This window comes from Pyrgilauda ruficollis, unplaced genomic scaffold, assembly GCF_017590135.1.
Source record: "Pyrgilauda ruficollis isolate IOZ18807 unplaced genomic scaffold, ASM1759013v1 scaffold21, whole genome shotgun sequence".
In the NCBI taxonomy this organism is placed as follows: Eukaryota; Metazoa; Chordata; class Aves; order Passeriformes; family Passeridae; genus Pyrgilauda; species Pyrgilauda ruficollis.
The window spans coordinates 4,397,230-4,685,587 of record NW_024520318.1 but is presented as its reverse complement, the minus strand read 5'-3'; the positions used below and the strand labels follow the sequence as shown (position 1 = coordinate 4,685,587).

General features: G+C 42.4%; 5 protein-coding genes across 10 annotated transcripts in view; 3 read left to right on the top strand and 2 right to left on the bottom strand.

Annotated features, from left to right (window-relative positions):
• ECT2 (epithelial cell transforming 2) overlaps positions 1-18,681 on the bottom strand; it is a 23,117-nt gene extending 4,436 nt beyond the window's left edge. The window contains exons 1-21 of one of the 4 annotated variants that reach the window (XM_041467805.1): positions 18,552-18,681; positions 17,473-17,552; positions 17,279-17,371; positions 16,188-16,370; positions 15,557-15,646; positions 14,295-14,402; positions 13,110-13,183; positions 12,859-12,989; positions 12,608-12,723; positions 12,376-12,438; positions 11,795-12,017; positions 10,139-10,275; positions 9,367-9,486; positions 8,269-8,337; positions 7,249-7,359; positions 6,217-6,313; positions 5,430-5,511; positions 4,426-4,504; positions 4,120-4,239; positions 2,711-2,849; positions 1,612-1,766 (exon numbers count right to left, since the gene is read on the bottom strand). In XM_041467805.1, coding sequence (XP_041323739.1) covers positions 1,612-1,766; positions 2,711-2,849; positions 4,120-4,239; positions 4,426-4,504; positions 5,430-5,511; positions 6,217-6,313; positions 7,249-7,359; positions 8,269-8,337; positions 9,367-9,486; positions 10,139-10,275; positions 11,795-12,017; positions 12,376-12,438; positions 12,608-12,723; positions 12,859-12,989; positions 13,110-13,183; positions 14,295-14,402; positions 15,557-15,646; positions 16,188-16,370; positions 17,279-17,371; positions 17,473-17,552; positions 18,552-18,681 — 2,400 coding nt within the window. Of the gene's footprint in view, positions 1-1,611; positions 1,767-2,710; positions 2,850-4,119; positions 4,240-4,425; positions 4,505-5,429; positions 5,512-6,216; positions 6,314-7,248; positions 7,360-8,268; positions 8,338-9,366; positions 9,487-10,138; positions 10,279-11,794; positions 12,018-12,375; positions 12,439-12,607; positions 12,724-12,858; positions 12,990-13,109; positions 13,184-14,294; positions 14,403-15,556; positions 15,647-16,187; positions 16,371-17,278; positions 17,372-17,472; positions 17,553-18,551 lie in introns of all 4 variants that reach the window. The other 3 variants (XM_041467806.1, XM_041467808.1, XM_041467807.1) reach the window with 3 other exon arrangements.
• Positions 18,682-25,621: 6,940 nt separating this feature from the next.
• NCEH1 (neutral cholesterol ester hydrolase 1) lies at positions 25,622-44,819 on the top strand. The gene is made up of 5 exons (XM_041467723.1): positions 25,622-25,899; positions 34,402-34,630; positions 36,518-36,587; positions 38,524-38,695; positions 40,095-44,819. Exons 1-5 carry the CDS (start codon positions 25,762-25,764, stop codon positions 40,710-40,712), a joined length of 1,227 nt encoding a protein of 408 aa, XP_041323657.1. The 5' UTR covers positions 25,622-25,761; the 3' UTR covers positions 40,713-44,819.
• Positions 44,820-67,798: 22,979 nt separating this feature from the next.
• TNFSF10 (TNF superfamily member 10) lies at positions 67,799-77,527 on the top strand. Its single transcript, XM_041467914.1, has 5 exons — positions 67,799-68,073; positions 71,632-71,784; positions 73,221-73,263; positions 73,964-74,080; positions 74,794-77,527. Exons 1-5 carry the CDS (start codon positions 67,951-67,953, stop codon positions 75,240-75,242), a joined length of 885 nt encoding a protein of 294 aa, XP_041323848.1. The 5' UTR covers positions 67,799-67,950; the 3' UTR covers positions 75,243-77,527.
• Positions 77,528-81,401: 3,874 nt separating this feature from the next.
• Positions 81,402-86,407, top strand: GHSR (growth hormone secretagogue receptor). Of its 2 annotated transcripts, none has more exons than XM_041467833.1 (2): positions 81,402-82,187; positions 85,385-86,407. In XM_041467833.1, exons 1-2 carry the CDS (start codon positions 81,434-81,436, stop codon positions 85,639-85,641), a joined length of 1,011 nt encoding a protein of 336 aa, XP_041323767.1. In that variant the 5' UTR covers positions 81,402-81,433; the 3' UTR covers positions 85,642-86,407. The 2 variants fall into 2 exon arrangements, with proteins under 2 accessions (XP_041323767.1, XP_041323766.1); XM_041467832.1 differs by having other exon boundaries at positions 85,337-86,407.
• Positions 86,408-95,890: 9,483 nt separating this feature from the next.
• On the bottom strand, positions 95,891-281,445 carry FNDC3B (fibronectin type III domain containing 3B). Of its 2 annotated transcripts, XM_041467869.1 has the most exons (26): positions 281,276-281,445; positions 244,297-244,435; positions 236,511-236,586; positions 189,030-189,106; positions 181,475-181,718; positions 180,269-180,553; positions 161,445-161,503; positions 155,247-155,404; positions 153,018-153,077; positions 149,981-150,119; positions 149,604-149,657; positions 141,847-141,971; positions 139,449-139,623; positions 138,707-138,793; positions 136,918-137,056; positions 136,302-136,373; positions 135,706-135,824; positions 134,555-134,660; positions 133,389-133,561; positions 131,231-131,344; positions 128,828-128,977; positions 124,941-125,221; positions 118,108-118,320; positions 108,813-108,979; positions 105,917-106,044; positions 95,891-99,185 (listed from the first exon to the last, which is right to left on the bottom strand). In XM_041467869.1, the coding sequence occupies exons 2-26, from the start codon at positions 244,405-244,407 to the stop codon at positions 98,874-98,876; spliced, it is 3,624 nt and encodes a 1,207-aa protein (XP_041323803.1). In that variant the 5' UTR covers positions 244,408-244,435; positions 281,276-281,445; the 3' UTR covers positions 95,891-98,873. The 2 variants fall into 2 exon arrangements, with proteins under 2 accessions (XP_041323803.1, XP_041323804.1); XM_041467870.1 differs by lacking the exons at positions 236,511-236,586; positions 244,297-244,435; positions 281,276-281,445 and adding an exon at positions 195,518-195,651.
• Between the last annotated feature and the right edge of the window lie 6,913 nt (positions 281,446-288,358).

Here is a 288,358-nt window from a genome sequence, read left to right as displayed (position 1 = left end):
TCCAAGGCAAACATTGCTTTATTCCACTGACACATCTAGCACATTTCTGAAGTGAAATCTTGAGAGCTCCAGCTCTCACACATTAAGACTAAAGACTTTCAGCTTAAGTGCAATACATGTTGCAGAACAGCCACGAGTTTTGGGGTTTTTTCATGCCTCGTTCTTAAACTCCAGCACGTGCAAAGCAATCTCTGACTACCTACTTACAAAACCTAGGGGGCAGAAGGGGCACACATGGGAATGGGAAGTTGCTGGGATGATTTTTTTTTTGCTGTTTGTTGTCTGCATTTTGAGAAAAGACGTTTTACACTTAAAAAAATCTCAGAAGAACCCCAGTCAGCAGCTTTATGGCCCTTCCTAGGGCCTAAAGAAGAGTAGCCAAAGCCTTTGCTGCCACCAGGTGGCAAAGTCAATGTTATCTCCATTCACATGATGCTCTAGAAGTATAAAACCAGGCAAGAGTGCTTAAATTGAAGCTCAATTTGACATTTAAATAAGCAAGAAAGAAGTATTATATGGTTGGTACAGAAATTATAACTAATGGGATTCAGCAAAGCAGGTTACAATTTGTCAGCATATGATTGAGTGTCTGGGGCAAGAGGGAACTGTGCATTTATTACACAAAGGTTTAATTTCTATTAAAAATCCAAGCTATATGTTAACAAAATACTGAAGACAGGCAACACACAGATTAAAGAAAATTAACACTTCCACATCAGCACTTTTCATACTCAGAACCTAGAAGGGAAGGGAAACCACAAAGTCCAAGTCTCTAATTCTTAAGTCCCTAGACCACAAGACACACAAAATAAAACTAAGATGCTGTTTTCATTACTTAATGAACTCTCCTGTAACAAGCATGTCTTTAAAAATCACAACCAAATATTGTTCTGTAAGAATACACCGCAGAACATAAAGCATTTCTAGTTTACACCAAGTAGCTTCAGCTGTATGTATTGCACGCATTTTCAGCAAATTGAGATGACTGATATGCATAGACTTTTACATAATTAAAACATCAGCTGAAAGCCTCTTGCTGTAATTGGAGAGGATCTACTCCTCAAACCAGTGGTTTTCTGACTATAGAAAGCCCACACGCTGAATTTCCAGAAATGTGACAAGGCCAGTGCCTCCTTTATTTCACTGTTTTTCTTATTTCCTTGTTTTAAGGTTGTAGATTTCTGTCTGTGGGAGGAAGATCCTTCATGTCTCTGGCCTCATAGGTGTAGAGCAAAGAACTCAAACACACAGTTAATCCAACACAAATGATCAACAACACTGGGATTGTAAATTCAAAGATAGCTGTGAAAGAAGCAAGCTGAACACAGTTCTTGTTAGAACTACAGTGCAGAGTTGAATCATACCTTTTCACCATGACAAATTAATTGTAAACAATTTTTGATTTTTAAGTACTACTTAGCCTCTGCACAAACTAACTTCCAGGCTGTTTCCTTTTCTACCTTTTAACACTCACTTGCAGGCATGTTAGCACAAGTGTTTTCTGCTCTACTTTACCTCAGGCACGTCCACTATTAACTTCTTTCACTTCAGGTACTTGAAGCCAAAAAGAGGGAAATGTCTCAATCAGCAGCATGGTTCCAGAGTACTTACTGCATCTGCTTTACAAATAGTGTTGGCCACGTGCCTACACAGCATCTTCAGCCAGTCCTCCTTGCAAGGGTCTTCAGTTGTCATCTGGAAACTGAGCAGCTTGTTGTTGAGTTCTGTTGGTGGCCTCACAACTAAGGCAAAAGCTTTTTGGCAATCTACATTTTGTTGAAAAAAAAAAAAAAAGCGAGGAGTTCATAAAAAGGATAATGATTTTTTCATATAATTCAGGGGGAAAACTTCAGAAGGGTCAACCCTCTGTCTGCCAGGAGCTGGAGCACAGACAACATGATTTGGGTGTGATGATTTGGTCTTTATTTATGCACTAGCTCTTGTATCACTTGCAAGAGCAGAGTTCTGTCCACAGCCATCATCAAGAGGCTACAATCAGCTGTTCAAGCAATAGCTGAACAACCAAATAATCTGCTGAGCAGTCAGCCTCACCTACCCTCTTTGCCATTTCTCTTGTTAATTGCGTTCCTATGTTCAGGTGCTTCAAGTACATAAAGCAGAACACATGATGTGCATATCCTCACTTACAGTGAAACACCAAATCTTGCCAGGATAGAAATCTAGAAACTGGTGTGATTGGATTCTTTATAGGTCACTATCAAGGCTGGAGCAGTATGGCAAAGCAGACAGAGAAATTAAGTCATCTTTTAAGATGCCAAGCTCTCCTGACCATTATCATCACCAGTTAGAAGAAAATTTGGTTTCACACCAACAGCACTTTTCTCTGGCCAGTCTAATGCTCTGGGCTGAAGTTTGAGGTTTGATTTTAATTTTGTAAATCCAGAACTGTCAAGTGTTTAACTCTGTTTATTTCACACTGCCAACTGGTTGGCTTATGCTAATGCCATCTAATGCCATCAGTTCTGCCAAATTCAGCATCCTGCAGCAATTCTCAAAAAGCCAAAAGGGCATCAGTACAAGGAATTCTCAAGCTCACACAGAGACTCAAACAGAAGCTTATACTAAAATCACATACCTAACATACCATACAATAAATACACCTTAGCATTCCATCCCACAATAGCAGAGCTTGCTCCTTCACACCCTGAAACACAGTTTAATTAACCAGAGCACTTCAAAACACACAGACCTTCTGTCTCCCTGATGTCCAAGACTTTCTTGATCTGGGAGAGAGGCATGAGAACAACATGCTTGAGAGATGCAGGAGGCCTCGTGTGGCCATGGGGACTCTTGAAAGCTCCAATAACTTTATGCCGTTTCCTCGCAATCTGCAGTTAAATAGAATAGAAAAGGTCAGTTGGAAGAGCTCTTGCCATTGTTTCCTTTTATTTTTATTTTTTTTTTTTACTTTTTACTGTCCAGAAAGGCACAGAAAATCTTGCTACTCTACCACATAAATGAATTCCTTTAAGATTTATCTCACTATTCACTGCCTACAGACCAAGTGGCCCAGCAAGAAATATTTGTTACTTGGTATCAAAACACTCAGCTGAAAAATACAATAAATTTTTTAGCAATACCTAGAGAGGAAGTAATTTTGCATTACAGACCTCAATTCTACCCTGCATAACAAACAAGGGTCCTTTGAAATCTACCACAAGGTAGTCTAGATTTAAACAGAAAAGACAACATCTATATGCATGAACCTACATAAGGTGCTATGTCCTAGAAATATCACTTGCTGTTGCTTATGCATGCAGCCATTGAGCAGGCTTTGCATAAAAACACGTAAGGCACTTGTGTGTTAAAGTAATGCATCTTGTTGTTTGTCTCTTGTCCAAGAGACAAGCCAAGAAGCTTTATTAAAAGTGGTTTTATTTTCCTTTCCTTCCTTTATGAGAAGTGATGAAACTGAGTCAACTCAGCAGGAAGAGTTTATCACTAGTCACAAGAACAGGATTTTGTCTCTAAGTGCTGCTTAGGACAGCACTAATTTTGAATTACTTTAGAGGTGGTCTTCTATGAAGACAAGTGTTCTTCACTGCTGCAGACAGCAACAAGTACTTTATGAAAGTGTCCTTTATAAATTCAGTTTTTCCACATTAGTCTCCAAACCCCAGTTAGATTATTCTTCCCCTCTAGTTGTTCCTAACATAATTTGAGTTTAAGGCATTTATTACGATTTTGGTTTTTTGGTAGCCTAAGAACAGACAGATGTACCAAGGCCCACTATTCACTCCCATCATATACAACTAAACTTTAAAAGGACAAACAACCTGATGAGCCAAAAACTCCAGTGCCTTTTCATTCATTGGTGCTACTCAAAGTGCTACTCAGATGAACATTTTTTAACATATTAAACTGCTTTTATGTTTTAACTCCGGTTCAAGGCATAAAAGGCTACATTAACACCTCTCAGCCATGAGAGGCTTATACAGTAGTTAATGGAAAAGAAACATCAGCATGTGTTGACCTATCAGCAATCTGTGACTTAGAATTCTACCTCAAAAGGTCTTAAATTCTACTTATTTATATTCATGTGTAGTGTCAAGCCTTTTACAATGCAGTTCATGAGATGTGCTGGTATAGTCACCTTACCTCTAGGCAATCATTGAACAGAAAGAGTGTGACCTGCTCTCCCCTGTCACAGAGGTCATCCCCAAGTGCTACAGTTTCCAGACGCTGCACCAAGCTGCGGTGGGAGGACAGGAGATTGGCCTAAATGACAAAAGCAAAAAGCTCATTAAGCATTTAGTTCAAGGGCTGGATTACTGCTTGCTTACAGCTTAACACTGGCAATCTGTTTAAACCAGCACCGTTGCATTGCAGCCTCACACGTTTTTGCAAAGGGAACAAAGTATTGCAGTCATTTAAGAGATCTGCAGCTTTGGAGAAATTACTTACTGGACATCCATCCACTTCATAGACAACGTCAAAGAACTGCCTTTGTGCCTCTGTTTTTCTTTTGTCTTCATTAATGTGTCTAAGGAAAGCACATTATATTAACCTTCAATACCAAGCAGCAGTAAATGGATGCTCTGCATTTAAGACATACAAAAATAATAAAGCTAAACATTCAGGGATAGAATTTACACAGCAGCACTTGTCACATTTGAAGAAATAACCAAATACCACATGAAATCACATAGGAAACTTCAGCTCTAGAACACTACTCTTGTCACATTACCAGCACTTGACACACCAATCAGTTAAAACAGAATTCCCCACCCCTACCCTGCAAGATTTTGAACCAGACACTCACAATTCAGTTCTTTACAGCCTGCATTTTGTCTCCCCCAAATCAGGACTGCAGCTCACCAAGCAGCAGATCCAAGAATAATTACAATTTAAAAGTTGTTGTTAAAACTGGACAAACATTTGCCCAATTAATGCAGGAGTTCTTGTTGCTGGAGACATACGCTACACTTCAAAAGAGGTGAGACTTGCAATCTAAACAACTTCAGCTTTCAGCTAATTAACTCATGGAACAGTGCCAAGAAGAGCTAATACAAGACCAGAAGAAAAACTAGTCTCCCACCAAAAGTCTGTCCTTTCATTAGATATAATGCATAGAAGTAAGATTTAAAGACAAAAACCCAGCTCTTCCATTCCAGAGGGAAAAGATAGAAATAAGAGCTGGAACAGAACAGAGGACTGGGGACAGCCCCTGCTGAGGCAGGGGTCAGCAGAGGTTCAGGTACATGTGCTGGGGAATGTCACAGACTCCTTCAGAGCTCTGGCACAGAACAGCAAAGTGACAACAGCAGCCAAAAGGAGGCTGAAGAACACCTACAGTTATGTTTACTTACTGTTCCTTGTGGCAACATAACACTGACAATTCAGGAGGAACAGAGGGATCTAACTGCAGTATGGTTAACAGTATGTTCCATAGAATCAACATGACTTACGTCATCACCTCCTTTAATGATTCAATAGCTCTCTCTAGAGTTATTTTATCTGGGTTCTCTTCTGCTGTATGCTTCTTAATATCTACAATTTAAAAAAAATTAAAGAAATAAAAACTCCACGCATATTACAAGTATCTGATAAGAAACAAACTCAAATTTAGACTGAGTTAAGACAAGCTGACTGAAGACATCAGATCTACCCTGGAGTCCAACTAGCACTGATTAAGTGGGGAACTAGGCTGAACAGAAGCTGTCCAGACATCTCATTAAGAAAAAAACCTCACACACAATACAGAAACCAAGCCCTCAAACTATTAAAAAAATTAAATTGAGGTGCAGAGACAAGCACAGAAGTCTTTTTCCACCTGAAGCAAAGGTTGATGTGGATTTTTTATTATCTTTATTAACAAAAGCATTATTATAGCAAGCAGTTGATACCAGGTGGAACACATGAAACTGTGAGCCTTGTCAATATGAATTGCTCTCCAGTTTATGTTAGTTTCATTTGAATCTCAATTATATTCTTGTTTGAAGAGACAGAATTGTCAGTGCAAACTGTTCCTCTATCTGTATCCTGCATACAAATGTATGAACAAGTGGAATTTAGACAGAATTTATGCTTTCTTCAGTAGTGGGCCTTACTGACTGCCAGGAATCATGGTTAACTCACATAATCAGGCTTGTTTTAGATAAGAAAAGCTGTTTCTAATGATGACAAAAGGCAGACATCATCTTGTGGTTTTAACACCTTCACAGAAAAACTAACAAAATTACATCACTAGGTTACCATTTAGTAGCAGGGCAACACTGGGCAGCCTTTGAACAGGACGGATAAGGAGCTCAGCGAGGCTTTGGCGGCCACATTCAGGTTTAGCTTGATTTATCTGGGGAAAAGGAAATAATGTTTACTTTTTTTTTTTTTTAACACACATACACAAGAAAAGCACAAGATCAGAGAAAAATTCCCTTCCTTGAAATTAGCATTGCTATACAAGTGTGAGAATTGTTTACCACAGTCATTAACAGAGCATATTAAAAACCACATTCTATTCAAAAGTACACAGTGATTTACATTCTCAGAATGTCTAATTTTAGAGGGTCCTTCAGCTCTTGTTCCAGCTGCTAATGTGGAGTGGGACTGGGGATGGCCTGTTCTCTTATTTGTTCCCCATCTTTTAGATACAATACTTGGATATAATTCCTAGTCCCTCAAAAAACATGAGCTGAAACTGTCAGTGTTTGACACTTGACTATTTAGCTATAGAAATTAAAGCTACACTGCACTATTAACAGTACACACATATCTGAAGAGATCAAGAATCTTAAGGCTTATCTTCAGATAACTTTCTTTGAAGATCATCTTCCTGTTAGATCTCCACTGTTAGGCTCCTATTCATTAGTCACAAGAATGCTGAGAAATTCTACCTCCCTGGAGCTTCACAGCTGCCCAAGGAAAGTTAAAAGCTGTTTCAGAAATACAAGACTCACAGGGAGAGGACCAGTCAAAGCAGCAGCTCCAGTTATCTTTACAGAAAACAGAAGACATGTATTTGGGAGAAACTTTTTTCCAGCAACAAATGCATATAATCAAACCACCTTGAAAGCTGTTTAACAGAGAAGGGACTCAGACTTTTTCTGAAAGAGTCTTATGAGGAGCTTGAGGGATTGAAGTTCAAATCCTTCCTATTTCTGTCTCACCAAGAGGTGTTTGCTTTTCTTTAAGCTTTCAAAATTTCACATTCCTCCATCTACTGCATTCAGTAGAACATGGTAACAGCCCCCATGTTCCACTCATAGAGTTAGTTCTGCAGACACTTACCTTTAGGAAGGCATGAAACCTTGGTTTCTGCTTTTCACATCTTGTAATTGTCTCCTTGCTCATTTCAAAGAAATTCACAAACGGAGGGTATGTTTTCAACAAGTCTTTTGACTGAAAGAAACAACTGTTAGGGCTCTGCTTTACATATTATGTATCCTTGTACATATGTTCATATGCCCTGAGCCATACAAAGCTGCTCAAAGGCACATTGCAATAAAGAATAATAAAAAATGTGTTGTAAGCCCATACGTGTTCTCAGAACAAGTTAAGACATTTTTGCATGCCAAATGCCCCAGATTGATGCTGCTGATTAAACGCAGGCTGCTCTCACCAGCATCAAGCAAACACGACAATGTTAGAAGCTGCTGAGCAGCTCGAGTGGGAGGCAGGTTGTCACCTAGCAAGAGGCTTTTGGTGAGAATTTTGGAAATTTCAGACAGGTACTTTCACCAGTTACTGCAATCACCTTTTAAACCACCAAAAGCAATACCTTAGACTGAAAACTTTTGAATGACAAGCACTATTTTTCTCAAAATCATCAGATCAAAATAATCACAAGATACCTAGCAGCCGATTTATGTTAAAATACTTTGCAGTCTCAGACTTAGCCTTTCTGTTCTACACAGAACTCCTTATTCACTTACATGTTTCAAGTCTTGAAGAAAGATAAGTTATTTTCTTAGTTCTTTACTATTGATCAGAGGCAGCAGATGGCTAAGGGCCTGGGAAGTGGCTTTTAATGTCTGAGTAAAAAGCGTGTCTGTAACATTGCAAATTACAGTTTTCAAACTGTAGGTATTTTAGTTATAATCCTTCATACCTGTGAACAGACATACACACTAAAACTTGACATGGATTCTATCACCTAACTCAACTGAAAAGTCTAAATAAAAAAAGACAATGATGAAAGTTGGAGCTCTTTCTCAGCAGTGCTTTGGTTGTGTTTGCTAGCCCCTAGAAGTGGAGTGTTCATAAGGCAAGATAATAGTTGCAAGCATAAAGAAAGAAACAGGAACTTACGTATTTGAGAATGATATCACCAATACTTTTGCTTTCAGTCCAGTTTATCATAAGATCTTCCAGGTCTTCCTAGAATATATGCAGGGATTGGGGGGAGAAAACAAGCTGAGCATAAAGTGCATAAAGCCATTAAATGGGATCACTGTTTTGCCAAACACATCATTAGGTGTGTTTTCGTGCTGACAAAACGGCAATCCTAAAAGCTGTACAATCTCACATTTAGCCCCTCCAGTCTACTGAGGGCTGGAAACAAGAGAACTCTGGCTTACTGAATATGTATATATAGCTGTAAATCATTGCAAGTACAGCTTGGCAGCATGTCAGGACTAGCCAACTCTGCAGCAAGACGACAGTGCTGCATCCAGCACAATACACAACACGTCCCAAAGGAATACTGAGAAAGGATACAGAGAAGACAGTTGAACCAATTCTAATTAAGACTGCACAACTTATCTAGGACTTAAGTCTATAAGACAGGATTGAAATAGAACTAGGCTAGATTCCACTTACTTGCTACACCAGGGTGTCAAGGAAAGTGAGACCAAACCTGTTAAGCCTATATAAGCTTGATAAGGATCAAGCTCAATCACCATCAGATAATCAGAGGGACAGGAGGGCACAGCTGAAGGTTCAGGATTCACCTTCAGTGAAAAGGATTTATCACTAATATTGGTTTGTTGCTGCCACTGCTCATATCTTGATAACACCAAAAATGAAGGAAAACACAACAACTACATCAAAGCAACTCTCTGCTGCAGGTGACTCCAATTTGACCCACGGACATGCAGCTCTACTTTCATCTCTGTCTCAGTGGGCACACATCAATAGCTGGTGTGATTAACCAGACTAGACCCCACTGGTTGGAAAAAACCAACAAAACCTGTACAAACAAATCACCAAGTTGCAGGTAGCCTGCAAGTCTCTATTTAAAAGCCTGCAGAGAAGTGCTGCCAGGAATAGGCAAATGCCACCATTTGAAAGAGTGTGTGTCAGCACCAGAAGAGTTTATACCTATCCAGCAGACACAACTGAAAACATGCAAAAAAGATTCAAAGTCTCTATGAAAGCTTCCCCTGCAGGGGAGAAGGTGCAGCTTGCCTTAATTTTAGTGTGCACATCAAGAATATCTGGAATGCTGCCAAATATGGTCTTGATCTCTTCCTGTGCAAGGATTGGTCCCCCAAGTTGTCCTTCCTTCTCCAATGGAACTTGAAACAACTGATGAATTAAGAGAAAAAAAAGTTAATGCCCTCCCAGCTGCCAACATTGTGTTAGGAATAGCTATGAAAGCAACAGTGTTTTCCTTCTAGATCATAACTTCCTGCAGTCACAATCTTGAGATGTCTCCATTCAGCAAGAGTGGGTTTTGGAGAGTGGTTTGAAGAGACAAACACTTAGTTTGATGCATCTCTACAGCATAACCTCCTCTCATCTCTTTTTACTCACACATCTTTGCTCATTTTTAAGTAGATAATCAGCTGCAATAGAAATAAACTTTCAAGAAATTAAGCTCTTCCTGTAAGTTGTCTGCTATTCTGCTCTTCTTGAAATAATTTCTTTTAAAAATATTTTTCCCCTCTGCCATCTCTCTTTAGTCAAGAAGTTCCTATTTTCCTGACACTTCCAATTTCCATATATATTGCAACACCACTGCAGATCCCAGATTAGAAATTGTATTTTCCAGCCTGAAACTGAGTATTTTTATATGTCAGTAAAACTACATGAGCCTGTTTATATTGTCATCTTCCTATGCAGCTTGGATGCACCCAAGCCCTCAAAAGATTGTAGATCACAGATTGAAAATATTAATTAATGTAAACATTGGATATCTTATTACATTTGACCTGGACCAGCTTTAAAATCATCTTACCTGAATAATTGTTGTCAAAATATCAACATAGTTACTTTCTGTCTGATACAATTCCTTTGCAACTTGCCATCTTGCAGACTGCTTGAGAGGAAGAGGAGTGGAGTTTTTGGAAGGTCTTGCACAGGATTTTGGTGTTTCTGATAAAGAGATATTACCAAAAGAAAATAGAGCTTTATTATAATAGAGTCCCTAAAAAAAGCTCACCCTCAAAGACAAAAAAAAAACTTCAGAATTTTTAAGTGAAGATAAGTTTGGGTTTTTTTTTTAAAGGCTACATTCTAGAGTTATCAGGGCTCTTTCAAGAAAATAGCTCTCTATTAAAGCCTACTTATAGAACAATAGTAATACATTATTCCTCAAAATTAGACTGAAACTAATAAGCCATTTATGGGCAGGTCAATGACTTGACCCTATTATTAGTTCCTTATTTAGCAGGAAGCAAGGATTAGGTGCTGAACATTACTTATTTATACACTAGTACAAAAGTGCTTTTCTACTTCCATTTTGCTATGTAAACAATTATCTCTCAGCTGCCTGCCATGCTTGCATTAAGTGTGTAGCTCAAAACCATTTACTAAAATCAGCCCTTGCACAAAACTCTTACATTTCATCCTACAGGGGGAAGGGGAAAGCTCAAGAAAGTCATTTCTCTTAAAGCTAAAGCCAAGGTGGACCTGGAACAGTCCATGAGTTTTAAATATTTGCTCATGTATTGGATCTCAGAGACCTATACTGTCTTTTTTGATATCAAAGCTCATTACTGCCATAGTTGTCAATGAAATAAGTACCTGTTGTTTCCAAAATAGCAAGTTCTGAGGCTGACTGCTGCTGTTGGATTAGAATAAAATTCCCTACCAGGGGTAACCAGAGCATTAGCATCACCTAAGCAGGCTGATCTTCCCTGAATTCCTTCTGAATTATCACTTACATGATAATTGTTGTGCCTCATTGGGAGCTCTTATGTGATCTGAGTTTGCCTTTTTAAAGCAGTAGCAGCTCCAATACCTCCTCTATGATGGAACCAGACATTTTAAAAAACACTTGGGGTATCAGCTTTTAACTAGCCCAAAATTTTGCAGTTCCTCTCTTCACAGGAGCCATGTGCAGAGATATTTAAAACTCTGTCCATTCACTCAAAACAAATTGTTGATTTATATTCTTGTGAAGTTTTAGACATGACAGTTGGCTGGCACAAACAGTGTTGCCTCAACAGAACATTTCAAAGACCTAGGAGTGGGCCCTGCAGGAACTCTCCCTTTAACTCCTCTAGAAAAGAATCTTTGTCCTCTTTCCTCCAAGTATCCTATGGAGAGCTTTTTAGATGATTTACTGTTGACTATGCTGCTAATTTGCTACAGATTTCCAGCAGAGTATTTGAAGCACTTTGGAGTAACACTCAACTGTACTCCCTATTTATCACCTCTATATCTATTCCTTCAGATATGAACACGCTTACTGTGATGACAACAGGCAGCTTGGCCTGTGTCTGAACTCTTCACTCCAACTTTTTCCTCCACACTTTGAAAAGGGAAAAGCCTGGAATTACACTGCAAATCTGTAGCAGAACCCATAAGATTTCCCTACCACCACCATTTCCACTTGCATGCACGAGCTGTTAAACACTAAGTATGGCTGAATGGAAGGCTTTAGCTCTACCTCCATTGGCAGTGCTCGACTCTGGAGTGTTGGAAATATCCAGCAAGGAGCCAATAGAGAGGGAATGTTCAGCTGAGGGCCGTTTCCGAGGAGGGAACGGGGACATGTCTGTTTCCCTGGTCAGCTGGGCCAGAGTCTCTTTCAAGCGGCGCCGTTTGCGGTTGCTGTTGGGCGTGCTCAGGGAAAGCAGCGACACCGACTTCTTGAAGTCAGGACTCTCCGACTGCAGGGAGAGAAAACTTCATTCAGGGCTTTATCCTCTGTGTCCAGTTCAACTCAGTGCAGAGATTGGTTAATCACAGATCAACACAAAGGAAAACTTCTTAGGGAAGCCAAGGCAAAATTGGTGAAGCTTTTTTTTTTTGCCTTTCTAAAATAAAAATGACAGTGGTGGGTAGTAAAACCTTTAGGAAGCAGAAAAAAAAGTTTCTATTCCAAATTAGTACTCGATGTATAAAATTTATAATGGATTACCTGGAACTTAAATGCTGCTTTTAAAACATCTGATCTCTGGCACCACACACACTATGTTGCATGCTAATTTAACCACCAAAATTGCATTGTGTGAGTGTTCAACATACCTTCTCAAATAAATACATGGACTCTCCAGCTCTGGCATCCATTTGAATGCTTCCCCAAAACCACTAAAGGAAAAAAGAAAACAAACTTTATAAACACATTAGAGATTCACCCAAAGTTAAAAATATTCAAAATAATCTATAATAGTTACACAATTAGCATGGAAGATTTTTTTCAGAATAAGAAGGCACAGTTCTACATAGCAGCATTCCCTAAAGAATTTTCAGCACTAACCTCTTGCTTTACAACATAAAGTTTTTTTAAAGGTTCAAATGGAAGATCTTTTACTGTACTTTCTTCAACCACCAAGTGCGTACACCTTTCATCACCAACTGGTAAATAATGTCCTCCTAGATAAAAAAAAAGAGGCAAATAATCAGGAAATAATATTCTTGTAGGAAATTGGTATCTCACTTAACAGTTCTGAGGCATCTATCATTATAAACTGCACCCTATTCTTCCCACAGGTTTTCATAAACCATCACCTTGCATTTCTGTCATTTCTTCCATGTTAGCCTTCTCATCATCAGAGAATCCCAGGAAACTTAACATGCAGTCCTGAAAGGGAGGAACCTTGAACTGGTTTCTAAAGTCATCATCAGCTGCACAGAAATCACTGAAAGAAAGAAGATGCACAAAAATGTCACTTAAGTGACTTATGTTAATATTTAAGCAGAAGCTCACATTTCAGGTGAACAAGATGCAAAGTGAAGGCTGAAGGAAAATAAAAACCTACATTTCATTCCTTTTCTCCCATGCCTTATAAATCCACTCAGCTTTCACGATAGGAACACCAAGACTTACAGCAATCTACAAAACAGGAAAAGCATAAGTTGTACCAAATATTTCCATTTAAATCTTTCCCAGATCAAGAAAAATTGTCATCTTCCTTTTACTTTTCAAGACAGATTCTGCAAAAAGTGCACATATTTCTTCAAAATTCATATCCAACTGCAACTCCCCAGTTAGAATGTATGAATTCAGTGACTAGGAAATCAGATCAATAGCTATTTTGACATTTCCTCAAAAGTGCACCATTTTGTTAGTCTGATATCCTTCATCACTCACAAAAACACAAAATCAAATCTCTGTTCCAGTGTAATATGGGATCTTTATTCTGCTTTTGATACTTTGTATGAAGAAAAATACCCCATCCTGCTTTTATCAAAGAGAAAGTTACTATTTGAAAGGTAACTGCCATGACTGCTTGAGAGATTGTACAGTTTATCTACATTTTCTCCTTTGAGTTGGCAGAAAGGAGTGTTTGAACAGAAAGTAGGACTTTTCCAACTGCAAGATTATAAAGACAAACAAGGGAAAAAAAAGCAATATCCTACCAACAATTCAAACCAGGGAGAGTCAAAATGTTTAATATGACGTAGTCATTGCTACGTCATATTAAATAGTACAAAAACCTATCATCTGTTATTTACTTCTAAACTGAACATAAATGTTCCAAATTACTCCCTTTTAGAATCAGAAAAGCAAAAGCACACTCATGTCTATTTATGCATAAATGAATATTTGAATCCTCACCCATAGCAAGTTAAAAATAATTTTTAGAAGACATGCACCAATTAAGGAATGAAGTTCTTTAGAAGTTACCTCAAAGTTTATTGTTTGGACAGACAAAAGCAGGCATTTGTTCATCACTGCCTTTACTACTGGTAGCACCAATATTTAACCATTTTGAACTTTGTTATTCACTATACTTGTCTGTTTCAAATTTATCTTATTCAGATCTCCCAGAGAGACAAAAACATGCCAAAGCTGAACACCAGACGGAGATGAATTCACCATTACAAGTTATTGCTGTTAGTACAGGAAAAAACAGCAGCTTCTGAGCTGAAGTATAATGAACTAACAGTCAAAAAGCCAAATTCCAAGGGTTTCTATGGAACACCAACTCAAGCTTACATACTCTGAATTTGTCTCCATGTGTTGAGTTTGCCACCAGATGAGTAACTTTTGAGCTAAAGTCCCTTCTAATAATTCCACCCATGTGATGAACCAAGGTCACAAGCTTAACCTGAAAAATGAAGATGAAAAGTTTTCAGTATCTTTTGAAGAGCGAGTTCAGTACAAAAGTTGTATTTACCACTTAAAAAGCAAGTTACAGAAGGTTACATTAAATGCCTAGAAATAGAAATGCTCTGATCTGTTCTTAAAACAACTTGTTCACATTGACAGAAGATATAGCTTATACATCAAAAGAGCTATTAAGATTTATTTTTATTTCAACATTTAATACAGCCTTGCTGTGTAGCCTGAAGACTGTATGCTTGTATCCAAGCCACCAGTACTCTCATGATCATCATACAAAACGCCTTCACCTTTTCATACATGTTAGATTTGACCTTTTCCTTGCTGATTTAGTCAATTCTAGATCAAACCTAACTAACCCCAACACCATGCAAAGGCTTTTGGTTTTGCTTTGGTTTTTTTTCAGATGAAAATGTGGAGCCATTGATTCCCATGTGTATAGTAGGGAAATTAGATGGTAACTGCCTACTGAAATGGAAAAGCAAAGTGCTAGGGTATCAAACAAAAAGCAAAGTCCTGATAGTTTTTTTTTCAGATGAAGATGTGGAGCCATTTGTTGATTCCCATGTGTATAGTAGGGAAATTAGATGGTAACTGCCTACTGAAATGGAAAAGCAAAGTGCTAGGGTATCAAACAAAAAGCAAAGTCCTGATAGCACAATATCATAACAAGATAACATGCCTGCAAATGCTCTGAACAGAGCTACAAAGATTTACTTGCTTATTCTACTACCTGTACAAAAAGGAGGACACTACTGGGTAAACATCATCTTATCTGAAGCCTCAACTTACAAACCTTTAAGCCCTACTGAATTAGAGCAGCTTAATGTCACTCGACAAAAAGTGACCAAAACTGACACAGGTAAAATGAATTGAACAAAGTTTTGTTCCTTGAATTAGAGCAGTTTAATGTCACTCGACAAAGTGACCAAAACTGACACAGGTAAAATGAATTGAACAAAGTTTTGTTCCCATCCTCAAATATCTCTGCCTCTGGACTTGCAAAAAACCAAAAGAACAATTTATTCTCCCAATACAAGCATGAGCCATGGTTAAGCCCTATGGGTGATGGAACAGAAGAGTATCTTGAAAATATACTTAACATGGTTTTACCAATCCAAAAAAGAATACATTACTTACTAATTCATCTTTCTTTCTGAATCCTGTAAAGCACAGTACCAAGTTCAACATACTTGCACAGTACAGTGGACGGCAGGAGAAAGGTAAAGGCTGAAAACAAGAGGAAAGTTCATGAGTCAACAGTATACTGCACTCATTAAAGTTTTCACATTACCTTTAATACATTACTGTTATTTCTACTATTAAAAATGCATCAGACACTAGTTCAGGTCTGTGTATTCACTTATACCTTAGCTCCAGGCCTGCTGATACTAGAGCATCCCCAAGTTCTACAGGTAGCACTCCATCCTTTTTATTTCCTCCCCAATCCATTTGCTCTATATTACAACTTTGGAAATATAAAGTGATTACCAGAGAATCATTTGTGTGCTGCCTTTCCCAATGGCACAATCCCAGCTGGGATTGTGATCAACAACTCCCACAACTACAGCAGCAGTTGTAGCCATAGCCCTGTCTGCCTGCACTCTCTCCCTATGTGCAATATTCTAACGCAGCATCAGAAACTTGTCTCAAAATTCTCTTGCTAGGAATCTTTATAACTGATTGGAAGAACAAGAGAGATTTTACTGTGAACTCTTAGAACTCAGTGCAGAGGGGAGCTACTCATCTGGTTCCAGCAGGAAGCACACACCTCTCCTTTCTGCGCGCAGTGCAGCACCACCGGCGGCCCGATGACTCGGCAGTCTGCCCTGCAGAGGTTGCTAAAGATGGGAGCTTGGAAGTCTGACACAACGAAGATTGTCTCGAATTCTGGGGAATCAGAATCTCCAAGTTCTTCTATTGTGTCTGTCTTTATGTAGGGCGTTTTAATTTCCTTGATGCACAGGGGTGAAAGGGAAAGCATTACTCAGGTAACATACTTGCACAAGTGTAAAATTCAACTGATGTTTATTTTGGACCATTAGAAGACTGTGTGAGTCATATTTCAGAGACAGAGTTAGGATTTGTGAAAGCTGAATGCAATGCATTGTTCTCTAGTACAAGAATGGCTATGAACTGCATGCTTGAAGACCCAATGTCAAAGTAATTCCTGCTTTTGAAGAATCAGAATTCTGGTTGCTTAAGCAGTTTATGTATCAGTTCACACTGATAATGTAGCACTGGAAGGAGCTAGATAGAAAAAACACCCTAAGCTCAAAAGATAAATGAAATTGCAGACTGTCAGAACAGCTTAGGGTACTTTGGGATGCTACTAAAAAGTAGTATCCAGTTTGCAACAGCAAGATCCACATTGCAGAGCATCTACAGAATGGAAATAGATTTTGTTCATTGCTTGATATTTTTAAGGGGTTAAAAAATTTCATCCATTCCCATTTCAAACATCAGTTCCAAACTTTATCTCTTATGCCTTTCACATCAAGAAATGGAAAAGCATTTCTTGCACTTCAGCTTGAATGCAGCTTTCAATTGAAAGAGAAGTCCACTGACAATTACAAAGCCAGTTCATAGCACAAACTTGTGTGACTGAACACAAGCATGCAGCTGGATGTCCCCATGGATATTTTGATGCCCCTGTTAGAAAACACCACTAGATAAGAGCTACAAGTATTACTCATATTTTTAAAAAGTGCTGATTTTGATGAGCTGTGACACCATCAGAACCATTAGCATATATTATGACCATTATGCCCAATTAATCCAAATTAAAGCGTGTGCACATTTCAGTCCCAGTGAAGTGTAACATGCTGCATGCAATTACATGTGCTGAATTGCATGACATACCATATGAATAATACTTTTTATTAGTTTTTCTTCTGATTTATCAGGGCTACTTTCCTTTATCTTTATAACAGGTACTTCCATTATCTTAATAGTCTGTGGAAGAGGAGAACTTTAGTACAGAAGCAAATTGGTTACTACAAGTCTGAAGGCATAACATGTCCTTCCAGAGACTGTTTTATCTCAGGCCCACATACCTCCAAGGCTTTCAGAAGCTCCTCATGTTTCCCTGCTTCCTGAACCAAAACCACTCTTGTTTCTATTTGAGGCATTTCTTCTGCTCAGAGAGAAGCAAGGATAATATTTGTATTTTAGCAGAAAAATCTATGTTATGTCTAAATCAAGCAATAATGTATAGAAGAATACAGGTAGACAGTAGCCTTTCAAGATTCCTTATCAGGAGCAATCCTGAAACTAAATGTTACTTTAAGAAGAGTGTCCTTTAAATAAGGCATACCAAACTGACTTGGAGCCCAAACTTTCTAGTATGAGGTGAAACAAAAATCTGCAATTCATGATCAGTCAAAGCAAAAACGTAAATCAAGGGGTAGGGAGGAGGAAAGACAACAAGCAAATGAAAACCCAAAAAAATTACAGGCTTAATGCTTCTAGCAGAATTAGATATCAAGATCTACTGGAAAATAGACAGCTGGTATCTTTTATAGTTTCTGTCTTCCTGGCTGACAGGGGTCATTACTTTCTTGGTAATTGAGCAGTTACCAGCAATATCAGAACTGAAACTAGATGCCTTGTTCTTTTTTTCATGTATTAATAAGCCTTCAAAATATTAGGAGGAAGAATAAGCATTGCCTCCATGTCATTTACATCAACAGACCACCAGCAGATTTTGGCTAATACCTTGGAGGAAAACATTGGTGGTTGTTTTTTAATTTCAGGATTTGTTCTTGAATTAATTTTGGGCTTAAGACTATTAATCTCTCCACCTCTCTACCTTAGACCTATTAATTTATCCACAACAGAGCAGCTGTAGTTTCCAAACACTGGTGTCAAAATGTCACCTGGAGTGATTTATTCCACAGAAGAGGCAACTTCTGTAGAACTGACAGCTTTCTGTTCAAGAGCCAGAAAATTCATTCAATTTGGGCTGTAACACCAGATTTTCTTAATGAAAGTATTCTAGATCAACACCCTTTTCCCTACTCTATGTACATTCTGGAGTTCAAAGTGGTTTTGTTTTTTCAAAACTACTAAATAGCAACAAAGTAATCAGTCATTGCAAAAACCAAGCAGTCTTAAAATAAACTTCTCCCATTACCTTCAACATCCAGAACAGTTGCACGGAATACATTCTCTTTGGAGGTTTCTATAATTTTTGAATCAAGAACAGAAGAATCAGCCAAGAGGCTCCTCCCAGTTTCAGACACCAGAGTACTGCTGTCAGCCATGATTATGTGTTTTTTCTTTCTTCAACAGCTGGAAGGTGGAGGGGCCAAGCTCAGTTACAGGTGCAAAAAGCTCATTCATAACAGTCCTATGACCAAGGCAGTCAGAAGGGACTTCAGAAAACAAAACATTTGGGCTCTTACTGAACTCCCACTCACACTGATAGAGCATCAAGAGTAACATAACTGATAGAAAAGACTGACAACAAAGCTGTTACAGAAATGCTTCTGCAATTCACCTGCACAGAGGGAAGTTCAGCTCTGAGCACAGGCAAGCACAAACTCAAGGGCTCATTTAAAAAAGCTTAACCACGGAGCACCAAACTAAAAGCACTTGTTTCTTTCAGTGACAAACTATTATAAGCTACAGCTGAGACTAAAATTAGCATTATTGATTTGAAACATTAGCAGAAGAATTAGGGTAAGCATAACATCTTGCTAAAATCTGGCTTTTCAGGTGAACTGGCTAGAGATACTGTGGTTAGAAATGAGCACCTAGAGTAGAGCCAGGACTGTTTACTCTTAGAAAAATTTAAAAAGCTTCAGAGTCTCTGCAAAGTTGATATGTCTAGCTGTATGGTCTGGTCTACTGTCATGCATTAACTATAATGGAGTAAAAGTAGCTTTTCATCATCAGATAAAGAGGCCTTCTCTGCTCTCAAACACAATGGATCTGTGCTCTCCCTGCCCAGCAGCCTTGTCACCTACTGGAAAGGCAGAATCCTTAACCCCCTCATTTCCTGGGAGCTACCTACCCCAATCCTGCAGCACAAAGATTGTTCAGACACGTGCCCATCACACAGCCCCCTCTCTGTCACACACGAGGCAGGCAGGGTGCAGCTCCTGTGATTCATCACACACCCAGCTTTCACTGTTTGCACAGTGAGATCAGGAGTTACCCAGAGCAGCAACTGCAGCTGGATAATAATCCTTGGTAGCACTTGAACTGAAATTGTTCTTGTGACTGTAAATGCCCTTTGAAAACAGCAGCTACTCAAATAATGCACTGGAGCATTGTCTGAAGAGGACTCTTGAGGCAGTAAAACCCCTGGAGAACAGCACATACTATTTTTCAAATTGTGTAATGACCATCCCATTACACAGCAAAGTAAGTCAGAAGACAAAAAGCAATGGGCACTTTGGCATACCAGCAATACAGAAAATACTTTACCTTCCAGAGATCACATCTGGGACTCGTGGAAAGGACTCAAATCTTCATAATACACAAGTTCCTAACACAGTGATGAGCAATAATCAACACTACAAATCTATCACTATTCTAGACTTATTCAGCCAGCAGACTTGCCGCCTTAGTTTCAATTTCCAGGTCACACAGAGCTGTGCATGTCCATGCAGCTGAGTTTCCTAGACCTGTGTCCCAGCCACCCACCTCATTTTTCTCAGAGCAAGAGGAGAGAGTAACCTCAATCATAAGAGTCTTTGGGGAATGCCCTGGCCACAATGTTACAATGTCACCACCAGGAACTGTAACACAGTTACCAATTTTTTTTTTTTTGCAGTGGTGGAGGAAAGTAGAATCTTGGCAGATTCAAACCATATTGTTAATAATGATTACCACAAGGACAATTACAATGTAAATTTGGAGGAAAACAAGCCCTCCAGCTGGAGGCACAACTAAACTTAAATCCTAGAGATTATTTCCTATTAGTCTGAGACATCAGTACAGTTTTTATTATGCCAAGTAAAATGTACATGAACTTGCAGAGAACTTCATTTTGAAGAAGCCCAGACTTTAGTCTGGGCATTGGTTATCTTTATGGATTTTCCCAATTTATTTATTTCTGGGTGTATTTAAAAATATTCCTTGTTTTAATAATAGCAATATTTGTTACTAAACTCACGGACTGATAGTGCCAGGATACAGAGGAAAACAAACAGCACACACGAACACAACAGTTTTCCCTCACATAAAGAGTAAAAGTCAGAACACCCTCACTACAGGCTGCAGGCAGAGCTAATGCCCCCACAGCATCACACTCACAAGCGACCTCCCAATAATTTGTGGAAAGCCTGAAGGACACAAACCACCCACAAACCAAAACAGGTTTGTAACAGCAAGGAAAGGGCATTAACACCTCCCACGCCTCCCATGTCCCTCCCGAGGAACCACCCAGGAAGGCTCCCGAGCCCTCGGCAGGAGGTGGCCGGGGCAGGACTGGACAGGACGAGGGACCGCCGCCGCCTCTCTCCTCACGAGCCAGCAGGTGCCGCCGGGCCCGGGGCTCCGCCCTGCCCAAGGAGCACGGCCGGCGACCTGAGGAGCCCCGGAGGAGGCCCGAGTGCCCCACAGGTGCCCGACACACCGGCCCCGCTCCGGGCAGCCCGCGCCTCACGGCCCCGGTGCCCCCTCACCGCTCCGGGCCGCCCGCCGCCATCCGCCATCAGCGGCCGCCGCCAATTCAAAAAGCGAGCCGCCGCACTCACACCGCCGCCCATTGGCTGCCGACCCCACCGCCCCTCTGTAAGCCGCACCCTCATTCGCCACGGTCGCGAGATGCCCCGCCCACTTAGCCTTCCTTTTCGGCAGCCCTGCGCCCTTGGCCCTCTCCGATTCGTCGCTGCACCTGCCACTCAGACAGAGCGCCCTCCCATTGGCTGTGAGATGTTTCCCTGGCAGACGCACAGCGCTTGTTGCGGTACCGAGCGCAGGTTGCTGAGTGGGCGGGGGTGGACGAACTCTGCGCTGATTGGCTGCTGGGAGGGGCACGCTCTGAGCTGATTGGCTGCCGCGGGGTTTGAACGCTCGCAACGGCCGCGCCCAGAGACCCGGATGGAGCGGGCGGGGCGGGAGCGGCGCTCCCCTCATGGCCCCTCGTGTGCCCTCATCGCCCTCCACACCAACCCAGGGCGCCAGGAGAAAGCCGCTGTGGTCACCGCAAAAACATTAATGCTACTAATAAGTAATAAGTAAAAAAAGAATATCGGTGCGCATCTCTTGTAGTGAGTTTCAGAATAATCAGTTCGTAGGAAACAGGAGCGGCCGGGAAAACACGACTGGTCAAGGTGAAAATCAACCAGCTGACTCCACGGCAGCAGCCCCGAAATAAATTAATTATGCCAAATGCTTAAACCATCCTTTTATTTTTCATTTTCCCTAATACTAAAGCTTACTGGTACAGAAAGGAATTCTGTCTTAGGGGTTCCACATCCTGGAACCTGATTTAACACAATGTTTCACTGCAAATGTAAACATGAGAGATACATTTTCTATTTCTAGAATGTTCTGTTATCTGCCAAATTCTTAGATCGTCCAAATTTTTTTTATGCAACAATTTTTTTTTTTTTCAGTTCAGGCTTTGTCATGACTGATCCAGCAGCTGTAAAAGCCCATTGACTTTTTACTATTTGGAAGAAAAACAAAATAGGAAAAAGCATAGGAAAATTATAACGGGTGTTGTTTATATGGATATAGATTTGCTGATGAGGTACACAGAAATTAGGACTATTTTCCTGAGGAACTTATTTCAGAATAACAGTCTGGAAAACAGGGTCACTTCAGTCTTGACACTTGTGTCCAATTATTACACAATTAGACAAGTCCTACAATTACTTTATTTCACATTGATTAATTTCAATGATAACTTACAGTCAAAATCCACTCTTACCTGAGGTCCTTTTGTCACCTTCAAGTACCCACTTGGGCCATCATTTTGCAGTTCCAGGCCAGGCCAACTTCCACTGGATTTTCCACTGCAAACTCTTAAACAAAAGTCCTTTTCAGCCAGGTTTCCCCCCACCCTGGAACCAGGGACCAGGTGTCTCCTAGGTTTGCAACAAGTTCTGCAGTACAGGAGTCAATAGTACTTGTTTCTGGAAAAGATGTTGGTGATTGCACATTAATTTTCACTTAATGTCAAGATCTTAAAAAAAAAAATAAATTAATAAAGTCTGTATAAAATGTGGTGTTTGCAAAGATAGAAGAACCATATTTATTTGGGCAGGGGATTAAAAGGTAATGAAATGCATCACTTCTCGGATAAAGGTTTAAAAAATAATATAATCAGTACCCAAATGTTCAGTACGTAAACAGAGGGACCCTGTGCATTTGGGAGTGACTTGTATTAGCCATTTTCACAATATACTTGAAAATCCAGAATTACTAAGTGATGAAGCAATTTGGTTATTCTGGTGAACCTGTAGTCCCAGGAGCAGAATGTAGACAAATTTTAGGTGTTAATCCTTAAAAAACATGGCTAAGTTGTTGGGTTCTTTTTAAAGAAGTGCATTTATCCTCACTAAAGATTAGTACAGGACTGATGACAAAATAATTACTATTCTTCATATGTCTGACATTTAAACATCAAAGTGCTTTTCTTATAAAAGGCTCTGAAATAGAAACACCCATTATTTTGTGTTCTGTAAAATGTAACATGCAGCTGAAACCTGCCCTTCCTTCCAGGTAAGTAGGCATCAGTAACCCAGGAGCATAACATTTATTTTATAGTTAAATACCTTCCTCAAGCAGTGACACCCACAGGGAGAAAGCTTCAGGAGATTAAATCATTAAATAAATCCTGACTCGCCGCCTGTGTGACAGCAGGGATCTCATACCTGTGGCAAAAAGACAAGGAGGCCACGCTGGAAAAGCTGATGGAACCCCAGGAGGCCCAAGGAGACCTTGGTGCCTTGTGTTGTCCCAGGAATTTGGGGTCCAGCACCTCTTCCTTGACTTCAGGGTGTGAGTTTACGTAGGTAAACTGCCAGCCCCGAGATGTCTTGCAAACATCCTGGGGTTTCATTTATTTCTTTTACATTTTTTTAAACAAAGGGATCTTTCTCAACCCACAGTGGTTTGTTGTTGGTTTGGTTGTTTGGGTTTGGTTTTTTTTCAATCAACTGATTTCTTGTTAAGCACCTGGAAAACAACAGATTCCTCAAAGAGCCATTGATTCAGTTTAGCCAGAGCAGCAGTTTTCAAAGCATGAGGAAGGGGAGAGATCAAGCACCAGATGTATGTGGGGGGTCAGTGGGAGCATGAGAAACCTCAGAAAAATCCCATCCAACTTTTTATCCCTACTTTGAGGAGATGAGTAGCTGAGAGAGGAGTGGGGCTCAGTTTTGCCAGAGGTTGGGAACAATGAGTTTTGTTGGAAGAGATGGGTACCAATGATTACACTCAGGATGCCGGGTGTGGGTTTTAGGGGCAGGAGCTTGGGAAAGCAAAGGAATAGGGTATGCAGAGCAAGGGAGGCAAGGGAGCAGGGCACAAGGTGAAGGAGAAGGTGTGAGCACAAAATAACACAGAAAGGCACAGCTTTGTGTAAAAATCTGGAGACCTCGGGGACTTACCCTGTGCTGCTTTCTTGGCAAAGCTTTTTTCTTCCCTTCTGTAGTCTACCCAAATGGTCTGTGAAAACCACAGAAAACCCATCTGCTGTTGTTATTAAAAAAGGTTAAAGATGCTTGAGGGCCTGACTTTCTTGCTCATTCCAGAAACATTCTTCTGCAACCTTTAGAATCAGCAAGGTGGTACTTCAGTTCCAGGAAAGCTAGACTAAAAGTTGACCTTTTCGTTCTTAGAAACATATTTTTCTTATATTACGTTTTCATGTCAATTTTTAAAGGAAACTTGTGCTTTCCAGGACTCTATTTATATTCCTATGTGACTTTTTAGTATTATGAATTCATTTTTAATTATTGTCGGTGCTAAATTTGGTGCTCACTCCTTTTTTCTTCTGCACTGGATTCATAATGTACGTACATCTGGCTATTTAAATAAATATTTTAATTTGCTGACGATAGGACTGTGACTAAGTAAGGACTTGTGTAAAGGCTGAACTCTTTAGTGTTTGGGATGGAAAAAAATCTATTTAAATTTTTTTCCTGTCTTAGGTATAAGAAATATTCCTGTGTTAAACCGAGATTTGTGACTGACCCATGGTAAGAAAATGAAAACCCCAACAACTCCCAGTCCAAAACAAAATTACAAAACAAATGTACCTTAAACAAATAATCTTTCTGGAATCATTTTGTGATGTGTGAAATGGGAAACAGTATGGTTTCTTCAGGTAAAGTAAGGGTGTCCCTGAAACACCTTTAATCTGAGATCCTGTCGAACTGACTTGCATTGATCCATGTTGCAGCCTTCATCTCACCTCCTCAGCCTCTGGGCTCAGTGGAGAAGGGCCAGCCCTACCTGAACACCGATACTCCTGTTCTCTGCTGGCAAAGAGCTGCCACCATGCACATCTACAACCCTAAATATGAAAATCAAGGCCAGATCTGACAGGGCTTGGAGCAGCTTGGTCTAGTGGAAGGTGTCCCTGTCCACGGCAGGGAGTTTGCAATGAGATGCTCCTTAAGGTCCCTTGCAACCCAAACCATTCGGCGATTCCGTGAAACTGGTGGGGTTTGCTTGTGGGTCGGGCTGGCTGCTGCCAGGCCAGCCCCCACAGGACCACTCAGCCTGAGGTGGGCAAAGCCTTTGGGTGTGGGTACAGGGGTCAGGCGTAGGCACAGGCTGTCAGCATTGGGTATGGGGTGCCAGCAGTGGGTACGGGGTGTCAACAGTGGGTATGGAGTGTCAGCAGTGGGTATGGAGTGTCAGCAGTGTTCATGGGGTGTTGGCTGTAGGTCTGGGGTGTCAGCAGTGGGTATGGGGTGCCAGCAGTGGGTATGGGGAGTCAGCAGTGGGTATGGGGAGTCAGCAGTGGGTATGGGGTGTCAGCAGTGCGTATGGGGTGCTGGGTGTGGGTACGCGGTGCCAGGAGGCAGCACTGGAGATGTACATGCCTTTGTTGGCCAAGAGCGCTATGAAGGATCTCCGTCACCCCACGCCTCGTGTGTCCGCACAGCCCCTTCCCCCGAGGCCCCGCGCCCGGCCCGGGCAGCCTCGGGCGGGAGCGATGCCCCGGGGCGGCGGTCGCCGAGCATGCCCGGCCGCGGGGCGGGCGGGCCCGGGCGGGGCGGCGCCGGGCGGGCTCTGAGCTGGGCTCGGGCCGGGCACACGGCCGGCAGCCCGGGAGGAAGCGCCGGCACTTCCTCCGGGGGAGGCCGGCCCGGGGGCGGTGCGCGCCCCGCGGGGAGCGCGGCGAGGCGGCCGCACACGGCGCGGAGGAGGCGATGCGGGCCGCCTGGGTGCTGCTGCCGGCGCTGGCCGCCCTGTCCGCCTACTACGTGTACCTGCCGCTGCCCGGCGCCGTGTCCGACCCCTGGAAGCTGATGCTGCTGGATGCCACCTTCCGGGCGGTGCAGCAGACGGTAAGGCGGCCCCGGCACCCCGGCTCTGGGGAGGCGGGCGGACATTCCCCGCGCCGGTACCGGAGGCGGTCGGAAGCGCGGTAACGGTGCCGGCCCGGGGCATCCGCGCAGCGGCAGCGGCCCCCGCACAGCCCTCCCGGCCCGGCCCCCGGCGCTGCCCTGTGGCTGGAGCCGAGCGGGGAGTGCCCGGCTCGGTGACATCGCGTGTGCGGCGGGCCGGAGCTGCGGCCGGTCCTGATGCCGGAGGGGAAGCGGGTTCGTGTCCCTGTGTAAGGCGCTGGCTCCGCGGCGACAGCGGCAGCGCCGCGCGGGACAGACAGCCCGGGGTGTCGCCCCTGTCCGTCCGTCCGTCCGTCCGGCGAGCGCCGCTCGGAACCGCCGAGCGCTGCCGGGGCTCCTGGCACAGCCTCGCCGCGAGCGGCTCCGTCTGCTGTGCCAATTTCCGGCTCTTGGTCAGGAAAAAAGAATTAGTGGGTTTTAATCTGATCCCTGTGCCTTAGGGAAAGAGGACATGTGAAGCGCTTTCAAATATTAAACTGTCTTGATCTGGAGTCTTATTACTAAAAAAACCTCTCTGAATGCTTGCTTTTTGTCACAGAGCAGTTGTCACTTAATGATTTCTCCCTTATTTTCTGCCAGTGTTTTTATGCTGACATGAAACAGAACAGAGATGGCAAAATTTCTGATAATTACTTCAGCTGTGAAGTTTGTTTTCTTCTAATATTATCCAGTCTTTCATAAGGACTCGTCAGTCATAGACAAGACTGATGAAAAGCAGGGTGTATGGGAAAATTGAAAGTTGTTTTGACTTAAAGTTCAGTTTACTGGATTGTTTTGAAATGTGCAAAAGGTTGTATTTTGAGCAGATGATGAGCCCTTCAAAAAGGGATTAAATGAGTTAGTGGACAGAGGGCTCATAAATGGACTAGGTGGGAATGTACCTGCTACATTCTTAATGCAGTAATGGTGGGTAGTGGGAAGCATGAGGACAGTGGATCACACCGTGTCCAAACTTGTGTATTCTGTCTGAATAGCTTCTCTGTTTGTCACCTTTGGAGACAGAGGCTGGGACTAAATGGATCATTCATCTGATTCCCTGGGACATCTTATGGTCCGATTGTGTAGCTGAATGAAAGCATGCCTCTAGGTTGAAATGATAAAATCTTTTTGCTGTGCAGATAAAACCTGGTCACTTGTAAATCGTCCTGTGTGATAGGCAAATGATGCAATACAATAGCTTAAATTCTGCAGTAAAATCTATGGCTTGACATTCACTCGCTCCATGTTTTTAACTCAAGTGACTGAACTGCAGGTGCTCAGCTTGCCCAAATTCATTGGTAAGCAGGGACAGAAGGGCCTTGGTACCTGCACAGCATGCTGCCTGCAGAACAGTGTCATGGTTTGTCCAGGAACACCTGAATCAAGGCCAGAACCGCTGGCTCAAGGAGACCTAACTTTAGAGAATGGTATGACTGTGGCTATTCATATGTATATTGCTGCTACCTCAGCTACACGTTCAGTTTGTTAATGTGGTGTGTTGGGTTGTAGATGCATTCTGGTACCTCTAGCTTGGAGGTTGAGGAGTATCTCTTTCTGACATATTCTAGAGGTCATATTTCCAGGAAGAGCTGGCAGGACAGAGCCTGGTGGGTGCCAGCTGGAGCAGGCTGGTGACAGGACTGAGGTGCCCACATCTGCCCCCTCTCTGGGGCAGGAAAGACTTTGTTAGGGGAAGGTGGTAATTTCTTCCTTGTTTACATCTCTGGCCTTAGAAATAAAAACTTCAATAGCGAGAAAAACTACTAACCAAGTAACAGTGCCTGTAACATCACTTGCAAAACAAAGAGACAAGTGAGTTTTACCCAGAAGTACGAAGGAGGTGAGTTGTTAGAGGTGCCCCAGTCACACAGCAGGTGAGCCTGTGGGGTCTTGGTTTCTGGAGAGAAAGAGAAGGTGCTTTCCAGGGGTTCAGAAGTCTTTCTAACACTGAGGCAGCACAGTCGGGAATAAATGACTGTCATTAGGAAGGAACTCTTTTGAACCAAAGGTCAGATTGTAAAAGTTAACCTTGTGTATTTACTTTGTTAGGCAGCTTTTGTGTGTGTGTATATATATATATATATATATATATATATGTATATATATAAAAATAAAGTGTATGTCCTTTTCTAGAGGTCAGCTTCCTCTTTCTTTCTCTATCAGCTGTTTCAAGGCTAAATGGTTTAACATTTCTCTCAGTGGAACTGGTGAACTTTCACCCACTTGTGAATGTATTTCAGCTTGGTGTTTTGCTTTATAGGTCTGATAGCTGACAGAAATACCTTTCTAATTTTAAAGTATTTGAAATGTATTTTTCCCCACAAACTTCATGTGCTTCAAATAAATTAATTGTCTTTTGCTTATTTTGAAATGGATTTGTCAAGACTCTGATGATTAAGTGTGACCATTTCTTGTTAGGGATAATGTGTTTGTTTACTCAGTGAATTAATAATCACTGAATAAAACACAATAGGGCTGTCACTGGCTTCCAGTGTACTAATGATAAGGTTTTTACATTTGCATGTAGAGTTTTGCCCCAGGCAGCTATAAATTTCTTTACAAGCTTGAGACTGAGTCAGTGTCCTGGCTCAGTGTGAGAATCCAACAAACTTTCAAGTATGATCAGGTGGTTTAAAACGTGTGTAATGTTTATAGGGCAGTTTCTTTAAGTAGGTTTCAAAACGTACTAAAGAAGGGAACTGATACTGCTAAAGTGTCAGTTTAAGTCTTAAACTGGGGGGAACAGAGGTAAGAAGAGCTGGAGTGCTTATCTGAGGTCACAAAAATTGCAGTGAAGGTGGTGAAAACTGAGATGACTTTCCAGATCCTTGTTCCTGTGCCCTCTCTAATGCCCTGTGCTGCTCTGGAAAGAAAACAGAGAAACTGAGACTTTAATGATATTAAAGAATTTTTGTGAAAATGCTTACCTAAGAAAGGGCAATTTGCCCATCACCTGTCTCAAAATGGGGCATGGTAACATTTTTACATTAAACTGGTGTAACACAATTTGAGATTAGGAATTAAAAACTTGTATATATATATATGTATACAGGTACATCAGAGCTCTGCTTCAGTGAAATTTGGGAAGCCACAGAAAGTTAATTGAGGATTGAGTTAATTGAAAGGATTGAGCCATAGATTTAACCATAGTAATTTTTTTCAGTTGGTGTCTATTTACAAGTGTCTAGAGGAACAATTTGTAATTCTGCTGTAACAGCAGTATTGATGACAGCATTTTGACTTCTTCCTCTAACCACTCTCCCTCAGAAGAGGAAAGAGAGCAGCACATGTTTATTCAAGTCCTTTGAAATAAGTTATTTTTGAACACCACTGTCAAGACACTTGCTATTCTGGTGCATGGCAAGGAAAGAGGAATTTTTTTGGAATTGGGACAACTGCTGGCAAAGGTTTGGAAGAATAAATGGATTGGCATAGAGGCCATCAGATAGATGTATATGGAAGAAAGCAGGCAGCTATACAGGGCAGAAAACTTCTCATCAGCCAAGTGTTTCCTTTATGCTTCTTCTCCACTCATTTTTGGAATAAAATAAACCATGGGATATCAACATTCAAGAGTAAAGAAAACAGTTGTGTTTCTTTCAAACATTTTAATTTCTCTCTACCCACATATTTCAGAGTGTGTGACTTCTGGACAGACATAAGTCATAGATGTAGGCAGTGCAGTAAGTTGTTGATGGTTCTGGATGCAAGAACAGTCTTAGAATTGATTTACAGTAAAACAGGTTTTTAGTTATGGAAGGTAGGTCTCACAGCACTGTCACTCAAGCAGAAACTGAACCACACTCTTAAGTTCTGCTTGCAGAAACAGGTAACTTGTGTTGCTGTAAAAGCAGATCATCATGGTTGAATAGGTATGTGAGCAAAATCTTACATTAAAACATAATTAGATTTTGTTTCTAATTAATAAACTGAAAAAACAGTCTTCCTGGTTTCTTTTTAGTTCTAAAGGAAATTCATAAAACTAAGAGCACTTGTCTTTGAAAATTGTCTTGTCTAATAGTATTAAAAAGACGTGTTCTTTACTGGGCAACAAGACACTTGCATTGAGAAATCTTTTTGTAAAATCACCCTTAAACAGGGTAAATTGCCCAAGATGCACACAAAACAATCTGTTCCACACACAGCTAAATGTGGAAATTATCGTGTTTATTTTTCACTAATCTGTTACTGACTGCAGACATTGTGTTGGCGTTTTGGCCTCTAATGTTTATAGAAGTGTCCTTTTCAAAGCAATGCCAGAACTGACTATAGTGTCTGTGTCTTTTAAGGTAGGAAGTTGAGCTTTAGACAGTTCAGCCTTGCAGTTCCAGCATCATTACTCAGTTGAGTCATGAGTGAGAGATTTGGCTGGGTCCCAAGTAGTGCTGGATGTACGAAGAGCCTTAGCTGTTTGCCCAGTTCCTGATGCCCCCAAAGCCTGAAAGGTCGGTGCAAGGCCTTGGCTCTGCCCGGCTGGGAGGGCACTGGAGGCAGCAGCTGGTGGCTCTGGAGGGAGTTGATTCTGTGTGCTGCAAGCGCGACCTGACCTGTCGCAATAATTCTGTGGCTAAAGGGCAGAGCCAGCGTTAGCCCAGGAAGTCGTCTGAGGACAGAGAGTCCCAATGTGCTGAGTGGTGTTAGAGGTTACTGGACATTTGCAACAAAAACTTTTGGGTTACTTTTTTGCAATAGAGAACACATGATGAGAATGGAATTCAAGTCCTTGAGGGATGTGAGTTTCTTCATTAAATTATCAGCTGAGGATCCAGTAGAAGAATTCATGTAATTTAGAGACAGATATTGGTGGTTAAAGGTGAAGTAATGGTGCCTCACTGCTGCAGTACTTTGTTCATTCTGGCCTGACTCCTTTCTTCATTTACTGAAAAATTTCTCCTACATCAGTTAAAATCTTTCATTACCTGGCACCTCATATCAAAGAGTTTACCAGAAGGAGAGTGTCAGTCTTGAACAGTTCAGTCCCTTGGGAGTGCCTGCATAGTCCTTACCTTAAAATCTCAGTCATGGGAATGTCCTGGCAAAAGAAAAGGAGATTTTGCTGTAGTGGAAAAATTTGCAGCTGTGACCCAGAGCGAGCAATGTGCTATGCCTGTAGCTGGCACAGCAGTTCTGGGCCAGTTGCCCACAGGCTTTTCATTTTTATACTATCTCCCCTTTCTTTCCTGTAGTCTCTTTACTTCCCCCTTTTCCTTATGCTTTCTCTTCCGTTCTACTAGCTTTTAGTATTACAGCACTGTCTGCTCTCCCTTTTCACCAGAGAACCTCTCCTCTCCTCTCCTCTCCTCTCCTCTCCTCTCCTCTCCTCTCCTCTCTCTCCACATCCAAACATATGCATAATCCCCAAATATATTGAAGTGTTACATTGGATAACCTGCAGCAGCCCTGCAGGTTGTAACTGGAAGGGTGGTAAAAACCACAACTACCAGCAAAGATCAAACCCAGTATTGCTCACATGAGATGAACAGTTCCAGTTTTACCCCAGATTCAGGGGGATCCAGCTGCTGCCAGAATGGCTGGTCCCATCCTTTCTCCTGCTCCTCTTTCCTGCCTTGGGGAATCAGTAAGGCGGTGACATGACTGAAGTTTAGTGTTTCTCTGGCTCTGCTGGGTTTGTATTTAACTGGTGCAGCAAGATCATGCTCTGAGGCTTCCAGGGGTACCCCAAGAAAGGTGTCAGGGAAGAACAGGCATCAGGATGGGCAGGGCTGTCCTTTAAGCGGCAAGGTATTCCTAGAGGAGAGTTGGCCAACCACATCTTTGCCAGGAGTATTAGTACAGACTGCTAAGATATGATAGGTATTTCTTTTAATATTTAGAGAGAGGAAAAGAAGACATTTATTTGTGAGAACTTCGGGCAAGACTGGCACTTTGCCAGCAAAAAGTGCAATCCTGGTGCCTTGTAAATAACAAGCCAATAGGCTCATTAGACCAATTGACTAACAGAGAATCTATCTGATAAATGCTTGGCACAAAAACTGCCCATGCCTGATAAAGGATTGTTGCCTTTGTGTGCTGGTGTGGAAAGCATCTCTTCCAGGTTTCTGGGTTCTTGGAAAGAGTGGTCTATTCTAGGAGAAATAGGCATGAAAGAGCATGGTAGGCTGCAGAGGGCCAGGGTGCTGTGTGGTTTGAAGAACAGGGCAAAACACTTCTTGGTAAACACCACTAACTAGCCTTGAAAACAAAACATTCCTGATTCCAGAGAACATGTGGTAATCTTCTCTACAGAGAATGCAAACTAAAGTGGAAGAAAATAAAAGCGAGATGTCTATTGCAGCACAGTCAGGCTAAATAAAATCTACAAAAACATTCTTTTCTTGAGCAGTATTTCTAAGACTGCTTCGCAGCGGTTACCTCCCCTGGGAACTTCCATAGGGCACAGAGAGGATCAGACCTTTATGTGGTTACATCAGTGGCAGCCAAACAATTTGTGTGCCAGATTATTAATAGATGTATTGCTCTTCAGATTTCAAAACTAGTCTTGGGCTTTCCTGTGGGAATTTTAAGTAATGGTGGGAGAAGAACATGGTCTGAAACTCGGAGATGCAGATAGCCTTGTGAATTCAACATTTCTTCCTGCCAGGCAGATATTTTGTGTTTCTTCTCCCAGAGAAAAAACTTGCAGTATGAAGAAATGATGTCCCATCCAAAAAGCAGCAAACATTTTAAAATTTGGATTCCTACCAAGCCATCTCAGCAGGGTGATGTTAGCACAAGTTAAAGCAAGAAAATAAAGTCGTTTTTTTTTAATTCTTGTTTTGGAAATGGATTCCACATAACAGCCCATTGTATTTGGTGTAAATTTGGGGGGGGGGGGGGGGGGCGCGGGTTTAAATATCAAACTTGTCTTTTCTTCTACAGCAGTCTGCAGTGGGAGTTGTGCAGGGCCTTTCCTGTACAGAACCTGGATGAAAGCAAATACTTCAACTTTTTTTTAACATTCAAACTGATTAGGACAGAGAAAAAAAAAAAGTACATTTAAGAGATTGTGGCTGTAAGATCTCCTTTGGAGGAGAAGATGCTGAGTGCTTCAAAACTTGCATTTCTTCTGGATTGGGGTGTGTGCAGATTTTGTACAGATTAAACTGGCAGCTGTCTGTTCTTCAGCAGGTGAATGTGGTTAGACCAGTACCTGGGTGACCCTGCTCACTCTGTGTCAGCTTCTTGAATTCTTTGTAGCAGGTTATACTGCTCCAGTGGGACTGGCAGAATTCACACTGCAAAGTGGGTGTGTGTAGAAAAGCCCTATACAACAGGACACCTCTTCCTGTTCCAAGTATTTGCTACCTGGACATAAAATAAAAGGTCCCAGCTGACAGTTTTCCTAGTGGTAGTGTTCCTACAGGTACATGTTAAATACATGTGTTAATTTTACTTCCTGACTCCATTGCCTTGCCTGAGAAAGTTGTACTAAAGGCCTTGCTGGTTATCCAGTGTCTGAGCTCAAAGGGGAAAGACCTCCACTACTTTTGCTTTTAAATGGTCACTCTGGACACTGCGGTCCTTTGGCTGCCCTTTTGCCACCCCTGGTGCACCATCCAGGGCATGGGAACAGGTATGCACTACAAATAGTGGGCAGGTCATGTGTGGGGAGCAGGTCATGACCATTTCAAAGTGGAGGAGTGCCTTGAATCCCAGTAGTGTTTACTGAGAGAAACAGGTTTCTAATCAAGGCAAGAGCAAAATTTTAAAAATAAATATGGAAATAAAAATCCTGGATAGCTAAAGGGGATAAAATCTGGCTCCTTCTACCATAAGGAGACGGAAGGATCAGATCATTTTTCAATTTCTTAGTGTTTAATCACATAAAAAAGTAACACACTTGAGTCTCTGGGGTTGGAAAAAAAGTCATTAACCTACTGTTGTTCTTGACTAGTGTTTCAGATCCTTCCCAGTTCTGCAGGTAAACACAGGACAAGCCAAAAAACGCCATTATATTCCTTTAAGACTATTACTGTTTCCAAATATCTTTGCAGTCCTTGGGAATTTTTCTTAATTTGGAAGTAGAAAGACTTATGCTTTGCAGTGGAACAAGAGAAATAATCTGCATTTTTGATACTTTATCACCAAAAAATATCTCCTGTGTAGTATTGCCCTCTGCTGGCATCAGTCTGAGGAGCTTCACAGGTCCCCTAGTGGAACACGAGGGTTGTTCCCTTCCAAGGTGTCTTTCAGAGGATCTGCGTGTTCGTTCATGGCTGTGATCCACAAAGTGCTCATAATTTAATTTTATTTTTCCACAGAAATTTTTCTATGGGCAGCGTTTTGTTTTAATACAGCTTTAAAAACATTAGAGGTTCTTGATAAAATTTCATTTTCCAGTAAATATTGTATGAATCATGTAGGACCTGCCCTTTGAAGGCAGTTGTATTTGCACATCAGCGTGGTAGAGTATGATATGCTCTGAAGTAACAAAAATTTCTTTTCTTCTTTTCCCCCCTCTAGTGCCACCTGATTCACTATCTGAGACTCAGCCATCACTTGATAGTTCTGAATTATTTGATTTGCACCTTTGACAAGCTGAAGTCTGTCTCCTCTGAAGACATTAAAATCACGGATGCTGTTTTTGATGGCGTGGAAGTGAGAGTGTTTGAACCTCCAGCCAAGGGAGATGAAAGCCTCAAGCGCAGCGTTGTTTACATCCACGGAGGGGGCTGGGCCTTGGCAAGTGCAAGTAGGTGTCTGACAGTAATTAAATAGGATTTCAGTCTGCTTTTCTCCTAGCAGGAAAAGCCAAAAGCTCTTTTTCCTGCCAGGAATGGCAGTTTTGCTTAGATGTACCTGAATTCAGTAGTGATGGTCTCCACTCTGATGGATCACGTCTAAGGAGAGAGGGAGAAAAATATTGTGAACACACAGCAGAAGTGCATATCTTATCTGCATGTGAGCTGTAAAAGGACCAAAAGGTTAATTTTATTGCATCCTGAGAGGAAAAAATAGCTTATTGATTAAATTTCTGTGATGCCTGGGTGGGCTGCTTGGGCCAGTCTCTCACTTTCTGAGGTAATGTGCAAAAGTCATTTCTTGGTGATCACGTTCCACTGGCTACATATAAGGAAATTACATGGGTTTGCCCCATTTTCAGACAATAATTAGCAGAACACTGAGCTGATTTACATTGCATGCAACAGCCTTGCTAATGTTTGGTTCTTAAATAACACCTACCTGGGAATACACGCTGCTGAGCACAGACAGGAGGAGGGTGAGGGAAACAAGTAGAGGTTGGTTCCTCCTTGGGTTCTTCCTTAGGGACTACAACCACCACTAGAATAATTACCTTGAAATTTAATGCTGTTTACTCCATTAACTTGGAAACCACAAACATAATCAGGGGAAGTGAGGTACAGCTATAGGCAGTGATAAGGTAACCACTGATTCCTTCCACATTGTACAGGAGGAAAACAGCCTTGGGAGTCAAAGGGCTTGTGGCTCCTGTGGCTGCTCTGAGATCCAGATCTGAGAAGAGACTTCTCCCTTTTCCTTCCCCATTGTTCCCATGACATCCTGAAGTCCATAAAGCCCTGATTCTACAGCTTCCTCTACAGAAAAAAGAAAATCAGTGGATTTTTACAAAATGATACGAAACACAGACTGTACTGATTGCATTTGGACTCTGGATGTACAAGTCATTTAGACCATGATTTGAGTGAGATTCAGGTTCCTAAATAACTTTAAAATGTGGCCTTCACATGCCTTTGGAAATTCCAGTCTCTTTGTCCTGCAGCAGTTAAACATTTTACTCCTCTTCCTACAGAGGAATTGTGCTTTGAGATGGGTTTTCTTAGATCTGCCTAAAGGATATTTGTTAACCTCCTGCCTGCATCATTTGTTCTGTAATAGTTTGCATATGACTCTTGTTGTGCAAACATTTATATTAAATTGCTGCACTTTGTCAGGATGATTATAGCTTGGCTTTGTCAGATGTGTCACTGAGTCCAAGGTGCAGAAGTTAATGACACAATTGCTACACCTAAATATTAACTTCTAAGACTGGATACTTTAGAAAACATTTTATGTCCTAGTATATTTTATAGTACTGGGAACCAACAATTAAGTAACTGGAAAGGAACAAAATTAAAGATAATCAGTCCTCTGATAAATAGGATAGCTGTGATTAATCCTCCCTTAAATGAGTAGCTCAGCTGACATTAATAGGGCAACTCACTTGAATTAAAGCAATGCATGCTATAATGAAATGAACCACAGGCAGTGACTCATACAGCAGTAACCTTCTCTGGATGTAAATGCCCCCAAACCATGGGCTGCCTTAGATTTTGGCCAAATGAGAAAATTGTGATAGGTGGGTGAAATGACATGTCTGAAGTCACCAAAAAACAGATGAGGAAAGAGGCATTAGACTGCAGGATTCTGTACATTCCTTCTGCTGTAGTATGGATTTGGCACTTGAGCAGGTGTGGATTGATCTTATTTATCATTTACTCTGGTAGTAAAATCTGATGGGTTCTATCTGTTTGATAGCTGTATGTTTTCTGAGAAAGCTTAATGACAGCTTTGTGACTATTGACTCACATGTCCCTAACACCTTGTCCTTCCCTTCCAGGAACAAGCCTTTACAACAATCTCTGCAGAATCATGGCTGAATCTCTGAACGCTGTTGTTGTCTCTGTTGAGTGAGTAATTTAAAACTGATCAAGTAATTTTAAGGTATTAGAAATGTGTAACATAGTTCTTTTAGTTTCTCCTTCAATAGTGGCTTCTCTATAAGGCTGTAACTTGGACAGTAATTTTTCTGTACCGCCTCATACCTTTATCCTTTTAAAATTAAAACGAATTGGAGCGGTATCAGAAATTCATTTGGTTTTCTAATTATTTTAGAATACACTGTGAGGTCTGGCAGTTTCCTGCTGCTCTTGCAATCTCCCACTGTTCCAGTCCTCTCTTTTAAGCCTTGTGCTTCCCTCAAGAGCAGAAGACTGCCAGACAGCAGAGAAGCAGGGCTGCTTTTTTAACATGTTGAGCAATTCCAAGGCAAACAAACCTCTTGATTAGCTAAATACATTACCTAGACGACACCAACTTGATTGGTACTGTTCCCATCTTTATTGTCAACTTCAATATTTTCTTTTTTAAACTAAACCACTTGATAAAATTACTCAAGTTTCCCACCTGCAGTTCATTACATACCAAGCTTTGGGATCTAATTGCAACTTAATTATATGGAGTTGATGTTACTCATTTAATGCTTATTGTAGTGTACTTTAAAGGGTTGGGGGGTTATGTTTATTTTTTCTTACTGTTTTAGTTTTTTATTATTAGAAACAAGAAAAACTACAAAAACAGCTGTTGATTATTCCAGACAGGCAGCAATCACAATATTGAAAAGTTCCTTATTATTCCTTTTCTGATTTATGCTGGTATCACTCTGTCTGTTGCTCTGAATAACTATTACCTCTTTTCCTTAATCATTACATCCTTCAATCAAGGGGTGTGTATTCAATTAGCCAAGTCTAATTGGATTCCTCGTTGGTCTAATTGCAAATCTCACTTTCACAATCCATGCACAGTTTACTGTTACGCTGTTTTGCAAGAAGCTCCCAAAGGACACTCTCAGATTCCTGTATATACAAGATACAGACTGCTTTCTGACAGCAGGTCACAATTGGAGTTTTGAAAGTTGTAATCTTAAGTTTAAAATTTATTCTGCATATGAAACTTCTTTAGCTTACAATCTAAAGATGTTTTGAGTCAGAGAACTGAATTCTTGGTTGGCTAGGCTCTACTGAGAAAGTGTAAAATCTGTAGTTTGAAAAGCTGGAAACTTTGCTTTGTACCATAAAGCCCAGTAACAACTCTTGGATGTCAAATTATCCAGTAAATACAAGCAGATTTCTCCTGCACTGTTATTTAGAAGCTGAGGAAGGCTCATGTGTGGGATTCAGCTGCTGGCTCTTCCTGGCAGACTGCTCTCTGTGCCTCCATCCCCCACCTGCCCAGTGGGTGTATTTCTGCTCCTCTCCTTGATGTAGGAAAGGAATTACTGTATCTTTTGCATTGGAGAAAATTGACATTGCTTAATTTCTTGGCTACTTTTCATTGGATAGCAAGGTTTATTCTCTCCTGACATCAGTAAAAATTTGGGAAGCAGAAATGCTTAGGTGTTTGGCTCAGCCAAACAGGAGCATGTTGGGTGTGTATGATTTACTCACCCTCATGCTTGTTAAGGTGGGAATTCGGATCAAAACCAGGCAGGGTGTAACAACTCCCTTGCCAAGGGTGTCTTAACTATTGAATTTTAATAATGCATGATGAAATACTCCATTGTAAATTTCAGGAAAGTGCTGCACAATTTTATGCTATCTTGGTATTATTCATGTCTAGTAGGTTCATTTTAATTTTTCCAAATTAGAACATTAATTATAAGATTAAGTCTTACATACGTATTACACACCTCCTACTTCTCCTAATGAAATACTATTTATCCTAATGAAATATTTATTTCCAGTAAGGGTTATCTGATACCACCTGTAAATCCTAAAGGAGAGGTACAATAACACCAGTACAATAAAGTAAAGATAAGAATTGTTTCTCATCCCTTTCCTTTTGCAGATACAGGCTGGTGCCCGAGGTGTGCTTCCCCGAGCAGTACCACGATGCTCTTCGTGCAACAAAGCATTTCCTGCAGCCTGATGTCTTAGCTGAGTATTCAGTGGACCCCAGTCGAATTGCAATCTCTGGGGACAGTGCAGGAGGGAATTTGGCAGCTGCTGTGTGCCAGCAGGTAACATCCACTGAGTGTTCTGTATTGCACTACTGCAGTCCAGCCCAGGGACTGGCAGGGTCTTTGTGCTGCACCATCACAAGGTGATGTGCCACGCCTGAAAACAGAATGGTAGAAAGCCAGAATCTGTTAATATTCTTTCTGTACAGTGACTCAGTCACTATATGAGTCACATAGGTTGTGATGTGTTGTTATAGTCACAAGTTGTTATGGACCAGAGTTTAAGAGCAAGTAGCTAAATGACTTTTTTTTAACCTATTTTGCTAGTGAACTCCTTGTTTTTCCAAGTAGGCCTAATTTCTTGATATGGTTGCCTATTTTTAGATAATTGTCTCTGGAAATATGCTTTTATTTCTTTCAAATACAAATGAAGGACAAAATATACAGTAAATGGAGCTTAATTCTTCTGTTAAATTGTCTTCCTGTAGCATTTTGCATTTTTAAGAAAATTTCTTTTGTGTATCTGCAGTTTAAATGTAATCTGAATTTGATCTAGCAAAGAGTTTAAAGGAGACCCGAGGCAAGTAATATTTTTCACGGTTGAATGAAATATTATTATTACTAACTTATTCTTATTTCCATAACCATTAGTGATACGAAAGCAGATACCATGTCCAGACAACTAATTATCATGACAACCTTGCAATATTAAATTAGGGTGGAAAAATTAATAAGAAACAATTACAACAAAAGCTTCAATATTGAGGACTGATAAACATGATAGTGCCACGTTTTGGAAACAGCATTCCTAATTCGATTTCCTGATGCATAATTCTTTTTAAACCAGATGAGACATGATAGGGCACTGGGTATCTTGTGCAGGAGATGAAGCAAAGAGTTTGCTGACTATTCCAGTAAGGCAATCAGGGGGCACCAAATTTGTAATTGGTAGACTTAAATCAAATTCAGGTCAAGTCAGACACAGAGAGGTGCTTCTGCACCAGATGCATCTTTGCTAGAAGAAACTGTGGATGCCAGCAATCTGCACTGGCTGAAAAAAAACCCAATTAGATCAATTCACGGAAGAAAAATCCATGGAAAGCTCTTAAAAGCAAGAGTAGCTCCTTTGATTCAGGAAATCCTGCTGTTGCCACTTGTTCAGCTGGGCACTGTGTTAGAGAAATGCTACTTTACACATCTTTTTTTCTTCTTACTCCCTGCAATAAACTGATGTCACTGGTTTCTATTGGGAACGGGATGCTGAATCTGCCTGAATGGCCACTTTACGAGAGAAGAGAAAGATCAGGCTGGTAATACTTCAGACAAAACAGCCGCATTACCTGTCTAAGAGCAGAATTCACTCTAAAACTGTCAAATGAATGTTTGCTTTCCTAAAGTTCCACATTGATACATGTTTCTTTTCTGTATAATTCTTAATTCTGTCCTGTTTTTCACACAGCTTAGCAAAGATGAGGATTTGCCTGTCAGACCGAAACTGCAGGCCTTGATTTATCCAGTCCTCCAGGCGTTTGACTTCAACACGCCTTCCTACCAGCAGAACATGAACATGCCCGTGCTTCCTCGCTACATCATGATCAACTACTGGATCGATTACATCAACGGCAACTACGACCTGGCCCACGAGCTGCTCATCAACAACCACACCGCGCTCAACGTGGGCCGGGCCCTCTCCTTCCGCGCGCGCCTCAACTGGACGTCCCTGCTGCCTCCCTCCTTCAAGAAGGACTACAAGCCCGTGGTGCAGACCACGGGCACGGCGGCCATCGTGGAGCGGCTGCCGGCGCTGCTGGACGTGCGGGCGGTGCCGCTGCTGGCGGACGACGCGACGCTGGCGCGGCAGCCGCGCACCTACGTGCTGACCTGCGAGAACGACGTGCTGCGCGACGACGGCGCCATGTACGCCACGCGCCTGGAGCGCGCCGGCGTGCCCGTCACCCTCGACCACTTCCACGACTGCTTCCACGGCTGCATGATCTTCACCGTGTGGCCCACGGATTTCTCGGCCGGCGTGAAGACCAGGAACAGCTACATCAAGTGGCTGGATGAGAACCTGTGAAGGGAGGGCCCCTGGGCTGGAAGGCGCAGGGTGGGTGCGTCGCTGCGGTGTCTGTTTGGCGGAGGAGCAAACAATCAAAAAGTGCACTTTTCTGAATTGTGACTTCACTGTTCGGCTGCAGACCCCTAACTGCAGCATTTTCTAGCTCCATTGGCCTTGCCCAGTAAAGAATTTTGAGGAGGATTTTTTTTTCAAACCAGTCTTTTTTCCACTTTCTCCCAGATGACTATTGCCAAACATAAACACGTGTTGAGCAGGGAGATCAGGATTCCTGCAGCATTCCAACCTGTCTGCAACTTCAAGCTTTGACTCTTAATTAAGTACAAAGACCCTGGCTTTGAAGTGATGTGAGATAAATCCTAACATCTACATCTACTTCTGAATATGTAAAAACCGTGAGCTAGTGTTAAGCATCTGATCACAGTGAGAACCTTGGGCAGCAGGGCCATGAATGTGAATGACAAGCAAGGATTTAGGTGTTGGCTTTTTGCCATAGACAAACAGCTCATTTAAATTTTTAAAAATATTTTTTGAAAAAGCTCTTCTAGGCAGTTAAAACGATGCTAGATGAGTCTCTTAGCCAAACCGGTAATTCAGCTTTGGAATTTGGTCTTTACTACCTTTTAATAAATATATTTTTAGAAGGTAAAGGACTAAATGTATTTTCGATAAAAAGTATGATAGCATACACACAAATAGATAAAATATTATGTGATAAGATAAAATACTGTGTGTGGCAGCAGAATCCAGGTTTCCTGTGTGAGTGACCTTCAAAGCTGACTACTTATTTGGCTGAAGAATGTGACTTCACCTGTGTTTAAAGCCTCAGTTATATGACCTCCTTACAGAAAATACTGACCTTACTACAAATAGTCTGCTGTGTGGTTTGCACTAATGTTTGTAATTAATAGTAGAAACTTTTGTTCATTGACTTTTCTTTTGTGTTTGTAGTTTTTATTGTATTTCCTGCTTCATGAAAGGAGGAAAGCAAGCGAATACAAGTGGGCTCCAGTCTATACAGAAGATTTAATTCTGAGCTTTGCAGCTGAGCTTTGTCTGTCTTGTAGACTGCTCTAGGTAAGATGATCTCGCAGCAAATCTGTGCAGTTTGAGCCAGTCTGTAAAGTTCAGACAGGCAGGAATGGGGAGAGAAACCACTTTGTGACTGTCTATTGTCCAGGCTGCTCACAGCTTGCAGAAATGAAGGTGGTGTCAAAAGCCAAAAGAGGAGAGAGTGGGAGATGAAATTCATCCTCAGCTTTACCACAGACTTCCTGTGGGTCCCCAGGAGAACAACGTCATCTCCTTGCACCCCACTTCAGGGGAGGCAGTGATTTCCTACCTCACAACAGAGCTGTGAAGCTGAATTCTCAGGCATGGGTGAGGCACATGGATGGGAATGTGACTGCAGGCACTCTGCAGCTCCCATGGCTTTTGACTTTCCATCCTTCTCCAAGAGCTGGCTCAGAGCAGCCTGTCCCACATCAGGGATGCTGCTGGGCTTGGGTCCTGCTGAGCAGTTTGCTCTCCTCTGTCCTGGTTCAGGAACCCTAAGGTGAGGCTTCTTAGCCCTTGGAGATCATAACAAAGGCTATTTCATTAAAGCATTCGTTATAACAGGATTCTGAAAAGTTCATCAGGTTCTGGTAGATCAAACTGCCTTCTGACATTTAAAATACATACAGAGCAGTCCCCTTTGACTGGGATTTAAATTAAGTAGGAGAATGGCTTTGCTGAATCACTGCTTCCTGGAAACACCAGGTTGTTAACGTGGTTGTGTGTATTAAAAAAAACCATTAATGAGACAAGGCCTGGATGTCAGCTCAGTCATGCAGGCCAAAACTCATTCCCAGCATGGTTCACACGGAGATCACAAGGCAAAGCTTTTTCAACAGTGGCCCAGATTGTTCTTCCATTTAGCATTTACAAAGATTTGGTGGAATTAGAGCAACCAAGTGACAATCTGAATCAGAAAAAATTTTGATCAAGAAACCAAATTAACACTATAGAGGAATTAAAACTTTTTATCTGGATTTAAGCTCTTTCCTCCTTTTCCCCATAAATACAACTTCATAGATTGTATGCTTTGAACAGACAAAGTTATATCTATTCAAAAACAAGTTACTAATCTGCCCCAGAGTCCTTTCCCTTTATATGGAGACAGCTACATTTACCTGATCTTAAACTATGACTAAAATAGTAAAAAAAAAAAAAAATCACTGTACTGAGTTATAACAATAGGCTGCTTCTTGCCACTTGAAAGAGTAAACCCATGTCAGAAAAGATACAATTTATATCTACTCACTGTCATTAGTGTAATATGTAGATATACTATGATTATATATCATAGTATAACTGTGGTACTGGAAAAAAATGGTTAATATTCCTATAAGTCTTATAATAATTAGTTTTTCTGAGAGCTTTCTGCAAAGCTTTAGCTCAGCGTTTGTTTATAGCTAAGTTATAAATATCTGTTACGAATCTAAAATATAATTGCTGCTGTTTTGGTTTTTTTTTTTAACTGAATGAAAGGGAGAGCTGGAATATATATATATATACACATATATATATTCCTGGAGTGGGTTGTAAATTTCCTTCATGCACTGAAGCACATTGAAGTCTTGGCACAAGAAATAAGTAAGTTTATAACTGGAGTGAACGTGTTTACGAAGCCGTCAGCAGCCGGTGCGATGGCCGAGATCTCAGCGCCACATGGATGTGATGCACGCTCTTACCTACTTCTGTCAGAGCATCTGGACTACTTTGATCTTGCAGCCTTGTGGTTTAATACCTGAGAGCTGCAGAGACACCTGAGGGATCCTACAACATGCAAAAAAAGAGGTCTGAATTCCAGTTCTAAAAAGACAGCTGTCTTTTTAAATTCAGTGTAACCCTTGAACTGAGTTAGTCCCAACCCATCTTTCCTCCTCCTGTGCTTTGTCCTCCTTTGCAAACAGTCCCCGTGTCCCAAAATGAAAGTTTAGGGTTGTTTCCAGCTGTGTTGCTACAAGCTCCTAGGAACTGACTCAGGGTTATAGAAAGCAGATGCCTGGTAGCGAGGGATTAAGATTAATCCATGTTACAACACCTGGATTTGTTCCTGTGTTTTTGTACATCCCCAAGTGTTTCCTTGGGTTCATCTTGCACCTTCATCCCTTGGTTATTTCAAAAAGCAGTTTAAGGCATGATGTAGGATCAGAGCAAGTGTTTGTAGCAATATTTCACCTGTGCATGGTAGAGTCTTTTCAGAGAAGATGTTCAATAAATTTGTTTTCTTATCATGATCTTGGCTTTTTTTGTAGGTAGTTTTTCTTCCCCTAGTACAATTAGATTCTATCCCTCTATTGCAAAAGTATCTTGTTCCTGATGGCTATCAAAGCATTCAGATGACAGCATTAAAAAAAAAAAAAAAAGCAAAATCAACTTGCATAACAGAATCTATACTCATTCTTATCCTGCTTTCATAGACCTGAGAACTCTTATTACTGGGTTCCCAATATTTTGGCTAATATTTGCAGGAATAGATGGAGATTTTGTGTCCTTGGCTGAGGACCTCTTAAAGGATGGGTGTTCAACATTTCTGGAAGCCCAGACCTCTTTCAAGAGGTTTCATGATGCATAAAAATCACAAATAAGTTGAATTTCATAACCTTCATCTAAATAATTTCAGAACTGCATTCCCAGTCAAAGCAGAAAGGCCACTGTGAGTTTTAACACTTACAAACTAAATAGAAATACTTCATATTTAAAACATTATTTTGTAGTATTTGGGCCTCTATATTTTTTAATCTCTTATCAAACTTTACTAGAAACTTTTACAAATAAAAATATTGGAAATAAGTAAACTTGAGAAACCTTTTAAGCTGCTATGATCTGTAACAATGATATTGTTAAAAAATTCCAATACCAGTTGGTTTCATGTTCTCATATTTATGATGTTCAAAAGCCCAACATACAACATATTGATGTGAATGCATTCAGTACCTTATGCATGAGTGGTTTTTGCTTTTTGTCCCAGAACAGAGGAAAGATTTGTAAGATCTCATTACCAAGTGTAATTTGAGATGTGCTATCAAAATGAAGAACAAATAAATTAAATGAAATATACCTGTGTCTTATTTTATTTTTCCCAGGACCACTGGTTTTGTATTTCTGAGCATTTCCAGTCTGATTTTTGGTTGTTTTCAAGGCAGGAGACTTCTGTGTGTCTGTGGGCTGTGAGGGTCACCTCCTTGTACTTCACTTCTGCCAAATGGTTAATGGTGACCACATCTGCTGGAGCTGAAGAGTGGAAAAACCTGCACTGCTGCTGTTGTTCTTCTTCAAGATAAACAGCAGAACTCACATTCTGATGTATAAACACATTTTTATTTGTCTGTAGGTTATGTGTATGTTTGAAATTTGGTTTAGCCAGCAAAAAAGTGCAGGTTCCTTTCACATATTTTTTTTCTGACCTGCAACCCATTTTCTGCCCCTGTTCTCTCATTTATTGATCGTAGCAGCATTGCTTTTGAAAAATCCTAATGGGGGGGGGGGGGGGGGGAGGGGTGTTCCCATTTTGTCTAGCAGGCTCCTGTGCCTTTCACAGAATACAAAGCCTTTCTTCTGATAAAAATTTAAAAGTGGGGAAAAAATGCTTCAAAGGAATTACAACCCTATTTTTTAAGCCAGCAAGAGTCATATTCCTGCTTGCGTGAAATTGAATGCATGAAGTTGAATGCATGAAAAACAGTCTGGGCCACATAAAACTTTTTTTTTCCAGTGATGTTTTCTCAGATGTCATAAAACATCTGACTGGGCAGGGCTTGGCAAGGCAGGGCAGTGCCTCCCTCAGCTGAGTGAGGCTGTGACCACATCCCCTGCTTGTCCCTGTGCCCTATTTCCCATCTCCCACCCTCAGCTGGAGCAGCAGCGAGTGCCCCATGGGGCTGCGCCTGAGCCAGGTGTGCCTGACACAGCTGGATCCCAAAATCCTCCTGTATCCCGCCTGCCTGGGTTCTGCTCCTTGCCTCACACTTACAAAACTCTTTGGAGCTGGGCCATGTTTTATTTTGTTCATCCTCAGGGGAGACACATGTTTTCTCCTCGCTTTTACTTCCAGTTTTTCTGGCACTAAGCCAGTGGCATTTACTTCTTTTGTAAATGTCATGTAAATAGCTGGCAGCACATCATTAATGTGAGACTAAATTCACGCCTAATGTAAATCTAATACTTTTCCCAAATTATTTTCTACACAATTTTAAAGGGCTTATCAACTATTCAGCCGGAACACAGGAAAAATAAAACCAAGAAAAGAAACCCTGCAATGGCTCCTTTGAAGCTGTTTTTACAGACACAATATTTTAAATAACTTTTTCTGATTTGATGAAATGTAGAGAACACTAAACACTTCCATTACAACAACTATTCATTTCTGAAGCAGAATTTCAAGCCCCAACACTTCCTATCATAAGACAATCTAGGGGTATAGAAGAGGCAAAATGTGTTAGAGAATAAATTTTATATTAAGAGACCTAAATCAGCAATAATAATTGGTGTTATATTGGTGTTATAGAAAATATTGGTGTTATAGAAAGTCCCTCTCCTACAAACGCTGGGCCAGTGTCAAGACAGGTGCAGTACACTCAGTGCCATTGAGAGGTGGGATTTGGGGTGTGGTGAAGGAATAAAGGGAATTCTTCCTGTTAACCCAGTAATTTCACAAAAATCTAATTCCACTCTGGAGTTTCTAGTTGTAAGTCAATCATTTGCAGTACAGCCAGCAGAGGGAGCGTTTAAAGCAAAGTCTGGTGCAGCAATTTCTGAAACCACCCTGTCAAGCAGGAAGTGTTATTGTGGGAACTGCGCCAGAACGTTGGGGCAGCCCAGCCGTGACTTGTGAATTCATGCACGGACAAGGCAGGAGAGTCGTGCCAAGGGGGAATTACTCAGAGTTCTTGCAAAAAAAAACCCCAAAACAAAACACAAAAATAAAATAAAAACCAAAAAAACCTAAAACCCAAACAAACAAGCACTTCATAACCATTCCATCCCAGGGACGCCCCATCCCTGGAAGTGTCCAAGGCCAGGTTGGACATGGCTTTGAGAACCCCGATCCAGTGCAGGGGTGTCCCTGCCCATGGCAGGGGGTGGATGAGATGAGCTTTAACCCAACCATTCTGTGGCTCCTCAGCATGACTCACTCAGCCCTTGGCAGGCTCTGAGGGTGTTTTTGAGGTGATCTGGCCGTTATTTCAGACCCTGGGACCGGCCGGGGTGTGTGCAGTGACCCGGGTGCGCTGCAGCTGCCCGAGCATGTCTGCAGGCCCCGAAGGGTGAGGGAGGGCACCCAGGGGAAATCTCTGCTCTGTGCCCTGGGCCATGCCCATGGAGAGCTGGATTTTCAGGGTTATCTCCATTGCCTGCTCAGCCATCTGTCTGTGCCGGTGAGGGCTGCATGGAGGCATAAGCAGCATCTCCAAAAACCTAGAGAGCTGTGAGTCCCCCTGGAAATGGTGCAGGGTAATACCTGAAGAAGTGGGGCTATTCCTGCCCTTGTGCTGTGGCATCTCTGCTCTTTTAACAATGCAAAAGGCAACTCACTGTAAGAATAAAAGGCAATTTTTACAGCCCTTGTACACCTGCTCCTGATGCTGGGGGGAGATGACCTCTCCAAGAGCCCCACTGGCAGCGCTCTGCTCTGGGGCCTGTGAGAGCCCAAGCCTGCAGCAGCTTGGTGTTGTGGGTTATTGGAGTTGTTTGGCACAGCCAGCAGCTGGGGTGTGTGTTATTGGAGTTACCTGGGGTTATTGGGCTATCAGATGAGTTATCTTTGGCGTTTCTCACACCCAGTCCCGTGTACGTGCTCCACGCTGCCTCAGCAGCCATCGCATCCTCTGCCACAAACGCCCTGTGGGTTAGAGAGCACTGCACAGCCAGAACAGCTCAGCAAAGCAGCAGTACCCATTTAGTGTGACTCTGTCTATTTATAAGGTTTTTTTTCCTCCCCAAAAAATCCTATGCTGAGGAGCATGCAAAGGCAGGAGTCAGACGTGCCTCCCCATCTCCCTGTGCAGCTGGAGAGGCTCAGCCTGAGGGGTCAGGGCCTGCACCCAGCACTGGGGCTCCAAAAACCCCTGAAAAAAAAACCAACAACACCTGCAAAAAACCCCTCGAAAACTCCCAATTTCCTTTTGCATTCCTATTTTTCATCACCAGTTCCCCTGCACAAGTGCAACAGAATTTCCCAGCCTTTCCAAATACCATACCATTGCAAATCCTGCTCTGCGTGGACAGTCAAGGGAGGGAAGATGCCCCTTGTTATTTTCACAGTCACAGCAATGCCCTGGAGGTACAGTCTCAGCCTGGATTTGAGCACAAAGAACCAAATTAGTTTTAGCTGTTTAGTTCAGGTCCTGTATGATCTGCTGAAATATCAGGTGGTTAATCAGAGATCACATATTGTACATTTGTATTTCATGTTCAACCTCAGAGTGGTGGCCTGCAGACAGGACATCTGGAATGCAAGGAGTCTCTTTGGACACAGACACAGATTTAACTGGGTGTTGGCCAACTCCACAGTAGAATTATGAAAAATCAAAGACAGGGGTACAAATGTGAGAAAGGCCTGTGGAATTACATGTCTCACCATGAGTGACATGGTGAAGCTGGTGAAACAGAGCTCTCAGCCTGAGCCAATGTATATTTTTCAGTACACTCTCAGAAACTACTTGCTATAAATTATACTTGTGCATATATATATATATACACATACACATACATTTAAATTGTCATAGTACAAACCTAGAATCACTTCATTAAGGATTATAGGCTGGCTCTAGATTTATAATGGTCATTTTAGTCAGGCTGAAATTATGACATTGGCATGAATTTGGGCTCATGCCTTTTATTTTTTTAAGTGTCATCATCTTGGCCTCTTGGGCGGGTGATTTTCTCACTTGTTTCCAAGGGAATATCTGAGTTTAAGCAAGATCTAAACAAGTCTGCTGAGCTGTCATCATGGGGCAGATTCATGCATTTACTTCATCAGCCACTCCTGCAATCTCTTTGGGCCTTCACTCCAAAATGCAAATCCCAGTTCTAACTTACTCTTTAGTGTCACTTTGAAATGCAGCTTTAGCTTGAGTAGCATGTGTCACGTCTCCTGCTCAGACCAGTATCTCCTGGGCTGTAAAATGCCGTTTGCTGTTTGCATGTTAATGCAGCACAGCCAACACAGCTGGGTGCTCTTCCCCCTAAAACTTCCTCAACAGGCTTGTTTGCTAAGCTGCAGTGGGTTAAGGGCAGCAGAGTTAACTCAGCACCTCTTTGTCCCAGCTGACAGCAGTCACCACACTGTTCTTGTAAACATCCAAGCAACTCCCCTTGACCCAGACTCATTTCCCAAAGCTGGGAGCAAAACCAACTATCTTTCCCCTTCCAAATCAATCAGGGCACAGGAATCGTTAAAAGCTAATCTGTGCCAGGACCCATAATGAAATGCTGAAGTCATTTATTTTCCAGATGAATAACAAGTTAAAGCAGAAGGTGAATTTCCTGTTAATACTTCATCCTTGCCCTACGGGCTGTCTCAAGAACCAGGGGATCTTTACTGGGTGGGAAGGAGGGCATGGAGCTTGGGGAGAAGAAAGTTTAAAAAGCAACCAAGCCAGGAAGGGTTGAAGATCAGCTGGGTTAAACTGTGCCTGCACCAGGCCTGGGAGCAGGAGCTCTCCCATGGGCAGGGGCGGCTTTTGGATGCAGGTGGGGCAGGGAAATTCCACCCGTGCTGTCACTGTCACTTCCCCAACGCCTGGACATGGGCCAGCTATTACAGGCAGCATCGAGGCCAAACAATGGAGGCATTTCCTTGTTGAGGCTTGCAGCAAGAGATTGTGAATTTAGTCAGAGATGGCTTGGCAGCCCGGGGAGCCCCTTTGGTGCTGGGATTCACTAGCCGAGCGCTCAGCCACAGGGGTTGCACACAATCCATATGAACTCTGTCTCCTGTGCAAGGCATTGCAGAATGCAGCAGTTCACCACAGTGCCAGCAGTGTTTATTCAGGCCAGGATTTTAGGAGACAAACACAGCAGCAGCCAGTGGGCTGGCACCAGGGCTGGCACTTGCTCTAACTGAGCAGGTTTGCTCTTTTCTTCCCTGACAAGGCTCCTACAACACCAAGCTGCTGCAGGCTTGGGAGCATGGAGAGTTCCTCTGAGACTTAGCTATTCATTAAGAAATTAGATGACTGACTTATTGTCATTTTAGGACCTTAACAACAGTCTGCTGAACCCAACAGAGAGACTGACATTGTCCTGAGGAGCTCTGGGACCACAGCTGGCAGAGAGGGAGCCCCAAGAGCCCAACAGCAGGAGCTGCTGCCCCAGCCAGAGGGGTCTGTGAGCATCTCTCAAGCTGTGTCAGTGAGGTTTGAATAGGTATACACCTAACTCAGATTAGAAAACTCTTGCCCACATTATTTGAAGCTGCTTCATCTAATGTGCTGGTGAAGGAACCCCTGGCACCAGAGCAAGGAGGGCAGTGACTGGCACAAACAGGGAATTTAAGTGAGAATTTACCTTACTTTTCTGAATAGGCAAACTGAACACACATAGGTAAGGTCAAAACTTTTAGAGCTTTTCACAGTATCAAAAAAATACTTAGCTAAGGAGGGAAAAACATTGCTGCTTATCTGCTCCACCCCTCCACTCAGCTTGTTTCCCTTTCCCTGAAATGTTTGAAAATAAATGAGCCAGTGTGGTTCCAGGAGAGTGCTCCAAATATTAAACAATCTGCTGCTCACAGCTAATAAGGAAGGAGCCTGGCCAAAAAACCCTGCCTGTTTACTGACTCAGCCCTGCCCTTCTGGAGCCAGGAGGTAGCAGCACTGAACAGAAATCTTGAGAAATGTTGGGAAATGTTGGGAATTGTGCAAATCAGGACTGTTCTGCCCTTTAGCAAAACCTTGTTGGAGGTATCCAGATCTCACCAGCCAAAACCAAACCCCTTACAACTGAGGAAAAGACTACTTTAATGTGCTTTGAAGTATCCCACGAATCTGAAGTTTGTTTGCCCTGGGTGTAGTGAGTTTCAGTTCTGTTTTCTCTCTGGTCTACCTTGAGCAGTAATCATTAAATGAAACAAGTACAGCTGGGCAAGGTTGCCTGGTTTATATACTCTTTTACAGCCTTTATCAAGACTAACAAGAAATGATAAAAAGTTGCAAACAGCACACAGCCAGAGGTATCTTGCTCCTGGCACTACCATTCTTTAAAAAACTGTCCTTCCACTAAATGCCTGTAATTTCAGCATTTTTTTTCTTTTTTTTTTTTATAGCTGGGACTTAATGTCTCAGGTATTTAGCATGCTTGCATGCAGCACAGCATGCAGGGCTGGAAACGCAAGCCCTGGGTAAAAGAAGATGTCTCTTTTCTCCAGCCTGGTGTGTTTTAACTCTGCAGAGGTGCCAGCCTGTCTGTGTTCCATCACCTCACTGGAGACATGTCACCACTCAGTTGGACTTGTCCAGATTTGTCTTTCTTATTCTCTTTCTCACCCTGTTATTTCTCCTGCCCTTGTTTCTTCAAAGATTTGTTTTCTTTGGAAATACTTTTCTGGTGTCAGCAACAGGTAGAGAGGAGGTTCAAACTGAGGGTGACAGGGATTTCTGGGAGGTCTTTGCAATAAAGTCTTGCAATGGTGTGTTTCTACTAGAGGTTAAAGAGGTATGTATTTAAAGTGTTTTGTGAACTATTTATATTACTAATAATATATTCTCACCATGAAGAAGGCCATAAATGAATTGAGAGGCACAAGTATTAGGCATATGTGAATTCTCAATCTCACTGATAAAGCAAATAATCTGGGTTTGCACTGTTAATACCATTTCGGGTTTTCTTATCTTATCAGAAACTTTTTCCCCCAAAATATTTTCACAGGGACAGAACTACAGAAATTTCAGTGCTGCGCTCAGCAGCTGTGCTTTCCAAATTGCTGTAGCTACTTTCTGTGTAAGAATTTTGCTTTTGTTTGATTATGTATTTTAATTTGGCAATGAAGAGTGAGGGACATTTGTGCTCTCAGTACTTAGGTTTGCTCCTTGCAAGATATCACCAGTGTGGCTCTCAAGCCCATGCTCCCTGCTGAGGTGTGTAGGGACGAAGGATCCAGATGCCCAGATCCCATCTTGAGCTGCCTCTCTCTGCTTTTCACCACAGACCAACTTTGTTTATGTGGAAGTTTGTGTTTACATAACAATTTGAGTTTACACACAAATATTTTCCACAGTGCAGCAAGCCAAACACATTACCTAACAACATTGTCCAGCTATCTGCAAACATTTTGAAGCCTGAATAATATTTGCTCAGTTCAAGTTTAAACCATACTCACTAAGAAAAGTCAGGTGAGGCTTTCCAGCACGGTGATATCTTCCTTTTCTGCCCTTATATAAACAGGAATGCTCATTCCAATTAATGTAGTCTTCAGAGAAAAATGAAATCTGTATATGAAATCTAATAGCACAGGTAGATCTGCAGGGATTAACAATATGAAGGAGAACATTGTCAAGCATGTAATGATATTTTTTTGTGTCTGCTACAGCTAATGCTTTTAATTGTATTTTCCAGTTTAATTCCAGTAGCCAAAGGCACGATGCACAAGGCAAATAAATGACAGGATCATTGGCATGTCCAAGTGCTTCTTCTCCACATAAATAAGGCAGACAGCAAATATGAGTTGAGAAAGGAGATTGCTGTTTTGCAGTTTAATTCACTCAAGATTTCATCAAAATTAATTTTACACTGCAGGATGGAAAAACAGGCCTGGGAAATGCATTGAAAATGTCAGGTGGGATGGGAGCCAGGGAATCCCCCTCCCACATTACCATTTCACACGAGTGTGAAAAGGCTTTGTCAGCAGAGGGACTGGGGAGAAATAGGGTCAGATCTTGCTGGGTGCAATTCTCCATTCCCTGCGTGCCTGAGGTGCTTTACTGAGAGATTCTTCTGTGATTACAGGTGCAATTGGTGAAAGGTTTTTGAAACAGAAAGGCATTCCTACCAACCTGACAGCAGCAACAGATTTAATTATCCATACCCAGCTGGGTATTTTTAAGACACCAGCCCTGCAAATACAGTTTTGGTGAACTATCTCAGTATTTCCATTGCTGCTCAGCTTGTTCTAATGTACCCAAGGAGCTGCAAAGAAATGATTTTGACTGTAAGCCCTCGAGGGCTAAGATTATCTTTATGGGCTTAGACAAATACACAAACACATTACCAGAGCTTTGTTTTTAAGTCCATCAGAGCTGAAAGGTGAAATACGTCAAAAGACAAGTACTTTTCCTTAACTTTTAAGTCAAGGAAGGTATTCTCCTGTTTCATCTACAAATCCAGCCAGAGTAAATAACTTCTAGACTGCAAATAGTCATTAAACTTAAAACTCAAGGAACCCTTGGCAATTCTTCACCTATTTTTTTAAAGCATTTTTTACTAACTATAAAGGAAAGCATGTCTGTATTTGGCTTCTTCACAGATTATTTGGCCATCTAACCTAACAAAACCCTGCAGTGATACTGTTGATCACATCCAGTTTTGGAAAGCCACACTGTGTTGAGAAGAGTATTTCCAGGCTGTGAGCCATAAAATGAGCCTGCAGCTCATGAGACTTTTGCTGTGAATTGGAACGAGGGCAGGCCCACATCCAATGCAAGGTCCCAAAGACACTCACACACATTTCAAACCAAAACCCATCAGCTGTGAAAACAAAACATTTGGGGGAACTCCAGTCAGGGAGCAAGCTGCCAAAAGAAATGACTCTCTGTTTATGTGGAGCTCTTTGCATTTCTTGTTTTGCTCCGTGGGCTGGCCCGGGGCAGGACAGGTGAATGCAGCTTCCTGGGAGGCAGTGACGGCAAGCAGATGACAGACAGCAGAATGTGTGTGTGTGCCACGAGCCACTTCCTTGGCTTTGCTGCAGGGTAAGGTTGCACCCCAACATTGCAGAGCTTGTTCCAATAGACCCCTCACTGTATTCCTGAAGGGCACATTTCCCCCCAATAATCCCAGCAGCTGGGTGAGTCCCCAGCACAATTTGTGCGTCTGGGATTCCTACAGGGATCACTCCTGTCCCCGATATCTCAGGGCAGATGTCTGTGGTGTCTTCATCACCTGCACACTTCAATTTTCAGTTCAGGTCAGCGCCACACCAAGCACTTATTTACAGTCAAAAAGGAGGTGTTAGAAGGGATGGAAGGCAGATGTTTATCCATTACCAGTGATTTCATAACAAGAAAGTCACAGCAAGTCATGACTGGATTATCTCAGCTGCCAGCAGCACAGCCCAAGCTGAGTTCCCTCCACTCAGCACACTCACAGCACTGAGCTGAGCCACAGCAAGGTTAAACTGCCATGACTAGGAAGAAATGCTTCAGAAACATATATAAAAATATATATGTGTGTGTGTGTGTATATATATGTGTATATATATATATGTGTGTGTGTGTTTTGGGGGTCTTTTGCCCTTTGAAAACTGGATTTCGAAAGTAGATACCACATACCTTAAAAACCTTTGTGCTCCTTGGGGCACAAAGATTCAGTCTGTGAAATCATTCAGCTCCATGATATGACCACTGGCTGACCTTTTTGCTGGTGCTGCCTGTGTCAGGATAAAGCACAAATCCTTCTGCAGCTATACAGCTCTGTCAGCTATGATACTGCTGGGTGAACAAATAGTGTCTTAATCTGAGCACAACCTAAAGCTTTTCTATTGACTTCAGCTAAAGCTTCCTGCACATGAACATTTCTGCTCAAAAGATTAATATCTTGTTAGATAAATATCTAGGATCACCCAGCTCCTGCACCCTGCTCACTTTTTCTTACCCTTACAAGACTTACAAGACTTTTGCACACTGTAACAGCTGAGACTCCACCAAAATGCAGAAATTAGGTGAGAAACTTTGGAAGTCAGGTTGGATATTACACCTTCTACTGACATAAAGGTGAGAAAAAGAAAGAGGTGAATACAAGATGTTTTACAAGAACTGCAAATTCTCCAGGTCATGTAAATACACATTAAACATACACCAAACCTCTGCTCCAGGCTGTCAGAAACAGCAAAGTAACCTGACAAGAATTTTGGCGAGCTACATGCTTACCAAAGAGTGAACAGTATTTGCTTGAAAAATGAACATTCTCCACATTAATAAAGGGTAATAGCAGGTGTCCTACAGGCAAAACACATATTTGTCTCAACTACAGCAGAACACCATCTGGGGATGAATGTCATCAGAGTATTTAAAGGACAATAAATCAAAGTTTTGCTAAGTGCACCAAACCAGGATTACCATACACAGGGAGGAATTAGATCTGTAATACATACATATATTTGAATGTCTGTGTGCAGGTTTAAGTAAGAGTGTGCATTCATTCATGGAATAGAATAGACCTCTAAATCCATACAGATATGGAGACTGCAGGTCTGGAGCAGCACCATGTTCAAGGATTATCTGATTAGTAGGGCTTTTAAGCAGTCTGCTTCTCATTGCATTCCTTCCCTGTGAAAAGAAAGCAGAGATTTGTCAATGCCTCAATAATTCAGTCTTAAAAGACAATTCCCACAAAATGCTCTTCAGGCATGAATTCTTCACAATCCTTATGTGGGAGATTGGGTTCTGGGATTTCTTCCACCTGATGGTCTCCTTGAAGACAGGAAAACAGCATGGAAGAAAAGCTGAATAATGTGGCTAAAGTCAGAGGAGAAACCTGACAAAGAGCCCTCAGGAGCTCTCAGGAGCCCTGAGCTGGCAGATCTCCCCTTGGTTCACATCTCCACCTGTTTGATGCAGTCTACAGAAACACCTCCTCAGAAACAGGTGAATAATCAAGCACAGATTCACAAATGTTTGCTTCTTAAAGAAAACAAAGGTAAGTTTCCAGCCCTAAAAACTCCAGTAAGAAGTTCAGAGCTCAGAAAAACCCAAAAGCAAGGGCAAGGAACACAAGATGTTTTCTCTTCAGACCTGTGGGGACCCATCAGCCTGTCGCTCTGAGGAGCATGCAGCCATCAGCCAGATTTACCAAAAAATCATGAGGTCAGAGGGAATTTTCTTCTCTCTCCATGCACTCCATCATGAGCAGAAATGAAAGAGCTCTGGGCCCATGGAGGCTGTTACAACAGGGCTGGCTCTAAGGAGGGGCACGAATAGAACCAAAAACTCACAGATTTCTATCTAGTGAGACGAGCAGGCGAGCAGCAGCAGCTGCAGGGTCACACTGCAGACACATTCCCCGGTTGTTGTGTGCTTGCAAGTCATGCCTAAACATAGAGCATCACTGAACTGCTTTGTTCACATGAAAATCTGGAGTTAAAACCACTGTGTGGCCTCAAGCATCACACTCAGCCTAAGTCAGACCCACAGCAAGTCAGGATTACAAACAAGGCATGCAGACTACACTTCAGGCCCCTCCTTTGGTTTGCAAAGTGCAAATGAAGCAGAAGTTATTGATTTTTTCCTAAAAATCTTGCCTCTGGAACATTTTTTAAATTTGGGGAATTTCCTGTATTGCATTTGAAGAACCATACTCTGGAGACCCTGACAGTCAGCTGGCTGGCAATTCTGCCTCTCTCTGATTGAAGGGGAGACTTCAAGAGAAGGAAAGAGGTTATAAAACCTATTTTGATGTGCAACAGGTTCTTTTCTGAGTAAGGCAATGATGGCTCTGTGGATCACTGTCTCTAACCTTCAAAAAGATTCAGTGTTGAAGAAAACTGACTCACTTTTAACACAAAGAAACTTAAAATCTAAAGCAACTTGCTGAGTGGTTGCACCCAGCTTCTCCCAGCTGTTTTTCCTTGTTGCAGACCCAGCGTTAAAATTCCCAAAGGCAACAGAATCAACCTGATTCCTGCAACTCTGGTTCTTGTTCTTCCTGCAGTGTTGTTTTTGATGCTGGGAATCAGAGACCAGCCTCAGGGACATATTTAGCAGAGATGGAGCATTGCTGATCCATACTCAGACTTGAATCTGGGCTGGCATCAGCACTGGTCCTGTTTGGGTGGGGCAGGAAAGCTGGCACTGGCTTGTGGAGAGAAGGCGATTCCTGTGTCAGCTTAGGCAGATGCAGCATCAAAACCCACCTCAGGAGCTTCAGTTCTGTAATACTGGGGCTTGGCTCAGCTCTTTCAAAACAAAAAAGTGCCTCCTCAGCAGACTGGAATAAGTGCTCGGAGAGGGAGTTTGGACAAACCCTGTGCTCACATCTGCTTTTCTTTGTGGACTATGAAAGATAGAAAAACAGAACTGTGAAAGACATATTGTAGTAGGACCCACGAGGAGTAATTTTAGATTATTAGCTTTAAAGCATTTATAACATAGTGTAGCTAAAGCTGATAGATTAAGAAACACTTATAGCATATTGTAATTAAGAAATAATTAACTTCTGATTGTGATAGCATGAATTATAACATCTGTATTGTCTCACCCTTCTCATAAGACTAAAAATAGAATAAAAGTTTTTTAAACGCCTCTCAATTACCCATCTCTAAGTAAAAAAAAAAAAAAAAAAAAATTTAAAAAAAAAATATATATAATCCAGCACTTCTGCATACCAAAAAATCTCTTCCTGCTGCTATAGCCCTCCCCCAGACCCAGACCCCAGCCCTTCCCCTGGTTAACTCAGACAGGCTGAATTCTTTGTGGGAATCTTCAAAGGGCTTTAGTGCTTTGTCCTGCTAATGATTGGCAATCATATTATCACAGCAATCTCTGCTATCCCCGTGCAGCTATTGTGCTCCCTGGAGAACAAATGCCTGTGTAGCTATGCAAAGCAAGCACAAGAAAATAAACAGATTACTACTATAAATATCCAGGACATATCTGATTTGCCTGCATATCTGCAGGCAACCGTCATATCATATCTGCAAACAACCGTTTTCAGGACTGTGTGTAATTATTTCTGGAAGAATTTGATTCACTCTCAATGTGGCCACAGGTGGCAAATCCAAGCCTGCAGGAGGCACGGCAGCCTGGGGAAAGCTGCTGTGCACATCTCAAGTGTCCCTGAGGCAATTTCTGAGCAAGGAAACAGGAAATGAACATAATAAATAGCCTATGTATATTTTAAAAATATTTCTGACTTCCTCCCTATTAATATCTTGCAAGGACAACGAAGTTGCTGTTTCATAAGCAGCTGCTAAGAAAGGGCTCTCTAAAGAAGCATCCCTTGCTTGTGGACACTTTAGAAGTTTTAAGTGATAGAAACTAAACAGCACCTCTTCCATGTGACAGAGGGGCAGTGGTGGGAAATGTTTCTTAAGAAGGCACATTGAAGAAAAGAAAGGAAAGTTATGTACAGAGCTGAGCACTCTTTGGGTATTCACTGCCAACAGCTCTTGGGCAATCCTAATAACCCTTCTGTCTGCACAGCACCTCACTATCCTGGATTTAAATAAAATCTGCATATCTATCAGCAATCAGCAGCACAGAAGCACTGGCAAACACGATGAGCTCTACAGCAGCCTCACTGCTCAAATAAAGATTGCAATTTCACTCTGCATTCACCTGTTTCAGCTGATGACAGTGAGTTCAAAGGTCTGATGTTAAAAATGCACATCTACCTCAGGACATTCACAGCCAAGCCAGAGGTGCTTCCCCAGGTCCACTCTGAACCTCTTTGGAAGTTTTCACATGGGAGAAGGATCTGTGTTCTGTGCGGATGTCCTTTACACAGCTGGCTGCTGGCAGGGAGTAACAGCAGCACATTTTTTACACCTGGGTGGGAAGCTGAGGTGGAAAGAGGTGTGTGAGGGGCTGACCCACGTTCCCAGCCTGTTCACCAAAGGGCAGCTCAGGCCACAGCCTTGGATGGGATTTCTCACCCTGCACCTCCTCACCTCTGAAGGAGGTCAGCAAAACCCTCCATGTGACCACACTACAAACCTGTCTGGGGAACTGAATTTTTCTTTCAAACACAATGAAAACAAGTGGGAGCTGTAAATGGATATTGCCACTGGGATGGTCAAACCACCAGTTCGGGGAAGCTGCTGGTGATTTCTGTCTCTGGCCCCAGGTGAGACCTCCCAGAGGCACAGGCTGTCCTGGTGCCTGGAAAGCACTCAAGACTTGGCTGGTAACAGAAACTGAAAGCAGGTTCAACTGAGGGTCTGAGGGCAACACCCTTCAGAGAACCTTGAAGCTAAATATTTAGCTGCTAGTAGCAAAGAAAATGAAAACAAAACCAGTGATAATTTCACTGGAGGAAATAAGCATTGTGTTTCTGATAAAGAGTGTTTCCCCCCCCCGCCCCAAAAATTAGTGTTACACAACAGGTACGATTTCCCCCACTGATGTCTTTGACAGGAAAGTTTCAGCAGCCTGAAAATCACTCAGTAAAAATTTATGGCAGGGGTTGTGTGAAAAGTCATTCATCACCTCTTTTCCTTCCAACTATCAATTTACAAGAAGCCAGTGCCTGAAGATGAGCCAGATCCAACCTCTGCACTGAAAAAACACTCTGGAGTGGCTAAGGCTGATGCTGGATGGGCAGCTGAGCCCTCCTCCTGGCCAGGGAAGGGTCATCCTCACCCGGCACTGGCTCCCACCTCTCCTTGCACTGCCCTGGGCTTGTGGGCTCTTCACTGAGGCAGTCCTTGTTCCCAGCCCAGTGTTTTGTGGGAATGACGAGCTGTACTGGCTCTGATGAGCACCAGAGGTGATCCAAGGTAAGCAGCAAGACCATGGAGTCAGGAAGAAGATGGGAAGGAGGCAGAAGTGGAGCTTTTTTCCTCTGAGAAGGGGTGAGCACACCTAACACCTCACTGCATTTCCTAATCATCTCTCCCCATGTGTGCTTTGTCTGGATAGATGGGTATCAGATCCTACCCAATTATCACATCCTGCTCCTGCCACTGACACCAACGACACCAACAGAGGGGGGAAAGTTATTTTTGTGAAGCCGTATCATCATCTCCTGGTGTTTGCCTTTCACAAGACTGCATCTGCATCATTAAGGTTGATTTTTTAAAATCAAACCCTTGAGTCACACACCAGAACAATCTCTGTGCTGGGAATGGCCCTCTGCTGCCAATGTGATATTTCTTCTAGGTGATTAAGGACTTAATTGTCCCAAATATGTTACTGGACAGGAGCCTTAGAGAAGACAAGGAGACCAAGTTCACCTGCCTCCAAAAGTCATAAATAGGGACATATTACTTTAAGCCAAGGCAAATCCCTTGGCAATTATTTTAATTAAGTCAGTCATTAAGGTATTTTTACAATCTAACTGTGCTGAAGGACTATTTTAGTAGCTGATTGCAGTCATCAATTATTTTTCAAGTGCCTTTTGGTGACAACTCTCCCTAGTTATACAGAAATTACTTTTCCATTTATTCTTTTAATGTAAACATTCTGTTGTAACAGTTCCAATTTTTTCCTATCCCAAACCCCACAAATCCTTAATCAGCTTAACTAGTATATACCCAAACCCCAGAAATATCCAGGAGATTAAAGAAGTGAAAATCTTACCCAGTCAGGCAATATTGGGATGAAACATATACCTCAAGCTGTACTCCTGCATATCTATTTATGTCCATGCAGCTTTAATAAGGGCCCAAACATTTTCCCCAGGCCTCTCCATGGCAATCTCATGCACTGATTCTGCCAAAACAAGTTTCCAGCACTCATCATTAAAAAGTTTTGAAATTATTTTACTATTGCAAAATACTTTACAGGCAAGTCTGGATTACTTTAATATCTGGACTTATGTTTTGAACCCCCAGCACATACTTTTGATCTCTTTCCAGTCTTTCCTCCTTCACCATAAAATCTGATTTTTTTTTTTCTCTTTTTCTTATTACATCTACAAATCTTCATAAAATGAAAAAAGGTCACCTCTATCAAGACCATGTCATCATATGTACATTTTCTTTGGCGGAAAAACTGTTTTACATGTTTCCTTCCATACTTCTCTGCCCTTATGCAGTTTGTTGTGATTTTAGCTGTGTCCCTGTAGAGGTTTGGTGTTGCTGCTGTGAAAAAACTCCTAGAAAAGCCAGAATCAACACAAACCTTTTAAAAAGAGGGGGTTTTACCCTTCCTCTGTGACCTGTCTTTGCACAGTGTCCCCAGTGACCACTGTCCCGGTCCAGCACAGCCCAGGGAGGACAGGCCATGCTCTGCAAAGGACACCTTGGGACAAGTGGCTGCAGGGGGCTCTGAGGGAGCTCAAGGCTTGCCTGGCTCTTTGGGGATTTGCAAAGCCTCAGACCCACTGCAGGAGCCTTGAGCTCACCCTTTGTGCCTCCTCTCCCTCCCTGGAAGGACCTGGTCGTGTCTCCTTCTCCCAGTTCAGAAACTGTGGCTCCACCAAAGGAGAGTGCAGAATCTGAGGGGCTTGTGTTTCCAGCTGTAGAAAGGCCCAACAACCCTCAAAGTCCACCTGGAATCCCACATCCAAGGTGAAAGGGATTCCTGAATCCTGTGCACTCTGGTCTGAGGAGACACCTGGAACAAAGAAGGATGATACTTTGATAAGCTTCAAAGCACATCTGTGCAGTCTCATTCCTTCCAAGTGTTGACATCTTTTATTCTCAGATGGCCTTCATTTGCATTGCCTGAATCCCCTTTCTGGTTAATGGATTACTTAAGAACTCTGTGACCAGAGCACCACCACCATCGTGCTGGTGTTCAAACAAATAAGAGTAATGACTGAACAAAGTTGGAAACAAGTTGGGAATGTTTTGACTGCTAAGATATGAAAAAGTCTCCAGGGTTTGTTTGGTGGAGTACTCCTGTATTAAGTTACATCTCATGGCTAGCTAAAAATTAATGGAAAACGACAAGTGGTTACCCAGAATAAGAAAATTGATTGCTGTGTAGCAATCACTAGCTCTTAAACCAGCGGGGTTTTTAAAAAAAAATAATATGTTCTCTACTTTAAGATTTTTTGCATTAGATATTTATTGTCAGGAGCCTTTTCCAACTTCTTTTCCAAGTAAATAAGAAAATCCTGCTTCAAAGAGACCAGGGAAGTATTTGTCATATGACTTTTATTCCCAGACAGTCAAGTTCTTGTTTTGGCAATCAACGTTAACTTGAGCTAAAGTTGAAAATTAGTGAGAAAAAGCAAAAAAAAATCTCAGTCCAAGAGTAAATATACTGCAGCTCAATGAAGTGCACTGCAGTTTGCTTTTAGTTAAAGATTGTTATAGTTATAAATGTCTTTTTTCAGTTAAATATTACACAACTTTGGAGTAGGAATGATGAAACTGAAATGCATACAGACCCAGGAGACTGCTTTGCTTTCTATTCTTCCTTGAGCTCTTTCTGTTTACTGAGTTTCAGTGCTGTACAAGCACAAGAAAACATCTTGCATCTGGCAAAATTTGCCATCTGTTATCAGCTCCAGATCAATGGAGTCTCTGTTCTTGTGGCAAACTGGCCTGGAAATGCTCTCTCTGGCAGTAGCTATAGGGAATTTCTGCTCCCTGCCCTGTAATCGCCCATTTTCAGGACAGAAGGCAAATGCCTTCACAGTTAGGTGTCGCTGAAAATACCAAGTGGTCACCAAAGATGCAGATACACAAAATTCTAATATAATGCCTGCAATTGACATTTATACAATACCTTTACAACATGAAGCTCATGCATTGTTTATCACCACTGTGATGTGATTGGTGTATTCACCATAGCCAAGGTTTCCTTCCAGCTTTGCTCCAACTAACTGATAACCCAGCAATCTCCACCAGTAATTTGAGTTCCTCCTGTCTTGCAGGGGTTCCACTGACTTGTGTTTCCCACTCACAAACTTCTGGACAGTCCATTCTTGTAGCCTAGATGAAGATAGACAGGTGTGTGACAGATGTTTTGCTGAGAAGAAGCCTCAAAAAAAAAAGTAATTTTTCTGCATACACTGAGAACTGGCACCCTAAAGAGAAATATTTGTCTTCCATTTTCAGTGGAGTTTAAAAGCACTTACCTATGGTAAAGAAAATCAAATTTCATGCTTCAAGGCTTAAGTTGATTGCATAGCAAGGCTTTGCTGTGTGCCAGGGACAATTCTTCCTCTCTGAAATGTTGTGGAGGCAGATGGATGTGTTATGGATCTCCTCCCAGCTCCCTCCAGAGCTGAGACTGCAATGAACCTATTTCAACATTATCACTTTGTTAGTGTAACACAGAAAAAGACTTAAGAGCATCTATAAACATTTGCTTTGCTCCCCTGGCCAGGGAGCATCATCTAGTGCTTCACACAAGACTGGTTGTGTGAACAGGGAACAGCCACAAGGCCAGGTCCAGTTTTAGAATCTGCAGTTGAAAGGAGTTGCTGCTTCTTCAGGGATCTCTGGGGAATACAGGAAGGCAGAGCCATGTATTCCTTACAGTGAATACATATATTATTGCAATTATAAAGTTATTTCAATTACTCCAAAATGACGTATTTAGAAACTTTTCTTTAACTGAAATCTTTCACTCTAAGACAAACAGAAATGTTGAAATGTGAGACCTTTCTGTCAAACAGAAACTCTCTGTTGTGGCATTCCATATCATGGTTAAAGCAATGACACAGAAATGATTTGTATTAAAAAAACCCCCACTGTAAGAAGGAATCGTGAGTCAGGGCACCTTAATGAAACCAAGTGTATTCATTCAGTGAGTAACATGTGGGTGCTTTCCTGGGATGTGCCTCCTGACAAACCTGGTGCTTGAGAGCCAAAGAAGTACTAGTGTTAGGACAAGGGGGAAGGGCTTCAAACTCACAGAGCACAGAATTAGATGCGATATTCGGAAGAAATTATTCCCTGTGAGGGTACTGAGGCCCTGACACAGGATGCCCAGAAAAGCTGTGGCTGCCCCATCCCTGGAAGTGTCCAAGGCCAGGCTGGATGGGGCTTGGAACAACCTGGGATAGTGGAAGGTGTCCCTGCCCATGGCAGGGGTTGGAACTGGATGAGCTTTATGGTCCTTTCCAATCCAAACCATTCAGTGATTCATTATACGATGACAAAAAAAAAACCTCTCAAAGAGCTGACACAAAAACTCTCACAGAGATTTCATAATGAAGGATTGTAAGGACACTGTACACTGTAAGGACAATGTACTTTTGGAAGTGCCCCTATATAACTGACAAAAGAACAAGCTTAAAATATATAAAGTACATTAACAGGAAAAAGGTTTGTATTTTTAGTTAAGTATTTTCTTAACCAAAATGGGGAGATCCAAAGTTAGTACTGTTTCTACAGCATTTTGGACATGATTGTGGCATGTCCATGCAAGATATTGCCTGTTCTTTCAATCAAATCCGCTGCTTGGGGCATTAAAAGAGAGATGCCAGGTCTGACTAATTTAATTCATAGGTGTGTTTTGGGCCAGCCAAACCATTGCAGTTGTTTGTGTAACACCACAGGCCAAAAGGGTATTTGCAGTGATAAATAGATCCCGATCCCACAGCAGTACAAATCACAATGAACTCATGGATTTAAGATGGTTTACAACTGACAGTAAAAGATGAGGTTGGAATCTGGCACAGCGACCTCAAAAGAATGAACAAACCACAGGAGCCAGATGTGATCTGTGCAGCACATGTGCAGGGCTCAGGAGCACACTGCAAGCTTAACCCTGTGCTGCCTGCTTAACTGGGGGCTCAGCAGGCTGAGGCTCTGAAGCTGAGTGTGGCAGTGCCCCAGAGTTAAACTGGGAGGCTGCAGAGGTGGACAGGAACTTTCCCTTCCCTTCAGAAAGAAGACAGGAATTTCCCACTGTGCTCTCAGATCCAAACAGTCAGTGGCTGTGGGAAGCGATAGCTGGAGTAGAAAAGCACAAACCAAGAGCAGCATTCAGGTGGCTGCTGGGGGGAAGGAGGAACAGCTTCATTCCCTGTCTGCAGCTACAGCACTGTAATTACATGCTGTGGTGAAAAACACGGCCCCCTTTGCTGCTCAGCAGAGAAATCAAAGTCCAGAGCTGCTAGGTACCAGAAAGTCAGCTCTGCTTTGTCTGCCTTGGAAAATATCCTCTCTGAAAACATCTTCATCACCCCCATCCCTGCAGTCACTGAGGAATGGGAACTGAAGGACTTTTTCAAGTCACTCTTCATTCATTTTTACACATTTCCAGAGCCATTTTACATTCCTGCTGGTCACACTGCAGGGGACAAGTGTGGCAGGTCCCCTGCCAGGCGTTTCCTTGACATGCCAAGTGACACATCCTAAATCCACAGTACAGATTAAGGTTTATCTCGAATTAAATGGCTCACTGAGTAAGCTTTAATAGGATGAAGGAGCCAGGAAGTATCACAGGTTTTGTTGGGGACATGCCCTGGTCTAGTACAACACAAACACACATGACTTGGTTCTGTTTAAAAGCATGCTAACACCGTTCCTTCCCACTGGTGTCAATGGCCCAGCTTTACTGTGGCAAAATCTCATCAAAACACTCATTTTCAACTCTTGGAACCTTTAAAACGAATTATTTTCAGTATAAATTTACACTTATTAGAGACAAAAATTAATTCTGGAAAAGTGAGCATTGAAAGTAGCAAAGATTTTCCAGTGCACTCAATGCTGGAAATGGTTGGAGTTTCACTTTTGGAATATCCTATGTCAGTGTGGAACAAAAAAACCTGTTTGTCATTGTATAATGAAATGTTTAGATCTTAAATCTTCAGAAAGATAGTGAACTCATAATTTTTTAAAGAGATGGATTTGAGTGTGCTCTTCCCATTGCTCTTTTGAAATCATACTTCATTTATTTTGCCTTGCAAGACTGGCACTAATTAAACAAGTATTAAATCAGAAATACCCATGAAGGATTTAAAATGATGGGTCAGGGGGACACAGACCATGCCTGATAGAGGGCAACAAAATGAGTATATGGGTCTTGAAAAAATCTTTCCTCAGTTGGTATGTTAACCTACAAAATAATTCTGTTGAAAAGAGAAAGCCAGGAAGGGGCCAGAAAAAACACAGAATACAAACCAAGTCCTGATTGTGAGCAAGAGTCCCCTGTAGTGCTCTGGTTCTCTTTCACTTTTGTTTCCATTCTTTTTGAAAGGAAACTCCCTGAAATGGGAGAGGACCTCCCTAAACAACTAGAATGAATAGCCATACAAAACCTCCCTTCAGCAAGCAGGGGTCATCATCCAAGTTAGCTCTCCATGTTTTAACTGATTCTAGTCAGCTTGCCACTTTTGAACTGATTCTAGTTAGCTTGCCACTTTTGAACTGATTCTTCACATGACTATCAGATGAAATTTCGTTCTTAGGAATTTATGAACCCTGATAAAGCAGAAAGAATCCAAAGTGTCACAATGACTTTCCTGAGAAATCATAGGAAGGGACCATGAGCTAACTTTTGAAAGATGTTAATCTTCTCCGTCTGACATTTGTGTTGGAATTACCCAGATCTGAACTGTTTTGGCACACAGATTGAATGTCTCAAAAGAAAGAGACAAGCAAACTGTCTGCTGCTGTTCAAACGTTGAACAGGGATTGGGGGATTATTTTGCTAATTATGATGGAAGAAAAAACAATTTTCCTCTAAATGGTTGACTACAATGCAGTTCCACCTTCTAAAGATGACCTCAATAGTCAGGGGAGATTAAGATATCTTGATTTTAATTTTCCCCTGTAATTATACTGTGAGTATTATGACTTCCCACCTGCATCCTGGTGTTATAAATGAAAATTGCGAGTCCATTCAGCTGTTGAACAGGACAAAAAATTTCATCACATCCTGGAGCCAACAGCATGGAAGTGACCTAACTCAAATATCTGCACTTGGATTTGAAATCCCAGTTTTCCATGGCTGCACAGTCAGCAGAGGTGCTACCTCTGCTGATTTAAAAGTGTCAGCAGATAATTATGGATTTTCTTATAATCCAGTCTGTGTGAGGTGAAGGAATCAGAACCCCAGGGAAAGTTAATGGACACACCCTAAATATGGACATGCCTTTGGAAAACATCTATCTGGGTGGAACAGTTTGGAGAAAAGCTTTCAAGAAGGAGCCTTAGAGGTTTGAAAACCAACCAAACAAACCCCAAAGTGCCATCAGATAAAGTTCAAAATGTATATCTGATGTCCATGTACTGTGCCAATAATTGTGTCATGACCAGGGTGTAGAAGCACTGGCAGCACTGGGAAGGAGCTCCTGGCACTGATTTTTGGCTCACAAGCACTTTTCTGTGATGTTCCAGCTCCACAGGAGAAGCTGCAGAGGATAGGACATGGATAGGACAGCTGAGGGAGGACAAGCACCTATTGGAGTGAATCCAGATGATGCTCAGAGGGCTGGAGCACCTCTCCTGTGAAGAAAGGCTGACAAAATTGGGTTTGTTCAGATAAAGAAGACTCCAGGGAGTCCTCAATGCAGCCTTTCAGTACTTGAAGGGCGGCTTATAAAAAAATATGAGGACAGACTTTTTATCAGGGCTTTCTTCAATAGTACAACGGGTAATGGTTTTAAACTGAATGAGCGTTGATTCAGATGAGGTATAAGAAAGAAGTTATTTACAATGAAAAGATTTTTACACTTAGGGTGTGAAAAACTGGCACAGGTTGCCCAGAGGAGCTGTGGATGCTCCATCCCTGGAAGTGCCCAAGGCCAGGGCTTGGAGCAGCCTGGGATAGTGGAAATGCCCCTGCCCATGGTGGTGGCTTGGACCAGCTGAACTTTAAGGTCCCTTCCAACCCAAACCAATCTGTGATTCTGTTACACAACGTGAACTCAGGAAACTCCGTGCCTCTCTGCGCGCATAACCAGAACCTTAATGTCTTTTAAAAAAAACAGCTTCCACCGTTCTCAGGCGGCAAACTCAGAGAGTTTGCTCAGAATGCCCCGACTGCCAGCACCCATCGCACATCTTCGCAGCGACCCCGAGGCGGAGAAAGCGGGAGAACAGCCGGGGAAGGCGGGGAATCCAGGGCGGGAAAGCAGGGGAAGGAGAAGGCTGGAACAGAGAGGAGGAGAGGGCTGGAACGGAGAGAAGGAGAGGGCTGGAACGGAGAGGAGGCAGGGCTGGAACAGAGAGGAGGCAGGGCAGGGGCACAGAGGAGGCAGGGCTGGAGCACAGAGGAGGCAGGGCTGGAGCACAGAGGAGGCAGGGCCCGGCCGAGGGAGGGTCGCTCCGCCCTGCCCGCTGTATTCCCCGCGGGCGGGCTGAGCGCGGCCCCGAGCCGGGGGCTGCATTCGCCGCGGGACAGCGGCCGTGATCCCCCGGAGCCCCCGGAGCCCCCAGGCCGGCCGTGCCGCCCCAGCCAGCCCCACGATGCTGCCGGCGGGCGGCCCCAGCCCCGCGCAGACCTGCGGCGCCGTGCTGGTGGCCGCCGTGCTGCTGCAGTCCGTGTGCGTGGCCGTCACCTTCCTCTACTTCACCAGCGAGCTCCGACAGGTCTGTGCGGGGCTCGGCGGCGGGGGGAGCCGCGCTGCCCGCTCTGTCCCCCGGGACAGGCCGGCTCGGGGGGCGGGGGGATGCCAGCAGCATCCCCGGGCCGGGCTGGGCTCAGCCCCCGCGGACAAAGAGCTCCGCTCCCGCCCTTTGTCTGCAGCACAGCCGGGCCGGGGCTGTGCGCGGGGAACGGAGCTCAGACCGGGGCACATACTGAGGGTCGGACTCGAGAAAACAAAGTTCGGCGCTTTCGCAGGAAATGTGTTTCCCATTAGAGCGCGAATTCGCCGTCTCATCAGTTTTGCGGTGCGGGAGGGCTGGGTGGAACAGGCGCTGTCAGCTGCACCCAGGAGCGCTGCGGAAAGCTCAAGTGCCTCGTGCATGCTTCCCCTAGGATAATACGTGGGTCTGAGACTGTGACTAATCCTAAAGGAACTGCACCAGACGGCAAACACCGCTGCATTCCCCAGAATTACTTTTAAAATACCCATTGTGTAGTCTAGATGCTTTGATCTCCTTGAAGCCACCCTTGAGGCTTGGCAGCTGCTGCTTAACTCTTCCCTCTTCTTGCAAAAGATCGTTTACACTGCGAGAAGGTTGAATTTAGTTGATAGTCCAGTGTGTGGTCCTGCTTTTCAAGGACCCTTGTTACTCAGGGTTTCCATGAGGGTTTTACCCTGAACTGACTGTCCTGCTGTAAGTTGTGCCTGGATGTTGCCTGGCACACAGGTAAACCTACCTGCAGGTAAGTGTTCTGTACACCTACAGCTTCAGAAAGTATTGCATAAACGTAAGTTACTGTTTTATATAAGCACTCAGTAATGCATAATTAATTACAGTATTTATAATAATGTAGATATGCATATTATGCTATATATGCATTTATTCCACATTAGATTTAATAAGTGGAGTCTTCTGAGATGTCAGAGGCAAAGGGAGTGCTCTGCAACAGGAGCCAATGCTCATACTTCAAAAATGTATAAAACAGATTTTCCATTCAGATTAGCTGAATTTATAGCTGTGGCTGTCCCATGGAGGAGTCACAGAAACGTGCTCGCTTTGTGAAATCAGGTTACATGATTGCTAATGAAGAAAAATATATAAAGGCATCCTCCTTTCCTCATGCACACAGTTCAGAGTCCCTTGCTAACAAACGTGCCAATCTAAGTAATTAGTAACCACACTTATCTTTTCCTTCTATTCAAACATGTGCACCAGGGACACAGCCACATCCCAGGGACTTGCCCAAAATACAACTCACAGTTTCTGAAGAACAACAAACCTGCATTTGTTGTGAAGGGATAAATCTGTCCAAACTGAAGATGTGGTGGACTGCAAACAAAGGTTGCTGGCTCTGGAGGGGGTACCTTAACCACATATCCCTGCATTTGCCATTTGGTGCACAAGAAACAGGAAAAAACTCATCTAGACACAGCCTGCTACTCCACATCCACATGGTGAATGTGGAATAAACCTCTGTAGATAAGCTGTGATTTTTGTCTGCACGTTTTTCTTCCCTTTTTTTGTTCACTATACCTGCATTTCTACACCTTCACCAAATTACTGTGGCTGCAGAGACTGCAGGTATTTCTATCTTTCCAAAAAGCGTGCTGGTAACTAGCAGGGTTTGCCCACTACAGCTGTAGTAACCTATTAGGAGTATGGCATTTGTTTCACTGTTTATCTTTGAGAGGAAGTACTGAAATAATAAAGTTCTTATGTTTCAGGAAGAAAAACAACCTCAGACTTCCTTCTTTTTAAGAAACAATTCAGTAACCACTCCTAACATAGGAGATGGGCTCTACAAGATAGAATTCCTGCAGGAGTTGCATCCTCAAAGGGTTCAGTGCTGCAGATAAACCTCAAATCTTACAAGAGAAATCCCAGTCCCTGGGTTCCATAATGTGCTGCTGCAAGGTTGCATTCCCTGAGGTTTCAAACTGCACAAAGAGTAAGGTTCCAGTGTCAGGAGAGTGAAGCTGTTTTGGGGAAAAGTGAGCAGGTAAGGTGGAGGCAGAGGCACAGGACTGTTTGCTTCCAGATGGGAGGGCAGAGCTGGGAGCTGAGCTGTGAGAGAGCTCAACAGAATAAACAGTAACCTCACAACTTGCCTGTGTCTGGCTTTTTATCTTAAACTCGTCAAACTACTTTTTTATAGAAGCTCATTGTATAGTTAAATGGGTCAGAGCCTGTAGTTTTACCTTAATGAGCACATAATATGAATCACTTCGAGTTCTTGAAACCTGATTTAAAAATACCAGTGCACTCCTTGGCAAAGACACAGAAACCCTCACAAACAGTTGCAGTGGGGGCCCCTTTTCCTTCTGCTGCCTCTAAAATACATCATTTCAAATACTAGCTGAAGCTCAGTGGAATTTGCTGCTGCAAACTGAAGGTGGGACTTGATGGGAGTGAAATCTCTCCCTGTAGCAGGAAATCCCTTCCTGAACACCTTTGTTTTCTAACAGCCAGGAAAAGCATGGGGAGTGAAGGAGAAAATTCACCTTTTGCTTTCAATACCCAGTCTCTAGGACAGCTAAAAACTGGTGCTTGTAGAAAAAAAAAAAAATACATCTGTTTAGCAAACCAAACCAAGCTTCTTTAACACAACAAAAGAGTGAAATTTAAATGCTACTACCAGGATTCCATCTGAATGCTTTGCATGTTCCTTGCTGTTCCCTCCAGGTTCCCGGAGTGCTTTGCTGGCTCCACAAGGCTGACCAGTGTGGAGCTGCTGCAGCAGGAGCCCAGTTCAGAGCAAACAAGGGCTGCTCTCAGGTTCTGTGCTCCCACTTTAACCAACAGCGCCAGCTGGAGTCGCATCCGCAGGGAGCTTGGAGAGACATTTCCACCAGGGAAACTCTCCCAGTCAGATTCCTTTGGAGCCAAAAGGAGTTTTGCCCATCTCTTCTATCTTTGCAGGAAACAAAAATGTTTTCTCCCTGACTAGAGGATACAGATAGATACTTGATATTTTCATGTCAAAAATATCTGGCATTATAATTGTATTTGGACTCAAGTGTCATTTCAGTTATCTGGATTATTAGGACAAATGGTGTTAGCAGAGAGCCCAAACTGGATATGGGGAGGATATGGTACAGATACATATAACAGCAAAGGTCTGGATTATAAATGCAATTGGCTGAAAAGACAGCATAGACAATACTTTTAAGTGCTAATATTTGATTTCATCCTCAATAATTTGTTTAAAAAACAATATTGTGCTAAATAAATGTTTCTAATGCAGAACTAGAGAATCTAAAGAGTTTCCAACATCAGGGATTTGGGTGTTGAATTTTCACAAAACCTATGAAGTTGAATATTGGATACTGTATTTATGTCCATGCAGATAATGCAAGCATATTTTTGCACGTGAGGTATGCCCTCATATTTAAATATGTCAGATCAGGATGAATTCAATCCTCTTGTTGTTCATACAGCCCTACGTGCACCATACTTTAGAGAAAAGAAAAGCGCATTTCCTAGCACTTAGTGAATCTAGTGACATACCACAGCTGCAAACACATGGATGAAAAATCCTGGCTTTTCCTTGTGCTGCAGCTCCAGGACTCGTACTCCAAGAGCGGCATCGCCTGTCTCACCGGGGAGGAGATCGGAAATTCCATCCAAAACTTGGAGCTCATCGAAAGTGAAGACAGAGAAGCTGATCCCTGCTGGCAAGTAAAGTGGCACCTGGGAAAGTTAATTAAAAAGGTATTTGGGAACAGTGTGCTTGGTGTTGTTTCAGCTGAAGGAATCCTAATAGCAGAATAAAGGAGGCTCAGATTGTTTTATTGCGAAGCAATTGTCAGGCCGCAGCTCCAGCTGCAGAGTGCTTGCACTGAAGCATAGGGAAAAACAGCCCATAAAAGTGGTTTCACTGCATTCAGGAAATAATAAAGCAAAGACTATCAGCTTTTACTAAGTAAATTCCAGTGGTGGGTTGGTTTATCTGAAATACCTCAGGGTAAAGGGTTTCTACGTGACCATAGAGATCATGGTGCTGTCAGAGCTGTCACTGCCTCTTTGGAAAAACAGGGAGGCTGGGGAGAGAAAATGAGATTAAATATAACACAGGGAGAGGTACAAAGGTGCCTAAGGAGTGGTCCAGTCACGAGCTGTGTGATGCAGTGATGAAGGAAAGAGCACGTGGGCACACAGCATCAGGCACAGCACCTTCCCAAAGAGCACCTCCTGCGTGACTTACACACCAAACACATCATTTTGGCTACAGAGAACAGTCAGTCTGGCTGAAAAATCACAGGGGCTCACATCCTCTGGAATGGCTTTCAAAATCCCATCTCCAGCACACAAACAAGCTCATCCATAGAAATTCTCTTCAGGCTGAAATTTTCTGGTGAAAACAGATCTTGCAGTCCAAACCAGATTCTGTATTTGTATTCAGAGATCTCAGCTCCTTTGCTGGAAGCTCTGCCAGTGAAGTTCCTGAACTTCTGCACAGAGAAAGCATTGTTTTAGTTGGTGGATGTTTACACATCTAACATACCTGCTAGCTCCCTGATTGCTTAGAAAAAGGTAGGCTGGGTACCAGAAATAAGTTACAATTACGATAATACTACTATTACTATTAGGATAGATGGATAAATAGAAATGTGTCAGGACAAAAGCCATCAATAATTGGCAATACAGTGCAGGTAAGGCATCACCACGCTTGCTGCTGCTGCATCACTGTCCACACCAAACTGGTTTGTCTCAGCAGTCAGCAAACAGTTATGAAGAAGGGGAATGCACAAAGTAAAATATGATGGATTAAGAGCTTAGATAGGTAGAGGGATAAAAATAAATTAAATTTTATTTCCCAGATTTAAGACCATATAATTTACAGTGCTAACTGTTCTGAAAATGGAAGCTGGTGCTTGGACACTTCTCTTATTTGAGAGAAGCATGAGATTCAGATTCTTCAATAGACTTATTCCTGAGCTCTTGAAAATGTTTTCCCATGTCTTTTATCACCTAAAAGACGAAAACATAGAAATTCTTTATTACAACAAACTAATAGGTGCTTTTTTCCCTCATTTGCTTGTTGATCAAATCCAGAATCCCCTTTATTCATGAGTAAAAAGAGGTGTGTCCTGCCCCTGTCAGCCTTGGCTGACAAGCTAATTCATTTTTACTGTGTTTGTTGGCAGATGATGTCAAGAAGCTACGAGGAAAACATATCTGCAATCAACGGTATTGTAATAATTTTATTACCTGTGGTGAAAAGGAGCCACTAGTGGCACTTGATGTGTAATGACTTGATTTTTTAAAAGTGCAGAAAACTGGCATCAAATTCTTGTAAGATCTAAGATCTTGTACTGGCATCAAGTCATCAAAACCTGATTACTTATTAGTAGAAGGTAAATTTTTTTCAGGAGCCTGAATTACTGTTAAGTGGTTAGAGCAAGTTAACCAAGGTGGATACAGAGGACTCAGTCCCATGTGTATGGGGGATGTTTAAAAAGCCCTCCCAGTACCCCACTCCTGGAACATGCAGCACAGAGCTGCCAAGATCAGTTAAGGAATAGCTCTGCTGAAGCTCGCACTAAAGGTGCTGCCTGAAAGCTTTACAACCTCCAAGTGGAAATTCACTTGGAGATTAGGAATTCACAGGGAGATTAGGAATATTTAACCATAAAATTGAGTACTATAGGTTGTCTGTTGGTAACTTGAAGGCAGAGGAAGGAGAAAAAGGGGAATAAAGAGGCACTTAAAGACATTTCATGAGCAGGCATAAAAGCAGAATTTGAGCCTTATTAGCCAATAATCAGCCATCACTCCATGATTCAGTCAATTAAAAAGTGACACAGCTATTCCTTAAAATCAAGTCAGGTGGAACAGATGTGCTTTCTAAAGTCCCTGCTTCTGATGTGGGGTTTCTTTTTCCTTCCAGTTGAAAGGACCCTGACGCTGCCGCACTCGGAGGGGCAGCAGCCGCGTGGTCCCGTCCGCAGGATCGCGGCGCACCTGACGGGCAGCAGCAGCAGGAGGAGCTCCCTGTCCTCACGCAGTAAGGAGAAGCCTTTCACCACAGATAAAAACCACTAAATTAATTAAATTACTCTCCCACTGCTAGCCTCAAAACACCTTGTAATACTTGTGTTGAGTTAGTAGTAGGAAACAAATAGTCTTGTCCCAGACAGTGGGTTTTTTCTGTTAATTCCCACTGAACAGAGAGAAAGCCCATTTCCTCTGGGTACCTCCCTAGCTCTTCTTTTGAAATCCTCATTAGGGGTAAAAAGAAATTTAGATGTCCTTCCTAGTGTAATTTAGATGTGCTTCCTAGTGTTAAGTTCTCCTCTTTTCTTTCATTTCCTTCTGTCGGTTGTGCGAGTCCCAGCTGCTATGGTGACAGACCTATTAGAAATGTGAGACAGGAGAGACTTGACATTCAGCCATGTTAATGAAGGGCTTGCTCAGCTTTCTGCAGCTTCAGAGGGTATCAGACACTAATGGATATTTTAGCTTTGTTACTAAGTAAAAACATCATTTTCTCCTCTTATTTGGGAGCACAAGTATTAAAAATAAAGGCAGTTCATGTTAACTCCCACATAAAGCTTACTTATGGACCATCAAATTGTTGTGAGAATGGACCTAATGAACTGCTGGGAAGAGCAGGTTTCCTTATTAAGGAAAGTAAGGCTCAACTAGCAGACACTTGGCTTCACTACTTGTTTTTTAAGTTAACATTTCTCTCTCTCTTTTTTTTTTTTTTTCCCCAAGTAAATCCCTTGCCCAGAAGAGGAATTGGACACAAAATAAACAACTGGGAATCATCAAGAAAAGGCCACTCCTTCCTTTACAACGTGGAGCTGAGAAATGGAGAGTTAGTGATACCGCAGACGGGCTTTTATTACATCTACTCACAAATTTACTTTCGCTTCCGTGAAAACGAGAACGAGGACTCAGACGTGTTGGGACAAATCAGAAACCCCAAACAGCTTGTCCAGTATGTTTACAAACTGACTAATTACCCTGAGCCCATTTTGCTCATGAAGAGTGCAAGGACAAGCTGCTGGTCTAAAAAGGCGGAATATGGACTTTATTCCATCTATCAAGGTGGTGTGTTTCAGCTGAAGAGAGAGGACAGGATTTTTGTCTCTGTCAGCAACAGTGACATAGTTGACATGGACAAAGAAGCAAGTTTTTTTGGAGCCTTTATGATCAGTTAGAACATGAAAATCATGATCCCAAACGGCCCAGGTTTTTCTAGTCAGGGACAGCTTAAATTCCTGTAAAATAGGGGATCACAAGCAAAAGCTGTATCGATACCAAAAAGAGCAGACTGCCCTTTCTCAGCTCACTCACCGCTTGCCGAGTTCTGTCCAGCAGCCAGGAAGAGCAGCAGCAGCTGGCTGTGGGTGGCAATGCTCTGTGCAGGCACAGGCAGCCAGGCTGGGAATGTGTGAGGGATTCACAGCCTCAGGTGATACCTTTAGCCAGAGCCCCGGGCAGGTAAGAGCTCACCAGCAGCAGAGATGCTCCAGGCTGGCTCAGCTGTGGCACGAGGGATGGTGGGTGCTCCACGTCTGGTTACTCAAGGCTGAGACTGGATATCAGATTTTATTTGTGCTCTCCACTGGGACCCTGTCTTGAGTATATCAGGAACCTTTGTACATACTGTGGCCAAGTGCCTGTGGAATTTCTCCCGAAGTTTTTTGAACAGGAGATTTGCAGAAGCTGCACATCTTCATCTCATCTAACAAAGCACTTAAGCACCTAATTAATTTTAAGCACACAAACAGTCTGACTACACCAGGGTATCCACATGCTTGAAATTAAGTATGTGCTTAAGCATTCTCCATCATGTCTTGAGTAAACACATTTGTCTTGTGCAGGATATTGTACATAAGAACAGCTGCTGGAATGGCACTGAAGAGCTTTTGAAATCAATCTATGTTTTGATCAACATTTTATAACAGTGCTATTTACTTAATTACTGTGCTGCAGACATCTCACCAGGCTCCCAATAAGTTCAGTAATGCAGTTGCTGTTACAGTTGTTGACAGCAAGAACTGGATCCAGAAAAAAAAAAGTGGGTTTCTGAAAATACTGAATTCTGTGAGAAATTTGCAGCAAGTTAGGCATGACAAGATTCTTCCATGTTTATTTGTACTGGTCTGTGTTTGGTAGGATGTGATGTAGAATAACACACCCCAATGACTAACATTTTAAGGAAAACAGGCACAACTATCTGTACTTAGAAAAATGCTGCTTATTTAGATAATGCTGTAATTATTTGATTTAATTTTTAGGAATGGACGGAAACACGTTTCTACCGGGTTTTTTTTACAAAATGAACAGTATATTTTTTAACTCTATGAAAATGACTCTTTTGTATTAAAAGGATTTGAAAATTTAGAATGTATGGGCTCAATGCACAGCAAAAGTCAGGTAGTGTAAATCAGCACATCTGTAGCATTGTCAATGGAGGAATAGCAGATTGCACCATGAATGCATTTTGCCCAGATTTGCAGGAAACATTGGAGAAAAAAAAAACCAAAACTGGAGGGAAAGGAAGACAGTTCTGCAAATGTTACTTGTGATGGCAGGATAAAGTCTGGCTATTTCTTTTGAATACACTGGGGTTGCCGTGGGAACCCTCCCATTCACCTGCACGTTGTGGTAATTAAATCACAGCAGCCCCTGCACATGGGCCTCACCAGCAAACAGGCACGGTTCATCCTGCCCATCAACAGCAGGGGATTAAAGACACTGCCCCTGTCTTTATCTGACCATCCAGACAAGCAGGGACCTATGTTGGAGCAGCAAGAGGAGAATTTCAGGAATACCCTTATTTTGGCAAGAAACACACCAGTGTAAGCTGAAAATAATGAGGTTTAACTTCTGCCTGCTGTTAAACAGTGTCACACGTGCTGTGTTCAGTGGCAATCAAATATGTGAAATTCTTCACCATTTACTGGAACACTTTGGTTTTCCTCCTTCTCAAATCATCTGTTTTGACAGAGAACAGAAGACATTTCTACAGTTTTCTTTCTGATTTCAGTATTTAATTCAGAATTTTTCTCCCAGCCAGAAAGGCTGGAGATCAGAGCCATTCCCTACATACCTGTATGTCTGTTACCTTGGAGAAATGACTTTTGTAGGTTCTCCTTGCAGATGGACTGGGCTTGGTTATTCCAGCATAGGATTGACCTCTGCTATCAGATTTGACCACTGCATGCAGAGCATATTGCAACAGGAATCACACCAAATAGTAATTTTCTGAGTGATCTGAAGGCATGTTTGCCAGATCTTACCTTGGGGGAAGATTATCAAGGGATAGCAGACAGGACACTTTAAAGAAGAATGGAAAAATATAGCAAGTTCCATTTGTGCTGTGTTCTGACTTACACTTTTCATCTCACTTTATGCTGAATGACATATGTAGCAAATTTTTATAGGTTGCGTTAACGTGAATATTGTAAATTTTTCTACATGACTTTTATATAAAACGTTTTTACTAAGTAGTTATTTAGTCTCACAGTGATTATTGGTGTCATCCTGTGGTTTCCATGACAACCCTGTCTTAAATCATTTCCCTGACATTGATTGGTATCAGATATAATCCACTAAATGGTTGCAATGCAAAGGACAAAATGCAAACCATTGAGCAATGCCATGTTGTGTAATTCCATGTAACTGGCTTCCAGATCCCAGCTGGTGAGCTGCATCTGGAAGCAGTAAGCTGAAGAAATCCCTGAAAATGATCTTGTGACCAAAGGACAAAATTCTGAGCGTTTCCCTTGAGGTACTTCTCATGTTTCTGGACTTTGGCAATTATTTAAGCACTGGGAATTATTATTTAGTAGCAAAACATCTGATCTTTACCCACTACCAAACTACAGTAGAAGATGTTTGTTCAGCCTGGAGAAGAGAAGGCTCTGGGAGACCTTACAGCACCTTCCAGGACCTGAAGAGGCTCCAGGAGAGCTGGAAAGGGACTTTTCACCAGGGCACAGAATGACAGGGCAAAGGGGGATGGACTCACACTGCCGGAGGGCAGGATTAGATGGGATATTGGGAAGGAATTCTTCCCTGTGAGGTGGGCAGGCCCTGGCACAGAGTGCCCAGAGCAGCTGTGGCTGCCCCTGGATCCCTGGAAGTGTCCAAGGCCAGGCTGGATGAGCAGCTGGGATGGTGGAAGGTGTCCCTGCCCATGGCAGGGGTGGAACCAGTGCACCAAGGGATGGAGTTCTCTCTGGAGTTGGGGAGTGAGTCTGAGGAAGAGGGACACAATGCCCAGGTGCGACCCAGTGAGCTGAGTCTAAACCTCAGAATTAGTGACTGCAGAGCCCAGCTTTGCTGATTAATAATCCAGCAGTGTTTTGAAGTCTGCTTGCAGATATTACTGCTATATAAACATCTGTAAAGTAATTTGAGCTCATTCTGTGTTTTACTTTATTAAGCTGGATTACTGCTATTCCAACAGCACTCCAGTGATGAGAGTTGCTAAACCATAACCTTTGAAAGCATACACCAGGTGCTACCTCCTGCTCTAAACCACATTTATAACAACAGTCAAAACACCTTCTGTCCCTGGATATAATTAAAAAAAACTGAATTTGCTTTTCTCTGAGTTTTGGAGGTGCATAATTTTAAAATGAATCTCTGCCTTACAGTCTGTTTTCCAGTTTCTTCTTCTCTCCACAATAAACACATAATGATTGTAGGTTCAAAGCCTTCAGATATTTCCATGACAACAAAGACTGATATAAACAAGAATTAGAACTTTACTGGACAAGAAGAAAACTGAAAGAAATGAACATAGGAGAGGAATCTCAAAGCTCCCCACAAATAGAAACTCTTCTACTTCATCTCCAGTGCTCAATGCAGTTTTGAAGCTACTGAAGAGAAACACAAATAATTTAAGATTTCCATGAAAGGTAAATGTCTAGTATAATGTGTTTTCTAAATTATCTTTTTAATATCTGGTTTGCTCATACATCCAGCTAGTGGATAAATAGAATAAAAAGTCCTTAACTTCAGCCCCTTTCTCTCATTGCAGTAAGACCAATGCCTTCACTCTTGTCTTCTTGGCAACATAAAACTAATGTTCTTGTAGCTGAGGGCTGGTAGATAACTTCTGGGAGCCTAAAGCCATCTGCTCTCACAGTTCTTACCTCTTCTATCACCACTATCTGCACCACTGTCCTTCAGCAAATGCAAAGTCCAAGCAGGAATCCATCATCATGCAGCGTTTGTGGATGACAAATCTTTACATTCCATCAAATTTGGCCTGCAATTGCCAAAGAAATAAAAAAGAAAACTAAAGCTGCCTTTCTTCTCTCTCAGCTGGCATTTTTTTCTGGCTCTGACCCAACCCCATGCAGGAAAAGCAGCCAGAGGAGCCCTTGACTCATGATACCCTTTCAAGAAGGAGATCAATGTTGCTGCATTTGAAGTACAACTGCCAGTTCTGATCCAACTGGCTCAAAACACATCAAACTCCCAAGGAAGGCAGGGTTAAACCATTGCATTGCAAGCTCAGGTTGTCTGGAGTGTGCAGATCTAGTGCTCACTCACTGCTGGGTACTTGATTTGGTATACACACCACAATCAGTTATTATTCCAGAAAAGAATAAATTATTTTCCTGTGAAAAAAAAACCCAAAAACAACCCCCCCAAAAAAACCCAAACAAACAAACAAAAAAACAAACAAAAAACCCCAAAAAAACAACAACAACAACAACAAAAACTAAACAAAAACAAACAAACAAAAAACCAGAACACTTTTCTCTCCCTGGGGAAAGAGAAATGGTCATTTTTGACAAGACACAGTTGAGCAAAACCAAAAAGAATTCAATGAAGGATCCCCTCTACATAGAAAGTCACATTTATAGCTTAGGGCTATTTTCTCTGGTAGATATCAACATCCTGCAGCTAATGCCACTGGTCTGGGAATGTATTAGGGAAAAGAAATTTGAAAAAAGGAGTGAAGAAATTTTAAAAAGGAGTGAGTATAATAATGCAAAGTATTTGGCAGCCTAACCACATAAGCAGTTGCCGTCTCCTCCATAATATAAAGCAATGTCATGTAAATTAGACTGGGGACATAGTTCTAATATGAAATAACTGTATTTTAGTGGCATAAAGTCCATTATTTTTATTCAGACACATATAACACAACTATGCAGGCAGCTGGGTAGACAAAGAAGTACATTAAACTCTTCCTCCTTTTCAACTGCAATAATGTGCAGCCATCCCTCATAAAATTTAGCAACTGTTGAGTAACTTGCTGCAAAACTGTCTCACAGTTCATGAGCAGGAATGAGAATACTGATTCCAGTGAAACTGCAAAAATATATCATCCAAATTAGGATATGGACAAGGCACAAAGGCTAATGCTTGCATGATTACAGAAGGCACAAATTACAGGAAACAGGCACATGCAGAGGCACAGGCAGAGTAACTCAGCATTGTGTCACATCACACTTTGCTCTGTCTACCCTCCAGCAAAGCCCTGCAGCCGTGGAAGGGAATGCTGAAGTGCACCCAGGGAAAAGGCACAAACCTGCTTCCCTGCTGAACTGATGGAGCTCAGAGCAGCCTGGGCTGGTGGAAGGCATCCCACGGCAGGAGGTAGGAATGGGATGAGCTTTAAGATCCCTTCCTACCCAAACCATTCCACGATTCTATGGTTAAGGTAGATGCCAACATGGATTCAGGGCACTGGCCGTCCCCTGAGAGCTGGGACACAAGAGATCCAGCCCCTCCAGACAGACAGTAGTGAAAAAGGTTGTGTTGCAGCATGTATACCTTAGAATTTGTGGGGACAAGCTGGAGAAATACACCCTATACAGATGTGTGGGAAGTTACTTTGATCTCACCTTGTTCTGCTCACATCTCATTTCAGTACACCGTTCTCCTTTGGTACAACAGGAGTCTGCAGCTGGGGAAGCACGGCTCTGTCTGTGCCTGCAAAGGGCAGCGCAGAGGACAGCAGTAACACGCTGAATTGAAATTTAATTGCAGGTAAATCATGTAAACGCGGGTGTCTGCTGCAGCTTCGCTGAACAGGAGCCTGGCCGGGCTCCTGCCAACATCCAAGGGCAGAGCAAAGATACGAGCGAGGAGACAGCAATCGCACCCGCGGCTGCGGGACCGGCTGAGCGCCGCGGGGCGAAGTGTGCGGGGACAGAGCGCCGAGAGCGCCGCCCGGGGAAGGGACCGCTGCTCGGGGAGCACGGACCGGGCACAGCACCGGGCACCGGGGCTCCGGGAGCACGGACCGGGGCACCGCACCGGGCACCGGGAGCACGGACTGGGGCACCGCACCGGGCACCGGGAGCACGGACTGGGGCACCGCACCGGGGCCGGGCCGCGCCGCGCCGGGCGGGGATGCGCAGCCCGCGGCGCCAGGATGCGGGAGGGGAGCGCGGGCGGCCGCGGCGCGGAGAACCGGACGGGCGCCGAGCCCCCGCTGCACCTGTTCCCCGTGCCCGTGCTCACCGGCATCACGGTCGCCTGCGTCCTGCTCTTCGTCATCGGGATCATCGGCAACCTCATGACCATGCTGGTGGTGTCGCGGTTTCGGGACATGAGGACCACCACCAACTTCTACCTGTCCAGCATGGCCTTCTCCGACCTGCTCATCTTCCTCTGCATGCCCCTGGACCTCTTCCGCCTCTGGCAGTACCGGCCCTGGAACTTCGGGAACCTCCTCTGCAAGCTCTTCCAGTTCATCAGCGAGAGCTGCACCTACTCCACCATCCTCAACATCACGGCGCTCAGCGTGGAGCGGTACGTCGCCATCTGCTTCCCCCTGCGAGCTAAAGTCATCATCACCAAGGGGAAGGTCAAGCTGGTCATCCTCTTCCTCTGGGCCATCTCCTTCATCAGCGCCGGCCCCATCTTCATCCTGGTGGGAGTTGAGCACGAGAACGGCACGAACCCCCTGAGCACCAACGAGTGCCGAGCCACAGAGTACGCCATCCGCTCGGGGCTGCTCACCATCATGGTCTGGACCTCCAGCATCTTCTTCTTCCTGCCCGTGTTCTGCCTGACCGTGCTGTACAGCCTCATCGGGAGGAAGCTCTGGAGGAGGAAGAGAAAGAACATCGGTCCAAACACTGCCATCAGGGATAAGAACAACAAGCAAACTGTGAAAATGTTAGGTACGAGTCCTCTTGCTCTGTTTTACCAAAAGGATGTGTGTGCTCGTGTGTGTGTGTGAGAGAAAGACAGGGAGCTCTCTGATAGTTTACTATAGTTCCTTCCAAACGAAAGAAAACGTTTCATACAAAAGGCTAAACCTCAGGGTAGCTGTAGGGTAACTCTCCTTTTCCCTTAGATTTGTTTCTAACTGGTTTGAGCTGGGAACTCCCAAACAGTTAAACAAACATTAGTAAGAATCCCTGACAAGGACAAATACTGCAGTTATAATTAACTTGTGCCCTGGAGATTTTTGAGCATTTTTGCTCTTTGGTTGTGGATACCAATGTTATTTACAGAGAACAGTTTATTTCATTTTTAAACAAAACTAAACCCTTCTCAAGCCATGAAGTTGAGCTGCAGACTACAGCCAGGCAGGCAGGGCATGATGTGCACTAAGATTCATAGGAAAAGAATATCAAGGTTTTAGCAAATTGGGGTTATTTCCTACCATGGCTGTGTAAGCTTATGAAAATTAATCTGCATGTTCATATTAGCAAAACCCCAGGATATGCTGAACCAGGAGCACCGAGTCTCCTTTGAGGTCTGTGATGCTGTACAATCTCACAGACTGTCAGAAAACAGGATCAGGACAACAAACACTGTCATTCCTAACTTTGTGTATCGACACTGCTGAATGCTTTAAACAGCACCTGTGGTTGGCACATGGAAACACAAGTTTTAACGTTTAACTAAGTCACTGCATGTAGTGGCAGTCTGAAACACAAACCCAAAAAGTTGTCCTGCAGTTTGGTGTCTGAAAACTGCAGAATCCTGCTGCTGCTGCTGCGTACTTTTATCCAAGCCAAAAGTCCTCTGCAGTGCAAGTCATCCCGTGGATTTTTGGGGGGACAAGATGCTCTGCAGGAAGAAGCTTTCACAGGATCCTTTCAGCAGGGTTGAAGTGGTGGGCTAATGAGGCAGACAAGAGGTGGCAGTGAGTCCTAAGTACCTTAATTATCAGATAGGAGCCTATCTGATCTTTTTGTTCATGTCCTAATTTATTACTATGCAACAGCAGGAAGAATAATAAAACCCACAGCATTCTTTATGCCTTTTCAGCTACGTTTTATGATCAATAGAATTACTTCAGTCTGGTAAGCGTGACCTTGAAAGTAATTAATTGCTCACACTTCTAGAGGTTCAGGATTATGAACTTCCACTGACTAGAAGTAAATTACATATATTACTACCATGCTTATATTTCCATATACTTAACTGAAAATAATTTTGAAATAAAAAATGCTTATTTCTGCTCTGAAGTGTTGCCACAAGCATTGCAATATTTCAGGCATTCTTGTTTTTTTTTTCCTTTTACAAGGTCTGAGAACAGCCAGGCAGTGGCAAGACTCTCCTCTGACAGAGAGCCAATATTCCCTAAATGATAACAGTCTGATGCCTGATAGAAAGATGGGAAGAAGTTAGTGAGGGCTCAGTGGCAGCAGATGCTCAATGCAGTGTCACTGGTGTTAAAGTTCTGCTTAAAATTTAGAAGGTGCTTTCTGAGGCTTTATTAAGTCATGGAACATCAAGCAAATGGGATTAGCATCAGATGTTCTTTTAACGGTAAAGACAGGTTATGCTTCTGGGACTGAAATTAAACACCTAAACATATAGCCTGATCTGCAAAGGAGCTATCACATCCCATTCCTATTGAAATCCATGGGTTTCTGCATGCATGAAGATCAAACTGTCAAAAGCCTGACTAGGAATATTGCATGCATATGTGTGCTGAAAATTCTAGTCATAACAGACTGTGCTTTAAACTCTGCTCATTCACAGTGACCATCATGGTAATATTCATTACATGGATTCAAATCCCCATGTGAGCTAGGGAATCACCTGAATTTTGTAGTGAAGATAGTGAGGAAAACTGGAAGTGGTTGGCTCCAGAAGATGCAGAGCTGGAAAACCTATTCTGAACCTCAAGCTCTGGTGCTTTCCACTCCACCACAAGTCCTGCACAAGCATCTTTTACAACTTGGGAATGCTGGTGCAGAATTTTTGGGGAAAGATACCTATAACCATTCCTCCCAGTAATTTGAATTTCATTATCTTCTGAGACATGATATGAGGATAGCTAACACAAGCAGGTTGCTAACACAACCTGCCCACCAAGGCCAGGTTGGACTGGACTTTGAACAACCTGGTCTTGTGTCTCTGCTGAAAGCAGGGGGCTTGGAAAAAGATTTTCTTTAAGTTCCTTTCCAACCCACACAGTTCTGTGATTCCATGAACAGGTTAACTGTAAAAATTGCTTAAGAATATCAGAAACCCTTGCTCGAGTTTCCTGGTTTTTCTCTCTCTAATATATTAATAGATACACTCAGAGCAATATGAAAAATAATAAAGGTCAAAGGTGCAAAGGAAATGAACAGAAACTGTTTCCCTTTCTCTCAGATGAAAATGGGCCAGTGTTCAGAGATACACACACTCCCATTATTCTACAGACATATTTACATGTAAATACAACCACTCTAGTAATACAATATTACAGATATACTGTATAACTATAATTATGTAGTTATATACTACACATTTAGTTTTACTGTTCTTGGGAGTAACTCATGTTCCAAAAAATGGACAAAGTGGAGGGATGAAGCACTCTCCTCTTCTCATCTTGGCATATGTGCTCTACAAGTTCCCATTCTGTGTTTTATTCTGGGGCCTTTGCCTTTAACGGTTTTGCTTTTTGTCTTAAATAATTTTGCTTCCCAGTGATTACATTCTTCATTATAAACCACAGTGTTGAGTCTATCACATATAATTTGCTTTTGTTAAACACTGCAGATGACAGATAGTTATATTTTGTCACCATTTGGACTCTTTAACAGTCTGTTGAGGCAAACATAGGTTTTATAGGTCAGAAGTTAGCTACAACAGATAAGTTGGGCAATGTTCAGGCAGCCTGTTTAGATATGATCCAAGTGCATTAAGTATCACCAATTTATACTCTCAGAGAATGTACTGAGACACAACTGAAAGCTTAGGGGAGGCATTTTCACACTTTGTGATTAATTTGTTAAAGGAACAGAGCTGCAGAACAGAATGTTAATCACCTGTATGTTGATACTCACACTTAACACACTCTCTTCTGCTGTTTTTGTTTTAGTCGTGGTGGTATTTGCGTTCATACTCTGCTGGTTGCCTTTTCACGTAGGACGGTACTTATTTTCCAAATCCTTCGAAGCCGGATCCCTGGAGATAGCAGTGATCAGCCAGTACTGCAACCTGGTGTCCTTTGTCCTCTTCTACCTTAGCGCAGCCATCAACCCCATCCTCTACAACATCATGTCCAGGAAGTACCGCGTGGCCGCCTGCCGCCTGTTCGGACTCCGCGCCCTGCCCAAGCAGAGCCTCTCCAGCAGCAAGCAGGGCAGCTCCCGCGGCTGGACAGAGCCCAGCGTCCTCACATGACACCAGGCACCCCAGCACCACCCGCCGAGCCCCCCAGGAAGCCATAACGGGAGGGGAAGAGGGCAAGGAACGGGAATCCCAAGGCTGAGAGCGCCACTGCGGTCATCACCCCGACGGGCTGAGAGGCGCGGTGCAGGCAGTTAAAGGTCTGAGGGAAAAAACCTGAAGTTTGGGACTCTGAGAGGAGAGAGGCGGTCACAGAATTTGGCAATGGTCCAGGTGTTATTTTTGTGCTGCTTCTGCCCGTTTGATTTTTTAACGCTGACTTTAGCCCAGACCTAGGCTGTGCCGTCCTGGCCAGGCAAACGTGGCCCAATTCACTCCAGAGTTTGTACGACTTCAGCAGCGCCAATTCGAGCTGAATTTTTCCAGAGTTAGCTTTAGTTTTGTTAAGAATTTTGCTAGCATCTAATCAGACCCTAGAGAGAGAATACTGAATTGCCTTTTTGGAGTAGTGAACAGGAAATTTGATACACTTTTCATAATACCAATTTTTAAGTAAGATCATGTTTTTCTCTGAATGAGGAAAATTATTTCTTAAAAAAAAAAAAAGAGATATAAAATGAATAATTTTTAAACATGCTAAAAATAAATAACTTTCATGTCACATCCAAGAAGAAAGGAAATAAAAAAAAATGCTTTCACAGAAGTGGCTTAGAACGTGACTGTACTGAAATATTTTTTAAAAATATATATCAGTGGGACAAGGACAGTGCTGACTTCAGGCCTACAGTGATGCTATAAAAATGTGGAATGCAATCACCCACCAAAGTCTCTCTTTTTTTTTTTTTTTTCCTAGCTAAATCATCTGTACTTGTTCTGTTCAGTTTGATTGTGAATGACTTGATGTGTTTGAACTTGAAAGCTTTTAATTGTTTCAATATTTGTAAGGAGTTTGTGGCTACCTGTCCCTAACTGCACCCCACTGCACCCCTAGCTTGCTGAGGACAGGTATCCTGCCTGTAAACCCCCCATGTTTCTGTTCAAAGTCTGTCCCAGTGCCACATCCCCCTGCAAAGCCTGGCGTGCATTTGTGCTCGTTTGCTGCAGTGTTGAATTGAGAACACTTTGCATTTTTTAACCACCGTGACCTGAGAAAATAATAGAAAACCCTGCATTAAAGGACACAGGCAGACACATTCTCATACTTGATTCATAAACCCCTTAAATTAGATTTTCATACCTCAAGTGTGCCATTTCAAGGCAAACCAGAAAATGTTCCATCTTCTGTGCTAATGAATGTGGCTTATATTGTCTCACCAACATGTGGGTTTTGTGCCCCACAGAGCTGACAGAGCACTGGAGCATGCATGTGTGATAGCAGCTTTCTGTTCATTTGGTTCTAGTGTTCGTTCCACAGCCCTCTGTCCCTGATGAATTTTAATTCTCCCTAGTGAATTGTGTGTCAGCAGAACTCTCCTGCCTCCAACCCCCCGCTCACACCGATGGGCCACTTCCCCCCGTTACACCTTCAGCTGCTCAGGTTGAACTCACAAGAGAAATTGGCCTCTTCTGTATATTCAGTGTCTTTTCTATCACCTTGCTGGGGCCAGGGGCTGGTTGCTGCTCCTTGGTGGCACCTGAGCCTGTCCCCTCCCCACTCCAGGAGTGCAGGATTTGCGTGCAAACACCCACACTGAGGCACTGCAGCACTGCAGCATCACCTCCTGCTTCACCTCTGCCCACAGGCACCTGGCTGTCCACGCTGTTCTCTCACTCGCTGGCTGGCGAGCAGGTCTGGTGGCAGAATTCATGCAACTCAGGGAAACAAGACATTTGGGAACCAAGGAAAGAGGGTGCAGATGTGAGCTCAGTAACAAAATGTCTGTATAAACAAACCACACACACACACCTGGCGTCACATCGGTGTTTCAAATCTCAGCTGTGTCTGTGCTGTTAAATGTGAACAGAAAAAGAAATAAAGTGATCAGACCCTTTATAACCCTGTGGCTCTGTGGTGGGGGAGGAATCAGTGTGATTCACACAACTGGATTTTAATTTTCTTTTTTTTTTTTTTTTCATGTTTATATTTTAGTTTTGTTCCCAAATCTGCATAACTAACTGGATTAGGCTATTTTGTTTAATCAGAGTAACTATAACATTAAAGCCCTGTGTAGATACATTTGTGCCTACAAATAACAGACATACTAATAATTTCATTTACCCTAAACATTTCACCAGGAGAAAAAGTAAATTTCAGCTCTACCAACACTGTAAAATTTCCACAATTTTGTGTATAGAATGAAATTTAAGACATTTGATCTGGGGTCATAAAAGTCAGAAAAGCACTGGCTGCTCCTTGGGAGGGAGGACAGGACTTCCTCCTTGCTTCTAACTGAGGAGTTGGACTCGTTTTTCCAAGTCTTTGGACAAATCTAGCAAAATACACCAATTATTATTAAAGAAAAGTAGCCACTTTCCTAGGACTCTTGCACAAGCAGGAAAATACTTCATATCTAGCAGGGAGCACAAACATTTAACACAGCGTAGCTGTCACTACACCAGCCATTAGTGTTGCTGCCCTCAGTACCAGAACTTTTCCGTATGGATTCTCTAAAGCCAGCGGGGTCACACAGCACATGCTGAGGAACTGCTGCTTCAAACTGGTACATAATGAACTGCTTTTATATGGAAAGCAGGGGAAAAAAACCACCTCAAAACCTGGATAACCCTCACTTTTGCATCATAAAATCAACCTTTGTCCGATGCCTCCAAAAAAATACACACATCCCCATCCACACTGATGGATGAATCCAGCCTTGCTTGTCTTGAGTGTTATTCAGAGACTCACAGAACATAAAAGGGGCCTTAAAGACTCTCTAGTGCCAACCCTCTGCCATGGGCAGGATGCCACCCACTAGATCAGCTTGCTCAGGGCCCCATCCAACCTGACCCTGCCCAAGTTGTAAGAAATAACTTCATGGGGGAAAAGGAAAAAAAAAGCGCAAGCAAGATTTGAAGGGCGTTTTTACCCAAGAGTGGTGAAGTCAGTCCAAGGCAGGCATCATCCACCTGTCCCAGGTACCAACAAGGGGCAAGGCTCCTCCTGCCTTGTCTCTGGCAGCATGAACAGGGGCAGAGGGCAGTGACAAAACAACCTGTACTGGCACAGTGATGCTGGAGTGTCCTGGCAAACATTCCCAGCACAGACAAAGCCTTTCTCTCGGCTTCCCAGCGTATTTCTGCAGCACCTCATGTTCCTGGCAGACTTCTCCTCAAAGCCTTCCCTACAAGAAAGGGCAAAGCTGTGCCTCCCATCCAGTTCTGGGTCTGGATGTGGTTTTTGAGATCCATTTTTCACAGGGGGAAGACAAGAGTACCTTGCAGGCACTGGGCTGTTCATTGGTGTGGGAGACAGGGCAGCTCTGCAGGAGTTTTTTCAGGCTTGAACCTTTCCATTTCTGGAAACTCCTCCTTGAGGGAACAAACCTTGCCAGTTCTGACTTTAAAAAAAACCCATGGAGACTGTAAGACTCAAAATTTTGCTGTGTTCTTACTGACTTGAATGTGAGCAGCCCATAGAGAAAATAACTGAAAGTTCATTCATTAAACAGTCCCAGTTTTAAAAGCTTTTCTACCTCTACATTTTGTATCACAGCTCCACAAATAAACAAGGACAAATTGGCTGCATTTTCTTTCTTGGCAATGAGTTAAATTGGTGATGAAATAGGTCAAAAGGACTGTACCAGAAAGCTTCATTCATTTTACAAAAGTACCTTTGATGGAGGCACGCACAAGCAGAAAATCATGTCCCATTGTATTTCCTGCCAAAAATAAAATATACTGGAAAACCAGCACTTTCTGTCAAAATTTGAATCGATAGATATTCAGCAGTTATGTAAGTTTGCATAAGCCCATTAAAATCAGCAGTTTTTAGATACCTAAACACCCAAGGGAACCCCCTCTGTGTCATGGATCTGCTGGTTTTAGGGTGCTGCTGCTCTGAGCCCAGTGGATGGTTCTGGATGGGCTGCCATTGTATCTTCTACAAAAATCCCATGGCCTTGAAGAGGTAAATTACATCTTGAGAAGTAAATTCAAATTTGGAACAAAAAAATCTAACTCATCTCCCAGGGATGGCCCTGCTGTTACTTCCCCACATCCTGAACCACCCTCCTCACCCCCAGCTGAAAGCACCATAACTACATTTTACCATCACAACTCCCAGTAAAAAGCACCAGCACTATTTTACAAAAATTAAATTGAAGGCCTTGGCATTCTAGCCCCTTGCTCAAACCCTCCTGTCCCAGAGTGATGGGGTGTGGATCTGCTTGCACCCTTCTGGATGTCATTCCTGGGTTTGGGCTGGGTCTGGCAGCTCCCAGCATCAGCCTTCTGTTCCTGAGCTGTGCTGCCAGAGTGCCCAGCACAGTAGCCCATTTGTTCCCAAACTTTATTTGGGAAACAAGCAGCCTCTGGCTGACACTGCAGAGACACCATGTGCTCAGTTTCCACAGCCCTGGCTCTGCATCCCTGCTGTCCATGGTGAACCTACACCTGCAGGGGGTTTGTGTCTGCACAGGAATCCTTGCACCAGCCCCTGGGCCTGCACACACACAGGAGCTTCCCAGAAAACCTCAGGATGTGCCAGCAGATGCAGTTGCAGGAGCTGATGTCCCAGGTCCCCTGCATGTTTGACACTCCCTGCTGTCAGGCACAGGCAGCTGCAGTCTCACCCTGCCCAGCGTGATGCCAGCAGCACCTGGAGAGCTGGAAGCTCCCGTGGTGTTAATGGGAAAATCTCTGCTCCTCTGGGCAGTCCATCATTCACTGAGGGCAGTGACACACACCCCCTTCAGCCATCTCCTCTCCCATCCCCACCTGATGGACCACCCGGAATCCTTCCCAGCTCTGCATAAACTTCACAGGAGCAAAACCATTGCCTCACACAGACATGCTTGCCAATGGCTTTTTCCTCTGAAACACGAGTTCTGGTGAGAGACAGGCAAAACCCACAGGGGTTTGGCTTCATGTCCCACGTCCCTGGCCAAACTTTTGCCCAAAGCAGTTGTTAGATGATGGGGTCCAGCTGTGCCAGCTCTGGCAGATCATGAAACCACAACCCTGCCTGCTGCTGTTTAGGAAAAAAAAGCAGAAAAGCAAATGTTAGATCAGAATTTGCCTCTTATCTCTAAATTGTGATTATGCCAGTACAGTGGAGGAAAGGAAAATTTAATCCATCTTGTATTGATGCAGGCTAACAGGTTTCTGCAGTCACTCACTGTCAAGCCTTAGTCCAGTTGTCATTCCAGCACACATTCCAGCACATTAGCATTATCCCATGTAAGTAACATACTTCCTGGGTCTTTAAAAGGTTTCCTCAGTGCTTTTTCCAGCACCAAGGTCTCCATTCCCTTCCAAGTCCAGTGCTTGTGTATTGTAGCCCTTCCCCATGTCAGTTGTGGATTGGTGCATGCCGTGACTTTTTCCCTAAGACCAAAACTCTCATTAACCCAATTACCTGGATCAGGACAAAAGCACCTGGGGTTCTTCTTGGAGCTGACCTGGTGATGCTGAGTGCTCATTTCTCTGGGACCTGCAAACACACTGACCCGGTTCTGCTCAGAGAGAGGAGGTGGCTCTGCAGCACAATTTGGAGGGCAAACACCTCTGAACCCATGGTGCACACTGATGTGCAGAGTCACCTGGATCCCAGCCCTGACACCAGGGAGTGGCCAGGAGTGAGCTGAGAAGGGAACACAGTGTGAGAAGAATCCCTCAAATGTTCTGCAGTATCCCAGCAATCACCCCAAGGGATGGGAGCAACTCCCAGCAGGAGGGGAGGGGTTGACTCCTAAATCAGCATCCAAACCACCCAATGCCCAGCTCTCATTTCTCTGTACAAACACACCCTCCTGAGAGCCACAGGATGCTCCTCCCGTTGTACTTGGAGATAAACCACTTTGTGTTTCTCCAAATAAAGGCATTTTATGGCTTTCCACACCTGCTCTGATTCTTTCACTGGGAGCAAAATAATGGTTTTGTGACGTGAGTCCATAAGGCAAAATTGCTCTCAGAAGTAAAGTACCCCACTCTCCCCTTCAGAGGCTGCTCTGAGGGCTCAGGAGATGTTCTCCCAGCACTTGCTCCCATTTTTGATGCTACTGGATCAAAAGATCCTTTGCTTTTTTCTCATGTTCTGATTGATTTTCACATGATTGCAGCACTGTCTGTGAGAAAGAAAAGGCATAGCTATTTCCAAACCTCTATCCACGTTGTTCTTCCCTACACAGCCTCCTTTCACTAATGACCCGGGGCTGCAAATCATGGCAATTAAGGTGGGCAGGCAGGGAATCTGACACCACGAGCCTGCTCTGCAATGAGACACAGCACCATGGGCTCTGAGGAGCAGGGATTTAAACAGCTTTAACACAGCAGTCTGAGAGAAGACAGCAACAATGCATATTACAAATTCTCCCCAAATGAAGCCAAGATTCGTGGTCACATCCTGCCCAGTCAACAGCACTTTGGTATTTTTATCAAGCAGTGACAATGACATTGATTTTTCTAAAATTTGCTGTGCCACGCTGGTGGCACCAGCATGGGGCTGTGAAAGGTGCAATCACCTGAGTTAGTTTTGATTGAATGTGGAGTTTTGAACCCACTGAACTATTGTTAAGTTTGTGAGGAGGGAGGGAAGTGGGCAGCCTGCACAAGGGTTTCTGTGTGCCCTGGCTGGTACCCTGGCTCCAGGAGAGGAGTGCTGGCGTGGGGCTCATCCCTCGGATGCCTGAGGATCTCTGGTCTAATGCTGGTATGCAGGATCATGAGATGGCTTGGGTTGGAAGAGACCTTAAAGACCATCTAGTCCCAACACCCTGACATGGGCAGGGACATTTTTCACTATCCCAGGTTGCTCAGAACTCAACCCAACGTGGCCATGAGCACTTCCAGGGATGGGGCACCCACAACTTCTCTGGGCAACCTGTGCCAGGGCCACACCACCCTCACAGGGAAGTCACCTCAGACCAGCTGTGGTGTCAAAACCCATGAGAGGTTTGTATTTACCTGCTCCCTTTCAGTCTTTGCTGTGGGCTCGTGCCTGATTTCCCCCACTGCAGTGGAATCTGGACTCAGCCAGAGCAGTGCCAGTGCCACAGGCTGTGCCCAGAGGTGTATCCAACACCCCTTCCTGTGACACTGGCTGATGTGAGCCCGGGGAAGGGGCTTGCACCATCACAGCCCAGACAAGTTCATTCAGAGAATAACCAGAGGTTTGTATTTTGGTTTCAGAACACTGAAGTCAATCACCTGACACTTTAAGCAAGACACAGGACAGAGACAGAGAGAGCACAAGAACAAGCCATAGAGAACCCTAATCCAGAGCTCCATCCAACAATACAAACTGCACACAGCAGCATCCCAGGGGATATCTGGCCCTGCTGAGGGCAAAGACCTGATTTTCTCAGCAAACCCTGATGGGCTGGGCAGGGACCAAGTGCATCCTGCCCGGAGTGCAGCCAGGGAACAGCAACATCCCCAGTGCTGCACAACCCCTGAGCCCCGGACACCACCAGCAGCTCACAAGCTTTTCATGGAAAGGAAGAGCATTTGAGCTAGAAATTAAAAAAGACAATATTTGCATTGGATTAGGGTGAATTTCTCAACTCTGTTCACAAGTTAATCCTCACAAGACTTCTGCACCTCTGCTGTTTGCTCTATTTTATTTGTAGAGAGTAATAGCTTTCATATGACAGAAAGTGAGAGAGATGAGCTAATAAAATTACTAAGAAATGACATCCACTGAGCACACTGACCCAAGCAGTTATTTATTAACCATGTCAGGAGACCTAAAAATAGCTTTGATTGCATGCAAGACCATCTATGCCACCAATTAGTGCAGTAAATGTAACTACTCAAACCAATAACAGCACATTCACTTGGATAACAGCAGATCCCAGGCTAATCCACTGTGCGTGAAGCTTCTTTTTATTTCACTGAGCCAAGAAACTGGGCATTGTAAGAGCAATTGTCAAGAGCAGAAATAGACGTAATTGTTCAGAATGTAGTACCAATAAAACAGCCCTTTCAGGGGATCTCAGCTGGCTTTTCTGCTCAGCCATAAAAACAGTGAAACAAAATGTCCATTCCATATGCATCTCTACTTACTCGTGGTTCTCCCTCTGACAAAAATAAAGATAACATTTGCATCTTTACTCCAGGCCAGGTTAAGGACAGAGAATATAATTCTATACCACTTCAATAAAAGACAATACATCATGAACTCTGCAGTAATTCCAGAAAAGGATTTGCAGAGGAAATGTAATTTATACTTCCTATTATCACACAAATTTCTTCTTGTCTCTGACTATTCTGGCTGCAAGACAGGTCTAACAGAACCATCCTACTGATGTAGATGTCATTAATGCTGGAGAAGAATCACTCCATGTCCACAGGCCATAAATTCATAGAATGGAATCACAGAATGGTTTGGATTGGAAGGGGCTTTAATGATCATCTGCTTTCAGCCCAAGTATTTAATTTTCAGGGGGATTTTAAATATTTCAGCTAACTTCAGGGTGGGAGGGACAGGCAGGAGAGCCTTGATCCTCTGGCACAGCACTCATGCTACAACCCACCCTTTTTTTTACAGCATGCTGGATTTGAGCATCTCCTAAAATTCAAAGACACAAGTGAGCCTGTGGAAAAGCTCCACAGGAGGTGAACAACACGGACTGATGTCACCCCAGACCCTGTTTGTTCCCAGCTCCTCCGGGGAGCGCGTGGCTCAGCTCGTGCCACACGTGGCTCTGACCCCCTGGTTCCTCAGAGAAAGCCCCCTTCCAACGGGGCTCAGCTCTCCTGCACCACACCAAACGTGCTCTGAGCTGGCAGGAGCGACTGAAGCGAGGAGCAAAACAAATTCCAGGCGCTGGTTTTTGAGCAGCTCTGTGATTACCGAGAGCAGAGAATCACCGCTGCCATAGAAACGGCAGCGCCAGCCCGGGGACCGCGCGCTGCTGGGGCACACCTGGCACTGCTCACACTGTGACATGTGCCACAGCCCACTGCTGCACCACCCCACCACTAAAATACCCAAAACACGAGCCTCTGCTCTCTTCCAGAACTTTTCGAAGTTGGTACTTCTCTTGCCAGCAGGCAAAGAGGTGCTGGTAAATGCAGCATCAGCCAAGCCCGGGTATAACCTGCTCTGTGCTTCCTCACAAAACAAAATCCGTGATTTTATCAGCGCTACTTACCCAGCTCTGCACAGCCTGGGTGTGGGGAAGGCACCCAGCACCTCTGCAAAAACCTGTGGGTGATAACAGCACAAGGTAACATTCAGAAATCCAACTGCAAGTGTTTAAATCCTGCTTCTCTCCCATGGGCTCTCACTGCCCTCCAGCATCTCTGCAGACACCCCTGGCAATCAAAGACTAGTGAAAATGAAAGATCTCCTCAGATGTCAAATTATTATTTTACAGATGTATTTAAAAGATTTTGCTAAAGAGATTGTCTTGGCAAGCACTGCTTAAATAAAAAAGCTGAGCAACCAAGTGAAAAACATATTCCCCTAGGAAAACCCCACTCATGCTGTAAACTGAAGTAATTCAAAAAGCAAACAAATCAATTGTTGTATTTATGCAGTGACTTGAAGAAAAGCATTAAAAAATTAACATGAATGTGTTTGACAAGAAACACATATACATACTAGATTATTTCATCATGATGAGGAATTTAATTCGTTGCACATAATTAAGTTAAAAGCTCTAGTATTTCAAGTGTTTAATTACTAAGAGAACAAAACTAGGTATATTTCTAGAAATACAAATCCTTAATTTTTCATGCAAGCTGTTTAAAAGAAGTCATTAGAACATCTACCTTTCAGATTATAAACTTACTCTTCAAAAACCAAAAAAATCACTCCAATTACAGACCAGAAATATCCTGAAGTAAATTCAGGGCTCCGACCCTTGCTCCAGCATGCACAACAACACTGACCTGCCAGAAGGGGCCACGTTGACCCAAAGGGCTGTGTTCAATTAAAATAAAGAATTAAAACAGAAAGAATTAAAACATTTATTGGGCATAAATATATTACATATACACTACAGATACAGTTAAGTCTTACATACATAGTGTAGTATTTGCAAAATCTATACATTAAAATTGATATGGCAGTTTTAATATAATGCATATGAAATAGTCTAAAATTTACAATACAAGAAAACTTCTGATTATTTTTTTTTTAAAGTTGAAAAGCTTGGAATGTATGTTCCCATAGTGAGGTAAAAACATTTTATTTTTCTTTTTCAATTTAAAGAACTGTGCAAGGATAAGGTTCATACACATTCAATTAGGGCACTTCTCAATCGTGACACTGAATACTGAGCTACTGGAGCCAACAAACAGGATTAGAAAACACTTCAAGTTCATAAAGAAAAAGGCAGAACAATATAAAAACATCTCTCTCCTTCCTTAAGGGTATTAAATACTTAGTGTTTCATTCTACCTCTGTTGGTGGTGGTGATTTCTGTGAGAGCAGAGCGCCCTGGGGTTGGATCCAACACCTGCCACTGCTGGACCAGGAGGTTTGGGAAGGGCCAAGGCATCAGCAGTGGTGGGTCAGGGACAACATCCCTCAGAACAGAAGGGTGTGACATCGGTGACCTTTGTCACTGACACACAGGTGACAATCAGATCACTGTGGCAGGAGATACAGGCTGAAAATGCCAAATCCACTGGGCCTGTCCCAGCTGCTCCAGCAGGATCTGCCAAAAGCTCAGATGGGACTGGGGGCTCTGGCTGGTGGGGTTACAAGGGACCCAACAGATCAGCAGTGACAGAGATGCACTCAAAAGTGTGACTGATTGCTCTCCCCTCCACGTCTGCTCACTGCTTGTAGTAGCACTCGTATTTCACTTTCAAAATTGCTAATCTAGAGCACACTGGGTTTTGTTCCTTTCTTTATTAAAGCAGTTTTTGTTGGTTTTTTTTCTTAAAAAAAAGGTGTCAAGCTCGGATTTCATAGCAGCACTGCTGAAACAATATACCAAAAATAAAAAAAGGCAATCTATTCAAATGTCTGGGTTTTTCCAAACTAGCGGTCTTTTCATCATTTTAAAAAATACTCTTCTCCCCTCCAATGAAAACAGCTGTATACTTTTTGCTCACAAAATACAGATGCAAGGTCACAGAGTTTCATATCACAAATAAATTTAAATAAGATGTAAATAAATTTGACAAGCCATGACTTTGGCAAAAAACAAAAAAATATATATATTTAGCTCAATGCCATTAGTTTGCAAGGCTAAATCAAACTAATTATAGTCAATAACAAAATACAGAACATTTCTAATATTTGCTACATCTAGAGAGGCACACAGAATAATTCATTGATCTTAGCACTTTCTTTCCAGAGATGATTTTGTTTTTGGATACATGTAAACGTTTGAATCACTGATAATGGGGTTTTTTTGGCATTTAATGTACTAGATGCTCCCATCTTCAAAACAACAAGAAAATGCAAGAAGATTAATAATACTAGGAATGCTGCCAGGTAAAAAGTTGACCTAAAGTACAACAGTATAAAACAGACAAAATGTAACATGCTATGGGGAGGGTGGAGAGGGGGATTAGATTAGTACATAAGTACACTTTTTATTTTTTATTTTTTTACAATAAATAAAAAGATTGCACTGTAATTGGTATTTAAAGTACTGTATGCAGTATATAGTATAAATAAACCTAAAAACAAAAATAATGTTGTTTTTTTCCCCATTACTTTGGTTAAGGGAATATTATGCTAGTACAGGACACTGAATCTTAGACGATGGAGACAGAGCACAAAAAAGATAGGACAAAAGCAAAATCAAGTAGCAAAAATATACAAAAACAAGAGGCAGGGAAATACACTGTGTCTGTTGCACCCTTTTGGAATCTATTTGCACCTCCAGCTCATTCATGTCCCTGAGGTACTCGCACAATGTTGTCTAATATAAATAACCCCATGACTCAAGAGTTAAAAATCTAGTGTCTCGATGGATTAAAATGTGTCTGGGAGGGGGCAGGCAGGAGGGGGACACTGCCACCAGAGCAGGGACCATTCCTCTGCAGGACTCTCATCTCAGTTTTGCCAGGTTATTTCAATCAGCCCTGTAGTAAGAACAGCATAGACACCCTTCTAAGGCATTTAAAACAAACAGATGTGATTTCTGATACCTCCAAAAAGTTCCATACAATAGATACCCCTCCAAAAAAATAACAATAATATTAATAATAAAAAAAAGATCAACTGACAGTAACGTTTGCTTCCATTGAGTGTAAATCTCACCTAATTCAGTAGAGGCAGTAAGCTGTAACCAGCTTGAATCATATAAATCAGGCTGAACGTAATAGAATAATATCTAGTATTAGATTAGGAATAGTTATATACAGTGACAAACAGACAAGTTAAAGCAGCTTTTAAATAGCTGAACATGGGAATAACTAACTATTGCACAATGCCCTCTTACTTAAAATTACTGCTAGGAATCAAAATGGTAAAAAAAAAGATCTATAATGCTTCATAATTTATACGTAGTTTGGTTATTTGATTTCTTATACAGGCAGTTTATAGTGTTTGTAACTGTAAAAATAACAGGCAACTAAGAAGGTTTTTCAACTGCAGTATGTTGTTCCAATTTAAATGCACTAAACAGTTAAAATAACAACTTAGGTTTTATCTTGAAAAATTGGGGCAAATGTAGTGAATAATTCGTAGGCAACATTGCTAATACTGTTCAAGGAAAAACTGGTACTTGACTAACACTGTATTCTAGTCTTACCACTATACATACTTGTGACTAATGTTTAGAAGGAAAGAGACAAAAAAAGTGACTCATTATTAAAATTTCCTAAATAGTAAGATAAAATAAGAGACTGCATGAACTTCAGTGAAAAAAGCCAAACCAACATTGAAAAGGCAAATTGTTGACAATTTTGAAGTCTTGAAGGAAAAACAAAAAAAACTTGCTTTTGGTATCTGGTTTGCTTGTTTCTCCAGTTTGACCACTTCCTAGTTCTGAATTTCAAAAAGGTGCATCAAAACACTGATTTATCTTTAACTGTAAAAACAAGAGCAGTATATAAAACGCATGGTAGAACGAAGGACTTCAAAACAAAACAAAAAAAAAAAAAAAAAAAAAGGAAAGGGGAAAAAAAAAAAGAAAAAGGAGGAATATCTGAATAAATGTGTGGATTATAATGCGTAGCATTAGTTAAATCTGTACTTTAAACTCCGGTTGAATTGCCTACTTCATAAAGAAGTACTGTAATATACAGGCGAAGATGATGGAGAGGCTGGCGAAGCCGAGCACGATGAGGGCCGCAAACTGTTCGTCCGTGGGCACCATGGCCTTGGCCTTGGCGTCGTCGGCGCCGCCCGGCTCGCCCGCCAGCACCAGGGCGCTGCGCTGCAGCGCAAAGGCCACCGAGGGGCTGAAGGGGCCGCTGAGCTCCTGCCAGGGATCCAGGCACCGGCGGCAGGCGCACACGCGGAACCGATAGTCTGTGTTCACCTGAAGGCCTGAGATGTGGAATGTGGTTTCTTCTCCCTTGTACACCTTTAAAAACAAAGCAGGCAGCGCGGTCAGACACGAGCTCGGCCCGCTTTCGCGGCGGCAAACGGCGCGGCGGCGTGAGGGCTCGCCGGGGTTTCGCCCTGCAAGTTCAGTCTGAGGCCTTACCTTTATGTTTACGCAAGCTTTTAAGTTTTTCAGATCCTGAGCTAGTGAATCTATTCCTGCATTAGTGAATAACTCTGAACTTCATACAGAATGTTAGTAAGGCTTCTCCACAGTCTGAGCAAACAAAACAATCCCTCCAGGCCCCGAACCTGAGAGAGAACCAAGGCTGTCATTGCAGCCTCAGGCCCCGAAAAGTATAAACAAAAATTAATTTTGGAGGAATGAACTGGGGGAATGTGACTTCATTACCCAAAGTTGTAATTGGACAATTAACCTCTGATACACAAATAGACCAAACTTACATCTGTCTGAGAATCTCATGACCATTGTCCATCTTGGGTGTAGTCTCCCTGGGGCTTTTGCACTGCCCAAGGTGTATCTGCTGAAGGCCTTTAATAAATACCTATTTAATTCTCTAACTCTGTCCAGCCTCTGTTCTAGGTAACCTCTCCAGGGATCACGTCTCTAAGGAAACACTTCTCAAAGGAAGGAACTCACTGGGTCAATGCAGATTTTTGAAAAACAGAGGCAGGTGGAGGACTTCTCAACAAGTCTCAACACAGTGCACACAGGGACAGACAACAAACACATCACTCAGTGCAGCAATGATAGCACACGCTAATCTTCTGTGGGCGTGATAAATGCTACAAACGTATTTCTGCACTCTGAAAGTGTGACTGTATGCCTAAAACATGTCTAGGACATAATCACTCTGTCTGGCCCCAAAAGGAAGAAAACCTGCAAACGAAGTTATTGGAAGTCATTCAAAGTGTAGTTGCAAAATCGCTTGCAAATGTAATTTTAATGTATTTTCCCCTGACATTTCTTTCAAGAAACAGTAATCTTGCCAGAAACTGCACTTTCAGAACTGTGGAAATAATAAAATATTATTAAGGTGTGAAAAATTTCCTCTTGATTGCATTATATTTGGTTGTTTACTAATCCAAACCCATCACCTATTTATGTTAATCAAATGTAGGTACCACATGACTCAGAGCACAAGTCACAGAAAGGAGAGAAAAAACTGAGTATCTGAGACGATTTTGTAACTTAAATGGAAAAAAAAAACCCACTGGAAATATTCACAAACTCTGAAAACAAATAATTTATATAGTAATGGAGGGCTGTTGAGACTGGTATTTTATGAAATGAAAAAAGTTGTGTCTGCTGGGAAAAAAACATCCTGAAAAGAACTTCAGAGACTTCTTCCTCTGCTCATTTACCATTTCCCTTCTCTTGGCTGTGGGAGCAGAAGGCTGAGAGCATCTCTGCCCTCCCAGAGGCAAGAACTCATCTTAGAGAAGGGGAGCAAGTGGGAAACTAGTCCCAAGCCCATAGAGGATTTCCTGTGTGTTACTCTGGAGTAAGAAATGAGAGGGAAAGAGAAGAAACCTGCTCAGCTAAACACCACTTAAAGAGCTCAGCTTCCCAGCCTTCCTGCCCTGCTGGCCCCTGAGACTCATCTCTTGGTTAAACAGTTGGTTGCTGATTTTTTGAGAAGGTCTGTGACAAAAAGATTAAGGTGCTTCTTTCATTTGACTTCTTTTCTTTTCAGCTTTCACAGCTTTTCCAAATGCAGTTTGAATGATGGCAAGTCTGGCTTTCCAGACTAAGTCCTCTAACTGGCTCATGTTTCTTGGACCCGAGGCACAGATCAAGAAACAACATTTAAATAAATGTTGCCTTGCTCAAGTATTGCTCAGCATTTGCAGGAAGTTCCCTCCAGGTCAAGTGACAGGAATACAAGAAATTCATCCCACAAACCCCTGTGACTGGCCACAGCCATGCACGGCTGCCTTTCCTCTTGTCTTTGTCTTCCCAATGCCAATGAGAAGTGAGTCACTGGGTTACAGTAATTGCAGGGAAAACAAAACTGAAAGTGCTGTGGCAGCCCACAGAAGTGATGTGAGGCTTGAAACATCTGTTTGCAAAGCAGCCCCCATCCCAAGAAGACCTCTGCCATTCTGCTCTCCAACAGAAATTCCATTTCTAATACCCACCTGGTGTGGGCAACTCTGTTGTCCCATAGGACTGAGTCAGGATTCTTCCACCTAACTCCATGTCTTTAGATTCTCAGTCAGGGCAACTCCAAGCCCTCACAAAATAACTGTCAGCAAGCTTTGCTTTCTGGTGCTGCTGAAATTAATAATTTAATTTCAAAACATATAGCCAGAAAAGCTCTACACGCCTTTGCCACAAACAGACCTTTGCAACCAATATGACCACTTCTGAACCAAAATAAAAAATCCAAATAAAATCCAAAAAATGACATTTAATCAAAGAAATTTACAATCTAAACTTCATAAATTACATTTAAGAGATACTAGAAATTCCATATATTAAACCTATCTTCGCACTGAAAATTACTGTCCAGTAAAAAAACCCCAAAAACCTGGGATTTTTACTTGTTTTGTTCTGTCAGGGTGGTGAATACCAGTGCAACTGGAGGCCAGGCTTGGCTAAATCAAAGTCCTGTATCTTCATTACAGCCTAACAAGTACTGATGGCCAAGTTCACTCAAGCCAGCTATTCAACAGCACTTCTCAGAAAAAAGCCAGACAGCCAAGTGAGAGAAGAGTGTATCTGTAAGGGAAGTTTGAAAAATTGTTGAAAGTAGACAGATTAGGTGAACTAATATCCACCAATGATAAAGACAAAGCACTTCCTGCAGTAGCACTAAGACTAATTATGGAAATTGTCCTGCTTTCAGTGGTTTGATGAGTATTTACCTCAGTGAACCTACCTATCAGTAACAGGCAAACAATTACTAAATTGTCACCCACTCCTGAGAGCAGCCTCTGTGCCCTCTGCCAGGGGCTGCAGCACCTCCTCAGGGCTGTGGCAGGATGCTCCAGCACAAACACACTTGGTTGTAAACACTGCTACACTCTGTGAGTGGACTTCACATATACAACAGAAAAAACCCTTGACACCTAAGTAAGGTCTTTAAATCTGCCAAACAAATGTGAAATCAAATATAACTCTATGAAGCAGCAATATTATTTTATATGTAGCACATTATGCTTTGGTGGCCAACAAGCCAAAGTGAAGTGCCTATCTAATTTATCACTTTCAGTTCCTAAAAACAACTTTTTGGTTTGGACACTTCAGAATACAATAAAATGTGATGAACTTTTTACCTGGCTCTCTCAATGGAAATATCATCTCAAGTAATAAACTGCTGAAGACTCTTATGGTATTTGATCCTACTGATGGAGCTAGAGAGACAGAGAATTCCTGCAGGCAAGGATTTCTCAATTTCACTGATCTCATTAAATAATTCCAACCCCATCTCCCTCCTTTCCAAACAATAACAATGACAGCCATAATTGCCCTATAAGAAACACACTGGAAAGTGCAAGGTAACCTCACCTGGCTGCTGCACCCTGATGCAATGGCCAATGTCTTTAACAGTTAATAAAAGCCCATTTTGTATACTGATAAAAAGACAGAATCAGAGAATGGTTTGGGTTGTAAAGCTAAATGCCAACAGGTCTTGTGTAATTCTGCCATATTCTGGCACAAACCAGCAAAAGTGCCTTTGACTTATTGAAAATAGAGAAGAAAACCAAATTTTTGGCTGACTAAGCTTTACAGAAATTATCAGTTCACTAAAGTGCTTCAGATATTCTGTGTATGTCTACACAATATAATACAAATAAAAATCCAATAATTAAAGCGAGAGCTTGGTGAGGCCAACTGGGCTCTCCCAGTCACCCACCTCTCAGTGCAGACCTGAGAACTGCTAGGGGATTTTCACACACTCAGTATACCTTACCCATACTGTTCTTTTGGAAAGCATTTGGAGACAGTTTTTTTTGTTTTTTTTTTCTCAGAAGAGATGATATAGAAGCTGATGAAACACTGCTGCCTCCAAATTCTTGGAAATTTCAAAGGTAGAACATTTTGCTTCAGTGGCAAACAATTTAAGGATAAAGAAGCTTTAGAAAGTTCAGCTCTCACTTCCCATAGTCAGCTCTTAAAAGAATTTGGTTCCTGGGTGATTCCATCCCCAGAGCTGCTCAACTGGGAAACCAAACCTTAGGCTGCTGGGCATTCCAGTTGTTATCCCAAACAGCAGCTCCTGCAGGTGCTGCCCAGCCCAGCCCACTCCCCTAAATCCACATTAAAGCTATGCAAACACAGAGACTATTTAATACACTTTGGAGATAAATTCTGACTGAGTGAGCTATGCTGGATAGAAATGCAAGAAACAGAAAAACAAATCCAGGCCACTGATTCATGGAATCTCCTGTGGCTTACATCCTGATTGATAAATAAGGAAGATGTGATTTCCTAAAAAGAATTGTCCCATGCCATTGCTTTTTAAAAATTATCTGTACAGATAAAGCACACAAATACACAAAAAGGAACACACTGTGTGAGAAACAAGGAAAGGAGTTGTTGGCATTTTTTAAAATACACTCTCCAGGGAGCTCAAGTGTTATCTGTTTAGCTCCAGCAAATCTAGTTCTTCAGGCAATTCTCAGCAAAGAAATATTTACAAAATATTCTCCCAGAGGAGGGCAGGGATGGCTATACTCCCAGTCTGGAAAAAAGAGCTTTTGAGTACTTTCATAGCACCTCTGCTGGATCAAATGGTGGAAAATCAGCAGCTTTTGGGCTGTGGAGGGCTGCAAACACTGGGGTGCAGGGCAGGGAGACAGCTCAGGTGTGACAGTCTAGAGAGAAAGGACAGCTTTACCCAAAAGCAAATCAGTGGCTGATGTTGCATTCCATGAATAGCCTGAAAATCTAGAGTGTATTTCATTTGTGCCACCCTTCAAAACTATTTGCAAAATGTTTCTAGTATAATATACCCCTTTAGATACATGTGCAAAAATATATTTGTCACTTGCAGGGAACAAGACATATTTAAAAATAAATTCAGGACTTGTACTTCAAAGGTAATTAACACATCACTAACATTAATGAATGTATTGGTGCCAGTACTTTGCAGTTAAATAGTAACAGGTGATCGCAGGCACGTCAAAGCACAGGTGAAATGTTTTAGCCAGAAAAATCACTGAAGGGTGTTTCTGTATTTTATCTTCTGTGCACATTACAGGAGCTCAGAGCACGCAGCCAGTGCAGCTCATGGAGAGGGATGTGCCCCAGTGCTGACACACCACCCACACTCCTGATGGAGGAAAAACATCTTGATGGGCAAAGGTGATTTCTGTGAAGGTGAACAGTGGAAGTCTCCCTCTTTCCCATGGCTGGTTATCAGCCAGAAAAGTCCCAGTGTCACCTGGAGCATCCCAGTCAGGAACCTCCTCCAGGGAGTTACAACTCACACAAAAACCCCTCGTCAGCCTTGTGCCTCATGAGAAATGAAGACCTCCAACATAAGAAGACCCTGAAAGTATTTTTTACTTCCTTCACCACTGTTTTTTTCACACCACAAGTTCTGGACTATGCAGATGAAGCCACCACTTATGTGCCAGGAACATGAAGCTGTGCCCAGTTCTCCCCAAAGACTCCAGAACATTTTAAACACTGGGGCTACGTTCACTGAAGCTGTACCTGGAGGTGACACACCAAAACCACTCTGTACATCAGCCAAGAGCAAAATGGCTCCACTTATCCACTTGCCACTGCCAATACGAGGCCAACACAGTACACAGGGGTTTCATTACCTACACCAGCACCAGAAATGTTTCCTGACAAAAACAATCATTAGGTTTCTGAATATTTATTGCCCCTATGAACTGCCCTGCATTTTTCGAGTTGTTTTTGATAATTCATTAGTTCACAGCAGCACTCAAAAACAGCCTGAAGAGGAACAAAGACACAGTTGCAAAGAAAGCACTAACTTATATGTATTTTTAAGAGTTTAATTAGCACAGCATAAGAGTTTAATTAGAATAGTGTATCTCATTTCCCTAATTTGGATTTATTTGGAATCCACATGACAACGAAAGGAAGCACAGGAAAAAGAGAGCACACAGGTGAAGTGCAGTGTAAATCACACAGCCAGAGGTGTGATGATGAAATAAAAGATCTAACTGTGAATGAGCTGTTCTGTTTCAGGGGCTCTGGGGAAGTATCCACTTGTGATGTCTAATACAGACAGACAAAGGAAAGAAGGATCAGCTGTACTTCACTGCCTTTATTTCCACAGTGACAGAAAGGATACACAGCAGTTACACGTGCATCAAAACCTCAGACAGGAATGAGACAGGTGAACAAACCACTTAACGTGTACTTGACTGAAAACCTTGATGGACAGTCTTGGAACTGGCTTAGAAACATTCAACTTCTGACTTCATCTCACCTCCAGATAATGGTTAAGAGCAGCCAGCTCAGAGTCAAGCATGGGTGGACAGAATTGTAACTTTTTAAAGGTTAGTACAGTTAAAAATAGTGATTAACCACAGAAAGAACACAGATCCCTCCAATAAAATAATGATGTTCTATATACTCCCTTAGGGGAGAAAACAGCCCATTACAGCTCTTAATTTTGATTCAGCCTTTACCAAAGTGCACCTGACACATCACCATAGGGTGTAATTCAATACAGTACAAAGAAGCAGCACAGTGGATTTTCAAAACCATTTCCATTATGCCATCAATTTAACAATATTAAATCCAGACCATTTCCCTACCTGCTTGTATTCAGATTCTCTTCCAACCAGCACCTGCAGAACATAACCAACAGGATCTCCCTTCATGGGTGGGACCATTTCCCAGGTAACTTCACAGGAGTTTCCTCCCAGCTGTGTCACTCGAGGGGCTACAATAAAAGGAAATGTGTTAATGTTTAATATAAAGACTGCACCGAAATCTTATTTTATGAGCACTGTAAAAATACCAGAACATTTTAAAAAGGCTACAGCACCTCTTACCTGTCAGCTCTGTGAGCTGCTACAAAGGAGGAATGGTTTAGAGAAAACTTTCAAAACTTAACTGCAGTGCTGTGCACTAATCTTTTCAAAGCAGAAGCCAATGCACAAATTACACAGGCATTCATAAAAGCAGCAGTTCTGTGAAGTTCTGAGAAAACACCTGTGCCAGTGGAGATGCCTGCACATCCCTCCCATGCTACATGCCATTGAAAGAGAGCAATAATATCAAACACTTCATTCAGGAAAAATAGGAGAAGGAATGTGAGAAGAGAAGCTAAAGAATCTTTTGCATTAGAGATGAAGTCCAGCCTGGAGAGCAAAAGGACAAGCATAATTTTTAAGACTTGGACTTGAATATAACTCTGAGACTGACACCCACTTGATCAGAGCTGCTATTTCTAGCCAGACTTAAGACTAGTGCTCTCACTAGAACTCCTGAGAAATTCAATTTGTCAGCTGTTACAAGACTGCTGTCCTTGGCATTGGCTCTCTCACCAGCTGAAAGCCAAGGGATGCTGTGCCTTGACCCATGGCAAGCTCAAAGGTCAGTCTAGCAGAGCACAGACAGGGGCAGCACATTTTTATGTACAACAAAGCATCTGCCACTGGAAGGCATGAAAAAAACTGCAGCAGCATCCAGGGTTCACCAACCTCTTGATCAGGCAGAGCCAGGAAGCACAGTATCAAAAAAAAAGAATAAAACTGGGAGAAACAAGAGTGCTGAACACTTGTATCAGGTGGTTAACACGTGCACGTGCAAGGACATGAGCTTGTTAAAGGCAATCCAGATCCCCAACCCCACAAAAACAGACAACAGGAGGGTCTACCAAAGAAACAAATGCTGCTGCATACATTACACAAATTTTAGACTGATCTGTTACTTCCCAAGAGGAACACTTGAATCATGAAGGCCCAAATGTAATCAATATCCATTTACTTCTCTCTGCACATCTGCTAGTGTTGAGAGACTGATAATAGAAGCCTTTATCTTAGCTGACAACAATCTCAATTATTTTTCCTTCTCCTTCCATCCCTCACTTCAGTACATGTAGATTTTTGTCTGCCACTTACAAAACACTGCCATTAACAACAAAGCTATTCTAGGGCTGGCATCGCTAAGAGAGTAATTAGGAGACCTTATACGAGAACACACACTTTCTTCTGCTAGATAAAAAGCCAAATTAAGTTTATCACATAAATTCCTTTGTATTTCTCTGAGCACAGAAGGGAATCAACACTATCATTTGGCATCAGACCAGTACTCCCCATGGCATCACCTCCCCTCAGCAGTGCTCAGCAGCAGTTTTGTCATGCCCTTTTCTCTGTCACAGCCAGTGCTCTGTCAGGTACCCGAGGTCCCAGCCCACACACGACCTGGTATTTGCACCATTGATTCTCAGCTTGATACTCAGCCCAGGGGACGAGTCACACTTAACAGGGACTCAACAGGCAGACTGAGAGTTCAAAACAAACACCTAGGTGAGGTGAACTGAATAAAATGGATTTTTAGCCAACAAAATGCAAGTGTGACTACAGTGGCATGCCGGGTCATGCCACACGAGCTCCCTTCCGTTGGCTGGGCAGCACACCTCACACCTGTGTAAAGGTGTGGATCAGGATAAATCACCCCTGGCTAAGTATCCTTACCCTCAAACATACAGGTATTTGCTGCAGAGTGTTTTCTCCCCGGGGGTGACTGACTTAGCAGGGAAAGGCACCCCCAGCAGTGTTCTCCCCTCTCTAAATATTTGCTTACAAAAGGTGTCAAAATCACCAAAGCTGGATTTTAAATACAGAGAAGCAAACAAAACCTCTCTGACAAACTGTAAGTTGTTGTTTCTCTCAGAAAGTCACAGGGCTTGACAGGGAAGACTTCAGCATCCAGGAGAAAAGGTGCATTTGATTTCAGCTCAGCTGATCTGTCAACCCACAGAGCAAACCCACTGCCCTTGTAACAGGCCAAAGAAGGACTAATTAGGCCTAGAACAAAAAGCCTAATTACATGAAGTTTTATAATTAAACATCTTTCACTGTGGGTTTTACTTTTGCTCCTTCCTTCCTTCCTCCTCCTCAGGAGCATAATTACTTAGGACAAAATTTACACACAGTAAAAGACATTTCATTACAAAACTTCATTTAATTAGGCCATTTAGTTCTTCTAGTGGAACACATGCTGAGTTCTAAGTCTAATGCTCTATATGTAATATATCATAATTAATTTTATTCACTAAAGGAAAAATAAACTCTGAAGGTCTACATTGGATATCAAATACACAACAAAAAAAATATTAAACTTTACTAAAGCTTAAGTTGGTAGGTACATACACACATTACAGCTGTTAGATCCCATGTATAAATGCTGTGGTAATCCAGAGCAATCCCCTAGTAAATATTATTGATAGCAACAGCATTTGACCAGTTTTTTATTACAACAGTGGCTGACATAACCTTTATGTTGCTTGTGTGACTTTTTGGGTGGTAATTTAGCTTCCCACCAATAAGTAACTTCACAACTCAAGAGAAACCTACAGTCAGCACAAACTGGATCTTCATAAGTATTATTACATATTTATGGTAACTTTACAACCTTCCCTCATACTTAGCAATCACATAAATATTTACTAGTTACTTACATGTAAAAAAACACACTACATACCTTTGATTGCAGGTGGGAGTGACTTAGTTGTGCAGAAAGTACAGATTTCTGAGAAAGGTCCCTCCCCAGCATCATTGACTGCCTGTATTCTGAACGAGTAACAGGTGGATTCTGTCAGCCTCTGTATCTTGTACGTGTGACTTGGTCCCCTATAAATTGGGATAAACCTGAAACAATAAAAATGAGAGTGTGTAGTTACACTGGAGTGGCACTGACATTTCTGGTTATTGCACTTACCAGCTTGGAGTATCCATCTTGTGAAAACTGGCTCCACGTGCCCTGCAGGGCTCTTAAACACACATATAAAAATGTCCCATGAATAATACACTGATGATGATGAGGAGGTCAGGGAGAGCAGAAGTTCATTGTCCCTTTTGAAACTACTTTTACCTTGCAAAATGATTGCATGAATTAACAGGAAGAACACCTGTCAGTGGGTTCCCCACCACCATGGAATCAAAATGGATTCAGCCTGTGTCCTGCTACAATACACCATGTGTGCTGCTGGTTTACATGCATGATGAAAACACAATTAATATGTTGACTCCTTAATGGATTTGGACTTCATTTGCATATTAAGACACAAAGACCATGTCTTGCAGTCATCTGTGAAATCTTCCAAAACACCTCCATTGACAAGACTAAACAAGAACACACACAAACTTGTCCAACAATGTAATACTGAACAAAATCAATGTCCTTTAAACAAAAAAGTATACAGGTGCTAAGGAGAATCTGACTTCTACTTTCTATTGCTCTGCTCAGATAAATGTTTTTCACTAACAGTTACATGTCAGCCAGCAATTTCTAGCTAAGCCCCTGACCCCCAGGAGCTGAGCACAGTGGGGATGAGAGGAAGCACCCAGACTGTGCGTGCATCCATCCACTCAGCCTCCACCAGGGAACATCTTGCACGCAATAGTCCTGGCCTTGGAGAACAGAAAATTTGCTGCGTAGGATCACATACTATTTTTTTATTATTTAGCACCCTAATTCAAGTATCTTAACCATTTCAGAAGGTTTTAAATCAGCAGGAAGCCAAGAGATATTTTCCTTTGACCTCCCTATCTAGGTGCTAGCTTTATCCTTAGGCTTTGCATGAGAGTACAACCAATTTGAGCATTTCAAAGAAACTGGGTCTGTCACTAGCTCTCAGGGACAGAAATCAATTTGTATTTCTTTATGATTGCAATCCATGTAAGTACAAACAGAGATCAAGAATTATCTGTAATAAAAGGAAATATTCAGGTAATTCAAATTGCTGGAAATGTACTCTGAGGACTAATGTGACTTACTACTGAGTTTAGTGAGACCCACACCTTGACAGGAAACTAAAGATCTGTGCCCACAAGTTTTTAAGAGGAGAGTTTAGAGCCAATTTCCAAAGAATTGTTTTCCTAACCTTATGCTTACCCAGTTTACGAACTCCCTGCTATCCCACGTTTCTGAGGCTCACGTAAGCAGCCACAGCACATTTCAAAAGACTGACACAAACCTGTGCTCATGGAATAAGATTTCTTGAGATCCACTGAGAGATGAGCAAAGAACACATACTCAGGACAGAATTAAGACTCAAGAGACAAGACACTCTCCCTCTGCACTTCTTGCAGCTCAATCAGGCAGCTGGCTCAGAAATCACAGCACTACTCACAGGAGTCTAGAGATTCGGCTCTGACCCTGGTCCAAGGGCAACAGAGAACAAAAAAGATCCAATGCCTGTTTTAGACTAATGACCTCTTTGCAATCATTTGTGGAGTTAGGTGAGCATGGGAGGATAAATCTATCTTCCCAGGTAACAGACAAGCACACCCTCACCCCAGGTTGGGCCTAAGGTACATTTACAGTCATTCATGTGGCCAATAGCAATGACTCAAATGACATCTTCACCTTTTGGATATGACTAAGGTCACTAACACTTCCTAACACCTAGGAACTGATCTGGAAAAACATTTGAGCTCCTTCTGTCATTTGGGAACTGGACTAATACTCCCAGTTCATTTAATACCAGTACTCCCGCCCAGTTCCCATCTCCACTCATTTCTACTTCTCTGTCTCTAAAAACATCTGTCAGGAAAGCATGAACTGTTACAGAGAAGCTTGCACCACAGGACTGCAATGGAAGCACACCTAAAACTTCTGAGATTTGACCACCTCTGAAGAAAGAGGGCTTCCAATTTTGAAAGAAGAAACACTGATGGCCAAGCCAGTTAAATTCAGTTGCTGTTGGGCTTTACTGTGACACTAATGCTTTGTAATTGTGTTTGAAGATGCAGATTATGATGTAAGGCACGTAATGAAACTTCAAAATACCTGTGATTTTTTGATAAGGTAGTATTTTCCTCATGTGTAAAGTAGGCATTTCATAATCCTCCAGGATTACTTCTGTTAATTTAAAAAATATTGTAGTTAATTGTTTTAGGTGGCTATAGGTATGGAGTAGTCTTTTTTCACTCTCCTGGGCTTTCTGCTGGAGGACCACAATGAACTCAGAATTGAGTCAACCAGTGTAACTGCACATTGCTCCTGTGAGGCAGCAAGCATACGTTAAAACCTATCTTAAACTAAGATAACATGTTCATATGATTGCAATTTCATCTTTAAAATCTAAATCTACTTTGCACAAAAAAGCACATTTGAACATGAGCTCTATGTACCTTTGCCTTCTTGGCAAGCCTGTTATTGTTCACTGTGCTTCATCCAGGCCTCATTTAATACATTGCCTCAAGAACAAGTCAGCTCTGAGCTTGCTTGCAAGGGTTTAATCTCTTATGCACTGAAAAGTTGACTTAATCTGTGTATGGAAACCTTCCCTGTGCTCTATCTCCCTCTCACCTTCTTCAAAACAAGACGTTTTCAAATCTCAGTTGAATTCAAAAGACAAAAGGCTCCATAACCTCAACTGGCACCCTGCCTTTGAAAACATTCAGCCTCTGTGGTTATTGGAATTCTCAGTACAGCTGTATTTTTTTTTTCAAAGTTTGCATCATCCAGAATTAAACCTGATTATTCTAATTTCCAGGCTGCAGTGTTGCCTCTCCTGTCCCCTAAATTAACAGCAGAGACCAAAAAGAAAGCAACTTTCTCCAGGGATGGAGGCACTCCCCGGAGGTTACTTCTCCCTCGTCTCACAGAGTGATCCAAATTCTCCCTTCCCAGACATTCTCACATCAGCCACAGATTATTCATTCACCTGCACACAGCAGAGGAGAGAGAACATCGTGTCCCACTGCAATTGTTAGGGAGACACCACTGCTGTTAGTTTTTCATCAATACCCTTTTATTCACAGTGAAGATCTTCTTGGAAGTATTTTGCATCTTGCAGCTATTTTGTTTCCTCCACTTCAGTCACTTCCAGTCAAGCAGAAGAATATGAATGCACCTCTGCTCATTAATTCCCAGCACATTTTGAGCAGCAGGTTCCCTTTCAAACTCTTGAGTTTTGTTTGTATTTTGGTAACCTGTTGGTTCTTGCAAGAATTTAATTTGGAAGAAATACTACTGTACAGCACTAAGTAAGATGGTAATCTTGGGGGAAGGCACAAAGGCTGAGTGAGCCTTGAATGATTCTGTTATTGCCTCTCAAAATATGTGGTCAGATGTCAGGATTTTGGCTGGAGAGAAATCATTAACACAGCATCATTAACACACAGTCCAACCTGGTGACCTGAGGCTTCACACCAGCACACAAAGGTAACTGCCTAATTAGAAACTAAATGACAAGAACTTCACAAACCAACAGCTCTTTTAATATTATTAATGCTACATCACATTATCTACACATTTACTGCAGGAAGAGAAGTGATAACAGTCAGATGGGAAGAGTTTGGTTTTCTTCCCTGAATTATCTAGCACATCTGCAGGCTAGACAAAGGGTACTTCCTGCCAAAAATTGATTTTTAGTTTCTAGTAGATTATCCATCTTCTGCTGCTGAATTTGAGTTTGTAACCCACATTCACAACAGACAGTCACTTGTCAGATGTCTGGAATTATTGAGAGTTGAAGTATTCCAGCCTACAGAAGCTCCTCCACAACAAGAAAAATTGCTTTTTTTGCAAGGAACATCTGGGCACATTAAACAGGAATGGAAGACAGAGCAGCCAAGTGCCTGACTGAAGATTGCTGTGTGCAGCCAGATCTGGGGGGCAAGGAACAGGCAGGGAGGGCAATACTGAGCACAGCTTAAATGGGAATTAACAGCATTTGAATGGAAGATGTGGGAGGAATCGGGGACAGCACCCAATGGCCTCTTGAAATTACACAGTCAGGAAGAAGTAGATGATGAGGCAGCTACAAGACCTTGTCAATATCCAACAATAATAAATAAGAGTGAACTTAAAGCTAAAACCAAAAGACAACAGAGTTCAGAGCAGCAAACCAATATTCTTACAGCCCTACATGTGTTTATCTTCCCTGTGCAGCATTAGAGCCACTTTCCCAGAGTTTTAACAAAGTTTTTGGGCCCTCAAATGACGCTACTCACCGAGCACATGGTGCCCAAGCTGCTGCTGTGACAGCCCCAGGAACCTGGGCAGAGCTGGAGAAGGGAGCCAAGCTCAGCCTCTGCTTCACCAACATCAGCAAAGGGAAACTGGAACCTAAAAATGTGCCCTTGGAAAACTGGCCAGTGTGATCCTGCTGCACTAAAGTGAGCCTCCATCACACTTTAGAGATTAAATATGAGAGTCATTACTCTAATCAAGGTGTTATTTTTCTTTTAAGGTTGTTACAGATGTGTAGAAAATAGTTTTTATTACAGTGACAATCTTGGGTCTAGATGCTGCTCTTATTTATGATCGCTGTCTGGAATATTCAGTTACCCATGAAGTCTGAAGTACCTGCAGATGTGCACAGATCAAAATAAAAGAGAAAATTTTATTTCTTATCAAAGCAGGGATTTTTTGAATATACTTATGGAGTAGCATCTTACTCCGTGTCTTGCCAGCTTCCTCACAGCTGAAACACCTCATCTCACACATTTAATGTGTTTTTTTGAGGCTTCACTTTGTTCCAAATAATGACACACATACAGTTAACTCACACCTACTACAAATGTTGGTTTACTCCTGCTTCCAGGAAGAAAGATAAAATGCATTAACAAGTTAACTCTCACACTTGAGAACAGTTCTCCCTCTTCTTTTTCATTTGCAAAGCCCCAGGTATCTGATCAGAATGCTGCTAATATAAATATCACTATTATTAACAGCAATACTCACCTACACAATGCAGCAATATGAAAACAGGTTAGCTTGAAAACTTTCCTGAACATTAACTTTCTATCTAGCCAGGCCTGCAGTACAAATTGTAGCATGCCATCTGTCTTGGTGCTCATGCTTAATTTCCTTTTATCACTCTTTTACCCAATATGAAAATGATTTTTTCCTGCAGGTTTTTGCAAGGATATGTTAACTTATCTGATTTTGTATCTTAATAGAATTTCACAAGCCAGTAGGACTGATACATAACAGTAATTGCTCTTAAAATGGGTGTAAATTGTCTTGATCAAATCAGGAGTGTAAACAATTTTTTAATTAGACTGCTTGAAACTTGCAGTAACCAGGGGATGATTATGCAAAAGTCATTAAGCAAGGGCAGCACATTCAGCAACTCATCCCTCTGTGTTTCTATTCTGCCTTCAAGTTAAGGCAGAGCAAACACCCAGGTTGAGGCTCATATGTCCAACCACTCCCTGCTACTACTAACTGAAGACAACAGAAATGTGGGGAAACTGTCAATGATCCTTACATTATGTTTCTAAAGAATATGTTGAGGATGCTTTTTAGTCAACCTTACCAATGGCTCTACCTTAAAATGTAATTACATGTGTATATATTGATTGTGATTCTCTACACACACAAAAATCACACAACTTACCTCAGCTGCAACATACAGTCATCTAAAAAAACCACAAGCAACTGACAAATGACCCACTCTTAATTTACTTGCTAATTCTCCCTTTCAGACTGGATATTGTGAGCATTTTAAGACACTAAGAGGTGCAATTAGTTGTGGGAACAACTAAAGATTAATTACCAGTACAGCAGGAAAAAAACCACCAACATTAATTAGGTTTGTTTGTTCCACAGAGGAAAAAATCCATAGTATTCTGGAAAGTAGTGAAATTTCATTAAAATAAATTTTTTCACATTACCACAATTAGAAAATGAAGTCACAACTGATAGTTGATTTAAAAAAGAAAGGAATTTCATATTCCTCCTTACATAAAGGTCACTTACTCTCAACTAACATTTCTATGTACTGAGCTTTCCAGAAACAGATTTTTCTTCATTTTCTTCATTCCCACTCAGTGCTAGCCATAATGGAAAGGACAAGTGATGCTAATTTCATCTTCCTAAATGTCACACCTCGAAGAGCTAATGGGAGCTAACGCAGGTACATCTCTGATGTGCACACCTCCTCAAGCCCTTACACTAATCAGTGCCAGAAAATTTCCAAGTATTTTGCTTCACAGGTCTTGCAATCAATGAAACATTTGGTCTCCAACAACTGGCCTGTTACACCTCATTACAGAAAGGAAAAGTTGAAAACACTCCTTAATGACCAGGAGACACTGGAGAGCACTGCTATCGTTACATAAAGTCAGAGATGAGTCTTTACCAAAAGGCCATTAAAGCTGTTGGGTCAGGATGGGACTTACTGATTATTTCCTTTTCTTAAAAGAACTCACTCATCTTTATAACTCTGCTTGTGAGAACACTTCAACAGCATTTTAAAAGTAGCTTCCAGCTTTTAAACCAAAGAAGGGACAACAATAATATTGAATTGAGGGATTTCAATATAAAGCTGTTATCAGTAATTTCAGATGTCTCACAGTCACAATGTTCTCTGAAAGACCAGGAATATGACAGAGGTCACTTCTCAGTTATCCATGTTTTAAACCACAATCTCTTTCCCTGAATCAAGTACTATCTCTTCTCCCAACAGAAGGGACACCATGGCACCTTCCTACGACTCTTGCAAACCAGAAAATACACCAGAACATCCTTCAAGATAATTTATTTTGTGTCATTTTTTCACCAAAGACTGGCTTCCTAGAGGGCTGGTCAGTCCCAGGCCTGACAGTGATACAGAGATATCTGGACAATGCTCTTAACAACACCCTTTAACTTGGCCAGCACTGTGCTGGCCAGGCAGCCACACTGCATGACGGCAGGTCCCTTCCAGCTAAAATATCCTATTTAATTGCTCCCTCATATGTGCACAGTTTACTGTGCAATTGGAGAGGCCAGTGGTGCTCAAAGAGCTGTATTCCAGCACTCTCCCCAAGCACACACAGGGGTGAGCAACCCCTCAGTCCCAGGAGGGTTTGTTTAATGGGAATGATCTCAGAGAGGAACTCCTACTGCTGTAACCCCCTGCTGCCCCTACCAGCTCCTGCATGGGCTGTCCTTGCCTTCCCTGTCCAGCAGGGATGACAGCTCTCCTGGATGTACAGAACTGGACCTTGCAGGGGCATCTCTCACTGTGATCAATGCACACAAATGGAAAGCAAAAAGAGACTGCCAGGCAGGGAACAAATACACAGATCTCATGGCCAGCACCTGCCAGCTCCAGCTGCTCTCAGACACAACAGTGCACCCATCCCACTGCTCTGCCATGCCCACGCCAGGATGGATTCATCAGCCCCAGCTTTGGTTCATTTCAGGAATTTTCTGGGCTAGTTGCTCCAAACCCAACCACCAAAGGGAGCATTTTCATGGAATGGCTCAGTTCAGGCAGGAGGAGAGAGCACAATGCAGAGGAGCAGCTTCTCTGCATCTCTAGGAGCTCGTGTGGACTCTAAGTCAAATTCACAGCTAAGAAGATCCAGCAGAGTACCAAGTACAAATGGCTCCCAATTAAAAGCTCAAAAGAGACTATTTGCACTGGGAAAAGCTTGTGCAAAAGCAAAGGATCATGCTAAAGCTGTATGCCAAAGCAAGGGAGAAAAATCCCTTCCTCGCCTGCTGCGAGGTAACGTTTTTATTCTTACAAGGAAACTTCCTATTTTCCCCAGTATAAAGACAGGTTAAAAACAATTTGCAGTTCTTCACTACCCTACCTGCAGTGCTACATGAAAGCACAGCAAAGCAGCCTGCTGGATGTGTCTTTAGAGCTGACTGAATCCCAGGGTGCTGCAGGTGATGGGCTCCTGCCAAGCATCACTGCACTCTGCGGGAACTGTTTTCACCAGTCAGACTTTCAAATGGGTATTTATATTCATTGGACACCTCTCAGGATTAATACAGTGTACCCTCTCTGCATCAGTACAGTTGAGATACTGGGAGGTATTAAGGCATTATTCATGGCCGCTTTATTACTTAAAATTAGAGCTTTTGGGCCAGATCTTCAGCTGGCACAAACTAAGCATAACTCTATTTAAATTAAAGGAATTGCGCTAATTTACATCAAATTAGGATCTGTGCTGAAGGTCTCTAAGGATTATCTACTTGATAAGTCACTTATTTTAGCTAATTGAAGTAGTTGAGAGTGTTTCTTAGTAAATTATGAACTATCTATGATATTTATTCATTGAAGAGCTCAGACTGTTAGGCATTACTTGCATATTGTCTTTCTTTCCTTCCCTTTTTAAATTGAATAGATCTCATCACAACTTTGGATCTACATCAGCAAATCTTCCCATAAAAAGCTCACATGGGAAGATTAAGCTTTTGCTTAGCACTGACTGTTTAAATTAAATATAGGTATTTGTTTCTCGCACATCTTATTTTAAAATTATCGTGCAGCTACCAAGCTGATGCCAAGCTTGTATTTTCTAATGCTGTAAAACATTACTTTGCTATAAAATCAACCACCAGGCCCAAAAAACATTGTTCTGCTCCGTTTTACCTTACCTAGACATCTGATTTGTAACCCTTGGCTTTATGAATACACACAGCAAGATGGGTGCTGTATCTTTATTTCATATATTCCAAAAGGTAAAGCACTGTGGCCATGAAACTTGATTTTAAATTTACTGGCAGAGAGGCAAGGGTTTTGCTGAAATGTCACCAGCACAGGATTGATTTCTATTTGACCTGGAAGTGGCTAATGGTTGGACTCAACAATTTAGAGGTTTTTTCCAGTCTTAATGATTCCATGACTCTTTATTACTCACAGCTTTACTGCATAACTTGCTCAGACTACAGGCACAGAATGCCTGTTAAAACAGTATTTTGTACATACTGGTAGGCACAAAGCAGTCAGGAAAACAGAGTTTTTCTTTCACTCACAACTGCGTTATGATGAACCAGAATTCTTTTTCATTAGCACAAGGAAAAGATTTATCTCTCTTACCTTTTATTTCTGTCCTCTATCTGCAAGATGTAGACCATGTCATCAGCAGAGTGAAGCTTGGAGCTGCTGTCTCCCCACTTCAGCTTCAGGCTCTGAGGCCCTGCTGCAGCACACTCCAGCCGTGGAGGTAAGGGTGGCAATGGCCTGGTTTTTGCTTTAATAAAGTGGCTAAAAGGTCCAGCTCCAATTTCATTGACAGCCTGGATCCTAATCCTAAAACAAACAGCAAGAAGATGAATGTTAAATGAAGTGCTTTCATGAGGTTCGTGATACGAACATATCCCAAGGGTCAAGAGAGCCTTCTGGGGCTGCCTGCCCCATCCCTGCCCAGCTCCCAGGGCTCTTTGTGGCACACCTTTGTGGAAGGTTCTGTCAGCACAACAGGGATCATCCTGCTTAGACTGCAAGAGGTGCAGTGAAGATGTCAGAAATGCAGAGGCAGAGGGGAAGGTTTGGGTCTCTGGACCTGGTGACAGCCCCTTCAGCCACGGGGACAAGGGGCAGCAGCACAGGACAAGCACAGCCTGGAAAACGTGAAGTGTCCAACCGTGAGTAAATAAAATGCAAAAGTGTGTGCTGGTTGTCTAACAGAGATCATGGACTAATTTAGGTGAAACCATTCAGGGAAAGCACTGATGTCACTGCCATGAAACCCATTCCCATGTTGGCAAACACCCTGAAAACCCAGAGCAGTGTTCTCTCAGTCTCACAAAGCACACTATTTAAGCACAGGAAACTCTGCTGGGAGGAATAATGAAGGAGGTTAAATCCACAAACCTCCTACACTCTGCCACAAACTGCAGAAATCATAACTGCCACTGAACTATCCATTAGATCAAATAAATGCTGGACCCAAGTCACCCTCACAAGATGCACAAAGGCCCTTGAGCCATTTGAGGACATCAAGAAGAAAAGCAGACCACTTGCCTGGTCACAGCAGCTTGAATTTGGGAATGTTCTTAAGACTGAACCAGTCCTCTAAATTCTATTTCTTTCTTAAGATAATGACTCCTGCTTTCTGCTTTGTTAATTTTCTCTTACCTGTCTGCACCTTAGTCTAACACTGAGATGAGTGAGGAGTAGAAGTCTCTGACTATGGTAACATCAACAGCACCAATACAAAAGTGGAAATTTGCATTTCTGAACAGTTTTGAGGACTTTGTAAATAGAAATATTGGTACAGATGAGCCTGAAAGGTTTCAAAAGTTTGTTAATCAAAGATTAAATATGAAAAATCAGGATGGAGAAAACTAATTAAGTTTAAGATAGTTCAGCCTAGTTTAGTTAGCTGGAGAGATGCCATTTACTTTGGAAATCCTGTGCACAGCAGCCTTGTATTTTCTCATGGGTAAAGACTTTTACAAGAAATGTCTTTGCTTGGCAAAGCTACTCATTTTGACTGAAGAACATAAAGTGATGCAAGTTCACACAAACAAAGTATGAAAAATTACTTTGCTTTTAACAGCAACTTTTCAGCTCTACCATCAGGAAAAGAGTACGTTAAAGGGATAGGGGAAAAACATTATCCAGAGTATTCCCCATTGGAAAAAAGCCCCAAAACTGTTATTTTCTGCCTTTCAAGAACACAAAAAGTTACATTGTTAATAAACATATTGCAAAATAATTAAGTCTGATCTATTGTTAGTCAGCTAAAGCCCTGCACACAGAGAATGCAGTGTGTACACAGTCATATGCAAATGTGTGCTTAAATCTCTGCTTATTGACCCAGCTATTAACAGGGTAACATATTGCTTGGTGTGGAGCTTCATTTTCCCTTTAACTTTCCTTCTGACTTCAGGAAATGCATCCTGACCACCTTACAACATTAGATTCCTCCTCTTCCTCCCTAAGGGTGGATGGCACAAAGATCTAGTGGGAGCATCCTCTTCAACTGCTGCTTGCAAGCATAGAAAGAACAACAGGCTTTTCTAGTACCCGAAAAAGGGCAATTAATATAAGCATTGATCTTACTTCATATTATGCTACTGTTTTGCTTTACATTTCAGAGTCATTACATCAATATTTAATGGTATTTCCAATTTAAAAAACCAAGCCTGCCTATATTTTCACTAGAGTCTAGCAAGCTCACCATCAGCATGTGCACATTAACAGTAACAGCTATATTACAAAATGCTACTACTGCTTTTGTAGATTGATTACAGCAGCATGCTCTAGAGTATATATCCTTCTGTTTTGCTTGGTATTACTTAACCACAGTCCCAGTAACAACAAAGCCTCTCCTCAAGCATTGTAACCTCAGCTGGCTTCCAGCTGCAGCTACCACACCTGAAAACAAGCAGTGAAATGAATCTCTCTCCAACATCACACTTTTTAGATATATGCAAGCACAGAAACCTGCACTTCCTTATCTTGCTTTTGCCAGGTATTTGCACAAGGCAAAAAATGTCTCCTCATTCATTTTTTCCCCTGCTTTCCTGTGCTGCACAGAGTTCTTGCTCCCCCCTTCTGACACACACAAATATGCACACACACACTCCCTCCTGACTCTGGAGCACTGTAGGACTGATGGAAACTCTTAAGCCTTAAAATAGAGACAGGCATCTTTACAAATGAGTGATGACACTGGGAAAGCAGGAATTGATTTATTTGACTCCAACATGGCTGATGTGGCCACTCTTTGCTGCTGATTGCACCACCATAAAGCTCTCTAAATTGCCACCATCATTCCCAGGGCCTGAGCTTCATCAGACACATACAAACAATAAATTTTGTGTTTCCTGTGCACATGGCAGTGCAACACAAACCCTGGTGTCACCTCCCTCTGAACCCCAGCAGTGTCTGCTCAATGGGGATCAGAAACTCCAAAGGGAAGGGGAGAAGGAAGAAGGGAAACAGAAAAGGCAGAAAGGAGAAGGGGGAAGAGCAGATGGCAGTGGGAGAGCACCTTGTGCTGCACCATCTCTGCTCCTGCTCAGGTGCTTTTCAGTGTCCCTGCCCCAGCCTGTGACAGTGAGCTTTTCCAGCTGGGTGGCACAGCCAGGGTGGGCAAGAGAACATCCACAATTATCTTGAAACCATTCCTGTTTACAGAACTGGTACTGGGAAAAATCAAGTCTATTTTCATGTAAAAGTATAGTATAGACAAGAAGAAATATTTGCAGCAAAAGCACTTCCTGAATTCCTTTCAACTTTTCCACTAATGGTTTCTAAGTGAAAATACCCCAAACATCCTCTTGGAAAGAAAGGTGGTTTAACAATCTGACAATCACAATTTGACACCAAGTTTTTTGAAAATGTAAAGACTGTATTTAAGAATACTGCCTAATTCTGCAGACCCTGGACCAATAATATTTGTATTCATTCTCACATTTTCCCACTACAACTTTTAAACATTTAGAAAGAAAAATCATAAATCAGACTAGGCAAATTTAGAAACCACGAAATGATCTTTAACAGACCATTCTCTCTTAGGAGATTCTTGACCCAGGAAAATAAACACACTAAACAGGATGCTATTTTCAGATTGGTCACAAAATCCTTTGTATAGTATTCCAACAAACTGGAAAATCAACTTTTGAATTAATTTTAGAGGCTGACATGAGAAGACTTTGATTCCCTTGTTCCCATAAGAGGAATGCCACCAGTTGCAATACATGTGCCTGTGGAAACCTGTGGGAGTTAAAATGCCATGGACTTCCAAAGGGGAGGGGAAGCAGCATCCTCCACCATCAGCAGCAGCCTGGACATGATGAAGAGCAATCACACACTGCCCCAAAAATCCCCACTCAAGACTCATGGAAGAAGACTTAGCTTGACACGCTGAAATATATTTTATAGCCTGCTTAAACTTTCCTAATTTGAGCATCCACATGAATTTTTCTCTCTGTCTTGGACGATCTTTCAGAATTCACAGAATAACTAGCTTGGAAGAGACTTTCAAGATCATGGACTCCAACCCAACTTTCACTTGATACGGTTTAAAAATCAAAAATATTTCTAGAATTTTTACTTCTAAACCAAATTAAGTGTTGCTATTGAAATTTAATAATGCTACTATATATTTCTGTCCACTGTGTAGCTTCAGAGAAGAAACATTCTTAAAAATTGGAAGTTGTTTTGCAGTGAAGTATCTCAACAGCAGAACACAATTATCTATGGAATGTGTTAAGCGAAGCTTGGGAACAGACTGTAATAGAAAATTGGTGTTTCTGTGACTGTTGAATACTTATTTATTGTGGAATATTTATTAACTCACTCCTAGTTACATCAGTTCACAGAAAACCAGGCCAAGTATATTACCCTATAATCTGAGTTTCCAGAGCTTCGTGGCTATGTCAATAAAGCAGAGACTGCAGAACTCAGACATATTTCTGCAGCTGCTCACCAGCCAGGATGTTTACACAGTGCTTTGGGGAGGCATCTGCTCTGTGCAGCAGCAGAGCTGGGCTTTGTCTGAGCAGGAATTCTCTTGACTCAGCCCTACCATGGCCACTCACTGTGTGACAGAGGCATCTTCCACCTCCTCCTGCCTTAAATGCATTTTGGGATGGAAATCCTTGTCATGGGGTGCTGGTTGGATTTGCTGCTAAGACACAAAGCATCCAACTTGCCAGCCTGGAGCCCAGCCCTGCAGGGAGCCTGGAGTTCCCCCGTGTGCTCTTGGGCTGCTCCTGTTATGGCCATTCCCACAGAAAGCTGGAAGCAAAGCAGTGCCAGACCCAAGCTAACAGGGTGGGCCCACATGGCCAGGCTTTCACAATCACCCCCTATCCAAAACAACTTAAATTTCCAGTTTTGGAATTGCTGGATTCATAATAACCAAGACTGGCTTTCAATTTTAGTTTCCCACAACCAAAAACATTGATAGTGGTATTCCAACTCAACTAAAACATAAAAACCTTTTGCTGATTTACTTCAAATTCTGCTGAAACTTTGGCAAGGGAGTTCAGAGTCTCAAAGCCAGTAGTACTTGGCTTGTTTAGTCTAGGAAAAATATGTTCAGTGTGTTTTTAAACACAGCAGGGAATAAACACTTGAGAAGGAGAAGAGTAAGTTGTGTTAAACAAAACTGACACCAAAAGAAGACTCATCAGTGGAGAAATGTAGAGAATATGATCAGTGATGTTCTGAAACATTCTTCTGATTCAGCCAGGGATGGCAGAAAATGCACCAATGTTTATCACAGAGCCTGATAATCCTTAAGGATTTATCAGGGCAGACATTCCCTGACCAATGACAGGTGCCAAGATATGCTTGAAGAAGAAATATCAGCGAACAAGTTAATGATCACTATACTTTGACAAATCTATTTTTGATTAGCAAAATACTTCAAACCACTGATGAGGTGCATTTGCAATCCAACTGCAGTCACTTGACTTCCCTTACAGGAATGAAATGTAAGATTTGGGGTTTCTTTCTCTGATCTTGCTCAACAAAAGAGCTTTCCTGTATTATTACTTCTGATCAGCCATCCATAGCTCTGTGTTCTTAAAGTGGTTTTTTTCAGTAGGAACTTAGTCTTACAACAATATTTAGAACAGTTAATGCTTGTGGATTTGGCTGTTTCATTGGGACCAGCAATAGGACGAATCCTTGACTAAAAATATGTGATTTAATATGGTGCTTTTTTCAAAATAATGAACAAGAATGCAAAAAATATCATTCCGATCTCTGTTTCTAAGCCTTGAAGAAGACATTTCCCTCAAGGAAGCTGTAGACAATCAAGAACCAGCTAAAAAAGAGACTTTGGTGAAGAATTTAAATGGCACATTCTGTCTTGAGTGAGTTGCTCAAAGTTCCCTTTTCAGCTTTTTTAGGTCTTGATTGAACAAACGCTTGAGGAGAAGCCAGGGAATACAAGACTGCCCAAAGATGATGCATTTCCACAGCTGGGTGATCAATCCACAAGCAAAATCTTCAACTTTATTTGAATGATCTCTGAGCAAGCAATGTGTGCTCCTCAATTTAAATAACTTGTACTGTATGTATTTGTATCTTTGCTTCAACAAGGTCTCTTTTCTTGGGTATGGGATAAAATTTGAATTATGAACTTATCATTTACAAGACCTGTAGGACTGTGACCTTGAATACAAAGTAAAATAAAATGAAAAATGTTACAGGAAGTCTGTGACATCTAATTTTACAACTCTGTGATCAAATTTTGGTCTTTAATAGAACAGTACTTACAATAGCATTTCTTTTGTCACATATTCCGTTGTATTGCTGTTCATTGCCTTCATGAAACCATTTTTCTTTCTTAATTAGCAATTAGGGAGAAAACATATAAGCCTGAACATTAAACTAATAAAATTTTGGCAATGCCACTTAGCAATTTGGACTCTGAAGCAATATAAATTGGTTTTAAATTCAGATCATGTTTTCATTAATCTCCATATAGCACAGACAAAAAATAACTGTAGCTATACAAATAAAAGTTCATTGTGTGAAAATTGCTAACCCTGCTCAGGGATCAATAACTTAATAATTTAATCCCTTGGAACAGTACTTCAAAGGAGCTGAAAAAACATGAGAGGTAACACTGTCATTTTAACTATTTCTTATTTTTAAAATTTATTTATTTTAAAATTTATTATCACAAATACAACCTTACCTTAGCAGAGCAAATCAAAAAGGAGGAGAGGCCAGAGATAACACAAGGAGAGGAGGAAAGAGAAAAAAAGGTGGGAGGAAACAACATTTGAACACGAACTACTGCAATCCATCCCACGAAGGAATGACTGCAGATTCCTGTGCCCCTAGGCTGGTTGTTTGCGTTGCTGGTTTGCATTTTCAGCCCCTCTCCATGCCAGGAGCCCTCCCTGAGTGAAGCAGAGCTGTGTGATCTCCGTGCCCGTCCCCAGCGCCGCACTCACCGGTACGAGGTCTCGGGCAGCAAGCCCTCGATGACGTGACTGGTCACGTTCCCCACGGGGATGCTGACCTCTCCCAGGTCGATGTTGTAGGATGTGATCTCAGCCCCGTTATTGCTGGGCTCTTCCCAGCTCAGCACAAGGCACACGGAGGGTGAGGGCTGGCAGGCACCCACGTGCTCGTCCTCCAGCACGGACAGCGTGGAGACGGCGTCAGGCACGGACGCGGCGGTTCTGCAGGTCACCAGCTCGCTGTAGGGCCCAGCTCCAGCCTGGTTAATGGCCTGGGTGGGAAAGCAAAGAGCATTTACCAATGCCCTCCTTCACATGTGTATCAAGTTCATAATGACCAGCTGTGCAGCCTGGAAGAGGTGCATGTATTCTTCAGAGGATGTGCACTGCTGGCTTCCTCTCTGAAGCGTGATTCATACCTCTGCTACCCTAGGGAATTAGTATCTTCCTTGGTCACTCAGGAATGTCTCAGAAAAACTGGAGAATATTTCTCTTTTCCCCAAAATAATATTTTTCTTTCCCTTTTTATCAGGGGCAAACTTTGGTGAGTAAGGGAAAATGTCATAGTTATGCTGCCAGTGACAGGTGACATCAGCAAACTGGCTACCCAAAATTACTGAGCCACCCAGTACAAAGTCCCCAGCATACTGCAGGGTGGCCCAACAGATGCTTTATGCAAGCAAAATATAAAAAAAAAAAAAGATGGGGGATATTTGGCTTGTTAAAAACTACCCTGGTTCCTAATTTGGAAAATGGATAACTAATTTAATGCTGAAAAACTTCTGAAATAAGAATATAGGACCTCACCACGGCATTATGCCTATGACTCAACATTTCCCCAGAATCACAGAATCATTACAGTTGGAAAAGTCATAATTCACCACCAAACCACAACCAAAGCACACAGCTCAGTATCTCCCACAAAAGAGGAGAGCAACAATTTATCAAGCTTTTCATCCTAAATCATAGATTCTGAATCCCAGAGGAAACCAAGTTTCAAAACCTGGTCCCTTTCTGCTCATTACTTAGAGGCTGTTGTCTCAGCAAGCCCAACATTGCACATCTGTACAGGCCTGGGGTTTTATCAGCTGATGTTCAGCCAGTGGCAAAAGCTGTACCCATTGCACTGGAATTGCCTAGGGAATGACTGATGTTACCTCCTCAGGATTATCACCAACTCAATCACAGAACCATGCAGGCTGAAGGGACTGTGGGACTCGTCCAAGCTGCTACCCCAGCCAGGGTCAGACAATGCAGACCAGGTTGCTCAGGCTTTTTTTTCCAGCTGGGTCTTCAAAATTACCAGGTATGTAGATTGCACAGCTGCTCTGGACCACTGTTAGATCCTTAATTGCCTGCACAGATGTTTTTTTCTTTGTATCTCATCTGAGCATCCCTCTTTCAACATGGAGCCTGAAGCCACACTGGATGCAGCATTCCAGGTTGTCAGGAATGGCATGTAAGGGGCAACACCACCTTCCCTGGATCTGCCTGCTGGGCTCCTCCTGACACAGCCCAGCATCCTGCCAGCACAGGGAGAGCTTACAGAACATGGCACAGGAGAAACTACATGAGTCCAGAATCACAGACCTTCACAAAACAGCTTCAATGCTGCCAGCACCCTCCACATTTCCTTTACATTTGGAAAAGTTAGCCCAGAGTCTCCCATCAGGTCACAATTAATTGAAAAATCCAGACTTACAATGTTGCCAGCAGGACTCTGAGGGCAATGACAGGACACATCAAACAACTGTTTGATTTCTAATCTATGCTTAACTGCAGTGAATAACTTATTTCTGCTCTGCATAACACAAACACAAAGCCATGTTCTGTTTTTCCAGGAGACGTTTTGTTCAATTGAAGAAAGAGATAATAAAGTTACATTTGTCAGCCTTTAAAAAGCCCTTCAAAACAAATCCTGCTCCAGGGAAATCTTCTATTTAATGCAGCGCTCCTGGAGCTGTTAGAAGTGAGCCCTGTTTTGTGCTCTGCCAATGATATGATTTGTCTTGCCTCTAAACCAGAGTTTGGCCATTTGTATCTTGCTCCAAGCAATTTATTGTCAGTGGTGTTTTTTAACTGCTTTATTGGACAATCTCATCACCATAACTGATGGGGCTTTGCTGCCTAGCTGCTTTCCCCTGCCACCCCCAAATGACACAATATTTCCCTCTGCAGAAGCCGCTATTGTCTTCAGGAATATTCATTACAGGAAAAAAGTTGAGCAACAGTAAAGACTATTGTCTGCCCTGCAGTATATGCCTGATTCCTCAGTTCTCCTCTTTATTGAATTACTGTAGATTGAGATAGCAATACTGTGTGTTTATTAGAAGGCTGAATAAATGTGGTTAGGGGGATCTTTCTTTTTAAAAAGAAATTTTTTCTGTTAAATCTGGTAACAGATAAAATAAACTAACATTTCTGACACTATTTAACTATCTTTGTCTGTTATATGTACTTTGTGGGAAGATTTTTGTGTAATTGTTTGAAGATTACAGTGTATCTTGTAAGAAATTCTTCTCCACATAATACAGAGGATCAGATCCAGAGGATGAAGCTCTCCAGAAAGTAATAACTGAGTCACTGATGGACTTCAATAAAATATCTTCTTGCTGTTGCGCCTTTCCTGTAACTTCTGCCTATGGATTAAATTTTACTGGCTGCATTAAAAACTGAGTAGATTTGTGCAACATTTTTGTGGCAGGTAGTTTGAAATAAGCACCCACTGGAAATCAAAGATGCCATACAGCTGGCTGTTTCCATTTTTAACACGAAATTTTCCTTGGGCTCCCCACAGCAGTGGTCTCAGAGCCTCCTCCCTGCCCAGCAGATGCTGAATGCTCTCCCTCTTGCAGAAACAAGAGGCACTTTCTGGCTCACACCTCCCAGCCTCTCACACATTCCCTCCTTCTCCTTCCCCCACAGTGCCAGAGCAAAGAACAGACCAGTTCTGGCCAAGACACAAAATACATTTGAGTTGTGGGGCCTGAGCTCTTGGGCTGCTGGCCAGCTCCTCCAAACCTTCTTCCCTAAAAAATGAAAAAAATTCAATATCCTGGTTAAAAAATAAAAAAGCCTCTAAGAAGGAAACACTCAACAGAAGCATGTTGTCCTTGATCAAAGGAATTACCCTGGGTGGTCCACATGTTACCAGCTGGGTGGGCATTTGGGTTGGATTAGTGGGGGTGTTCTGTCTTCACATACAAATATATCTTGTGGAAGAGTATCTTAGGTAAAATATTTTTACTTCACTCCCAGTAGCTTTACCTTCCATTTATTTATCAGTAGACATAAAGGATGAAATGTCTTGGTTTTTTACTTTCATACAGATATACAAAATGTTTTTTAATGGCTACTTTTTACTGAAAATATAGGAGATAAAGAGATCAAAGAATAAGAAATCATATAAAGACTCTAGATGAGATCCAGTCTCACTCATCTAAGAAACAAAATGGCAAAGATGGGAACTCACTTTCTTGCAGGTACCATCTCCTCTACACATAGGAATTTACTCAGGTGCTTTGCCTTGATAAATCAAACAGATGCTGGAATTCATTATTTAAGCCAGGGAAATCTTCAATATCCATTTGGATTATTTACCTCTCCTTATGACGAAGAAAATTATTTTTTTTTAAGTTTTCTAAACCATTACCATTTTGTTTTGGTATCAGAGGGCAAGGTGGCCCTTACAAGCATTAGTCACCAAAAGTAATAAAACACAAGAGCAGTTTTTAAGTAGCACATCAATCTGTATTGCTTAAAATAAATGTGCATTCCTCCTGCCTTACAGAGCACATAACTTCAGAGAGGACTAATGATAAAAATAAGAACAGCAGTGGAAGGAACCTCAGAGGGCAATGCATGCAGCCCTGCCATACCTGTAGCCTGCAGCAGTAACGCGTTGCTGCTGACAAGTCACTGATTTCAAAGCAGGTTTCTGTGCCACTATATGCAAGCTGTAGAGATTCCTCCTCTTCTCCCCACTCTAATCTGTATTCAGAGATGTCAGTACCAGAACATTCAGGACTCTGCAACACAAATATTTATGTGGTTCAGTTCAGAAACGAGCACTTTGGATCGCTTTGTTTCACTGGGGAAGGAATGAAGTACATGGAAAAAAAGCCCAACAACCACCCTTATTTTTAAATTAATACACCATTACTGCTGCAAATAGAAATGTACTGAGTTAATGTTCCCTAAGAGGTTACTGAAACAGGACAATTCTGCACAAAAATTACCTGATTGAAATTCAGAGAAATGAATGTACACAGCTACTTTGCCTTCCATCAGGACACTCAGGAATAAATTGTCTCTCCACTGGCTTGGCAGAAGCTCAACCGTGGAGAACATAAAAAAAGCATCAATCTAGTGCAGCCTAGCTGAGAGATCAAAACACAGCTCTGGAAGCACTGGCTTCAGAGCCTGAAGCAGTCACTCATGTGCTGAGAAAAGAACCACCTCAGCAAGGGAGGAGCTGGCCTGAGGTTCCTGTGGGAGTCACCCATCAGTGCCAGAATGGGGCCTGGGAGTGTGATCCTGGCACATCCACATCGAGACTCCCATGGGATCACAGAATCATCAAATGGTTTGGACTGAAAGGGACCTTTCAAGATCTACTCATTCCAACCCCTGCCATGGGCAGGCCACCTTCATCAGACCAGGCTGCTCCAAGCCCCATCCTACCTGGCCTTGAACACCTCAAGGGATGGGGCAGCCACAGCTGCTCTGAGCAAGCTGCTTTAGTGTCTCACCACCTTCACAATACAGAATTTCTTCCCAATATCTAATCTAAACCTGTTCCATTCCCCATATCCCCAGTAATCCCTTTATTTAGGGGAACATTCAATGCCTGAATGTGCTGGACATGAGCCAATATACAGGCACAGCTCCCAAACCAAAATATTTAGTGTTTTTAACAGAACTACCTAGAGCTGCCTGAAGCAGCTCAGGGAAGCACTGCTCTGCCTGCAGAAGAGTGGCCTACAAGGACTTTGTGATTTTGACAGGCAAGATGCAATTTCCAGTGCAAGGATCCAGAGCCTTGCTGCACACCACAGCGAGCAGCCTGCACAGGCACAGGGGCTCCTCTGCCTCAGAGTTTCCAGCTGTTTGAGTAGGAACATTCAGAGCTCCTAAGCCAGATTTCAGAACAACATGTGAAAAAAAAAGCATCACAATGGGCACCACAGTGTGCTCTCTAGCCACACTCCACAGTGCTTCACTGTTTTTCTTTCTAATTCATATCAGCCAAAAAATGACACTCTTTAAGAAAACATAACCACTGCAAACCACAGCTTCATTTTTAGCTAGAGTAAACAAATATATCCTTCAAATAAATAGAGAATCTACCAGAACCACTGCTTCATGGCTGGGGAGAGCAAATCCCTGACCATTAAAAGGCAACATTTGAAAGTTCAATGCGATTTCTAGTTGCAAAAAAATATTAATAGACCAAAACTGCACCAAACACACCTGTGTGTTATTAAATTCAATCCAGATTATGTTTGTATCTAGATATGTTGTTAGCACAATTTAGTTGAGCATCTTTTGAATGCCAGTGACTTCTTTCTCACCAGGACATTGTCTTGGGGAGGAGCTCAATAGAAGCAGGGCTGGGATGGCTGCTAGATTGTCACTCAAAGTCTGTGGCAGAACTACAGCCCCACTGAACCACATCACAATATTATTTATGGTAACATCCTTTCTTTTCTGCTTTAATTACACAACATTTTTTCTTTAATTGCAGCAATCATCCCCATAGCAATTCAGCTGATATTTATCTTGAGCCCAATGCCTAAGATGCTGGAGAACAGAGGAGGAATGCACATGAACTAAAATAAAAGTAAATATTTGGGGAAAAGACAAACAACTCTTGAGGGGGAAAAAGCCCTACATCATAAGCATTTATGGAGAGTTAATTCTGTGTCAGAGACCCCAGTTTCAGCCAAAATCAAATATTTGTATTTATAATTCCAACTGAGAACATGCTGATGTGCTAAAAAGAAGTGCTTGCAGAGAGCACTTCTATCATCTGATGCCAGTGCAGGAGGCCTTGTGTCTGAATCCTGGTCTGGAAGACCAGTGACCAACTTTGTGTAGTTCTTCAGAGCAAAGTAGAGAAGATGATTTTCTATATTAGAATAGTTTCTACAAAGGGTTTCCTTGTATAACAAGATAGTTCCAGATCAGTGAACAACTCTCAAGCTCGCTTTTGAGTTCTGTGGTGATTGTACTGGTCTGGGTAAGCAAGGTGGAATCAAACAGGCAGGGACCTGACTCACCTCCCAGCTGACCAGGACTCGTGTGTCAGACAGGAAGGACAGGGAAGGTGCTCTGCACTGGCCTGGTGGTCCTGCTGCTGTGGTGATCTCTGTCGCCTCCGAATACGGCCCGTACTACAGGGGAACAAGGCATCATTTATTATTATTATTATTACTATTATTATTATTATTAAACAGGTGTACACTCATCTCAAAGCCCTCGAGAGCTTTCCAAGAGCATCACATGAACTTTTTCAGCACATTAAACTTTCTCAAAGGCAGACTGGGTTTCCAACACCCGGCACCAAACACCAGCACTCAGGATGAGCCCTCACAAATGACTCAGAGTTGAAGTGTGAGGTGGGCTCAGGAACAAGCAGAGAGCATGTACATCCTTTGTGCATCCTCCTGTGTGGCAGCAAGTGCTCATGAAAGCAGAAACCACCTCCAATTTGCCCAGAAGTGAGAATGAGCACACAGTGACTGAGGAACAGTTTGTGTCCCTCTGCCCTACCTTAGCACAGTGTGTTCATGTATCAAAACCAGCTTCCCATGGATACAAAGAGGAGCACAAAGACCGAAGCACGTACTGGAGTCCATTTCCAGTTTCTTTTACATAGAATGCCTGCCCCAAGTCACTTGTAAGAGGACAGGATGTGCTGGAGCCCCAGGCTGGTACAACGTGCAGGGACACGCTGCGCACACGCTGTGCACGCTCCGCTCCACGGGCAGCTCAGCTCAGACTTCTGAGCCCGTGGTAGGAGAATAATTTAAATGCAGATTAGCAAAAGAAAACCCAATTTTCAGCAGTCTGCGAACCTGGCTTCATCCAGCAGTGCGAGGACAGGAGATAGCACTGAAACAGCCTTTCTGAGGCCTCCTGAGTGGAAGAGTGAAGTTTGCTCAGTACATCCCTGAGTTAATTAGAAATCATTCTCCAGAACAAAGCAGCTTCACTTGGAAGCAATTAGAGGAAAAACACTGGTATTTACTTATTTTGTAATGCAGTATTAGTGAGCGTGAAAAAAATGAGCCACTACAAAAAGGCCAAACAACAGAGAAACGTTGAACCCCAGAAAACTTCTCAGCAGACGTGTCAGTATCTGCCATCGAAGAAAGGCCAACACTGATTGCATTGTCTTACAAAGAATGTACATGTCAAAAAATGTCATTTGTTGACTTTGGCTGTTTTCGAGGAAGAATCTGGTAAAGGACACCCTCCTCTATTTTGCACGTGGTAGAAAAACACAGCCAAACTAGAAGCAGCCCCCTCATTTAACAAAGGGTGGAACCAGAAATGTTTTGCAACGGTTCTGCCAAAAAAAAAAAAAAAAGAAAAAAAAAGGCAAAGCATCACATATACAAAGCTACCAGGTAGGCACTGGCTTTCACTCCAGCAAGCAAATCTAATCTTTCCATGTGCATTTAATTAATTTTTCACAAAAACAAAACAGTGGGTGTTTTTAAACCAAAACAGTTGAAGAGTCTTGCAGATATTTCTAATGCCCAAGTTTCAACAGAACTTCTCCCTGTGAGCGAGTAACTTCAAACCTCTGTGTTGTTTGTCATCAAGATGTCCTGGGGAGAAACATGTCAATGCATGTAGTTTAGTTGGGACTTTGTATTAAACACCACTGGAATAACACAAAGGCAAGCATAATCAACCCAAACCTCAATGAAAAAGATCTTTCTGCAGATCTCCATGGACATCAGACAGAATTTCTGATGTATTTGGGAAGGCACTTCTTCCAAGGAAATAATTTAATAGAAAAATCTATAAAGCACACATTTTTTTGAAATTAAAACAAAAAAGTCACCAGGGGTGTGAGTTTCCCTCAAACACACCACCTGGGTGAAACTGCACTTCTTGTTTTTACACACTTTAGATTTAAAACAAAAAAGAAGGAAACGCAACAGAATGAGGATGAAGAGAATCCTCCCCGCAAGCAGCTATGACTTTTAGCAGGGATTTGGCACATTTGGGAGCAGCTGATTCTGGCCAAACCCTACCAGTAGCCAAAATCAAATTTTAAAAGAGACCCAGGTCTAAAACTGCAGCTCCTCCTCCCAAGTTCCTTTTGAGCATTTATCACATGGTTCTTCTTTTGCCCACCTCGCCCTGCCCCAGCTGAGGAGCAGCACGGGCAGCACCCCAGAGGGGCTGGGGCAGCGCACGTACCCCGCCGTCGTTCAGGGCCCGCACCCGGAACGCGTAGGTGGCTCCGGGCAGGAGGCTGCCCACGGTGCACTCCAGCTCAGCCCCGTGGTACACCTCAGAAACCACTTCTTCAGGGGCTGTCATCTCCACGCTGTACTCAGAGACAGGGCAGCCACTTTCTGACTCAGGGACATCTAAAAGAAATCATGGAATTCGTTAGTAGCGTCAGGGCGTGCACCAGAAGAGCCATTTTTTGCTTCATATACCACAGAAATGTGTATTTCTGCTTCTGTGTATAGACAGCAGATATCTCACAGATATCTTCTATCTATATAGACACAAATATCTCTTTTGTTGTGGGCACCTTTGTTTTTGCTCATGAAAACAATGTATTTGATTGCTCATGAAAACAATGTATTTGATAATGCCTTCATGTTATGTTACAAGCCAGTAGCTCGGAATCAAACTGCCTGGGGATCAGAAAAACAGCACCCACCAAAATGCTTCCAGGAAGCATTTGGGTGGATTTTTATACTGGTGTTGAAATATATTTGACAGTTAGAAATTTTACTTATGCAGAATTTGGCTTAACAAATGATGCCACAAAAATACCTGGATGCTGCAAGATTATCACTGTAAAGAAAACACTGTGGGAAACTGGCATGTGTCTTGCATTCTGAAAAACGTTCATTTTTTGACAACTTAGTGCCATGAGTGTAGTCCAACATCTTTGCAAAATAACAGGGGTCCAACAGATTATGTGTAATACTGTGGATCAGGATTTAAATGCCACCCAAAACCTCAATATGTTCTAACTCAAATTTTTGAAAAAGTTATACATTAGAAGTACCAAAACGCTTCTGCCAAGCCAATATTTCAAAGGAATAAAAAAAAATTATTTTGAGTCACACTGTGTTTTTGAAATAAAAGGATAGATATTCTAATAGCCCTGAGAGGGACAGGGCTAAAAAAATAAAATGGGAGCAGAGTGTAAGACCTAAAGGTCAGCTCAGAAATCCAACACTGAGCCACCACACCTGATGGGAAGCTGCGCTTCTGATTTGCTCAGACTCCAGTGGACTTTGCTGTGCACTTCCCAGGGAACGGGACACAAGCAGCAGAAACAAAAGCTCGAGCTCAGCAGCAGAACCAAAGCTTTAGAGCAGCAGGATGCTGCACTGGCTTACCCCACTGCAGCTGCACCTCCCTGTGCCTCGGCTTGCCCAGCAGCCTGGGCGGGCGGCAGGGCCCCGGCGCGACGCTCAGCGTGCGGACAGGTAAACTCTCGGAGCACTGCGGGAGAACACAGCTCAGTTACACCCTGCTGTACACCTACACAGCTCAGTTACACCCTGCTGTACACCTACACAGCTCAGTTACACCCTGTTGTACACCTACACAGCTCAGTTACACCCTGCTGTACACCTACACAGCTCAGTTACACCCTGCTGTACACCTACACAGCTCAGTTACACCCTGTTGTACACCTACACAGCTCAGTTACACCCCACCATACACCTACACAGCTCAGTCACCTCTGCCATGAGCACAGCTCAGTCACACTCTGGTATAACACAGCTCAGTCACCCTCTGGCATGGCTACCACCTTCAAAGTGACCCACAGCTACAGAGCAGCACAAGAAATTGTCTTCTACAGCCACCACTTCATGGAAATTTATATAAATAGTAAAGGAGAGGAGATGCTATCAAGCACGTTAGCACAAATACAATTAACAGAGTTCCTTCATTAGCATTCTCAATACTGGGCTCTCTGTTTTAATTTTCCGTGGTTTGAAAATGTCAAGGCCTAAAGTACTCAATCTGAAATGAGAAAAACTTACCAAAGCAGGAGGAATAAGTGTATAGGTACTGAATTTAAATCAAAGAGGGGAATTACAGGAATTGGGGTCTGAAAAAGGAGCCCAAAAACTTAAAGGATTCAGCCACATGAAAGATAATTGTTACAAAAACCACCTCCTTCTGCATCCTCCAATCAATACAGGGTCAAGCACATGAGAGTCTGTGGCCTTTTTCAAGCAAGTGGCCACATCAGATAAACATGATGGTCTTTTCTAATGTAAATATAAACAACTACAGATTGGTTCTGAGAAAACCAAATCTCACTAAATTGCAGCTTGCTGAAAAGAAAATTATGTACACACAGAAATCTAAATTTCAGCGACTTGCAGCATGAGATTAACAGCAATCAAGTGTAGTTTCACTGTGTTACAGGGAAAACATTTCCCTTCTTCTGAAAGCAGAAGTATTTTACCAAAATTAGCAGATAAATCTCTGAAAAATATAAACCAAATAGCCCTTATTGTTAGATAATACCCACCTGACTGTGTCCACCAGTGCTGATACAGCACGCCCGGAGTTTGTACAAAGTGCCTGGTTTCAAGTGAGTACAGGTGTATTCTGTAGCTGAGCCACTATAGGCCACTTCCCACTGGTTTGCTAAAAATAAGATATATCCAAGTTTAAAGAAGTGGAAAGCAACACATTTAGGAGTGAATAGGAGAAAGGAAAATCTTCCACAAATGGTGTATTTCAGGAAAATCATTAGTATTACTATGAATGTTATTTTCCACTTGAAGACATAACACATAGACATATATGCAAATACATATATTTACAAATAAACATGAGTATTATATATAATGTATAAATGTGCAAATATATGCACACAAATATACATAAAAATATTTCTAGCCATATAACGTAAAGTTCTGTCATTGCTAGTAAAAAGAGGATACCTAAAAACCCACTACAAAACCTTCCCAAAATCCAACCCCAGCTCACCCAGGAATCCTGAAAAGTACACAACTGTTTTAATCACATTATTAGAGCATTAATTATAAAAATCTAAAGAATCAGGACTTCCATATAGTAGCCACAGTGTTTTGAAATTGAGACAACTTGTCTCAAGTTTACCTTCTGGACTTCCTTGAGAAATCTCCAGCAGATACTTCAGGATTTCTGAACCACCATTATCCTGTGGAGGATCTGAAAAAATCAGACAAGAATAGGAGTGAAAAATAACAAAACAATTACCAAACCTGCTCCTGATCCAGCTCCTTCTCCACAAATTCCTCCACAGGAACTACACCAGGTTATGTGCAGCAGAAATGGGTAACAGAAATTTGTTTTCAGCATGAATCAGACTAAGGCTGCTGGATAATAATGATACAAACAAAATGTATGGAAAAAGCACTGAAAGGGAAGCTGTGTGGAGGTCTGCCACATTAATAAAGGAAGCAGCTGGAATGGAGCTGCATTGGGACATGAAATGGAGGGTGAAAAGCCTGAAGATGCATTTGAGTGTGAGTTAATCAAAACCAAAACATTTTTGCTTCTGAACACATAAAAGCCACTACACACCTTTTAGAATATTTAAAAAAAATTAAGCTGTCAAGTTCTCCAAACACATTCAACTTTGGGCTGAGAAAGAGCATGAAAAAAATCCAAGTTCTAACACATATTTACGCAATTTTATTTGAATTTCTTACGACCCCAAGCTCCTCTGCTCCATCAGTCTGAGCTGGCTTACCCCACTTCACACTGAAGCCATGAGATGTTATTGGCCCCTTGATCACGGGTCTGGTGGGAGGTCCTGGCCTGTCTGGGCTGGTTGTGCAGACCAACACCTCGCTGGGAGAACTCTTCCCTTCCACGTTGGAAGCAAACAGCTGAAACAAAACCACAAGAAGTTTGCCCTTGCTCACTGCAACTGCACTTCTGGCAGCTCTGCATCAGGCTTCTTTCAGTAATTGCACAAATGTCACATCCCAAAGTGTGTGGGATTGTAGTAACAGATATTAGATTGTCATGATGTTCCTTTACAAACTGCACTGATTTCTTCCCCTCCCTCCATCAGCAAGAGATCATGACATGCTTATGATAAAAGCAGTGCTGGTTTTCCCTTTAAAGAAAAAGAAAAGTCACTTTTTAAAAATAAATAGTGGTCAACTTGCAACAAGTAGTTTTCTCATAAAAGAAAAATAAAAGAACTATAACAATAACAAAATAATAGAACTATAACAATAACTTTGGTATTTTTGTTTTGGAGGTATTTCTAACTGCTCTTTACAAAGTAATTCAGAGTATCAATAATCACACAATTAAGAGTCAGATCAAAGTTGTGCCTGTAGCCAGTGACACCAGGCTACAAATTTGTTCTGATATCAATGCAGTTTTGTAAAACCCATGTTTAATTTGAAAGCAGGGCTGCAAAGAAGCACTAAGGGTTCTCCTCTCTCACCAGCCACAGCAGCCTTTAGAACACTAAGCTAAAAAGCATCATCTCTGTTTTGTGTGACAGCACAAAAACTTCCCAATCCTTTGGGAAGGCAACTTCACAAGGTTTTCTGTCCCACAAAGAAGGAAAAGAGAATTCCCTGTGAGGGTGCTGAGGGCTGGCACAGGCTGCTCAGAGAAGCTGTGAATGCTGAATGAACAGAAGTGTTCAAGGCCAGGTTGGAGCACTCTGGTCTAGTGGGAGGTGTCCCTGTCCACAGCAGGAGGGTTGGAATCAGGTGATTTTCCAACCCAAACCATTCTATGACTCTGTGATTTTTCGTTTTGTTACTCCTGACTACACTAAAACCCAGAGAAGCCATGGCCTAGGCCCCACACACAGCTTCTGGTCATCTCCAGAGGGACACCACACATGGGTGGCACCTCTCGTGGAGCCACTGCAGGGGACAGTCAGGGATGGATGGACAGCAGCACCACAGCTCATCCTGGATAACCCCACTGCCTTCTCCTCAACAGCAGCACCCAGCACTGTGCTGTGATCAGAGACCTCAGCACACAGAGGAAAATGCTGAATTTGGTGTTTGCAGGAAGACTCCAGAGCATCCACTGAGGAGAAGACACCAACACCTGCTAAAAACCAGCTCCAGAACCAGCTACGTTGGCACATGAGACAGAAGAGCTTCATTCTGTGGCTGCCAGGGGAACACAAGCCCCTGTGCTGGCTGGGCACCTGACAGTATTTGCTACATTCTGTAGAAGTGAGATGGCATTTGTCACCAGGGAGCAGATTTTTGGGAGCAATGCAGCCGACTATGACCACCTCACACCCTGAGCTACAGTTTTACATCATCCTCCTACATGGTACTGAGAACTGTGATTGCTCCCCCAAAGTCTGAGCAACAATATCTCCTGTGTGATAAAGGCAGATATACAACTAACAGTTTAATATATTAGGTCACAGTATAAAGCAAATTTGTATTTGATGACTCAGTTTTGGAGGGAGCACTAAAGGATTCCTGTAGTGCCTGGAAAAAGCCCAAAACAGAAAACACTACACAATGACAAGAGGAAAAAGACATTACCCTGAATTTATACTGTGTGCTTCTTCTGAGATTCTTCACAGTACAGGCTTGCTCCTCTCCAGTGTACTTTGGGTGAAACACGCTGTCCTAAAAAAATACAAAACCAAACAAATTTTCGTAACTGAGGAGTCTGAGAAAGTGTTCCCTGTGTTAGTCTGTACCTACAACATGTTACAGAAAAGGGGATTTATAGCTGAGTGCTTTTAAAAAAAGAAACAAAAAACAAACAAAAAAACCCACCAAACATAAAATATATATAACAATATTAATTATTATTACTACCACTGGTTTTAAACTGCAAGGCCACAATACCTTTTTTTTTTTTAGAAAAAAACACATTGCAGCTGCCCTGAATAAGGTAATTTTGCTGCAAAATAAGCACAAAACCAATCGTGGCAGTTTGACCTGCTACAGAACTGGAAGTGACAGATGACAGAACACAAGCCCACCAAGGAGCAGCCAGGAGGACATGGCAGACTGACCTGGCTAAGGACAAGCTGCCCTGTACCTCACAGAATCCTGTGTGGCTTTGTAAGCAATCATAGATGACAGCAGAGATTTTCAGCTAAGGGTTGCTGATTCTGCTGTGCAGCAGAGCAAATCACAGAGCTCCACCCTGCCAAGTTCCCAGTACTCCTGGAAGGCCCTCCAAAGGAGCAGTCCATGCTGCTTCCCTGTGATCTCCAGTTAATAAATCAAAACTCAGTTTAAGTCATGCACTTTATGGCATCACAGCACTCACATTATCTTCTTCCTGAATTTCCAGGGTGTAGGAAATCACTTCCTCTGGTGTGCATCCCTCTACTTTGTTCCACTGCAATGAGATCCACGTCACACCAGCTCGAATGAGCCGTGGTGCAGAAGGGGTCTGAGGAATATTGCCTGCAGTGTAGCAAACCACCTCCTGGCTGTACCCACTGCTCAGAGACAGAGCAGAGAGAGAAATATTAAACACAGACAAACAAACCTCCAAATCCCCCCCAAACAATGAAACAAACAAAAAACCCAAAAAACAAAACAACAACAACAACAACCAAAAAACCAAAAAAATAATCCAAATAAACCCCAAATAAACCCACTCCACCGCAAAAACACCAAGCTAAAGAAACCTAAACCTCAATGTACTTAGAGAAATATTTCAAATTTTCAAAAAATTTGGACAAAGTTCAAATTTCTCAGGTGGAAAAGATGAACACTCAGGAAATGTCAGAACTAAGAACAGCAATAAAATGCAGGATAATGTGTGCTCACAGTCATTTTTACAGATCTCACCACAATAACACTGGAAAAAAATATCTGAATGCCTAACTTGGTATTAACTTTGAGGAAAATCTCATTTAACAAAGGGGAACTAGAGTACAGGACATAAAGCTTCAAGTGTTCAACTTCTGGATGTTGAACCCGAGATGTTCAGAATACAAATTCTGTAAACTCTGATCAAGCTCTCAAAGGAAGGTGACATTCTTGCAATTTTCAAATCTGTTTCCAAAGTAAAAAACATATTTTCTGCATTAAAGTCACACCATGAACTTAACACACACAAAAAAAGCCAAATCTCCTTATTCCGAATCTTCTTTCTCAAAAATAACCTATTTGTTGAAATACACTTATATTTAAATAAAGCACCTATAACCAAAATCCAAACAAGACAAAAATCATCACACATGCTAAGTCCACAAGCATTACAACAAACCAAAACCATCTCATGACATGGAGTGTTAGATGACATTATCATGCCTTAATTTTGAGTGCTGTCTATAAAAATAAGGCATGTGTTGCTGGTGCTTATCTCACAGATTAGCATAGAACAGCTGACCATAAATAGTTTTTAGCTCACTTCTTCCTCAATAGCCTGAGGGGAGAGAAAAAAGGGAGAAAGAGAACAAACTAAAAAAAGGGGGGGAGGAGTGTTGAAACATGCACTAAGATATTTTAAAAATCTGGAACCTGGCAAAGAAAAGAAATGCCAGAACTGGGAACTCTGCACAAACCCAATTCCCTTCCAGTTACACTCAGCAGCTCCAGCTCAGCCCCCCTCTCCCTCCACACTGAGTATTACTTCAATGGGGAGGGAATTAATCTTGCAAGAAGTTGGGAAAAGGGACTCTGCACATGAGTGGTCTCAGTCCATGTCAGGCAAAACACAGGAACAGGAATAAAGAAGCTTTCTAAAGCTATAAATTACAGAGAGGCTTGTGCTTGAGAAGAGAGAACAATGCAGGAGTCTCCCTCCACAAAACATATTGCTCTATACCACTGGTGTTTCTCCTGTGTCCTTGTAATAATGACTAGATCCTGTTTAGCTAGGGAGGACAATAAAGGAGTGCACAAGGGCTCTGGATGTTTGGCTTCTTCACAGCTAAACCTTTCCTGGCCTGCCCTGCTTGCCTGAGCCCAGGAGCACACTCTGCCCCTGCAGCACATCATCTCTCTGGGCACACTCTGCCCCTCAGCTGCAGCACATTTCATCCCAGAGTTCCCCAGCAGCTCCCAGAGGACTGAACTAAGTCTGATTTCTCGCCCATCTCCATGTGAGTGCATCAGTTTGTGTGCAAGGAAAAGCAGAAGCTAATCCCCATCTTTCACTGCCTTGGATGTGCCTGTCCTCTCTCAGCCCTGCCTGTCTCTCCCTTCTTTCCCACCCCATCAGCCAGCCCTGCCAGTCCTGAAGAAGGAAGGGACTGTACTGCTGAAAAGAGACAGAAGGGCTTTGCTTTAAACCAGAAAAATAAATATATCAAGATTCCTTTCAAAATCTGTAACTCAACTTCCCCTTGCTTGTTTTTCTTGGTTCACAGAGGTCCCTAGTGGGAATTTTACATAACAGATGTATTCTTTTTGTATTAGGAACAGACCACAAAACACCATTTAACACCTCAAAAGGAGCCTATCTGCTCAGGCTGATCTCATCACGCTGAAGGCACACAGCAATTCCCTGGGAGGTGAAGGGCATCACTAAGGAAAGCCTGACTTACCTTGAAGCATTAACAACAGAGCAAATGTCAGATATTTAACTTGAAACCATGAAGAAAAAAGAAACAACCCCCCCCAGAAATTCCTCTTTATGCTGGTGTTGATGGGTGAACTTTTCAACCAGCACTTTTTCTCAGGAAAGCTCCCAAGCTCTCTGAGGAACTCACCTAGTACCGATGTCGTTCTGGGCCGCCAGGCGGAAGGTGTAACCCAGAGCTGGGCACAGCTTGGTCAGCTTGCAATGCTTCTGGCTCCCAAAGTAACATTCTCTGAAACCACTGTTCCTCTTTCCCTAGAAAGAGAGAAATTTGTAATTGGATGGCTATGAAACAAAACCACGCCACGCTCGGTTCCGAGGGAGCTGTTAAGTGATATCAGAATTAGATGTTCTCATAAAGGAAGCCGTGCGAGCACTGCTGTGCTCTGAAAATCACACAGCTCAGCACAGCCTGCCTGCTGTCACATCCCTTCTCACCTTCTGGGAGTTGTGAGATGCGTCTACAGCTGCAGCTTGAAATGCAATTTACCCCACTCACAAACAAAAAAGTGGGAAAATTATGAATGAAATGAATCTCTGAATCTCCTCGGCCACAGGAGCAGGGGAAAGGCACAGCCAACACTTCTTTGCCAGCACTGTCCTGCCTCCGTGCATCCCTCGCTGGGATTGTCTCAGCAATTCCCAATCCCACAAGAGGGCTCTCGCTCCCCACGGTCCAGCACAGCCAGAGCCAGCAGGACAAGCTGGGTGGGACCTTCCCCCGCTCTCCAGGCCAAAATTTCCTCATGCCAGAGGAAAATCCAGCGTGCCAGGCTCTGCACCCACCCCACTGCCCAGAGCACACCGTGTGTGATGAGTGAACAGGGTTTTTTGGGGAAGCTTGTAACTTTGCTAAGGAAGCTGTTTGCCAGAGGGATGGTTTTTGGGAGCTTCACATCGCCGTGACCTGGAACAATGATCCATCCTGGTAAAGACAGCACGAGGCAGCAGCTCAGAGGGGATGGAGACACTTCTCCAGCTCCCAGACACTTCCTCAGGGACTGGCTGGTACCTCAGCACCGCCGAGCACAAGGACACTCAGAAGTTCTCCCCCTGACCCCACTACATTTAAAACAAAACCAAACCCTTATCAGTGCAGCCCAGCTTGGTACACCCTGGGGCAGGAATAAAGCCCAGCAGTTTGCAGGACAGAGACCCTGAAGTAGCAGGGACTATCTGGACTCATTCTAGGCCACACATGGAAAACAGGCAGCTTGAAATCTTTCAGGAGAAAGGGAACGGACTGCTCAGCTCCTCATAAATAATAAGTACCAGAACTGGAACAGCTGAAAGGAGTTTTAATTTCAGTACTCAAATGCAAAATTATTGGACAATTACTTTATCAAGTACCCAAAAGCCCACCAGAATGGAAGCCTGACAAAGCACACCCACGGTTCCAGCACGTGCAGAAGACAGGGTTATGTCCATCTCTGCAACTTCTTCTGACTGAAAAGCTCTGCTGAGCCATTTACTAGTTTTGGCATGTGTCTGTACCATTTTTAATTTTAATTGTACTATTTACACGGGCATCCCCCTGAGGCCAACAGCCTCACCTGCTGTGCCTCCTTGGGCTCGCTCTGCCCTCCCACACGCTGCTCCTCCTCCATGCCCAGAACATCACCACTGAAGAGCTCAGAAATGCCTGAGTGGGACACGCTTTTTTCACTGGCCCACTCTCCAGCCCCTGCCAATTTCTACTTCTTCTCCCTCGGACTGTGACACAGAAGGAAAAACTCCCTGAAATGTTTGTAGTGAACCTCCAGAATGTGTTTATCAGGCCAGAAACAGCCACACAGATTTCCAGCAGAGCACAAGAGTGTGGAGGCACTGAAGGGACGTTTAGCACGCTGGCAAACAGCCAGAACTTTTATTTATACAGTGAGAGCCTACACTTGTTCTAGAACTCCTTTACACACCATCTCCTTCAGCTTCACCCACCTGCTCCAGCTGCAGCATTACTGCACAGCTCAGGTAAATTTAGGAGGGGAATTGGAAAAGAACCACGAAATCCAAAGCAAAAACATTTTGTAAATGAGGAAAATATTTTCAGATCTAAAATCCCTAGCCATAGAGTGCTATGATAGAATTCCTAGTTACAGAGTTCTATGATAGAATTTCTTTAGCACAAAAATAACAGGTGAGCATACTTCTCAGCTCAGCAGTAATATATTTAAAATGCAGACTATACAAAACCTAATTAGAAATCTTATGTTTCAGTAAAATATCCATTCATCAGTTCAGCACTACTAAAAATAGATTTTTTTTTTCCCCTATGCAAACTCTTTTACAGGTTGAGTTGCCTTAAATTAATTTTTCCTCAACTCTTTAATGACTTCACTGCTTATAAATAATTGAAAACATTTAATTTATTTTGGATTTCTGTTTAAGAATGCCTTTTTAAAAAATAATTTTCCTATGCTTTTTTTCCAAGAGAACAAAGTGACCAATTGCTGAGCATATGGTCAATAAAACAATGCTGGAAAAAAAAGGGAAATCATGGAAAATCTCACCTATAGCACAATGCCTGAACTGAGAGCAATGGGCCAAGCAAACTCTCATTTGTCAGCCTGGCTGGCTAAAATTTTGCCATGATTGCCAAACATTTAAGGTATCCTTAACTTTATAACAGTACAAACCCTGATATTGTACATATTTCTCTTCCAAACTGGTATTGTACATTCCCCAGACTCACTCAGAGACCAACTGGTATTCAGATTACTCAGACTGGCTGGTATTTTGGATTCTATTGGCACTAATTGGAGAGGCTGGCCGATATTTCTAATTATCCTGGCATTAATAGCCTGGAAATAGCCTCTCCGCTCCTTCTCTCCCAAGATTTATGAAAGCACTAATGCTGGCATAATTATAGACAGGAACAACTGGCAGGCTGGTACTGGCTGCCACCCAGGAGTCTTACAGCTTTCCCAGAATCCTTCTCCTATTCTTTGTACACTCGGCATCCAAGTTTTTAATCCTTCAAATAATGTTTCGTAAGTTGCTTAAAATACACTGTATCATTTCTGCGAGGATTTGTAATCCCCAGATTTCAGAGGGAGAGCGCTGTCTGATTTCCCCAGCCTGGGGAAGTCTTCTCCTGCCTTCTCCAGCCTGGGTTCCCATTTCTCCTCCAGGACAGCCCACCCTGTGAAGGACCATCAGCACCCTGAGGAAACGAGGACAATTCAGCTCCACAAATCCGTCCTGCATTGCACAACGCTCCAGCACAGCCTTTAAACACAATTCAGAGCTCTGCCTGCTATTTCTGCAGTATTTCAAGCTGCACACTCACTCAGCGCAGGCTGCTTGATTTTCTTTGGAGAGTGTATTTACTGAAGAAGGGATTTGAAATGGGTTTTGTTGACTGAGCTCCCTGCTGCATTCCCAGTAAATAAAGGCGAGAGGAGGAAGGGGCTGCTGCAGGTACAGCAGGGCAGCAATGGAGCACAGCCCTGCACACGACTGAAGCAAAGCTCAGCACCACATCTGGGAGCAGGATGCAGGACTGACATCTGCTGTGGCCACACCAGCACTGGCTTCTGTGTTTGGGTCGTGTTGGCAATAAAAAGGAACAGACTGAAATTCTGTCTGACACAGAGCTGTGGAGCAAACTGTCAACAATTAGTGCAGCACACCCTCAGATCTCTGCAAAGCATTTACTCTGCCAGTTATGCAAGTTACTGAGTTTTCTCTACACACAAACACTCAGAAGGCAGCAAAGGACCTACAAAACATCCCTAAATTATACACAAACCCCAATTTTATGCAAGGCTCTCCTCTTGCATGTCTCACAAGAGTGGCAGAGCGGCAGAAGAAATTGAGAGGGCAGGTAAGTGAACAAACACAAACATGGAGCTCCCTGTACCCAACTCTGGTGGATCACCACTGAGATGCCTGGCTCAGATTATCAGCTGGTATAAACAAGCACATCTCTGCTACCTCCAGGAATTTAAAACTTTGTGGCAGAACAAAATTATTCCCATTTATTTCTATGTAAACTTCATTATTAACTATCTATCATCAAATCATTAAATAGTGTGGTATTGTATCAGTCTCTCTATGGAGTAAATTAAAATGAGCAGCTTACTGGGTAAGAATTAAAGCTGCTTTGAGCTCTACACAGAACAGGGACACACACTGCGTGAGAGGGATGTCCTTGTCTGTGGCTCAGGAACATTCCTGCCCTTTCCCACCGAGAATGAATAGGATACTCTGGCTATCCATATACACAAGAGAAACATTTATTTACTACCACTTAATCACACAACAAGCATTTCACATCTAATTAGTAACAAAGGCCTGGTTCTTACAGCAGTGCCAGCAGCATTTTTCAGTGCAGTTACAGTTTAGTGATTTTGATGAATGCTGGCATCAGGGAAAGCATCACCTCCTTTACAGTCATGTTTTCTGTTTGGTATATTTTTAATGCTATTTTTTCCCCAATTAGCTTTTTGCTTACCCTGAATAATCAATCCTGGCACCAAGTCATCAATGGATTAGTTCAGGTTTTTAAGTTCAAAGTTCATAGCAAAAGAGCCAGAAGGTGAAGTTTTCCTTAATTACTAATTTTAACTGATTTTATTGCCAGACAACTAATGCACCTGTGGTGCAAGCATGTTCCAATCCCAATGAAATCCAGAATACCTGAGACAGGGGCTGATCCTAAGTTCTTTAGAGTCAGTGGAAGTTTTCCTAGGGTACATCCAGTGTATTTGAGCTACCATTTGCTGAACTGATCTTTCACTCTCCTATTAAAGAATTAAGTGTCCTTCATAGTTCTTCAGGCATGTTAACAGATAACAGTTTATTAGCAAGGTATTACAACTCTAATTCTAAGACTTGGATCAGTAAAGGGAAAGCATTTGTATTTCTTAACTAAGCATGTAGCACCAGTTGCATTACAAACCATTTAATCCAAACAGGGTTAGAAAAATGTAGAATGACTGGAATAGTTCTATGTAGTAACAACCTTTCAGAGACTTGCAGGTCAGGAAAAACCTCAGAACTAAAGTGAAGCAGCAGCTGGGTAGGGTGGCACAGTAACATATTAAGCAGTATAATCTTCTAGAATTTCCCACCTCACCTAATGCTTCTGCTGCTGCTTTACAGCCACAGTTCATTTTCTGCACACACAAGTGATGCCACCTACACTCCTGGTGGCACTTTGGATGCTACAAACTGCCCCATAAAAACAGGAGGAACCAGGTGAGATACTGCTGAGCATCTGACACACTCTGAGAGATCTGGGCTGTCCTACAGACAGACAGACAGACATCTGTGACCCCCCCAGCCAGGAGCACAAAGGGGCTGCAGGAGCCCCTCCGTTGGAGGGGTAACTCTGCTTGAGCTGGGGGACACACTGGTGTGACTGGGACACAGCTGGAGTGTTTGCCTGGATGCCTCCAGCCCTCTCCACACCTCCCGTGCCTGGTGCCAGCTTTGTCTCCAGAGTCTGAGCCGCAGCCTTTGCACGAGACCTGTGTGCCACGAGTGTGGTGAGGGCTTTCCACACCATTCTTTCCTAGGAAGGGACTCAACTTCCTAGGCAGGCTGCCACTTTAGGGTGTTTTTCCACCTTTATCATCTGACAGATTTCTTGCTCTCTGCTCTTGCAAAGCCCTCTCTTGCTTTGCAGCCGCGATTTAATTTCCTTCTGATGGCTGATTTTCCCCTGTTTATATTTTACCCTGTGCCTCACAGCTAATGAATGCTGCTCTAGCTGAGATCTGGCAGCGTGTTCGCTGCTGCCTGGCAAGCCCTCCCCTGTGCCTTGATGTATGTATTCCTTGATTTCACCAGGACACAGTGTGGCCTTGTGCAGACTGCAGCGCTTTTGCTTACGCGGAGTTTACAGAACCAAGCTCGGGGCTGCAGGGCACTGCAAGTGAATTCTCTTTTGTACCTGGGTGCCAGAATTCCAGCTGAATGCACTTCACCTCAGAGGCACAGCCTGCCATGGCACATGGAAAAGTGACTGCAGCAGCCTGCCAGCCCACCACTGCATGTGATGAGGCTCCTGCACACCCAGGCACAGCCAGCCTGCATCTTCAGACTTTTCCTTTCACAAGCTTTAATAGCAGGCTTTAATTTCAGCGGCTTAAAGTTGCATTTCTGTCTCTTATCAGAGAGATAAGAGACAGAAATCTCTTATCTCTTATTTTTCTAAAAAAATTTTAGAGAAGCTACACCTTTGGCATTAACTGTCTGAGAACCTGACAGCTAGATTTCATCCAGGAGTCTTGTCAAACCATTGGAGATGCACCAAATTAATTTGTGCAGGGCCATTATTCTTCCATCTGTGCTGGCTAGCTATCCAATACAATCTCAGATTTCAGGGCTATTACTGAGAAAACAAGATAATTAAAACAGGTAGGCTAAGGGAATCTGGATGCCTTAATTTTTTCCCATTAGTAGCTGAACTACCCTAAACCAAACTGCTCTGTGAAAAATGGGTGTCATAAGCATTCTTTCTGAAGACAAAACTCTTACTAAAGTGTTTGAAGGACAGAAGGATTTTAGAATTGCCCTATATATATATATCCAAAAGTATGCCTATGCTCCATGTAGTCAAAATTAACATTACAGTATTTGCACTGTATTAATTATCTGCTGATGGTCCTTCTGACAGGACCTTCTGTTGCTTCCCTTTCCTTTGCAGGTTGGAATCACCTATGTTTCCACTGCTCTGTGCTGCTCTGTTCCTTCAGCTCCAAGTTACTGGAAGCCTTGGAAGAAATCACAAGTGCACAATCAAGGTGTCACAGGTCTAACAGGACCATCCTGGCCCAAGCTTTTGGAGAAATCTCTCCTTATCTCCTTTCCCAGACTTCACACTCCCCTTTTTCCCTTCTTCAGTGACAACCTTTGGCTTTCCATTATGTGCAGAGGGACAGCAAGTCATTCTGAAGTTACTGCTCAACTTTAGCTCAGGTTCTCATGGTTTCCCATCATGCAGACGCCAGGAGCTGTGACAGTGCACACAACAAATGTTTGCACAGTGAGTGGCTCCAAACACACAGCATGCAGCAGAACGAGCAGGGAATGTGTTACTAATGCCATGGTGGAAAACTATTCACAACAAAATACTCCCTTTAGAATATTTTTAGACTACAGAAGACCTCAAGAGATGTTTCTCAGACTTTACAATCAAACACCCTTTCACACCCTTCACTTCCCAACTCATGACTTTTATTTACATGTTGTCCAAGCCCTTTCTGAAACCCAGTATTTATTCTTTTCCTTCAGAGATAATACTCCCTGACTCATGCTTTCTGCAGAAATGTGGCTTATACAAAGGAAAGGAGGCAGAAATTAGGGGACAGAGGGAGGACTCACAAGAACACACCCCAAACAAATCCTGCACATCATCTGTCAGGGCATTCTCCCAACAGTGCTCACTAACCACAGAAGATATTTAAGAGAAAACTTATCTCCTTTTGTGTCTGAAAGGGGGCTAATTGTCCAAAAGGACACTCATTTTGATTCTGAGTACATTCTCTGCAAGATCATGACTCTTCTCCTCTAAGGCAGGAACAAGTGTTTATTCTGCACTCAGCAGCAAAAGAAAGAGATCATGAACACAGCTATAAGATACATCACAAGTAATTAAATAGTAAGTAATGCTAATTAACAAATAAAGTACACCAAATGAATGATAAAAGATTTCAAGGGCACAGAAACAGAGCATCACCCCTATATAAAATGCACTGAATGGGAAGTTTTCCCCCCACTGCCTCTTTCACCTTTCCAACTCTTTACCTAATGCCATCAGGATTTCATTTTCCCATTTCTACTTTCTCCTGTATTTAATTACTTTTCTTTAGTCAGCAAATCCTTGTAAAGTCTGAGTGCCATTTATTTGTGTATTTATTTCAACTAGTTACTACTTACCTCATCCCACTCCAGAAGGTAGCTGGTGATTTTTGAACCATTATCAATGGGTGCCTACGAACAAAAATAAACAAAAGGTGATTTGGGGAGTAAGAGAAAACGGCTTCACCTCCCCCAGGCAAATGACTACAGTTCCAAGAGAAACCAAAGCTTTGCACATAGCTTGGCAACCTCTTGATGAATGCTGGGAAGAAGCTGGACATAATGAAACACTTACATTTTAAAAGTCAAGTCGGTGCACAGGAAGGGATTTGTCAGAGCAGAGCAAGTTCAAGTCCCTTACAGCAAAATGACTGCCTCAGCTTTCAATTATTTCCAACATTTATGCTTACTGTCAGTACTTTCCCCCTGCTTTGCCTGAACCAAGTGTTACCTACCTTCCACTGTAAGGTTAAGGAGCTTTTGGTCCTGTGCGAGGTTTTGGGTGGGAAGGGACTCTCTGGTGCTGAGCTTGGAGTGGTGAAGCTTACTGGCTCTGAGCAGGATCCTTTGACTGAGTTGTACGTTGCATATACCCTGGAACAGTGTTGAAATGGGTTATAAATGTGCTGACAGGTACAGTGGCACTGCCCTGGCCACAGTGTTTGACCACCAAAGCACCCCCAACACCACCCAGTAATGACAGACTTAGCACAGCCCAATGGCACTCCTAGCTTTACTTCACTTATACAAGAATGCAAAAGAATTACGGCAGGAGAGGAACAGTGTTTTGTGCAAATATTCCCATGGACCTGAGTTATCTTCATTATCTTTTCTTTCCACCAATATTTCCTTGCCTGTTGCCAGGCTTCCACACACTGGTAAAATCCTCCTTGAAGTACAACAGGGAAAAAGGTATCAACTTTAATGCCTGGTTTACACTTGATCCACGTGTACCATGCTGAGTGCAGGTATCTGCTGGTCACCTCCCATGGGTACAATCTTCTATATAACTCAGGCATCAACAATTAGTGGGCCTCCATGGACTAGAACTAACACAAGCCAGCAACATTGCAATGATAAGCTAAAAATCTTCAAAGCAAATTTGATTTCAGGTAAATCCTCTATATGTCAGCATAGCACATGCAATAACAAATACTATGGGAAAGCAAACGGGATATAGTTGAGCACTTCCTCACGGTCAGCAACATTGCTGTGATAAGCTAAAATCTTCAAACAAATTTGATTTCAGGCAAATCCTCTATATGTCAGCATAGCACATGCAATAACAAATAATATGGGAAAGCAAACGGGATATAGTTGAGCACTTCCTCACAAGGTGCTTTTCTCTGAAAAAGTAATGATGTTATTCTTCCCCTTCACATTTTCCATGCAGCAAAAGAAAGTGCAAATTGGGAGTCTTCTACTCAAAGAAAAGTTCAGGCCATGACCAGACAATGACCTCTGAGTTGGCTGTAGCTATTGTGTGCTTGAATGCAGAGCTAAAGAAAGGGCAATTCCTAAATTTGTTTTCAGTAGATAAGAGTAATTTATGCACAATGACCACCTACATAGAATCAAACTTTCTGGGGGAGGTAGACGAGATCTGGTGCTGCTTTACACATCACCTGTTAGCAGGCAGGAGCAACAAGAAATGCAATTAATTAACTGAGTCTGCATCTGGCAAGTGGCACATGTGTGTGCTGGAAATGAGCGTGGCCTGGCATCCAACACACACCACAAGGGAAATAAAACCGTGTGAAAACGAGCTCAAGGGGCACCTCCTGCAAGCCACTGAAACCCTGAGCACAGCCAGCTCTGAGGGCACCACAACAGTACACCTGAAGGGAAGCAGGAGGTGGCTCAGAGCAAACCAGGCTGTTCCAGGTTGTGCCAGGGCCCAGCAGGGCAGAGAGGAGCACAAGCACCTTGTCCAGCAGAGACAAAGCCCTGAGAGATGCTGCCAAGGTCAAGGAGACCCAAGGCGATCTGCCCAGTAACTGCTGGCCCCATAAATTCCTTTACTCAACAGATTTATTTCTTCACAGTCATTAATACATAATGCAGTTTCAGTGAAGGAAAAAAATAACCCCAAAACTATGGTGGAAAGCAAACAGCTGCTGTTTCAGTGACAGCTCGCTCCACTACAAACAGTGCTGCTGCTTTGCAAGTCTGACTTCTGTATTTAGTCACTCCTTTTTAAACAGAAGTTATTGTGAACTTCTCACAACCAACCTGTACTCTGGCAAACCTGTAAGAAGGTGGAGGGAACTGTAGGTAGGGAGGAAGAAGTCAGCCAGGACCTGGGGCAAATACCCACAACACCCCTAAAAATGACTGAGACCTCAGCCCAGCTGTGCATGGTGACCTCTCTGGTGTTTGAATTTGGCTTCAAAAGAGATGTTCAATGCTCAGAAGGAAGCTCAGTAGTGTTTTACAACATTCTCCTTGTTACCATCCTTCAGCTGCTAAGGCCAAGACTCCTGCCCCATTCAGGAGCTGCATCTTTTCCTCATTTGTGAGAAGTTCCTTCTGGTCTTGTGCTTCTACTTGAAAAGTTCATTTTAGGGCTCCTCTAGAAACAATCCTTAAGAATATAAATAATCTACAGTAGCAGAGATAGATGGACACATTTTGGTGTTGGGTTTTGGTTTTTTTTTGTTTGTTTTTTTTGTTTTAGAGCTCAGAAGCAAGGTGTTTGTTCTTTAAAGCTTTACAAACAGGAGCAACCTTGATGTGAAACAGTGTGCCTAGCCCTTGTCTGGAAAAACAGAAGGGAACAATAGACAAGAGTGAAAGGATTTTTTTAAAAAGGATATTGAGGGTAAGTGAACAGGATGTAAATTCAAAGCCTTGGTTCATAAAGTCTTTAAAAAAAAGCAACACAAGCAGGTAACACAGTGTTAAAACCATCAGAGAACCAAACTAGAATGTGTTTAGTTAACAAATGTGTAAAACACATCTTCAGAATCGAAGAGAAATATGTTATGAAAACATCAACACAGTTCAGTGTGAATCCATTTTTTTCTTGGAATAAATGTTGAAGTGTCTATGGTCAGATGGATCTGTATGCAGCAGCTTTACTTCCCAAAGCATGCCCTACTGATGAAAAAAGTGTGGAGTACTTCCAGTGTTCATCTTACAGGAACTGAAGAAACACCTGAGTCAAATTTTTGAATTACCTCAGATATCCTACTTTCATACATAAGCACTTCCAGGTCTGTTATCCATAGAGAAATACAGATCATATACTTATTTTTGTCTCTTACTACAGCAATGACAACAACACAACAAAAGATACTGTTCAAAAAGTACTCTCATAGTCCAAGATAAAAATCTATGATAAAACATTTAGAAACCCCTGAAAAACACAACTACAGAAGTGACCATGAAATTCCTGAACTACACTGTATATTTACTTGAAAGTCTTTCACATTTCTTCTCATATAATTTAAGGGTTTATATTTAAGTGACATTCAAATCATGCTAACTCACCTGACGTGATAATCTGTTGCTGGCCTAAGGTCCTTCAGGTGATATTCTAATTCTTCTCCACTGTAGGAAAGAAATCCAAAACAAACCAATCAATAAATTATGAAAAGCAATATCCCACTTAGCATAGCTAGTGATTTTCTAGTGATGTAATTTGAAAGAAGAAAAATAATCCTTCCAAAGAGAAACAGTAGCAAACCATACACCAACAATTTCTCAAAACACTTCATGTTTCCTGAAAACTTCATAAAGCTCCATATGCATAGAAAAAAGGAAGAATTTATCACACCAATTTATTCAATAAACTAAATATATGCGTTCATTTCAACGCTACCTCATATTTTGCTGATATTTGTATAAAGCTCATTGTGGTTTTCAACCCTCCCAGAGCTGAAAAGAGCGAAACCCAAACATTATTGTTGTAGTTTCTGCATATTCCCTATTCAAAATACTTCACACACAGTGACCCACTGAACTTCAGAGGAAGAAGCAGAATTTCTTGCACAACTGTTTCACTTATTGCTCCCTCCTCCAGAACCACATTCCCTGTGAGGACCACAGCAAGGAGGCATTTAATTAACACCCAAACAGCTGGACCCAGCTCTCTTTCAATACCAAGACAACTTAAAGCAAAGTGGTTTGGACATTTTAAGAAATAACCAGCACAAAATCTATTAATTTCAAAAGCAGCCAACATAGTTAGGGCTATTCTTTTTCCTTCTGGCTTGTTTGCTGGTAAATGAACACTGGGCTCAGTCATGTGTTGCCAAATCTGTGAAGATTAAGGTACGGGTCAGTGCTTAATAAGTAATAGCCATCTCATGTAAGGGCTTGGCTTATTCATGATTTTATTAAAATATGGGAAACAAGAAAGCTCTCAATTCAGCATAAAGAAATATTTCATAGCTAGCTGGACAAATAAAGGGAGATGTCTCAAAATCAACAGAACAAAATCCACCAGAAAGCACATGCCTGCTGGGTCGCCAGAAATCCACCAGCAAGCCTTCTAGTTTTTATTTCATATAATACAATGCTCTGCAAATCCAGTTTTTCCCCTCTGAAATAAGTGCACCTCCTTCCAAAGACAATGTATTCAACATATTGCAGACTCTCTTTTGCCTGTAGTAATAACAATTACTGCGGCTCCTGATGGAACATACCACATCAAGCTAAAGGCTGCACTCTGGCCAGCAGCAGGAGACACATCACCACCAGCAGCTTTAAAACAGATGCACAACATTTCATAACCAGGGGAGAATGTGCAGCCATCAAGCACAAGAAGTACTAGAAAGTGTCCTTCCCACTTTAAAAGCTCAGCAGCACACACTTGACTATGGAGATGCTCACGTTGGCTCACAAACAGCTGCTGTAAATGCCAGAAAAAAAGAGTAAAATCAGGCAGCCTTTCCCTGGTTAATACACCCTTTTTGTATTATCCAAGAGCTGCCTTCAGCGTACCAAGAGGAATACCCTAATTCACAGGACATCTTAAGAAAGGGGATGGCTTGGTCTCAAGAGGTAATTCCTTAAATGCTCTATCACCTGGACTTTATTTAAGGAGACTTGGGAAGGATTAGCTATTTCACAATAGCCAAGGTCACATCTCCAAATTCTCTTTCCTAGACGTCATTAGCGGGGAAAAAGAAAGGCATAACACCATATGTACTTGATCACAGAATGAGCTCAGAGGATCACTGCAAGGAGACACAGAGAAATCCCTCAGAATTTTTACTGAAGTCTGCTGAGAGCCAAGCATTCGGGTTTTTCTGGGGAGCCTCTGTAACCTACTGACTGCTCCACTGCCTCCTCTGCTCATCTAAGACACCACAAAGCAACAAAGCCCTCACATTTTTCTCGTTAGCTGAAATAACAAGATTTTACTCTTCTAAATTCTGCAAGTCCACACAAAATTAGCCCATTAGGAAGGCAGCTCTCCTGCCTGCATGGTGTACACGAAAGGTTTTGACATTTAGCATAAAAGAAAAAGTAACCTTTTCGCTGGCAATGGGAGTGATGGCATTGCAGGGAGGATGTGCCACTGGCCAGGGAGGTGGGATGGGGATGGCAATTAGGGACCTTGTGACATGCTCTCCACCAGATCCCTGCAAGCTTCTCTGGTGAGGAAACACGATCCTTTCTTCTGTGACTGATGGCCATGCCAGGATACACCCTGAAAAGCTCAGAGTATTCACTCCTAATGAAACAAAAAAGTGTAAAAATGCTGGTTTTTACCTGTAAATGATCTTGTATTTTCCATCCCTCCCTTTATCTGATAAGGCAACCTCGTAGGTACAGGTGTAAGGCAAACCGTTGTTGTGTCTATCTGCATTGAGAAGGCCAGGGGGAGGTGACCAGGAAAGCAAAACTGTTCTTGCTTGAATATTTGTAACCTATAAAAAAAACACTAATTAATCTGAAATCCGAGGAAAAAACACTGTTCTGTAAGCATTTGCTTTTTGCTTGCATCTTCACAATCAATTTCTTGCAAAATGGAAATTTCCGAGGTAGAGTTGAAAAGTAAAGGGTCAGAAATGATCAACAACACAAACAGAAACACAGATTCATGGCAAAAAGTCATCTCTAACAAATGAGGAATACAGAGAGAGGTTCCCCTTCAGGGAACTGGCTCGTCACTGTCTGAGCATCCAGCAAAGGATGCCTCTGGAGGTACCTGCTGCTGTGGCAACTCCCAAAAGGGACCTGGGACTAAGTGGAACAAAGACTTTAAACTATAGATTGTTTTATCCACAATTATTTTTCTAAAGTTTTTGTTGGGGAGCTTTTTCAATGAAACTCTGATGGCTTTTTCAGTCATCCTGCTCCTTCTTGCCACTTGAAACCCCAGTAAATCAACAGCAAGTAAGTAGAAAAACCCAATTCAACCTGAAAATTTATGCTGGCTCAAAAGCACAAGGGAAAATCATAGTAGATGTCCAATTAAAAACTACATTGCAAATCAATCACCTTGTGCCTTGACAGAAATACTGTGTGTGATCTGCAGTCACCACTGCGTGCAGCAGCCCCATGGCAGAGGGGTAAGGAATTGTTTTTAATAAAACAAGGAAAAAATACCTCAAACTCCTGCACCAAACCAATTTTATCACCCCACCAGTGCCACTGTATTCTTCTGGAGAGCCAGGTTCATGCAGCTTACAGAACCAGCATCACCTTGCTCACCAGGAGAGCCACTGGCAGATCAGCTGCACACAGCCAGCAGCAGCACACCAGAGAGCAGCCTTTGTTATCAGGCCAAGAAAGAAGAATAAAAACTCCCCCCTGCCACTGTCTCAAAAGAAAAAGAAATAAAAAGCAATAGCTGCACTGGTTATCTGGGAAAGGCTGCACATTTTCACACTAGCCTGCTGAAATATCCCAGGGAAGCCTCAAAGTCTCCAAAGCCCCCAGAGCCTCAAATGCTCTGCCACCAAGTCTCCACTTTTCATCATGAAAATAATGGTGTTTTTCCCTCTTAACTGTAGTGAATATATAAAGAATATTACTTTAGTTAGCCTCCATATGGAGGAATTAAAGACTGAGGGTTTATATTCTTTATTTTTCCTATGCAACAAATTTCACTGCATCTATAATTTTGACAGATTTTTGCAACACAAAGAGCAAGATGTTGTGATTTCAGAAGGTGTAACGTGAATGCTGCAGGTGCTCAGTTACACATTTCCTAACTTTTGTTGAGACAAGTGAAACCCCTTACCCACAAATTACTTGGGAATGAAGTATCAGCCATCAGCTTTCAGGGACTGCTTGTTTACAAATCCAGCTTCTGGGTATCTTTATATAATGGAGAATATTTACCTTCTCATGTGCAAACACATTGCTTCCAGCTGATGAGCACTGCAACTCTTGTGTCTGATACCCATATATCAACCAGATTCTTTCTGAGCAAGTCATAAATCCATTTTTAACAGCCTGACAAGTAGGTGACACCATGAAATGTCTCATCATAAACGCCATGATCTCAAAAGTTAGAGATTTTAATTTATAGCAGCACATTTAAGTCTTGCCAAAATAAGAAAACCTTTGTTCAAGCTAATGTGAAAAATAAGTTTTAAGGCAAGAAGGCTTAAGCAGCATCAAGCTTTCTCTGTAAAAAACGTGGACGTGCAAATTGTTTTATGAATTTTCATGGCATGTCTTGCTTTCATGGCATTTTCTTATCCTATTATTCTGATGCTATGAAATCAATGTTTATTTTAAAATCTTGGAGCAGTTAACCCTGATACTGGATAAGATACCTTCTAAGAATCTTGAATGATTCAAGTAACACAAGTTAATTTTTTTGAGATATACACATGTATGTATATTTACACACATATGTAAATGAAATTGGAGCAGAGATACGCAAGAGCTAAAAACCTACATTTAAAATAATATTTTGATCAAAAAGCTGATTAACAAGATCCAAATAGATTTTAGGGTTTTTTAGCAGACATTACTACTATGCCAGCTCAGCCCATCAACATGCAGTTCCTTTTATTATGGAAATATGCTTGCATAATTGTTTTTCATAAATTCAGACAGACTTGGAGCTGGAGGCATGACATGCTGCCAATGTTCTATTGAAATGTTTTTCTCTATGACTACTCCCAAGGACACACGTATATATTCCACATGCGGCGAAACTCTGGCCCTCCACGAACTTCAGCAATCTGTAAGAAGTTAGGTCCTGGGTTTCTTAAAATAAGAGAAAGTATCTTGTGGGCTAACTGCTAGAAACTGTCAGACTATTATTCTGAAGCCAGCAGAGGATGAAAGTCCAAACCCAGTTGCTAAGCTGCTGCAGCTACAGCATTAATTTCAGAGGGAAGGAGCACCAGAGCTGCTGCTGACTGCCTTGGAGCTCGTAGGTAAACAGCAACTGCTGCTGCAGGTTTAAAAATAAACACCAGAAATGGTTAAATACCAGTCTTAGCTGCACTGAGCACACACAGCAAGTGCAGGAAAGCAAGTGAGGGGTCACTGTCTGCAAGATAAGTCAGAAAAGGCAAATCTATTCCCTCCCTGGGCTGTGCATGTCAGATGGGAATGGATTTATTTGTGTGGCTGGAGATAAACCTATCTGCTGCTCCCTGACCAACAGGCTGATACCATATCACAGTCATCTGCCAACATCTCCTTTCATGGCCAAAGCCACCACTTAGTTTACCCAAGGAACTCCTACCTGGAGCAGGAAGCACTAGCTTTGCTGTGAAAAAAAAGCTAAGTTAAATAAATGGGGGTTTGATATGTTGAGAATAACAAGCAGGTACTTGTAAAACAGTTCAGTATCTTTGCCTCTAACTTTTCTAACTTACACAAACACCTTTGCAAAGGTACAGACCTGCACCCGCCCTCTCCAGGCTGTAAGGAGCAGCCCACTACCACCACGATGGTGGGCTTAATGGCCCTTCAGAACCTGCAGACAGAAATACTTCACCATCATTTAAAACCAGCTGATTGTTCATTATAACAGTGCACTAATTCCATCTGACAAAACATAAGCAGCCAGAGCATCTCTTCCCAGGCTGGGCAGGTAAACCTTCGTGCTGCCTCTGAGCTCCCCCAGCCTGTCTCATCTGTCCCCAAAATCACTGTGCTGGCTTTGAAGAGGGCTGGCTTGGCCTTTTAGCTGAGACCTAACAAAAGATTCTCCCACAAGGAGCTCTGTACGTCTGGTGAAAAGCAGAGTTAATTAGTTTCTGAAAACTTCTCAGTTTACACAGTAAATGCCTCCTTTCTGCTCTATCAAAACTCGGTGGTGTAAATAATTATTCCATAAAAGCCCCTGGGAAAGAATCCAACTCCTGCACCACTTCAATAAGGTTACAAGACTGATGAGTATCGGCCCTTCCCGTCTTTCAGGTAATGAAAAATGTTTCTGTACAACTTTCATTATCTTTCAAATTCCGGGTTAGCATTCACAGGCATCGTGTGGTTCGGGGGCTCATTGTGTGTGTGAGAACTACACTGCAAGCAACATTCATTTACTCCCTCGAGGGCACGGCTTGAAAGGCTTGGGGGTCAAATGAATTCACACTTATTACTGGGTTGAGATCCTGCTTTTAAATTATGGCTCTAATCCTGCAATTTTAGGCAAAAACCCCAGTGATTAAATATGAGTTTCGCTGCAGAGCGAGCCAGCAGGAGCAGGCTGCTTTTTGGAAAGCCAGGCTGATGTTTGAGCTGGGGTTTGACAGAGCCCTGGTGATTCCCCATGGGGGGGATGTCCCCCCAAGCCCCTTGGCTGTCAGATGCAGCCATCTCACAAACCCAGAGTCAAGTTTCCCTCCTCTCACTGAAGTATTTGTTTCAGAGAATGATTACTTTGTCTGTGATAACGTGAATTAAAAACATACTTCAGCTGACAAAAAAACCCATGGGGGATTAAACGCAAAAGGTGCTTTTTAAAATTTTGGCTGTTAAAGGGACAAAGCTCTGATTAAATTTACAGCTTGGCTGCACACTTCTTAAACAGGTAACAATATCTATTATTGAAAAAAACCTTTCATGAAGTAATAATTTTAAAATTGTGTATATTGTGTACTCAGAGAGGTACCTGTATGATCCAGACACCACCCAGTGACAGCTCTCCTGCAGGAGCTGCTCACCTGCAGGAGCTGCTCACCAGGCTAAACCCTTTGGATGGCTTCATCCCCCCATGGATGGAGAGAGCTTCCCACTTGGACAAATCAAATCCATCTGCTGCAGACACAGCATCACCCTCGTGTCACTGACTCACCACGGTGTTCTTTTCCTTTACATTGTTTTATTTTTCACTTGTACAGGCATAAGATTTGCCAAGAAACATAACCAAGATGACTATTTCTGCATAATATGATCTATTTCTATCAGATGTAATATTGACTATAGACACACAGAACCATTCACAGCAATTCATGATTTGTGAGAGTCCTGAGAGTTTAATTACTCACAAATGTCAAAGTTACAGAGAGAGAATAATAGATAATCTCCAAATTCACCTCAGTAAATGTCATTATTATTGAACCAGCATTTGCCATGGTTTGGATTTTTTTTAATCCCAATTTTGACATGATTAAAGGAAAATTATTTTTGTTATTTTTCTTTTTTTTGTAGTTTATTTCTGCTTTAAAGGCTCCGGTTACCATAAATTTAATTGCCCAGATCTCAGAATCCTGCAAATTGCTCTAATAACTTCTCTTCCTACCTCTAAGGATAAAAGTATGAAACAACACATTTTTCTTGTCAGCTCTCTGGATTTTTGTAAAGTACCTGGCTGTGGCTATCGACCAAATGAGTAACACTCAGGTGGTCCTTGGTACAAAAATACTGACACTGACTCCCTCTGTACACCAACTCTGTGCTAAGTGCACTTTCTTCCCTCCTGAGCACCCTGAAACTCTTCAGCTCAGTATTGTCACTTGTTTCCACACCCAGTGAAGTGTCTTCCTCCTCATGGACAGAGCTCAGGCTGGTTTGTCATCTCTGCAGGCCTGGCTTAACTCGTGGCTTAGAACCAGCCCATGCCAGGACACCAGCACCTACTGATGGAGCAACTGAACACCGACACCTTCTGTATTTATTCAGAACAAAAACATCCATCAGAAGAGAGTCCAAAACCTCAGCCTGGCTCTCCCTGAGCTCTGCCACTCCTGCAGCCCAGGCTCCCACTGCAGAATGGCTCTGTGTCAGCCTCCACCAGCTGAACCAAGTCTTCCCATGAGCTTTCCACCAGTATTTTTTATTTATTTGCCTATTTGTGCCCTATCTCTCCAGCTGGACAGAGAAAGAACTGAGCTCTGGAGAGCACAGGAGATGGGCTGTGCTTTGGGATTTCTGCCTCCCTCTGCCCCATGGCTGCTTCTCCCAGGGCTGGCTTGGACCATTCATTCAGACCCACAGTGCTCCTCTGGCTTTCATCTGACACACCCACCTAGAAAAGGGCTTACAACCAGATTTATTAATAACCTCACCTGACTGCAGCCACACTCAGCATTAGGGTTATTTACAGGGTGATTCAATTCCATCATAATTTACAGGCTTTATTGGCTCAGACAAACACAGACTACAGTAATATGCCATTGAATAATAGAATTAGCTTAATTTAATCCTGCTTAAAGACATAAATTGCTCATGACAAAATTAAATCCAAAATGGGGGGTTAAGAGCTATGCAAGTCACCCCAGTGCACTGAGCTCCCCATTACAGTGTGAATACTGGGAATTGTCCCCTGGAAACAGAAAACTGGTGCAATTCCTGGAGTGGGCAGAGCCCTCTAACACCCATGAGCACAGAAGATCCTTCAGATTTATATCCCAGTAAAATGAGTTAGTGGCAGCAATTTGCTAAAGGAAAAAATCAGAGGTGCTCCCCTGTGAAATCACCAGCATGTTGTGACACAATCTACTTTTCACATTTGCTATTGTTACGTTTGTGTGGCAATTTGAGATCACATACCTGTGGTTTCTCCATTCCAGAAAGAATGTCTTGAACCCTTTTTGTTTCTGAATCAAATTCTGTAAAAGAAAGAATGTGGCAAGAAGAAGAGAAATAAATTACCAAAATTAAAGAAAAATTTCAGTTACATAAATAAAAATAGGGGAGGGAGACAAACAGACATTACAACATGAATATCAGTTGCCTTGTGAATTTAAGGTTGCAGTTACAGGTTCTTACACAAAAATGTTTAAAGAAGAGGAGGAAATAAAACTTCCAGTAATTGCAGATATTCAGAAATCAGAGTATTTGTAGAGGTGTCCTCCACAAACAGTGCTATTAATTGTGATCTGCATTCAGAGAGTAAAACCAGGGTGCTGTTTCCAGAGCTCAGCTGTGAAGGAAGCCCAGGAGTTTCTCAGTTCCTGCTGAAGCTAACCCTGGTTTGTTACCCAAACCCCCCTCACTCCAGCAGCTGCAGACTGGGCTGTCCCCCTGTCCCCAGGGCTCTGGAGAGGACAAGTGTCCTTGTGCCATGCAGGGAAAGCCCAGGGGAGCCACACAGGAGCCTGCCCTGAGCCCCAGCACCCACCCTGCACCACCTGGCCTTGAGCTGGGCAATGCCCAAAGCTCTTCTACAGCCACTTTCCAACTGGAGGCAATGAAGTGATGCCAGGCAAATTCCAGAGTCGGAGCAGCAGCAATCCATCCTCCCTGCCTGAGCCTGCAGCAGCTCCTGCAGGGGCTGCACAGAGGCACCCGCAGAAATGCTCCCCCTAAATTAGAGGGATAATTGTGCAGAAGAGGCCATCCTCTGAGCAGGGGAGTCAGCCTTTCCCTCATCCTCCCCCCTCAAAACAATCTTGAGGTGAAACATCAGCTCAGAGTAATGAGGTGACACAAAGCAGCTTTATTCCTTTTGGAGCAGAGCACACAGAGGCCTCACTTTCCACTACAGTATTCTCTAATGGAAAACTAAGAACATATTTTCCTGGGGTTTTTTTTGGGTTTTTTTTTTTTTGGTTTTTTTTTTGGTTTTTCTTTTTAAAAATGTTAAAGCAAAAAGTTTGCTCACCAAAGCAGAACTTATCTCACCTAAAGCAAAATGAGCCAGACGTCCTTGGCATAGGAAGCAAAAAGCATTAATAAACAGGTGGGATCAGATCAACAGCTTTCACTAATGATTCTCCCAAAACCTGACCTACTTCTCGTAGCCCAAGAATGTGTCTTTATTTTTGTCTGTGACCTGCTTTAAAAAAAGTAGATCTTCTTTTTAAAAATTCCATGTGCTCGACTGCCAAAAAATAGAATTGGCTGAATGCTGATGGCAGAATTCCAGTGTAAATGCCCATCTCTCCCTACAAGAATGCACCTTGGTGTGGACTGGGAATGACAGATCTCCTGCTGCACACATTCCTGGATTCCTTTTAGTCTCAGCCACTTGGAAAAGAAAGGAGTAGTAATATTTCAGGAGAAGTTGAGGATAGCAAGATTGTTGTTTTTCCATAGCAGATAACCCTCAGAGTGTATTATAAAGAGCATAAACTGGCAGGATTGAGCCAGAATATGATGATATTGATTTCAGAATTTCACAGATGGACTAAAATGGCTAAGGAAAAGGCTAAGCTGCTGATCCAAGTGAAAATGTCAAAATTTGGGGTGTTTCAGAATGCAGGGCTCCTTTCAGTATCAGTAAAAAAGTTGAACTGTGCCACAAAAGCCTGGAGGCAGATCTGCTCAGTGTGGAGATCCTGCAGGCTTATCTCGAAGGGATGCTAATCAGAAGCAGCTTCTGCAGCTCTGAGTGTAACAAAAAAGCTGCTACTATTTTATCAAAAGTTTCTGGTTATTATGTCACCCCTAATTACAACCCCCAGAAGCTGAGCGTGAATCACTCTCAACCCTAAATCCCAAACATGTGGACTGAATTTTCTTCTCTCTCTCTGCTTTCTAGCGAGGATGCTCTGTCACACTGAGCAGGAGAGGAAAACAAACCCTGAAGCCCAAAGAAATCTCATTTCCCTCTGCCATGAAAGGTGATTGCTTTGCACAGTAACTCCAACCCTCTGCAGGTCAGGGCTGAGGGTTCAAACTGCTCCAGGCACAGGAACTGACTCCAAGACTTAAGGGAGGTGGGTATGCCCAGCAAATAAATAAAAAATTAACTACTTCAATCAAACTTCTCAATGAAGTGTCCCACTCAGGGAATTTTTTGATTTAGATGCAATTATGCATCTTGTCCACACAGAGAAGGCCCTGGGTACCAGACACAGAGGAATTAGGTTGTTACAGATATGTGGACATTTATGAGGGCAATATGGACATTTATGTCACCAAGTGTTTATACAGATAAATTGGAGGTGGAAGAAGACAATTCTTCTTCAAAGGCTTTGGGGAGAGGGAGAGAGAGAATGGGATACAGATGACAAATAATGCCCTGTGAAAATAAAGCAAATACTAAAGGCAGAAAGCAATAAACACCCACAAGTGATGTCTATAATAGCATCAGAGAACTGCACAGGTTGAAAGGGGACCTCAGGAGTGGTTATCAAGAATTACAGTATTTACAGTGTTTCAAATACTTAGTTTCCCATTTCAAGAGCCATTAAAAGAAAAAAATCTTAGGCTTCTGTGGATGGCTGACTTCCTTTCTGTAAGAAACATGATTATTCACAGTCTCCTGAGCTAGACTAAGCTAAGGAGAAGAGAGACCTGTCCCAAATCTCTCCCTCAGTAGGGAAGTTGCTCTGACCTGCCAATCTGAGTATCAAGCTCAACATCTTCCTTCCACGCCAGCAAAGAGCAGAAAGCCCTCTGAAATAGAAGACAATAGGGAAGGAAAGAAACCATCTGATATGCTCTATCTGATATCACAGAGCTGCTGAAAGCCTTTCCTCCTGGCTCTCTGTTGTCACTCAGCAGCCACCAAGGACTATATTCTAAATTAGCTCATTTAGGGAGCATTTAGGGACAAGGAGCATGAGCATCTGCTGGACATCCCAGATGCAGTGGTGGAAAAGTGGGCAAGAACAGCAGCAAGAAATGGGCAAGTCTCGATGTAAAACAGTAGATTCAGGTCCAAAAAAACTACCTAGAACTGCTCAGGAAAGGTGGTGGGTGGCTGAGCATGACTCACATACCTGGGACTAATAGTCCCTGAGTAACAGACAGCTGATTTGCATTTCAATCTTTGTCCCTTCCTCTCCCTCAGCTGATTGAGCACCGAGTATCTGACAGGAAGACAGAAAATCTGTATGTCAAACCCCCAAAGGCTGGGGCTTGCAGGGGCAGGCAGCAGGAGCTGCTGTCCTCCCTTGCCACCAGGAACAGGAGCTCAGTCACGTCAAGGAACAGCCCAACCAACACTTCAGGTCATTGTCCCATTTTAACTCTTCCTCTCAGCATCTGTTCCCCACATCTGGCATGGCAAAACTCTTCTTCCTAGGAGGAAGCTGGGGGTGGGGGTGAATTCCTTGTGAATGCTCCAGGGGGTCCTCTGAGGGACAGTACAAAAAATCTGAGTTACCCTGCTAATCTCACTGTCTGACAGACATTGTAGCACTCCCAGCTTTAGGTTCTAATTCCCAGGCTGTGGGTTCTCTGGATCCAGTGTTTCAGACTAATCTTTTACTGCAGAAAAGCCAGCTGAAAGAGCTGGACCACATCAAGTCCTCTCCTTTTTTTTCAGAGTTTTGAATCATAAACAAAACTCTATAGATACAACCAGGAGTAAATGCCCCTAAAAGCTAAACACTTTCTCAGCAGCTGTTTGCTGCTAACAGGGTTCCAGTGTCAAGCCTTGCTGAACTAAAGCCTTTTATTCTATGCTTCTGTTAGCCTGTGTCTATGTTCCTTTCTGCACGTACAGCACAAATATAATTTTCAGACCTTTCCAACCATACTTTTAAACACCAAGCACAGCTTTAAAAAACAGGGGGAAAAAAGTCAGTTCAAGGTAAGTTTGAAGTTTCCATCAATAGTTTACATGTTTGCATGAACAGCAGCTGTGTATGTAAATGGTTTGAAATAGCTAAAAGCTCTAAACTAATTAAGATTTTCCCATTGCAAATACACATTTTAGGTTTGTTCTGCATTCTTTCCTTCGAAGAGAGGAAAAGGTCCAGCTCAAGACTTAGCTTCTGGCCACAGAAAGTATTTACTGTTTCAACAGCCTTTCCATTCCAAGGGAATGACATCAGCACTAGCACTTTGCAAACCCTGAGCCTAATTCTCAAGCAGGGCTCCATGCTCACAGATATGCCAGTCATAACACGACATGCTTTCTCAGAATTTGTTCCAGATTTATCGGGGCTGTGACCGCCTTTAGTGCTGGGAAAGATCTTTCATCAGTCACGTACAGCACAACCTACAGCCCCCGAGAAAATGAGCTCTTCAAACACAGCCCTGCTCCTTTGTGAGCTGCCTGCCCATGTCAAAGCTTAAGACACCAAGAAGAACACATACAGACTTTCAGGGAATGGCAGAAATGTAAGTTAATAAGCTCCTTGTACAAGAACAAAGCTAAAGCTGCAGATGTCACGCAGCAGCTGAGTCACAGGACCAGAGGGGATGTGACACAGTCAGAGTCCATCCTCCTACACTGAGACTCGATCATCTACACCCAAACCACTTCTCTGACACGGCTCCCTGGCCCATTTTTCCAAAATAAATGACAATTCAATAAATGACCTCCTGCCTCCATCTCCAAACTTCTCAGACAGCAGAACTACCACCGTATCTAACTCTTTATTGCAGGGAAGATCATCTCAACTCTCTCTGCTGTATCTGAAATTTATTCCTTCTTCCCTGCACATCTGCCCCAGGTGAGCTCATCACCCCTTCCTTTGTTGCCACCTTTCACATACTTGAAGAAATTTCTTCCTTCAACAAAACAAGCACACTTCTCCATACCTGTCTGTAAGAGACCCCACCTGCTGCTATCCTCTGCCACTTTTAAATTAAGTTTCCATCCTTCTGAGGGTATGGCACAGCCCTGCCCACCATGTGCCAGCTGAGGTCCTGGCAGCACCAAAACGAAGGACCCATTTACAGAGCTTGTTTAAAAGTTTGCTCTTCTCTCTGACTACAGAATAACTTGACTCTTGGGGTTTGTAATCCCCTATTCCTCCCAGAACTGCCATGTAATTAATAAAACAGCAGGTCTGAGTAGCTGCAGTGCAGTACATGGCTCTTGCCTTGATCAAACTTCTTCTTTGAAGGCCATTACAGAGCTCTCCTCCTGTCTGGTCATCATCCCTGACCCATCAAGCACCTCAACCCTATGACAGCCTGATATGGACTATAATTTAATAAGCCTCCATTCTTATTGCATCCTTCAAGCCCTTAATGAAAATATTGAATAAAATTAGAGCTAGGACAAATTCCTGCCTAATCCAGTTTGAAGCAGCTCTCCAGTCTGTCAGGGAGGCAGCCCAGGACAGGGCAGGGTCAGGGATAAACTGCCAGGCTACAGATGTGGCACTGGGAAGGGCAAATCCAGTGTCACACTGAACACACAGGGCTTTAAAAAACTCTTCCCAGATGGACAGAACATGGAGCCTTTCAGAATAAAAAACTTGTGAAAAAAGAATTTCTATTCAAAACGGTCAGTCACACCATGTGAACCTATAATACACCAAGGAAGATTATTAATTAAGCCTGGACAAAATTTCTAAACGTTAAATATTTCAAATTTCTTTTCACTACATGAAAGCTAATAAAAAACATCAGTGATAACACACAACTATGGCTCCCCTGACAAAGGTAGAGAGATTGATGTTATCCAACTTTAGATAGGATTGTTAAAACATGTTCTAATTCTTTAAAAATTGCCATGCATGAGTGTATCACAACTTTTCCATTTCTAAGTGGCTTCCCAGTGTTGCTATCTGATTTCTCCTGCTAACATACCTTAATTCATGTCTAGGAGCTTATGCTCCATTATTTATCCTTGAAAACCAAACCACATATAGATAGCAAAAAAAAAAAAAAAGAAAAAGAAAAAAAAAGAAAAAGAAAAAACAACAATAACATAAAAGGCAAAAACCTACAACAACAACAACAAAAAGGCACATTTTCAGACCTAAAAACAGAAAAATCAGATCTCTAGTCATCCTGATTCACTGATTCAATAAAGCAAAGGATGACTGAAGTGCTCTGCCTCAACACCACTGTGATTTAGGCATGCATTTAATCCCACGCTTCAGAGATGTCCTGGCCACAGCCCATATCTATTGACCTGCTAGTTTCACCTTGTCTGCTTCAGTATCATATTGTCCATGGGACAGGATACTCCAAAATACCTGGAGTGCAAGTTCACAGCTCATCCTTCTCTCAACAAAGGCACTTCCTATCACATGGATCAGGATCAGATGTGGGAGCACTCAGATGTACATAATGAAGTCACCTGGGCTAAAAAACATTTTAAAAATAAATGTAAGGGCATCCAATCCTCCCTGCCCCCCCATTATTGTTTGGATCTCTGTTTTTCATTGGGATGGAGGAAGGAAAATAAGATCAGTAGCAACAAGCAAGGGGAATAAAAGGCTGGATGCAAGGGACAAATGGAGGGTAAGTGACATGTTTGGTTTGTTTTTCTCTGCTTCTTCACTGCTACTGCTGGAAGACAGCAAAAACAACTCCTACTTTACTGGCTGGAGATCTGAGTGAATTCCTACTGTGAACACGCAGTTGGTCCATTAGAAGGCAGAAAAGGCTTTCTTAGTAAAATACAGCAACCCCCCATCTCCATCACATCCCTCTGACATCTCGAGCGAGTCCTTTGTACATCTCCCAAAGCAGATAACAGAGGCAGAGCACAGGGGATGGCTGCAGCTGGCTGGGTTTGAAGGAACACCAAACCAAACAATGACATAACCCACAGACACAGAGGAAGCCCAAGCTGAATCTGCTGGAACAACAAACCAGTTACACACAGGACCTCCTCTTGGAGCGCTCTTTTCATCATTTCGACCTGCTTTAGCTTATTTTCTCTGTCAAAATATTTTTTCTTTTTATTTTCGGCAGCTTCCCTTCTGCTATTCTGTTACAGCAGCTCTCACACTCTGTGGGGTTGGGAAGACAATAAAAGCTTTGCAGATAAACCAAGCAGTGCCTACCCCTCCATCTTTTGGTCAAGTATTTGAAAGTCCCTCCTAAAACTTTCCTGGAGCTCCTGACTCCCACTTTCCAGGTAGAAGGCAGATGTTTGTTCTGACTACAAACTTGGCCAACAAACACTAACGTTTTCCTAGAAACAGTGATGTTCTTTACACTCGTCAGAATTTTGTACAATAGTTGGGATGCATGGAATTTCCTTACACTTAATTCCTTCCATTTATTTCCGTGCCGCTTCCTGCTTTGTCCCTCTCATTTCTCCTCATTCCCTGTGGCTGCCTGTCCTGCCTTTGCCACACTCATTGTTCTCCAGGCTGAGGAACCCCGTGGTCATTCAGGAAGGGATGCAACTTCTGCAGAGCTGCAGGGCAGCAGCCCAGGCTGCCCCAGGTGACATGGCCGGAAAAACTCCACAGGCTTCCCGAGCTCCAAGCAGGAGCAGGGGATAGTCAGCAGCATGGCTGAGATACCCACGCTTCTTAAAATGTGAAACTGGCTCAGAAGGATGTCTGACACCAGCCATGAAACTACACCAACTGTCATTTACAGAGAGATTTCCCCTCCAAAAGAAAAGGTTCCCTTCAGTCCTGGCACCTGTCACAGCCAGAGCAGGAGCCTGAGCATCATGAACACACAGTAAAGGAGGTTCATGACTCCTCCCTGCACTGGCAAAAAGCACAAGTCTGACAGCACCAAGGATTAGTCTTTCCTCCCAGCTGGGTCACTGACAGCTCCACTGCATCCCATCACAGGCATGGCTTTGTCACTCCCGAGTGTCCCTGCTGGGACAGCCACACCACGTCCTGCTGGGGCAGAGGTGAGTCCTGCTCCCTCCAAGAACTGAGGTGGAAAGCACAGTCCCTAAGGAACACAGAGTGACAAGTCTCCAGTGTGCCATTTTAAAGTGCCTTTTAAAATCCTGTGTCTGCTGCCCCATGCCAGTGAGGAAATACTTGTCTCTGAAATACCATCCCCAGTGTAGGGGGACAATGGCACCAGTACTGAACACAAAACAAAACTTACTTCTTCTTGATGCTCAAAAATATGACCATAGGCAATTCTGGCCACAAAACCCTTTGCTAATCTGCCTATTACACAATAAGAGCATTTTCCTGATCAAACACAAAACTAGCAAAATAACCTGCAGAACTGCATATTTGCACAGAAAAACAATCACACAGCACAGCCAAAACAGACTCCATAGGAGTTCCAAACTTGCTGAGGATTAAACAGAGCTCCTCAGCCAAAATTAACAACTTCCTTGGCAGTGAACCTCATAAAGCCACCGAGTTTGCTGCAACAATAGGAAGGCAGCACAGCACTTCCCCAGTGCAGAGGCACAGCACAACCCATCACCAACTAAAAAAAATTTTAAGAAAATAACTGCAGGCCAAATTTTGCACTCAGTCGCAACTCCTCAACCTTGCTCGAATCAAAGAAGAAATGCTTTCTTTAGATTTCATGGTGGCAATGCAAAGTGATGTGGGATGCTGGGTTTGAGCAATAACCACTATTTCAGAGAGTCAGAGCAAAGCGAGCCTCTATGAGAAAGCAAGCAGGGAAAACTTGCCCTAAAACAGGATAAAAGTAGGAAGTGTGTCATCTTTTCACTGTTCTTGATTTTTGTCTAAGCATTTACATTAAAACAGAAATTTTATTTCTGTGCACTATGTACACTATTTGCACATCTTTAAAAGATGTTAGATTCCACAGGAATAAAAGTTGGGGCTTTTTGGGTTTTTTTGGTTTGTTTTTGTTTTTTTAAATACAACCGTTCCAAATCATGGTGCTAGAAAGGCAAAGATTTTTCATGAAGCCTGCACTGGGATTTTTCAGTGGCAACCTAGTGAGTGGCTGCAGTTACAACACTCTTTGAATGAACCCCAACCTAAGCTCTTCTGTCACCAATGTAAATTACTGACCTATTTTTCCAGACGAAAAGTATGATACAATGAAATTGCAATGAGTGGTGGAGGAGATCACAGTAATCCCAGAAACCAAATAACACCTTTCTCCTTCCACTCAGTCCAGGCACCACAGCTCAGAGATGGGGGAAGGCAAAGGGCTTCCCCTCCCTTCTTTAAATCAACCCAAACACCTCCAGACTGACAGCAGAACAGAAATAAATTATCTTCCTCCTGACAGATGACAATCAACTGACTCAAGCAATCCCAGCCTAAATTGTTTTGCAGTCATGTCTGAAGGATGAACTATGACTATATGAGCTAGAAGGATATTAAACGGAATGCTTAATAAAGACTGGGGGCTAAATTTATAAAATGAAGAAGTCAAAAAGGCTGATGTAATCTTATCTGTGCCCTCTCATGCCTGAGAAGGGAAGAATGAGTTCAAGAATGTTTAAAAAACCTGATATATAATGTCTGTACCAACTTCCTACTAGTGAGCTGGAGGAAGTGCATGGGCAATTAGCAGCCCTGTATGGGACGAGGCCAAAATGTGATCTTGGATATTGGCACAACCAGTTTCACCACTAAGAAACCTTCCAAACATAAAATATTTCACAGAAATATCCACCTGATTACTGCTTGCTGGGGAGGATTCAACAAAGCTACAGGAATTTCAGCTCATTCTGGATTGCATTGCTGAGATGAAATTCAGGCACAAGTCACATGAATTGCAGTAAATCAAAGCAGCTGCTTCTAAGTACAGCTCCTTAGAGGGGAAAAGAAAAACAAGGAAAAAAAACCAACACAAAAACCAAACTCAAGCTTCAGGACAACATCTTTTATAATAAACCCTGGAGAAAATTGAAATGGCTGCTTCATTTTAGAACAGTGTTTAACCCTTCTGTTAACTGCAACACTCAAAGCATCACCCTGCATTAAGATTCCTCCTCCCCTTAAAAGTAAATGTACTGAAGGTCACAAAAACTTCAGAAATTAAATTCCACCCTTCCTCAGAAAAGGAGGAGTAAACAATGGGGTTTGAAGCACAGCCTAAGAGAGTTCAGTAAACAAATCCCATTAACTTCAGGGGGACATGAAATTTCATTTCACCACCTTTGCAAATCCAGCTGGAAACACAGACGGACATTGTTCAGAACATCTGGCTATACAAATAAGTGTTGTTCATTAAATCATTAGACTTAAACACGTTTTGTTCTTTATAGTCTGGAGGGAGGAAATGTTCTACCTCTTCCCTATAAATACCCTCTCCCTTTTGGCTCCATGTCCCAGATATTGCCAAATAAGGGAAACACAGTTCTCTTCCTTTGTCGGTGGTCCATGTTATCTCCTCCTAACTGGTGAGGATCCACTGGTTATCTTGCTCTGAAGCTCTCAGATCTTGGTGTAACTCTTCTCCCTGTCACAGGCATTTAATCAGTGAGCATTTAAGCAGGATGAAAATGTACTTTGTATATATATGTATATTTTTTTTCTGTTGGGTGGGTATCCATAAATTATGTAAACTCCTAGGAAAAAGGTTCGGATTTCAGTCTTCTGGATTTGACTGTCAGTTGCAGCAGAAGCTGTAAATTCTTGAGAAAATATGAAGATCCTCTGGGGGAAGAGGTTGTGCCTTACATCATTCAGCACTGACTTCCTGATAAATGATGGAGCAGACAGTTTAGCCAGCTCGCCCTGCCAAGGAGATCCTGCTGGCAAAATAAGGCAAGGGAGGGATAAAGCAGATGGGAATAAAAATATGAGAGCCTACAGAAACTGATCAGGATTGGGAAAAACAGCTTTGAGGTAAAACATCAGCCACTGCCAAAAGGGTTTATGAGCCTTAATAAGGTCAAACACGAGCCCTGGAGCCAGATTCCCTCACTCTTTACTAGATATGCCCTACATGTTCCTCAGTGGACTTTGAGCTGTGTTTCCTGTAGTTAGCACACTTAGGAAGATTAGGGAGCTTCTAATGAGATTTACTTTGTCCCAGCTGCTGTGATGAGACTGAAAAACGTAACCAGAACTGTGGTGACCCATTCTGCCCCATGGATGGCTCAGAGTCATGGATGCCCAGACCAGCAGCTCTCAGAGCACCTCACAACCACGCTGGATCATTTGTATCCACACTACCCAGGTGTTCTTTTGCATTTTCAGGAACAAAAATTCTGAACAAAACCAAGTTTGAGGCATTTCCATTCGCCTTTACAAAGAGCTGACATTGAAGATGGGAGAATATTGTGCAATTAAATTAGGAGATGCTCCCACTTAGCTGATGAAGAGAATCCCTTATCTACAACTTCTGGTGCCAAAGTTATGAAGCTGGTTCTTTAGTCTTTCAAGATAAGAGCATAAAAATAGAGTGTATCTCTTCTCTCCCTGTGTCAGCCCTTCCCAGCTTGCAGAGCTCTGTGCTAACAAAGCAGTGTGCTGTGAAAGAAGGGGGGACTGCCATGGCATTCAGGCTTCCCATGAACTTTGGGTTTGTTCCTGCAGTATGGATAGAGCAAGAGAATACCTCCCTGTCTGTGACAGGTCACGTGCAGACAGGATTTCACAGGCTGGCAAATTCCTGGAAATTATCTGCACACAGGCAACTTCTGGGAAAGAGTTGGTCAAGATGCCTGAGCAGGAAGCACCCACAGGCAGCTCGGAGCAGAACGCTGCTGGGTTTGGAGCTGGGCAAAGCTGTGGCAGAGGCAGGGAGGGCACTGGGCATGCACTTGCTTTCCAGCACCATCTGTGATATTTACCTTTTACCCTTATCCATCAAAGCCCCCATGACTGAAGTTAAGCTTCAAGACAGCAGAGGAAACAGATTTGTTTCTCTCCCTCAACAGAGTTTATTTCAGTGAAGCTGGATAAACATTTTAGCCATTCTTCTTGCTGAAGAAAAGTCACAAATTAAGCCTGATCTGGATAAATTCTTGCAGGCACACAGAACTTGGGACTGTACTCTACCTGAACCCTGCAATATGTTTCTAACACAACCATCAGTCTATATAAAACTCACTTAAGTGGTTACTTTACGTAGCTATTAGGCAAAAATATTATTTGGTGAGAATCTGTGTGGCCCAGCTAATGGAGTTCAAGCTGGTACACAACGGTGTACCTGACACTCATAATCACTTTGTTTACTGAGCAGTTCACAGCCTATTATTTTAGAGAAAATACCAAAGATAAAGACTGTTGAAGAAGCAGGCATACTTCCAAATAGAAACAAACAAAAGCACAAGCTCAGTCATGATGTGGCAGATAAGGTCAAGGCACGAGAGTATCACATTGGAAATTCTGGGTGCTGCAAATGAACACTGGTTTCTCAAGTTCAGACTATGCCCTAATTAATGCATCCTATTTCCTCTCATGCATTAAAACTTACAGGAAAACAGCACAGAGCACAAAACCTATTTCTAATGAGATATAAGTCTGAAGAATTCAGACAAGTAGTATTAATGGCTAAAACTTAAAAAAAATGCAGTAGGAACAGTAACACTATTTAGATTTCATGTTTGATGCTGATATATCCTCTCAAGATTCCACACGTCTCTGGTTACAATAAATATTATGTTTCATGTTGCATTATTTGGTATAATACTAAAATTCACTCAACCTGACAGATGTCTTTTACTCTTCTGTGTGTTTTTTCAATGCTATTAATAAAATCACTATGTCAGTTTTGACAGATTGTCTCCTGAAAACAATCTTATTGATACTCCTTATTTTATAGAAGCAAGAACATTTAGGGACAGCAGAGAAGATGCATTTAACATAGGGGTATTCTGTATAGCAGCAGAAAAAACATTTATGACCAATTTTGTCTGCAGAACATTTCTACATTGTATAACAAATGTCTATTAGCATGTACCAAATCATCAGTTCCCAGCTAAAAGAACATAAAATTTACATGTATTGCCAGTGTTTCTCAGCCACTTTGCTTACATGTACCAAAAGTGATGAAAATACTCTTCTAAGCTTTTAAATCTCGAGGATATACAGGCACAGATAAATGTATGACTCAATAAGCAAAATGGATTCAGGACCAAAATAGAAAAGAATTGACAGGATCTAGAATGAGTAAGAAGAGGAACTTCGCCTTGTTCCTGTCTGCACTGAATCACAGCTCCTACAATTTACCTCTAATACACAGGCTCTGGATTAAAACAACAAGTTGATACAGTTAAACAAAAACAGAAAAAAAAACCCCACACTTTTTTCATCAGTATATTTAGATGTTACACGGTAGATGGAGAGAGAACAGGATGGGGCTGTACCAAGAACACCTCGGCTCTGGTTTTTCATGTGTTACCCACTCTGCATCACTCACTAGCAGCTTGCAGAGCATGCCCCACCCCATTCAGGGATGCCTGAGGGTACTTCTTCACCTCAGAACTTCTGCTTTGCCAAGTTAAGTACTTACTGTAAAATGTTTTCCAATTAAAACCACCATTGTCAGGAAGCGCTCTTGCCAAGCCCATTTTCCAATGCATTGCCCTCAAAGAAATGAGCACACAGAGCTCCCCACATCTCCTGAGAAGCTTCGAGCAGCAGGAATTTGAAGCCATGGTTTTCACCTTTCAGAGTAGCTGGAGGCTCCTTCAGTGCACGAAATCAGATTTACAAAAGCTCCACAACAGGAAAGCAACAGCTCTGAGGTTTGTACACATATGACAGTGGAAGCTGATGATCTGTCAATAGCCTTCAACAGCTCTTTAATTAATTGATTTTAATCAATTTTAACTATTTTTAACTTTAACTATTAATTGATTCTGGTGTTTTTTCCTCCCTTCTCCACGTGTGAAGCACATCAATGCCACAGAGCAGTGAAGTGCACCCGAAACGCAGTGCTCCTCACTGGGAAAGCAAATGTGCTTTTCAAAACTGAGTTAGATGAGTTCACAGACAACAGGGCAGTGAGTGGGCACCAAGGACTGGGCAGGACTCGACCCTTCCTGGTGCTTGCCAGGTCTGGATGCTGCTGGAGGAGCCAGGAGCACCATGTGCTCCTCCTCAGCATCATCTTCATCACACCCCTGGGCTAGAAGGGCTGATCTGAAGCCAGATCTCAAATGAGGATGAAACCTTGTTCAGGAACACTTCCACAAAGGCACACAAGGAGCAGCCTGGAGCCAGCTCCCTGCCCAGGCTGGCTCTGTTTGTTCTGGCAACCAGCTCCTGCACAGGATGCACACAACAATCCATTGCCCACTTCCCACTTGTAGCCATTTCAAGTGGTTTACTTTCGGCTGTCTTAAGCTCTTCAAACTTCAAAAAGGATTAAAAAAAAAAAAAGATTTTATCTCATTAGAAGAGAGGAAAAAAAAAAGATGCTTTATAAGGAAATAGGCAAAAGCATTGTCAGAATGCTCAAAACTGCTTATGTTCCCACAGTACTTGCAGCCACATACAAAACTTCTTGAACTACCAGATCCCTGCATGACCAAGAAGGGAGCCACTGAGTGCATGAGAAGGAAGTGACTCAGACTGAAATTCATAAAGGACAGCATGAATGGGACAGGATTTCCGCTTACAGCTCTTTTTACATGGCAAGGCTCCTTTACAAAAAAAAACCCAGCCCACAAAAAACCTAACCCTGCTCCCTCCTGTACCATTCAGTTTTTAAAACAGGTCTGTGGAAAAGCTCCAATATGGATTTTAAATCAGAATCCCAGTATCATACCTCCACTTCTACCTGTACAAAACACCATCCATCATCCTACCAGAAGCACTCAGAAGAACTGCTAAATTTTCAGTCAATTATAAGCAGTTTCCTTTTTTTTCTGCCTTAGAACAGCCTATTTCCAACATAACTAGAAATCTTTATTTACAAGTGCACCACCCAACACAGCATGATGCAGTCAATGGAAAAGGTCAGAACTGCACTTAAATCCCCAATCTGAAACCATGAATTTCCTAGTAAAAAGGGGATGCTGCTGTTATAGAACCACCCTGGGATAAGGGTGCATTATAGAAGCACCAACTTACCTTTAATGCACCATCATGTTGTACCAAGGTGCACAGGCTGGATCCACAACTGGAGAGGTGACTGAACAATAATTTAACAATAATCCAGAGTAATTTACTTAATTTCAGTACTGCTCACATTCAGAATTGGTGATTTATAACCCCATTTCTTCTACCAGTGGTGAAGCAGATTTTTGGGGAACCCTTCCTTCTTTTAATATTGGAAGGAAGCTGAAATTTATTGATACATGGCAGAATTTTCCTTGAGCACTTACTCGATTTCATGGGCATAATACATGAAATGGGAATAGATTTGGATGTGAAAAGTACATTTTAAAGTTAAATATCACAAATACTGTGATTTTTCAGGGAAAAGGGTTGAGTTGTCCTTGCATTGTACGCTGGACATTTTCTTCAGTATTATTCACATGACCCCAGAATTGTTTGGGACCTGAAAGATCCTCTTGTTCTAGCCCCTGCCACAGGCAGGGACACCTTCCACTATCCCAGGCTGCTCCCAGCACTATCCAACTAGGCCTTGGACACTGCCAGGGATGAGACAGCCACAGCTTCTCTGGATAACATCCAACCGGGCCGTGGACACTGCCAGGGATGAGACAGCCACAGCTTCTCTGGATAACCTTTGCCAGAGTCTCCCCACCCTCACAGGGAAGAATTCCTTCCCAATATCCCATCTAACCCTGCCCTCTTTCAGTTTAAAGCCATTTGCCTTGTCCTGTTACTCCATGCCCTTGTCAAAAGCCCCTCTCCAGCTCTCCTGTAACCTCTTTAGGGGCTCTAAGAGGGGCTCAACCCTCTCAGTCTGTGTTGATAAGGAAGGTGTTCCATCCCCTTTATTGCTCCTGCAGCCCTGTAATAACCCCATTCCCAGCAGAGTGGGTGTGCTGAGGAAGGAGTAACACCCCCCTCAGAGAAATCACCACTAAAAAACAAGGAGCCGGACAAGCATCACCTTAAGCACAGGGGCAGCAGATCCAAGAAGAGAAACTCCCATCTTCTCTGTCACAAACCCCCTGTGTGCATCATCTCTCCCTGCTGACTAAAGCAGACACTCCAATTGCCTCTCTGAGCATCAGCCCAGGAGCAGCTGGGACTGCAGGGAGAGGTGCCCCTGGCGAGCTCCCACCCACACTTCCAGCACTCAGGCAGCTCCTAAATTTTGCTTCAGCCAGCCCAGTCCCTAAGGACAGCAATCACTGTCAGGCTGTAGCACTGTGTACTGACACAGGCTGTTCTCTGCAGCAACTACAGCTGAGCCTGTGCAAGCGCCTGCTCCAGCTGTGTCTGGGGCTCCTAAAGCCCCCTCCCCTGCCAGCAGCTGGATCCCAGCATTGCTCCATCATCCAAACACCCCAAAGAAGCCAGCTCCACTGCAGGAGCACACACACCCCACAGCCAGATAGGAAATGACAGGCCCTCAAGCATATCACAATCCCAATTCAAAAATCCACGCAAACAAAGCTCTCAGCTCCAGCTCTCCTCCACCTTACTCCAAGTTTTACTGTAAATTCATACATTCCTACTCTCCTCCTAAAGAGTTTTTTGGTTAAGTGGTTTTCTAAATAAAGACTTATCCACAAGTTTTATACATCTATATACACATTTTTATATATTTATGTATCTAAAAATAGGTTTTCCAGGCTATTCTGCAATTTTGGAAGCAGCCAGACACCACCATCAAGTTTTTAACTATTAGCAGGCTGAACAGATACACATCCACAAAACCTGTAAGTTTAAACCCCTTTGCTACTTGTTGCTTCTGACACATTCATTGTTTGGCTATTCTAAAAACTGTCATCTTAGCAGCATAAATCAAATTAGCAACTGTGCCCAGACTGCTGTTAAATCTCACCCTAATTACCTGTGTGGCCAGGTTAGTCAGGTATTCATCAATAAATCCCCAAATAATTAAAGAAGAAACAGAGAAGGTAAATATAAAGCAACATATATGATTAGAAGCTTGTAAATATCAAGTGGGAACTTATTTTATTTTAGGGAGCTGCTTCATGGGAGCCTTGAAGAAACCTCTGTAACCTTTCTGCAGAAATCTGAATGTAAGATTGCATGTATATAGTAATACACTGATGTCAAAAACCTCACATTTAAACCCACAGTATCTTTTATTTTTTTTCCTTTTAATATGAAAAAAATTCTCCTATTCCATGAACTGGCCATGAACTTGCTGCAGAGCAGCTGATGCAGCTCCAGGGCTGCCACTTCTGGGTGCAGATGCAGAACCTAATTTTAAAAGGCAGGAGGGTGGGACAAGGGATGCTCATTTGCACAGCCTGCTGTTAGGGACTTTTCCTGAGCTGGGGGAGGACTCCATCCCTTGCTGTCCCCAGTCTGAAGGCACTCTCTGGCTGACAGGACTGGATGTGCTGTAGCCTTGACTCCACTGATTTTCTTGGTGTTCTAAAAGCCCTCGTGCTCTTCAGCTGCAGCACAGCAGACCAGTCCAAAGCAATGAATTACACAAACATAAAGGTTGCAGGAAACCCTCAGATAAGATGCTTTAAAATTATTTCTAGATTATTTCAGAAGTGATCAGCCAGGCTGACTCAGTACCCACTGAACCAATATTTTAAGACTATACTTTTTTCCAAGTCTTTTACATCCAAGCATCAAACACCTCATGTATTCCACTTCAAATAAACACCTAAACATAAATAAGAATACTAAAGCTCACATAAGCTGATTGGCAAGAAATAACTATAAAGTCTAATGCAGTGATTCATTTTCCTGGATTACAGCATTCCCAAATACAGCTCCTTGCTGATTCTAAAGACCCTGAAGCACATATGCAAATCCTCATTCCTTACCATGCCAGCAGCATTTTTCCCCCTCTTTGGCTATTGATACAGTTAATTTTCATAACTATTTCTTTCAGTTATGTCTCACATGTAAAAGTACAGAGGCATATAAATATACACTATGGATAGATAATGGAAAACCTGTGTTTTATGCATAAATTAATTGAAGATATTTCAGAGTGTGATATATTATGAATATCCCAGACATGCTGCTTTGGTTACTACATCAAGGTTTGTTCAGGCAGCTGCTGCTGTAAGCAGTCAGCAAAGAGACAAGTAGAGAAGAGAAAGGCAGGTGGGGATAAGGGATTATGACAAGTTACTAAACTAAATTTAGGTAGAACTGTATACAGAATAGCTTGTGATAAATGAGATTTAATTACAGTAAAGCACTGGGTTGTTCATCTAAAGTTTTAAATTTTTAAATGGCGAGTCTCTGAAAATGCTGAAGAAAATTATTTCAAAAGTAGCCAGATTTATCTGACCACTATTTCCAATGGCTAACATGAAGAAATTTCTTCTCACTTCTGTTTTCAACTAATCTTACTTTCACTGAATTTTCACGTAAAAACCCCTTGGTTTTTCAGTCATCACCTCTAACCTTTCTAATAACTTTACCAGGTTAACCTAAGATATGCAAAATAGTGGCTCCTAGTAGTCAGATCTTGGTTATAGCTTAATTGTCCATGAAGTTTTTTGCGAAGTGCCAAGATGCTTCTCTGAAAAAGCAAAATAAAACCAAGACCTCACCCATAAAACACATTTCTGCTTCCAACAGATAAAAAGAGAACGATGCTACATCTACCAAGGGAGCAGTCACAGAAGATGGGGAGGCACTGGACTCACCTTACAAAACAAACACAGCCTAGCAAGCCCGGCGTTGGGATTTAAGTTCGCACCATATTAACGCGTGGGTGGGAGTGTTTCTTGGCACAGCCACTGGATCCACACAGAGGAGGGTCACAAGCCGGAAAGGTGCAATAAAAAAGGAATTAAAAATAAATAAATAAAGGCCTCTTTTTACCGTGTGGGTCTTGTTCACTTGACTTTGGGCTGCTCCTTGCTCTGCGCTCCGGTTTCTTCAGGGCCGGGGCTGCCCCGCCGCCGCTGCTGGCCCCGTTGTGGCTCTTGGCGTAGCCATTGTACACCGTCGTGCAGCTGCCTATATGGCTCTTGTAGATGGAGGAGGGAGGGCTGTTCAGGCGGTTCTGGCGGTCAATCTGCCTGTCTTTGAGTTTTTTGTGCTGTGGTTTGCTGTACTGGTCCTCCCTGGTGATGTAGCTGGACATCCCATATAGTGGTATGATTTCTGAAACGGAACGGTTCACCCGCGTTAACTCAGAACAACAAAACAACTGAGGGGTTTTTTTCCCCAGAAAACCAAATTTCTGGCTATGTCCAAATGAAATTACTCCAGATGTTCCTGGACATTTTTAAAAGAAAGCCTTTTTTTGCAATGATTTTGTATCAACTGTGCTCCTTTGATGACAGAATTTTACTTTGGCTGAGTATGTAAAATGCCTCTTATTAGGGTGATGTTTTTCCCTTCCCATTCAGTCTTTGTGTTTCAGGGACACAGATTACAAGCAAAAATCCAGACAGAACTGATCTTTTGGAAAAAGCCTTCATAAGCTCAGAGCAATTTAGCATTTTCTTCCTCAGGATCTGACTGGACAGAACAAGCTGAGATGTGCTGGTTCCAAGCTGCCAACCCTGGATTACATGCAATTTAACTTCCCAGTATAAATAGACTTAACAATCATGTCAGTTGTGCTCCACAAAGAGAGAAGTGCAACATGAAGTAGAAGCTTTGGGAATTAAAACTATCTCTAAAAAGTTTGAGAATTATCATAAATATCATGTACATTCTTCAGTTCATTAAATACAATCCCCACTTCCCCCTCCACAGATGACTCTTTCTTAAGCTAAGGCAGGTCAGCTTGCAGGGATCACAGTATTTCCTGATTTTTTTCTATAATTCAGTCTTCCTTTTTGTGCTTCACTTTGGGTGTGAACCTTGAAAATATCATGTCCAAAACAGTTTTGTCTTTAAAAATAGATACTCATAGCTAAAGCCCCCACTCAGGATATTAAAGGAGGCTCCATCCATGTAACAAAGCCACTCTGTTAAATTCTCCACCTCATTCCTATACTCTTGGCTCCCCCAGCCCTTAAACCTTGCTGAACACAGGTGTCAAAGGCCATTCCCAGTCCCTTCCTCCCAGCTCACCTTGCTCTCCATATATTGTTGGGGGAAGATGATGCTGTGGGAAAAACTGTGGTGGCATGTCCCCAGGTCCAGTGACAGGAGGGTAAAAGGCTGTGTGGGAGTTGTGGATGAAGTGGGGATGGTGTGCCAGGTAGGGGGGCAGGTGATGGGTTGGCGAGATGGCCGAAGGGTAGCTGGGAGGGAAACACTCCGGGGACTGCGGCGTCACCACCACCCTCCGGACGCCCGTGCTGTCCTCTATCACCTGCAGAGAAAGGAGCACATCAGGCAGCATGTGAACCAGGCACACCTCTGAAACAGCACTGTTTACAGCTTGTCCTCCCACTGCAAAGCAGCTGCTCATGGGGTTTAGCTTCACGAATAAACACAATTCTAAAATTAATATCAGCAGAAATAACCGCGGTGGTGATGTGGCTTTTCCTGGAGACTCAGATATCCACACTGATCACTGGGAGCTGTACTGCTGCTAGTGATAACTATGTGGGTTAAGGCACAGAATAAATAACCTGCATTTAGGGAGGAAAACAATTGAAAAAGGAACACAAAGCACCAAAATAAGCATACTCATTGGGACTGACCTTACATTCCTCCCATAACATTTCTACCATGGATTTTGACAGTGCCCTGAGAATGGAGTTAGTAACTCTTTGGAAAGCAGCTGGCACTGCTGTTGTGGAGAGGCTGTGTGTGCACACCGACATGTACTCTGCAGGTACCTGCTGTGCTGGCCTACATCTGCAAAGGAGCTGCTCTGTTCATAACAGGTAGCTGCTCAGGACAAATCACAGGGCAGAGGGGTTGTTTCCGTTACAGAGCTGGCCTATACATCCACACAAATCAGCTCTGGGATATGCATAACTTGGCCCCTAACGCCATAATCACAGCATGTAAAAACAGATGGAGGAAGGTGGAAATGTGCTTAGGCTGAAAAATGTTTTTCAGGTTATAATTTTTCCAGAGTTGTATTTCTGGAGAACAGTCAACCAGCCAAATTTCAATCCAGACTTAGGAACCAAGCTTTTCTTGAAGCTCATCCAAAAAACTTCTGCCATTTCTTAAATTAAAAAATACAACCACGTAACAGCCATTACTCTCCCTTTGACTCCGTATGCCGGCATGCACGAGGTGGAAAAGCATGAAGGAAGCATCATTTAATTTCATACAACAAACAGGTTGTTGAGAACCTCATTTTCTCTAAACTGACTGATGGCACACAGATGGAGCAGTATCTGTGATGAATATGTTGTATGAGATAAGTGCACCAGAGGCACCTGCTGCAAGATGCTGCCACTCTCATCTGATTCCCACACCATCAGCTGGGGTTATACAGCACACTCTGCTGTGGATTGCCCACACTCCAGTGGCTCTCATCACATCCCAACGTCTTTAAACCACAAAGGAAAATCTGTACCCTGGAGCAGAGGAATGGCACAGTCACAAAGGACCAGCCCTGCCCAGGGGCAATGCCCACAGCCCTGAGCAGAACTGCTCCAGCAAACAGCTCCTGCCTCAGGCACCAGCTGAACAAGGTATCACAGGGAAAATCCACCTAGGAGTGGCTGACCCAAATCCTGCCCCAGGCCATGTGTGCCCTCAGGTTCTGTGCATTTATGCCTGTTAGCTATGGGATGTGACCATGGACACAATTTCTGTGGCTTGGCTGGCCTCTACAGAAGATAATTTCCTACAGAAAGTTAATTCAGTCACTTGTAATATGTCACATTAAAAATACATTGCTTGCTGAGTAACCAAAATAGTAATTGTTTGGCTTAACATACTTGATTCTACCCTCAAAATTTACGACTTCCACAAGCAATTTGTCAGCTGCCAGCTTTAAATTTCAAAGACTTTACAGAGTCCTCAGAAGACAGCTGAATCCCAGAGATTCAGACTATCACATCCTTTCAACTGCTGCATTTTCAGGCTTCCCATCTCTGCTACTGGTTCTGCTCCACAGCATCTCTTATCCTGCTGCCAGGTCTCAAACCTGCACTCAGAAACCTGGAAAAGAGGGAAATCCTTTTGCGTTTAGCACGTATTTGAAAAACAGAACTACTTATCTAGGACTGTGCACAGAAATGCTGGATTTAACTCCCAGACTCGGATTATGCTGTAACTTAACTGAGAGAGCAAATTCCTACATCCTGATGTGAGAGGTTTTCATCGTGGCTTTATCTAGTCCCAGCCTCAAAGCCAACTCCAAACTCTTATCTCTGCATCTAGACCAGCTACATGTGCCTTTTGTGCTCTGGTGAAAGATGAATATATTAAGGAACAGATTTAGACAGAAAGCTTGTACACTGAGCAGCACATAATGTAAACCATATTTTAAATTATTAGGATTCAGCTTCCTGAGCTATCATCTATAAAGCAGGGAGGAAAGCTCAGAGTCCTGTCAAAGACCTTTTTTGATGAAATTACCCTGCTAGATGAAGCTATAAAATATCAACAGGATGGAGAGAAGCCAGAGATGAGGGGATAGAATGGAAAATTTCAGCTTGGAGGAACCTACAACCACCAACTATTCCAACTCAAAGAATGAGCCAGCCTTCCAAATTATTTCACTTGAAAAGCCAAGACACTAATATCTTTTATTTGTTTCCTCCCAGGCGATGAACGCTGACAGCATTCTTGTTACTCCACGTGCACACATTACAAATGAACACAAAAACACAGGGGACCTTGCAAAACCCACTTTATTTCCCAATCCTACAGGGCATTTTCTCTCTAAACTAGGAATTATTGATATATATGTACATTTCTGAAGCTCTACATACAATCTTTAAATACACTATTCTGTCCTTAACAAATCAAAGTTGATAATCTGATTTATGTGTTATATGCATCAGGTAGCTATACAGACTGGAGATATCCCTGGATCTGTAAAACCTGCAGTGAGTAGACTGTAGTAGTGCCATTCTGGGAAACAACATTCAGTTCATCAAAGATAGATAAAATCAATTTTGATCCATTAATGAAAAAAACATAACTTAGCAGAGAGGTTCAACTTTGCTATTTTAAGAATAAATATGCAATTCTTTGTATCTGTATAAAACCATTTGTCACAAAGATCATAAATACATCTGGAAATGGCTAAACTGTCTCTATTTCAGTGCTAAGAATCAATAAAATCCTAATCCCTGTTAAGGTCTCTAGATGCAATGGGAATATTAAAAGTAATTGCTATTACTAATCTTAGTGCTTTATATTTAGAGAAAACAAATACCTCTGGTCATTTGGCACCTAGAAATAAATTTCCATTATTTTGTGGGGTTTTTTTTCGAACAGTTAGTAGGTAAATTGTTTTTTGCTGGTATTTTTTGTGCTTGCTCGTGTAAGTGGCATGCCTCCTCAATAACAATACTATTATAGCATAGTTCTGTGTGGGTTTTTTTCCCATATTTTAGGGAGCTTAATTGCTACATGAGTAGGTGATGATCTTTCAGGGCAGTCTGGGTTAACATTACTCATACACAATAAAACTGCCTCCCCCATTGGTTGCCACATTTGGGGAATGCCATTTTTAATGTTATTTGTTTTCCAGTGCAGATATCACTGTAGTAACTAGAGATAATTCACGTATTCAAAGTACATCACACTGGTCCATGTTGTCTCATTTTTCTCCACTAAAATGTATTATCACACTCTAAGGAAAAAGACATGTTAATTGTGCACAAGTAAATTGTATCTGTATTTTGTGAGATCCAGTTAAAGAAACAACCACCCTCATTCTGTAACACACCTTTACTGAATGAGTTTATATGGTAATATGCAAGTAATTTCCACTTATTTAAAAAAAAACAAAAAAAGCCCCCAAAAACCAAACAACCCTTATTTCAACTTAAATTTAATACATTAGATTCAGCAAGGACATCTGGAGCATGGCCACTGGGTGGACCACAACCAATACTTCACAAATTTCATAAACTAATTTGAAACTTCATTCATAAATCAATCTGTACCCAAAAACAGTACAGAATGAGCTCATCCACGAGGCACTTGGATGTCAACATTTTATTTATTCATTTAATTTCTTAAGGATGCCAATCTGAGTTCACGCCAGTCGTGGCAAGTTTGCATCACTATCTTTAGAATCCATCAGTATTAAATCAAACACCAAATTAAATCTATACCTTCCATGTGGAAAATAGACAGATAAACATCTAGAACGCTGGCAAGCGTGTTGTGGTAATTCAAATCTAGAATGATACAGTTCTTCAGGACCAGTGCCCATGAACTCAAAAGGATCATCACTTCATGGCTTGCTCCATGTGAGATCTGCACAACCTTCCTTCTGTTCAAAGCTTTAATGAGGATCATGCTGTTAAAGGATTGGCTGCAGTCTACAAAATACCCAGAGCAGCTCTGTGAGCAGTAAGATACAAAAACAAGGAGATTGCCACTAAAACCTGATGCTAGCCAAACTGCTTTTGGAGAAGAACACCTCTCTGAGGGGACAGGATGTGCTGAGGAACAAAATCCTGATTTTCAAGGATAGGATTCATTTTCTACCATTTTCAATGTCATTTAAAGTCATTTCTCTTCCCAGAAGTTATGCTTTAGTTCTGCAAATGCCATGTGCTTGGTGCAGGAATATTGAACTGCAGGACCATGGCTCACATTGAAAACTTCAGACCACAGAAACTCCATGGGCCAAAGGAGGTTTTTCAACACATGTGCACCTCATGGTCCAACCAGTAAATTTGTCCTTTAGTCTTAAAATATCTGTGGCAGAGAGCTCATATTAACAAACCTGTAAATAAAATCAAAAGTGGAGTTTCATGCCAGATTTTTTGTCCAACTACAGAAAAGTAACCTCTCAAATTCAAGAGGAATTGCTCCAGATTTATTTCAGAGAGAGCAGTCCTCAGCCAGTAGCACTAAACAAAGACATTAATGATCCTGCTTTTTGATATTTTCTTTTCTCTAGTTCTCCTGAATAGAGCACTTCAAACCCTCCTCCTCTCCTCCCAGACATACACTGAAAAACAGGAGCAACCCATGAGGACATCCACAAATTTAACACCTTAGCCTCCAAATCCTTAATCTCACTTAACAGTTAAAGCCAAAAAAGTTGACATCACACATTTAATGCAGATTTCTCTGCCATGTCACCTTCCAGAACCAACTTTGTCCACCAAGAGCACAGCAAGGAGTTTCTCCTCTGGTCTATATTTATCTAACCCTTAGCCCACAAAGAACTGCAGGGACATGAACCCTGATCTGATAGCTCCTCTCTGCCAGAGGTGCACAGAGGTTTATCATAATGCAAAATACTGTCTCTTTCAAGAGCTGGTCTTTTGAGAGCAAAACCATAGCATGAAAGATTTGAACTGGATGTCTGTATTTGTTTTCTATTATTTTCTTGGATCATTTCCTGCCCTGGCTAAGCCTCATCATTGGGAACATCTCCTTAACACCAACAAACCCAGCTCCTAGTCACAATTATTAACGTGGTCCTTGAAGTCTAGAAAGAGAGTCTGTGTTTGTGCTGCCTTCAGTGGGGCTGACCTTGCAGGGCTCACATCCTCCTGCCAATTTTTCCAAAGAGGTGATGAAGCACCACATCAATCCAGGGTTGCAATCATTCGATAACTCATGTAATATTCAGGGCTAACACAGCTCACACAGGCTTGGCATAACAAAATGGAAATAAGATTTCATGCCTTTTTTTAATAGGCACTGCTGCTTCTCTGCAGGGGCATTGCTTTCTGCCTGACTCTTAGATGTACACTTTGGGGACAAATCAAGCCCAAAAATCAAATATATTTTGATTCATATCCCAGAGTGCAGTAATTTGCTTTATGGCCTTTCCCTTGACGTGTTAAATTTAAGTTGTGTTCTAACGGTTTATCATAAAAGACTGGGTTTAACTATGAAGCAATAGACAAAAGCAAGAGCAAATAAGGCAGAGACATTTATTACAACAAAGAGCTAGTTTCATTACTGCAGACTTTCAACTCCTATTTAATATGAAGCAGTCTGAATGGCAAGAGACTCACCACAGAACAGAACACACATTCTGCTGCAGAAAAGTGCAGAATACAGAGTTTCCCCCTATAACTTTACAACATATTTCCAGCTCCCTGGAAAAGTTGCTTCAGAAGAGGGTTTTTGGTTGAATTTTTTTTCTGGTTAAGGAACTACTTAAAATCTTCTTTAGTGGAATTATTATGGTGCCCCACAAAAAGCTTTGCAGAGGAACTGGGCTCAGACAGAGATACAGCTGGAAGACTTTCACCCCTTTGGTTTGGAAAGCATTCCAATTATACCCAACCATTTATCTCAGCACAGAGGTGGAGAGGTATAAACATTTTAATATTAAAAAGGTGTTAAAAGTTATTTCAAAGGAAGAATAAATCTTTAGATAAACCTCTGCATGATATGGACCAGTCTATTAAATTTCGTGAGCCCGTGAGGAGCATTAAGAAGCAAATGCTGCCTCAAAACTCCAACCACTCCCCTTGGGAGGGCTGAGGAGCAGGAGGACCACCCTGACATCCTGCCCTCTCTCCTAGGCTGGCTAAGAAATTCCCTCTTACTTGAAGCATGTTTTCACTCTGTTCAGAAGTCAAAATACCACAGAGTGATTGCAGTATTTTGTGGGATTTAAGTATGACGCCATCCACAATTTTTCAGAATTACACAAGCTCACATGTTTCCTGGGGAGGGGAAGAGACTCCAGGACATCATCTATTTTCTGCTTAACAAGATGCCAAACTATATCTACCAAAAGTTCTTATGCTATTCATCAAGGATATCTGAAATACTTCGTGTACTTTTAAGGAAGCTTTTGATCCAGGTCTCAAGGAAAATGGTGACATTATTGGATTTATTGTATTGATCACAGCTGTCATGCCTTATATCAATCTTTTTTGGTTTTTGTTTTTTGTTGTTTTTTTTTTCCTTACCTCAGAAAGAGTCCAAGCTTTTCAGAAGATGGAAGGAACAGACTGGTAATCCGAGTTTATTTACACAGAAGAGCAGTAGCTGTTCAAGAGTTCCAAAACCTAACAGTTTTGCAAAACCTTTTCCATAAATAGGTAGTTAAATCACATTTATTCTTGAAAACACACCAAAACCCCCAGTTCCTGCTATGCTGCAGGATTTCTGCTGGGAAGATACTGAGGATCAACTGCATATTTTATAGCTACAGGGGCTCCTTCTCTCACTTCCATGCTCTCCCACCCCTTCTGACTGTCACACAAGAACTTGAGGCATTACCCAACATCAAGGACTTCTCCCCTCCTCACAAACAATCCAAGCTGCATTTATAGGCTCAGTCCGTGTGCAGAGCTTTTTCTGGTGCCCAACCCCAAAATCTACTCCAAATACCAGGGTGTGAAGGTGCACATCCCTGGTCACTCGTGCAAATGTGGGTGTACTATCAGTCAAGTGCACGAGGCATGAAGATGCGTATTACCATTTTCATTAAAACTTCTAAATTACACTTCAACCAAGTAGACTTCTCTACGTGGACCAATGTTTTTTGCTTTTCCATTTAAAAAATCTTATTGTTTTATTAATAGAAGTGTTAATTCTTCAAGAAGCATACCTGTGAGATATAACCAGGAGGCACATGAATAGGGGGAATGGATCCATTGGGTGACATCATGGGAACCTCTGCTGGTCCTAATAGAAAGAGAGTAATAAGATATCAGTTTTTTCAGTTAAAAAAATAGCATAATGGCTTAGAAAAGGTTAAAAATAGCTTTACTTTTGAAGCCTGCAATAACAAAATGAGCAGCTCCACTAATTTCTGGTGTATGGAAAATGCCTTGTGCCATCATTCTGAGAATAAGATCATTGTTCAATGACTTTACCATATATTCTGCTGAAATAATATTTTCATCATAAAACAGCTAGAACATAGATTTTATATTACCCACTGATCAACTTATACAGCATTAAGCAGTAACACAATATGTTCTTTAGCAGCCCACAATTCCTATATTGAACTCTGTTTAAGTTATTCTTGTCAAAGACATAGGAGCAGGGAACAAAGCAGAAACTGTGTAGCCTGGAATTAGGCAGCTCCCAAGGAAAGCGTCCAATTGTAGCAAAAAAAAAAGTCACATATGTGAAAAACTATCTATCTATTTAAGAATGCACAAAGACCAAATTCATTATCTCAGCTATTCAGACTAACCTTGGAATGTGGTTATACAAGCAAGAAGCTTATGGTTTCCACTCTGAAATCCAGCCCTGAACATGCAAGTTCCATTTTGAGGCACTGAGTACAAGTACAACAAAGCAAGTGCCATAACCACTGTGCTTCTGGAAATGGAGCCTCACAGCTAAAAGAAAGTGTCTAGATAAAATGGAAATAGTTCTCTCAACTGCTCACTGATTCACCCATTAACTTTGGGAACATCACATGGAGCAGTCCATAAAATGAACCCCCCAAACATCAGACAGCTGTTTGCAATCAGAGTTTACTGCTTGGAAAAGAAAAATTAATTTCATTCCTTCCTTATTACATATTAAAATCTGACACTGAACTGTTAATTAGCCCATTTGCCCCCATGGTCAAACACTTGAGAGGAGCTCAGCAGGACCCTGCTCCTTGTCACTGCAAACTGAATTTCAGCTTTGACTGACAACACAAAAGGAAACTCCATCACCTTCTCTGATGGAGAAGCCATTCAACATCTCCAAACCATATCACATTCTAGGGAAGGAAGCTGAGCACTAAAACATATGAAGCACTTCAGGCACAGATGGGATGCAATGGCCTGTAGGAGTGACTGCTCCCAAAATTTAGACTCATCTAATGAAACCTCCAACAACAAACTGAGTCACAGTCTGTTGTCTGATATCAGCAAAATCAGTCCACATTAAATTAGCAGTCATTCCCTCTCCATCTGCATTTTTATACTCCTGCTGCTTCTGGTACAATCAGCAGAACTTCCCTCCTCCCAAAATCCAAGTTACAGGCAGGAATCCATCTGAGTTATTTTTAGCCCCTCTTATCTTGGTTTGTTTTCTCTATCCAGTTATTTACAGTCTAACCAGCCCCTACAGCTTTTACTACTCACATCTAGGTTTGAAATATGGTGAACCAACATCAAGTGTATAAGGCAAATGGGAACTCTGAAGCTTAAACTTAAACATTTTGGATCTGCTTTTGCTGGACTTCATACTTTCCTATACTTAATTATGTGCGGAAATTTACCTACACTACAGGCCTAGTAAGGGGAAAAAAGTTATTACTTATTATTCAGCTCATATGGATTTCTCTCTTACCCTGTGACCCTCACAACAGTATTTGTCTCCACAGACAGCCAACAATTTTAGTGTCAATGGAAAAAATTCAGCCTGAGCAGTATATGATTATTGGGAAGGAGCTGCCATCTAAATGGTTTTATTTAAATCCATCAAAAATATGAAGTGACAATTGGTTCAGAACAGAAATATTGTTCGAATAAACGTGTTTTCCAAATCAAAAAAAATCTCCGCACACTTCTTTTGAGTTTTTTTATTTCTCTCTGAATCCACTTTGCTCCGTACACACTGCCAGGTTTTGCTCCACAGTAAGCTGGACAGTTCATAAAAGGTAAAGGCTGATATTGTCAACATGCAATGATTCTTTTTTTGGGATTTAATCCACATTGGATTATCTCAAGAGCTGTTCAGTTTTTCAGGACAGAACATGCTTGAAAATATGTAAAATGAATAGTTAACAGTTATGCAACACATTCCTTGTCAGTGATTTCTCAAACTCAAAAAACTGCAAGAAAAGCTGTTGATGTAGATTTTAAAATCCTGAGTTCACTATTTAAATAGACAATAATGTAAATGCATGTAAATGTTGCTCAGTAGAATGAAGCTTTATCCATTATGTGTTTCAGCCCCTCACCGAAACTTCTTACAATTGTATTGGCTAGTTGTTCTCAAAAATAGCTACACTGACTTGGAAATAAACTTAAAATTGAACAGTTTTGGAGTTTCTACACAGAGAGCAGATATATACAACAAATAAGCAGCACGGCATGCCTCATATCTGTCCTTCCACACCTTATGCCAACTGCTCATATGGAGTAGTGATCTACTTGCAGGAAGAAATCAAACTCCCACACTGATACTGTTGACTGCAACACTTCCACTCCAATAAAAAAAAAGTAATATTGTGTTTTATCATCAAAACGTGCACCGTGCAAGATGAGTCTTAACCTTGCATATGACCCACAAACTGTTAAAGTCATTTGGATAACAGGTTTTAAAAGACTGACAGCCTGGTGATTTGCAGCTAGATTTTGTTTCCACTGCTTTGATTTCAGGGCTGGCCAAATGACTTTAGCACACATTATTGCATTCCTCTCATCAATGGTATCAAAACAACTTCGAGTGGTAGTAAAATAAAGACCCCCACCTCCACAGCTCAATGAGTCTCAGCAATTTTCTTGTTGTCCAACCACTCCCTAATTAACATTAAAACAAAACCATATCTTGTTTGGCTTGAGTTTTGTTTGGTTGGTTTGGGTTTTTTTGTTTGTGAGGGTTTTTTTCGTTGTTTGTTTTTGTTTGTTTGGGGTTGTTTTTAGTATTTTTGATTATTTCAAATAGTTTTGACCTGTTAAAAAGCAGAACTTTAGAGGAGGATGTTCCTCAGCTGCTTGTATTCACAGGTTGGATTTAAGTACTTTATACTCTTGGGAATCACAACTTTGCAGGTTTTAATTGAAGCTTGTGGCTCAATACAAAGTTTACTTTAAAGGAAAGTAAAGGAGAAAAGGTCCTTCCATTCTATCAGGGATGCTGCACACTGTAGTGAGCTTGCTGGAGTACTTTTCAAACCTGTTAACAAATGCAGATTGTCTGCTGAGTTCCTCATGAAACTCAGCCAGCAGTGCTTGGCCACCTCTGCTGACAAAGCCAGTGGCCAAATTCCACCCCGAGCTCCTTTCCCGGGAGTACAGCACATCTCTGGCTCCTGGAGGGCTGCCCTGTCCAAATGCAGGTGCAAGGAAATTATTCCCCCTCCTCTGAAAGAAGAGAAAAGCAGAAGCCACCAGGCTGGAGGCACCAATGTCCACCTCAGCAGGCAGGGGACAGACCCCACTTGTCCCCAGCTGGCAGAGCAGTTTTCCTATTTCCAACACATTAATATTTAACAGAATAAAACTTGGAATAAGTAAAAGAAGCAACTCAGTCTTATACAGTGGCAGAACTAATTAACACATTGACACCCCAGTCTGAGCCCCTCCTCCTCTTCCCAAACACCTATTTCCTTGTGCTGCTTTGTCACCCCTCTGATGGCATTAAAGCTGATCATTTTAACCATTTCAAATAACCAGAAAGGTTTTGCAAAAATACTGCCTTTTAAAAAAAACACCGGCTCACTCAGTCTAACAAAAATTACAACAACAACCGTTCTATTCCTTCTTGTGCCATGTTTTATTGGGTGATTTTATTGCACATCAAAACAGGGCTCCCTTCCACCTCTGTCTCCCACTTGCCCTGCCAAGAGGACGTTCCTGTCAAGCAGAGACTGACAGTTCTTCAGGTCATTTTTATTCCTTCTGGAATAATGTCACAATGTACTTGAGAAACTTCTGTCCTAAGATTTTCAAGGCTAATTATAGCCTGGGTTGCAATCCATGACAATTTCAAAATTCTTGTACAAAACCAGTTTTGGAAAAAGTATGCTTTTTTCTTGTTCCCTAGTGACCTTTAATGCACGCATTAAAGATCACTTTAATCAGTTTTCTTTCCTTAAATTATAGAAGCCAAAATCTGACATTTCAGTTCCTCCAGCTAGAGCAACACTTCCTTCCCATTTCTCTCCATCCACATAACATTATAGGGCAAAGAAGTCATTTTATCACACCATTATCATGAGTGCTTAGAGAGCATTGCTTTTATTTATTATGTCCCCTGTAGAATATTTTTCACATCCAGCTCCAGCACATGGGCATATGTTTTACACAGTTTCTAGTGTTTTGCAATTACCAAACTCTACCAGGCTTTGTTATGAAGTTCCCATTCTGAGAGCAGTTACTGGAAGTTTCCCGAAGTTCAGGAATTTCTCAGCCCTCTTTCCAGCAAATACATACCAATTTACCATTTCACACCACAATACCTGCACTAGCAGAGAAAACAATTAAATTTAGGGATTTTACCATTTGAGTTTGAAAGTTAAGAATCCTGCACATTTAATAGCAAGAACCTACTGAACGAGCTAAGTGAAAAATTAAATCCAGGGAGGTAAATGCCTTAAAATTTATAAAGCTTAACAGTTAAAATTAACCCATGAAAAATTATTCTGCCTCTTCCTGATCCTCAACAAAACTGGTATCACATCTTTCACATGTGGCACTTCTCAGGAAGTAAATCTATGGAGCAAAAGGTGTGACGGAATGAAAAGGAGAGATAATTAAGGGCAAATTGGTCTGCTTTGCTAAAACAAATGACCCAGGGCTTGCTGACCTTGGCTGGGACCCAAGGGTTTGCATTTTCACATGGATGAGCAGCTGTTCCGGAACAATTTCCTCAATGAAACAAGCACAAACAGGCTCCCTGTCAGGCACACGTGTCTTCTCCCTCCACTTGGTTATTCTCAAAGCAGCTTACGGACTAAACAAGGTGATGACAAGGAAAAGAAAAAAAAAACCAAAACAAAACAACCCCGGATCCTTCCATTCATCTTCTTTCCTCTGCAGCAGAGCTGTGGGGAGCATTCTTCCCAGCCTTTTGGCCACAGCCTAGAACTCTTAGCACCAGCAAACATGAGCATATCAGAGCATTTGGTAAAAAACTTTAAAACAGGATGTAAAGAGCTTTCATATACCAGTATCACCACAATTTTGAACTGCACTCTCTCCTGGACAAGAGTTAATTTGGTCACTAACTTAACTCTGCTCACATACAGTACAAGGCAGAGTCAACTCCCAGGTGTCTATTCAAGTTCCTAGGACACAGATTAAATCTGCTGCTGATCAAGGTCTAAATACTTTGTTCTTAGATCAGTGTGAATTTGTACATTAAAGCAGCTCTGCATTACAGAGAAAAGGAGTAGCAGTATTAAGTGCTTGAAGGGTTGACAGCTTTAAGAAATATCTTTGGAGAAGTCTGAAATGGCAGAAAAAAAGTCCCATTCATGCTACATTCAACCTACCAACGGCAGGGTAGTGAAAGGTGCTAAAATAATGTTACCTGTGCTTTGATAAATGCTAAGAAACGTGTCCAGCACTTGGGCATCCCCATGGCACCAGCTCATGCCTGAGATAGGCAGAGTTTATCCTGCTTCTCCCTATAGATTTGTCAATAATTTTAAGATGACCTCATCTACACACCAAGATGTGAACAAAAGGATGCCTGCCACATGACCATTCACATTCTGGCACCTCAGCTGCTTATTTTATATTCAGGTCACAGTTTAGTAGTATGAAGTGATTCCTTCACCTTTGAAGAGTACAAAAACGTTACCAAAACCCTCAAGTTTAACAGAAATGGCTCCATGAATTTCAAATTATCTTGGATCGTGCAACAAATGACTGTTTAAATGCAAATGGAACAGCTAAAATGAAAAAGAAAAATCAGCCTGAGAAATCCTGCAGGTGCATGGCTTAACCACTGGGCACAGTCACCTCCTTATGTGCACACACTGTTTGACAGTGGAGATTGAAGCACTTTTGATGTAGGTAACACACACTTCTTGAACTCCTTGTGACTTCTATGACCACTTAATGCTTTTTGCTAAATCCCAGGACTACAAATATAACAGCTCTTTACTCACTCTCACAGACTGTCAAGTCGATTTGCCGTAAATATAATTAAAAATAAGATGCCAAACCAATGCATGTTATAAAAAACACATTGGTGTCTTGGAGTTTCAGCGCAGAATTGTTATTTAGACCAAACTGCAAACCCCAAACGCTGGAATGACACGTTCAGCCCTTGGACTCTGCAGCCACAGACCCGACAGCACCAGCCACGCTCCAGTCTGGGTTTGACTGATGCTTTCAACATCAAAGGTTTTGCAGACAAACTCATTCAACCAAGCATCCAATCAAACTGCTCAGAAATCCATGCCAAATGCACCCAGCAGACAGCTCCTGGAGCATTTTCTGGCTTCTTTACACAACAGCACCTTTGCTGTTCACACTGGAGCCTCCTGGAAGCTGCTGGCCGGTGTTGGCTGCCTGACCTGCCGCACCTCCAACCTGGAGTTAAACAACAGCACCCCAACTTTCATGTCAGAACCACAAGATTCCTCCTCAGCAGTGTGTGTCTCCCAGATGTTGTATTCTGGTTTGGGGCATATTCTAGAAATAATGCAGTAACCTGTAAAAACAGGAAATTAACTGAAAGCTATCAGCTGCCCCAAACATGCCCTGTCCAAAGCTACCACATAGGACTACAGCAGTCACACAGCAGCACTAATCCAGCTCAATTCTGAGAGGAACTCAGGTGAAATGCCCACTTCTGTCCACCACAGAACTATGAATTAATAACTTTTCAAGCATCAAATGTTTGTTGTTTCAAATATGAAGTGGTTCGAATTTGGAGATACTCATCCTGAAGCATAAAGAGCTGTCCCTCTCCTCACCTGCCATCCTGTACCTTGGTTTTGGGGTTCACTACACGTCACTAATTTAACGAGCAGAGAAGAGTCCAGACCAGGCCAGACAAAGCTGTTTAGCAGCCTGGCACATCCTCTCCTGGTGCATCCACAGCTTCTCCTCCTGCTGTGGGGCTGGAAGGGAAGGAGAAAGCACCTGGGGACAAGGACCTGGTCCCAGAGCATACAGCAACCCAACACCAGTGACCACACTCTGCAGTGATGACATTTAAATTTACACACTATGAGAAACTTGGACAATCTAAAGCTCATTGAAGTCTTCCAGAAAGGTTAGATAAGTAAACTTGTTCAGCCACAGAGAATGGAGCTGGACAAGGGGGATTTTTCGGGTCTCTTGCTGTTCTTCAGGTGAGATTTGTTTCTTTTTTTAAACTAGACCCGTGTATCTATCACTCTAGAGTTTCAACTTACAGGCAACATTTTGGAGTGGAACATTTTTTGTTGTTGTTTTTTTTGAACAGAAATTGAGTATTTTCCTGTCCTAATCTGAACAAACAAGTTGGAGTCTTTTGCTAAAATAAACCCTTTCTGATGGTTGGCTCACCAGTCGCTACTGCAAAAACACTTGCAAAGAGTATGTTGCAATACTTCAAGCATTGAAAATAAGCATATTCCCATGGCAATTCACCAGATGGGCTACAGATTGTAAATCATAAATGTCTAGACTGAAACACAAGAGACAAACATCTGTCTAAAATCAGTTGACTTGAATGGCAAATACTGTTAAATAAATCAGGACTACTTTGGAAACAAAGAGAACAACCAACTACTTGAAAACATCTGAAATTAATCCATTAGCACACAAGCCACAACACAATAACCTGAAACTGGAGAGACATTCATTTCGTGAGGAATATTAGCCCAAGATGACATCCTGACACCTGAGGCAGGAGCACAAAAGCATTTCTGTGACCCAGCACCGCGTTACCACACAAGGACTCACGAATCCATCCTCAGAACATCTGGCTGGAGCAGGGTTGTTATTCCCCTCGCTTCACAAGTGAAACTGTGGGACAAAGTAATGAAATGCCTGATGCAGGGTCACACAGGAAGTTTGTGGGAACGCAACTGGACACAAACCCAGAATAGGATTTAGGTCATAAAGCAATACTTAAGCCTGACTAAAACTTCAGACTGCAAAAAAATTGTAGGGTATAGCAGAAAAAATACTGTGTTTTGGAAAAAAAGTAAGTCTTCCTCATATCTACTAACTTCTCTTTCCTTTGCATAAGCCTTTGTTTTATGACAGAAATATGCCAGAATGTGCATGGAGGAACAGAGATAACAACACTACCAAGAAATGTGAGGGAGAAGAGACTTTGCACAGAAAACTGCAAGCCTAGCCCCTGCATGAGGCTGCAAGAGAGAAAAGGAGACCACAAAGCTGAACTCAGAAATGGGGAAAACCCATCAAGTAACTACTGCCAAGCCACACAAATGATGGGAGATCTCTGTCAGCATCAGGCTTAGCTTTAGCATGAAAAAAAATCTCATTTATGAAGTTTTTACACTGCTAAAGCTATGAACAGCTAAAAGGAGGACTAGGACCCTCCACATCAGCTTCCCACCAGACCTATATAACCAGTGGACTGACTTTTACCCAGAACTCAGTTTCAAGGGAAACAGATGTCCTGAAATGAGAATTATTTTAACTCTGCACCAGTTATCAGCAGCATTTCCATTTGCATACAATATGACACTATTTGCCTGAAAGACAAACAACAAACCATGAGAACATCACTAAAAATGTTATTTTTCCCTTTTCAATTTTGAGACAGCTCTTCAACACATTCTAGTGATATAAATGCTTTTTGGGGAGTGTGTGTGTGCATGTGTCAGCCTTCAGCCACATTTATAAAAGGGCATTCACTTGCAGAAAGTTTTGTTCTCTGCAACAGGTTTATACAAATACTGAACACTCAGCTCTGAGCACAACCTCCATCAAAGGCAGCAATAATTATACAAGACCACTTTCCTGCAACAGTAGAAGAAAATGCTTCAATTATTCACAATATAATTACTTCATTCCCATGGCAACACCAGAAGGACTGTACAATCAGCAACAGACCCAAACCTGGCCAACAATGAAGTTACACAGAACGTTCTCTTCCACCTGCCGCAAACAAGGCGGCAATTAGGTGATGGCTATTCTTCACCTGTCCACCCCCAGGGAGAAACATCAGCCAGCCAGTGGAAACTGAACTAAACCAAACCTCCAGCCCTCCCTCCCCACCCAGCGCTGCCACCGTGCCAGGCATCGCCATCACAGGGCTGACGAGTTCTATTTGTGACATGTTTGGATCCTGAACTTCAGTGAATCATCCAAAAGACTCTGTTTGAATGTGCTCATCAAAAACACAGCAATTAATAGCCACCTGTCACAAACAAGCACTCTCTGTCGTGTGAGGGTGGGGAGGGAATGAGAATCATCAACACTGGTGGTTCTCAGGTACTTGTTGGGCTATTTTGTGAGGCTGTGGTGAACTGCCATCTCCATAGAGTAAAAGCACATTTCATATATACATAACATATACATATTTTTCATTCATGCATATATATTCAGTAAGTATTCACACCAAATTTCACTACATAATAATATTCTTTGTCCCTCTGTTGGGAATTTTATTACCGTACTGCACTTACACCAGAATTGAGGTAGAAAAAAATACAAGCTAAAATGTAAAGTATGACATTCAGCACAGGGCTTGGAGATGCTGTTGGTGAGCCCAGGACTTTCCCAGCTGAGGTCTGCTCACCAGAGGCAGAGCCATCTCCTTCCTTCCTTCACAGGGTTTCACAATTTAATTCCCATTAAGAATTAAAAAATTAGAAGCTGTGTTTTAAGTGGAGGTCTCAACCAGAGCATTGTTCTCCTGGATCAGAGAGTGCAGCAGCCAAGGATTTCCAGGGAAACAGGGAGCTGCTGGAGCACCAGCTCCACCTGAGCCTCCCCTGACTGATGCTGCCTCTTCAGCATCTCCAGTGACTGAAGCTTCATGAAATCCCCACCTGCATCTCCCATTGCCTTTGCATTGAAACAAACCTTCACTTTAACACTTTTGCTTCTTCACTCTCCACTCATAAGAGAGGAGCCTTCTCTTATTTCCATTCCAACAGCCTTTCCTGAAATCCCTCACTGCCCCCATCTCCTTCAAGCCTGCCCTTCCATAGCCCAAAAAAAACTCATTTTCCAAGCTTTTCCCCACAGCTTGTGTTCACAGAGCCTTGATTCTCTTGGCTGCTGGTCCCTGAACATCCTGCAGCCACGCCAGGCCCAGAGGAAGGTGCCCAAATCCCACCTGAACCCCAGCGAGGTTCGGGAAGCCGGTTCTGCCAACTCTGGCTCCTCCTCACAGCTCTGACCCCAGCAGCCTCTTCCTCAGCTGTCCCAGAAAGGCACTAACTCTTTTTTCGCATCCTGCTCGCATTTATAAACACTCCAGGTGAGGAGGAAGGCTGTTGAGTCACCAGGTTATGCCTGAAGGGCCCTGTCATTCTCCCCTCGTTTTCACTTCATCTCTCATATTTCTAAGCTGAGCCTTTGCACAGAGCACGTTAGTTGAGTTGTGTTTAAAACATGCCTCTGGGCTACTGACAGCGTTGCATCCTTCAAAAAATAAGTAATAAATTCTTATTTTCCCATGTCCCCAGATAAAAAAAAATCCTAGCATACAGCATGATGTAGTGGGAGAGTGAGACTCTGCCCTTTCTAAATAAATTAATTGTCAACGAGAACCAAATATCATGTAATTAACGAAATTATTCTAATTATTCAAATAACACTTCTAACCAGAACAGTTCTAAGCCAGTTTTTCCATAGCACTTTTGAAACACTCTGAATTTTCAGGTGCAATAAAGGGAGTTTCTCGTTGGCTACAGCAACTGCGAAACTGATTTACTACCCAAAACATTCATCCTGCAGCTTGAGAGAGATTAAAAGCCCCCTGTCCTCCAGGGAGCGAGCATTTCAACTGGCCATCACTCTTCAGAGCTTATTAAAAAGTTTTCAAACATTGCTAGTGAATTTCTTTCAGCGTTCCCAGGTCTTCGGCGTCTCTGTCCCCACAGAGGAAGAACAGCCGCGCCTTGCCGGGGGCTGCCCCCGCTCAGGAGGCTCCGTGGGCACAATTCTTTTGGAATAATCCCGTTTCTGGGGCCCTTCCCAGGCTGAGGGGGCTGGCAGAGGGATTACCCAACAGCAGAGGAGCCCGCCACGACAACTGCACCCGCAGGGCCTGGAATTCGCAGAGGAGCGGGGCTGGGGAGAAGGGATTTAGCCACCTCCAAGCTATTCAAGGAATGCTCTTGATTTCCTCCTAACAACCTCAGGTTGAGAAACTGTCTTCTGAATTGTTTGAATTTCTACTTCAGCTCTATTGTAGGGATCTAACATCTCAGTTAAAGGAAGTGAAGAGTCCAATGGGAAGGGAGTGGAAGCGGCAGCTAAAAAAGCATGGGGAGTGTTTATTTATTAAAAAAATTAAAAATAAAAAAAAAAAATCAAAACCACTACAATTTTCAAAAGGTACAATTCTACAATATATCTCGTTTATTTATTAAAAAAATTTAAAATAAAAATAAATAAAAAAAACCAAAACCACTACGATTTTCAAAAGGTACAATTCTACAATATATCTTTGGTCATTGTGGTTTGCACGTGCAAACAAGTGCCCAGCCTTTCTGTGCCCTGCCAGAAATGGGGAACACAGCAGCCTTAATTTAATTTTAAGATTACAGAATGGTTTGGGATGGAAGGGACTTTTAAAGCTCATCCAGTTCCACCCTCTGCCATGGGCAGGGACACCTTCCACTAGACCAGGTTGCTCCAGGTCCCATCCAGTCTGGCCTTGAACACTTCCAGGGTTGGGATAAACTGACAAAATAAAACACAAATCTCACCCACCTTGTTTCAGTTCATTTATTTTTAAGCAATGTAAAGAAACCAAAGAAAATCCTCCTTCATAGCATTTCTGCACCTGAACAACTATCTACCTTTGATGTAGGTAGAAACCATAAATTCTGTTCAAAACCTCTTCAGTTTGAATGGTATTTCTAAGTCCCCAAAACTTCATACAGGTATAACTGTGCAACTTGAGCTTTATACCCACAACCAAAGTGCTTCACTCTCAAAAGAAGGAAGATTCCACAAGTGTGTTCTTCCTTTTCTTTCTGCTCACTTCCACTCATACAGTGAACAGCATTTATTTGTTTCTAAACCATTTCAGTGACCAGGCAGCACTGCAGTGATGATGAAGGGGCAGGAATACCTGCTGCACATCCAACAGAATCTATCAGGAATCAAAACAACTCATTGGGTCATACAAGTTTGTGCATTAGCCCTCCCAGGACACAATTAAAAAAAAATAAAATAACAAAAACAATTTGTCCTGGTGACTCAGAGTCTCCACGGCTCGAAGAAAGCCCTGTTTCTGTAACACTGCATCATGCTGGCTTCTGATCTACTCTCATGGGGCTCAGGCTCGTGACTCAACTGTTTTCCCCTGTATTTGCTCATGCAGTTGCCCATCAAGAAGTTACTGAAATCTGCATGCATCATAAGATTTGGCTAAGAAGAAAATAATCTAGAGAAACTAGTATCACTGGAAAATGTAAAAAAGCCAATATAATTTCTTTGGAAATGATATTTCATATATTTTCTTTGGAAATGATATTTCATATCTTTTCTCTGGAAGTTCAGAAATTAACACTGACCAACCTTTCTGGTTAAAGACTGCATTGTTTACCACAAGTCTTTGTGATGTTAGGATTGCAGTGATGTTCAGCAACGGAGTTGGAAAATATCAAAAAGCATTTTGGAGAAACACAACCAATGCACTGGCTGCTTTACTTGCTGGGGGAGATTGCAGTGATGTTCAGCAACTGAGTTGGAAAACATCAGAAAAAAGCATTTTGGAGAAACACAACCAATGCACTGGCTGCTTTACTTGCTGGGGGTGCTTAACAGGTTCATTTCATTATGTTAAACTCAGAGCAGTTTTACTCAACTTCTGTCTGATTTCTAAGTCTGCTGTGCTTTTATTTCAGACCTAGAAATGGGGTGCTGGCCAAGAAAGATGATGTATTCAGAAAAAACGACTTCATGCCACAGAGATGTATTTCTCCAACAAACTTCTTGTCTTTATTTGCAGCATCCCTAAAGACCTAATACGGTGATTTTTTCCAAAGCCAGGAGTTCAAGTTTTGACCATGAGCTTCTCATCTCCTTTTCTTTCTGCTTCTTTGTGTGCACACTCTCTCTGTCACACTCCTGATGCTGCATTTTCTGTCCAGGTTACCCCAGCCTTGGAAGGCAAATGAGCCTTTGGTTTGTAGGCAATTACACTGTCCATCAGAGAACTTAAGACATTAAATATTTTCTAGTGAACTTCAGACATGAGCTGACAGAACAGCCTGGCACAACACAATCAGTCACATTTATTCACCAAGAGAAAGCTGAACATCAGAAATTACCCCTGGCACAAAACAGCATTAAAGCACCTGTAAATCCCATCACACATCACCTCGTAAGCTCTAATACTCCCTTTACAGGGGAGCACAGCAAAGAAGAGAAACTATCAGACAGCAAGAGAAAGAATTAGAGAAATAAATTTTAGTGAGGCTCAGCTCTCTAACTACTAAATCACCCTCCCTCAATACCTAAGATTCAGTAAGTCATAACAACCCAGAGCCATGATGAAAAAAAGAACAAAAAATTCTCTGAAAAATGTGGTTTGTCACTTCACATTTTGCCCTGCATCTGAGTTACATTAAATCAATATAGTTTGCATTCGGGAAAATATCTTTTCTAAAAACTTTGCTGTGTCAGTGCAATAGAAATATTGTTCCACACCACCTGTTTTAGATATTCCCCTTCTTCCTTTCTCTAATTTCTGTATGTCTGTGCACAGTTATACACATACTTGTAATACATGAACTAATTCTGAAAATTACAGGAAAATTTATAGTAAACATTTATGCTGTCACACAGGTAAAAATTCTGAAAAAATTAAGAACAGTGAAATTTAACCCCTAAATTTGTGGTCATAGATAATTTTCATCTATCCCATTCCTAAGTGAAATCCCAGAGAATGCAAAATGCCCCACAATGATCCACTTAGAAAAATGTTTACAGTGACTGGAAGCACAGCAAAATGTTCAACTTTTCCAACATTCCTCCAAACCCAAGGATATCACTATGCCAAATCAGTACACAGCAACTTTCAAGCACGCTGAAATTGTTCTCCAACTGAGCTTTTCCTACAGAAAACACAAATTTTCCAAAATTAAACTACATTTCATGGAGAACTCCAGTGCCACTCTGATGAGAACTGGGCTGGCTTTTCAAGTGGCAGCCGTGGAGTCTCTCCCACTATCCACCAGGAACCCAAAAAGCTGAAGATGCTTTCAGGATTTTCCTGCACCTACTAGAGCAAACCTGCGGCCAGCTGGGGGTTAGTCTGGGCTGCCCTGCCCCAGATTCAAGCCTTCTGGTAAAAACACATGATGCTTTTGTATGTCAAGCAGAGAAACTCGCAGCTTGGCACAGGATGTGGTACCAGAGTCTTCACAGCTGGTATCACAGCCAGGCAAGGCAGCAGCCACAGCTGGAGCCCACCAGCCTGATCCTGTGTCTGCTGGTGGTGCAACATTCCTACCCTGGCACGCTCAGGCTTCAAGCTTAGCCCATTCTTCCTACAAAGGCCAGGTCCAAATGAAATTCTGGTGGGATGTGGCCGTAACTAAACACTTCCTTATAGGTTGCTCTGCTTTAGAATTTGGCTTCTGCCTATCAAGACATATATGATAAAAGATAAGGGAACATCTGGTAAGAATTGCTGTTGCAATTTAACTTTGCCTGCTTTAAGATAAATTTCTTACCATCATGCACTCACAGATATTTTACAACACAACACACCATACTGAATCCATTAGGCAGAGCCATTTACAGGTATTTCATAAAAATGTGCACCACATCCGGATATTTTATCAGCATCTCATAGTACAGCAAACTACACAAACCTCAGAGAGTGAATAACTTCCACATGCAATTTATAATATACTGTGAAGAGCTTATAAACACTTCTAAGTGGTTGGGTTTTTTTTCCTTATATTTTCTCTCTATAAATGATTGACTATAGTTTATGTCAATACTGCCTGGAGAATGAGCTGTCACTATAGAAACAGTGACAGCAGTGAAGTCCTTCCTCCCTCTCCTGCACACAAAAGTCCCAGAACAAACACATTCTTGTTACTTCTTAGATAATGTGTGCACACTGTCAAGTCCTGAGCAAAACTCAGGACTTTTCACTTGGTTTTAAAGTGCATTTTTTTAATTTCCAGTCTTCACAACAGCTTTTCCTTCCATGTAAAAAGCTCCCCCACTTTGGAATTGCAAAATTGCTTGTGAAGCATTCTGAAAACAAAAATAGACGAGCACTGCACTTAAAGGAATTATAATCCATGTTTATTTAAGTTAGATACAAATATAGTTCAGGAATGGGAGAATGCTGCTTGGGGGAGGGAAAGGAGCAAGAGAGAAATTTTGCTTATGCTGCAAAGAGCCTCAAGTTACTTCACTATGTATTAGAATTTTCAGATCAATTCACCAAAATCATATCAAGTTATCTACAACCAAATATCACAAGCACAGAATAAAGCTTGTATAAAATCCTTTGACTCCAAATAAGCTTGCACAGGTAATGGATCAATTAACACACATGCTGCTGCGGAATCAGGTCTTACTATGGTAATTTTCCAAAACACAAGTATGTTTACAAACTACAGCTGAAGGCTTAGAAGATGACAAGAATTATTTTACAAGCTCTCAATAAGTCTCCCAGAAAAGAGCTGGGATGAACTTGCTAGTGACAGCAAACATTTTTTCAAAACAAACAGAGTGGTATGTTAAAAATGTGCATTTACAATTTTTCTCCCCCAAGAAACAGCAGATACAGCAACATTTTAATGCGAAGACAAGTTTAAATCTAAAAATATAGCGACAAATGGTAAAAATCCCATCCCTTCTTCTTAACTTCCTTCCCCTTCTGAACCCCTGCATTAAGGCAATGCTCTCATACGGTCACTAAAGGTTTTTTTTTGACATCGCAGAAGGCTGAAAGGAATATTTCTCTCTCTCTCTCTCGCATTCAGAGCGCCTGAGCACAAGAGGAGCTATTCAAGCCGTGATGGAGTGCCTCACAGAGACTGCAATATGTTCCCCGTTGGCAAGCAGGGATGTGTTTGGACAGTGAGCCCAGCCATCCCCTCGGCAAACAGCAGCATTCCTGGGACGCGGCGCGAGGAGCACTGCGCGCCCTTGTCAGGGCTCCCGCAGCCCAGCAGCTCCTGGCCAGAACAAACACCCCTTTGTGCCCCGCTCGCAGCTCAACGGGCTCCACAAGAAAAAAAAGCTGTCTCCCTCCACTCAGAGTTAGGTTGGGATCCAAAAAAATATTCCAAAAAGCTGGAAAACGGGGAGGAAATGCACTCAGATGTAATTCCGCGGTATCTTCAGGAGCTTAAACTTCTGGACAGTATTACAAATGTGCCTTTGGATACTTATCTGGTTCTTAATGCTATGGCTTTTTGAGTGTTTCTAAAGAAACTAATCACAATAACCAAGTCACAAACAGGCTGCAGTCAGCTGTGGGTATTAAAACGAAAATATACCCTCGGCCAAGGAACAGCAAAATGCAGCTTTTATCCAGTATCAGCAGCCAGCAGTGGGAGCCTTCCCCAGAAATGAACTGACAGATTCCGCCTCTCCGAAGCACATCTGACTCTCAGGTGGGCACAGAGATGCTCACACAGCCTTGCCAGCCTCCTGTCACCCATTCTGGCACGGGTGAGGGCAGGGAATTGCAGTTCATGTCTGCACTCCCTCCCTCTGCCCCACCTCGCTGCATCCCTGCAGGAAAGAGCCAGGGCTTCATCCCCATCTGTGGCTGTAACATCAGCTCCTGCTGCAGGAAGCTGAGAAGTCTCTGTAAAACAGAGAGACTCTGACACACGGCACCAGGCCTCCAAGCAATCAATGGAAGTAATTAGCTTTTCTCTGCCCGACGTGTGCTCCATCTTAACTACTTCTATTTTGAACTTGTGGAATTCATTAACTCAGCCCTAACAGAGAGACCCACAACTTCTACATCCTTAATCAAGCGCCCTGTTTCAGATTCGTGGAGTGGCAGGTTCTGAGAAAAAACCTTCAAAACTACACAAATCCATGAGAACATCCCTGCTTGAACACACTAATGCTACAAAGAGGCAAAGTCCTTGCACCAGCATGATCCCACCTCCTCTTCTGAACTTGATGCTTGACCCATTTCAGTCAGCAGCTGGGCTGGAGGTGGGTTTTTTGATTTGTCTGTTGTTGGGATTTCAGGAGGTGAGAAGCACAGAGTGAAAGCAGGAACAGTTTTCTACTCTGATACACCCCAGTTCAAGAATAACCTTTCCATGAGCTCCTTGACATGCTCAGTGAAGAGAGGTAAATTCCTTCTCTGAAGCTTCAAAAGGCATTGTGCAAAGGAGGAGCAGGAGGAAAAGGGTAAGTGGGAACCCTGAAACTCATGGGATGTTTTTTTTTTTCATTTGCCTCCCAGTTTCCAAGGCTGCCTGCTGGCAGCACCACTCAGGTCTCTCAGGTGCTGCCCTGCAGCCCTCAGCAGAGCTCCATAAACGCTGGGAGAGCTTGTAGGGATGGAAAAAGTCTGTATTTACACAGCAATAATACACCACTCACCATAAGCCTAAACATGAATCCCTACCAAAGGGCTTTCCCTAAATGAAGGGGATAGGGGTCTCTTTAAACATTAAGTGCAACAAAATTATACCATGGAAACTCTGGGACATTATTCAAATCATCCACATGAATAAAACATCCCACTTTTGCCAAGTTTTGTTCAAGCTGACTTCAGCTTTCTGCTTAAACAAACCTCAGGCAATACTGACATCATTTGTAGCAAAGGCAGCATTTTATTTAAGCTTGAAATCTGAGGGTGTTGGGTAGATTACCAAATAAAGAGTTGATTTTTCATCTAAAGAATCTCAAATGACCTGACTTCAAAGGCTGGATTTAGACTTACTAAGCCAGTGGAAAACAAACATCTTTAATCTCCACGCTGACATTAAACTCAAACAGAAAATAACTCTGGGAAAAGCCCTTTATCATCAGGCTACTACCCAGAAATAGGGGAAAGGTGGGGGAAAAAATTCCAGATTATTCTACATTAATAGCCTGCCTCACAGGCAAGGTTACCTATTTCCTCGCTTTCTGTTATTTTTTTTTCCAGCCCATTTTACTCCCCTTCTTCTTCAAATGTCAAATTAGGCCAGACACTGAGCCTCTATTAACACACCTGAACACTGAGAATTTACTCCAGGGCAAATCCAGGCATTTAGACACATATGCAAACACTTAAATTATCCATTCTCTGCATTTAGATGCTACTGCACTTTAGCTAAGAAATAACTTGCACATGAAAGAAGACAGGTCTGAGCACCAACTGATCATTTTTTGGCTATGGAGATTCTAAGTTATTAGACCTGAAGCCTATTTCAGTACAGGATTCAACTCTGCCTGTTCCTCATCTTTGAGGACTAGAAACCATGTGCCTGGCTAAAAAAAAAAAAAAAAAAGGCACACTAAAATCTCATCTCAAAAACAACTGTTTCCAAAAACTGCTCAGAAATTCAAAATATACAATACTCGCCAAAAGACGACAGAGGGTAGGGAAGGAAACCATCTCCTTTACCACAGGATCACAGCCACCAAATGATGAGTGGCCCAGGCACACAAAGGTGACAATCTGCCATTGAGATGAAACAGGGCCTGGGTTTGAAATCAGGTTTAACAATTAACAATGGAAAACAATATTCAAAGAAGACACCACAACTTGTTTGAAATGAGGAGATGAAATCTGCTTGGGGGAATTCCAACACAGAACCCAAGGCAGCACATCCATCCTTGATTCAGGCACGAGAAGGTACGTGATCTGCTGGGAGCTGCTGCAAACCACTCAGACTTACAACAGCATATCCACAAGTAATAACATGCCATCACATTTCTTTTTTAAACAACAGCATTGCCTTTCTTTTGAAAAGGAATATCAAGTTTCCTGCTGAATAAATTGAGGCAGCCTCATTATTTTTAGCACGCTAAGTGAGCCTGTCAATCACTTCCATAAATACATACAATTAGTTTGATCCAGCAAGATCCTGAACACATGTAATTCTCAGACTTCAGAAACCTGACCGACCCACAAAGGCACACACAGTATCTCACAAGTATGGAATTACATGGACTGTGTGTAGCTTAAAAATACAGAGTGGTAGAAACATTGCACTAGATGGAAAAGTCCATGTGCTCCCTTTGCACAGAGGCACTGAAGCATCCATCCAAGTTTTTCTGGATTAGTTTTATCATTCCAGTGTTGTCAGGTGGCACATGGGGCTGAACTCCGCCTCATCTTTGAGGTGTAAATGATAAATTAACTCTGTTTGGTTAAAAGGACAGCACACTCTTGAAAAGCACATGATCTTTGGTGAAGTTTTGGAAACTTTCCTCCAACTCACCTTCCAGTTTTAACAACACAGAATCCCAGTCTCCATGGGGCAGAACAACACAGAGAACCCATCAGTTACCAAATGCAACTGGCAGATGCCCCAGCAGGACACAGCAGGAGCTTCTGCCAGGCCATTACACCTTAATTTAATCTGCAGCCTTGCCGACTATTCTGGGTAGGTGTCTGAATCTGACTTGCCAAATTAAAAGTTTGAGAACACAAAATGCACAATGCTGCTAAGTGGAAAGCATTTAAAAATATTCTTGAATGGAACTGTTGAATATTTATGGACAGAAGCAGATCAGCTGTAACTGGAATGGAAAACCACCCCCATTCCAACCCCCACCTTCAAAACATCAAGCTGGGAATTTGTGATGTATAACTTCAGAAAGGTCTTCAAGGAAATACAGCCTGGGGTTTAACTACCAATTCTGCTTTTGTCCAGATGGAGAAAACAGCTTTTGTAACTAAAGGAAAACCCATTACTACTGAGGATATGGAGTAGATGGAGCCAGACTCTTTTTCAAAATGCACAGCACTATGAGGAGAGGCAAGAGACAAACTCAAACATGAAATTGCAATCACATATACACATATAATGAGGACTCTTTTTTTTTTTGAAAGTCACTCATCATGAGTGTGATCAAATGATGGGTTTCCCAAAGAGGCTGTGGAATCCCCATCCCTGGAGATGTTCAAGACTCAGCTGGAGAAGTCCCTGAGCACCTGCTCTGTTTGGCTTTGGGGGATGGCCTTTGGAGATCCACCTAACCTAAATAATTCTATTATTTAATTCTGCAGGGAAAAGCTTTAATGCTGCACATAAGGCTGGAGAGTTCTGCCTACAAAGTCTTCTTAAAAAAATACAAGAATTAAAAAACAAAGACATGCAAACAGCATGAAATATACCATAATAATGAGGAACGCAGTACAAGGTTCCTACTCATGTCTGTTAAGTGAATTACGGTCTGTTAATTACTCCATGGCAGCCAGTTTCTTATGAACCCACCAGGCATGAAAAGAATGTGAGGAATATCAGGTAGAAAACACCTGGAAATTTCTTCTGCCACAATTTGTTTCAACACTTACTAATACTGTGTGAATTATTTATAAAAAAAGAGAGGAATGCACCAGAGTACCAAGGAAAGTCTGAGAACCTTTTGAGACATTTCATTTTTGTAGCTTTAATCCTGCTGCCTTCTCAGTTTTCCTCTGATGTAGGGTAAAGAGTGTGGGCAAAGCAACTTTTCTCATGAAAGCATTGCCTCTAAATACTCCTGCCACTAGCAAGAGCTCCTAAACCTGGCAGGTCCCTTTTGATATGATCAAACAGCACACAGTTATTTAATGAAGTCCAGTGGATAAAAATTACCCAGCCTGCACTTGTCTTTGAACAGCGAAATTGTTTTTGCTTTATTTGATTTTAAGGCTGCCAGTAGGAAAGCCTATTAAGAAAGATCTTTTTAAGCTCTCAAAAGTATAGCTGGATACTTTGTACCAGTGCTGCTCATGATCAGCATTAAAACCATTATAATCAGATAATTTCAGGGCTTTAGGGAACCATGCTCTACCATCTGGGGACTGACCACGCTGCAGTAAATCAGGCACAACTCTATAAATGTTGAAGGAATTTGTACTATAAAATCATCAAAACTAATCTTACAGGCCATGCACCAATTTTAGTAACAAATAGGGTCCAAATGACAAAAAAGCTCTTAACAAATAACAGCTGATAGCCAGGCAGTTTGCAGGTGGCAGGAGAACACCACCAGGAGTGGGATCCACGTGGTACACGCTGAAAATCTCCATCCAGGAGCCCTGTCACACAAATACTTCTCCTTCCCCAGAAGTACTTCACTGGTTATTGAGGTCCTCAACAACTGGATCAACCAAAAAAGTCTGTACTACAACACGAATGTTGCACATAAATGTTATGTGCTACAATATAAATGACATTTCATATGATGGCATAGAGACCAGAGTAAGAAGACCCAGAGGGTTTAAGAGCTTGGCATTAAATATGTGAAAAAACAACCACCTTGAGACTGATCCCAGTAACATTTATTCAGTTACTGCCGTATATAAAGATGCGTTTTTCTATACCCAAGTTTCTTAATGCTTGGAAATGTTTCCAACACAAGCACTGCAAGCTCATCCTGGTGGACTAATGCATAAATAACCCTCAACTTAAACTTCTCACAGTCTACTTCCATGATAATTCTGTGAGGGCTCATAGCTTCAGGAGAAGAGGTGCTCTAAGTGATTGCAGGATTTAAAAAACAAAAAGCCTCCTCCAGGCTTGCAAAGCGCTCTGACTGCACTGAGGCACCTTCTTCTCCAAGGAACATGTTCCCACACCCCAGTGGCACAAGGCTCCCCCTGCACACACAGGCTGCACCAGAAGAGTCATCCCCTCCATCTGACTACTGGGAATGTTTACTGGGTCAGTGGTTACTAAATAAACCAGGCATTCAGACTTCCAGTCACCCCAACAAACCAACCCCTTCTCAAGTGTCACAAGACAAGCGCAGCTCAAACAAATTTGGAAATGAGTCTTTGATCAGCAGTTTCTCCAAGTTCAAGGTTCTCTTCTTTTTTGCCTCCAACCAGGCACAAGATGATGATTTTTGGTTTTGTTAAGCACATGTTCCATCAGAGTGCTGTTTTAAAAGGTCAACTATTTCTTTTAATCATAAAATGGATGAAATTACCAATAGTTGCCTGTCCTGGGTTTGCACTAACCTGTGACATCCACGTGCATCCCTATTCCAGCTGGGAGAGCCCCATAGAGAATGGTTACTTTGCTCAGCAAGAATACTTAACACACGTCAAAAACATTCCATTTTTATTTACAAAGCCCTTCTGTTAGATTTCCTTTTTCCTGAGATGTGGGACAGAATGAGTGATTTGCAAAAATCCTGCACATGCAGCAGCAGGGAGATTTCCAAAGCAACCTGGTAAAAGCATGACACGGGAGGACAGGCAAATCCCAGAGATGTCAGAGTCACCTCTGTGACAAAGCTGCCTGCAAAGGGCCAAAAACCCCCCAGGTGCTGTTTTACAGCATCTTTGTGGGATGTCTCCATCCTGCCACAGGCCCCCAGGAAAGGCATCTTTGGAGGGGGAGAAATAAAACAATAAAAACACCCAAGGGGCTGCCTACAAAAAGTAGTTACAACTGATGATGTTTTTTTCAAACATTAAAAAACACCCCCAAAAAATCAAAAGCCAAAACAAAATAACCCACCAAAAAACAAAACAAAAACCCAGCTGAATTTTCAGCCCTCTCCGCCTCAGCAGTACTCTTCCTGCAAGTGGAACCAAAGAATATTTAAGTGTCTTTTCATATAGGAAAAGTTAAAGCTAAATTATTCCCCCCAAATTCTATTTATATTAAATCACTTTTACTTCATAAAAATGGAAATAAGTATGCAAACACCCTTTTGAAGGTGCCCACTTGCTTCTGCATATACCCACCAAGGAGATAATTGTCTACCTGTTTTTTAAAACAACAAAAGAATTTTCCTCTGGTAAATAAATAATGAATTTAAAAATTAATCTTGTTTATTAATTGTTGCCTTTTGAATGAGCAAAGCTTTTAGTTGTGTCAAAGCTATTAACAGTGGCAGTTGTACATTAAGCAAATTAAATATTCAGCAGCCTCACTTCAGTGCCCTTTTGTAATTGCAGATTGATTACCAAACACCTCATCTCTTTGGTAAATAAAAGGCTATTTCTGCATTTATTTTAAAAGCTGATTTCAGAATTCAGTAGAGATTTTATGCAAATCATTATGACCATTATGTAAATATCCAAGGGATTTTTGCTTTTACAGAAAATCACGGCAAGAGTGCTTTTCCTAGGACTGTCCCCACTCCATGTTTAGAATTCCTTGGATGCTTGAGCACTATCATTTCAGCATCAGGGCAAAAGTAACTGCAAGAATAATGATATGTGACTGTGTAGATAAAACATTGTGAAATAAGGATGGTCTGAAAGGTTTTGAAATGAAGAGATTCCATTTCACAGCAAAACAACAAAGCACATGAAGTGGAAAGCTCTGCTCTATTAATAAAAGCTTGAATGTGCACTAATTCTCACAATTGCAATTAATTGGGGGAAAAGACTCCATGTATCGTGGTTTCCACTGTGACCAGTGACCCAACTGGAAAGAGAAACCAGGAACAATTTTTGTGCCAGTGACTTTCTTGCTGTGGCAGAGCATTCTCTCTGCTCAGCCACCAGCTGCACCAATTTCATATTTATTCAGTATTCTTGAATAAAGTTGGCTCAGTCACTACAGAACTGCTCCCAGGCAGAAGGAAGGTGGTGCCAGCACCTTTTTCCAAAGTTACTTGATTCTACACTCAGGAAGGGAAACATTTGAGGTCCCCCCTGTGCCAGGAGGGACCAAGAGCTCCATCACCCCTTGCCCATGCTGCACACAAGCCCCAACCTTGAGATTAGTGCCCATATATCACCAGGGAAAACAATTTCTGTGTCTAAATTATACTCAAGAGGTCTGTGACGTACAGAGAAAGTTAAAGCACAGAAATCAAGGGAGGGGCTGCTCTGGGCACACATGGGCACAGTCTTGTGGAGAACCAGAAGCTGATCAATTCTCTCATCACAACCAGCAGAGCCCACTGTGCTCTGCATTCCCAGCCAGTGAAGCAGCCAGTGAGGGTGATGTCTAACTGGAGAGCAATGGAAATAGACTGGTCCCAGTTTGGATTTGGTATGAACTGTCTGCAAGTGTGGTTTACCAAAATAAACTATATCTTCAGGCTGTTCTAAGGCACAATATATTACATTTTGCACTTTATTACTTACATGGAGAGGTGTTTCGTGGAAGAGAAAAACCTAAAGTCCCAGAAACCTGACTTCAATAGGTATTCAAGCTCCCTTTTGTTTTAATTAAAATGACATTATTTTCATGGCAACTTATACATTCCATACTACGTGCAGACTAAAAAAAAATAGAAGCACTGTCCCAAAATCAAAACTGTGATGAGATAAATGAAAGCTAAACAGACAATGCTACATGCAGGATTACAAAGACAACATGGAAAAGCATCAAGAGGTTGAGATTTTAGAAAGTCTTTCTGGGTCACTCACTGTTACAGCAGCAGCTAAAATTATACTTTAACCTGGCTTGTCTGGCAGTATCTAATAATCTGCTCAGATTTCAGGTAATGTGAACCAGCCTGCTAAGATACCTTTGCAATAAGTCATTCCACATAACACAACCAGTGAAACAGGTGCAGTTAAGGCACAGTTTTATGTTTGATTTCATAAGCTCACCGAAGAGGAGCTACAAGACCAATTTGAAGCAGTCTGCAGCATCTCCTACACTGCAAGGGCACAGACAGGCAAGTGTGTCCACTGGCACACAGGCAGGTTTTGGACTCACCCTAAGCAGACATAAAATGCTTTTAAGAATTTTATAAACTATCTCTCCCCATAGAGATGACCTGATATCCTTAATTTTCTCTATTCACCCAAAGAGACTGGGAAGTGAGAACATAATTCTACACAGTGCTGTCACAAAACTCAACCAACAGCCTGAGGTTGGAAGCAGATTTGAAGACTGAAAATTAACAGCATTAACACACAATGGAAGTGGAGAAGAAGCCTTAACACTTTTAGTACTATTTCTAAAATTTTATTACAGAAGGATGAATATTATTACTGATTATCAAAGAGCTTGCACATGAATCAACTTCTCATTCAACTGAACTGATTGCTGAAGACAGAACTGTTTCATACACAACCAACATTTGTGAATTTTTACTTCCAGAAATAGAGGACACAAACACTTGCTCTCGTCCCTTCACCAGGAGGGTGAATCCCCACAGATATTAAAACCATTTGACACAAGTCTAAGCAAACAAGTGATGTGTTTTAGATGCAGTGCTTGGGGTCTATGACACTGAAATCACCATTAGCATAACAGCTGATCTGCTAAGGTAAATACATAAAATTGTACAATAGTAAAATACCTTTCTCTTGCTTTAGGCATTACACAGTACCTTTACTGGGTGGTGAGGCACTGCAACAGCCCAGGGAAGCTGGGGTTGCCCCTGGATCCCTGGAAGTGCCCCAGGCCAAGTTGGGCAGGGCTTGGAGCAACCTGGGACAGTGGAAAGCATCCCTGCCTGTGGCAGGGGGTGGAATGAGATGGGCTTTAAGGTCCTTCCAACCCCAAATCATTTCATGATTTTAGCACAACATGCATTTACTGCATTATTAAAGAGAAATGCAGCTCTCACCCCACGATCTCTTGCAAGGCTGCTGCACAGACTGGCTCAGTACAATTAAGAGATTTTATATATTTTTATACTATATATAGTGTGTAACCAACCTTGAAGCATGCTCATCCACCCCCACATACTGCATGTAAAACATTACAAATGTTGATACATTCTCTCTTTTCAGCCTTCCCTCACAAAACACAAGAAATCTTGAACCAAGAAGAGGAGCTCCTCCAACAAGCTCATTTTCCACTCCTTTGGTCTAATGATTTAGGTCAGTCTCTAACAAAGTATTTGTTGGCACACAGTTATAAAATTTTTTATTTTTTTAAGGTTATAACAAGCTGCTGAAGGAAAAGGAAGATCAGAGGTGTAAATAAACCCACGAATGTTAAGTGAATGTCTGGTATTCTGATGTTGGATTTAACAGATGCATTTTTCCTTCAATGCAAACCACAATCCTTGATTTTTATTACTTACATGAATCCATAAGTGTGCATTTCAATCTTCTACACTTTGTATTTTGAACCAATCAGAGATACAGATCATGATCCTTTAGCAGCTTATAGACTCAAGATGATGTGAAGGAGCTGTAGAAACCAACCTCACTTTGAAAGAAGAAAGTCCTTTCAGAGGTTTATTTAAAGAACCCCATGGCCTTAACACAAGAAAACACCAGACAAGTAATAAAAGGAGTTAAGTGCTGCAGTCTAACTTCCTTACTTTTAATATCATTGTGTCATTACCAATCTCATTACCAGCTTATGCTCCAAATCAAGGAACAGTTACTGTTTGAATTCTTATACTTTAAAAGGAAATGCACATAAGATTTGGCAGAATAATAAAGGAAAATACGGATTTTCTGGTTCACGTATGTTTATGTTAAACTTTTTAGGGTTTGTTCTAAAAACATTGTCCTAGAACAGTTAGGATGTCAAACTTAAATAATCTTATTAGAAGGCTGAAATAAAACACAGACAGTAGACAAAACCCTAAACAAAGTTTAAAAAAGCAAATGCAAGAAACAGCTATGCTTTAAAAGAAAAACAAAGCCTTCAACTCCCAAGGGCTCATGTGGATAATAAGTCAGCAGTAAGACAACCATAGCTATGCATTTATTTGCATCAGCTGGACATCAGAAGAAAACACTTGAGCATCACAGGTGTTGCTTTCCAGCTGCACACACTCTCTCCCATTAAAACTTTGTATACATTCAAAATGTGGACAGTGCTGTGAAGGAGGGAGCTTTAACAGCAATGTTTAAATTCCAGCACCTTGGAGGACACAGGATCTCCTGCAGTGTGGATTTGCCATGATGGCTGGTCCAGCTGACTCATATTCCTTTTTGAAAACAGGTCCCTAAACCAAAACATGAAAGACCACCTGCAGACATTCCCTACTTTCTGCAGCTAACTTGAAAATGAATGGGCTGTTTGATATTGTCCTGTTTCAAAACAACATACTTTTGTCTCTCCACTGGTGTTTATGAAGCCTGAGGTTGGTTAACAAGTTTGAAGGACACATTTTTGCCACATTACTGAAGGAATGCGGTAAGCTATCCTGGCAACCTGAACACTGAAAAATAATTTACGTTATAAAACCTGCAAGCAGGAATAACCAGAAACATATTTTCACAAAATTTTGCTTCCAAGTATCAAATAAAGGATTTTTTTATTAACAAATATTTGCTTTATTAGAGCTTTATTAACATTTGCTGAAAAAGCTCAAGGTGAGGGAAAAATGACCACGCTGAAAGACAGTTTCTTTCAGCCTCCTTGTGACAAAGGTTTCTGCATTCCTGTGCCAAGAGCATGTCTGGCTAAGGATAGTGATCTGGGCTGCTGTGATGAAAGCAGGCACATATTTAGTATGTTTGATCTGCCAGGGGCTGTGCCTGGGTATTGTCCTGCTCATCTCCCAGAGCCACAGGAGCAGTCAGTCCTGGCATTCCCCAGGATCCCACCAGCACCAAACCCACGTGCTGTGACTGCTTAAAACTGCTGCCTTTGCACACAAAATACGTGTGTTTCAGCAAGAGCTGGGCTGCCCAAAAAGTCCATGTTGGAAAGCTTTTTGCACTCTCAAGATTTTTTTTTTTTAACAAGTAACTAAGAAGGGACTTTTTTTGGTAGAACCACATGCTACCAGAGGCCCCCAAAATTATAAGCATATGAAAGAAACTTGCTTTACACCTTAACTGTATTGTGTTTAATTGATGGAGTATGACAAGGACATCCTTAGCTCTCTAGAAAATGAAGTGCCTGCATCTCCTTCTGGCTGTGCTCCCCAGTTTGTGCCAAAAGAGCAAGAACTGAGCATCTCCACCAGCTTCACACAAACCAGCTCTTTTTAAGGACCTTAATCCAGATCCATCTCACCAAATTTTCAGATTCTGAGGTGCCCATGAACACCCTTGTTCCTGCCTCTGATTGTCCAATGCGCCCTTTGGGATGCTGTTCCTGTTCTGGAGGGAACCGAGGCGCTGGATCCACCCCAGTGACTGCCTGGAGTTACCTGAAACACTGCAAGTCTTTGATCACACTCATCAGACTAACAAGTGTACCTGAAATAAAGCTGTCTCACAGTTATTTCATTTTCAGCTTCCATGGGATTTCTCAGATTCTTTGGATTTCTCACCTTCTATGCTCTTCACTTCTCTCCAGTGAAATACTTACTGACAAGTATAGGAAGGCTAATACAAAAACAGGAGTTTGAAATTATTTGCTTCTAAGACATGGAAACCAAATATCTGAGAAATCTCTCCAAAACCCAAAAATCTGAGAAATTGAGCAACTCTCAGCATATTAGTCAGATGAAAAAAACAAAAAAACCCAAAACGTTACTGCAGGGACATGGGAAATGGAATTGTCCTCTCTGTGCTTTGATGCACAGAGAAAAGTATCCTATCTTCTAAAAAACTGTGATCACATTCTGCTATTCAATACCTTGCATTTTAACAAGGGGCACTGTTTGATATTTTTAACAAATAACAGAAATAAATCAAAGCTCTATTTCTGAGCTCTCTGAAGCCACGTGTCTTCCCCAGCTCCCCACACAGTCCCTGCTGCTCTCCCTCCTCCCTTCCTCTTACTCCAGAGGCCAATGACCTCCCAAAGCAATAAAAGCTTTCTGATTCTATCTAGTATGTTTAGGTGGCCCCTATGATATAGTAAGTTAATTGTAAACAACTTACTATAATCACAGGTGCTTCTACTGAGAACTTAAACACAGAATAAACAAATTTACTTGTGGAAGCGGAGAAGGAAGGGAAATGGACTCTCACTGTCCACAACCTCAGATTATTTGGCTGTAACATGTATTTTACCATCTGCAAGCTGAGCAACAGCTCCACTTTTCTCAAGGAGAACCTGAGAGGTGCATAGTAGACTACAAATCCTTTATGCCTGTTTAGCAGCTGACAGCAAGAAAAAAAGGAGGAAGCTCAGATGTGCTTGGCGCTCATCGGGAAGCTACAATGCATTTGCATCCACAAAACATTATTATTAAGTAATAAGCAATAACAAGGCAGAAAATATCTCCTTCCAAGCCGTTAAAATTTTCCAGCCGACGGGTCCCGATTAGTCACAACATAACTATTTCATCATAGGGGTGAAATAAACGCAGCCCCTCTGGCAGCGCCGCGGCCACGCCGCACCTCGGAGCACGACATGACGCACAGATGCTGGCAATCTGGGGAGGGGGTGGCAGCCTGCTCCACACATCTGTTATTGTGGGAAAAAGCCGTGTTGGTGTTTTGTCAAATTGCTCTATTAGTAATGAATACAGCTGTTTCGCATCGGATAATCTGTGTTGCAACACTTCGCTAAGTGACTCCGCACAGAACTATGCCCTGCTGTTCATGCTCAGCTGTAATTCTGATTATCCAGGGAGATGCCACTGTGCTTTTAAAATTAAAAAAAAAAAAAAGGCTGAGCGCAGCTGTTTGTGCTTCAAGCAATGTCAAAATAAATCGTTTCTCCCTGCCATGTATGTATTTTTCACTGGAAATCACGATGTGTTCTGAAATTAGGGCAACTGCCCACTGGTAACACAGACATGTGCCAAGTGTCTCTTCAGCCTTGGCTGAGAGCAAAGATAATGCTGACCAAGGTTTTAGCATAAACACACGAGAGCCTGAAAAGTTATCACCACCTCAGGCTTCAACTTAAGGCTTAAGGAAAATATAATCATTCTCCTCCCCTTGATAAATCCATGAATGGAAATAAGTAAACTATTATCACTTCTTACAGACTAACTGAAAGTCAAAGGAACATCCCAGTTGCTCAAGGTTACAGTTTTTGCTTACCACCCTCTTGTCACATCTGAGTCTGATGTTAGACCAAATACATTCCCTCTTACAAAGTCATTTCCAACAGAAAACACTGAGTTTAAAGTCTACTGAGATAGCCATTATTACAATAATGTCTTAAACCAGGCTACAGGTGCAGCAGCTTTGAAACCACCAGCCTGCAATGCGAACGTGGAATGTGTGTCAGCTTTCCCCCCAGAGCTCAACTTTCAGACTTTGTGCAGCTAAAGACAAACCCTGAGGACAGTGGCCCTTTGTGTGCAAGGCCAGGTGGGGAGCTGGGTCCTGCTGCTGGCAGACACCTCGAAGGAGCCTCCCTTTGTCCACAGGTAACAAAACCCTCTGCTTCCAGCAGATACAGCACAATGGTTAACAGGACAGGAGAGCATGTGCAATGGTGAAATGAAGTTGATGGTGATATTTTACACTAAGAAAAAACACACAAAAAACCCCACCCCAGTTTCAAGAAGACGCTTATTCAGGCTGTAGCAAAAACTTCAAAAATAAAAGGGGAAACAGCCAGGTGGAAAAAAAACAATTCCGAGATATGCAAACCTATTTGGATGTGTATTTTTGAGATGCTCTCATTCAAGGACAAACAGAAACATCCAGTGGATGAAATTCCCACTTGGTTTCCCAAATTGGAAATTCCCAAATTTTCATTTTTCTAAGCTCTAGGATAAAACCCACTACCTGCACAGACAGTACATGTGTTTATACTCAAGCACCGATTTAGTTCTTCTATGCTTCTTCTCTGCCTCATGCACAGACCAAGAAAAAGGCATTTTTATGGTCACCAGACCCTCAGCTGCAGGGGCACGCTGGGGGTGCAGGATGCCCATCACAGCATCCACCCCAAGGTTTCAGCCCAGGATGTGCACTCTCAGTCACAGCTGCCAAGGTGGCAAAGCTGACCTGCAGTGTGGAAAAATGCTGCAGGTACAGAAGTCACAAGTGTTTCCTGTAGAATGGAGGCACTGACATGGCAAAGTACAAAGCATGCAGATCAAGTTGCAAGCAAGGCAGGAAGATCTAGAGCAGGGCAAACTGGCATTTCTCATCTGAATTTGAAATAAGATGTGCCAAGCTCTCTGAAGTCCAAAAGACACTGTGATTCTCCTGGTATTTGTATGGAAGAATGAGACAACCAACAGAAGGAGAGGCCACTGTTTCTGAACTAAAGAATTTATATTGCTCTGAAATCAGGAAGAGATTTCCTCTCCATGCAGCATCCTTTAGTGAAAGAGCTCCTGAGCTGAGGCCAGGGAGGAGCAGGGACTCCAAGCATAACCCCTTTGTGCACCCCTCACAATTTACTGATCCCCAACAGGTGCCTGCAATTTTCCTTGAAAATGAAGTAATCGGTTCCCAGACAAAGAAAAGGCACAGCCCTGCCAGAAGATCTCCACAGGACTGCAGTGACATCTGACTGCCCAGCACTTCCTCAGCTCAAGTGCCCCTCGGCCATCTGCATTTCCCATTTCTTTCTGGGCAGTTCAGCAGATGATCAGTTCTAGTTCACAGCAGAAAGAAGCCTGAGGTGACACAAGTATAACGAATAGTTTAATGATGGGCTGGGTTTCAAAAGCCCCACAGCAAGGCCATATGCAGAAGAAACAATAAGAAAAGGGTCTCACACACAAGAGGGTCCCAGAGTCTCTTCTGGAGTGCCCATGTGATGATGCCTCAGAGCCACCCAAAGCCTGTGGCACACACAGCCAACAAGCAGTGCAAAGCAGGCACTCAAAACCATCTATAAACTGAACAAAATAATTTAACAAGTGCATTTTTCTTGTATTCTAACCCCTGTAACAAGCAGCTCATGTTCCTCACTCACATTAGTTCATCATTTTCCTACCACGGTGTATAATTAGTGACTGGATAAATAGGTTTGTGAGCTAATGCCACTAAAGTGGAAGTATCGCTCTCATTTCTTCCTCCTCCTCCTCCTCCTCCTCTTTTTGTGGTCCTGAACTGTGGGAGCTGAGACTAAATGGCAGAAGATCAGTTTTTCCTTCCTGACCTGGCTAATGGGTCAGGCAAATGCCAGCACCAGGCAAAGGAAACAGTGGGAAATGATGTAAAGGGTGGAGAGGACATCATGAGGTCATGTCTTTCAGCAGCTCTCCATCAGGTCAGGTCATTTGTATCAAACCAAAGTCAAAAACAACCACTGTTTTTACCAGGAAAAACTGTCTTCTGCTAATAGAAAAATCACAAGGGAGAGAAGCACTTTAGAGCAGTACAAGACAGAAGAGGCACTCGACTGAACTGAAAGCTCTATGAGTAGCAACACATCCACAGCAAGGCTGAGGAACCATTATCCAGCTTCTGAGACAATTAAAATAAAGGTTTGAATGTAGGTTAGACATACTGGAAAATGTAGTAATTCACAGGTAAAATACAGAAGAGAAAGAAATCAGAAAGGGGCAGAAAAGAGTTCCTTGAGTACAATGACACAGCACTGGTGGATTCCAGCAAACCAAATAAAATGATACTAGGGAATAAAATACTATTTTCACTTTAACTCTGTCCAGAAAAATACAATTAAAATTTTGAGCTTGATTCTCAACAGCCCCTCATGTTTGGAGGATGTTACTTTGGCCAACACTCTCTCAGACCTGCAGCATTTAGTTTCCCTCTTTTACTCACAAATACCCTTCAAAAAGACAGTGAATCAGAGCATGCCGTTCACTTGTGTGCTCTGGAAATCCTTCTGAAGGGGGCAAATTTGCTGCACTGGCTGCTGAGGAATTTGGAGGGTGTCTGGTCACCTCGAAGGCAGGCAGAGCTGTCACCCCAGAGCGCACAACTCTTCTGGCCACGTTTCCATCTCATGGGGGGAAGCATCAGCGGTCTCCAGAGGGAGTCACAGTCAGCTCCACACGTGTACAAGAGTCACTTTTTACTGAGGGAGATGGGAATCTACGGAGAGAGCAACCCCTGCTCCAAACTGTTGGAAACACCAGCAAAACCCACGTGGAAGCATGCAGGGCTCAGAAAGAGCTCCACGTTCTTTATCAGCAGTGCTGCACACTGCCAGCTTTTAAGGGCTATGTGGTTTGAAAGGCAATTCTTCAGCCTCTAACTGCATTTGTACTTAGAACAGAATCACTGTTGCTTTAATGACTCTCATTACATTTTTAATTATAAAAAGTTCCATTTAAAATTGCCCAGACATTTGCACAAACTGCTTTCAGCAGGTCACTAAACCCGGGCAGATAAGACTAACCACTACACCTGCCCGGCACATGTATCTTAACAGTAAAAATAAAGCAAGAAAAATAATGCTCCAGATTGGATATTTAAAAATGGTCCTTGCCATAGAGCTCCTAAAATGATGAAACAATGGGTTTAAGAAGTTGCAAGCAGAGGAGAGATAGTAGTATTGCAGTATTTTGCAACTATACAGTCTGAGCTTAAAAAATAGCTACAGTTCTATTTCTGACATAGCAGTTGGCTCAAATAGCTACCTAATTCCCTTAACCTATCTTGTGCATCAGCTTTTCTGGCTACATATAGAATGGAAATAACTGGGAATGAGCAGCAGTTGATAAATCAGCTTGTAGACCTCAGTTTCTTTTGTATATATAACATACTGAGAGCACAGCACCCAAATTTGATGCTCAGGTATCTGCGTTGGCCCTAAAACTGAAATTCATTCTATTTGCTGTCAACAACACTATTTCAGTATTATATTCACCCTGAGGAAAACAAACCTTCTGTTATTTGAACATATAAAAGGTCATAGTTCAAACAAAGCCAAGGCATCAATAAATAAATTGAAAAGCCTTTGAACACACCCCCACCTTTCTGTAGAGTTAAGCCTCGCTTGCAGAGAAGCTGTAGGAGTGGAGAGGAGGAGAAAAATGCCACTAAAAATTCTGTCATTGCTCACACGCTCATCCAAAGCCACTCACGGCTCCAAGAGCCAGCAGAGTATGAAGTTTGTCCTTACACCCTTCTGCTGGTAAACAAAACCACCCCTGGTCTGCACAGCACCACCACCCACACACAAACCTCCCCAGCCTCGTTAGAGAGATCACCCTGGTGTTTATCAACACCACGGGCTTCAAAACAGGGTCAGCTTGGCTGTGCAGGGTGGTGTTTACAGCACCATCAGCGAGCAGGGAGCGCAGCCCAGCCCTGCACTAGCATTGTTTAAACCTATCTTTAACTTAGTGTATTCATTAATTCAGCAGTTTAAACCGTTTCAAGGAAACTTATTAAATTCCCCTGTATGAAGGAAAGGAAGATGTTTACGTAGTAATTTCACTTACCCATAAGTATTTTGTAAACCAAGGCTCCTTGGCTGAGAAACTCACCAGGAAAACACTCAATTCCTGTGCTAAATAAATTTTTTAAAAAAAATTTAAAATTTGAAATTTGTCACTGTTGAACCAGCTCACCAAGGAGCCTGCTAGCCAGGCTGCACACTGCTCTGGCCTTTTGTAAGGAGCAAATTCCAATAATAGTCAAAGTGAGCTTACCCTGGTGGAAGAGACAGGATCTAGAAACACAGGTAATAAAAAGAGATACTGAATGTCCCTTTTAACTATTCTGAGGCCGGGCATCTTATAAAAAGACATCAAGACTTTTATACAGTACAAGGAAGAACCAGGTAAAAGTTTCTGCAGACTCTAGGCAGTTCCAATGGACATGTGATACACGTGGCATGCAGTGCAATAAAGTGTCTCTAAAAAGACAAATGTACAGAATGAAATGTACAGAGTAGGAAAAAGGGATCAAAACAATTAGACAGTTTCTTATTTAGCCTAGTGAAATCTCTAGGGAGACGTCACATCTGCTCAGGTTTCAAAGCAGTTGGTACCCAGAGCCTCACTTTACTTGGGGACAGTCATCAGCCGTCCTCTGCAGCCATCACAGCCCCCTGAAACTGTTAAAGCATTTCACAAAGAACAGAAAAATGTACACAGGCACTTGTGTCCACAAGGGATGGGCACACAGATGACTCTGGAACAACAGCATTAATATTCACGTTCATTTTCCCACTGACAAACTCATTACCTCTCTTACCCAGCCTACTCTGACACATTAGTTATCAGAGCAGCTCATAGGAACACAGAATATCCCAAAAGAGAACTTCAGGAGACGCTTAATTAAATAACCGATTATTCTTTATGTTGAAAAAAGTAAAGACATGCACGTACACTTCCATGTGACAAGCTCCCTGGGGAAAAATTTGTAAAATAAGCATAAAGTGTTTATTTAACTCAGAGAAGCAATTAAACCATTAAGAAGAGCTCAAAGTAGGCATTATGCTGATTATCCCTTAATTACGTGCATTCACAGCAGTGACAGACAAGCTGCAACAATAACAACTATGTTACCACAGTAATTTTTTCCTGACCTGGGCACATTCTACAACAAATCCATCAGCAATGTATATTCCAGCTGATTTAAGAGTGATGGTCCACATTGTTACCAGCATGAAGATATCCATGGCTGCTGCTCCTAAAACCAAGTTAAACACACCTGAGTTTATTTCAACACAAAGCTATTTATTTATGTCCTTCTCGTGACAGAGCATGAAATGCTAATGAGAGCCTAATTGCAATTCTCATCTCTGTTTACTCTGCCCTAATTCCCGCACTCCTGCACTGTCCCCTCCTAGCCAGGGCTCAGGACCCCCAGGGTGGCACAGGAAGGTGGCACAGCTTGACCAGCGCTGTCAGGGCAGGACTGGCAGCAAACACAGCCCAGGGAGTGCCCTGGGTGAAATCCCAGCTGGAGGAACCGCAGTGAGGATCCCAAACCTTGCGCTTCCCTTGGATCAAAGGCGGGGATGCGGCTGCAGCCAGCACAGACACAGCCTACAAAACGCCACCACGCCAAAGGCATGGAGCTGTCACCCAAAGGCAGGAGCCACCCAAAGGCAGCAGCTGGAGCACTTTTTCCACCCAGCAGCAGCATCCCACCACAGTGAGCAAAGTCACTTCAGAGCTCTCCTGGCAGACGGAGCCGCGACAGGAACGCGCTCCGCTCCAGCCCCGGCAGGGCAGAGCGGCTGCCAAGGCATGGAGTCGCCAAGAAAATTACAATATGATAGTCTTAATTACACTAATTGCGTTTCCTGGTATTGAGGCAGGATTAATATAGCGTTTCTTATGCTAGATTTCATAAACACAATTGGTTTCAGCTTAACTCTTCGTAATTGTATTGCACAGTTCTTGCAAACAATTAGCCACCAATTATGTTCATTTCGTTTTGCAGATGACTGATAAAACATTCCAAATATCAGAATTTTCCCCCAAGGGAGGCAAATTACTTCTAACTTAAGTAACCTTAATGAAGCCTCAGTGAAAATCCTGTGGGCACATCACCCAAGGCACTTGCTTGCCATTTCCATGTTTGCACCAAGGATTAGAAAAACTTCCACTCAGAGGAAGAGCCATGGCCAGAATGGCTTTGGAGAGCTGAGTGACAATCCTAAGGTGATAAAATGACCATATATAAATACAAATTAATAAATATATACACACATACATATATTTGAATATTTATGTATATTTTTACAGTTGTACACAGACACCTCTTTTATGTAAAAGCAGATGAATGTATATACACAGAGACACACACACACACTTGTACACAAATACTTGTTTTAGAAATCAAACATATTTGAGCCAGTGTACATCTCAAGTCTACAGGTGCTGGGAAATGGACTGGAGGGGCCTAATTAATGCCCCACTCCCACCCTGCTCCCCACAGTCCCATCATCAAACCCTAGTGCTCACACAATTGAGAATGGCAGGCATTGTGTTTCAGGCCCCTCCGCAGGCACAGCTCCAACATTCAGAACAATCCAGCCAGAAATGTTCAAAAATGTTATGGTGAGATAATATCGTCTGCTGAGACAAAAATAGTCTTTTATTACGTTACACAGAGGTCATCTGCAGCGACCTCGCCGAGATGGCATTTGGAGAACCTCACCCTCAGCAGCAGCAGGCAGGGTAACCAAAACTCCAAGAGTTTCTAGGAATTTTAGGCTGGATTTTTATAAATAACACAGTGTAGCTTTGCTTAACATGTACACCACTTAAAGGGTGAAGCTTGGATAAATAGTATACAGATAGTTATAGACCAAATGGTCACTTATTAAACTCTTCTTGAAAGCTGTATTGTTGAAAAAAAAAACCAAAATCCAAGTACTTTGAGAAAAAAAAATAAATTGTAAGCTCTTGTTTGCCAGTGCTGGCAATACAAAGCCTTCCCATAACATAACAATTAAAACATACTTTGCTAACAAAGCTTTACACCAGGGTTTCTGCACAGGTTCTTTTTTCCGTACCTGCAGGGCCACGAGCCCTTCACTTGCCAGGAGAAGCAAAAATAAACCTTGCTGGTGAGTAATTTGCAATCCTTCCCATACACACTGATTAACGTGGTTCTGTGATACCAGTATTTTTTAACATCTCCTCTATGGGGCATATTGACAGGAAATTAACAGCAACCCAGAGAGCAAGGCACTCCTTGTGACAACCCATCTACACTCCAATGTTCCCCACCTCATCCCCAGCAAAAACCAGAGGAATAAACTTCGAAAGAAAACAGAGCAAGGAAAAAAAAAACCCAAACAAATCACAAAACACACCATCAGAACTGTTGTTAACAACATAATCAAGAAGTCAAAAGTCATATGCAGCAATCAAAGCCAGCCTATAAACAAAGCATGTGCAGAACCCTGCAGCTTTCCATTATAACACATGGGGTACATTAATAAAAAACTAAATTGCACAAATTATGACAACTTGGTATTCTGTTGAACATTGAAAAGATAAACCCCAACAAAACTCCCACTCATCTCCAGGAGTAGCTTGATTTTTAAGTAGTATTTGAAGCTCTCTGACCCACAAAGAAAGGAAAAATCAAAATTAAGTCTTGTGGTGCTTAAATGAGTAAATCACAGAGTAGGTTTATTTGCTTCTAGGATATTTGTCCTAAATAATTTGGAATATTAAATCAGATTCTAGATTTACTGTTAAACAACTATTACTGATACAGCTGGATGGCAGTCCACACACTTTGAGGTTGTCCACAGTTATGCAATTTCACACTGGTTAATGTGGTTGAGTGGGCTTTTTCCTTTCCTTTTTGTTTTGAAGCCAGTGATGCTTTCATTACAAAGCTGACTCAGAGATTTATTTCTGTAATATCATCTATTCCTCAAACCTCTACTAATGAAAATTTTCACAACACACAAAATGAGCTGCTGATGTCACAGACGCGGAATCCACCCTATGGCAGTGACCACGAGAAAACACTGGTGCAGAAGGAACAAACAAGACTCTTTAAGATATGATCACACAAATTGTATCTAAATATAGAAGGGGTTTGACTGTCACAGTGAAAGCTACCCAGCCCCAGAAACCTGATAACAGCAGAATCAACAGCTGATTCAATACAGCTTTCAACAACCACTACACTGTTGGTTTTTTTTTTAATGGTGGGAATAAGTACAATTTGAAATTTAGCAAAACCAACAATCCAATTTACATTCTTTACCATTTAAAGTCAATTCATTATTAGCACTTATCCGAGTTGAGATTTGTTTCAAAATTAAAAATGAGAAGCACAATACTAAAAGCCCTGCAAAGACTCTAAGTTACAATGTGCTTCATCCCCATCCCTAATCCACATCTCCTACATGAACAACAAACACGAACCAGAATCACAGACATTAAAGAATAAAAAGCATGGGAAACTCAATATTTGCCTGTGATGAGGAGTAAAGGAATTTAATAAGGATAATTCAATAATTTCATTATTCTTCTGACCAGTAACTATAGTTACTTCAGATTAGGAAAGTTGACTATAACTGCCTTACTAATTCAGAACTATAGCTGCACTAATACACTGTAAAAAGACTAAAAGCACTGACTAATGGATTTGCAATGTCTGTAGCCTGTGGATCTTGGACTTGAAAATCCTACCACCATTGACTGGAATGCACTAGGTCCATACTAGGAGGATTAGCTGCATTTAGCAGGGCTGACACAACTTCAGCCTTCATGCAGATACCCACACACTCACAGAGATTCCTTGTGTTTTAGGTAAAGATCTAGAGATATTGGGAAACTTAAAAATTTATAGTATGCTGATAGCAGACAGCTTTCCCAGGGCCCTTGGATCTACCACAATTCCTGAGTCTGTCAGACATATATATATATACACACATACACATAAGGAAAATAAGGACAGACACAAACCCCAAACACAAGTCCTGCATATTTACAAACCCAAAAAAAGTCTGAAATTATAGCCCAGACCGTATGTTCTAACAGTTGTCTTTAAAGTCTGCTGTCCTAATTCCAGAGATCAACGCATTTCCCAGCAGCAGATTCTTAGGCATTCCAAAAAAATACACAAAAATGTCTCCATTTTAGCAAAGGACAAGCTTCAATAACTGCATCTCTGCTCATCTGGGTGCCGTTCTGCTGGGAAGCAGGATAATTGGTTTTTACATATGTACAAACCAGAATGGTTCAAGTCTTAATTTATTTCTCCTGCAGGGCTGCTGTGCCCTGAGGCCACGTCAGCAGGACACAGCACTGGCTGCCAGGTCCCATCCCAGGCTTCCCCAGGGACCAGGGGCTGGGAGAGCCTCTGGCCATCCCTCCAGCTTGGGTGGCCACAGACCAATAGCAAAGGTCTCAAGAAATCCTTGGTTTCCACATTTCATAGAATTCCCAAAATATCTCCACCTTTGCTGTATCTCTGTCCCTTTCAGTGTACTACAAAACAGTCACAATTTAGGATTTGGAAAGATTAAGCCAAATTAAAATTTAATTACATGCCAAGATTCTTTTTCCTTTTGTCTTGTGTCAGGGGAGTTATAACAAATAACAAATACCAACTGTAAAGAACCAGATATTCCACCCTGCAAAGCTACAAGTGCAGGTGCATCTGGTTCAAGATTTAATCACACACATGCAAAATAAATTTCCATAATTATTCTTAGCATTATCGGATTTAAAATGGAGAAGCTAAGATTATTCACACAGTAAACAAAGCATCCCATTGTTTACTCTTGGCTTCTTACATGGCTTCCTATACTTGATTGTGGTGTGCTAAAAAAATAAAACCATGAGATGAGCGGGGAATGGTGGGGTGATCTCACTGACAATAACATGGGAAAGACCTACTCCAGGTTAGCAGCTCTTTGCTCTCTCTTAGATTTCAACACATGGTTCACAAAGATGTGAAAGCCTTAAAGTTGTTTATTGCACATGAAAGGTATAAAGGATACATCACACCACAATTTTCTAAGGTGACCAAGCACTGAAAGGGCAAAGAGCCTATCTCTGACAGGCACCAAAAACATCAGAAATAACCCAGAGGATGAAAGGTTCCTCTGCAAATTCTGGTATTTTCTAGCTGGGCAACAAGGTGAAAATAAATTAACAGTGCCTGTTATGATTATACAATTAACAGCTGGTGGTTTATATCCATGCACCATGGAAAACATCCCGACAGGAAAGGCACAGCTGATCCCAGGCCTGGGGACATGTCTGTGCTACAGAGCTGAGTTTGCTGAAACACTCAAGTGACCAAACCCAGGAGATGGTGACAATGCATCTAAAGAATAATACTGAGTCTGCTACAGATATTTAAAAATATATTTTGGTCAGTACAAAGGCTGATTAGACACTGACATGGGATTAGTCCCAGTTATTCTCAACCACAGCTTTGCTCTGTAAGATGTTTATGCAGGTATTTCCTCATTTGTCCATTAATAGAAAGAACTTTAATAAATCAAAAACTTGTTTGTGCTACAGGAGAGCAATGGGTATTGCAGGCCTGGCTTTTCCATCAAACACTAAATCCAGACACCAAGTACCAGGACTCAAAGTAAAGTGGTGTAAACGTGGAGTAAGAGTTACGTTTTAAAACTTAATAGGGTGAAAAGGGCCCTCGCTGCTAAACAGAAAGAAACTGAGCCAAAGCTTAATAAACAAAGTGTAAACAAAAGCTATTTAATACCAAGAGCTGTGCTGTAAAACACCACCACACAGACTGCTCTGCTGCAAGCCCTAATGACCAAAACAGTCTGAACTGAAGCTGCATTTCCTACAGGGAGTTTTCCATCCCGTGGAACCAGCCTGCCCACCAGCACGTAGGTGGAAAGAGCTGAAACACTCTGCAGAAACCAGGAGAAACAGAACCAGAGCTCACCCAGCACCTCACCCCTCCCTCCCCTGCCACAGCCAAGCACGTCCATCCTGTCCTGCTGCCATGGACCCTGGCAGATGTCCCCAGAGCCTTTCCCCAGGAGCTGCCTGGCCACATGCAGCCCCCAACTACCAGCAGACACAGGTGAGAAAGGACAAAGTTGCTTTCTGCACTGACAAATTTAATGTTCTGATCAATGCAGGGCTTTGCAGCATACTTAGAATACAGTAACAAATGTATTTCTTAAATGTAACCAAGGGCCAAATTCTGATAATTCAGGCGATGCTCTGGAGAGAAGCAGGCACTGAACCAAAGGGACTCCTGCTCCAGCCTTTGGATCTCATCAGCACACAGGCAGTGCCTGCCCTGGAGGGCCCAAAGAACCTTCCACCTGCAGATCTCACCAGTTGCTCTTTAATAAAGTATCTCCAGCCTTCTCAAGCCTCTACAAAGCAGCAGGACTTCAGGTGCTGCTGCTCTTTCATGTCAGAGTGAAACCACGCCAGGTCCACTGATGAACAGCCCTACATCTGCCTCTGCCCCTGCCGAGTGATGGAGCAGGTGTTCCCAGCTCCTGATGCACCTGGGAACTGCAGCCCTGGGAACACAGCCAGCTACCTGAGCCTGGCTTTCTCTTCTGTATCCTCAGGCTTCTTTCCTCCCCAGCCTCTGCTGTGACCTCCCAAAGAAGTGGGATCAGCACGTCAAGGGAGGTGATGCTCCCCCTCTACTCTGCTGAGACCTCACCTGGAGTACTGCATCCAGCTCTGGCGTCCCCAGTGTGAAAAGAAGGTGGAACTGTTGGATAGAGTCCAGAGGAGTTTCAGGAAGATGATGGTAAGGCTGCTATGGAGACAGGCTCAGAGTGGAACTCTTCAGACTGGAGAAGGCCTGAGGAGACTTCAGAACCCCTTCCAGTGCCTAAAGGGGCTCAAAAAGAGCTGGAGAGGGACTTTGGACAAGGTTATGGAGTGACAGGACAAGGCTTTAATCAAAAAGAAGGCAAGTTTACATTAGATAAGAAAAAGGAATTCTTTGCTGTGAAGGTGCTAATACTCTGAAACAGGCTGCTCAGAGAAGCTGTGGCTGCTCCATCCCTGCAAGTGTCCAAGTCCAGGCTGGGCAGGGCTTGGAAGAACCTGGGATAGTGGAAGGTGTCCCTGCCAACGGCAGAGGGATTGGAATGAGATGATCTTTAAGGCCCCTTCCAACCCAAACCATTCTGGGACTCCGTGATCCATCTGTTCCCTTGTATGTGCCCATCACCCCTCTCATCCCCGTGTCTCTGTCCCCACCCAGTTCACTCCTCAGGTACCACTCACTTGCTCACACTGTGTCCCATCTATTTTCAACTCCTTCCTCCCCTGCAAGAAACTGACTCACTTCCTCATTTCCATACCATACAGGAAAAAAAACCCCACACTTTGTCTGGTTTGCCTGGACTGTACTAACAGCCTTATTTCACTGACACACACACTCTTCCTATACAAATATACAGCTGTAAAGCCTTTAATATTATCCATTCCTTTGCACTACCACACCAAACCACACCCACCCACCAAATTAAGGGAATAATAATTCCAGGAAATCTTTCATTTCAGAAACCACTGCTAAATTTTTTGCATACTTCTGGTCTTTTTCTTGAGTTACTCACTTTTAGAGACACAGAAAAAGCAGCACTGAGATTCAAGTCTTGCATTCTTTGTTTTACAAGATAAGAAGAAGCAAAGACTTCAAGTTCAAGCCTCAATGGCAAAACACTTGAAAACATCCCTTGAAACAAATATCAGTATTAGTAAACTATCTGTGTTTTTATCCTGTTTTCATTTCAAAATGCAACCACCCAAAAGCAATTTAGGTCCTTGTCTGCAGCAGATATTTATGCTCCAACATAACTGCACCCCCTCCACGCCATTACACATCTGTACCTTGTCCTTGAATAAATCACAAAAGCCAGTCTAATGCAGAGCCTTTCTCACCCTATGCAAGGGTGAATTCCCCCTGTTTCAGGACAGAATTAAAGCAGAATTTTTAACCCTTTAGCATGTTTGTTTTCTTTTCAGGTCAATTTTGTTCTTCGCTATTCCAAACCTTGTGCTGGCATACAAGACAAAGAGGTGAGTTTCAAGAGAGCATTTCCAGCAGCATGGCTTAGGCAGAATTTACCAGGAATTCCATTTTTTATGCCATCAGCTGCGTTTCTGCTACCTGCTCTTCTACTTTGTTACAGGGTTTTTGCAGCTTTATATGCATACAGAAAATTCAGTTTGGTTTGTGGCAGAAAATGAGATCCAGCTTGAAGACCATTAACATGGATGGCAATAAAAAGGACATTTAGCAATAATTGGGCAATTCTGTGTGATCCATGGATAGCCTGCATACTCTGTACATACATATTTCCAACGTGGGTGACAAGCAAGGTCAAGTGGCACCAGAACAATCATTCTGCCCATGTTATTCCTTCCACAGCAGGTGTGACAGCTTGGCATTATTGCCTTCCAGGAGGAAAAGGCTCTGAACAGATTCTCAAGTACAGCTTCACTGCCCCAAATTATGCACAAACAGTGAATTTTTGACGTGTGAATGACAAAACTCTCAGGCAGCAACAAAAGTTCCTACCAAAGATCTTAAGATATTGGCTAAAAACCTCATCTTTACTCAGCCACTAGGGAAATGTGAATTTCCCCAACATGTCAGTTTCACATGAGATCTATTTATTTTGAAATTTAGAAAGCAGAATTTGTTATTTTTTTTAAATTCAGGGGTCTGTTTCAATTCCACTCTGTAGTTACCAGCTCCAGGCTCTCACCCTGCTCTATATTTCATTTATTGTGATTACCACAAAGCACTAGCTAGAAGCAATCTTTCATACAAAGGAAATACAAGGTTCACAGTTAACAGCTGAGTAAAGAAATGGCTGAGGATATGCCCTGCCCTTGTCCTTTTCTTGCAGAGCTAGCAACAGTCAAGTCCTGAGTTTTTGACAAATAAAATGGGAATATGTGAAAAGGAAATGAAGCATTTAAAGTATTGACACATTTATGAAGTATTTAATACCTGTCAAACTTTCTATAAAGAGCAGCTTTTAAAATACTGATGACAGAGCACATACACATGATCCATCGTGCAGAGACACTGAGTGGAGATCCCAAACCAGTCTCTCCCTGAACCCCCAGAGGGGCAGCTTTGCAGTCAGAGCCCCAAGCGCGTTCTGGGTGTTTGGCAGCCCAAGGTGAGCAGGGAAATCCCAAAGGAAGCACACCAGTGACTTGCCATTGTTCCTTTCAGTCCATGTGGGTGTCAAAAGACTGGCCATGGCATCACACATGAATAAAGGATGTGCTTTACGTTTCCATCCATCCCCCAGGCCAGGTGGCCAGCCCCAACACCCAGCAAGCCCTGGGGTGTTGCACAGCCCAGCTGTGCCTCCATCCACACAGGCAGCCTCAGGTCTTGATCCAGCTTCTAGCAACCATTCAAAAATTAATCTCAATTAATCCCCAACATCCCTTTTCTTTATTCCCTTATTTGGCTGTTGTTATAAAGGCTACAGAAGTCACATAGCACAGCATCTCTGCTATCACATGGGAAGGAGAAGGCAAATCCTGAGGAAGTCATACAACAACACAACTCCTGCTGAGAGCACCTGGAACTGTTCAGATGCTTCCCTAAACAACTCACCACGTGGGCTGTGCACTCAAGGGCTGGATTCCTTCAGAAGACCTGATTTATTGTGGTTTTTTTCTTTTTTTAATTTCTCTTTAAATGTCTTCTCAAGGAAACCACAGACCCTCTCCATGCCCACTGACCAGCTGAACTTCTCCCAGCCACCACCATTTCCAAGAGCTGCCTAATCCAGGCCCACACCATGATCTACAGGGCTTATAAATCACTGTCTTAAACAAGTCATCTTTAACTATATGCAAGCAAAAAAGAAGAAATAATGAAGAAAGTACTTGCTACAACACCTTACAGCCTCAGTTACAAATACATACTTATTCCTGTTTTTCATTATTTAGGGGTTATTATTTTTTAGAAGTTTTCACTGATTATCTTACTGCTGCAACCCCAAGGGACTGGAAGAAGTTTTTTCTATTTGAGATTTCTCCACTGCTCCAAAATGTCAGAAACATTCAAATGTGCATCTGTTCTTTCTGGCTTAAAACAGTGATTACTCAATTAGTGGCTAATTACACTTCAGGGTGTTTAAAACAGAGGATATTCCACAGAGGTTTTCCTGAAGGAAGTGTCTTTCTTCCAACCACGGTAAGACAAATGAAGATTCACTAAGTCATCTTCTCTGTTGTTTTTGCCTCAGTCCTCTAAAGCACATCATCACCAGATACACCACAGCTGTGGCACCAAACAGGGTTCTGGACACAAAGTGGGGCCCACAGGACTTCCAGAACTGGCTCCAGGAGCACAACCTGAAGATTTCATACTGCTCAGAAAGTCATGCACAAAATAAAAAAGAAAAAAAAAAATTAAATTCTTCTACATAAGCAAAGTTAGCTGTCCCTGCAGAACGGGAAGAGCTTTCGTATATCCTGAAGAATTCAGTGTTACCAAGCCTGACATCTCAAGTTTTTATTAACAGCGTTCACTCCCTGCACTCAGGAGAATCACCCAATTTGTAATAAAGCCATCCTTCACACTCTGAATATTCAGCAGCACATCTGATGTCATAACCCTGAGTACGTGGCAGTAAGGAAAAAGCAAGAATCATCTATTCCACAGGGAGCTACCAGCTGAGAGCACTGCCCAAAAAGAGACTTTCATGCTGCCTTAACACAGTGCTAAAATTATTCCTTTTCCTGCTAATCATAGTGCAATGTGGGAGCATTGGAAAATGCAACATTATTGTCTGAGTGCTGCCCTATGTACAGGGAATAATTCACCTTTAAACATACCAAACATTTATAACCTTTAAACATACCAAAAACTATCACGGGGGAAAAAATACACTAAGTTTTGTGGAGCAAAGGGGTGTGTAATTTCCAAAAACACTGCACACAAAATAAGCCTGTCTACTATAATAACCTCAGAGCACAAAACCAGAATTGTCACAAATCCAAATCTTAGTATATTTGCAGGCTGATTACAACAGATCTTCTGCAATAGATCAATATTAAGTTCCACAACTGCATGGTAAGAGCAGCTTCACCAAAAGAAAAAAAAAAAACAAACCACCATCAAAGTCAGGCATTTTACTGTGTTTGCAGCGTGTACTTAGTTCAGCAATAAAAATATTTTACAATAAAGTAGGATCAGAAGCTTTAGCTTGAAAAGAATATCAAGAATTTTCAGGCCAAACTGAAAGAGTGTATACAAATAAACATGAGCCTTGGCAGTCAATACTGCAGCTATAGCAAATAAAAGGAGACAATCTTATGCTAGAAATTCTAAATCAATTTTATGAAAAGCTGCTGATGAGTACCAAACAAGTCCCACTGGCACAAACACGTTAAATTACTGGGAATACAGAACCATGAGGTTTCAAGTTGCCTTCATTTAAATACACTGTCTGAACACCACTTTGAGCATGAACAAAATTATAAATAAATGGGGTCATAATTATATTTGTAATGGAAATCTTTCATGTACTAAGCCAGAATAAAGCATTCTTCTCAAATAAAAAGAGTAGCCAGCTTTATTCCTCTGTTAATTGCCACATGGACCAATTTCTTACCACACAGCATGTTGGCTATAAATCTCAACAAGCAGCTTTAAATTGCTGTTATTATTGCTCATCAAGACCAAATAACCCTGGATAGGGCTCGGGGAAGCTTCTGTAACGTCTATCTCAAACAACTATTAATTCATCATTTCCATGGGGATAAAACTTGAAGCAAGAGCCACCCACTCCTCCACTGCTTACATGGAAGGGGAGTCGCAGAAAAGATGCAAAGAAGCTGCGAGATTGCACTGATAAATAACAGAAGAGAGAAATCCTCCTGGACTTCCAAGAAATGCATGACTCATTCTGAGATACTGAGCTCCTAGAATACAGAGAGCCACGTCTGCAGGCTCTCACTCCCCAGTGCATGCCCAGAGCTGCAGATCACATTTTTGGAGAGAGGACAGAACAGGTATTCCATAAAGCAAAGCCATGCTCATCAACATCCAGTCTTACCTTGGATGCACTGGAGGGTTCCATCCTCAGCCCTTATTGTAAAGGTTTCACCTGGATTAACTTGAACCAAAAAGACCTGCAGAAAGAAAAATAAACATTTGTTTCACTGTGATCTCCAAAAATTAAAATCTCCCAGGAGCAGTAACCGTGCTATCCCTTTTCTGAAAGGGGTGGGGGAGCAGGGAGGGCACAGACTGGCATCTTACACTCTGGGTGCCAGACTGCAGGAGCAGGCAGAGATCTGAAACCCACCTACATTTTAAGAGCTGAAATGAAGATGCAACTGAACTGCATACAGGTGAGAATTACGGCTTTGAGTTCCACACCAAAATCTTGAGGGTGTGTTTAACTTGGCCAAATGCTGGTAGCTAAGGACATAAATCTTCAGATCACTGGCACATGAGAACAGAGAGTACACGAACCCCAACATGCAGCACCAACCCATAATGGGATTTCAACTTCACAGGAATAAAAGTTTTTTGCTCTGGGGAATTGATCCATTATGTTTTCAAAAATTTAGATTTCAGTCTTGCACATAACAGATCTCAGTTAAGCAAAACCTGGAGGCACGCACACAGTTAACAGTTGCACACAGAACCAGTAATAAACTGTTTATTAACAAATATAATATTTTAAAAATAATAAAACTATCATCCCAGTTCTCCCAGTTCATCCCAATCCTGCAGATGATGAGATAACATAAGGATCAGGAAACACCAAAATAAGTCCAGTTCATAGTATGTTGTATCATCTTTATAAATTTTCAGATATCTGAAACCATGGGTTTAAAACCTGTGATTTAGAATCCTTTCTTAAATGGACAGTGTCACTGAGGACTAGAGACCATTTATCCCACCCTGCTGCTCATGAAACTTTGACTAAAATACTTTAAACACACTTCTGCTAACTGCTTTGTCAGAAGTTCAATCAAGTTATAAATTAAATTTTCAATTTGCACCAAAATTAGTCTACATTTTTTTTCTGAGAGCTCTCTCTAAATCTAGGTCTGGTCTTTATATTCTGGGACATCTGCATGCAGAATTCAATCATTCAATCTGCAAGAGAGAATCTGAATTCATGTTGTGTTTCTGAATTCCTTAAGCCCAATGCATAAGATAATTATTACCTAGATGACCTTTTGAATTACAGTAATCCTACAGAAACCCATTATTCCACCAACATTTTTAAAGCTCAAGCTGGAAATCAGAAAATGACATATGAAAGCCATTATGTTGTCTGGAACAATCATTTCTCAGGGAGCACTGATCAGGGTGGATCTGGTCCAACACACAGAGCACAATAAATGGTTCAGAAAAGATAAAAGGCACAAAGCCATTCCATCCCTAATCTCCAAACAATCAACATTTAAGTGACAGCATTTAAGTGCTCTTCTGCTATGAATAGGCATGAATTATCCACCACAGGACATGGGCAGCAGGTCAAAAGATGTGCAGAGCAAAGCAATGTCATCCAGCTTAATTAAAAAACCCAAATAAACAAGAATCATAGAACTATTTCATCAGCTCATTTGCATTATGTGTCTAAACCAACAGCCCTAAAGCTGGTTATTTACTAACAAATTGGATTAACATCAGAAGCCCCTGCACACTTTTAGAACTTTGGAAGAACTTGGTTCAGCTCCTCAAAATACAGACTCTTAACTCTGATGCCCTGTGCATGTAAAGCTCCATCCTTTCCCTAAAGCAGGACAGACAGATTCCTGTTCCTACCCAAGGCACATGCCTACCCAGAGTTATCAGATTTACAAATTCCTGTCCCAGGAATCCATCACCAGCACAAGTGTCCACATCAGCACACCAGCTGTGGTCCCTTAACAATAATTCCTTGGGGTTCTGCATTAAAAAAGGTGATATTACCAATCACAGCTGTTGCTTTTGATGGTCAAAATGAAGCAGCATCATCCTTGCCTATCACATGGGGTTTTAAGACAAACAAATTGTTCCAGTAACAAATTTGTTTCCTGTAGAGCAGCAGCCGCACAGCTTTGTGCCCCCATCATGAGCCTGTGGGCAGAGCCCGGGACCTATCTACAGTAGTTTCTATTAGAATGTTATAGATATGGAAATAACTCCTTACTGACAGATGCTCAAATCAGCCACCTTTGGAGCCCAAGAAAACATTTACAGGCTGTTGCTGGGGGAAGGCAGCAATATCAAGAGCAAACAGGAATAGCCAAGGTGTGACTGACATGGGTCAACAGTGGAGCGAGGGCTGGGCACAAAGGGAGAACATGAAACCAAAGTGGCCTCAGACCTGGGAGCAGCAACCATCAGGCATGATGCTTCTAGAGGCTGCAACCCATCCCCAGCCCCTCCTTTCCCAAAACTGGAGTACTGGGGTGCTCCCCATAATCCATCCCACCACCCAGTCCCCTCCATGCTGCACACAACCCCCCAGAGCTCAAAATTGCACAGCACTGACCAAAGAGATGCAGAAATGAGGTCAAAGCATTAAAGCCAGCACATGTTGAGTATTATATATAGGGCACCTTCCAGCCAACACCCCTGACTTGTCCCAGTTGCCTGGGACAAATAATGTCAAGGCACACTGCAACTTCTTTTGGTTATACACACTAAGTATATGAAACTAATTCCATTATTTATTTTTCCCCACATCCTCATAAACAACAAAACCATATTTGCAGCCTGGAACACCGCTTCCCTCTTTCCTTTCACACAAGGGATCTTCAGGAGAAGCCTCGTTTCTAAAGCTTTTAATTAAAAAATCTGAGGAAAGCAATAAAAAAAGTGTAAAGATAACATCTCTATTTTAATGAAAACAAACCCAGATGATCTTTAATTGTGCTGTGCCTCTTCCAATATTCATCATTCCCAAGTATGCATAATTATGAGATGGCAACAGAGGAGAAGAACTGGAAGGGTCACTTGGAGCCCTCACTGCTGGCTGGCAGCATCTCAGGGTGTGGTCTCATGTCCGAGGTCACCCCAGCCCACTTCCAGTCCTTGGCCTCATCCCATCCAAAAAGCTGGAGCACACGACAGCTGGGAGCAGGGCGTCAGCAGCACAATCCCAAAGGAGCTTTCTTTCCCCCAAAAAGCACTCGGATGTTTAACTCAGCAGTTTAATCCACCTGGGGCAAAGCCCAGCCATACCTGCTGCATCCTCAGAGAAAGCTTGCTATCTCCATAAAGCTCTTTTTGCATTTATTTTGCATTGAAGAATATCATTCTATTTCATTGAAAGTCATGTTTGTTGAGTGATGAATGTTACGAAGTTGCATAGCTACTATAAATATTTATAATCCCACAGAGTATGTCCAGACTAAGTTTGCAGGACAAGCCAAGCACGTGTCACTCGTGCCTCCCTTGCTCCCACTATCCAACTCTCGTGGCCAGGGGAAGAGCCTAAAGAAGTGCCCACAAAGGTAATGCAGGCATAAACTCAGGTTCAGAGATAAACAAACTGACTCTGGGAAGTTTTGGATTGGATATTAGGAAGAAAATTTTTACTATGAGGGTGGAGAGGCCCTGGAACAGAGAAGCTGTGGCTGCCCCTGGATCCCTGGAAGTGTCCAAGGCCAGCTTGGATGGGGCTTGGAGCAGCCTGGGATGGTGGAAGGTGTCCCTGCCTGTAGCAGAGGGTGGAAAGAGATGGGCTTTAATGTCCCTTCCAACCCAAACCACTCTGTGATATAAAACTACAAATACTGTGGGGAAACACTCTCATATAAAGGTAGAAATGCCACCTGATAAGGACCAAGGGCATAGGCTATTATCTCTTTTGTACACTACTGGTTTACTTATGCAAGATTTTGAGCCCACAGCAGAAAATTCACACTCAAGGCAGGCCATCATCCCCCACCTGCTCTGTGGCCCCTCACACCAGGGGATGTGACTGGAATGACATTCACCTGAATCCATGTGATGCAATTCAGCCCCAGAGCTCACTTGAAGTATTTCCCCCTTTTGAGAACATTTTCCTCACTAAGGTCAAAGAGCAGCTTGCAGGGCTTAGGCTTATTAAAACCCTACAGTAAATATTTTCCTGTGTGGTGAATTTTCCCTTCCATGAGATATATCATGCTTCATACAGCTGGGGAGCACAACATCATAGGCAACACCTGGGATCCAGCCACAGGTTCCTCACAAATGCTTTAAACCATTAAAATTTATTGTAATTACAGTTTCTACGACACACAGCTTACGGAATGCATTGCATCTTTTGGGAGAAGAAAATAAACAAAACAATCACCTGTATCCATTCCCTTATCTACTTTAAAAGACTGTGCCCCAGTAAATTTCCAGGTGCATCCCACCGGAGGGACGAGGGAAGTCACACCATTCTGTGTGCAACACTCTTCTCAGGAACACATCCCTCAGTCACACAGAGCAGATAGGCTAAACACTTCCAGCATCTCTTCAGTAAGAAAAATCAGGGAACATGCTGCATCTTGAACAATAATGCTGACTTTTTAAAATGAATACTTCAACAATTGTATCTCAAAAAAACCTTTCTTTTTTTTTTGACTGGACAAAAAAATAGAGGTATTAATAGAGGCATGAAGCAATTCAGTCAGTTTACCACGAGTGCTCTTTACACTCCCACAAGTGTAAAACCCACAAGTGGCAGATCCTGAACCTCCTCATTTATCCAACCTTAAAACACACACACCAAAGAAGCAGTAAAAATAAAATAAATTAATAAATCGAGAAACCACAAAGAAGTAACTAAGTTTTGGCAGAAAGTTCATTCGCTCAGCTCAGATGCTGTGGCTCAGTACAAAACCCAGTTAAAAGTGCTTCAGTTGTTTGCAAGGTGCACAGGAAAGCACCAAATCTTGTTCCTTATTCAGCTGTACTCTTGTCTCCCTCATTTAAAGCCTGTGACCCTAAAAGACAAGAACAAGCACACACAGCACTATGTACAGTGCCTAAGCTTCAGCCAAGTGGTGAAACCACAGGGTAGGTAAACACAGCTTTACAAAGAGCAGGCAAGCAGAAAACCTGCTGCACCTCTGCAGGTGCAAGGAGTGAACCAAGCTGAAATAAAACTTGCCCAGCTAATTAGCCCAACATTCTGTACAGATGTGCTGTAGCACAGCTAGCTGCCCCTCCACTTTATACTCCAAGCTTTTTAGAGCTTGTAGTGGAGTACCTACAGGAAACCATTGAAATTCTTGGACCAAAAGGTTAATTATTGCTCCCTGAATCCCCTAAGGAGTTACAAGTGGATTAGAAGCAGAAACAGCTCTGGAAGCAACATGAAAGCATTAAACACAGCAGTAGTGGAAATAAAGTGTGGGAAACTAAAAAAAAAAAAAGAAAAAAGTCAGTGCTAGAAATGCCATTTTGGGTAGTCTAGAGGAGAGGGATTACTGTCAAGCAGGCAGAGACGCTCCTTGCCCTGCCTTGTGCAGCTCTGCAGCCCTTACTCTCAGGAAGATAAAGAAAGGGAATGTTCCCATGCAATTGCCTTACACTGCAGGCCTGTTTTGAGATTTGCCTTTTGCATCACTCTCCAGCTGGCTGCTGGCAAGGCCAAGGTGTTTCACCAGCTCCAGTCTGCTTTATTCTGTGTGTAAGAACGGGTCTTTTGAGGAAAGGCTTTTCCCTGGAGCTCAGCATTTCCAGGCACAGCTCCTAATGCAGCTCTGTGGTGCTGGCACAGCTGAGGCTCCACAAATCCAGTAACACATGAGGGTGAGCAACAGCCAGAGTGCCCAGAGCAGCCCATCAGAACCTCCATTCTGTCAGCCCCAAAGCACGGGGCACTGACCTGCCTGCTGGCCACGCTGCAGCCTGGAAAACTCCACAGTCCTCGTCCTCCACCAGCTCTGCTGTGATGCTTTCTCACCACCAGCTTCTAATGGAGACTGTAATTACACCCTGTAAATGTGTGTCCTCCTAAAGCTAGAACCTATTTATGGAGTCATATAAACCATCTTTCTTAAGGAAGTCATTCCTGTGTGAATCTATCCTGAAGCTTCTTCCCACCTCAGAAGAAACTAAAATAAATCTCTTTCAACAAACACTTAACACTTGTTTCCATGTTACAACAAACCACGTTAAGAGAAATTAACATAGTTCATTTACAAAGATCAAACAAAGCATTTATTCCAGTTTAATTCCATTTCTAGAACTGTACTTTTAAAAAGCGAAGACATCACCTAAAGCTTCAGGAATAGAATGAAAACGACAAAGCATAGAGGTAGTTGAGCTTTGCAACAGAGAAGGGCACATCCAGACTAGAACCCAAAAAAGTCTCATGGAAAACTGGTATTTCAGCTACAGGTACTTCAAGAAACAAGGAGATGAGATCTAAAAGCATCATCCAGCAAGCACAGAGAAGAGGGACCTGGCCCAGAACTGTTCTGAGTTGTGCTTGCATAACACAGCAAAAGCAAGAAGCAATGTGCTTCCAGTGAACCTGCAACTCTTTTTAATGCACAACATTAGCTGAGAAACTACTTTAAGGGCAACAGAGGCATCTGCCAAGCCAGGCTGCTGAATCAGAGATGGGGAAATGGAAGGATTGGGCTTAGAGCACCATCTCAAAGGAGGGCTCAGAAGATTTCACTTATTCTTTCTGTAATACAGAAGGACACACTGACAGGACAGTCTGACCTGATAAGTGGTTTCCAGCAAGGAAAAAAGTGTGTACTTAAAGAACAATTATCCTTTCCAGTAGGAATAAGACTGTTCCTTCATCTAAGTGTACTAATATTGGATCTGTTAAATACAGCCACTGAAAGCATTCCTTTCTGTTTTTTCAAGTCAAAGCACACTTCGCAAAAATGACTTAACAAAACCAAACTAATCACAACAATGAAAGTCTACATCATAATGAGATTTCAGATAACTAAAAATACTTAGAAGCTCAGCAGGAAACCAGATATTATTCTTCCTCTTGAGGTTGGTCTAACTCAAAACACAGCTTGGAAGGAGGAACAAATTATCCAGGGAACAAGAAGTAACAGAATGACCTCTTATATTGATTCAAGAGGGACAGCTTGCTTCTACCTTTGTTACAATACTTTGCTGAAATTTCTCAAGTTAAGGGGAGAACCAAATCGAGCAACACAAAAATATTTCCAGGGTAGATAGATGTTCTCCAAAGAGATCCCTTAACCCCAGATGACATATTTGGGAACCTGTCACCCACCAGCTTGAACCTCCACGCTGTATGGTGACATGAAGGCATCACTGTGGTCTCATGATCATTCCACCAACTTCTGATCAAGCTTATTAGAGAGTATCTCCCAGAAAAAAAAAATAAAAGCAACTGTAAAGTTGCCTTTGGTCAAAAACCCACTCAAAATTCACACCTGCTTCTGATAATGAAGCACAGGGTAGTACACAGGCCTACTGAGAAAGGTATAGTGAGGTAAGAAAAGAATAGCAGATACCACTGCTATTCTCCATTTCTTTTCTTACTTCCATTTCTTTCCTCATCTCAGCATTTTTAAAATCTTAAAATCTCACCACAAATGCTACTAAGATGTCTGGACAAGATGAGCACAAGTAAATCATAAGACTAACTTCCTGCACAGCCCTCAAATATGCAGCATTTATAGCCACTGTTTCAATTCCACTATTTTCACTTCAATGAACACACACGCAAACAAACACATCCAATTTAATGGTACACTTTAATCATTGTTTTTCAAGTCTTTTCAGCGTAAAGGCAGATTTCTACATCCCAGGAAACACTCTGCACTCCCTAGCGCTACGGAAAACCATCTTCCCCATCTCGAAAATATCTTGTGGACCCAGAAAGAGTTTATTTGAGCCAGGCAGTTTCTGACCTGCTGTGATCCATCGCCATTCACGATGTGAGGCATCATGGCCACCTCCCCGTTCAGCAACGGCGGCAGCTCCAGCGGGATCTGGTCGGTCATCATCATTGTGACGTACATTCATGGAGAACTTTCCTCAACGGACTTCCTGCAAGAGAAAGCAGCAGTTGAAGAGCCTGCAGAAACCCTGCTGGACTGCAGAAGGTCGTCCTGCCATTCAGGAACTTCAGCAGGAGCCCTGCTTTTGTAACAGGAGGTGTACGGGAGCTCAAGGCTCTGAACGGAGCTTTTAACTGTTACATCAAGAGCACAGCAAGTCAAGTTTCTATGCAGAATTCCAAAAACCAACTGGCCAGATTTCCACTCTTTCCCACAATTATAAACCTCAGCCTTCACTGCTGAAATAGGCAGGTTCTGAGACACTGAGAGTTTTGCTCTTCAATCACCATCCTGCTTGCTGCCACATCCCTTGGAACTGCGTCACCAGCAGGGTTAAGATGTTACAGCAATTTCACTCAACAGCCACACTTCAAAGCCAAACACCTTTATTTTCTTTCTAGGGCCCTGTAAACAGTGTGAACTGCCACTACAAAACAAAGACCAGACACCTGACTTGCACTTAATCACAACCCAAAAGATGAAGGCTGCTGCTGGAGCAGCAGGGACAGCTCATCCTCAGTGTTCTGAACACCCCGTTCTAGGAAGGGCAACAGAGAATGCTGACATCACGTAAGGATTTGTGAAAAATCACACACCACTTCCAGCACACCCTCCCCCTTTCACAGCTAACTGATGTGATATGTGAGCATCAGTAAAACCATGAGAAGCTGCCTTGTAAAAACAAGTCTTAATTCAGTGTTAAGGGTATCATCATACTGGTTTATGGGGCAATAACACAGCTCTAGTGAATAAAATGGATGATCTCATCACACAGCTTATCTAAACTTCTGCACAACAACTCCTAAGCAAAGCAACCTCACATGTCCAGTGGTGAGCAGCCTCCTTAGCACACCTCATGCCAAAGAATCCCAATGTCATCCTGAATAATTGTGCATACATCCCAAACTCAAGTTAGAAAAAAAATATCCTGTGACTTTCATAGGTGGCAGCATAGGTGATCAGCTGGCACAAGATGATCAGAGCACTCCAGAGTACAGAAAGGGGAATTTTTGGCAAAGAGCATGGGACACAACTAGAGAGCCATAAACCAGGAGTTTAACTCAGCTGCTTCAGAGGGGATGAAGGACTGAGCCAGCCTCACCAGGGCTGGAGCATCCCATTCCATGGATGCTGGATGCTGCATATCTTATGTCCCTTTGGCCCCAAATACTGTTAGACTTCAATTTTTTTTTTTTTTTTTAGTTCAACAACTAAATTATTAGTTTAGTTGAAATACACTGTCTTAATTTTCATCAATCTCTTCCAGAGCTCACTGCAATCCCGTCACCTGCACAGCCTCATGATCAGAAACATCAGCCTGACCAAGAGCTGCTCCTCCAGCTCCTGAGGAAAAGCACTTGTGTGATTTAGAAGTGATGGCAATGCCCACACAGACTGAATCACATGTGTCTTATCTTTTCACTGTCATCAAACAGGCCCCTTCACATCTAAGCAGAACCAGAAGACTGTAAGTACATTTGTTTTCCAGAAGATGTGCAAACCTGGCAATGTGACCTCCAGCCACACAACTCAAGACCAGCATTTTAACTCAGTGCCAAATTTAGCACACCTCTCACAGCTCTTTCCACTGTTCTCATCTGTGAGAAAACACCACTTTTCTAATCATCACTTCACCAAGACAAACAGAGGCAATGTATTTTCATCCACCTTTAAATTAAATCCATCCTTTCATCCAAGACTCAATTACAGGACAGAAGTTCTCCAGAAGCCTGAGACACAGTTGTTGTTAGGATGGTACCTCCTAAAGCTTTTGCTTCTCATTACTTCACAGTTTCAGGTTTTAATTTTGAGAAACATCCAAGTGCAACAACAATATTCACAGGTGTAGGGATTTGGGGGTGAAGGAGGAGGAGTGGGGCAGTGAGACTTCACTTTTTGGGGTTCTGTTTGTTTACCAAGGAAGAAGAGAATATGTGAGGTTTTGAGCCATTTCTTAAATGCTTGGGATTAAGAAAAGGACTGAAAGAGCCCAATAATGAACAGCTTTCAGGAAACAGACTGATTTAGTCAATAGCCAGCTGTATCTCCAACTATTCTGGCTATACATGCAATTATTTATGCACCTATAGTTGTTGTGTGTGCGAATGTGTATATTCACATTTAAAGTTCATTTGTAAAGAACAAAACATTCATAGAAACTATTTTAAAACCATATAAAACAAAGCCCCAAGCCCCAAACAAATGACACGTTCATTTAGTCTGAATCCAAAAGCCAATCTTTAACAGTTTAAACATCACACTGATACTATTTTCTTGTGGAAAAAAACCCATACCGTAGCTTGAAGCAACATTTTCCTAGTAATATTTCCATTCCAGGCACAACGGATATGTTGACATTTATTTGCTACGTGTCATTATTTGAAGTGTTGCAGCTACATTCCTTTTGCTTTATTAATGGTTTGTCACTACAGCCGTGTCTACACTTGCCTCACTTGAAAGGAGAAAACAAAAAAAAATAAGAAAACATAAATAAAAAGGGCTTCCTCTATTTGTCAGGTCTGGTACGACCCCACCAGAGATGACACCAGCAGGCAGTACTGGCTACAAGGCACAGCCACTGGCAGGAGTTTTTGGCAGTGTTTCACAAAGATGTACTCCAGGAAGAGTGAAGACATCCACCATGAGACTGGCAGACTTCACTGCAAAGCCAAACCCTTTGGAAACACGGGCCTCACACACTTGTTGAGCTTATTTGTTCATCCATCCTACTTAAAAACAGATTTATTAGCTGTGCTTTCACACCCCTCCTATAGCCCAGTGTTCCTCCTCCCTCAGGGGATGCAAAGCTGATTAATACAAAGAAAGTGAGGTTTGAATACGGTTGGGTTTTTTTCCTGCAAATTGGGAACATCGATAGAAGAAAACACCAGACACGACTCAAAGAGCCAGGTCACATTCCAGGATATGAGAATTCTTCCTTAGCTAAAATATGAACTGCCAAATACTAACCCACAGCCCTTTTTTTCAGGTACTAACTCAAATTTGGGGTTTTGTCTAGAAAGCTGACTATATTTAAAATTTAAAAAGATATTTCCTGTGCGTCTACATTCCCTAGGTTTGGCTGGGACAGGTCACAACAACGCCAACAAGGAGTGAGAGGCTGCATCTCCCTGTCTAGCTTCCTCCAGGAATATGGAAATCACAGCTTTCCACTTTGCTGTAGAGCAAGGAAGAAACAACCATCCAAGTCTGATGTCTCTGTCCCCAAACAAAACCTCCAAATCTTTTGATGTCTGCAAGTTACTGTTGCAAACTTGATTTTCAATTCAGTACTGCAGCCTTCTACTGATCCCTGAGATGACTCCATTTCCTTAAATTAATTCAATATGTGAATTAGTAATACCTAAATTAGTTGCACATGGCACTAGAGAGAAAATTAAAGCACACAGAAGAATGAAGTGTAGCTATCTAAAACCCAGTGTCCATGTATGGTCAAACAACATGACCCAACAGGTTACGTCAGTTTTCCTGAAATTCCAAAAGCAGTGTGAACCACATCAAGATACCCAATTCTACTTTTCCTAGAAGGTTTCACCCATGCTTATTTATAGGGCTGGATGCCAAGAACATTTTTCTTTCTGTGATTTTCTTCCTACCTTCTGTATTTCACAAAGCCAAAGAACCTCTTCCAGCTATGGCAGACGAACACAGAGAACCTGGCAGAAGCAAGAGGAGTTCTGAATATTGAGTCCTGTGACTGCTCTTTGCAAAGACTTGATTTTTATTTCCCTGCAGCAGACCATTAAAAGCTCCTGAACAAAGTGTTCTGCTTTTTTATCACAATCATCTGGAATTACAGAAGTTGTACTACAGCAAGGACAGAGAGTTTTCAATACTAAGTAGTGTCACATACCCAGGTTTATTTAATACACAAATGAAATTCAGTGCTAAACACACATTTTACTCCTGCAGTGCATATTTAGGGGTATTCTGCCTGAATAGAACACACTGCAAAAAGAGTAAGAAGCTACCCCAGCTTCAGTCCTAGCCTTGATTAAAACAAATACTTGAGATGCACACAGTATAAACTTAAAATGGAAGGATTTTCTCTTTCCAGCCTAAAAAAGAAAAACCAAAACAAAACAAAAAAAACCCAAACCCTTACCACTTCCCCATGACAAAGTTCACACACAGCTGGCAATCACACAGGGTTACAGAGTCCAACAGAGTCCTTTCTACCCCTGCTTTAATCCATGTACTACAGGAACCCTCTTCTGCCACTCTGTATGGGCTGGGCGAGCTCCTCTCGCCCAGAGGCTGTTGCACTGGCCAGAGAAATAATCCAACCCAGCAGGAGCTTCCTTAGTACTTCACAAGCGTGGGCCAAGCCAGTTCTGGTGTTATCAAAAGCCAAAGCCTGTTGATAAATGCCCTGCTGACCAGCAGTCACAAGGCAACTGTTTCTGACCCCAGCCAGACGTTTTCTCTGGCAGACCAGGTTCTGCAGTGAGGATGTCCAGAAACTGGCAGTTCTGCGACCCAAAAGGAAAAGGATTTGTGATATCTGATCTGCATCCTCCAAACCACATCCTGACAGCATGGCCAGCCCAAAACCTCCAGCACGGCCGGCACAGCTGATGTGAACACAGGAGGGTTCCCATCCACTGCACTGCACCAACCCTCAAACACTTGTGCTGTCATAACCAGGACAAGAGGCAGGAGGAATTGCTTAAAAGGGCTTTGCTATGGTTAAAAAATATGTGTGGAATCATAGGTTTATGTCAGAGGGAGTCCCACCTGGCACACTGAGAGGTCAAACACATCCTTAGAAACACCATGCCCTGAAAACAGGGAAGACTTAAATATTTCTAGACAAAAATTCACTTTGGAAAAGATATACAGTAAAACATAATGAGAATTAAAAAAAAAAAAATCATTCAGTATTCACAGATGCCATTACCTGCAGCACATCTTTTTCTTCTTCTATAAAGAGAAATAGTCCTGACATTTGTTATTTTCCAGGACGTTATATGTGCAATTGAAGAACCCTATCAAAGTCTGGCATGTCAAATCATGTTACTGCTGGTTATTCTAACTGAAAAAATGGGTGGTTGTCCCGAGTAATTTTGAATAAGAAAGAAAAATAGGAAAAAAATTGCTACTATGTACAAGGAGAATATGTACACACAGTCTTATTTGTACACATATATTCTGAGAGACTAAGAATGTAATATGGATCTACAACCCACCAGGAAGGCTCTGAATGAGGAGTGCTCCTTCCGCACATTCCTGCTGATGCTGGAATTCATGTGCAAGAGATGAGAGAATTACACACTGCCCCATATGCCTACTGCATTTTGTACAGCACAGGCTGAAATTCAGGATTAATTAAAACATACATAACACAATGATATTTTTTCACTGAAAAGCAGAGTGGTAAATATAGCTGCTTTCAAGAGACTCCTGCCATGGCTTGCCACTCCAATTCAAAGAGGAGTGGTAATAATTGTTCATGTAGAAAAGCCTCTTGAGACATGAGCAGTACCTGGAGGTATGTGCACAGATGGCTGGTCAAGGCACAAACAGTCTGGAATTTGTCTTGTCTGATGTGCCTTCATTAGTTTAGTTAAATCACATCCGTCTGAAGCACCACTGAAACCTGAACACATTCCTGCTCTGTTTAATTACAAACACGGTAGATTAATTTGGAAGCATCCAAACAGCCGGGCCTCTTCAGAACAATTTTGAAGAAATACATGCAATTCTAAAAATCTGTTATGACAAAAGAAAACAGATTACAGGGAACACATACACACAATCCACTGGCATTTTATGAAGAGGTAGTGAAATGCCTGCTGCTTGCTCTCTGTGCCATTTCACAGAAAAGGCCACAGTAGCTGGATCCTATCTCCAGCAAGCTGAAAAGCATAAACATCCTCTCAAAACTTAACCACTGTCATTAATCAGTGGGTTTATTCCCCTCTAGTTTACTTTAAACAACAACACATTTCAATGTGCATGGTACATTCCATCTCTGAAGATGGAATTATCAGCAGTGTTCAATTCTACACAGGATCAAGGAAAGTTAACATTGTTTTTTCCCCACACTGGTTAGATTCCCAAGGCAGCAATCCAGAGGGTAATGATAGGAAGATTTTCAGTAGTTTGCATTTATTTAGATCTAAAATTTGACCTCAAGTTTTCCAGGCTTGAAACTCCACTATCTTAAAGAACAACAAATTTGTGCTGTCACCAGCTGCACACCACTCATAGGAAATGTTTGTCATTCAGGAACAGAAAAACTATTAAAAATTGGGCTCCTAGCTTAACTTTAGGAAGAAATGGAATAACCAAGTAACTTCAAACACGTACCAGAAATGAGAATCAGGAATGGGGCTATCAGGTCAAACTGCATCATGCAGGAGTGTCTTATTTCACAAGGCAAGTACAACTAATCAGCAGATAATAGCTCTGATGAAATAACTGGAATAAAGCAACCTGGCACACAAAGGAGTCTTTTACCAAAGGAAAACCTCACCCCACTAGGGGTTTTTCCCCTTGGTTTTCCAGGGGGAAATCTTGTGAAAATTCATGTAGGAAAAGTGAGCTTGCCCTCCTCTCAGCACCACCCACGCCTGGGGAGTGCAGTGCCTTGAAGGCCATCACATTCACGTGCAAACCTAGTGTAACAAGGTTTAAGGGAATAAAATACACCACGGGTGAAACAGACCTTCAAAATTTTTATTAGGCTCATATTAGCTATGGCTGAGCAGAGAGCCACAGGCAGACAAGCTAATCCAATGGTTCCACAGCATTCTCACTTCTGCAAATAATATTAGAGCAGCAAATTCATCTACTGCTGAAAAATCAATTCCAAAACATGCAAACACACCATGGCTACAGCCTGCACTGCTGGCAGAAGAGCAAGATGCAGAGACAACTTGTATACAACTCACTCTCACCATGTGGGTTTTTCTGTACTGCTTCTTCAGTCTGAAAATTAAGTTAGTCCTTTTTCCTATTTATATTCCTTTCCTTCTTTGTTCTCACACCTTTCTTTCCTCACCTTCCTCCATATTAATCACAACAGATAAAGCGACTCATGAGAGATGTAGCTGCAAAAATAGAGAAGTTTTCAAGCACACAATTCTCACACTATTTCACAGTAATTCTTCTAAGCAGCCATAGGCTGAATTTAACTCTTCTTGCACAACAGTGTCCAATTACTTTTTTCCCAATATTTTTGGTGTTGCTGTTTTTGGCGCAACTTGGCTTTGAAATAGCAACTCCTTCAAACTTTTTTATCTTCTCAAGGGAAAATACTTTATGCATTTCCAAAAATACAAGCAGCAATTAACATTTCAAACAATTTGTTGCTGCTTGTCCACCCTCAGAAACATTGGAGTTAAGAGAGTTCTGGGTGCTGTTTAATTGCCAGCTGTACAACACACTCTCCCAACTGCACTCAGCATCTCTGGGCTTTTCTAGAAGATCACAAGTCAGGGACAGACCTAGATTATATAAATTAGGAAGAAATTCTTCCCTCTGAGGGTGGTGAGGCCCTGGCACAGATTGCCCAATCCCTGGAAATGTCCAAGGCCAGGTTGGACAGGGCTTGGAGCAGCCTGGGATAGTGGAAGTGCCCCTGCCCATGGCAAGGGGGTGGAATGAGAAGCTTTAAGACTCCTTCCAACCCAAACCACCCTTGTGATTCTCTAATGACATCTGCCTCTCCACAGGTCAGCAGGAAAGCACAGAGCTCTTCCAGCTGTGATGCCCCACTGCCAGGGCAAGGAGAGGAAGATGACAGTGTCCAATAGCCCTCCCTCCACAAACTGGGACACCCCATGTGGGACACCCAGGGCTCAAATTTGTCCCCTAAGTGCAGGGAGCCAATCTACACAACAGAGACAAAATGCACACTTCCTAACTAAAATGATCATCCTTTTCAGGTTCTCTGTACTCTGCATTGCTTCTGACAAAAGCAATTGGCAAGTAAAATTCACACGCTCTAGCAAGACCTTCAGTAAGTTTAAACACAATTGGAGTAATGTACTATTTGTTTGAAGCAATTTGTGTGAGGAGGAGAAACTCCCTCCAGTCCAGACCTACACCTGTCTACAAACTGATCCTACAAACATTTGCACTAGAGTACATCTTTACACTCTCGTAATACTTTTATTAAGTACTGAACTCCCCCAGATCAGGGCTCCAAGCCCAGGAACGTGCCCAGGGACACGGGCAGAACCTCTATGCAAAGAGACATTTTTGAACAAAGGTGAAAGTCAGATAAGGCACAGGTATGCTTCATCTATTTGCTTTCTTCCTCCATTTAATAGCCAAAGTATTAATCATGGTTACAGGTTGATAAGCACAGCATTTGTCCATAAATACCCTCCCCTTCCACTCTGCTCTCTCACATAATCATCTCTGCAATAATACCACAAAGACCTTGGTTATCTCTCCTGGAGTTCCTGTGCAATGGGGAATCTACTGGAATCAATGGGTGGGGATTATTTTTTTTTTTTTTTACCCCTAATTAAACTATGAAGCAGGGAAAAAGAAAAAAAAAAGGCTATCTACCATATCAATCTGCAGCTCTTGAAAAGCCTGCATACCAAATCCCATTTCCAACAAGGTCTCAGCACACCTTTGTGCAACACAAACTCGGCTGCTGTCGCCATTCCCCGCTAACCTGACTCCGGGCTGACAAAGTGGCTCATTGTGTTATTGTGGGAAAGAGCCCGGCAGAGATCTCCCATTCCACCCTGGGATTCAGGAGCAGGCATTCACAGGGGCAGCACCTCTGCAGGGCTGCCCGAGAGGTTTCTCATGCAGGAGGAAAGCTGAGCCCATCATTATCATCGTGCTCACAAAATCCAAGTGCTTAAACCACATTAGTAACAAGAAAACCAACCCAAGACCCACCACCCAAACTCCATCACTCCGTAACTTTCCAGCACCAGGAGAAAAAGTTTTAGTACACCATCCCTCACTTTCACACAGCTCTAAGTACATTTTTCAGAATTTCTTTATTTTCTGAACTGCTCCATGAAAATGAAGACAATATACTATGCAGGCTTCTCCTAATTGGAAATAGACACGAATTTACATTAAACAAAGACCTGAAACTCACCAGCAAAAAAAGAAACCACGCACACAAAGTCAAGTCATTGTTCCATTTTTGACTGAGTAATTTTGGTATCCAGGACCTTACAGGAAAGAAGCCTCTCCCACTCCAGGTATCAGATTTTTATCTCCAATGGTAATAAACCATCAATGAATGAAAAAACCCTAAATCTCTAAATGCAGAGGACTGGGGGAGGTTGCTTTCTCTAGGGTGGAAAGTCAAAGGGTCTCCAGACAGAAAATGCTGTGCTGAATGTGCCACCTGCTGCAGCTAGAAAGCTCAGGTTATTGATTAAATGGTTTAAAAGGGAAAAACTTTGGGGTTTGCTACCTGTCTGAAGGAGAAGCAAAGTTCTGTTTATACATCCAGGACAATCCAGTGGGGTCACCCAGCACTCAGGTGGCCTGTATCCACTTTCACTCTGAATCCTCACCTTTCTAAGCTCATTCCCATACTCGGCCAAATCATTCAGGCAATGGAAAGATGAAAATTATCCTCATTATTCTCCATAAACTGTACTGGTCTTTGATAATAATAAATATAGTTAAGTACTGAACAGCCTGTCGTATGAACTGGGAAACCAACAGCACTTAAAACTACAGCAAACCCAGAAGTGTTGGTTAAAAGGCAGGCTCAAAGCATGGTGCCAGCTGGACAGATGCTCTTCCCACCCTGGTGAAGTCAAAAGACAGCAGCCCCAGTCCTCCCAATTACAGGAGTTACTCATTAATAACTTACAAGTCTTTGTTAATTAAAGTTTCCTAATATTTCACCTATTGACTTTGATACTACAGCTTTCAGGTATGAGCAGTATTAATAAGGGGCTTGAAAGAAAGCTGTGGAAAGTCAAGATATATATATACATACAAGCCATTAATAAGAACCAGGGTGAGCTAAGTAAAGTAAATTCTTGCAAACTGATTTTTTTTTTAATGCCAGGTTTGTATTTAATCAAAAAGGGACAGTCATGCATCTTTATATTTCCCTACTGATACAAGCACACACAGCTCCAATGAAGCTAATTAAACCCTTGAAGCTCAAGTGAACTTTCCAAATCCTTTAGATGACAAAATTCCAGTCAAGCAAAAAAACTTAAATAGACAAGCAGCAGAAAGCAAACCAACTTTCAAGCTTCACGTCACATGTACCTGAAGTTTCATTTGCCCTTAAACTTAGAGAAATTAATTTTTATAACCACTTATCAAACTTTAGAGGTGCAGGTGTCCAGAGTCTATTCAAATACAGATAAGAAATCCACAGAAAGGAAAAATCAGAATTGTTCAGGTTGGAAAAGACCATTAAGACCACTGGGTTCAACTAACTGAGCAGTTCCATTTCTACCACTAAACCACGTCCTTACATGCCATATTTACACATCTTTTCAGTGCCTGCAGGGCTGGTGTCTCCACCACTTCCCTGGGCAGCCTGTTCCAAGTTTTACGAAGCATCAGTGACGTTTTGTCATGAGGAAAAAATAGTTTGTGACTTACTAAGACAGATGCACTTTTATTACTGCTCTGTGGGATGCCAGAGTTTGTCCCTCCCTCTCCCTGGCTCAGTAACAGCATCCCCAGTCCCATGGATACCCCACACTATTCCAATTTCATGTTTCCCAGGCTGGCATAACCAACATGTTTGCCACTTTACAGTATGGGGTAGATCCATTGTACAAGCTCAGAGCAGACTAGCAGCAATAAACTCATCATTAACAAAGCAGAGCTTATCTTTGAGTCTTGTTACACAAAATCTTAGCAATAACCATTCACAGGATTTCAGCTTTCTGGGAAGACAATTTTAAAAAAACCCTACTATGTTCTCTGATAATTTTTTTATTTCTAATTCTAGCTCAGAACTCAAAATTAAACTTAGAACTCAAAATTTAAAGTATTTCAGAAAGGGACAGAAAAAAATTAGCCTTGCATTCTAAAATATGTAAAGCTGAATTTCAAGAAATGAGCTTGGTTAGGGTATAGGAGTGGGGAAAACCTTAACAGCAAGCAGTTTTGGGGGGTTGGGGAAAAGATAAAATAAACAGTTCACCCACAGAATTTCAGTAAACAGGTGAAAATAAAATATACAAAGTCCTTCAAATAAAAGAAAACCCGTCTCATAACTCAACTGGAAGAAAGCCAAGTGATAAAAAACACCAACTACAAAAAAGGCTAATTCTCTGGAGGCTTTTTTCTACAGTATCTTTCATAAATAAAGCATTTTACCACCACATGCCCTGACAGCCTTCAGCTTTTCCTGGACATGCATCTCACTTTGCCTACTGCAAGAAAAATTCATAGAAACCCTGATGGAGCAAAGAATGTTACACTGAGTCGAGGTCAAATATAGTATACATGCATATAAATAAATCTGAAAAATTCAGTGTGGCTTGCCAGCAGCTTTTCTTTGACAGTGGAGGCAGAAAGATCAGAATATCAGCAAACGCAGGAGTTTGCCTGCAGGGCTCTGACCACATTAGCACAGGACTTGAGTAAGAAAAAAGCTTTCCCAGTCAAATTTAGTTGTGCTCAATTTTACCTGAATGATATAACTGACACATGACCCAACCAGATTTTACTCCCAGGGGAGCTCTATCGAGGCATATTCAGTTTGTGTGGATAAGCTGGAACACCCAGGTGTTATCACCGAAAGTACGGCACAATCTCAATTCTTTAATATTTACATTCTGACCCAGTTCAGTCACATTTTGGCAGCACAGAGCCCACACAGATACCCACCTTAACAATACAGTACACGGTTAATCAGTGGCAAACACCTACCCATTAACACCAGTTGTTCTCCCAGCTAAAGCCGTCACAGGTCCCAGGGATTCAAGCAATTGCATTTGTTCCCCAGTTTCTAAGGGGAAGAAACGTTGTCATCATTAAACATGTCAATATTTGGTTTAAAAAATAAGTAAAATTGATATTATTCTCTACCTACACCATGGCACATTACTTTTGGGCTAGGGGAGGAAGATGATGTGTCCATGCAACAATTTTTATAAAGATTCCCAAAAGTAATGTAATAGACCTGTGTAGAAAAAAAAGAAAACCTCCACACTCTCACTCTCTGTCAACATATTTCTCCTTCCATTTCTCTCTCTAGTCTCTAATCATGCCTCCAGGTTGGTACAGAAAAATAGCCTGGATGTTCAGGGGAGGTTTAACCTGCTGGTGAGAACATGAGCAGTGGTGCATGCTGCAGAGAAACCCCACAATATCAAACACCTGTTCAGCACCTCATCCTCCTCCTGGTGCTCACCAAGGAAATTCCCTCATCCTTAATGAATCTGGACTATTTTTCCTCCATCACCCCAGATGAAATTTCAACAGTTTGATTTTTCTCTAATCTTGCTCTGTGTTCCCAGGTGTTGCTGCATCAAGCCCTGCTATGAATAATCGAAATCACAGATCCCTCACCATCCCACAGGTGCCAGAGATCCCTTACAGCTCACAGAGCCTGCTAGAGCACAACACATCTAAGTCAGTGCTACAGCTCTGCACAAAGCCATAACTGTGCACCACAGTTTTAAATACTCAGAAGTTAGTACTGCGAAATTCAGCACAACTACCAGCTGCTTTACCCTCAGCATCTCTGTTCAAAGAAGTGCAGAACAAGATTTATTACTATTTCCATCAGAACCTCAATTTGTTGCAACTTTTGTCCTTAAATCTGAAGCTGAAGAGATGCTCTCATTTTTCCTCTTTTCATGGCTATACATTAGTGGTACAGAAATCTCAAAAGAGTACCTGGTCTGAACTAACAGATGAGCTACCCATATTCACCTAAATTGTTTATTATTAAGAACATGTGAAAGTATATTAGTCTTTAAGGTTTTTTTTGAATACTTCTTAAATTGATCAAATTAAGTAAAGTCACTCTGTTACTAGTTATTTACTTCTTATGACAAACAGTAGTGGGTTGAGCCTCCTACCTGTAGACACTGTACTTAGGTTCATAATAAACAAAGAAAAAGCAGTTGTACAATCCCTGACTGCATTCTGCTTACAGCATTAATAATGAAGCATCATTGAGGTTTTAAAAAGATTAAGAATTCCTGAAGATTAACAGAAAGCTGGTTTCAAAAAACGCAGAAAGTGGAGGTATCTAACATCACAGATACCTAGCTGATGAGCCAGTAGGATTTTGAGACCAGCTAACAGACTGGAATTTCACTCTCAGAAGTCACCATTCCCTCTAGGAAGAATCAGCATAGGAAAAGAAATGTAGTGCAATAAAACATTATACAGCAGCTGTCAGAGCTGAAACTGATACTGTAACAGGGATCTACATTTGTCATCAAGTTACTCAGTCACTGGCAAACTGGTAATGTACAACTACAGCAAGTGAGCTCCCCATCCCAAATAGAAACAGCTATGCCAGACAAAGGATAAAGTCTTTATTTTAGGTGCTTATGTTAAAATCAGTATAGCACACAGTCAAACTCAAGGTAGCGGTCACAAAGATTTTTTTAAAACATGAATTCAAGCAACCTAATCAGTGGCAAGAAGATACGAACGTGCAGAACAGATGCACAGCATTCACAGCTGGTTCCAAAGTGCAGTATCTCCAGTGGAACCAAAACCAAATCAAGCTGGGTTCTGCTCAGTACAATGGTGTCACGTCACTCTCCATCAATACAGTAAATCTGGTAACTACTATTGCAGCTTCCCTTGGCAATTTTATCTCCTGTGGGCTTCATTCAGGGTCCTATCTAATCACAGCAGCTTGCTATCACCTCACAAGTCACGAGGTATGTACATATACACACATACATACACCTCCATCTACATAATGGGCACAAATACCTCCATTTATCCTAAGACCCGTGGAATGCTTTAAGCCATGCTCAGAAATAAGCGAGTTCAAAGTGGTGCTAAAGCGGCCGAGAGAAATCTCAAATTCTCGGTTTTTTTGCCCGGATTTAACCTGCTACCAAATCCTGTGGGGGCTGACAGTGTGTCCTTGAGCCCTGACTCCCAGCACGCCCGCATGCCGGAGCCTTACACGCGTTCCAGGGAGCGCAGCTCCTGCCACTGGCACATACCAAAGATTCCAGATCATTTTTGCATCACGACTAAAACGTTCTCATCAACTTGGATTTCTGTTATAACACGTTACTCCGGCCTCAAAAAGTGCAATCTCAGCACAGTATAAGTTCAGTTTTCTTTCTCTAAAGCTTCTCTTGGGTGCTGGGGGTGCAGGGAGAATGGGTTAAATTTAACACACACCATAATCCTCATGTTTCCAAAACCAAATTCCAGCTATAAACCTTAAGAATGCCACACACCTACCAAATTCTTTTCTCTTTTTATTAGCACGGGGAAGATAGGAACAGGGTACTTCACTAATGCCTCACCTCTTCATTACACTGCCTCCCACAAATTTTACTGAATTGCCAAATACACGTTGCTAAGTTTGAGAAACTTACAGGAAAATGAATCCTTTATGAAAATACTCGTTGCTAGAAACACAAACAGGAAAATAGCTGGTAAACAATAAATTCTCATTGTATTTAATAGCCGATGGTCTTTGTTCACAACAGCTACCCCAGAACATGCAGCCACATTCACGGGATCGAGTGAATTCTATCTGAAGTTTACAGAAGGAAGCATATACAAACAGCCTCACAAAGGTATTTTCCTAGCAGGAAGCCACAAGCACTTCTCTGCTGCTCCGGCGGCAGCGGCCCCGCCGTCAATGGGGGAGCCGTGGCAGCGGTGCTAAACACACTTTACTTTCACTGTGGGATTAACCATATCACAAATCACCAATTAAATCCTGCTTTATGATTTAGGCTTTAATTCATTAACCAACGCAAAGGCCAAACATGCAGCAGAGCCTGGTGGAAGTCAGTCGGGAGAGCTCTGCTCTGGCTATCCCTGTCCCGAGGCTCAAATTTAATCTTTGGGATTAAATACCATCTTCATCAAGAGTGTTCAAAAGTCTCCTTTTTATAAGAAACTAGTGGTTAATTGCTGTACATTGTTGACAGCAATAAACAGAATTCACTGAATATTCCATGTGCAGCTGGGCATGCTGGTGGTTTGCTGCTACATAAGGAGTGTGTATATTTCTGTTATCCAAAGCTTATCTCTGCACTTAAGATGGGAAAATCAGGACTGCATCTTCTACACTGTACAAGTTTCCCTCCCCCACTTCCATTTTGTGGATTTTCTGGCAATAATATTATTGAAAAATGTATTCTTGAAAACAGGAAATATCCTGAGCAAAGGATATCCAGCTTTATGGCACTCGAAATGTTGCGCATTCCTCCCTATCTGCCACTGCCCAGGCCAGCTGCAGGCATGCGAGAGCCTGTGCAACGCCTTGGGGTGGCCAGGAAGGGCGTCCCCCTGCATATTCCCCCCAGGATTCCAGCATCACAGCTTTGGATAGACCAGCTCCTTCAGATTTCTTCAAGATTTCCCTTTTCTGTGTACTCAACCCCAGCCGTCTCCATGGTCCAAAGAGACCACGTGATGCGACGCAGCTTTCCAAGCACCGCTGGCTATCAGGAGCACATCCTCCCCAAAGTCTCCTGATAAGGTGCTTTAAAGTATGCCCACAGCCCTCATCTTAACGGCCTAATCTGATGTAGGTGGCTTGCCCTCTCAGAGATCCCTTCGTTTAATTTCCTCAACAACTGCACTCCACAAAAGCAAACATCCTGTCCCACTTCCAGAGCCAGATCCCAGTTGTGGCAGGCAGCTGCCAGCAGCGCAGGCACGAGGAGAGCTGGGACGAGCAGCAGGGATCCAGTTCATGCTGGGGAGCTCCACCAGCTGTCCTGTCACAGAGCCATTCACCCACTGGAATGGGTCAGAAGTTATGGTAAATGGACAGGTTGCTGTAAAAAAAAAAGTTTGACAGTTTTTCAAGTATCCCACCCCTAAACTGGCGTCTCCATGAGACCAGTTAGGGGCCCAACAAACACATGGTTAACTGGGCTTCTGTGGGTAACAGCAACTGTACAGAAATCTCAAACTTTTAATGCAGTCACCTAAATTACACCATGTAGATACTGGGGATAGTCACACTGTCACCTGCTGAGCAACTCTTCCCTGCCTGACCAGCTGCAAGCTCCATGAAACACTATCAAAGTTGATGATTCACATCTAATGTTTTCACAGTAATCAGTAGCTCACATTTCATCACCAAACGCTGACAAATCTTTACAATCATGCCCACAAAAATCAGGATTCAATCCCTTTAAGGCACTCTGACACTTCAGTAGCTTTCTGTCTCTTCCTATGAGGAGAACAGGCAACATCCAAAGCTAAATGCAAAGGAGCAGTTGAGGTGGAGCCAAGGCTGCCACCTCTGGAATGAGGGCATCTGTTCCACAGGGAAAAAAAGAAAGCATTTCAAGAAATAAAAGCACTAATTCTGACAGCACAAAACTGCAGCCATGACATTTGGACCTTTCTAAAATACATTTCTCTAAAGGTTTTTAAGTGCCACTTATTCTTTTAATAGGCATCCAAATCTAGCCTCAGTAATAAAACACGCTTACTCCTTACATCTTCCCTAGTCTCTATTTAACCATCTTTTCTTGACAAGAACACCAAATCACCGTGGTTTTACTGGACACAACAAGGGCTAATGCTCCTGTAGAAAACCTCAAAGCCAGCTACCATTTTCAGTATGCCAAAAATGATGGAACTTCTTGGAGTGTTCTAATAGAGCCTTAGCCAAAGGATATTCTCATCCAATTAATTACACTTGAAGTATCTGACAAGTTCATGGGTAAAGGAGACCCATTCCAAGGGAAGGTCCCTGTGCACTGGCCCTGGTGTCAGCACATGGACATGGAAGCACTGACTCTCCTAACTCTGTCTTAGGGCAATGCTCAACTCCAAACCCAGTGACCACCAGACATCCAGCAACGCTGCCCACTAAGTACCTGGACACCAATCTTGACACAGGTGTAAAGATATTCAAGGGAGTTTGATTAACTGAGACCAAATATAAACAGATGGTTAAAGTTTTAGAGTTAAAAATCTCAGCTACTTGAGAGAGAAGAGAGAAATCATAACTTTCACAAGAGATACCACCTGCACCTCTTCTCGTGGCAGAGCACACCTAAAGATATTTACTTGACTATGGCCACAGTTTTCATAAGAGCAAGTATTTCCTTTGAAAAGCAGAGAGAAATATGTATGTTGTCTGAACACCACATGCTTGGACACACTCAGGCTTCAGTCAGCACTGCAGCAACAAAAGTTTAATTGTAATGTTTCTCATTTCTGTTGGCTTCCCCTTGTTAGCTGGCACAGGTTAGAGCCTACTCGGTGCCTCACATCAATAACTGATGTTCAAAGTCAAATGCAAAAAAAGGACGTCTTGATCTGCTCACAAGCACAGAGCAAGCACTTTATAATAAAGTCATGTTTATTCCGGAACACTCAGTGCCTGGGGGAAACTCGCTTCTAGAAATATTGTGCTCAAATATTTTACAGTCCCACCATTGCCCACAATCAAAACTTACTCCCAGCCAGCAGAGAGCATCACAACTGCCCTTCCACCTCATGACAGGTGAAGCTTGCTGGTTTCTCCAGATGTAACTCACAGTGCTGGATTCACAACACCTTTGGGTCTCTGCTCCGAGATCACCTTCCTATCCCACCACCAACCCTCCAAACTTCAAACTAGTGGGTCTGAACATTTAAAAGTTGAAATCAAGACATTTCCAAGGGCAAGTAGCTACATTAGACACTGCCAACAAGCTCTGACTAGACTGCAGGAGCGAGGAAGAGATTTTGGAGAGCACAGTGTCTGCTCTGACACATCTGCCCACGGGGCACAAAAAGAATAGAGCCAACTATGTAAGCAGAGAAATCTTTGTCCTTAGGTGACACTGAGGCAATCTACACACGCCAAAATTGTTGTGCAATTAGCATGTTCTTAATTCTGTACCCTTAGAGAAGTGTACTTAATCAAGTGAAAACAACGTAATGCAAAATAAAGCAACTCAAGTAACTAATTAGCTAAAAGATGTAGAATGTAGGCAAAATGAAGTGTCTAATTATATAACTTCAGTTCAAGTGTACAACATACTACAGACCTATAAAAAAACCATACCACTAGCTAATTTAATATAAACAATCCAACTAAACACCAAGGCTGAATAAAACTGAAGAGAAATAGTCAGGAAAGTAACAAAATGGTTAAAGTCTTTCCAGTGAGTTTCACTGATATCTTTTTAGTCCATTCAAGTTAAATTACAATCTTGAACCAAATTCACAAGATTCAAAGCCTCCTTCAAGAGAATTTCATGCAGGACAATTCATTTGAAGGCATTATATCAAAAAACAGAGGCTTTTTGAGGTTTTCTCCAATATCCACAGAAACGGAATACTCTCCTGTAAACTCAGCATTTATTCTCACAGCAGCATCTCAATCTGCAAAGTCATTAAGCCTCTTGAGAAATTGGACAGGTAATAATTCATCAGGGGATAATTTCTTTCAAAACCTCCATCCCCATTGCTGCATTTCTTTGCCACTCAAACACACTCCAACACTGACATTCTCAGTCATGAATGTACAATCTAAACACGAGCCATCCAAGCTGATCAGATCACTGACAACTTTAACAGCTTAAAAACGTAAGTGTTTTAGGGATAAATATCTTGAAAACAATGAAGCTCTGCTGATATGCATCAAAGAAAAAGGCCACCTACATGCTTGTCAAATTCCCATTTTTGTTCTAACCTGAGCAACCACTACAGAAAACAAGCATCTGTAGGAAGATGAGGGAAACAAAAAAGGTAATGGAGCATTTCAGAGGATATAAAGTCCCCTCAGACATTTGTCCTATTTCAGTTTCATAGACACTAAGTGCCAAATACAATGAACATTTCTGAAGTTTGTTTATGATAAGCTGGCTTTAGTTGTTTTCTTCTTAATTACATGTCACCATCACTACTTCAGTGACAACACCTAGCATCCCAAATCCTTCCAGGTGTCCTGGAAATAGGACCAGCACATTCTGCAGAGAAATGTTGTAGCATTTGAAAATACAATGGAAACATGTCCTTCCTTATAAAATCACAGCAATTGTTATAAAAAAATAAGGCATTTTCAGTACAGTATACTAAGCTCAGTAAAATTCAGTTATTGAGTAGGAATGCATGAATTTAATTGAATCAGATAGACTCAAGACTCTTTCTCATTAGGAGTAAAATAGGTTAGATGTCAGAGTATTGGCAAAGGTATTATCAATAGTTTTGTGAAAATTAATAAAGGTTAAAAGATTGGTCTTTTTTGAGTTATCTTAAGTACAATAATTGTCAATTTAAAGAAATTTCAAGGAAGACTTTAGAAAACCATTTTTAGAAATAGTCAAAAAGCCTTAAGCTGCACTCAACAGGCAAGTTCCCATCAAGCCACATTAACAGTCCTCTAAAAAACAGAATTAACCAAAAAGATGCTTGGAATTCCTTCTGCATTACACAGACCTTCCCATCTGCAGTCTGGCATCCCAGCTCTCTCTCATGCCTACGCTGAAATCCTTCAGCCAGCCCTGGGCAGACAAAGCCCAGCCTCCCAGGATGTGACAAGGGACAGTGAGGTGACACTGTGTACCCCAGCTGAGCCACTGCTGTAGGGGCAGACCTCTACACACACACACAGAGAGGGAAACACGATCCAGAGCTACATTCTCAGGAGGAAAAACCAAACAGATCCCATTAATTGCTGCTCCGGATCTCAGCACACTTTTTCTTTTTTTTTTTTTTTTTTTTTTTTTGGTTCACCCCAAGGGATGCATCCCAGTGGCTGAGATTTCCAACCAGCATATTAAAGGATATGTTAATAATCCAGCAGTTCTTTCCAGCACCTGGAATCCAAGACACACCTCTACCTCCAAGGTACCTGTTACCCATTCATACCTTGGTATTCCAGCTTTAGAGTTGTGCCTGCACTTCAAAGCTTGCTATCCCTTCCCCCATAAGGAGAGGAGTAAGGATAGATCCCTGGACAAGCACTTCAAGTCAAACACACCCTTTGCTATTTCAGGCTCTAACATAAGCAGATTACAGCTCAGCTGTGTCCTGTCTGAACTTTTGTTTCTCTCTTGCCAATGCTGCACTAATTATCCCTGAGAAAAGACAGACTTTAATTAACAAGCAATGACCAACTTTTATCTAAAAACTCTTTCTTCCCATCCAAGCTCTGCCTCTAAGTAGCTATTAAACACCAAGTTTTAGCAGTGAGTAATTAGGAGATATTCTTACCACACAGAGTTAACGAAGAATTCCAACAAAGCAGGAGATGCAGGTCATGGGGGCTGCCAGGGATGGATGCCCTGTCCATGGGAGAAGCCAAGATGAAGCCCTGCCCATGGCAGAATCTTTTTACACAGCCAGGCTCCATGTGCTCTTGCTGCACACACCATCACAGCCAGGCTGGGTGGCTGCTACCCAGTGCTACCTGCTTTGCCGTGAGTAAATATGAAAAAACAGATCTCTGCCTCAAGCTGTTGAGAGGAGAAAGGGAAGATCTTTCTTAATGCCCTTTCCTGGATTCTTGATTCCTTTCGGGAAAGTGTGAGCCCTTCTCTTCAAACATGAAAAACAAGAGCAGAGACAGCTTCAAAGGAGGCAAAATTAGTTATTGGGACAGGTAGCTAAAATGAACACTGAAGGAGAACATGTAATTTAAATGAAAACCAGGTAGTTGAGCTGGTTTTTAACTGGCACATCACCTGCTAAGGAGTACTACACAGCTCAGAGCAAGCTGCCCCACACACACACAGCAGAGCCCAGGAGACTGCACCCGTAGCACTTCAGCACTTCCCTGCTCTTAACCCTTCTCCTTCAGCATGGGAGGTGATGCTCAGGGAGAACCACTGACACTGATTTCAAACAGCACAAGTACTAAGGGACTAAAGGCAAAGCCCAGTGCACTTTCTGTCCATTTAACAAGGATGGTTCTCCTCTGCAGTCCACCCCAGCAGGAAGGGCCCTGCCTGCTGGGGAGCACACTGGGGCAGCAGGCACAGGAGGTGTCCCAGGACACACCGTGCCCCACTCAGGTACAGCAGGAGCCTCACTGCACCCTCACTGCCTGTGCCAGGATGGCCCTCACCCAGCAGCAAGGAGAGACACAAATTCAAGGCTGACTTCCAGAACAGCCCAGGGAGTTTGACTCACTGAGCCAAAACAAGAATAAAGGGAGTGAAAGGCAGGACTGACCTTTCAGCAGCAGCACCAACTCAGGGCTGTGTCATCAGAGCACAAACTCACACTCTGATGTGCATCAGTAGTATTTTATCTACTGATATGCACACGGAGTTGGATCTCAGCAGCTCTTTCTTAAATATCATTAAGTTTGACTACTTGAACTATTCTGCAAAGTTCTGTACAGCAAACACTTGTGAAACCATTTCCTTCCCCCACTGAAGACAAGGTACTTAGAGAATTATTTGATTTACACCACAAAGGGAATTCAAACACAGCTCAAGAGCAAACAAAACTTCCTGCACCGTACACACTTATCCTATATAAGATGTGTGAAAAAAACCTCAGCGTTTTATTGTCCTTGTGACTTTTGTGCACTCAGTACCCAACAGCTGCAAGCTTCATCTTCACAGAGCCAGTGAGAATCATCCCATGAGAACTTCTGAGTCGCCACAGCAATCAAATGTTATTAGAGGGAGATTAATTGGAGTCAGTACATGCAGTTTAGGTTTAGAACAACAAATGCTAATTTCCCAAAACTGACGAGAATTGAGGGGAAGAACAGACTTGAACAACTTTATCTGCAACTGTAAGCTCTTTTTTGTTCTTCCAGAAAAGACAACTTGAATAATTTTCATTCTCTTGTTTGAGAAAGGGGGAAACGTCAACTAAAATCCTATCCCGATACCATGGTAAGAAGACACAAATGTAACGCAGCATAAAAAGGGTAAAAGAGGGAAGCTAAGAATAGACAGTGAAAGTAGTACAGAAATTTGGTAAGTGAAACCAAGGCTAAAGTCAAGACAAGTCAGACAAAGAAAAATAACCATGACTTGCAAGAAAACAGAAAATGAGCTGGATTCTAAAACAAGCTAAGGAGGACTGAACTCCAATAGCAGCATAACCCCACTGTAAAACAGAAGTGAAAACAGGGCTAATGATGCAGGGGAAAAGAATTTAATGAATTCTTCTGTTTGGTATTTGGAAGAGCTACAAAATGCACTTGTTGACTTACCCCAGTGGGCAAGTCAGCCCCAAAATGTTTCAATTAAGTTTTGATTCGAGCCTTTAAAGAGAGCCTGACCTACTGCCAACAACAGGACACACTGATGCAGAGGGATGGGAGAGAGAGACTGTGTTAACTGCGGACCAGCAGCTGAGAAGGAAGCAGGCTGCCCAGTGCAATTACATCCCATTAGTAAGACACAACTTTCAGATAAAAAAAATCAAAAGTCAATGAAGGATTCCAGCGATAAGGAATGCAAAGATAGGAACATAATCAGCATTGTCATTCTATATGAAACAGGCCCTGTCAAACAAATCCAAGTGCGCTCTCGGCCGAGATTACACCTTTGGCTGGAGAGATAGCTGTGTTAGCACGTGTGTTCTTTAGCCTTCCTCGGGCTTGGTACCACACAGCACTGATAAAAGAGCTCACTCTGCACAACCAACATGAAATATCTCCCATGTATGAAGAGCTGGCCAGCCAAGTGAGCACAGATTAATCTGAGCTGATAACACCGTGTGCCCCACTGCCCAACACATGGCACAGCAGCCCTCTCAAAGGGCTGGCATTTTTATGTGATCCCAGGCCAGCAAGGACTGGACATTAAAGAAGAGGAGCAGAAGCAGGAGCCAGGTAAATCAGAATTGGGCACACCATTAGAAATGAAAATCCAAAGATTAGCTACTGAAGTAGATGGAATCAGCCAGTGGAAGTGAGCAGTATTTCCTCCTCTTATGGAGATATGACCTCATGCACTCACCAGAAATAAAAATTACAAGTCAGCCAAGATACCTTTACCCTCTCTAAAGAACTATAACTTTCCTAAATCAGGTGTATGCTGTACTGCCTACTGATAATTGTATTTGTAGCTGGCATTTGTAAGGGAACTGTCCTTGCCCCCCAACCCACAGCAAGTCAGCCTTGTACAAAGGCTTCCTACAGATACAATATAATATGCTGAGCAGAAGGCAAGTAGTTATTGCCCTCTTGCCAAGGAAACCTCCTCTGGGAGAGGCTTTCAGAGATAGGAACTGCACACAGGCACTCATCAAGAGCTGCCTTGGGGAGGGAAACCTCCACACATGTGCAGACCACTAGTAAGATTCCTAGTCCAGCTTCAATTGAAACAAGCCCCAAACAAAGTATCTCCAGTATTTTCACCTCTGTGTCTTGTTTTCTCAGCTGCAGAATGGGGATAATGAAACACATCACCTCTGTTAGTGCCCTGGTCTCTTCCAAGGGAAGAACCACCAGCATAGTGGTTATTCACCAGTGTTTATTTAATGATTTCCTACTAAAATTGACAGCCTGCCCTGGCCAGTAACACTAATTATCACTTCATGGGATCTGTTTGACTGTCCACATAAAAAAACTACAGCTTTACACTGCAAGTTTTTTCCATATTGACCTTCCTAAATGAGGAAATGCTTAGCAGTTTGTGGGTGAGACTGAAACTAAACCATACTACCCAGCCAGCATTAAATAAAGCCCCACAGATCACTTCTGCTGTGCTCCTGGCCATGCCAACCTGCTCAGGGATGCTCCCTCTGCCCCATTCCCAGCCAGGCTCTTCCAGTCAGCTCCTGGCCTCCCACCAGCACTTCCACCCCTGGAAGCTGAGTTAGTTCTTGTTGCCCATGTTAACTTTTCCCTTGCCACAGTAGGCTGAAGTCCCACCAGAACAATAAAAATCAACTCCAAGATACTTTGCACCAGCTCAGCCACGACAGAGCAAGTGGCCACGATGCGAGATGCTGTTCCCAGTTGTTTCACTAACTCCCCAGTCAGAGCAGTTTTGAATTAAAAAAAAAAAAAAACAAAAAAACCCCCAAACCAACAAAAGCCACTTTTAAGTGCACTGGCTTATTGTGATTTTTAATTAGCACCAGGATTTCAGATAGTGCACACCCACGGCCCCAGAAGGGGGTGAGGGGAGTACGTGTGTGCGCTTGTGAAACCATTGTTCCTCCGTCAAATACAGCTCATCCTCCAGCCCATCCGAGCTCCCAGCTGCCCAGTCACACAGCTTTTAAAAGTTCAACAGCTGGGTGTTTTATAAGCCTGGAGAACTCCCAAGCCAACCCTTACGTCGCTGGCAGGGAGCCCTGGCCAAAGGCTGGGGACCCCACGGGGAACGTTCGGGGCTTCACCTTCCTCCTCCTGCTGCTGACCAAGGCAAGGTCCACGCTCACAGCCCAGCACGGGCAAGGCAAAGCCCAGCACAGTGTTTTGTAAGCAGCAAATGACAGAGGCGCTGGGCAGTGGCTGGGATCCAGGACCTGCAAGTTGGCTTGGCTTTTGTTTCGCTTTCCAGCGCTGATGGATGGAAACAAGCTCCCAGTTCCTCTGAATTAGCATAAAGACAATTAAAGCAACTTTTACCCCCCAAGCAGCTCAGGAAAAAGCACATCACAAGCTTAAATGAGAGTGTTGATAATATATTTAAGCAAAACCTGACTCTTTAAAACAAAAAGAAATCCACCCCAAAACAAAATCTCAGTTGTATCACAGAAGACACCTTTGACAACAAGTTCCTGTGACTCCTGTTGCAGAGGAAAAAGCTCAGATGAAAGTCTGCAGGACTCAGTGCATCCTTCTCTCTCCAAAGAAACATTAACTTCTGTCTGACGCAAAAGCATTTCTGCTGGAAAAGGGGAATACCATAGGTCAGTATTGAAGAAATTTCAGTGTAGCTACCAAGCAATTAGCTGGATAATGCCTTCTCTACATGCTGACTTTTTCCTTTTTCAGGATCCTGGTGCAAGCAGACCTAGCAATTTGCTGGCTTTACAGCCACTTCTGAAGTTGTAGATGACCAAATTTAAATTTTCTTTTCTTATCACTGAAAGTATTTCTACTTTGGCATTGCACATTTGTTCACTGATTTCACTTTTTAAAAAAAACTTTTACCTTGTATTTCAGTACAGCTGCCATCTTCTACCAGCAAACATATTCAGGCATTTTTAAATATTTAAATTCACATTTGTATAAGCCTGACCTTGTTACTTTTATTTCCCCTCTAGGACAAAGTGTAAACAAAACTTTATCTTGCATTCTGATTTTGCTTTGAAGCCTGAGATTATCTGAAGAATTAACATACTCCTTCCTAGAGATTATCCTTGGTAAAGTTTTGGATACAAACCTCTCCACTTTGATAAGTGATCCACCACTTTTGGAAAGCACCTTTGTTGTTTGACCTGATGTTCAAAGCTCTCTGAAAGCCGCCCATCTCCTTTCCTGGAACTATGTTACAGCAGGATCTACTACCAATAAAAGTAGCAGGACACGAAAGTGAATTCCACCAGGATTGCAGCCATACTGAAGCTGCACAGCCAGTGTTGTACAGCTCCGCACATGCACAACTTCAGGTGCAAGCAGACCTGAAATGAAGTTGCCAGTTGAAGCCTAATGCCAGTTCATTAAAAAATAGGGATTAGATTCATAAATTTTGCAGCTGCAATGCCCACAGTACTTTCATCAGACTGTATTCCAGGTTCTCTGTTCTCCCACTTCCTGGAAATCCATCTGCCACTTGTACACTCCCTATTCATATACGGGAATATCACAGCCACATACTCTTTTAACAGCCTTGCATTAAGCCCTGTATATTCAAAGTACTTAGGTCTTTCTGCATGCCCTAAATTGGCTCCTGTTTAGATAGCTGGGCTGGTTTGGATTAAGCTGCTCGATCAAATTCTAAAGAAGTTTTTATTTCTTGACATCTTGTATCCACACGTTCGTCTGCCAGCACTGGGTTTTGGCTTAAACAGTCCTGTATGCATTCAATGTTTACCTCTCTGATGGGTTTAGAGATAGTAAAGTTCATTGGAACTTCTTTCCTGTTAAATATTTCTCCATCTCATCTTATGAGAAAGGCTTTCCACACTTCCAGTCATGCTTGTAACCCTCGCCTGTAACTCCACCACTCCAAATTTACCCATCTTTCACCAACATAGGTGATCAGAAAGCATACCCTTTCCAAAACAAATCCCAGAAGGGCTTGCAAAATAGCATTAATCTCCCTTCCCATCTCTATTAGAAGCAAAATAAGATTCCCCCCTTGGGTGGGTACCTTTCTCCATGGCTGCATAACCACTATCACACCACATTCACACTCTGGTTGAGCAGTTGCACAACAAAGTCTCCACATCTGCTCAAAGAAACTTCATTGCTAATATTGATCACAAAGGTCAGAAAGAGCTGCTGTTGGCAGAAAAACAAAGAAAACCTTTGTCTAATATACTAGAATAGATAAAAAAGGTATTTATCTGCTTCTTCCTTCCAACTGTGTATTCTGTGTATGACGAGAGAAGAGTTGTTGCTTCCCCTTCCCATCTGCCAAATCCTTTCATAAATGCACAAGTTGAATATTGTAAAACGTTTTCTGAGAAAAGTAGGGATACGCAAAAAATACTAAATCAGTGATACTTTATAAAGTATGCAGCCAACATAAAATACTAACTGAAGAACCAGTCAAATCATCTTCAAAATTTTTAAGGGAAAGTTTTGTTCATCTCAATCACCTACACTTTGCATAGAGCTCCCTCAAATTGTCTTGCACTTGCCAGGCAATAGGAGCAGGAGGAGGAACAGCCCACGGAGCCCAGGCAGGACCTCACTGCACTCCTGGCCCAGCAGAGAGAAACCTGCTGCCCAGCCAGCCATCCTGGGGGAACCCTTCAGGGAACCAGGAGACCACAGTGACATCTCACTTGCTCCACAGAGCCAGGACACTTCAAAAAAAAAAAAAAATTCTATGTATCCATAATTAACGGAAAATAACCCTTCCAAGGACAGAAGAGGAGGGAAGCTGACAGATCCAATCTGCCATCCCCATACACTTTCTAATTCAAACACAAATCCTCTGCTTGCCGTGTGAGGTTAGTCCAGGCAGCAGGCCAGGGCTTTGCTTTTCCCTCCCCAAGTGCAAGGACAGATCTCCCGCTGCCACGTGGCTCAGCAGAGCCAGGCAGCAGCACCTCATCCCCAGCAGCACCTCACCGCTGCTAACCAGGCTGGATCAGGTCTGCTCAGGGGTGCTGTTATCACTGTCCAAGCGAACTCAATCCCCTAAGAGTATATCATTGTGTTTCCTTGTGCTCCGTTGTGAGAGAACGTCACGGAACCTTAAATTATAGCAGGGCCAATAATAATAATAATACACTTGGTCTACCTGCCAACTGATCCAGTCAATACTGTCTTCCATGTCTTCACATATCCGTATTTTCTCCGTCCCAATTCTCACATTTCACTCGCCTTCCTCCCCTTGCACTAACCCATACACTGAAATCAATACACTGTAGTCCAGAAAAATCTAACAAAGGAAAAAGGGAATAGAGAAATAAGGATTTAGTAGAACAGACCAGAAAGGAATCAGATGTTCTAGTAAGGGCAGGACTGGAATAGTCTAGAAGCTCTGAGAAACTGAAAAAACTTTTCACAGCAACATTTTAGAGCATAATATCATCCTGTTTGACTGCATGATCACAAAATGCCAAAAGGAAGTGAAACCGTTGATGTCTAACTTCAGAGTTTTAGATCCACAAATATTGCCTTTACAGTAACATAGCAGCTCTCACACATCCACTGAAGCAACCTATTCAGATGCACATAAAAATTCAAGTGTAGCCACCTCGTTCCTTACACAGATTGTGGTTACAGAAGTATCTGAATGACTTGACTCTTTCGTTTTATCCAGAAGCCAGAAGTGACTGCTGTGGAAGAAATCAGAGATCCTTTTGGTTGCACTCGGCAGAATTGCCCAATTTCCACCACATCACCATTTCCTGCCCACTGAACAAGGCAGCTGGAACAGCTGGACCAGCACGTCCAGCCCTGTTAACCGAGAGGGGAAAGGGTAAAGATAAAACACCACACACACGAGAGCTTGCAGGGAGAAGACACTTAAATTAGGTAACAAGACAATTCCTTTCTGTTCCTCATTTCCTCGCAGTCGTGGGCGTACAGTGCCCTGACTGCTGCTCACAGCGCTCACTGACCCGAGGAACAGCCTTCAAGTCAACAAAAAGTTTGCACTGTATGTCTAACGAAGTCACAGAGGATGTTTATGTTTTGTGCAGTCACTAAAAGCACTGCTGAACTTAACAAGCAATAATAAAGATCTGTTAGAGCAGCATATGGAGTTGCAAAAATAAACATGTGCGGAGCAGAATGAAACAAGTTAATTTCACCACCAGCTGACACACAAGAAACAAGGATTAAGGCTCAGATCATAGACTCGTGAAATGGTTTGGGTTGAAAGGCACCATGAAGACCATGTAGCTTCAACCTCCTGCCACAGGCAGGGACACCTTCCACTATCCCAGGCTGCTCCCAGCTCTGTCCAACCTGGCCTTGGACACTTCCAGGGATGGGGCAGCCACAGCTCCTCTGGACAACCTGTGCCAGTCTCACCACCCTCACAGTAAAAAATTTCTTCCTAATATTCAAGCTAAATCTATCCTTTCAGTCACTTTTCTCCACTTTTATGCCAAACTCTGCAGAACTCTTGCTTTGTGGAAAAATGTTAGAATTCTTTAGCCACAACATTTCTTGTGCACTGGTTATGGTCAGCTAAGAATAACGTAACCTGCATGTTCAATGCCAGGTAAGAGTGTGACCCTAGACCTTCTAGAAGCAAAACTGGTGCCTATGATCTAGTATTAAAATTCTCAATTGACCTTAATTAACTTCCTGGCATGGTGGCAACAGCTGAGTGCTGCCCAGTACTCCACAACAGTCATCCAACAAGACATTATCTGGGTCTCTGGTGAAATCCATAGGATATTTCTTACTCCTGAACATGACATTATTACCTCACCAACATCTAAGCTAACCTCAATGGGAAATACAAAGTCATCTTGGTTTGGTCCTTTAAGGTTTCTGTTTGTTGACTTCTGTTGTTGTTTTGAGGTCCTGCCGAACTCAAATGTAATTTAGTTTTATAACAAATAAACCAAAAGGACAACATACAAATAGGAAGTTACACAAGGAGACACCGTGGGAATGAACCACCTACCTGCTTAAGTGCAAGCAAAACACAGAAGTATCAAAAAACCAGGCTTCACTTCTGCTTATTCTGGGTGCTTTATTAGAGACCAGGAAAGTATGTACAGCAGCCTAAATAACAAACTTCTGATTAGAGAACAGTGAGAAATTGACTGTCAAACAAATTGATTTATGAACACATGAACTTATACCCTGAAATGCCATGAAATTAACCCTTTATCCTCAGAACATCCAACATACATTTCCTACAAGTTCAAAAGGAGGTTGAACTCTCCAGAGCAGAGCTGACAGCCTGCAGGGTCACAGTGCACACAGAGCAGGGGTCAGTCTTTTGGCTGTCGAGTCATTTTCAGCTGATCCAGAATCTTCAGTGTTGTTTCACTCCACAATTTCTACAGGGGATTATTTGTGACACTGACATTTTCTCTGCTCCTCCAAGCCTCGTAAGGTCACTCATTTAAGAGGATGCAACATATGTACATGTTCAGACATCAACACAGACATAGTGAAGCACCACTTAACTTTGATTTATACCGAATTTAGATTTTTTTTTTTCACCATCCCTTTCTCTTTTCCATAACACCATCAACTTTCTGCAGCTCTTCCTGCTTCTGGGTTACTCTCCAAGCCTAAGATCTCCACAGACCATGTGCAGTTTAATCCTTCCACCACTTCCACCCCTTACACATGACAGCCAAAACACAAGGCCACTTCAGTACACCAAACTCTCATTTCCTTCCTTATAATAATAGCCTTGCCAGACATGCCAGGAAGCTTCTGACCCATTCCTCAGAACCAGCTTTTGAAGATGGATTTTCCCTCCTTGTACGGCTGGCTGGGACCCGTACCATCAACAATGCCTCAACCTATGACCCAACTCTCTGAAGCACACAGGACCACACACCACAGCCTTCCTGGGTCATGTGTACCCACCCACCTTGGGGCCAAGACACAGCCACCTGGGCTGCAGTGGATGCAACATTGGATGGACACATCCCTCACGTCCACACGCCTGCACTTTTAGTCATGCAAAGGCCACACGTCACAACCAGCGCACGAAGCCAAAGGGAAGAAGACAGAAGGGAATGCAGCGTTCCACAAACACAGATCTGCTGCCCCTCCCTCACCCACATCTGAAGCACTCAAGAAAAGCCAGCTAAGAGCAAGTGCTGTGCCAAATTAAGTATTGTGTCTCTAGCTGCCCAGTTCCCCGGACACAGGGATTGTCAGATGGGTTGGCTCAGGAGGAACACCGCTCCCGTGACCGAATGCTGCACCCCAAGCCTCCAGCCTGGAGCACAAAGCATCAGAAACCTCACTGCATGGCTAAGATCACCTTTAACAGCTTTACAACCAAGAGAACATAAATCATAGTGAGAGATAATTAGAAGGAAAACCCTACTCCAGTATCAGGAATCACAGGTGGATAATGAATAAGTGTGTTAAAGAAAGGATGGGCAAGTGGGACATGGAGAAAAGCAGACCTTGGAATAAAGAAAAAAAAAAAAAGAAAAAAAACCTCACTAAAGCAGAAGCCAATTCCATAAAAATCCAGAGTAAGAAACAGTTGTTTTCTTTCATTTGCTTTTCTTTGAGCTGCCACAGCTTCTAACACTTTCCAGCATTCGAAAATAAAGACTTGTTGCTCTCTCCTCCCCAAGGCAGGCTTTGAAAACAAATTTCCTAGTTAACCTGCCAAAGCAGAAGATGTGATAGCAGCTGAACATCCCTCTGCCCTGCTCAGAGGATGACTCAGTGGAAATCAGCCCTCAAGAAATGTGTTGCCATCCTTCAGACAATGCCACAAAATAGGAACAAATTCTTCACCTTAAAAGTCATGCCTTCCAAGGTAGCCACAGTTCAACACAGAACTGTATAACAATACAGGACTGTGTAATAGAGGATAACTTAACACATTTTGGGGGAAATCTACAGCTTATTTTCAATCTCTTTTTTAAATTTTTAATACAGTTAATAAAAAATATATCTCCTAACAAGACTACAAAATCATTCCTCAGAGCTTTAGAGTATTACAAAAGAACAGGACATTACTGTGTTCTAAGCAAAGTGAAGTAAGAACTGGTGAAAACAAGACCAACATTATAACTGTTCAAGCCAAACACACCCCTCAAAGTCAAACACCAGTTACCATCTGCTACAAGAACAGAAGAACACACACAAGCACTAGGTGTGCAACTAGGTCCCGAACTTGCATCCAGTTCAAATATACCTAGAAGAATGGTACCTGGTATGTTCCAATTTGAGTTGTCTTGTCACAAAAGGTGGAACTTTTTCCACTTCAACATAAGCCATTATTCCTGATACTTTAACATCATATGAAAGACAATATTGAGTCCCCCAGTAAAGCAAGACTCTTGATGCAGTCAGTGAAGCCAAAGCTGCGTCTTTGCTTTTCAAATTCACCATTTCTATCAGTACTTATAGACAAAGAAAAAAAAAACCAACACACACTATTCAGGCATTGTAGACCCCACAATATTCCACAAGCTTTGCAGTTCTCACTGGGTCTCTTCTGCTGTTAATTCATTCTAATGAAGTGATGCTTCTGGTTGCCACACATTTGCTAGTAACCAGACACTGAAGGCAATTTTTTCCCTTCTGTGAGGTGACATCACATGAGCCCACAAAAATACAGGCTGACCAGAAGGAAACCTACCCAGTGCTCTCATTATCCACAAATGCTTTCAACCTTTTTTCTCTGCTGCATTATTCCACATCAATAAATAAATGAGAACACAGCAATACGTAGCACTGAGTAACATACCCAGATCAGCCCAAGTCTGCAAGCATAAGGTCACTTATGTTACCTGAGTTGTCATTGAATAGGGACGTACTTGTACAACAAAGGCAAGTCACAAACTGGAATGAGTTCTTTCAGCTAACTAACCACACACTAAAGGAAAATGGTAAGGTCATCCTGAAACAAATCAGGACAACTCTCTACTTCCACACTGTTTCTCCTATCAAGGTCCAAAACAATCACTTCCATCTTACTTCACCACAGTCCTGAGTTTGACTAAAGGATTGTGAAGAAATATTTGGGGCAAAAGATAACACTGGGATATAGGTTATAAACACTGGCATTTCATTAGTGGGTGAGTGGAAAACAGGGAGCAACCATGTAAAATTGAGACAGCTTCACAAAGGCCCAGATAACCCACAAACTAAGAGCAGATTGGTTTTCCTAGTTCAGATTAAAAGCATGAGGAAATCTGTCCACAACATCCCAAGCATTTCTGAGAGTGGCAAAGGTCATCTAAAATTGTTGTTTATTGAAGCTTTTATTAACTTCTTGAAAGGAATTTCTTTCTCTCTTTCCAAAGCATTCCATATGAAGCATTCCTGAAAGCATGAAGGAGATGTTTAAATACATGTATACACAGATTCTATTATTAGAGTCCTTTGCAAGGACCTAATAATAGAGAAGTCCAAAATTATTTATAAGGCAATGATAAGAGACTAGGATGTAAAGCATGTTTTAAAGTTTGCATTGCTGCCACATAATTGCAATACACTAACTCAACACAGAAAAATCAGGCTTATCACTGTCATCTTCAGAGAATTCAAGTGTTGGCTCTCAGTTATTCTAAATCTAAAAAATAACAAACAAAAACACAACAGCAGAAACTCCTCTCCTGAATCCATCTTGTCATTGCACTGAGTATCTTACAGAATGAGGAGCAGATGCCAGAACAAGCAAATGCCACATATCAATATTAGCTGTAGTTTCATCCTCTCAAAAAAAGAAACTATAAAATATGTATTTCATTACTTAGGAATTGTTTATTGCTTCATATTACAAAACTAACACTATACATAGCTGCAGTTTACTAAACAGAGTATCCACATGGCAATTTTCAGTATATTACCATTATAAACTGTCACCATTAGAAAAACAAATAGAGAAGGCTTCTTATGCTGTTGGCTTTTTGTCTGTTATCTGCTAACAAACACCACAATTTACTTGTAAACAAAGGATTCCTCAGATGAAACGCAGAAAGCATGTCACTGGAGAAGCCCTGAAACCCATTCTTTTCCCAATTAAAAGCACCACAAAGATTTGCTCCAAGCTGCACTACCTGGGACCTCCAGGGAATATTCCTGCTCAAGAACAGACTTTAACACAGACGATGTTTTTCTTGTGTACTTGCTCAACAGCACCGTCATTTTTCATCCAGAGCAAAGCACAGATTTAACATCCACAGCAGCATTTCTGAAAGGCAACTCATCTCTCCAACACTGTTGCAAATTCCACAATAAATCACATTTAATTAGTTTGTGCTTTTTTCTTTTCTTTTTTTTTTTTTTTTTCTGGCTGTCTGGAATCCAACAGCGAGCAGGCTTCCAACTTTAATTTTGCAAAGAGGTGCTTAGAATAAACTGATAAAAACGCCAACCAGCACGTCCCCAGTGGAAGCTGTCTGGAGTTATCTGCCCGCTGACACACCAGCATTCCTGCCTGTAGATGGCTTTTCACCGCTGTGTATCCAGCGGCTCCTATTTCCACTGCCTTGCTTGAAGAACTTCCCTCTTCCCACATACCTTCCATCTCCAGGGACAGATCACACAGGGACACTAAACCTTGGCCGTAAACAACACGAGTTTTGATACTGCTGCTTCCAAAGGATCCTCCACCACTCAGCAGCGCAGAGACAATCACTGAGGCACAAATCCTCCAGGCAACGCTTGAGAAACTTTGCCTCGCCAGTATTTTGCACAGCTGAGATTTACACAGGGCTCTGCTGGCTTCTTCTGCTATTTATTTTATTTGCTGTACACCAAAGGCTACTGCAAACAAATGGAATTTCGATAACTTGTGGCATGTTGCTCAAAACAACTCCAGTGACACTATTTCCAGACTTTAAACCCAACAGCCACATCCTCGGTGGAGTGACAGGACATGCTCTCCCAGTGTGTCCCAAACTGCCATTCCAAGTGCTCCAAAAAGATCACTCCATCTTCCCCCATGTCTTTTCTTTGGAGGGAAGTGGCACTACAGTGCAGAAAAAAGCACTGTGGAGAGTAAATTGTTTGATTCAGGTGTGTTCTGGTCCTTGGATTTAATTACATGTACTTAGCAGGCATTTATCCTCACACTACAAACATTTATTCATACTATAAATGTTGGTTCTGACAACCTACATTTTTGAGGGAAAAAGTCAATTATACTTATTAGAAAGTTCATGAATACAACCACATACATACAGAAGTTGGCTGCATGGTCTGTATATATTTTCTTGCACAGATTTATGAACTGCAGAAGTTTGACTGCCCTTAACTGCTTCTCCTTCTCAGAGAACATGAAGAAAACTATAAAGTGATGAGAAAAAAATGCCAAATTCTCTGCTAAGAAAGAGGTATGATGGAGAAAACTTCTTTTAGTTCCCTAAATACTACACGTAGGAAAAAAAGTGCCAGGACAAGCACATTTCAGATTGGAAGTTACAAACTTTTCTGAGACTAAAGATAAAACACTTGCAGTATGGAGTTACAGCTCTGAGCTTCTTGGCTATAGCAGAATATCAGCTTATTTTGGCTGGTAGCTACCTTCATTTCTTATCCTTTGGCCAACTATAGGCTAACAGTATGAAAAAACCCTCTTCGTTGCTGTCCCAGCAGTGACCTCAAACCCAAACCAGATGAGCTCCAAAGGCACAAAATTTAAAAAAAAAATAACAAAAAAAAAAAATATATTACCTTCCACACAGACTCATCTCTGAGTTACATTATAAGCATAAAGTAGCTAAAAGATACTGAACTGGGAAGAACAATACAGGACACTTCTGGGGCAGCAGACGTTTCTGCCACAGCAGGGTCCCAATACAACCACAAATCACAACTGCTTTGAAATTAACGAGAGGGAACCACAGAAGTGCTGAAGATTAAGAGAAAAGCACTAACAGACCGCTTCTGTGCGAGACCCGAAATGACCCCGGGAATTCGGCCAAGAATCATTTTCTTACTGGTAGCACCGGCAGCGTATTCTGCGACTGCTGAGAAAGACACACGGGCCGTAGGTGAACGGGGCAAGAGGAGCAAGATGCTTCCACTCAGGAGGCAGCCCTTGGCTGCTCCTGAGGTTTATGGAAGCAATGCCTTTATCTGGATTCCCAGCCAAGCACACATTGTGTCATCCGTGTCCAGACCAGCCGCTCCCCATCAGAACAAAGCGCAGACCCAGACCAGTACAGGCACTGCCAGGCCTGGCACTCCCAAACTCTTTTAAGCAAGCTCTGCTGCTGCAAAGAAAAAAAAAGGTTGAGAAATAGTGTTCTATGCTTAAAAATCTGTGGAAGTTTGAAATGCCATTACCTAGCACATTGTTAAACTCGAGTTAGACTGGTTTGGCACCTTTCAGGAACGTACTGTGTTCTGCAGGGTAAGCGGTTAAGGGATACAGCAGCTGTGGTTAGGGCACAGGTAACCGGGATATGTGAATCCTGTTCTCACAGAGCCAGCACGGAGTTCGAACAGCAAATTAAAAAATCCAAAATAAAAAACGCCAACGAGGAGCTCCAATCTCTCCATATCTCAGTTCCCCCCCCAACCCCGAGATGGGGTAACTACTCCTTTAAGGCCAGTACTTTTATATACTCAAAGGACACAAAGAAAGGCAAATGAAATACAAAATTACTAATATGGAGAGAGGCAGGCTTGCCCCGCGCCTTCTATTCTACAAATATAGATGGGATAAATGGTTCGTTACATTTAACTCCAAGCCGCACTACCTCCGCCAAAACCTTATTTAAATAGAACATTTCTGAGAACCGGGAAGGGGGGGATGCAGCTGTGGTCTTAACCTAAGAGAGGTTAAGCTTTTAAAAAGGGTTGTTCTTTTTTACTCCGTCTGCTGGTCGCATGCCATTTTAAAAAGGTGTCTGGCAAGCAAAAATAAAAAGTTTCCAGGGCTTTCCTTCCCCAAGCCACCTCTGCCAGGAGCCCGGCGGGGAGGACGGGGCCAAGAGAAGACGGTCGCGCCTTTCTCCAGCTTTTTCTCCAACATGCCCTCTGGATCCCGACGTTCTGGAGGCGGAGGAGCCCCCGGTTCCTCCACCTGCCCGCAGCCCCGGCCGGGCGGCGAGCTGCGGAGCGGGGCGCGGCTCGGGGGGAGCTGCGGGCAGGCGCCCCGCACACACCCGCGGTGCCCGCGGCCCCCGCCGGCACCGACCGCTCCCGCACTTCTCCTCCGGGAGCCGCAGCGGGCGGGGAGGGCGGCGGCGATGACAGCGGCCGGGCCGGCCGCCCCCAGGGACAGCCGGGCGGTGCTGGAGCGCCCGTCCCGCCGCCAGCCCCGAGCGCGGCCGCTCCCGCCCGCCCGCCGGGCGCTCCCCGCGGCGGAGGGAGCCGGCGGGGCGGCCAGAGAAACTTTCCACCGAGTGCGGCCGCGTCCCGCCGCCGAACAAAAGAGCCGGGACCGGGAGAGGCGCCGCGGGGCGGGGGACGCGGCTGCCCGGCGCTCGGAGCGCAGCGGAGCCGCGGGGCTCCCCGCCCGGCACCCGTTTCCCCGCAGCGCCGCCGCGTCCTTACCTGCGGGAGGGCGGTGCGGGGCGGCGAGTCCCGGTTAGCTGGAGCGAGTGCCGGGAGGGCTCGGCGGGGATTCCGCCATGTCAGTGATGTCGGCACCACATGGGGCCCCGGCCGGCCCACGCTACCGCGCACTCTGGAGTAGCGGCTCCCGCCGAAAAGGCGGCCGAGGCGGGCGTGGGACGCCGGCCAGCCCCGCTGCCGCCCCGCCCCGCGCCGCCGGGGCGGGCGCTCGGCGAGGGGCGGGCACGGCGCCCGGCCCCTTCGCCCCGACCCGGTCCGATTCCCGTTCCGCCTCGTTCGCCCGCCGCGAGCCGCTCGGTCGTTGCTTAGGGTCGTGGAATGATGGAATTAGAGAATCGTCAAGGTTGAAGGTGATCCAGTCCAGCCGCACAGCCAGCAGCGCTGCTGTAACCCCTAAACCGCATCGCCCAGCGCCGGCTCCACACGGCTCTTAACACCTCCGGGGGCAGTGACTCCACCATCATCCCTTTCAATGCCAGACCACCCTAAAAGTAAAACATTTGTTTCTAATGTCTAATCTGAATCTCCCCTATCTCAGCTTAAGGCTGTTTTCCTCTCACTGCAGGTGTGGGAGGAAAGAGCATCCCCCCGCTGGCTACAATCTCCTTTCAGGGACTTGTAGAGAGGGATGAGCTCTCACCTGATCCTCTTCTTCTCCATATTAAACAAGCCCTCCCACAGCTGTTCTTCATAAGATATGTTTTGTAGACCCTTCACTTACTGCCAAATACCACCCCTGAAGTGCATGTCACTCACCGAGCCTCCCCTGTCCACCCAGCCCTAGCAGGGGTGTGTGAAAGTTGGATGTTGGAAAGTTGTCACCAAATGCCACTTCTGACAGGGTAGCCCTTTCCCCAAGCAGTTCCAGCCTGAGATCAGTGCATGTCCCCATCCGTGTCCTCCCTTTGGTGCCAGCTGCGGGTTGCTGCCAGGCCAAGGCCTGTGCTCCCCTCAGTGTGGTCATTCCTACATTCCCATCAGCCGGGAGCAAGGAGGAGAAGCTCTGGACAATGTTTTCAGGGCTAAAGAAATACTCTGACTTATTAAATTGTGCAGCCCTAAAGAAGAGAAGTTTATCCCCTGGCTCTGGAAGAGAGTCCCGAGGAGGGCCATGGTGGTCATTCACCTCTCAGCACTGCTGCCAGGCCAAGGCCTGTGCTCCCCTCAGTGTGGTCATTCCTACATTCCCATCAGCCGGGAGCAAGGAGGAGAAGCTCTGGACAATGTTTTCAGGGCTAAAGAAATATTCTGACTTATTAAATTGTCCAGCCCTAAAGAAGAGAAGTTTATCCCCTGGCTCTGGAAGAGAGCCCCGAGGAGGGGCCATGGTGGTCATTCACCTCTCAGCACTGCATCCAGGCCGTGGGGGAATCATGACCAGAGCTTTAATCTGGTTACAGGAAAAGCTTAAAATAGGGCTTGGCCTTACACCCACCACAGATCACAGCCGTGCTATGAAGGGTCTTTTGATTTAGCCTTGGTCCTTGGGGAAGCCAACCTTCCTCTGCAGGAGCTCATTGCCCACACGTCCTGTGCTCTGCCTTCTCTCCATCACTGTATTCTCCAGTGTTACTTTTCCCAACAACTTTTATCAATGATTGATCCACTTTATCCACCAGAGCAAGGTTTCCTTTCAAAAACTGGAAAACCCTCTGGAGTCTGAGGCAGCCCAGGTGTATTTTCCTCATCTTCCATTAAAATAGCAACGCAAACCTTTTTCCCATAGGACTCCTTGATGTTCTGCTTCTTACTGAAACACACACTAAAGAAAAATCAGTTTGGCATCAAGGCTGAGTAAAAGCATCATGGCCAAATAGGCTGGGTTTGGGGCTTTTCTGTACATGACTAAAACCCAGAAAAATGAAAATAAAGTTATCTGAAATAGATAATTCCTACAAAAATAACAACTAGGCAATTTTCCCATGGGAAAGATTTTCCAATGTGGAATGGTCAGCCAGCACTAAGTATTGTTTGTCGTTAATTGCAAAAACTTTTGTAATGCATAAAATCTAAAAGTAGAAAAATGTTTTGTTTTATTGTTGACCCAAAACATGCAAACTTTTTGATGGCCCTGGACAGAGTTACAGACCAGATGAGATTAATTATTCACTGGGGTTGTAAAGACTTGGTCTCATAGACAGTTTTGCAGGAAAAAAAAAAAAAGAGAGAAGGGACAGTGAAGGCATTGGTTTAGAAGGGAAAAAAATCACTGACACGAGTTGGAAAATAATGAAAAAAAGATAAAATTTAAATTGAAGAGTAAATAAACTCAAACCTGGAGAAAGCAAAATGAAGAGAAATAAAGAACGGGAAAGAAATGGCACCATAGGGCTGATTTGTAGCTTTTATATCTGTCTAAAAGTCTGGTCCATATCTGGAAACTCAGAACAGGGGCCCCAGGCACGGGGACATTTCCAGTCTCACCTGAAACTGCAGAAGGGCAGACTCACAAAAACTAGAGCAAGGTCAGCCTGGACCTGGAGCAAATGTTGCCTTCTCCTTAAAGCTTCTTCTGTTCATCCCCACAGCCCTGATGAACTGGAAGAGCAGATGGTTAACACAACAATAAAGTGATTCAATGGAGCCTGGGCATGGCTCAGGAACAGAGACAGGGCAGGGGAGAATGAAGCAAAGATTGCTTTCCATCAGAGAGTTCCTACATAAATAACAGATAAAACTATTTCTTTAACAGCTTACTCCCTGAGCCAGCTCATCTAGGAAGAGCATTAATCAGACCAAGAGGAAATGTCTCTTGCCACTGAAAAAGGAAAAGGATTAGGTTAAGTGATGACACAGCAGGGACAGACAAGTCACACTGGAGAAAATGACTGACCTAAACTATCATCCAGACAAATACAGACCAAAGTTAGGAACTGATTTTTCTGTTTTGATGAGTCTGGGTTGTTTTTTTTCAATAACATGCATATTTATCTTTTATCACAGTGAGATCTTTCTGTTTATTCAGGAAGCGAGTGGCGATAGCATGTCTTTTCCATCTCTCTTCCCTCATGTGCTGTTGCAGAGGAGCAGGATGAAGGGGCTGAGCTCTGTCCTTCTTTGGTCTTTCTGCTGGATCCCTGTCCCCATGACAGTCACTCTGAAGCCGCAGATGCAGCGGGACCAGACAGAACCCCCAGCTCCTTTCAGGCTGGAATTATTTAGCCATCACACAGTAACAATTTTGGCACTGTTGACTGAGGCTGGATCCAAACCAGTTCCAAATCCTGTATTCTGCCATCATCTCCATCAGCCATTCCCTCCAATTCAGTGGCAAAACCCAGAGAGGGGCCCATGTCTCTGTACAATTGGGATGTGGCCTTGGAGGTCAGACATCATTGCCAAGGCTGTGAAGACAGTCTTTATTCTCTCAGGATACTTCCCCTCACATTTCTGATGGGATTTGAGTTAAACTGTTACTATTCCCACAAGCAGCATCGTCTGTATTCTGGAGGGCAGGCAGGCAGAGATCTTGGCATCGGTGCTGTTTGACAGCAGAGCATGCTTTGATTGATTTATTTGCTGACTGCTGTGTTGGTTTTTACCTGGGATAGACCGCCCTCAGTCAGTTTGAACCCTGCACAGCACCAGCACAGAGGATGGATGGTTCCACTCAAACCCTGGATGGACTGTGGCCACAGGAGTTTTCACTCCATCTGCATTATCACCTCTGAGCAGCTGTGGGGTGACCACTCAGACTCAGTATCCTAACAGCTTACATCCGTCCATAGCAACAGCTCCAGGTTCACACTTCTTTCTTTTTCTTTTTTTCTTTTATTTTTTTGCCAGCAGCAACTTGGATGAAGAAAGACAGAAGTACTCAGCAAAATTGTCTTTGGTGCCCCCTCAGGCTGAGAACATGGCCCTGAAGCATCCCTCTCCTGGACCTCACCCTGCCACTTGAGAGGTGGGACTGGCAGGGTGCTCAAAGCACATGTGGAAGATCTCCTCACAAAAACACCCAGAACAAAACGATGTTTCTCACCTCTCCTCCCTCCCCCTCCTTGTGATGACATAATTTACTACTCTCACAGAATAAAGAGAAGGCCATATAATCTGTGCTTGTTTTAAGATGCTTTTCTGTCAGTATGCCTCACAAATAGATAAAGCTAATGCAACTTAAACAATTGAGTACTCAAAATCACACATTACAATCTGGTCATGGAAGTTTTTTCTCACTCTTTTGTGTGACCAAGAAAAAAAGAAAGCTAAAGGCAAATTAGATTGTACAGATTAAAACACGATAATTTCCTTCAATCCTTACAGTGCTTTATTTTCAATATAGAGCCTGTGGAGACTGGCACATGCAAGAAAATCTGGCTAAGTGTATGTAGTTTATAACAGTCACTTTTACTGCAGGGAATCCAAAATTCTGCAGGACAGTCTTTCTAAATAAGTAGGGCATGTAAACATTAGCACGAACCAGGATTTCTGTCTGTACCTCTCTATTTAGAGGAAATGAATGCCAGTTATTCACTCAGCATATATTCACAGGTTTGCATTCATGAACTGACTGAGTTTGTACTCATGGTATTAATTAGCAGATTTTTTCCCTTTTTAGGATAACACAGGTCAAGATTTCTCATGCTCAATAACATCTGAAGAAATTAAGCCCCAAAAATCTTATTGTTGGGAAAAGATCAAAGGAGTAACCTCAGTATGATGCTGAAATAAAATTTCTCTCCCTCTTCTTTTAGTCCAGTGCATGGTAACTTTGCACTGCATATCAGTGTGATAAAACCAATTACTTATTGGACATCATTTTATTACATTTAATGGACAAGTCTTTAATTTGGCCTTTGAATCTCACAGAGATTTTACCAAGCAATAAATACAGATACTACTAAGCAACAAATATGTCCAGTCAAACTCTAGTAGAAGTCACAAAAGACCAATGAACTTCACCAGCAGCTAGAAGAGGCTCTCTAAAGACCCTTGCCATTACTGCAAAGACATGATTCCTGACACCCCAGAAGTTATTGTTAGTCAGGGGTGTTATTCTGTAAGCTGTTTCTTAATCTTTACAAAGGCATCATGGAAAGAAAAGGTTCCTGCTGCCCTGTCTTCCATGAGAAGCACCATTGTCTTCACAATTTGTCTGTTTGCAAGCTGAGGCCTTACACAGGGCATTTTTTACATTTTTTCGTCTACGTTGGTTTTATAAGTTTAAATAAGTTCCTGTCTGCTAAGAGCTTCCAAAGAGGGTTGGCACTTCCCCAATTCAAGAAGCTCACCGTGAAGATTACACACCAGTGGTGCTTATTCAAAACAATAACTTCTGACCACTGCACCAGAAGAAAATACTCTCATTTATTGTCTCATAATCATGCATCTCTGCAGTGTTAGTTCCAGTTTTGCCAACGAGAAGGATGTTCCTTTTGATATTTTACAAATATTTCAGCTAAATCTCCTTAGCACTGTGCAGCTCTTTGGCTCGTTAGGTTTGCTTGGGGTTTGTTTTGTTGAAAGCTCTTGTTTCAGTTCAGGCTCTAAAGAAAACAAAGCAGTATTGCAGGCATTGTTAACGCCAAAAGTAGGGCCATGGAAAAAAAAAATATTCTTTTTGGAAGAGTTTGGAGATTGGCATTCATGAAACAGCTGGAGATAAAACATACAGCACTAATCCTGTCCAGTTGCTCCTGGTCATGTTGCACATTCAGGAAATTCATAATTAGGTGGTTATACCCCCAGTGTTTCCCCTGCAGCAGGCTTTACAACCAGCAGTTTATCTTCTTGTCGTTGGAAAAAAAAAAAAAAAAAAGCCAACAACAAAACCCACAACTACAAAGAAAGAAGCGGGGGGAGAAAATACAAGCAGGAATGACTTGAAATATGCTTAATAGCTTCTTCTCCCTGTAAAAAAAGAATAAATCAGATGTTGTCATTTCTGCACATACCAGCAAACTTCTGCTGATCCACTGCCCTTTTCTATCACAGTAGTTTTCCTCTGTGCTCTATCTCCTTCCTCTTCACAGTATTTATTTTTCCAGTTAATTTTTTCTTTTCCCTTGCCAGTTGTGCACCCGCTTTCCTGTAAAGGGCAGCCACACCTGACAATTTCGAAATAAACTCTGTAATAAGTAAACATTTCTTTTTCTTGCCAAGTGGAAGCACCAGACATGGGGGCTTTATTCCTAGCTCCTACCAAGGTTTCTAGTGAATCCCTAAGTAGTTTCTGCTCTTTATTTTGATTTCTCTAGTGGTATCATGAAAGCATTTTGCCACACATTGGGAATCTTCACACTGCATGCTACAAATGGCATTTTGTCAAAAATTCATCTTCATTTTAACTCAGTCAAGGTACGACTTGAAGGATTTTTCTTCTTTTCATAGCTTAAGAGGTTTTGCAAGGCCATACCAAAACATTTATGTTCTAGACACAACAATGTATCTTTTAAATCCAACAGCCTTATTTACTGTTAACTACACACATATGCAGTACGGAGATTTTTGTGTACAGGGCAATCCATGAGAAACGTCGCCAACTTTGGAATTAAACTGTTACCAGTGACTCAGCAGGTTTTGCTCTGCAATGGCAAAGCTTTCAATATAAGCTTTTGAAACAATCACGATTACTGATTTTTCCCCAAGGTAACTCGAGAGAAGACTGCCCAGATAACACTTCCATTTAAAGTCCAGGAGTTTCTGTGCCTGTGATTAGGAAGCTACGCCGATGGCTCAGAAGTCTGGCTCTTCAGAGATAAAAAAACCCACAGCAATTTCATAATGCCTTCAGTGAATGCACAAATAACTTTAAAACAACAAGAGGCATAAGCCCCTCTGGTGCTGGCAGTTCCAGCCTCTGGATCACGGGATGACTCCATAAATCCCAGTGAGAGGAGAGGGAAGAGCCAGCCCAGCCTTGCTCCCAACACTTCTTATCCAGGGGAGCCTTGGCCACATGGCGTGCACTTGTGGTTTCCTCCTCTTTTCATAATTCTGCTAAGTGTGTTTTTAGTCATAAAAGCAGCAAAAATAAACTTAACAATGCCTTTTTTCCTGTCTAGCCATCAGGGAGCTTCTCCAAGTGCCTGGCTGACAGTGTGGAAGCAGAAGGCTCAGTGC

Coding starts and splice junctions, on each gene's coding strand:
- NCEH1 (XM_041467723.1), top strand. CDS start 25,762: ATGCGGGCCGCCTGGGTGCTGCTGCCGGCGCTGGCCGCCCTGTCCGCC. Junction 25,900..34,401: donor TCCGGGCGGTGCAGCAGACG/GTAAGGCGGCCC, acceptor TCCCCCCTCTAG/TGCCACCTGATTCACTATCT. Junction 34,631..36,517: donor CTGGGCCTTGGCAAGTGCAA/GTAGGTGTCTGA, acceptor CTTCCCTTCCAG/GAACAAGCCTTTACAACAAT.
- TNFSF10 (XM_041467914.1), top strand. CDS start 67,951: ATGCTGCCGGCGGGCGGCCCCAGCCCCGCGCAGACCTGCGGCGCCGTG. Junction 68,074..71,631: donor TCACCAGCGAGCTCCGACAG/GTCTGTGCGGGG, acceptor CTTGTGCTGCAG/CTCCAGGACTCGTACTCCAA. Junction 74,081..74,793: donor GAGCTCCCTGTCCTCACGCA/GTAAGGAGAAGC, acceptor TTTTTCCCCAAG/TAAATCCCTTGCCCAGAAGA.
- GHSR (XM_041467832.1), top strand. CDS start 81,434: ATGCGGGAGGGGAGCGCGGGCGGCCGCGGCGCGGAGAACCGGACGGGC. Junction 82,188..85,336: donor GCAAACTGTGAAAATGTTAG/GTACGAGTCCTC, acceptor TTTTTGTTTTAG/TCGTGGTGGTATTTGCGTTC.
- FNDC3B (XM_041467869.1), bottom strand. CDS start 244,407: ATGTACGTCACAATGATGATGACCGACCAGATCCCGCTGGAGCTGCCG. Junction 133,562..134,554: donor GGAGGTGCAGCTGCAGTGGG/GTAAGCCAGTGC, acceptor GATTTCTTTTAG/ATGTCCCTGAGTCAGAAAGT. Junction 99,186..105,916: donor GAGAATCTGAATACAAGCAG/GTAGGGAAATGG, acceptor TTGTTTTTAAAG/GTGTACAAGGGAGAAGAAAC.